The 207,978-nt window shown below is 48.7% G+C and overlaps 2 protein-coding genes and 4 non-coding genes across 10 annotated transcripts; 3 read left to right on the top strand and 3 right to left on the bottom strand.

The window, feature by feature from the left end:
• Positions 1-28,508: 28,508 nt before the first annotated feature.
• Positions 28,509-28,672, top strand: LOC114810574. The gene has a single exon (XR_003758270.1). It is a non-coding gene; the product is annotated as a U1 spliceosomal RNA (small nuclear RNA).
• A 21,715-nt stretch (positions 28,673-50,387) lies between these two features.
• Positions 50,388-50,524, top strand: LOC114810768. Its single transcript, XR_003758461.1, has one exon. It is a non-coding gene; the product is annotated as a small nucleolar RNA SNORA7 (small nucleolar RNA).
• A 28,851-nt stretch (positions 50,525-79,375) lies between these two features.
• PRDM11 (PR/SET domain 11) lies at positions 79,376-153,326 on the top strand. Of its 5 annotated transcripts, none has more exons than XM_029059961.1 (8): positions 79,376-79,431; positions 118,602-118,723; positions 119,374-119,477; positions 120,106-120,368; positions 121,762-121,829; positions 137,140-137,327; positions 141,372-142,013; positions 143,328-153,326. In XM_029059961.1, exons 2-8 carry the CDS (start codon positions 118,608-118,610, stop codon positions 145,490-145,492), a joined length of 3,546 nt encoding a protein of 1,181 aa, XP_028915794.1. In that variant the 5' UTR covers positions 79,376-79,431; positions 118,602-118,607; the 3' UTR covers positions 145,493-153,326. The 5 variants fall into 5 exon arrangements, with proteins under 5 accessions (XP_028915794.1, XP_028915793.1, XP_028915790.1 ...); XM_029059960.2 differs by lacking the exon at positions 79,376-79,431 and adding an exon at positions 79,926-80,444 and having other exon boundaries at positions 118,607-118,723; XM_029059957.2 differs by lacking the exon at positions 79,376-79,431 and adding an exon at positions 79,926-80,444.
• Positions 89,138-89,275, bottom strand: LOC114810559. The gene has a single exon (XR_003758255.1). It is a non-coding gene; the product is annotated as a small nucleolar RNA SNORA7 (small nucleolar RNA).
• An 11,028-nt stretch (positions 153,327-164,354) lies between the features above and the next one.
• SYT13 (synaptotagmin 13) lies at positions 164,355-196,893 on the bottom strand. Its single transcript, XM_029060918.1, has 6 exons — positions 196,682-196,893; positions 182,089-182,311; positions 179,577-179,711; positions 173,994-174,295; positions 167,979-168,108; positions 164,355-165,012 (listed from the first exon to the last, which is right to left on the bottom strand). Exons 1-6 carry the CDS (start codon positions 196,859-196,861, stop codon positions 164,708-164,710), a joined length of 1,275 nt encoding a protein of 424 aa, XP_028916751.1. The 5' UTR covers positions 196,862-196,893; the 3' UTR covers positions 164,355-164,707.
• Positions 185,825-185,962, bottom strand: LOC114810411. The gene has a single exon (XR_003758111.1). It is a non-coding gene; the product is annotated as a small nucleolar RNA SNORA7 (small nucleolar RNA).
• Positions 196,894-207,978: the final 11,085 nt, after the last annotated feature.

Raw genomic sequence — 207,978 nt, 5'->3', positions numbered from 1 at the left:
CCCTCTCCCTTCCCCTCCCCTCAGCACTGTTCTCGTCCGCTCAACTGTATATATTTTCATTACCCTATTTATTTTGTCAATGAGATGTACATCCCCTTAATTCTATTTATTTGCTATTGTTTTAATGAGCTGTTCATCCCCTTGATTCTATTTATTGCTATTGTTCTTGTCTGTCGGTCTCCCCCGATTAGACTGTAAGCCCGTCAAAGGGCAGGGACTGTCTCTATTTGTTACCCATTTGTACATTCCAAGCGCTTAGTACAGTGCTCTGCACATAGTAAGCACTCAAAAATACTATTGAATGAATGAATGAATGAATTAGAGTTTCACCTGCCTTCTGGTTCATGGAGGTGCCAAGGAGCAAGGTGATGGTCAGAAGACTGGCAAGTGGAAGGAAGTAAGAGAAGCAAGGGTAAACCTGACTCAGTCCCAGCCTAGAGAAACAGATTAAAGAACAGCAGAGAGTTGACCGCATGTGGAATATCATGCTTATTTGTGATGTGGGTCTGGGCAGCATCTGATCTAGAATAAATGAATGTAAGCTAATTGTGGGCAGGGAAAGTGTCTGTTATATTGTTATATTGTAATAATAATTATTATGGTACTCATTAAACATTTACTATGTGCCAAGCACTGTTCTAAGCACTGGGATAGTTCCTCTCCCACATGGGGCTCACATTCCTAATCCCCATTTTACAGATGAGGGAATTGAGGCCCAGAGAAGTTAAGTGATTTGCTCAAGGTCATACAGCAGACATGTGTGAGAACTGGGATTAGAACCTAGATCCTTCTGACTTCCACACCCATGCTCTAGCTACTAAGCTATGCTGCTTTCCTGTACTTTTCCAAGTGCTTAGTACAGTGGTCTGCATACAGTAAGTACTCAATAAATAAAATTGACTGAGATATATGAGGCAGCTGGGGGTGGGATACCCTGATGTGGTCATTTGCCCACCAGTAGATAAATGCACTATGGCCTCCTTGTCTCCTAGAATAACCGAAAAAGATTGAGTTGTTTATTGTGGCTCCATGCTGGACTAAAGCCCAGCCACCTAGGGCAGAGGCACTGATGCTTCTTACTGAGCACCCACATTGGGCGAGACTCTGTGCGGAGTACTCAGCCCAGCCTCTGCCATCCCAGCAGAGAGATTGGGGCTACTCTGGGGAACCTTATCGATCATTCCTTTCTACATCCTGTACTGAGCCCATGATTGTATAGCACAGAAAAAGTGGTTGCTTCTCCTGGTTTAGTTTTCTACTTTCCTGGTTTAATCAGTCAATCAATCAGTCAATGGTATTTATTGAGCCCTGGCTGTGTTCAGAGCACTTTGCTTGAGAAAGTACAAATATAACAGAGTTGGTAGACACCTTCCCTGCTCACAAGGAGCTATTTAGAACATGGGCCTGGGTTTCAGAAGGACCTGGGTTCTAATCCCAGCTCCACCACTTGTCTGCAGTGTGACCTTGGGCATATTACTCACTTCTCTGTGCCTCATTTACCTCATCTATAAAATGGGAATTAAGACTGAGAGCCTCATGTGGGGCAGGGACTGTGTCCAATCTGATTAGCTTATTATCTACCCTACCACCTAGAACAGTGCTTGACACGTCGTAAGAGGTTAACAAATATCATCATGTGAGCATCATCAAGGAGCTCACAATCTAATTCCTGGGGGTTTCTGGAATTGGGAACAAAATCAATAGGCCTTTAGAACCCCCTACTTCCCAGGTGAATTCCACCTCAACCATTCCCAGCAGATGCCTGATGAACCTATAAATAAGCAGTGTGGTCTGGGAGCCAGAGAACCTGAGTTCTAATCCCAGCTCAGCCACCGTCCTTTTGAGTGAGCATAGGTAAGTGACTTAACTTCTCTGTGCCTCAGTTTTCTCATCTGAAAAATAGGATTAATTATCAGTTCTCCTTTCTCCTTAGTCTCTGAGTTCCATGAGGGACTTGGAATGTTTCTGATCCAATGATCTTGTATCTACCTCAGAGCTTAGTACAGTGCTTGGCACACAGTAAGTGCTTAACAAATATTATTATTATTTCCCCAAAACAAGACTCCTATGCCTACCCTTCTAAATCCCTTCCTTATATCTTCCCTAAGTCCCTCTTGCTGCAATTAAGGTCCATTTTCTCTTGATCTTAGACCAGAGGACTAAGGCTAGATGGGCACCCAGGCCTCCTGATGACCCAAATGGGGGCCAACCCCCTTCTTCCTACCCCCTAGCCAACTCCCTGCACCTGGTGTTGTTTACCCGGCACCGTGGCAGTGTGTTTGGAAGCATTTCTTTAATTTTTTCCCAAATCATCTAGTTAGGCGTAATAACTTAATAGAGCTGCTGCCTCAACCCTCTGTTGTAGCAGATTCTTACTGTGTGGGAAATGAATTCTCCACAGGCCCACTCAGTCTCTTCCAATTAGATGCCCTCTCCCCTGCCTAAGGAGAGAATTGCAACAATACAAGGTCCCAGCAGGGCTCAGGCAGTTGATAATGAGGAGCAGTCAAGTGCAAGCAGGACCTGGGCAGCCCTTCATCTTGAAGGGGTACTGGGGTAGTTAGGGCAGGCAGAACGAGCTCTCCAACTTCTGGACAGCCATTAAAATATGCTACCTCCCCCAGCTGCAGGGAAACCAGATGCCAGAGTCTTCAGAACTGGACTCCACCCCTGCCTCTCAGCATCCCAACCAGGAAAGGCAGACTTCCTTCCTCAAGCCCAGTGGAAGAATCTTCCTCTGGTGTGGCACTCTACTGCATGCTTGCCAATGTGAGTCTAAGAGTGCCTGGGAAAGAGAAGCAACAGAGAGTCCGGTCCTGGAAAGATCTAGGTTTTCCAGGGCCCAGTTAGGGAGAGGAAATCCTTCCTGGGAATGGGGGAGGGGAGGGAGAGAGAAAGAGAATGAAGAGACAAGGAAGGGAGAGAAAGAAGAGAGAGGAAAGAAGAAAGAGAAAAGAGAAAGGAAAGAGAAAGTGGATCACAAACAGAGCTAAGAATCCTTCATTCTAATTCCAGATGATCCTCAGAAAATGCTGGGTAGGCTTAGAGGATGCTCCCTGCCTTCTTGGGGCCTCAGTTTCCCCTTTGGTAAATTTTCACTCATCTAGATTACTGGGGAGGTAGGTCCTTGTTCCACTCACAAGCTGAGTCACTGAAATAGCCAGTCTGATGCTACAACATCATTAGGAATGAAGCCTTAGAAATTACAGTTGGGCTCTCCAGGGCCAGGGATCAAAGTGGAATGAGGGACTCAGTTGACCTGAGTTCTAATCCTGGCTCTGCTATTTGTCTGCTCTGTGTTCTTGGGCAAATCACTTCACTTCTTTTTGCTTTAGTTCTGTCATCTGAAAAATGGAGATTAAATTGTCCTCTCTATAGTTTATATTGTGAGTCCCATGTGGAACAGGGACTGTGTTCAACCTGATTTTCTTGTACCTACTCCAGGGCCCATTATAGTGCCTGGCACACAGTAAGCATTTAATGAGTACCATAAAAAAAAAGGAGGTCAAAGTGCCAGTTTCCCCAATGGTGCTGGCCCAAAAGACCAGAGACTGGAAGAAATAAGGATAAAGGGAGCCAAGTACAGCATAATATTTATCCAAGCCTCCTGATGTGAAGGAAGAAAATAAGTGAGATGGTTGTTCTTGTGGAAAGGAAAATTCCTGAGGGGATGAGATGCTGAATTGGGAGCCTAGGTTCCTAGGCTGTCTTCCCAGTTCCTTCTCCTGGTTTCCTAAGGAACCAAGTCCCACCCTCCAGTCATCCCCAGGTTTCAGCACAACACAACTCACCTGCCTAGGGTGTACTTGTGCGGTGTAAATTCAATATTTCTAAAGCAGGGAGCGGGTAGGAGCTCTACCAGAACTAAGTTGGATGTTCGTTATTGCCCCATCTGGCCCATGTAACATAATAATTATAGTGGTATTTGTTAAGTGGTTCCTCTGTTCCAAGCACTGTTCTAAGCTCTAGGGTGGATACAAGATAATCAGGTCAGACACAGTGTCTGTCCCACATGGGGCTTAGATTGTCGGCTGGGAGAGAACAGGTATCGACTGAGCCCATGGCATTTCCACTATTTCATACAGCAACAATTCCTTATCAGAGAGAGAAAGAGGGCAGATATTGCAGCCCCTCATATTACCCACTGGGCCATGCTGCTCCCTGCCCACCCCCTGGGTTACTGAGTGGAAGAATCAATCAGGGAAGAAGTTACACTTTCCATGTGACTGAACGGATGACAGGGAGGAATTGATTAAGGTAAACAGATCAGCTTGGGCTCCGGAACTCTGAACTGCTTGGGAGCCGAATAAGAAGTAGTTTTCTAGGCAGATGGCTGTTGGCAAAGGCATTAGCCTGTAAATGAGCAAAGGTTTGAAGGAATTAGTGCTGAAATATGAATAGAGTGAAGTATTAAATCTACTGGTATATTAATCCCTTAGAGTATCCCAAGAGAGAAGTAGTAAACAGGAATAATCAAAACACAGAAGGATAAAGAACAGAAAACAAAAACAAAACACTCCTCATAGAAAAACCTATTCAGAGATTAAGGGTAATAAAGAATCATCTTTATTGTGTGTTTTAGGAAGGGGAGGGAGACCAACAATAATGAGCAGTGTCTCTTAAACTTATCTGTGCCTCAGTTTCCTCATCTTTAAAGTGGGGATTCAATACCTCCCTCCTACTTAGACTGTGAGCCCCATGGGGGACTGTCTAACCTAATTAACTTATATCTATCCCAGCATGTAGAACAGTGCTTGCTGCATAGTAAGTGCTTAGCAGAGATAATAATAATCTGTAAAAGTATTTTAAGTGTTCAAGCAAATACCCTGCCTTGCAATTGGATTGAAGTTCTCTTCCTTTAAATTAAAAATTCTAGGAGGTCAGAATGCCCTCTGGACACCTGCCTGGTGGATATTCCCCACATTCCTTTGGCTTCCCACTGGACAGTTAAACAATGCTCATGGTGAAAGAGAACAAGGGAGGAAAATCATATTTAATATTTTGAAGTAAGGCTCAATAGAAGGGGTTTTTTTTGGGTTTTTTTTTTCAAGTGAATTAGTGGGAGAAAAGAATCCAGAGGCAAAAATAAACTCTGGCAGCATGGAAATTAATACAGAAACTAAAATGGCCAAGATCACAAAACTCATCCTTCAAATCTGTCTTTTGGAAGAAAAACCAAAAATCAGAACCTCTGGCCTTAAACAGAAATAACCTAGCAGAAGCTATTGCCAAAAAATAGATGGAGAAATATTCAAAAATAAATTTAGAGAAACAATTGAATTATGTTTCTATACACATACACACAGACACACACACACCAGCAACAGCAGCAGCTCACAAACCCTGAGACGCAGAGTAAATTGAATAACCCAGTTAGCTGCAATTGTTCCTGAAAACTCAGCGCATGAGGAAAAACTAAAGAGTGGAAGAGAAAAATTTCATCAAGAAAATAAAAAGAATCCTGAAATGACTCGCCAGACGGAAATCACTATTAAAGCTGTTGGCTCCCTTGAGCATGATGTCACCGTGAGCCATTTGGTGCGTAAGGGAAGGGATTATAAAGAACAATCCCTCCGCAGGCTGATTTTATGATCGTGTTTCAACAAAATTAGAAAATTAGAGATGGGAAGACCGGAGCGGATCTGAAACGGATTGTGCGTACAACCACTACGTCAGTGTCCTGATATTTGGCTCTCACAATGGGTGATGATTGTTTGTGTCTTGCAACAAGTTGACTGCCAGGATTCATGTTCCTGCCCAAACCAGGTGCTGATGGAGGTGGGGCTGGGGGAATGGCAGTGGTGGCTTCCGGTCATCAGTATGAGTGTGGATGGCTTTCCCAATTAACTTCAAAAACCCAGGGGTGACGGAGGCGGCACCCCCATAATAATAACAATAATAATAATTATGGTACTTGCTTACTATGTGTCAAGCACTGTTCTAAGTTCTGGGGTAGATACAAGTTAACCAAGCTGGACACTGTCCCTGTCCCACAAGGGGCTCACAGTATCAATCCCCAATTTACAGATTAGGTAACTGAGGCCCAGAGAAATGAAGTGATTTTCCCAAGTCACTTCACAGCAGCTATGTGGCAGAGTCAAGATTGGAACCCAGCGCCTTCTGACTCCCAGGCCTGTGCTCTGTCTACTAATTCACGTTGCTTTTCGGTCAGTGGGTTAAAATCGGTCCATGGGATGGAGCTAAGTGGTTAGAAAAGTATACAGAAAAAAATTGAGAATCTCTTCTCTGTTCAGAAGCAGGCCCGTTAACACAAGAGTATCTGGATTTACCTTCCCCCAGGCTGGGAGACTAGATACCATCCAGAGAAGACTAGGGTAGCGCCATGCATCTTGGGTCTGAGTTTCATTAACTGAGTGGGAGTAGCAGATCCCTCTTGAGGGGGAAACAGGGCAATCGCTTTATTACTTCAGAGGTTCAGTTTGCATGTTATGATTCTTTATATCAGTCCATCAGTGGTATTTGTTGAGCGCTTATTTTGTGCAGACTACAGCCCTCCTGACGTGGCTATTTCTTCTGCCACGCATTCTGCCACCAGCGGGACTTGGACATGTGCTTTGTCAGGTGACTTGGCCTGGCCAAGTCTCAATCCCATCTACAGCCCTAGAGCCCAGATGGTCCACCCTGCCCACTGTCTTTTGATCAAGCTCCCTGTGAGGCTGTTTTACACTGGAAAACATTGGCACTGGAAGCATTTCCATGGCTCCAAACTCCTATTCCCTCCCCTGTCAACACCACCACCACTATCATACTACAACTACAAAGATACTGGCTGCTTTCTCAGACACTGGTACCCGAAAAGATTCATCAACGCTCCAGGTACAAGGGGGAAACGATAGAGGACCTCAGCAGAGGGGAAGATGCATGTGGTAAAGGTGAAAGAGGATGAGGTGGAAAATGTAAGCTCATGGCAGGGAATGTGTCTACTAACTCTGTTATATTGCACTGTCCCAAGCACTTAGTACAGTGCTCTGCACACAGTAAGGACTCAATAAATGCGATTGATTAATTGATGTGAGCTCCAAAGAGATTGGGTTAGCTTCCTCTTCGCATTATGCCTGAGAAACAGGACGCTTCCCGATACCAGCTCCACCCTGCTTCACCAAGAACATGCCAGTCCACTGAATTGTGGGACTGGGAAAATGAGAAGGAAGGATGAGAAGAGTTGAAGCCATGTGGTTAAATAGCCATTAAAAGGTGACATTACAAGAGCTAATAAATATTTGAAAAGTGTCAACACCAAGGAGAAAGGGAAATTAATAATTTAGCTTAGTCCAAGGGGAGTAATCAGATGAAATTAAGGAACACACAATCAAAGCTGTAGGCTTGGATTAAGAAAACTACTTGAAAGATTGGCTAGTTAAGGAAGCAGCTGACAGCAGGACCTGGCCACTGTGTAAGAGGGACATTTAAAGTTCAACTAGTCAGAGAGAGAAGGTAGGGATTCCCAGCTGAGGAGGAGCTTGGAAGCCTTTTCTCTGGGTTCTGGAAAATCAGAGTTAATGTATGTGTCTGGCCCCCACCCCTTCACCCCCTAGCTTCTTGTGGGCAAGGATCATGTCTACAACTCTATCACAATCTCCCAAGAATTTAGTACAGTACTCTGCATACAGTAAACCCTCAATAAGTACCATTAATGGATTGATGTAGTGCAAATTGCAAAATTAAGTGCTGCCTTTCTTTAAGCAGGTTCCAAGGTGGAAGAGTCTCGTAAGACATGCCACTCTTCAGGAAGAGGACATGGACTTCCAATCAATTGTGGAAACTTTGGTTTTCTTCAGACATATTGCCAGTCCATAACAGGGCTCTGCAATCAGTATTTTTTGGGGGGAGGGGCGGTGTTTATGATATTTGTTAAATGCTTACTATGTGTCAAGAACAGTTCTAAGGGCTGGGGTAGATACAAGATAATGAGGTTGGACACAGTCCCTGACCCACATAGGGCTCACAGTCTAAGTTGGAGAGAGGAGGGTTTAATCCCCATTTTACAGATGTGGTAACTGAGGCACAGAGAAGCAACTTGCCCAAGGCCACACACAGCAGACAGATGGCAGAGCTGGGATTAGAACCCAGGTCTTCTGACTCCGAGTCCCATGTTCTTTCCACTAAGCCACACTGCTTTCCAGCTGTATTTCTTCTTGGATGTGAACCTCGAAAACAGTCAGGTAAACAGAGCAGTTACTGAACTAACGTCCCACAGACTTTGATGGTGTTCGTAACCTACTGAGGTAGGAGAGTTGCCCTTTGGTTTGATTTCTTACTCCAACTTCCAGATCTCTTATTGAGTCCTCAGACATGAAGGCATTGAATAGGAGTATGGTAGTATATTCTGAGAGCCCACTTGGGTGCTGAGCTGGACTAAATGCCTGGGAAGTTCTAAACAAAGAAGTGAAAGTAACCATTCCTTGTCTCTACCAAAATTATACTCTCACGGGGAGGAAGACTTTAAAATCTTTAGAAAAAGAGAAGTCAAGATAAATAATTTAATGTACAACTGAATGTAGGTACTAAGGGTGGATAGAAAAGTTCATAAGTGCTAGAGATTGCTGATGGGTTAATACAACTTAGGGTGCTGGGAAATAATTGGGGAAGAATAATAGGAGGAGGTGAGATGTGAGGAAAGCTGTGAATTAGGGAGCACTATGATCTGTCAGATTTCAGACAGCTGACGAAGTAGTTCCATGCCAGGAAAAGAGGATGAGCAAGGGAAAGGAGGAAGAAGAGTTGAGGGTGAGGTGTCATTAGAAGATTGGCTTGAAAGAAATAAAGAAATGGCACTGGGAAATAGTGGGTGAAGAGACCAGAAAAGTAAGAGGGAGTGAAGTAGTGGAGAGCCCTGAAGCCAATTCTGAGGAGTTTTTGTTTGAAGTGAAGGAACACAGGAACCCAGAGGAGGATTTTGAGGAAAGAAGAGATGCAACAGCACCTAGTAGAGTTTGGACTTCAAAGAGTAAGCTTGTTTTGGGCAGGGAATGTGTCTACTAACTCTGTTGTACTGTTCCAAGCCACAAATACAGTGCTCTGCACATAGTAAGTGCTTAAGCTCATTGTGGACAGGAAATGTGTCTACTTCGATATTATACTCTTCCAAGAGCTTAGTACAGTGCTCTGCACACCGTAAATGCTCAATAAATATTACTGACTGACTAGCCTACTAAATACCATTGATTAATTGGAGGTGGGAGGGGCTGAAGGCAGTAGACCAGTGAGTGGGCTAATTTTATACCAAAAGGCTAGCTTGTTTGGGTGGAGAGGAAGGGAGACCCACATGGGCAGGGAATGTCTCTATCGATCTTGTTTTATCGTATTCTCTAAAGTGCTTAGTACAGTGCTCTGAACAAAGTAAGTGCTCAGTAAATATCAGTAATTGATTATAGATTGAGATATTGGTAAGAAAAAGTAGCAGGATTTGGCAGTAGATTAAATGTGAGAACAGGAACTACTATATAGCCGTTTCACTCCAATATTCATATGGGAAGGAGGGAAGGCCAAACACGACACCTTCAACCTGGATTTGTCTACAAATTTTCCCGTGATCAAAGTCCTTTTAAAATCCCACTTCCTCCAATAAATCTTCCCCAATTCATTCCTACACCCCTTGTCATATCGACCCACTAGTTTCCTCTAAAATTGTTGTATTACAAAACATCCATCCATAAAATGAAACATCTATTCATGTGTTATGTTCAATTATTTTTTTCTATTTGTAACCATTTTCATATCTATTTCCTTTATTTAGAGTCTAAGCTCCAGGTGGGCTGGAAATGTATCTCTTCTTATTTCACAAACATTTTATTATTATCATTATCAAATGTCATCGAGTCATTTCAGATTCATAGCAACTCTATGGATATATTTTCTCCAGAACGTCCTATCTTCTGCCATAATCTGTAACCTTGCTAACGGTTCTTCCAGTATCATTGTTAGGGTTTCCATCCATCTAGCTGCTAGTCTGTCTCTTCCATGTTTTCCTTGGACTTTTCCTAGTATTAGTGTCTTCCCCAGAGAATTAATCCTCCTGATGGTGTGTCCAAAATACGCCTATCTAGGTCAAGTCACTTGGTCATTTAGCCCTGTACTATTTTTTAATGGTATTTGCAAAGCACTTGCCATGTGCCAGGCACTGTACTACGCATGGGTTAGGTACAAGCTAATCAGGTTAGACACACAGTCCATGCCCCAGGTGGGGCTCACAGTCTTAATCCTCATTTTACAGATGAGGTAACTGAGGCACAGAAAATTTAAATGACTTGCCCAAAGCCACACAGCAGACAAGTGGCAGAACTGTGATTAAGAACCAAGGTCCTCCTGACCCCCAGGCCCATGCTCTATCCACTAGGCCATGCTGGTTCTCATGCTGCTAGTATTATGGCCTAATATTTTCAAGGAATAGCCTGAGGGTCTTGGGGAATTTCTCAGGGCACTCATATTTGCTTAGTAATTGCCAAAGCCCTATTCTGTTAACGGAGCCCATTGCTTGATTTTAAGGTCTATTAATCCAGTGGAGGGATAGTGATGTCCTTTCTGGCCTTTTCCCATCTTGCAGCAAAGAGCACGTCTGAGATACTGCATTCCGGTCTTTAGCCATATTGCAATTCTCTTCAGATTTCTAAATTGCCTTTCTTCCTCACCGGCCCAGCGAGTTAGGGAGGGGATGGTGGCATCTTAGGTCTTTCCTGTCACCCAGAGAGGCTCAGGACATCCTTTTGGCTGCCCCAGAAATCAGGTGTGGAATGAGCTGAGCGGAGGAGGGGTGTGAGGAACGGGGGGATCCCGAGTCAACTGACTCCCTGCTCTGGAGCTTTGATATGCAGACTTTCCTGGCCTCCCAAGGACAGGACAGCAGAGCCCCAATCTGCAAGGCCGGTCAGGCAGGTTGCTGCTCAGGGGACGCCAAGCAACAAAAACAACAGACAGTGGTCTAGCTCTGAGTGGCAGAAGCCATCCAGACCCACTCTGGACTGCTCTTCTCCAAGCAATTCATTTACATGTTTCTCATTTCCATTCCCTCCTCTTGTCTCCCTGCTCCTCTATTATCCATGCCCAACTATTTAAAACCATCAATTGAGTGCCTAATGAAGAGACAGCTAATCAAGTCTGTCCTCTGTAAGACAACTAGACAAAGATGTCTAAATTTCTATTATTTAATCAGAAATACCAAATGGGGGTTGGGAAGGGGTCAACCAGTGTTCATTCCCCACACCAGAGTCCTTCTCAGACCCCTGCATCAAATATCTCAGGCCAAGAGGAGAGCAGAAAATCTTTCCCATTAGACCAAAAATAAAGAACCGCTTCTAGTTAGCTCTCCAGCCTCCCCTGCCCCCATCTTGATCTCTAAGATCCAAAATGCAAAGTGAGGCCAGCTGCCACTGACTTGGCTCCTTCATTAGAGGAATGGCAAGCTGCATCCATCAGAGCCTTAATGAGCTGCCCAGTGCAGTCAGGAAGCCTGGACTGATAAAGGCTACAAACTCTCTCTGATCCCCTCTGCTTTTTGCGCCTGTAGCCTGAATGAGGTGGACAAAGCTACCTCCCCTCTGGCTAGCTGCCAAGAAAGCCCATTCTGCTTGTCCTCTTTGGGCACCAAAACTAACTGCCTTTGCTCCCCCAAACCTTCATTATGAGGGGTTTTGTCCCCCCAAATCACTGTTTCAGCCATTTATTGTAGTGACCTGCCTTAATGAGGCTTCCAGAGCCAGAGCAGCTGTTTTTCAGGTTCAGGGTTATTTTCCCCAGACAATGGGTAGAGAACAACAGAGAGGAATTACCCTCTGCTTATTGAGTTACCATAATTACATGGCTATAACATGTCCTCCTCCATATAAGATGCGCTTTCTAAAAATGTGTTTCACCAACTTCCTATGCCCACATAGACACATTCATTCAATCATATTTATTGAGCACTTACTCTATGCAAAGCACTTTACTAAGCACTTACAAGAATATAACAGTGTGCCCACAATGAGCTCACAGTCTAGCATCCTACAGAATGCTTATGCTCAAAGGCTCCCTTCACCCCACTCCCTCAGAGGAAACACAGTAATAGACTTCATTTTAGATTGATTTAAAATGGCCCATTATTTTATCACTTATTTATGGTATTTATTAAGTGCTTACTATACACCAAACATTATTCTAAGCACTGGAGTAAATATAAGTGAATCAGGCTCGACCCAGTCCCTGGACCATATAGGGCTCACAGTCTAAATAAGAAGGAGAACAGGCATTGAATCCCCTTTTTTTACAGTTGAGGAAACTGAGGCCCAGAGAAATGAAGTGACTTGCCCATGGTCACACAGAGCTGGGATTAGAACCCAGGTCCTCTGACTCCCAGATCTATGTTCTTTCCACTAGGCCCTGCTGATTATTATTATTAATAATAATACAATTATATGATTATTATCATTGCCATCATTATAATAATGATAATGAAGGTATTTGTTAAGCACTTACTATGTGCCAAGCACTGTTCTAAGCACTGGAGTAGACACATGGTAATCAGGTTGTTCCATGTGGTGCTCACAGTCTTAATCCCCATTTTATAGATGAAGTAACTGAGGCACATAGGAGTTAAGTGACTTGTCCAACGTCACACAGATGATAAATGGTGGAGCTGGGATTAGAACCCATGACCCCGGGCTCTTTCCACTAAGTCACTCTGCTTCTCTGTTATTATTATTGTTATTATTATTATCATTATCCTATTATTATCATCATGGTATTTGTTAAGCATTTACTATGTGCCAGGCACTGTACTAAGTTCTGGGGGAGAATCAAACGAGCTACAAGTGTCTAATGGAGCAAGACCATGAGCAAGACCTTCTGATGGCTTTCAGTTTGGAAGCCAAAAAGAGTTAGGGCAGGCCCCACTCTATACCCTCTCTCATGCCATAGCTCTGAGAAGGGCAGGATAATCCAAACAATATTCCTTGAAAACATCAGCATTCCCCAAGACACCTCCCCTTAGAGGTGTCATAGTCTTTAACAGGGAATGGGAGGAATCTGGGAGGAATCTGGGGACCAGCCCAACAAAGCCAACCATTTTAACAGAAAAGCAAGGGGAGAGGTTACCAGGAATTTCAGTTTCACTTACTGTTTTCAAACATGTCTGATCCTTTACAGTGTGAGAGAATCTGAGGGTTTGAAAAAGGTTTTCTAGCCATCCATGAGGAGCAGCATGGACTAGTGAGCAGACATGGGAGTCTGAGGCCCTGGGTTCTAATCCCAGCTCTGCCAGTTGTTTGCTGTGTGACCTTAACATGTCACTTTACATCTCTGGGCCTCAGTTTCCTCATTTGTAAAGTGGGGGTGCAATACTTGTCCTCCCTCCCACTAAGACTATGAGCCCCATGTGGGACCGGGGCTGTGTCAAGCCTAATTTACTTGTATCTACCTCAGAGCTTAGAACAGTGCTTGTCACATAATAAATGCTCAACAAATACAATAATTATAATAATAATCCCCTCATCCTCAAGCAATGCTATGCCAAGTCTTTCCAGAAATGTAAGAGTCTTTCATCCTCTTCAACAATTCAGAGAAGATTTTGTGAGGTCATGCAATAACCTGTTCCACACCCCTGTATCCTTGATAACCCGCCTGACTCCATTCTTTATTTCTGCTGAGGAGAGAATGAAAGAGCAGCTGCTCACTCCCATCCATTTAGGATCTCTACAAGTCCTTGGATGTGTCTTTGCAAGCCAAGTTTTTTTTCTTTGAAAGTGATCACAGGGTAGAGAAATTTGTTTTGTTTTGTTTTGCTTTTGTTTTTTGGTAGTTGTTAAGTGCTTTCTCTGTGCCAGGCACTATACTAAGCAGTGGAGTAGAAACAAGATAATCTAGTTGGACACAGTCCCTGGCCCACACAGAGCTCACAATCTTAATCCCCATTTTATAGACGAGGTAACTGAGGCACAGAAAAGTTAAGTGATTTGCCCAAAGTCACACAGCAGACAAGTGGCAGAATGGGAATTAGAGGCCAGATCCTCTGACTCATAGGTCCAGGCTTCTTCCTCTCCGGCACGCTGCCTTTTGGTTTGTTATGGGACAAACATACATAAAACACCTACCTAGCACACCATTAATACAGTGCGAGCCAGGCAGACAAGAGAATTTTTTTCTGATGTCCCACACCATTAGTGCCATTTTGAATCCTGCCTCTTGAGTAGCTTGCTTTGTCTGCCAACATTCCAGCCTCTTCCACCATGAGGTCCCAACTCTTGACCCTAGGGAGGACCCAGAGATCCGGGAGCATAAGACACAGGCTGTCTGGGTAGATAGATCATCAGAGTGTCGGAAGGGGCCCATCAGGATGGATATTCGAGGTCCGAACCAAACATTAGAACTGTTCTGTCTGCATGAACTCAATCTAACAATTTTGCAGCTCAACCAGACTGTTGTGCCCCCTCCCCTCCCCCCAAAATACCCTACTCACACCAATCCCCCCTTCATATCAAGCAGCCAAGTCAAATACCATCGACATCTCCAAGGACTACTTTCATCCCATCTGGTTAGTCAAGCGTGGGCTGAGCACACAGACTATACTAGGACTTCGAAGGATAGGTTGAAGTATTGACTGGGTTCCCACCTTCAAGGAGCTCACAGCCCACTAGGGAAAATCGGTCAGTCAATAAATGGTATTTATTGATCACTTACTATTATGACCCAATGTACTAAGCTCTTGGGAGAGCATAATAAAACAGAATTAACAGACACCTTCCCTGCCCTTAATGAGCTTACAGTTTAGATGAATCAAATATATATTCAACACAAATGCACACAGTTGCAGCTCTTACAAGACTGAGTTAGGGAAGTGGGCCATGGCAGCAAAATCCTTCGGATGAAAAAGCATGCCATCCTCGTGTCCCTTTGGCCCTGCCGTGCTGCTTCTTGGGTGAAGATCATCACGGTTTGGATCCGCCCATGAAATATTCATCAGCCGGATAAGGACACCTCGCCTGGAATGAAAGATGACTATTACTTGGACGAAACACAAAGTCTTCTCATTGTATGCATCGTTAAGAGTCATTAACCTCATTCTTCTGTTTCTGCTGTCAGAATTCAGGAAGTGGCCCCAGAGCAGGGACCAGAATGGGATCCTTTTCTGCTTAATGATGCGGAGGATGGTGACAATAATTACTTTTTGCACACAGACGGCACCTTTAATACAACGCCTGCTAATTTCCTGCATTTACCCCACACTTTATATTTGCAAAACGTGTGGCAAGCCTCTATTAGTCTAATTGATTAGGGTTGTTTCATTTGAAATTCAGTTTGAGGGATTGGAAAGCTGGTTTGATTAGGCTATAATCAAACCACACATTAGTTAGCACTTTAGTCTCAGGCGCTTGGGAAAAATTTGCAGACATTTATCTAATACATCTCATCTCAACCCAGGCTCAGACAGAGCAAAAGAAACCTGATACAGAGGGAAAGGTCAAATTACTTGGCTTTGGTCACAGCCAGGGAAGCAGAGAGAAGAAGCAGTCCCAATTTCCAGCGATGTGCTCTAATTAGACCACACTTCCTCTCAAGCCATCGCAGGCACACACTTATACACATACACACACATACACACGCACACGCACGTGCATGACATGATCAGAGAACGCTTGAATTCCCTAGTGAAATCTTGAGCAGCAGTTCCGGTTAATAATTCACTGCAGTATTCACTAAGCACCGACTAAATGCTGAGCATTATGCTAAGATCTGGGGTAAGTATAGTGTAATCAGATTAGATCTAGTCCCTGACCCACACGAAGCTCACAGTTTAAGGGAGAGGGAAAACAGGTATTGAATCTCCATTTTACAGATAGAGAAACTGAGACACAGAGAAGTGATGTGACTTGCCCAAGGTCACACAGCAGGCTAGTGGTAGAGGCAGGATTAGAACCCAGATCCACAGACTGTCGGTTCAGGCCACACTGCCTCCCCTGCTTCCTGCTCAACCAAAAGCCTGTAATATTTTGTCCACTTTATCAAGACCCACCAGCAGATCAAGCTAGTCTCTCTAGCTTTGCCTCACTTGTCCCTCCACTGTTAGTCAAACAATTTATTGAGCACTTACTACGTGTAGAGCGCTGTACTAAGTGCTTGGGATAGTACAACAATAAACAGACACATTCCCTGCCCAAAACAAGCTTACAGTTCAAAGGGGAGAGAAGCATTAATATAAATAAATAAATTACAGATTTGTACATAAGTGCTGTGGGGCTAGGAGGGGGAAATGAATAAAAGGAGCAAGTCAGAAGAGAGTCCGAGAAGAGGAAAGGAGGGCTTAGTCAGGGAAGGCCTCTTGATTTTGCTGTCTCCTACCTCACCTCTCTACTCTTCTACTACAAGCCAACCCACACATTTGGCCCCTCTAATGCTAAATCTTCTCACGGTACCTCAGTGTCGTCTATCTCACCCTTCCCTTTCTCTCCAGTCCCAGTTCAAAATCCACCTCCAGGTTTCTCTCTCCCCACCTCCAGGAAGCCTGCTTGATAAAATAAGCAGGACAATACACTTTGCCAGTCAATCCCATGCCCCATCTTCACCCCTCTCCCACCAAAAACTAAAGAAATGATTCTGATCAGTAGAAAACTCCCCAGGAGTCAAAATGGTCCATGTGGGACTCTGTACATAGATGATTTCAGCTCTCAAAAAGAGAGCCCATTGCCCTGCTGAAAGCAAGTTGGGCAGAGGCTAATCAAATTACTTCCTTGGAGTTTACCTTCCAGGATAATTGGCATTGATGAATCCCCAGAAAGAGGAGAATTTATGAGAACATCACTAAATAGTAGCAAAGATTTTAAGACAATCAATCAATGGTATTTATTGAATGCTTACTGTGTGCAGAGCACTGTACTAAGCACTTGGGAGAGTACAATACAACAATAAACAGACACCTTCCAGGCCCAAAATGAGCTCACAATATAGAGGAGGAGCTTACCTTGTATAAACTGTGACAATGAGTGTTTAGGAAAGCATTGAGGGTTAGCGTCGTGTGCTTGTGAAACCTAGTGGAAAGAGCATGGGCCTGAGAGTCAAAGGACCGGGCTTTTAATCTTGAATCTGCCACTTTCCTGCTCTGTGACTTTGGACAAGTCATTTGACTTTTCTGTGCTTCAGTTTTCTCATCTGTAAAATGGACATTTGATACCCATTCTCCCTCCTTCTAAGACTGTGAGCTCCATGACAGACAGGGATTGCATAGTACTTAGTACTAGGTGCTTATTACTAGGTTTGGCAAATAGCAAGCACTGACAAATGCTACTGTTATTAATGGAGGCTGATAGCCAAACTTTAATTTGCTAAAAAGGACCCTTTTAGGGTTGAGGTGTGAGGAGTGTTCAGAGGCCCTCTCGAAGCCCCCCAACATCTAAGTGAAATGAGTGAGGGGAAGACTATAAGTGCAGAAATGGATGTCCAGTGGTGTGAAATATCACGAGGAATCAACCTAAAGGGAACATAGGTGGCTCTTGACAATAGGGGCAGCCCCTGACAATCTTCTGTGAGCTGGAAAAGAGGAGAAGTGGGCATAAACCAGGAGTTGACCCACATCAACCATTCCAGAGGCAGGGATGGAAATACCTAAAAATAATAAGTATTGAGTCCCCATTTTGCATATGAGGGAACTGAGGCACAGAGAAGTTAGTGACTGCCCAAGGCCACACAGCAGGCAAATGGAAGAGTCGGGATTAGAGTCCAGGTTCTCTGACTCCCAAGCCCATGCTCTTTCCACTAGGCCCTACTGTTTCTCTGTTTCTTCAGAGTTTTCTGCACACTGCTCCCTCCAAGCCCCTGAGCAGGTCAGCCCCCCAGGCAGAAAACCCCTTGGGGGACAGTACTGGCTGCTGGGTTCTTCATAGATGTGCTTCAGGTTGAGTGTTGCCAGGATGGTGGGGGTGGGGAGGCGAGGGTGGTGAATTCATTTGGAGTAAGTGAGCATGGAGCACATGGCTAATCACTCACAGCTACTTACCGTGGGCCTCTTCCCTTTGTGGGCATTTACAAGCCAGTTATGAGACAAAGACCATTCACAGCCATTCAGGGAAGAGCACCTGACTCAGCCCATCGAGGGCTGCCCTGAAAGCCTGCTAAGTGGCTCTTCCCCTGATCCGGGCACCAGCATCCTCTCTGGTCCCAGCCAGAGACACAGGATCAAACACAGAAGACACTTGACCCTGCAGAAGCAGCTGACATCCAGCTGGTGTGGATTCCTGCTGCTTCCCACCAATTTTTCACCCTTCTGTGTAATCTACTTGTCTCTATCAGGGCCCACATGAGCCAGGAGGTGGCAGGTCAAGTGTGGAAAATGGAGTAGCAATGCAACAGACCGTTCGGAAGAGCTCTCTTACCATGTGAGTGAGCACATCCCACACCTCTGACCCCACTACAGCTCAGTTGATTCACACAACGGCCCTGCTCCTTGTCAAGGATTAGGATTTATTCCCATCAATATCCCTGTAAAGTTCTTTAGAGTGAAAGGTTACTTCAGGTATTTATTAATCCCTTTCTTGTGTGCCAAGCAATGTACTCAACTCTGGGGTGATGATAAATGTAGCAGAGCAGACAAAATCCCTCAAGGGGCTCACAGCCAAGGTGGGGATAGATTGATAGGAACAATAGTTGCAATGGATTACAACTACCAACAATGCACTCCCAAACAACGAGGCTAGGGGAAGACATATATCAGCAAGACTCTCCACTCCTTTTTTTAATGGTATTTGTTAAGCGTTTACTACGTGCCAGGCATTGTATTAAGTTCTGGAGTAGAAACAAGATAATCAGGTTGGTCACAGTCCCTGTCCCATTAAGGGCTCACAGTCTAAACTGGAGGGAGAAGGATTTAATCCCCATTTTACAGATGGGTTAACTAAGGCACAGAGAAGTAGGGTGACTTGCCCAAGGTCACATAGGAGACATGTAGCAGAGCCAGAATTAGAACCCAGGTCCTCTGACTCCCTAGCCTGTGCTCTTTCCACTAAGCCCAGCTGCTTAGTCCTCGGAGTAAATAACCTGAAACATCTCCAACTGCCCGCCTTGTTTTCCTCAGCTCCCACAGTTGCTGTATAACCTTCCTTCCCTCCCGATACCCCTTCTTTTTCCCCACTGCATTCTTCCAGATTTTGCAAGACAACTCTTGGATAGGAATAACAGACAGATTGATATTCTATTCAGCTCTGAATTTTGTGTTCTATTCCTGACTTAGCTCTAATACAAGACTGATGAAAATTCCCTAGCACAGCTGGTTGTCCAAGAATAATAATAATAATAACAATAATAGCAATAGTGGTGTTTAAGGGCTTACTATGTGTCGGGCACAGTGCTGGGGTAGAGACAAGATAATCAGGTTGAACATCTCATATGGGGGGGGTGGTTCACAGTCTTTATACCTATTTTACAGAAATGGTAACTGAGGCACATAGAAGTGAAGTGACTTGGCAAAAGTCATACAGCAAACAGCTGGCAGAGTCAGGATTAGAACCCAGGTCCTTCAGATTCCCTGGCCTGTGCTGCATTCAGTAGGCCATGCTGTTTACCTTCCCTTGGATCCCTGAATTCTTTTTGCTGCAAGAGATATTGCACGTAATCAATCGATGGTATCTATTGAGCATTCACTGTCTGTAGCGTAATCAATCAATCGGTGGCACTTCAATTCATTTGTATTTATTGAGTGCTTACTGTATGCAGAGCACTGTACTAAGCACTTGGGAGAGTATTGAGCACTTAAAATGCATAGAGTATTGTACTAAAGGCTTGGGAAAATACAATACAATTGAGATAATAGATGTGATCCCTGTCCACAAGGACTAAAAGTTTATGTGGGGAAGACAGGCAATAAAAAAAAATTACAGATAGAGGAAATGGTAGAGAATAAGGATATATACATAAGTGCTGTGGGGCTGGGGAACATATCAAGTTGCTTAAGGCATATACAGCCAAGGGCATAGTCGGCGTATAGAGGGGGGTGGTTAGGAGAAATGAGGGCTGGGTCATGCAATATAGGCAAGGCAACAAAGTTTTGGACTACAAGTTGCCTGGCCCACCGGACCAATGGCTAAGAGATGGGACTCTGAAGGGGAACTAAATCTCAGGAAAACAAAGTGTCAGCACACCAAATATAGGGAGAAAAAAAGATCTCTTTTGAAACCTGGGACAGGAACTCTCAGATCCATAAACTGTTCTTGAGGAAGATATTTAATCTCATAAGAGTTGAAACAAGTTTCTTGGTATCTGATTTCCCCCGGCAGGGGGGGAGGAGCTCAGGAATTTATTGGCCTCCGTCAGTGTCCACCCACTTCACCAGCCAGGTGGATATTATCAGAGGTCAGCCAGGACCGTGCCGTCCCCAGGTTACTAACTGGGAAAGTACAGCACAGAGCTGGGGCAAACCAATCAAACGCTGGATGAGAACTCATAGCCCCCAGGGTGTGTGATTCTGACTTAGCCCAGAGCTGCCAATAGCTGATAATAATAATAATAATAGTACCTGTTAAGTGCTTATTATGTGCCAAGCACTGTTCTAAGCACTGGGGTAGGTACAAATTAATCAGGTTGGACAGAGTCCCTGTCCCACATGGGGCTCACAGTCTTAATCCTCATTTTACAGATGAGGTAACTGAGGCCCAGAGAAGTGAAGTAACCTGCCCAAGGTCATAGAGCCTTAGAACAGGGCTCTGCACATAGTAAGCACTTAACAAATACCATTATTATCCTTATATGGCAGAGCCAGGATTAGAACCCAGGTTCCTCTGACTCCCAAGCCCATGCCCTATCTACTAAATCATGTTGGTGGCTCTGCTGGTGACCATGGCACCAGAACAGAAGGTGACTTTAGGATGCCTTTAAATGGGGGCTGGGGGTGCAGGGAGTGGTCGAGGAGGACTCTGACCATGGGATCAGACAGACTCCTCCACCCCCACTCCTGATGGATAGAGAGACAAGAGCAGAAACACCTGCCCAGGCTCCTATCTACCCAAAAAGGTTAAATTTACCCAATCCTTTAGCCAGACTAACTACCCATCCAGGAAACAGACTCATTCCAAGCCACACTCCGAGGACAGGGAAGGGAACCCCCCTAAACTCCTCCAGGGTTTCACCACGACCCAGCTTTGGATTTTTTACCATGCGGTTGGTTTCCCATCCACTGCACAGCGCTAATCAATTATATTTATTGAGCACTAAGTGTATTAAGCACTTGGGAGAGCCAATATGACAGAGTTGGTAGACATATTCTGTGCCTACAAGGAGCATATGGTCTAGAGTCAACAAATGTCAACTTAATCAAGAGTATTGATTCAGCTCTGACTGTGTGCAGAGCAGCACTGTATGAAGATCTTGGGAGAGTTCAGTAGAGTTAATAGATGTGATTCCTACTCTCAAGGGGCTTACAGTCTTTATGGGCTCTCTGACAGCAATTGCACTGTTGCCAGCTTGTTTGAAACTTTGGAGAATGGGCCTCAGCTGAAGCCTCACGCTCCTCTATCCCCAGATGTTTGGAGGCCTGAGCTTCCTCAAGGAAAGGGATGTTGAAGTGCTTCAGAAGAAAGCGGTCCAACCCCCAACTTCATAAAGTGGGCAGGAAATATGTCTAATAACTTTGTCGTATTGTACCCTCCCAAGTCCTTAATACTGTGCTCTGCACCCAGAAAGCGCTCAACAGATATTACTGATTGATAATGGAACAAGCTCTTCCCTAGATGCAGGGAAAAACTCTATTTGTCTCTCCTTCCTGTTGATGAGGGTTGACTTCCTGCCAAGCCCTTTCGGCAATCTCACAACAGCTGTGCTTGTTTTCCCACCATGTGCCTGGCCCAGGGAAGAGTCCATTGGTTTTCCAGCTGCGGGCAGTTCTTAGGAGATGAGCTGCCTCTCACTTCTACTAAGGCTTGGATCAAGAGCCTCCACCTGGACTAAAATCACACTCCTCAGGCACCGCCTCAAGTCCCCTCCCACAGGGAGTTGTGGCCTTCATTCACACAGACCAGATGGTGACCCTCGTCCAAGAGGTCAAAACTCCAGTATATATCATTTCTATCCCTCCCATGACCTCTGATCATTTTCTTTCTGGAAAAAGCTGTTCTTTCTCCTCTCCCCCTACACTCAGCAAGTCCTCAATAATATCACTGATTGATTGGTTAATTGATTGACACTTCCCCATTTGTGGGTGTAGGCCCCTGTTCATTTTCCCTGAGGCAACCAATCTTAACTGGAGAAACTGTTTCCTTTCTTAATCTAGAAGTAGCGGGATAGGGAGCAAATTTACTTCCCGTGACCCAGAAGCCCCGGGTGTTTCAGCCTCAAGTGGCCCTGTTCATGATGACCATCAGAAACCCTTCTCTGGCTGGTCCAGGGTGAACTTAGAAACGAGTGTTCAGATGCACAGGCAGCAACATAGGTTGGGGCAGGGTAAGCTTAGAGCCAAACTAGGAGTTGGACTCTGATGTTCTCTAGACTGAGAGCTTGTTGTGGATAGGGAATGTGTCTGTTATTGCACTGCATTTTGTCAACCACTTAGTGTAGTTATTTGCACACAATAAGTGCTCAGTAAGTATGATTGAATGAATGAATGGTATCCTAAAGACTTAAGGCAGGAAAAGGGTTCAGATACCCCCATCTCCCCCCATCTTAGGCTGAGTCTCAAGAGGGATAGGGTCTATGTCCGGCCTGATTATTTACCTCAGGACTTGACACAGTGCTTAATACTTAGTAATTGCTTAAAATAAACCATAATCACCTTCATAATCACTGCAAATTAGTACAAGAGAGGTCCACTAGCCACCTTTTTTCTGTTGCTGTTGCTCATGTCTAACTGCCTCCTTGCTGGATGCTCATTCTTCCAATTTACTTCGCTGTTTTGCTGGGTGGATCATGAGCTCAGAGTAGCTGGGAATGAAGAGCCTATAATGATTACTCTTCAGCTCCATGACCTGATTAACTTGCCCATCATGGCCCCACTTGTTCCTCATCAGCCCCTGCTCCATCATCCTGACTCTCCCTCCTCCAGACGACCATTTTCTGGTTAATGGTTCTCCTTCCTACTTAGACTGAGAACCCTATGTGGGACTGTGTCCAGCCTAACTCGTACCTACCCTAGTGCTTAGAGCAGTCCTTGGAACAGACGTTACTAGTTAAGTGCTTACTATGTGCCAGATGCTGGGATAGATACGCACTAATCAGGTTGGATACAGTCTGTGTCCCACATTGGGCTCGTAATCTTAATCTCCATTTTACAGATGAGGTAATTGAGGCACCAGGAAGTTTTATGACTTGCCCATGGTCACACAGCAGACAAGAGGCAGAGTCGGTATTAGAAGTTGTGTCCTTCAGACTTCCAAGCCTGTACTTTATCTATGAGACCATGCTGCTTCCCAACATTATTATTGTTGTTGTTATTGTTATTATTAATTATTATGTTTCTTTTTTTCCTTCTTGCTTTCATTTTCAATGACCACATCCCACAGATTCTAGTGTGTTCAACACTTAAGTACCCTCACAGACCTGAGCACACTACTACTTGGAGTTGAAAGGTCAGGCTGCCATCCACTGCTGCTGCCCGACTTTCAGCAGAACAGAGAAAAAGGACTGGGAAAGGGAGCAAGGGAAAAAAGCTACATGGAGAAGGCATACACATCTACTTTCTAGCAGAGGCCCCCCATCCCCACCCCCAGAAGAGAACGGGGCAAGTATCACTGGGATAGGGTGTGGAGAGTAAGCCTTTAAGATGAAAATTGAGACCAGGAAATTGAGCCTAAGCATTTTGGCCATCCCCCATCAGCTTTGTCTCTCATAGAAATGAACCGATCCAGTCCCCAAAAGGCAGGGTTGTTCTAAAGATAGGGGAACTGAGTCTGGAAAGCCAGAGATAAGTAAGCAATGAACCCACGAAAAGCAGTGTGGCCTAATGTAATTATGGCCTGGGATTAAGAAGGACCTGCTACTTGTCTGCTGTGTTACCTTCGGCAAGTGACTTCACTTCTCTGTGCCTCAGTTACCTCATCTGTAAAATGGGGATTGAGATTGTGAGCCCCATGTGGGACAGGGCCTGTGTCCAACCCCATTAGCTTGTATCTACCCCAGAGCTTAGAACACTGCCTAACACATAGTAAGTGCTCAACAAATACCATTTAAAAAAATCCACTATTCAATCACTGGTATTTATTGAGAGCTTACTCTGGGTTGAGCACTGCACTAAAAGCCTGGGAGAGTACAAGAGAGTTAGGAGGCAGTATCCCCGCCCTCAAGGATCTTACAATCTAGAGAGTTGGACACTAAATCAATTGTAGGTAGGGGAAAACAAATGAGTTTACAGACATGGGGGAGAATGGGGGGAGTACCTAAGTGCCTGTGGAGGGTGGGAACTCCAGTGCATAGGTGACTCAGTAGTGGAGGCAATAGGGAGGAGTAGTCAGGGAAGGCTTCCTGGAGGTGATGTGATTTTTGTGAAAGGTGGTAGGAGGAGTTTCAAGACGAGTTGCAGTGAGGGTATTTATTTAGCACTTACTCTGTGCATAGTCCTGGGAAAGAATTCACAAGTGAGAATTAGACACTGTCCCCGTCCCTTTGGGGCTCACAGTCTGAAAGGGAATCCAGGCAGGAGGGAAGGTTACAGCAAGAAGCCAGTGGTGAGAGAGAGGAGATTGAAGCACAGGGACTGAATTGGCATTAGAGGAGCAAAGTGTGCAGCATGTGGGAGGAAAAGTTAGCTCAGCCGCAGACTAGCAGGCCCCAGTGGTGGCTAGTATTCCCAGGAACAATATACTGGACCTCCACGTCTACTGGCTCACAAATTTCAGTGGGTGGAATGAAGCATTTCTGGGGTGACATCCACTTAAGGAATTCTTAAAGCATTCAAAAATTTTACAAAATCCATTTTGCTCTCTCCATGGAAGGGCACTATTGATTCTTTTGAATCAGAGTCTATCGATTTCCACACACATCTCCTGGTTCCTTAGTCAAGGCTCCCAAAGAGGGGGGTCCCTGAGATGTGGGGACCTGTGTTGGCTTGTCTGTGACCAAATATCATGGAGATAGAAGGAAAAACTAGGGTAACTCTTCAAGGTAATGGCTCTCTCCTTTTCTATGTGGGAGATGTATGGTTTCTCTATCCCTGTTTCTCAGGTATTTTGTCTGTGTCCAGTGCTAAGACCTTCGCCCACAGGAGGAGAGAAACAGTACAGGATAATCTCAGGGAGTGGACAGTACTGCAAGTGGCAAAGGTTCCTGTAACAGCCCGGCTCCAGGCTGGCCACCTTGACGTCTTTTCAGATTTCCTCCAACCCCCTCTCGCCCTTTACTCGATTCTTCCCTCCTCTCCAGTTCCCTTTCGGGACACCACTAAAACAGCTAAATGAATAGGCTGCCAATCTTCACTCAATGTGTGTTTGTCTCTTATGCATTTGCTCTCTTCTCCTCTTAAATGATAAACTACTCAGTTTGTACCTTCTCCTTCTCAATAATCCCCATTGTGTTCAGTATCAATCAATCAGTGATATTTATTGAGCGCTTACTATGTGCAGAGCACTGTTCTAAGAGCTTCAGGAGAGTACAAGAGAATTAGCAGACACGGTCCCTGCCCATAATGAACTTACAGTCTAGAAAATGATGATGGCATTGTTGGAGCTTTTACTATGCGCAGAGAACTGTAATTGGTGCTCGGAAGCGCACAACAAATAATAATGGTAATTATTATAATAGTACTAACTATGTGCCAGACACTGTACTAAGCAAAAATACAAAACCCAGTCCCTGGTCTCCATTTTAAATCTAATAGGGGTAGAGAGATAGATAGAAGTTGACAAATAATGGACTAAGAAAAAGAGCAGAAGCATAAATCCTTATACCAAAAAAAGAAGCCATTCAATAGGAAATAGATCAATGGGTCTTAGGTGATTCTGTTTACATGTGAGGGCCCAGGTGGCCAGTGGGGTGGCAGGACCAGGAACAAGCAATCAATCAGTGGTATTTATTGAACCTTACTTTATGCAGAGCTCTGGACTCAATCAGTCAGTCATTCGTATTTAATGAGTGCTTACTGTGTACAGACTACTGTACTAAGCTCTTGGGAGAATACAATATGACAGACACATTCACTGCCCACATTGAGTTTACAGGGCTAGAGGATGAGCTTACAGTCTTGGAAATGTGCAAAAGATATGATCTCTGCCCTTAGGACTTGGGTTCTAATCCCAGATCTGCTCCCTGTCTGCTGCACAACCTTGGGTAAATCACTTAACTTCTTGTACCTCAGTTACCTCATTTGTAAAATGGGGATTGAGCTCATTCTGGGCAGGAATGCATCTGTTATATTGTAGTTTCCCAAGTGCTTAGTACAGTGCTCTGCACATAGTAAGCTCTCATTAAATATAATTGACTGAATGAATGATTGACAGTGAGCCTTATGTGGGACAGGGACTGAGTCTGAACTAATTATCTTGTCTCTACCACAATGTTTAGTCCAGCACCAGGCACATAGTAAGAACTTAAAGAAAAATCATAAAAAAAGGCATGGGACTGGAGAGAGAATATGTTGCCGACCAGAGCTTGGGGCGACCACCACAAGCCTGGTCCCTCCGACGGACTGGCCTGGCAGGCCGCTCTGTATGTCTGAGCTTGGGTGGGAGGTGAGGCTGGATCGTGGATGATGAGGATGATGATGATGATGGTTATTTCTTAAGTGTTTACTATGTATCAAGTGCTGTTCTAAACATTGGGGTAAATATAAACTAATCAGGTTGGACACAGTCCCTGGCCCACGTGTGATTCACAGTCTTAACCCCCATTTTACAGATGAGGGAACTGAGCCACAGAGAAGTGAAGTGACTTGCCCAAGGTCACACAGTAGACACGTGGCAGAGCCGGGAATAGAAGTGGAGGGTGTAGAACCTGTGGAACGATGGAACATTTTCTGCCATTAGCCCCGGTCTCCAGTTACTAGTACTGCAGTCCTTTCCAGACCGCTGTCTCACTAAGCCGATTTTCTCTTCCCTTTTGCCTCGCTATCTCCCTTTATGCAATTAGTATTTTCTGTGCTCATCAGGGATTCCTCTATGGCCTATTACCTCAAGCAATTAACAGGTCCCCTCAGTAGCAGGGTCATTGGCAGATAGTCACTTCAAGGAAGCAGGCAACCTCATTATTGCCTTCTCTCCTTTGTTCCTCCCCCAAGTTCAACCCCCCACTCCTTCCCTGAATCTCCCAGAGTCTGTAGCTCCTGCACCTTCAATTCTTCCTCATCCAGACTATCCCTGCAGAGGAGAGTCAGCCTGAGACAGATATCTACGGAAAAGCCCAGAATCCTTTGTAAAGAGCCCAGGATGCTGGGGATTAGACCACCCCCAAGATTTTCACAGCCTTAACCTATTTTTCCTTTCTGCACAGTAGTTGGTTCATTCATTCATTCACTCATATTTATCGAGCGCTTATTGTGTGCAGAAAACTGTACTAAGCTCTTGGAAAGTACAGTCAGACAGTAGATAGAGACAATCCCTACCCAACAATGGGCTTACAGTCTAGAAGGAGAGAGACAGACAACAAAACAAGTAGTAGTTGTCAATCAATCAACTAATGGCATTTATTGGTCACTTACTAGGTGAGAGCATAGTTCTTAGCTCTTGGAAAAGTACAGTTCAACAGACTTGGTGGATGTGATCCCTGCCTATAGGAGCTTGTAGTTTACAAAGAGTTAGAGGAGGTAGTCTACAGATAGGGGAAATAGTAGAATATAAGGATATTTACATAGGTGCTGTGAGGAAGTGGTGAAAATCAAAGTGCTTAAGGGGGACACAGCCAAGTGCATAGTCAGTGCAGAGTAGAGGGTGGATAGGGAAATAAGGGCTCAGTCAGGGAAGGAGTCTTGGAGGAAATTTGGTTTTTAGGAGGGTTTTGAAGGTGGGGAGAGTGGTGAACTGTTGGTTATGAAGAGGGAGTTCCAGTTCCAAGGGAGGACGTGGGCAAGGCAAATGAGATTATGCTTAGAGCAGTGCTTGGCACATAGTAAGCCCTTAAATGCCATCACTATTATTATTATTATTGAGGTTCAGTGAGAAGGTAGGTGAGAGGAGTGAAAGGAGCAGGTAGGGTTGTACTAGGACATCAATGAGGTAAGGTAGGAGGGAGCAATCTGACAGTGTGCTTTAAAGCCAGTGGTAAGGAGTTTTCCATTGTTTTTTTTTCCTTATGATATTTGTAAAAGACTCATTATGTGCCAGACACTGTACTAAGTGCAGGAGTAGATACAAGCTAGTCAGGTTGGGCATAGTCCCCTGTCCCTCATGGGGCTCACAGTTTTAGTCCCCATTTTACAGATTAGAGAACTGGGGCTAAGAGAAGTTAAATGATTTGCCCAAGGGCCTACAGCAGACAAGTGGTGGACCAAGGTCCTTTTAAGACCCAGGTCCGTGCTCTCTCTCTACTAGGCCACGCTGCTTGCCCACTGCAAAGTGAATGAGCAACCTTTGGAGGTTTTTAAGGAGTGGCAAGATATGGACTGAATGTTTTTTCCGAAAATGCTTACCTGGCAGGGGTAATACCGTGATCATTTAGGTGGTTTTCTCAGGGTGAAGCTCATTCATTGCACTTTGGGTGTGCTAAGCCCTATGGTCTCCCCAAATGGAGGAAACTCGACTGCAGAATTTGTGGTCATTGGGAATTGCATCCATGCTCTCTCCTGATATTGTGTTTAGAAGACAATAATTCATTTTTTGAATTTTCAGTGTCAGACATTTAGGAGAGGGCAGTTAGTCAGTGGGTGTCCTTTCTCTTTGCGGTGGGCTTTCTATGGTTCCCTACACTGAGTGGAGGCTGTTTTGAGAAACTGGAGTTCACGGACTTTGTCGTTCGGGGATAAGCTTGCCAGTTTAGCGGTTTGTAGTTGTAGAAGCAATGTGGCTTAGTGGAAAGAGCGAAGGCCTGAAAGTCAGAAGATCTGAGTTCTAATCCCAGCTCCACCGGTTGCCTGCCTTGTGACTTTGGGCAAGTCACTTGACTTCCTTGAGCCTCTATTTCCTCATATGTAAAATGTAGATTCAATATTTGTGCTCCCTCCTTCTTAGGCTGTGAGCCTCATGTGGAACAGGGACTCTGTCAGAACGGATTAACTTGTATCTACCTCAGCATATAGAAAAGTGCTTAATAATAACAAATAATAACAAAAATGATTGGGACAGCAAAGTGAAGTATGGACTGGAGAGGGGAAAGGTAGGAAGAAGCAGGGAAGTCATCGAGGAGGCTCATGCAGTAATAAAGGGGAGAAATGAGAAGCACCATGGCCTAGAGGATAGAGCAAGGGCCTGGGAGACAGAAGATCACCTCTTTTCTGCTGTGTGACCTTGGACAAGTCACTTCACTTTTCTGGGCCTCAGTTACCTAATCTGTAAAATGGGGATTAAGACTGCAAACCCCAGGAGGGACAGGGACTGGGTTCAATCTGATTTGCTTGTAACCACCTCAGTGCTTAGTACAGTGCCTGGCACAGAGTAAGCGCTTAACAAATACCGTAATTGTTATTATTATTAAATGCAATAGTCAAAGCAGGAAACTGGATTATCATAATACACAGTGGAAGGTACAGTGTTGGAGAAAAACTCTTCTGCTACCACAGCTATAGGTGTGTCTGGAATTTGGGTCTCAAGTGGAGAGACAAGAAGATTCATGCCTTTTGGGCTTGGCTCTGCCAGGCTTGCATCAATATTTTTATGAGGCATTTCTATTTCTTCTTTGCTCTTTAGATTACACTATGTATTTCCTAATCTTTTTCATCAGGCACAATCATCTCTTTTTTGAAATCTGTTAGACTTCTTGTCTGTTAGAAGACCATCTTCTATTTTGTTGACTTTCTCCTTTGTGTTTTTCTGTGAGCATCCGAAGTTATTCACTTTCGTAATGGTGACCACAAGGAGCCCTTGGCAGATGGTGACACTGACAGCCGCATTTCCTTATTTGCATACGATTTTTGTAAAGAGCTTGCTATATGTCAAGCACTGTTCTAGGCGGTGGGGTAGATACGAGTTAATCAGACCTGATATAATCTCTGTCCCACCTAGGACACTCTAAATGGGAGGAACACTCCCTCACATTCCAAATGGGAGGGAGAACAGGTATTGAATCCCCATTTTGCAGCCGAGGAAACTGAGGCAAAGAGAAGTGAAGTGACTTGCCCAAGGTCACACAGCTGGCAAGTGGTGGAGTTAGGATTAAAACCCAGGTCCTCTTGCTCCCAGGCCCATGCTTTACCCATTAGGCCATGCTGATTCCCTATTTTCTCGAGAATGTTCTCCAGACTATGTAAATTCAAGGACCCATCTCTTACCACACAACAATCCTGTATATGATACACTATTCCCATATACTCTAGTATTTCTTCTATCTATAATCTGTTTTAATGTCTATCTCCCCCACTAAGCTATTTGTGGACAGGGATTATTTCTGCTAACTCTGATGTATTGCACTTTGCCAAGTGCTTAGTATAGTGCTCAGTAAACACCACTGATGCAGTGATTGATTTTGGTGTAAAAGATGCCTTATGGGCATCATAGACTGTCTCATCTTCTGAAACTATTAGGCTGTTTGAAATGCAGCTCCCCAAGGTTTTTCCATTTGCTTACTCACAGGACGTACACTTGACTCATTTTTCCAATGGTGCCCACTGTTTGTTCTGTCATCCACACTGCCTCACATAGGACGCACCCTGAGCCCCATGTGGTACAAGAACTGTGTCCAACCTGATTATCTTGTATCTAACCCAGCATTTTATACAGTGTTTGGCACATAGTGAGCTCTTAATAAATGTTATAATACTAATTATTATTACCATTATAGGAATTTGAAGCTATGTAAATCTGACAATAGTAGATAAATGAAGGAGTTGGATTAATATTGTTCCATCTTCTCCACGGTAAAGAGTATAGAGGTGTTTTTTGGTTATTTGGATTCATCAATCAATGGTATGTATTGAGTGCTTATTGTGTGGAGAGTATTGTACTTCTCACCTCTAATCTCAAGCCTACTGGTTGTTACAACTCCTTCAGTAAATGCTGTTTCTCTTTGGGCCAGTTATTTTTAAGTCTACCAAAGAATCAGCTCCACTAGGTATGTGTATATTGGAGTTGCTTCTGTTGATTTTGCAATGAATTGGGATGAATTCTCTGGCTGTGTTTTTTCCACAGAGGGGTGTTCTAATGCCATTAGGGAGGTACAAGTCTGTTTAAGAAATCGCTTGAAGCAACTTGTACGAAGAAGTCTGTGTTTGTGTCCATTCATGGAAGTTGGCAGCTTTCTCCTGGTAGAATTCTTTAGGGAACTGCAAATGCCTAGTGAGACCCACCAGGAGACCAACCCAATTTTAATACTCCTGTTTTCTCTTTTCCTCTCAGGAGAGCCAGAATCGGTTCCTATTAAGCAACCTTACCTCTAATGAATCCCTTTTCCTTCAGGCTCCATTACTAGGTTAATGGGCCCCACCCATTATTACCACTAATGAATCTGCCTGAGTGTTTACTAAGGCTGAGGTACCTTAGGGATGTGGGAGTGCTGGAGGGATGGAATGGAGAAAAGGAGAATGAGGTGAAATACTTTTGTTTGTTTTGAACTTTGAAGCTTCAATGGATGAAGTTTTTTGTCATTGTTGTTGCAGTTATCGTTGTTGCGGTCATGGGTTTTGGTGAACAAGAAGTTCTTGCTTTCCCTCACGTTAAACATCATGATTGTGAATGCTTCAATCATGGTTCCTTTCAGAGTTCTACTTCCAGACTGAAGAGTCCTAATCTCTTCAGTCTGTTCTCATATGGAGCTTCTTCTTCTCCCGATAACCTCGTTTGCCCCTCTCTGGTGCTATTATGTCTTTCCTCATGAGGCAATCAGAACCGCACACAGTGTTCTAGGTATGAGAGACTGTGATTTAATAGAGTCGCAAAACTAAGTCTTTCGTTTTGTTTTCTCTCCTCTTCCTGATGAAACCCAGTATTTGGTTCACCTTTTGTGTGGGCTGATGTTATTGCAGCCATTATCCCCCTTGCATGCCTTCTTCTTGGTGGGCAGTCATTATTGCAGCCATTACACCCCTTGCATGCCCTTTTCTGAGGGACATCCATTATTTCAGCCATTATCCCCCTTGCATGCCCTCTTCGTAGTGGGCAGCCATGATTGCGGCCATTACACGGCTTGCATGCCCTCGCCCCAGTGGGCAGTCATTATTGGAGGGATTATATCCCTAATTTGCCTTCCCCTCATCCTTTTGAGAAATTTCTTCCCAAGCTGGGGCTTCCCCACCCCCAGAAACACTTCCTAACTACACTGACTGAGCGGGAAGGAGAAGTGACAGTGGCCTCTTTCAACATCTTGCGGGAACAGGGATAGGAAAGGACTCTAGATGAGAGAACCACAGAGCTGCTGAGAAATCAAGACACCACTCCCCTAACACGATTTGACTGTAAGCCAATTGAGGTCAAGGAAAAAGTGACTGCCTTCTGCTGTACTTTCCCAAGCATTTCGTACAGTGCTCATGGTTCAGTCAGTTGCACTGATGATGATGAAACCAGACCCGCAGGATAACTGAAGGGAAGGATGATCCAGAGCGAAAAGCTGAGGTGTAGGTCTTCAATCGATCAACAGTATTTCTTGAGCGCTTACTATATGCAGAGCACTGTACTGAGCATGGTATACCAGAGAGACCTGCATGGGTTGGTCCAGATTTCCACAATGGCTGAACTAAATTTTTAGTTCAGTGCCCCATCTCAAGGAAACAATAAATATTGCTGATAATAATTGTAGTATTTGTTCAGCATTTATTATGTGCCAAACACTGTACGAAGCACTGGGGTAGATATCAGATCATCAGGTAGGACACAGTCCCTGTCTCACATGGAGCTCACAGTCTAAATTGGAGGGATAACAGGAATTGAGTCCCCATTTTACAGATGAGGAAACTGAGGCACAGAGAAGTTGAGTGACTTGCCCAAGGTCACACAGCAGGTAAGTGGCAGAGCGGAGATTAGAACCCAGGTCTTCTCACTCCCAGACCCGTGCTCTTTCCTCTGGATCACATGGTTTCTCAATCGACTGATTGGTTGATTGATAAATATGAGCCAAACTTCCCCAAGTTGGGTCTAGGTTCCCTGGAGATTCTTCCTTTGAAGCAAAACTGGCTGCACTTCCAAACCTCCCAGAAATATGGAGATTAAAGGGATTTCTCTTCATTCCTCCTCCTTTTCTTCCTCCTCCTCTTGCCCCAGTCCTACCTCTCCCTTCACGATTACCTACTCCTCCCAAGGCCTTGTACACTCCCTAATTTTCCGGGGACCCAATCTCATCACACACTGACTCATTCATCCTCACTTCACCTCCCAGAACTGGGCAGGTTTCCTGCTTTAACGAGGAGGAACGTGGAGCCGAGAGCCAGGAAGTGTCTTGCCCAAAGTTCCACAGTAAAGTCTAGAGCAAAGTTCACAAGAGGAACAAGAGGAACCAAACCAAGGCTGAATCCCTTCCCACCCAGCTGCTTCCTTATTTTACATAAAGTATTGGGATCCTCTGGAATGAAATGAATTTGGTATCATCAAACAGTCCTTAAACTCTCCCACAAGGTAGACGGCACATTACTGAACTTTGCATTATTAAGAATTAATGTCCCAGGAAAGAATTTGCTGAATCTAGGAGATTGTCATTTCCCAACAGCTGTCCTTTCCCTCATCCCTCTTTATCTCTCCCTCTCTCTCTTTCTGACTTTATCTTTGTTTGTCTTTCTGTCTGCCTCTCTCTCTCTCTCTCTCTTGCTCTCTCTATATTAGGTTCCATCTCCTTTTCTTTCTCCACCACAAAGTCCAGGGAGGTTGGAGGGAGGGGAAACAGAAGGGGCAGGTAAAGGGAAAAATTCTTCCTAAAATGGCAGGAAATAGGTCAGCTAAAGATACAACTTGTCAGAACTAGAGAGCAAGAAGCTCCTAAAGCAAAAAGGCCAAAATATCTCTGGGACTGCTGACCTAGAAACCAAAAGCAAATGGGAAAATTGGGGCTCAGAACAAGATGCAAGGAAACACAGGACCCCAAAACCGCAGAGGAGGCCACTATCATGCTCTTCGTTTCATAGGGAAGCAGCTGGACTCAGGGGACAAACCAAGGAGACACGTGGTTGGATGGGTTCCACTTTAAACTGACCATTACCCCGAACAGGATACTTTCCTGCTCTGTGCCTCAGTCTACTAATCTGTTCAGCAGGGATGAACTGGCTTCCAGAGAGAGGGATGAATCGGAAATTTGATCCTTTGAAGCCTCAGCAGGGAGGAAGAGCTCCCCCAGGGCTTCTAGTATCACCGGACCAAACAATACTCAAGAAATGGAAGAAGAGAGCAGGAAAGTAGGGTTCTGTCACCCTTCCTTCTCCCCACCCACCCAAGCACCCCAGAACACCCACCACCCTCCAAACCCTAAGTGGCACTGTTCGGAGGGCCCAGAGTCCAGGTTCTAATCCCTCCCTTACCACTAATTTCCTGGGTTTATTTATTTTTTAATGGTATTTGTTAAGTGCTTTCTGTGTTCCAGGCAGTGTACTAAGCACTGGAGTAGGTACAAGATAATCAGGTTGAAATCAGGTTGGACACAGTCCATGTCCCACATGGAGCTCACAGTCTTAATCCCTACTTTACAAATGAGGTAACTGAGTCACAAAGACGTTTAGTGAATTGCCCAAGATCACACAGCAGACAAGTTCTCTGACTCTAAGGCCTGTGGTCTTTCCACTAAGCCACACTACTTCTCTGGGTTGGTTGTTTCCTCCTTTCCCCAAGTCAACAATGCGGAGACAAATTCCTGAAACTATTTGACTCTCCCTCCCATAGTTGAGACTGGTGGAATACTGGAAACTCTCCAGGTGCGACCCTATGAGGTATGACCATTTCTAGCTCATCTCAAAAGATGGTGGACAATGGATCCCAGAGCCACTTCCTCTCCTCATCTCCTCACCATTGCTGAATAGGCACCCCCCCACCCAGGCCCTGATTCCCCCTTTCTCCCCCCACCCCCTCAGCCTGCCACCAGCAGCCCCGATAATGAGATTTCTCAGGAACAGCATGATTCCTAAAATTCCCACCTGCCCACCACCTTAAATTCCTGGTTGTTCCTCTCAGTGTTGCTTCACACCTTACACTTTCCAGTTTTTATGCAGCAGCTGTCAGCTTCTGCAGCCACACTTGGCAATGCTTTCTGGGAGTCAGGTCCCTCCATCACCCAGAGGCAGTTGGCATTTGCTTAAGCTGTAAACTCAGAAGTCTCTTTCCTTCCTGGGATGAAATGAACCCTGGCTGCCCAACTGCCCGCCCACCTGCCCACCCACCCTCACTGGTGTCTGTGACTGGATTGAGCTACACACTAGTGAAGCTGCAGCTTTCCTGGGGGGGGCACCAGTGTGTTTGCATAAGGGTCACTCTCTAGCTTCCAAGACTTTGTTTCTGCCATGTGTAATCATGGGCTCCCGGCTCACTCTCTTGTTTGTCACTGATGTTTGATTCTGCCGAAACAAGCCCCTTGTAAGTGTGTTTTCTTTCTTACAGTCCCTTCTTTTTAACTTGCATTATGTTTGCCCTCCTTAAAAAATGATGCAATATTGACCCGGTATACCCTTCCTCATTCAAAAGCGAACTATTTGTAGACAAGAGGAAGTCTTGTGAGGTAATCTTTGAGCTCCATAAAGGTGATGTTCCACTACAGTTTTAACAGATTGGTTTTTCTATGATGTTGGTGCACATAACAGATTTTTGTCATCCATGTGATCGTGTGTGTGTGCGCGCGTGCGAACTTGCATATGCATTATCTGTGTGGATTCCCAGCTGATAGAAGCACTCTACTGGATCCACTGCAGCCTACTGTCCCAGAATCCGTTGGGGTCTTAGTCTGGCCTGCTGTTAGAGTCACGATCGACTACGATAGTTAGTCTCATGTGGGACGTGGACTCTGCCCAACCTGATTATCTCGTATCTACCCCAGCGCTTAGATACAGTGCTTGGATATAATAAGCCCTTAACAAATACCATCACTGCCTCCTCCCCTGAGTCTGCAAGATGTCTGTTCCCTTCTTCCTGTTGGAGGCTAGGATCTGCGGCAGGGTGGAGCCTCCTTTAATAGCCAAACCTAATCAGTAAACAAACTCGGGTTCTTCCCTCTGTCTAGGAAGGCGAGCCTCAGAAAAAGTATGGCACTGTGCCTTTATTTTGGATGAGAGAGAAAGCACAGCAAGTGGAGAGCTGACAACCTGATGGATGTTGTTCTCCAGGGAAGGTCTTTCTCTGAGAGAACAGAGTGCCAGCCGTGCCTGGAGGCAATCCAAGCCAGGAAAGAATTGTTAGAAAGGGTCAGGCTGGTGTAGGATCGGCCACTGGCCACCTTCCTGCAGATCAGATCTGGTTCTGACCTCCTCTTCTCTTGCTCTTGAACTCTCAACTGTGGACTGGATCCAAGTCTGACCAGTTGGGGACTGCTGGGGGTGGCGGGGGTGGTGGGAAGATAAAACTGACAACTCCTCAGCCAATCAGACCTTCTTTGGAGAGGAGCCCTGCTGTTGATGAATGAGACTCTTCCACCTATTGCCAAGACTATCTGCCCCCATGAGCATCACCAGGGAAATTCTGGGATATCTGCCTCCATGGGCACAGCCAGAAAAATATCAGAGATATCTGCTTCCAAAGGCACCATTGGATTAGAACCCAGGTCCCTCTGACTCCCGGGCCTGTGCTCTCTACACTAGGGCATGCTGTTTTTCAGATGAAATGTAAGGGTCAGAGTCTAGGTCCCAGAGGGTTGGGTTTATCCTGCTAAGTGGAAAGAGCTGGGACACTGGGAATTGGGACACCACTGGCATCTCCCACCACCCTGTGGCCCCGGAGCTGAGGCTCAGACAGTAAGCTCAGAACCAGGCGGAACCACCCACCCACAGGTGTGGGACATTTCAGGTTATCAAATCTCCCTCCCCATCCTTCACTAATGTGGCCGGCCCAGCCAACTCAATAGACTTGGTTCGGTGACCTGTTAGACAACCACCCCTTGCTGGGTCGGGTGCATGGTGGTCCTGGAGGCTGCCATCTCCCACCTGCCCAGTTCTCAGGAGCTGCAGGGTGACCAGAGCAGGATGCAGGCAGATTATCAGGATTCCTCATGAAGAACAGTGATCCCCAGGCTGGGCCCGTAGGATCGGACCCAGGAGCCGAAGATAACCATGCCAGCTCCACTCGGTGCTCTGAGAGCCCTAGGGAGGGTTTCGGCATGTGCTGGTGTGATCGCTGTGATCATACTGGCAGTGCTCAGAGAGGAAGGGCCATGCTCGGTCCTCTCCTGAAACCCTGGAGGGGTTGGGGGTCCATGTTATTATCCCCTTTTGCAAAGGGGAAGTCTGAGGCCAGAAAGGATAAAAAGAGAAGCAGTGTGGCCTAGTGGAAAAAGTATAGGCCTAGGTTCTAATCCTGGCTCCACCACTTGCCTGCCATATGACCCTGGGCAAATCACTTAACTTCTTTGAGACTCAGTTTCCTCATCCATATAGTTAGAATTAAATATTGTCCTCCTTCCTACTTGGGCTGTGAGCTCCATGTGGGGCAGAGACCGTATTTGATCCTCATACTATATCTATCCCCTATCCATAGTAAGTGCTTAAAAAATACCACAATTACTATTGCCATTATGACTTACCCCCAAGCTCACAGCCAAAACCTTAAGTTTAAAGCTGGGTTTAAGAACTCAGGATCAATCAGGCAATCCATGGTACATAATGAGTGCTTATGGTATGCAGAGCACTTCATTAAGCACTTGGAAGAATACAATTCCACTAACTTGGTAGAAACGTACCAAGGGACTTTGCAATAAAACTTCTCATATTTTAATGTAAAGGTTTTACATGGTTTAAGGTGGGGGAGGGGGACAGTGTGCATGTGTGTGTGTGTGTGTGTGTGTGTGTGAGCGAGAGAGAGAGCTCCGTATAGACTATAAGCTCTCTGTGGGCAGAGAACGTATCTACCAGTACTACTGTACTGTATTCTTCCAAGCACTGAGTACAGTGCTCTGCACACAGTAAATACTCAATAAATACCATGATTGATTAATGAATTTAGCTGGGTCCTGGGATGACCAAGCTCACACGGCCTAACCCTGGAATATCCTGAACCTGACCGTCCTGCCTAGGGCCTCTCCTCAGGTGCATCTCCACTGCCCTGGCCACTGCTGAGTTTAGAGAAGCCTCCAGGCCCCACTCAGCCTGGCCCTTTTCCCTTGGCCTTCTCAGCCTTTTGGGCTCGTGACCCTCGGAGGCCGGAAGTAGTCAGCCAGGACCAGGGCCTCTCGTGGGAGGAGGGAGAAGCGCTTTCCCCAGCAGGGATTTGGGGTTGGTGGTGGACATTTTGTGATTGCTGTGACTGCATGGGTGTGGAGGAGAGACAGAGGGGCCGAGGGGTGAGGGTAAATCACCAGCCTCTCTCCAGGGCTCCGTTTACTTGGATTGGCCTTGTCTCCAACTGCTTTTCTCTTTTATTATTAGTATTAGATTTGTTAAGCACTGATTATATTTCAATCACTGCTGTAAGTTGCTGGGGTAGATACAAGTTAATCAGGTTGGAATCCAGTCATAGGTCTCAGATTCTAGGAGGGAGAAGGAGGAGGAGAAGTTTACCCTTGAGGAAACTAAGGCACTGAGAAGTAAGTGATTTGCCAAGGTCACACATAATAATGTTGGCATTTGTTAAGCGCTTACTACGTGCAGAGCACTGTTCTAAGCGCTGGGGTAGATACAGGGTAATCAGGTGGTCCCACATGAGGCTCACAGTCTTCAGCCCCATTTTACAGATGAGGTAACTGAGGCCCAGAGAAGTTAAGTGACTTGCCCACAGTCACACAGCTGACAAGTGGCTCAGACAAGAGTGGAGATGAGATTGGAACCCAGCTCCCCTGACTTCCAAGCCTGTGTTCTATCCAGTAGTCTCACTGCTTTGTGCTGCTTCTCACAACTCTGACCTCCCCTCTTCCTTCTCCTCACCTGGTCCTGCTCCAAACCATGAAACACCTGAGTCTTACCCATCTCCCAACCAAACTCCTCAGCCCCAATTCCTTCCCTTTGCCTTGTCCCCCACCTTGTGACCCTGAGGGCCATTGAGGGAGAGCTGCTGTAGCCGCCTGCCTCCGGCTGGGCTGTGGAATGCTCACAAACACTGGTTTACAGAGGGGAAGGGATTGGCCGAGGTGATGTGCTGAGCAGCGTAACTACCATCCTAGATGGGTTAGGTTCACGAATCTTCTGAGGCAGGGAGAAGGAAAGGAGAACTCAGCCACCCCTCTCAAGGTACTGAGGCCCACCCCCCCTCCACCCCCGGGTTGCAGGCTTGGTGACCAGAGACAGCAGAAGGTTGGGAGAAAGGCAGTGCACAGTTTTCTCTCCTTCCCCCACCTCCCAGAGGGAGAGGGCATGAAGCTTCCCATAGGCCCTGCTCATTAATTACTTTAGTTAATTGCCCAATCTTCAAACAAAACCCACAGCTGCACAGAAAAAGATGATAAAGATATACAGCCATATTAGTTGAGGGGCTGAGGAAGAGAGAGAGAGAGAGAAAGAGGAGAAAAGAGAGAAAGAGATGGGAAAGAGATGTTGAAAGGGATAGAGAAAAGAAAGGCCACTGGGTCGTGTTCATTTCAAAGACGATATTTCAGTCCTTTCGGGAAAGACCTAACCTGGAACAAAAGAATAATAGTTGTGCCTTGAATTTGTAGAGTATTTTAAAATCATTTTTCAAAAAAAACTCTCACGGTGATTTCATTTTGTCCTCACCACATCCCTGTGAGATAAGGAGAGGCAGGCATTATCATTCCCATTTTATAGAGGAGGACGCTGAGGCCCAGAGAGGCTAAGTGACTTGCCAGAGGTCACACAGCAGCCCAGTGACACAGACAGGACTAGAACCAAAGATTTCTGATTCTGAGTTCTGTTTGAGCCTAAAGAAACAAGAGGGCCAAGGACAGGCCCCGAGGCTCCAATGTGGCCTGGTGCAGGGGGATGGGGTGAGGACTGGCATGGGGCCGGGCCAGCTGGTTTCATTTCCCCTTTTGTGGAACTAAGGCCTCGGGCCTGCTATTATGATCTAAACAATGAGGGAGCTGTCAAGAGGTGAGGAGATCAATGGATCGTGTCACCAGCTGCCTCCCAGTCTTGGCCAACTGCAGGAGCATATTCCCCTCTATGGGCAATACCTCACTCCCAGCCAGAGCACTCCCAGACTCCAGCTGTCATCGGCAGCCCCACTGCTCTGAGATCTGGTAGCCCACCCGGTGGGCCGCTGGAGGGGACAGAGAGAGGGAGGAAGTGGCAGAATTTGTAAGGCACTACTTGGTTTGGGGACGGTGGGGCGGAGTGAAGCAAGGTGTAGTGGATAGTGCACGGGCCTGGGAATCAGCAGGTCATGGGTTCTAATCCAGGCTCTGCCACTTGTGTGCTGTGTGATCTTGGGCAGGTCATTTCACTTCTCTGTGCCTCAGTTACCTCATCTGTAAAATGGGATTGAGAGTGTGAGCCCCATGTGGGACAGGGACTGTGTCTAACCAGATTTTCTTGTATCCACCCCAGTGCTTAGTACAGTGCCTAACACCCAATAAGCACTTAATAAATGCCACAGTTACTATTAGAGGACAACTCTTCCACAGGGCTGGATTAATGCAGGGGCTTTGGGGGACAGGGCCCTTGACCTTGGACTAAATTTAGGTGAGGGTGGCCTGCCACATTTCCCACAGTGCTTAGAACCACCACTGCCCAAGGCACTGCCCCTGTTCAAGAAGCATCGTGGCTTAGTGGAAAGAGCACGGACTTGGGAGTCAGAGGCCATGTGTTCTAATCCTGGCTCGGCCACTTATCAGCTGTGTGACTTTGGGCAAGTCACTTCATTTCTCTGTGGCTCAGTTATCTCATCTGTAAAATGGGGATAAAGACTGTGAGCCCCATGTGGGACAACCTGATTACCTTGTATCTCCCCCAGCGCTTAGAGTAGTGCTTGGCACATAGTTAGCACTTAACAAATACCATCACTAATATTATTATTATTATTATTTAAGGTGCAGCCAATGCTAGGGAACAGTTGGGCTCTACCTGGCCAATCCCTGCCAGGGTTGGGGAAATGGGGCAATGGGAGTCAACTACAGGCAGCCCCCTGAGGCAGGAGATGGAGGTCTTAGGCTGGGGCAGTTCCTATCCAGCATGGGGCAAGTAGAGGAGAGCTCTAAACTGAAGGATTGCCCAAGGGTCATGACCCTGAATTAACCCTCCTGGTGCCTGGAGCTGTCTCTTTAAATCCCTAGCTAGGAGCCCCAGCCTCAACCCACACAAAGGTGGTAGTAATTAACAAAAATAGGTCCCAATTAGTGTTTTCCCCTAACTCCTCAACTCATTGCCTCCGGGAGGAATCTTGTTGAGTGGAGTGGAGGGAGTTATAAACTTAGAGGGACAAGAGAGGAAGTGGATGGAGTGGTCAGAAGTCTTTAGGAGCAGAGGTGAGCCAAGCATAGTGTGTGTTTGTTTGTTTATTTATTTATTCCTGAGGTGTTGCCTTACTGTGAGGATGTCACTGTGACTGGTATGTGGGGAAGAAAGTGTGTCGCCCTTTTTCAGTCCTGTCCAAGGAAGTTCTTTTTATTCTGACCTTGTGAGGGAAAAATTCTTGGAGAAGACAGGCTGGATAAAATAATGCATATGAGTCCATATATAAGCTTTCTGTATATATTTTATAGAAGAAACTGGTGGCCTTTTTCGGGGGTGATGATAAGGCTCAAACAGGTTGTGTTTTTGAAAGTACTTCAGTGAACCTGACCATGGAGAAATAACTGATCACTCAATGAGAGTTATTGAATGCTTGCTGTGTGCAGAGAGAGAAAAAATGTATTAAGCAGTTAGGAGAGTACAGTAGCATTAGTACATTTCAAAGATCTTACAGTTTAGCAGAACACTTCGCAATCTACAATCTCAATTGGCAGGGCTGAGATTTTTTGGGATTTGCTCTGGAGTCTGAACACCTGCAGGACAGAGATGGGGAAGAGAAGGAAGAAAGACAATGAGCAGAGAAGGTGGAGGGATTGAGGGGACAGGAGGCGAGACAGAGCAAATGACATACAGTGAGAGGAAGACAGAGCAAGATGGTGAAGGGACTTGCCTAAGGTCACACAGCAGACAAGTGGTTGAGCTGGGATTAGAACTCAGGTCCTTCTGACTCCCAGGGCCCTGTTCTATCCACTAGGTCGCACTCCTTCTCAAGAAGTATGTTTATTGCTGTGATGCTGTCCCACTGGGGGATGGAGAAAGAGGAGACCCTCCACTACTCCTCTTCCTCTACCACTTCACCCTGTAGCCTTCACTTCGAGAAGGGCAGGCCTCTGAGGGAAGCACGAAGAGAGAACGGGGAGGAAAGGCGTGTCTGGAAACAACTCCTGATTCCCGCTCCTTCCTTCCCCCCTCCTCTCTTCTTCCTTCTCTTCTCCTAGGAATAAAGGTCTCCAAGCCAAGGTTCCCCTAAACCTCTGCTGCCAACTCTGGCTGCTGGTTTGTAATTATGCCATCAAGGGTAACGTGAGAGGGGTCTCACTACAAGATGCAGGAAAGGGCCCCAACTTCAGTTAATGTGGCTCCCCAATCTGAGCCGTGGGAGATGGGGAAAGACTGAGGCAGGATAGAGCAGCAGTTGATGATGGAAGGTATTGGGGCCATCCCGCCCTAGGCTTCTCCTTCCCCTTCTTAGCCAGAGCTTGGAGAGAGCCAGCCTCACTGAAAGCAATAGCTGCTACTTCAAAGTCTCCGTGGTTTTGGGGTGCAGCTTGTTGTAATGATATCACATGTCATATTTTGGGGGAGGCCCTTAAACGTGAGTAGCCTGGACACCCCAGAAAGAAGCAGTGTTTTCTAGTGGAAAGAGCACAGACCCGAGACTTAAAAGACTTGGGTTCTAATCTCGTCTCTGTCACTTGTCTGCTGTGACTTTAGGCAAGTCATTGAACTTCTCGGTGCCTCAGTTCCCTCATCTCTAAAATGGGGATTAAGACTGTGAGCCCTATGTGGGATTTAGAATGCATCCAACCTTATTAGCTCATATCTACCCTAGTGTTTAGTATAGTGTCTGGCACATAGGAAGTGCTTAACAAATACCATAAAAAAAAGACTAACCCAGCCCAGTCTGGCTGGCTCAGGTCCTGTTTGAGATGCAGGTAGAAGTTTCCAGATGGCCAACCATCAGGAGAGTTATTTTTGACTCTGCCCATTTTGGCAGATCACCCGTCCTCTTTTTTCCATCCTTTGAACATGGCCTCTCTCTCTCTCCTTTGGCTCCAGACCTTAGCAAAGCCCACTGATCTTTTTCCCATACCCAGAACACTCCAATCCCCTCATAATGACCCATAGAAATCCGGGGAAGAGAGATGGCACGTGTCTTCTAAAAATAATCCCAAGCTTCAATTCACACACCCATTTCAGCCTCCTCCCCAAATGACATTTGCCCACAGCTGCTTGCGAGTAGCCAGATTTGGCACAGTATGAACAGTCAGCCCCTGAATAGCTCAGAGGATAGCGTGGATTACTGGATTTCCACCCGCCACAGTGAAGGGAAGGGCTGAAGCGAGAGTGCTCATTGGTTGGATTCCCCGGGCTTCCCATATGCCCCAGAGCTTGCAGGTTGGCACAGGGATACCTCCCACTGGGGTGGGTGGAGGCTTCATTTAGAAGGCTGCAACTCTATTGTCGATGGAAACTGTCCCAGACCTCACAATCTCCATCCTGAGGGGTGACAGGAATCCCTGGGGCCTCATGGTCTGCCTCCAGTTGGAGGGATGGGCCCTCCAAACAGTTTTCCAAATGGGATGTCTGTGGCTTCAATCAATGGTCTTTACTGAGCACTTACTATGTGCAGAGCACTGTACTAAGCACATGGGACTGTAAGCTTGCTGTGGACAAGGATTGAGTCTGTTATACTGTTATATTGTACTGGCTCAAGTACTCAGTACAATGCGCTGCACTCAGCAAGCTCTCAAATACGATTGATCGATTACAATGCAACAGAGTTAGCAGACGTGTTTCTGTCTACTGACTCTCCAGGTGGCCACTCTGGGGACCGGGACCAAGGTGTGAGGCTCAAGCTCATGTTCTCTCACTGCTATGTCAACGTCGGTTCCACACAGGAGGCCTCTCCGCAGAGATGCGGCCACTCCCTGTGAGACAGCGATTAAGACTGTGAGCCCCATGTGGAACAGTAAGCAGGAGATCATTGGAAAAACCACCAGGGGTTGGGTTGACCCTCTTTCTTGTCCAAACTATTTAGATGGCAAATCTTTCCAGAATATTCATTCACACAGGCGCACAAATATATGTACACCCATAAATTTTGTTTTTCCTAGAACCTGCCCCAGGGTGAGGCAGTTTGGGGAAGGGAAAGTCTTCTTGGGACCCACTGCCCTCGTCCAATTCAGCACCAGAGACAGAACACCAACAGACCCTTCTCCCTGGCCTATGGTTCCCTCCCCCAGGATTCCAAGATAAGTGAGGATTCATTCAATTGTATTTACTGAACACTTACTGTGGGCAAAGCACCGTACTAAGCACTAAATGGGGGATAAGGCAGACTCTAAAATCCAAGTCATCCTGGCATTATTAGAGAGGTTCAGTTGCCTTTCAGGGGTCTTGTGGCTAAAGATGCTAAGAGGGTAATAATTATAATGGCACTGTTCTAAACACTGGGGGTGGAATACAAGGTAATCAGTTTGTCCCACATGGGGCTCAGTCTTGATCCCTATTTTACAGATGAGGTAACTGAGGCACAGAGAAGTTGCAACTTGCCCAAAGTCACACAGCTGACAAATGGCAGAGCCGGGATTAGAACCCATGACCTCTGACTTCCGAGCCCGTGCTTTTTCCACTGAGCCACTGCAGTCCTACCAAATTCACATCTCTTCCAGGAAGCCTTCCCTGACTAATCTCCCTCTCATTTAAGTGGTTACGATGTGCCGGGCACTGTACCAAATGCTAGGGTAGGCAAGCAAATCAGATTGGACACAATCCATGTCTCACATGGGTTCACAATCTTAATCCCCATTTTACAGATGAGGTAATTGAGGCACAGAAAAGTTGTGACTTGTCTAAGGTCACACAGCAGACAACTAATGGAGCTGGGACTAGAATCCAGGTCCTTCTGACTCCCAGGCCTGTACTCTATCCACTAGTCCATACTGCTTCTCTAATTCACTCTCACCGTTTCCCTACCCTACTGAATTCTTTGTGCACTTGAGTCAGTATCCCAAAGTACTCATTCCACTCCCCATCTCCATAGTTCTTATGTATATGCTTTTGTACTCAGTTGCTTCCCCTGTCTCACTGCCTAGATTAAAAACTCTTAGAGAATAGGGATTTTGCCTACTTTATTGTATTCTCCTAAGTGCTTAGTACAGTGCTCTGCACATAGGAAATACTCGATTAATTATCACTTTTTGATTCACTGGGATTGATGTCTTGAGGGTGTGGAGAGGAGCTATAATCTGAAGGTAAAGTGATACCCTCTTCCCATTCCCCCATCACCTTCTCCCAATCCCATCTATGCCCTTCCTCATGATAATCGTCATCCTACCCTCATCCAGCATCTGGTTGGTCAACCAGCCCCAATGGGAAAAAGTGGCCCAGAGGGGTTTGGAGAATTGGCCTAAGTAGCCAATGGCCCCTCACTTCTCAAACTACTTGCCCCTGCTCTCTCCAAGCACTTAATACAGTACTCTGCATGTAGTAAGTGCTCAATAAATACCATTGATTGATTTGCTCCCTGATCCACCCCACCTGTCTGCCTCCCTGAACCTACTGTTTTTCTGAAACTGATTCTCTTGAATTGTGAAAACAAACCCTGAGCAAACCATATTAAAAGCACATCTCCTCCAAGAGACCTTCCCTGATTAATTTCCTCTCTTCCCAATCCCATCTGTGTTGCCCTGGCGCTCGGATTTACACACTTTATTCACCCCTTCCTCGGTCCCACAGCACTTAGGTCCACAGTCATAATTTATATTAATCTATGTCTTCCCCTCTAGACAGTAAGCTTGTTGGGGCCAGGGAATGTGGTTTTAAGTAACTTAAGTGCTTACTATGTGCCAGCAACTGTACTAAGAGCTGGGGAAGATATAAGATAATTGCATTGGACACTCTCCATATCCCCCATAGGGCTCACAGTCTTAATTCCCATATTACAGATGAGGGAACTGAGGCACAGAGAGATTAAATGACCTTCCCAAGATCACACAGTAGAGCTGGGATTAGAACCCAGGGCCTGCTAGCTCCCAGGCCTGTACTCTGCCACTTAGACCATGCTGCTTCCACTCTGTTATACTGTATTCTCCCAAGTGCTTAGTATGATGCTTTGTACACAGTAAGCATTCAATAAATACCATTGATTGATGAACAACCCAGAGCTTTCCCCGCAGGCTCCAGCTGCAGCAAACTTCCCTGGATGGTTGGAGACTTACAAAAAGTTCCACCCTCCAGATGCAAACACAAAAATGTTCTTGAATGTCATCGTGATTGGCATCATGATCTCAGCATTTAGTCTTTAGCATTTGTATGGCACTTAAGATTTGCAATTTGCTCTGCAATCATTTTCATGCCTCATTCCTCTCCATAACCCTGGATCATTATTCCTTGTTTTGTTTTGCTTTTTAGATCTGGGAAAGCTGAGATGTAGCATTTAATTCGTTTCTGAGCCAAGATTCAAACAATGGCCCAAAGGCTGGCCTGACTTTGGGCAGGGCTGGTCTTCCCAGATACATATAGCAGTTGGTGCAGAGCAGGAGGGGCGAATTGATGGGAAACCAGCCTTTAGTAATAACAATAATAATGTTATCTGTTAAGCACTTATATTGTGCTAAGGGCAGGGGTAGATACAAGATAATCAGGTTGAGAAATAGTGTGGGCTAGTGGAAAGAGCATGAGCCTAAGAGTCAGAGGACCTGGGTTCTAATCCCGTTTCACCACTGGTCTGCCGTGTGACTTTGGGCAAGTCATTTAACTTCTCCCTGCCTTGGTTTACTTCATCTGTAAAATGGGGATTAAGACTGTGAGCCTCACAAGGACAGTGCCCAATTTGTTTGGCTTGTATCTACCTCAGTGCTTTAATACATTAACCAGCACATAGTGTTTAATATACCATAAAAAATCAATAATTAAACATTCCTTTAAATTTGGGGGCCCTAGATGACCAGCTGCATTGTCCAACCCTAAAGCCCACCCCAGTCTAGGTCACCCATAACCAGTTCCCCAGCTAATCAAACCCACCACTTTCCCATTTCCAGGAAGGAAGAGTGCTGAGGTGGAATTGAGCCATGCTCTGAGACGCTCCCTCTTCCCCGCCCTCCCCCAGTAGGGCAAGGGGTCAGGATTCCTAGCTGACTGGTCCAGCTGGGCCCCTGGCGGTGCTTGGACTCAGCCATCGCTGAGAGATGCAGCTGGAAGCAGAAGAGTGTGACCTCCATTTGAGACTTGGAACGTGTCCAACATGGACTGGTTAGCTTGTATCTACACCAGTGTTTAGTACAGTGCCTGACACATAATAAGCACTTAGAAACTACCATAAAAAGGCCATCCTATCAGATGTTGTGTCAGGCTAGTGCCTGAGCTCCTGGGCCCACCCTACTTGCTCCCTACTGGGGAGCTTGCAGACTCCGAGGGTTGCGTGGGAGAGATTTGGTCAGAAACAATGCACTGAGTCATGCCATACAAAAGATAGACACCCCCCCCCGCCCCTCCATACTCATTTATCTACAGCTGTACCCTTCTCACACTCCACCACCAACCTGCCCCTACCCCTTCTTCTACCCCTCTGGCTCCCGCCTCGGCCACTGTGTCGGGTCATCCGTCTTCCCTCTGTTCCAACCCGGTAATCAGTCTCCAAATCCCACATTGGCCTCAGACTCTCCAGATTGACAACAGAAACATTCCCTTTCAGAGAGGGAGAGAGGGGGCGGAATGGAGGAGGGCAGTTTTGCAGGTCACCTCCATCTATCTCCCTGTCTGCTAGAGCGTAGGAGAGCTCTGTTCCCACACATCCCAGCCCAGATGGCTCTCGGCCCCCACAGCTGGTCACTGGGAGGCTCCCAGATGAATGATGGGAGTCTCCGGATGGGGATCTGGGATCAGGGCCTCGGAGTGGCTATCCCTAACACTTTTCCAAGTCAGAAGGAAGGGCTCAGCACACTCCAGCTGGACCCCTAACAACCTCACCTCCGCATCCCCCTCCCCTCTGAGGTTCAGAGGGAAGGGAGACCTGGGGCAGATTCAAACACAGAAACTAAGATAAGCGCTTTACACTTGGGATACTCTCACACTCAGATCACCCTGTTTCTCTTTAAAGTCCCTCTGCAGCCCACAGGCCAGCTACATAATACTGAATTTTTCAGGGGATACTGACAGCATTTACCTGCTGAAACAGCACACTAGGAGTCCCATGTCAAACAGGTACTCTGTCTAACCTGATTAAGTGCTTAGAGAGGTGCTTGGCACATACTAAGTGCTTAACAAATACAGCCATAATCTAATGATAATTAGCTACTGTTCTAGCAGGTGGCTCCTTTGCATTCAACCAGTTGATGGTATTTATTGAGCACTTGTGTGCAGAGCCCTGAACTTGGCCCTCAGGAAAGTACAACAAAGTTAGACACACTCCTGCCTCAAGGAGCTTACAGTCTACAGTCATTAAAAGGCTCAGCCTCTCCACAGTTTTCTCATCCGCCAAGTCAGAGACTCGGGGTTGATTTCCATCCAAGGTAGCTCACCTCTAGCCATTGATTAACTGGGCCCCAGCCCCACCCCCAATCCCAGCTCTTCCCTTTACCAGATTCTAACTTTGCAAGATAGATGCAGTAAATTGATTGATAAATTTACACAAAGCCTTCTGGACAATTCCCTCATGCTCCATGGGACCCTAGGTTTGATTGCCTACTTATCACTTCCCTGTCCTTCTCCCGGGATTGCTGTTCAAGGGAAGAAACTGGAGGGAGGATCTTAGCCAGAATCTGCCCGGATCCTCCCCCTGCTCCCCATTCATGAGGTCTGTGATTTGGGGACCTGACCTAGAGCTAGTCTGCTTAATAGTTCACCTCTCCAGATATCCAACAGTAAAGATGGTCATTGTGTGAACAGAGTTGAGTTTATTGCTTGGGCACCCAGAGGATTCCTATAGGGGCCCTTCCGCAAGGGCCCCTCTCTAAATCTCTTTCCAGAATCTTTTCTCTCTGTCGTCTCCTCTCTCTGTCGTCTCCTCTCTCTGTCGTCTCCTCTCTCTGTCGTCTCCTCTCTCTGTCGTCTCTCTGTCGTCTCCTCTCTCTGTCGTCTCCTCTCTCTGTCGTCTCCTCTCTCTGTCGTCTCCTCTCTCTGTCGTCTCCTCTCTCTGTCGTCTCCTCTCTCTGTCGTCTCCTCTCTCTGTCGTCTCCTCTCTCTGTCGTCTCCTCTCTCTGTCGTCTCCTCTCTCTGTCGTCTCCTCTCTCTGTCGTCTCCTCTCTCATTCTCTTTCCCCTCACCCCAGGCTGGTCCCCTTCTACACCGTCTTTTCCAGAACTCTGCAGGCAGGCTCACAATCTTACTGTCTACAATCACATGAGCACTGGCCAAAGGACAGAGCAGTGTTGGTCACTTCCTTTCTGGCTCACATACTCTATTGCTCAAGCTTAGCGTACGTTCGCATGTTACATACTACGCTTGTGTGTTACATACACTTGGCATAACCATTCAAATGAGCGTCTTGGGACATAAAGAGTGTCATCTTTGCCACTGCTCATGACTGATGTCATAGTGAGTTCACAGGTCAGGTTTAGGGGATCAGTTTCACCACTTCACATCCACTTCACTGTTATTACCTTGGAGAGATGGTAACCCTGAAAATACAACACCCTCCACACCAGAGGTACCTCAATGTTAACCGTTTGTTCCCTAACAGATTTGGGCATGGGGATGGGCCCTGGACAGAGGGGTAATTATCAATCAGTGCATCAATCAATTATTTCATCTGGAGCTAGAAATCAAACCCAAATTAGCACTCAAATAAGGGATAATGCATGTTTGGGATTATAGTTGGCCCCCACATTTCTCCCAGGAGGATAGAAACAGGTCTCTGCTGTAAGACAGTCCCTGAATATTCCTTACAAACAACTGATGCATTGTCCTAGATCCCCCGCTTTTGTCCAAGCTCTCTGGACTGCACTTTACCTCAGAAATGGGACCTCAGCCTTCTCTCTGACCCCAGAAGCACTAAGCTAAGAGCGGGGCAAGTAAGAGAGGGATGCCGGTATCACCTTGCAGGTACTGGGGAAGGCAAGGAATACTCTAGACCAGTTTTCCAAATTTCCATTTATATAGAATCTTTGGCACCAAACCCCTCTCAGGGTTGTACCTGGGGAGTTTTCAGTCCTCTACCAGGCTCAGCTAAGGGAGGGAGAGTCAAGCAGAGGCCTACCCATTCCATTCTAGCTTGGCCAGTGGCTAGCAAGTGGAAGGCAATCTGCTACAAGTCAAAACTCACCGGTGCTTGGCAGCAGCGGCATGTGAGAGAGTTGAGGGCGGAGACTCAGGTTTATTGCTTGGAAGGAGGCAATGGTAAACTTCTTCTGTATTTTTACCAAGAACACTCAATGGTATGGATATGATTGCAGATGGAGAGCTGGGCATTCAGGGACAGATGTGTCCGTGGTGTCGCTATGGGTCGGAAACAACTCGACAGCATAGGACAAGATGGCACCAAAACTACAAGAACTAAGATTCACCAGCCAAGTTCTAAGAGCTCCTCTTGGACATCAATTTTGACCTCTGTTATGCTGTCACTATGTTGGAGTCACTTGACACTTTTGCCAACTGATGATCAGCTCTCCGAGTCTTCCCTGTTTCTCGAATTCCTTTCACCTTCACCTTGGGAGACCACTTTCCCTCTGAGCTCAGAGTAGAGTTTGGCATGAACCTTCTGACTGACTCACACACCCTCACCTTCACTATGGAAGGTGGGGAGTGACAGGGGCACCCAGGGCTCACAAGTTGCATGATGGCGGTAATGTATACACAATCTCCAAACTCTGGAACCCAGCCTCTTTTCATGTGCCTGTGGGATCTCCCCCACCCTGGGATCCCTTCTTCTGAATGAGGAAGGGCCGCAACCCCCAAAGGCTTTGTGTGAGCCGACCCCAGGACCCAGGGGCTTCGGGTGTGTCTAGAAGCATTCATTCATTCAACGCTTGTATTTATTGAGCACTTACTATGTGCAGAGCACTGTACTAAGCACTTGGAATGTACAGTTTGGCAACAGATAGAGACAATCCCTGACCAACAACGGGCTCACAGTATAAATGAAGCAGCGTGGGCTAGTGGATAAAACATGGGTCTGGGAGTCAGAAGAACCTAGGTTCTAATCCCTTCTCTGCTACTTCTCTGCTGCGTGACCTTGGGCAAATCTCTTCTCTGTGCCTCAGTTACCTCTTCTGTAAATTGGGGATTAAGACTATGAGATGTGGGACTCTGTCCAAACGTATTAGCTTGTTATCTACCCTAGTGCTTAGAACAGTGTTACACGTATATTAAGTGCTGAACCAATACCATCATTATTATTAGTATAGCCCCATAGTTTACATTCCCAGGATGAGCTTTCTCCCTGGTTAGAGTCCCTCCTTGGCCTAGGGAAGGCAGAACAGCCTCATTAAAGCAGTGTGACAGTGGAGAGAGCCCGGGTTTAGAAATCAGAGGTCATGGGTTCTAATCCTGACTCCGCCACTTGTCAGCAGGGTGACTTTGGGCAAGTCACTTCACTTTTCTGTGCCTCAATTCCCTCATCTGTAAAATGGGGATTAAGACTGTGAGCCCCACGTGGGACAACCTGATCACCTTGTATCCCCCAGCACTTAGAACAGTGTTTTGCACATAGCGCTTAACAAATACCATCAGTATTTCTGCCCCCAAAAATGATTTCTGGGTGGAAAATACAGGTGGGCTGCCTTTGGGGGAAAGGTGTCTGTCACAAGAACCAGCTGGAAAATCCTCTACCTCAGGACTGAATCCCACTGCCCATTTTGGCAAAGTGAGTCCCCTGGCAGTTTCGGGCCACTGACCCAGCTTCTGAGCTGATTTTTTTTTATCTTTTGTGGTATTTGTTAAGCGTTTACTATGTGCCAAGTACTGTTCTAAGCACTGGGATAGATACAAGGTAATCAGGTTGGACACCGTCCATGTCTCTCAGGGGGCTCACAGTCTTGATCCCCATTTTACAGATGAGGTAACTGTGGCACGGAGAAGTTGAGTGACTTGCCCAAGGTCACGCAGTAGACATGTGGCAGAGCCAGGATTAGAACCCACGACCTCTGACTCTCAAGCTCATGCTCTTTCCATTAGGCCATGCTGCTTCTTAGACAAGTCACTGAACTTCTCTGTGCTTCGGTACCTCTTCTGTAACCTGTTCTCTCTCCTACTTAGATTGTGAGCCCCTTGTGAGACGGGCTGTATCTGATCTGATTATCTTGTATCTCTGCCCCTCCTCCTCTCCCCATTCCCCCTACTCCCTCCCTCTGCTCTTCCCCCTTCCCCTCACCACAGCCCTTGTGCATATTTGTATCTATTATTTATTACTCTATTTTATTAATGACGCGTATATGTCTATGATTCAATTTATCTTGATGGTATTAATGCCTGACTACTTGTTTTGTTGTCTGTTTCCCCCTTTTAGACTGTGAGCCCGTTGCTGGGCAGGGATTGTCTCTGTTGCCGAATTGTACATTCCAAGCGCTTAGTGCCGTGCTCTGCACACAGTAAGTGCTCAAAAAATACGACTGAATGAATGAATACCCCAGTGCTTAGCACATGGTAAACATTTAACATATCAAAATTATTATTATCGTGCTTTGAGTTGTGTGTTCTATTTTACAGGGGAGAATGATGGTGTTTCCATCTCAGTGGAATTTAGGAGGATGGGATGGGAAATTCAGATGCTTTACAGGAATGTTTACATCTGCCAGTGGCCAAGCAGGGAGAGCTGAATTACTAGGCATTAATTTCTGACAGAACCTATCCTGCAGCCCCAAGCGCCGAAAGCTCTCAGAACGTCTCTTTCCCTCATGCGCAGCAAAAGGAAACAGCGTCGATGAGACTGATAACTGCAGGGCAAGAACCGGGAACCCAGTGGCTTCAGGCAGAATGGTTCAGAGTCAGAAAACAATTACAGTAGAATCTCCAGTCAGGATTCCTGCTGGAATGATCCCCCTAACAGGATGCTTTAGATCACTATTCAGTCAGAAACTTTCCCCAGATGATATGGCTGCAGCAGGTAGTGCCCGGATCAAAACCCAGGTCTCCGGGTTCCCAGAGAAGTGCTCTTTCCACTGGACCGATAGCAGGGCTCAGAATGAGGGAGAGCAGAGGAGAAAGGAGAGGGATGGAGGTACAGGAAAAGAAGAGAGTAGGGAAGAAAGTGAGGATTGCTCTTCCCAGTTTCTTCTTCCACCGTCCCATCTGTCTTGAGGAAATGCTGTCTGAGATGGCCGATTTGTCCAGGGTCAGCGTGCTGCCTTTGCCCAAGTTGTGGGGCCCTGTGCTTGTCCCAGCTGGCCTGGTCCAAGTCTCCATCAGGTTTGCCAAACTAGGGCTCTGGAGACTGTGGCCACCTGACAGACTCCCTGCCTGGGACCAGTCCGGCCTCAGCCCGGGCCTGGTCACCGCAGGCGTGGAACTCACGGGGTTCTAATCCCGGCTCTGCCACTTGTCTGCTGTGTGATCTTAGGCGAGTCGCTTCACCTCTCTGTGCCTCACCTCATCTGTAAAATGGGGAATGAGACAGTAAGCCCCATGTAGGACAGACAATGTGTCCAACTCGATTTGCTTGTATCTACCCCAGAGTTTAGTACGGTGCCTGGCACCTTGTAAGCGCTTAACAAATACCACGGTTATTATTATTACAGGGCAGCAGCCGACATAAGCACCTGCCTCCCTCACCCTATGACTTTTCCCAGCAGGGATCCTCCCTATTTCCATTAGGTTGGTCAATTCATTAGCCTCCCTCATCCTATGACTTCTCCCATCAAGGGTCCCTCCTTTTTCCATTAGGTTTGTCCGGTCATTAACATTTCCCTTGGATCCTAAAGGGGAGATCCCCAAATTGTAGGCCTGTCCCTCCCAAATCAGGATGTCTGATGACCTCATTTCAGAATGCCTCTGACTGCGGGCTTCAGTCGCCACCTCTCCCTGTCCTCTGGGCCGGCAACCAAGGAAGGCTCAAGAGCAGTTCTGGGGCTGCTAAGGCGGCCTCTGGTCCCGTCCCTCCGCCCCACCCCGGGGAGGACGGATGATGCAGTAACCGGACTCCGGGATTCCTGTTTTCCGGGTTCAAAGGTCGAGACAGGGAAGAGTGAGTCTCTGCAGGTGCGTGAATGGATAGCAATTAATGGGCTTGCTCTGAGGGCTTGACAGACATTCACTCGATATAGTTTTTCACTCACATGAAAACAGAGGGTGTGAAAGGGGGCACAAGGGTGGGGTCGGAAAACAGAGGTGAGAGAAGTCACAGATTAGACCAAGTCTTCTCTGACTCCGCTCTCCAGCCCCCCCGGAGGACTTTCACGCCTATCCAAACCGTTGAGGCTGCGTGCAGGCACCCGGCATCGGAAAAGACTGGCTGTAAGGTCAGGAGGGCCAATCGTATGCTGTGTGACCTTGGGCAAGTCATTTCACTTCCTCTGTGCATCAATTACCTCATCTGTAAAATAGGGATTAAGACTATGAACCCGATGTGGGACGGGGACTATGTCCAACCCAATTTGCTCGTACACACCCTGCCCAGGGTCTAGTAGAGGCTTGGCACATAGTAATCACTCAACAAATGCCATAATAATAATAGCAATAACCGGAGGTTTGGGGGCTGCCCAAGCTGGATGGGGTAATGGTGAGAAGCAGCATGGCCTAGTGGAAAGAGCACGGGCCTGGGAGTCAGAGGATCTGGGTCTAAATCCTGGCTTTGCCACTCATTGGCTGTGTGACCTTGGGCAAATCACTTTACTTCTCTGTGCCCTCCTTCCTCAAATCTGCCAGACAATCACTCTTCCCCACTTTAAAGCCCTACTGAAGACTCACCTCCTCCAAGAGGCCTTCCCAGACTAAGCCCCTCTTTTCCTCAGCTCCCGCTCCCTTCGGCATCACAACAACTCACTCTCTCTGCTCTTCCCTCACCCCCCGCCCCACGGCACTTATGTTTATATGCATATATCTATAATTGTTTATATTGATGCCTGTTTACTTGTATTGATGTCTGTTTCCCCCGCCCTCTAGACTGTGAGCCCATTGTGGGCAGGCTTTGACTCTCTTTACTGCTGCACTGCACTTTCCAAGTGCTTAGTTCAGTGCTTTGCACACAGTAAGAGCTCAGTAAATACTATTGAATGAATGAGTAAAATGGGGATTGAGACTGTGGAGTTCTACATGAGACCTGGACTGTATCCAACGTAATTATCTTATTTACCCCATTGCTTAGTACAGTTCTGGGTGCATATCAGTCATATTTATTGAGTGCTTTCTGTCTGCACAGCATTCATTCATTCGATCGTATTTACTGAGTGCTTACTGTGTGCAGACCACTGTACTAAGCTCTTGGGAAGTACAATTCGGCAACAGATAGAGACAATCCCTACCCAACAACGGGCTCACAGTCTAGAAGGGGAAGACAGACAACAAAACAAGTAAATAAACATCAGTACCATCAAAACAGATAAGTGCACATCATTAATAAAATAAATAGAGCAGTAAATATGTGCAAATATTTGCAAGTGCTGTGGGGAGGGGAAGGGAGTAGAGCAGAGGGAGGGAGTAGGGATAATGGGGAGGGGAGGAGGAGCAGAGGGAAAGGGAGAGCTCAGTCTGGGAAGGCCTTCTGGAGGAGGTGAGCTCTCAGGAGGGCTTTGAAGAGGGGAAGAGAGTTAGTTTGGTGGATGTGAGGGGGAAGGACATTCCAGGTCAGAGAGAGAACGTGGACCAGGGGTCGATGGCGGGACGGGTGGGACCGAGGCACAGTGAGGAGGTTAGTGGCAGAGGAGCAGAGTGTGAGAGCTGGACTGTAGGAGGAGAGAAGGGAGGTGATGTAGGAGGGGGCCAGGTATTGGAGAGCTTTGAAGCCAATAGTGAGGAGTTTTTGCTTGATGCGAAGGTTGATAGGCAACCGCTGGAGATTTTTGAGGAGGGAAGTGACATGCCCAGAGCGTTTCTGCAGAAAGACAATCTGGGCAGTGGAGTGAAGTATAGACTGAAGCAGGGAGAGACAGGAGGAGATCAGATCAGAAAGGAGGCTGATGCAGTAGTCCAGTTGGGATATTGTGAGAGATTGTACCAGCAAGGTAACAGTTTGGATGGAGAGGAAAGGGCGGAGCACGGGCCTGGGAGTCGGAAGGTTCTACTCCTGGCTCTGCCACTTGTCTACTGTGTGACCTCGGGCAAGTCACTTTACTTCTCTGGGCCTCAGTTACTCTCTGGATACCCTACCGGAACGGTCGCAGACGGAGAGCGGGGCGTTCCGGGAGAGATGTGCCCGTGCTGTCGCTATGGGTCGGAAATGACTCGACGGCATAAAGACAAAAAATGGGGAGGAAGCCTGGGAGCCCCACGTGAGCTACAGACTGCGTCCAACCTTCTATTCACCCCCGTGCTTAGTCCAACGCCTGGCGCGTAGTGAGCGCTTAACAAATGCTATAATTATTGTAATCATTAGTCCAGGCGGGGAGTTCCTGTTGATCCAGCAACCCCTGGGACCGGAAGTGTCCAGATCCCTGGAGCCCAAGAGATAATGAAGCTGACAAGGTAACGTCTTTAGAGGAAAGGGGAACTACTGTGTTGCACCTCCTGTTCGCCCTGGATCTTTGGGCTCAAATTTGCTTTGAGCTTCTGCCCGGGCCTGGCGCTGGGTCGCCATCTAGTGGTCACGTTGAGCGTTGCAGCTCCTTGCCCCTATACGACTGGTGGTATCTGTTAAGCGCTTACTATGTGCAAAGCACTGTTCTAAGCGCCGGGGGGGGGGGGATACAGAGTGATAAGATTGGCCCTCGTAGGGCTCACTATGTTAATCCCCATTTTACAGATTCATTAATGTTGGTATTTGTTAAGCGCTTACTATGCGCAGAGCGCCGTTCCACGCGCTGGGGTAGATACGGGGTCATCAGGTTGTCCCACGTGAGGCTCACAGTTAATCCCCATTTTACAGATGAGGTCTCTGAGGCACAGAGATGCTAAGTGACTCGCCCAAAGCCACACAGCTGGCAGGAATTAGAACCCATGACCTCTGACTCCCGAGCCCGGGCTCTTTCCACTGAGCCACGCTGCTTCTCTTCAGAAAGGAGCGGGGAATGAATGAGAAGAACCGTCTAATACGATGCCAGGTGTGTGCCCACGTCGCAGGCTTGGGCAGGGGCCTAGGTTCTAGCTGCCGGGAAACTGGGAAGGCGCTGAGAAGCCTCTGAGAAGCGGCATGGCCTAGTGGATGGAGCACCGGCCTGGTTTCTTTGTTGATGTTGTTTATTTTATGGCTCGTTAAGCCCTTACTATGGGCCAGGCCCTGTTCTAAGCGCTGGGGTAAATTCAAAGTAATCAGGTTGGACCCAGGTTCATTTTTATTTGTATTTGTTAAGGGCTTACTATGTACCAAGCACTGTTCTAAGCGCTAGGGGGGATCCAGGGTCATCAGGTGGTCCCACGGGGGGCTCACAGTCTTCATCCCCATTTTCCAGAGGAGGGAACTGAGATCCAGAGAAGTGAAGTGACTTGCCCAAGGTCACACAGCTGACAAGCGACAGAGCTGGGATTAGAACCCATGACTTCTGACTCCCAAGCCTGGACTCTTGCCACTAAGCCACACGGCTTCTCATGTCCCTCATGGGACTCACAGTCTTAATTTTATTTTATCTTAATCTTAATCTCACTCTTTTGAGAAGCATCGTGGCTCAATGGAAAGAGCGTGGACTTGGGAGTCAGAGGTCATGGGTTCTAATCCCGTCTCCGCCACTTGTCAACTGTGTGACACTGGGCAAGTTACTTCTCTGTGCCTCAGTTCCCTCATCTGTAAAATGGGGATTACGACTGTGAGCCCCACATGGGACACCCTGATTACCTTGTATCTTCCCCCTCCCCTGGCGCTTAGAACAGTGCTTGGCACATAGTAAGCACCTATCAAGTACCATTATTATTATTATTATTTTTAATCCTCATTTTGCAGATGAAGGAACGGAAGCACAGAGAAGTTAATTGTCTAAAGTCGCACAGTAGATAAGTGGCAGAGCTGAGATTAAAACCCAGGTCCTTCTGACTCCTAGGCCAGTTCTAATCCCAACTCTGGCACTTGTCAGCTGTGTTATCTTGGGCAAGTCACTTCCCTTCTCTGGACTTCAGTTACCTCATCTGTCAAATGGGTTAAGACTGTGAGCCCCATGTATGTCAGGGACCGTGTCCAACCTGAGTAGTTTGTATCCACTCCAGTGCTTCGTAAAGTGCCTAGCACCTAGTGAGAAGCAACGTGGCTCAGTGGAAAGAGCACGGGCTTTGGAGTCAGAGGTCATGGGTTCGAATCCCAGCTCGGCCACTTGTCAGCTGTGTGACTTTGGGCAAGTCACTTCACTTCTCGGTGCCTCAGTTACCTCATCTGTAAAATGGGGATTAAGACTGTGAGCCCCACGTGGGACAACCTGATTCCTCTGTGTCAACTCCAATGCTTAGAACAGTGCTTGGCACATAGTAAGCACTTAACAAATACCAAATACCAAGATTATTATAGTAACTACTTAACAAATACCATTTTTAAAAAAGTGTTTCATCTCTGCCCCAGCCAGAGGAAGGAACCCCTACTCACTTCTGGTCCTGCTGCATTGAGGTGTGCAGCTTTGCCTTGCTGAAACAGGTTGGGGAATAATAATGGTGGTATTTGTTAAGCGCTTACTATGTGCAAAGCACTGTTCTAAGCGCTGGGGGGATACAAGGTGATCAGGTTGTCCCACGTGGGGCTCGGAGTTTTTATCTCCATTTGACAGATGAGGTAACTGAGGCACAGAGAAGTCAAGTGCCTTGCCCAAAGTCACACAGCTGGCAAGCGGCGGGGCTGGGATTCGAACCCATGACCTCTGACTCCCAAGCCCAGGCTCTTTCCACTCAGTCATGCTGCTTCTCTAAGAAGGGACAGCAGCAGCCACACATTTCCAAATTCCAAATAAGAGAAGCACCGTAGTCTATTGGATAGAGCGTGGACCTGGGAGTCGGAAGGACCTAGCTTCTAATTCTTGCTTCACCACTTGTCTGCTGTGTGAACTTGGGCAAGTCACTTAACTTCTCTGGGCCTCAGTTACCTCATCTGTAAAATGGGGATTAAAGACTGGGGGCCCCACGTGGGACATGAGCTGTCTCCAACATCATTAGTTTGTACTTACGCCAGTGCTAAGTACATTGCCTTGCACATAGGTTTGTGGCAAGAGCATGGGTTTGGGAGTCGGAGGATGTGGGTTCTAATCCTGATCCGCCACTTATCTGCTGTGTGACCTTGGGCAACTCACCTCACTTCTCTGTGCCTCAGTTCCCTCATCTGTAAAATGGGGGATAAGACTGTGAACCCCAAGTGGGACAACCTGATTACCTTGCATCTACCCGAGCATTTTTGGCACATAGTAAGTGCTTAACAAATACCATGATAATAATAATAATAATAACATAGGAAGCACTTAACAAATACCATAAAAAGATTATCGGGACAGCCAAGCGAGTTGGTTTTGCTGGATGCAGCGCTGGCCTGCCCCAGCAGTGAGGAGCCTGACAAAGTCTCCTTTTTTTTTTCTGCTATTTGTTAAATGCTTACTATGTAGCAGGCACTGTCCTAAGCACTGAGGTAGATACAAGGTAATTAGGTTGGACAGAGTCCGTGTTCCACATGGGGCTCACTGTCTTAATCCCCATTTAACAGATGAGGTAACTGAGGCCCAGTGAAGTGACTTGCCCAAGGTCACACAGCAGACACGAGGTGGAGCCAGGATTAGAATCCAGGTCCTTCTGACTCCCAGGTCCATGCTATATCCATAGTGTTTTGACTATTATCTTTGTTTTCTTATGTCAGTGTCCTGGGAGTCAGAGGCTGGTTCTGAATTCTCATTCCTGTACCTCTCCCCAGCTCCCAGGACAGTGCTCTAACACAGTATGTGCTCGATTTCATTCATTCGGTCATATTTATTGAGCGTGTGCTATATGCAGAGCACTGTACTGAGCCCTTGTACAATTCGGCAACAGATAGAGACAATCCCTACCCAGTAACAGGCTCACTGTCTAAATGGGGGAGACAGACAGCAAAACCTAACAAGTAGTCTGGCGTAGATGTCATCGAGATAAATAGAATCTTAGCTATATACACATCATTAACAAAATAAATAGAGTAATAAATAATATATACAAATATGCACAGTGTTGTGGAGAGGGGAAGGGGGAAGAGCAGAGGGTGGGAGAAGGGGGAATGGGGAGGGGAGGAGGAGCAGAGGGAAAGGGAGGGCTCAGTCTGGGAAGGCCTCCTGGAGGAGGTGAGCTCTCAGTAGGGATTTGAAGAGGGGAAGAGAATTAGTTTGGTGGAAGTGAGGAGGGAAGGCATTCCAGGACAGCGGTAGGACGTGGGCCAGGGGTCGACGGCGGGACAGGCGTGAACGAGGGACCGTGAGGAGGTGAGCGGCAGAGGAGCGGAGTGTACGGGGTGGGCAGTAGAAGGAGAGAAGGGAGGTGAGGTAGGAGGAGGCAAGGTGATGGAGAGCTCTGAAGCCAAGAGTGAGGAGCTTTTGTTTCATAAATACCAATGACTGACTGAATGCCTTTCCCCAACTCCCAGGACAGTGCTCTCACACCGTAGGCACTCAATAAATACCACTGAATGAATGAATACATTTCCTCAACTCCCAGAGCTGTGCTCTCACAGTAGATGCTCAGTAAATACCACTGACTGAAGTAATATATTTCCCCAACTTCCAGGACCGTGGTCTTACACAGTAGGTCCTCGCTAAGTATCACTGACTGAATAAATACCTTTCCCCGGCTTCCGGGACAGTGCTCGCACGCAGTAGACACTCAATAAATTCCGCTGACTGAATGAATACCTTTCTCCAGCTCCCAAGCTAGTGCTTTCACACAGTAGGTGCTCAAGAAATATAACCGACTGACAGAATGAATGAGTGGATGAAGTCAGTCCTGCATTTTTAATCTTCCAGACAGCCCTCACCCACGGGGAAGGCAGCCTGGATGCTGACACCTCAGTTCTGGATTCTTTCCAGTTTACTTCAGCAGGCACAAATCCACTCATAGTCTGAGAGTCTAGCAGAGGCTCCAGTGGGCCTGGAGGAGAGGGAGCTGGAAAACCTTCCCCCCTATCCTGCCCAAGACCTCCCAGAACTCATGGACTCCACCTAATGCTGCTGGGCCTGATGGCTGTAGGAGGAGCCCCCGAGGAGACGATAGGCCCGGGGCAGTTGGCCCTTCGGCCCATTAAATAAAGTAGCTCTAACCCACATGAGAAGCAGCTTGGTCTATTAGAAACGGCGTGGGCCCCCCGGTTTCTAATCCTACCTCCACCGAATTACCTGCCGTGTGACTTGGGAAAGCCTTCTCTGTGCCTCAGTTCCCTCATCTGCAAAATGGGGAATCAAAACCTGTTCTCCTTCCTACTTAGATTGTGAGCCTCACGTGGAACCCGATGATCTTGTATCAATCCCGGTGCTTAGTACAGTGCTTGACACAATCAATCAATCAAGCATAAACCATAGTTATTATTACTATTAGTATTACCATCATTAGATCTGCTGCTTGTCTGTTGTTTGACCTTGGACAAGTCACTTCGCTTCTCTGTGCCTCAGTTTCTTCATCTGTCCTACCCGGAATGTGAGCTCTATGGGAGACAGGGTCAGTGATTCGCCTGATTATCTCGAATCTTCCCCGGTGCTTAGCACAGTACTTGTCACCTAGTATGGGTTTAACAAATACTTCATTTATTAATAAGCATATACTCGGAGAGCTGGGGTACAGTGCTCTGCCCACAGTAGAGGCCTAGTATATATATGCTGTTAATGATGATGATGATATCACTTTCTGTCCCTCAGCTTCTTAAAGGATTTAGGCCAAAGCCCAGGACGACTGGGCCATTAACCTCTGAGGTTTAATGTCCTTTCTGCTTGTAACCATTGGCTTCACAAGGGCTGCTCTTCCTGAAGGAGCTGGATCCCCCGATCGAGTCTCTAAAGCATGCTCGTGGGACAAGAAGTTCATAGATATTGTATTATAGTGGACTTTTAGCTTTGGAAGTCGGGAAAAAAAGCCAATGAGAATCACCTTAAGTCTTGAAAAATTCAGCAGTTCCAGGAGGCAGAATGAGAAATAAATCAGATAAACAGTGTCTGCATAATCAGAGTCTATGTGCCAGCTGGTATTGCTACATCAAAGCTCTCCGCTGCTTAGATTGCATTTATTCTCACCCCTTTTTCCAGCGAGCTAGGCTGGGGATTACTTGTCCTCATTTTAGTGTTGGGAAAACTGAGGCCCAGGGAGAGGAAATTGTTCTATCAGAGTCACGGATGATAAGCAGCACAGCCAGCAAGCAACAGCACAATTTTCCTGACTCCTCAGGCAGGCCTCAAGGCCACTTGAATCCCTAAACTTCCCATTCTCAGAGAAAAACCAACCCACTCTCATCTCTCAAGCTCAAAGTGACCAGCCCAAGGTGGAGATACAGCCTGGCCTAGTGATAATAATAATGTTGGTATTTGTTAAGCGCTTACTATGCACAGAGCACTGTTCTAAGTGCTGGGGAATCAGGTTGTCCCACGTGAGGCTCACCGTTTTAATCCCCATTTGACAGATGAAGTAACTGAGGCACAGAGAAGTTGTGACTTGCCCACAGTCACACAGCTGACAAGTGGTCGAGCTGGGATTCGAACCCTTGACCTCTGGTAGTTAGAGCATGGGCCTGAGAGTCAAAAGGTCCGCCTCTTGTCTGTTTGTGACCTTGGGTAAGTCACTTAACTTTTCTTTGCCTTAGTTACCTCATCTGTAAAATGGAGATGAAGACTGTGAATCTCACGTGGGACACGGACCGTGTTCGACCTGATTGCCTTGTCTCTATCCCAGGGCTCGGAACAGTCCCTGGCACATAGTAAGCACTTAACAAATGCAATTCTTTTAAAAAAACAAAACAGTGGGCTCCTGGATGGCCCAAGAGAGCACGTTAACTAAACTGATCCTGGCTGATGATATCTTCAAAGATCCCTGCTCTTGCCTATTTAATTATTTAGCTGATTGTTAATTGGATTGGAAAGGCCCCTGCCTGGTCCCTATTTTCCACCCCCAAAACCAAGTAGTCTACCAAATCCCCAAGAGTAAAGACTCTGGTGGGATAAGCCACTCTTGGTCAGAATATTTGGCCCCGGGGGCCGGCAGAGCATTGAACTAGGGGGACGGATGGTCTCCTGGTTAGGAGTCTGGGAACCAGCATCGTCCACCAATCTCTGCTGCTGCTGCTGCTGCTGTTGCTGGCCATTTTTTTCCTCATCCTTTCCCTTTTCCAAGTGCTTTTTTAAGCGCTTATTATGTGTTCCCTCCCCACTCAGCTTTGGGGTAGATACAAGTTAATCAGGACCCGGTCCATGTCCCACATGGGGCTCACGCTCTTAATTCCCATTTTCCAGATGAAGTAATGGAGGAATCAAGAAGTTAAGTGACTTGCCCTAGGTCTCACAGCACCTAAGAGATGGAGCCGGGATTGGAACACATTACAACCCAGGTCCTTCTGACTTCCAGGCCGGTGCTGTTTCTCATCCTCGGCCTTCATTGCCCTTTCCCTCTGCCTTCTCGGCCCGTTTTGGTCTTCAGTTTAGTGAAATTCATTAATTAAGTTGTGAGAGGATGGAGGAAACCACCGGCCTCAATCTCCCACATCCCGCGCAGGGACCAGATGATGAAACTCCTTGCACCCTCCTACCTCTCCTCCCTTCTCTCTTTCTTCCGTCCACCCCGCACGCTCCGCTCCTCTGCCGCCCACCTCCTCAACGTCCCTCGGTCTCGCCTATCCCGCCGTCGACCCCCGGGCCACGTCCTCCCGCGGTCCTGGATTGCCCTCTCTCCTCACCTCCTCCAAACTGATTCTCTTCCCCTCTTCAAAACCCTACTTAGAGCTCACCTCCTCCAAGAGGCCTTCCCAGACTGAGCTTCCCCTTTTCCCTCTGCTCCCTCTGCTCCCCCTCTAACCCACCCTTCACCTCCCCTCAGCTAAGCCCCCTTTTCCCCCCTTTCCCTCTGCTCCTCCCCCCCTCCCTTCCCCTCCCCTCAGCACTGTGCTCGTTCGCTCAATTGTATATATTTTCATTACCCTATTTATTTTGTTAATGAGATGTACATCACCTTGATTCAATTTTTGCTATTTTAATGAGATGTTCATCCCCTTGATTCTATTTATTGCTATTGTTTTTGTCTGTCTCCCCCGATTAGACTGTAAGCCCGTCAGTGGGCAGGGACTGATTCCATCTGTTGCCGATTTGTACATTCCAAGCGTTTAGTACAGTGCTCTGAACATAGTAAGCGCTCAATAAATACTATTGAATGAATGAACTCCTCCTCGAGGCAATGCCCAAGATGGCCACACGAGGGAGCATTCCCACAGCTCATTGATCGACCTGGTTTCCCTCTGCCAGTTGAGTCCAGTTCCCCCAAAGTTAAAGTTTATAATAATGATGGCATTTGTTTTAAGCGCTTACTATGTGCCAAGCACTGTTCTAAGCGCTGTCAATCAGTCGATCAGTTAATGACATTTTTTGAGTGCTTACTGCGTGCCGAGCACTGTACCAATAGGCCCGTTTGGGAAACAGTACGGCCTAGTGAAGCAGCATGGCTCAGTGGAAAGAGCCCGGGCTTGGGAGTCAGAGGTCATGGGTTCGAATCCCGACTCCACCGCTTGTCAGCTGTGTGACTTTGGGCATGTCACTTCTCTGGGCCGCAATTCCCTCGTCTGTAAAATGGGGATGAAGACTGTGAGCTCCACGTGGACAACCTGATCACTTTTGTACCCCCCAGTGCTTGGCACATAGTAAGCGCTTAACAAATAACACCATTATTATTATTATTATTAGTGGAAACAGGACATGTCGTTGTCAGAGGTCCTGGGTTCTAAATCTAGCTCCGCCACTTGCTCACCTGGTGACCTTGGGCAACAAGTCATTTAAGTTCTCTGAGCTCAGCTCATCCCTCATCCCTCTAGACTTTAAATTCTCTGTGGGCAGGGAATGTGTTTGTTAGATTGTTACACTGTGTTCTCCAAAGCGCTTAGTAAAATGCTCTGCAAACAGTTAGCACTCATTAAATACACTTGACTGACAGGCAGACTTCATTTCCCTCATCAGGAAAATGAGGATTCAGAACCTTCTTACTTAGAATGTGATCCCCATGAGGAGCCCGATTATCTTGTATCTACCCCAGCAGTAAATACAATACTTGGCACATAGTAAGACCTTAGCTTATTCTTATAACAATAATAATAATTTTGGTATTTGTTAAGCACTTACTATATGCCAAGCACTGATCTAAGCACTGGGCAGATACAAGGTAATTAGGTTGTCCCACGTGAGGCTCACAGTCTTAATCCCCATTTTACAGATGAGGTAACTGAGGCACAGAGAAGTTAAGTGACTTGCCCAAAGTCACACAGCCGATAAGTGGCAGAGCTGGGATTAGAACCCATGACCTCTGACTCCCAAACCCGGGCTCTTTCCACTGAGCCACGCTATTAATTATCATTATTATTATTATTTTTACATTTTCCCCAGACTCATATCTCCAAAATCCCTTAGGCTCAGCTGAATTTGGAGCTGATTTGAGATTGTCCTTCCTGATGTCCAAGAAGCAGCACAAGGCCTGCTGACCGCCTGCCCAGGACAGACCCAAGAGGGTGGGGTTTTGAGGCAAGTGGTGGCTCTTGGAAAGGGCCAGGTGAGCCTGTATCTCACTTGCCAAGGTCCCTAGGGGACATTTATTAGGTGGAAAGGCCCCTGGAGGGGTGAGTCTGAAAAGAGCACCTAAATCTGTATTTTCGGTCAGAGCAGATTACTATCTGAACACAGAGATACTTCCGAAACAGTTTGCTGCCTCAGGGCTAAGTTATCCAGGGACATCCTAGGGTCAGAACCACTGAAGCAAAGAGAGCCAGGGCCATGGGCTGCTGTGGAAGCCTTTACACCTTCTCTCTCAAGCAGATTCTGACTAGGAAGATGTCTTCTAGACTGTAAGTTCATCTTCTAAACTGTAAGCATGATAATAATTATAGTAACTATGGTATATGTTAAGCACTTGCTATGTGCCAGGCACTGTACTAAGCACTGGGGTGAATACAAGCAAATTAGATTGGTTATAGCCCTTGTCTCACGTAGGGCTCATAGTCTCAGTCCCCATTTTATAGATGAGGCACCGAGAAGTAAAGTGACTTGCCCAAGTCACACAGCAGACAAGTGGTGGAGCCAGGATCAGAACCCATGACCTTTTGACTCCCAGGCCCGGGCTCCATCCACTATGCCAGGCTGCTTCTCTTAAACATGTTCATTCATTCATCCATTCGATCGTATTTATTGAGCACTTACTGTGTGCAAAACACTGTCCTAAGCACTTGGCAGAGTACAATATAACAACAGACAGGCACATTCCTGCCCACAATGAGCTCACAGTCTAGGGGGGAGACAGATATATTAATATAAATAAATTACAGATATATACATCTATGCTGTGGGGATGGGAGGGAGGCAGGATGAAGGAGAAAGTAAGAGCAGAGCAGAAGAGAGTGGGAGAAGAGGAGAGGAGGGCTTAATAATAACAATAATAATAATAATAATAATGTTGGTATTTAAGCATTTACTATGTGCAGAGCACTGTTCTAAGCGCTGGGGTAGACACAGGGGAATCAGGTTGTCCCACGTGGGGCTCGCAGTCTCAATCCCCATTTTACAGTCACTGAGGCACCGAGAAGTGAAGTGACTTGCCCACAGTCACACAGGTGACAAGTGGCCGAGCCGGGATTCGAACCCATGCCCTCTGACTCCAAAGCCCGTGCTCTTTCCACTGAGCCACGCTGCTTCTCCTTAGGTAGGTAGGGGTCATGTCTCTCAACTCTGTCATATTGTACTCTCCCAAGTGCTTAGCACAGTGCTCTGCACACAGAAAAACTCAATAAATCTGATTGATTGATGTGCTAAGAAAGTGAGACATCTTCCCAGAGAGGAAACAGTTCATCCAAACTGTAAGGACTTGTCCAGAAGAAAACCGCAGGTATTATTGTGGTAGCAATAATAATGATAACAATAATAATAGCTGTGGTATTTATTGAGCACTTAGAGCCAAGGACTGTACTAAGCATTGGGATAAATAGGCTGGACACAGTTCAGGCAGCCTGAACCTGCTACAGCAGCAGCAATACCAGGAAGGATGAGCAATACATAACAGATACCATAGAAATCCCCCATCACAGAACAAGGACTCTGTAGTCTATGCCCACAGATCCAACTTTTAGCAACTTGGAAAGACATCGCTCTTGAGGGCACGAGTAAAACTCGAATCAGGCAGGCTCCCATGCTTGCCTTCAAAGCCCTACTAAAACCACATCTCCTCTAGGAAGACTTCCCTGACTGATCTCTAATCTGGCCACCCTACTTCCTTCCTTACCGTATTACTTATGCGTACGAGTCCTTACTCCCTGAACATTTATGATGCTGACCCCGACCCTATCCCCACAGCATTACGTGCTTATCTTTACTTGTGGCTGCTTCTCCTTTCATATCATTTACTTCAAGGCAAGGATTCTATCTACTTATTCTGTCGGGCACTTACTTCAGTGCCTTGCATAGACTAAGGGCTAAGCATTCACTAAAGTCATCGATTGATTGAATTTTTTTATGGTATTTCTTGAGCCGCTTACTATATACCAGGCACTGTACTAAGTGCTGGGGTGCATACAAGATAATCATGATGGACACAGTTCCTGGCCCACGTGGGGCTCACTTGCTGGCAACCAAAACACTAGAAATGGAATCTGTAGTCTCTCTCTGTGTCTCTCTCATAAACCCACTTATGTACAAAGGAAACACCCAAGGGAAAGAGATATTAAGGGAATTATCTCTGCCAGCGGTGACTTAACCGGGGACATCTCAGCAGCCTCCTGAGGGCTTTAAGGTATAGATATCCAGGAAGGAAAAGATCCATGAAGCCTGGTGCGTGGGACGTAATTAGAAGTAATGGGATGCGATTAAGACAAAGAAAATGCTGGCTAAAGGTCAGGAAAAACTTCCTAATGATGAGAAAACTGGCTGCTGGATCCTCAGCTCCCGAACAAAGACTGGTCGCAGAGTGGACTACAGGGCATTTGCCACTCAACTAACCGCAATGAGTATACAAGGGTAATGAGTGTTTCTAGGTCACCTCATGACTTTTCTTTTGCCCTCTCATCTACACCTCCCTAAGGAACCTAATAGCAACCAAATCAGGTTAAGCCATTCAGATTACAGTGGTGGGTTCTAACACACTTCACTCTAAGCTGGGGGAGTTATTCCCAGGGAAGTGGTTTGAGTAAAACTAACCTTGGGAGGAGGAGGGAGAGGAGAAGGAGCAGGAAGAGGAAGGAATGGAGAAGAGAGAGGAGGAGGGACAGCAGAAGAGGAGAGAGAGCTCACTGGGTCAGCTACGTAAGGAAGCAGGAGAACATAATGTTTCATGGGCACTGTTTCAAACATATGAGAAGCAATGTGTCCTAGCAGATAGAATACAGGCCCAGGAATCAGAAGGATCTGGGTTCTAATCCCAACTCCACCACTTGTCTGCTGTGTGACCTTGGACATGTCACTTAGTTTCTCTGTGCCTTAGTTACCTCAACTGTAAAATATGCATTAATACTCCGAGCCTCATTTGGGACACAGAATGTGTCCAGCCTGATTAGCTTGTATCTACCCAGCACTTAGTCGAATACCTGGCACATGATAAGCGCGTAACAAATACAATAAAATAGGACCCTGGTGGAGTTCAGGTAGCACACTGGGAAGGTCAAATCAATCATGTCTAGTTTCCAAAGTCCTTTCATGAATGATGGGTAAGGAAGATATTTCATAAATTTGGAAGTGTACCATTCTGAAAAGACATTTGGAAGTCGCCCTAAATTTTCATAGCAAATATTTCTTGAGGGTCCACCAGGGCAGAACTTGGTATTAAGGTGCTTGGTATTGTTTCATCAAGTGAATACATACCAAATTCTTCCTGCCCACTCTGCCCAACAGATAGGATTCCTAAGGTGAAGAAGAGCAAATGATCTAGGCAAAACATTAATAACCTGCTTCCACCGAGGGTCCTGGAAATTCCCTTTACTGAAGGCAAATCTCCCCTCACATACTTGCTCTAGGTGAGTAGCAATTTACCCAGGGGAAATGAAAAAAAAAATGTCCATTTCACTAGTGAATTTCTTATGTATTTGCAAAGCCAGTTTCAAAGACCTTAATATGGAGCAGAAGCAGGTCAGGTATTAATAAAGTCCCTGAGAGAAGTAGATCAGGGATGAAATGTTTTGGGGTTTTTTTATTTTGTTTTGTTTTCTTGACCCTGGGATCTCCCACTCCCCCATGCTACACCATTTATGGCCAGCCAGCCCTTGTTTCCTATATATACTTGAAGAAATCACACTGATGTCAAGATTCACCTACATGTGTGCTTGTGTGATTGAAAATGCCCAGGCAGGCCCCACAGTTCCAGCTGCCATGTGTGATTAGAAAGGTCATCCCTGCTTGATAATAATAATAATGATAATTATGGTACCTACTATGTGCCAAGCACTGTTCCAATGGGGTAGATACAAGGTAATCGGGTTGGACACAGTCCCTGTTCCACATAGGGCTCTCAGTCTTAATCCCCATTTTACAGATGAGGGAACTGAGGCTCAGAGAAGTTGTGACTTGCCTAAAGTCACATAGACGAGTGGCAGAGCCAAGATTAGAACCCATGAACTTCTGACTTTCAGGCCCATGATCTATTCACTAGGCCAAGCTGCTTCTCATTCAGCCCCTGGTGATATTTTCTCTTTTGCCTCCTTGCCTCTCATATTTACTTTCTGCTGAAAAATAGCCACTCCTTTCCTGACTGCACTGAACCACACAGGTCTGCCCTCTGCAGTTTTCAGGTGCTGTAAACTCCTTGTGGGCAGGGGTCAAATCTTCCAACTTCATTGTATTGTACTTTTCCAAATGCTTAGTGCAGTACTCTGCAAAGGATAAGCACTCAATAAATGTCACCGATTGAGTGATCAATTGGGATGTAGCATTTCCATGGCTTTTCTGTGTCCTCAAAATATTTCTTCTGCCCTCCTTGCTTTCATTCGCCCAATTTCAGCTCACCATACGGTTGTTGGGTATTCCGTTTTCGTTCATTCTCCTCATGTGTCCAACCCGGGTTAGCTGTGTTGAGGTAAGCAGACCCTCAATGCTAAGACAGACTACATTCCGGAACATGCTAAGAGACAGACTACATCCCAGAAGTTCATTGTTTGTGATCTTGGTTTCCCATCTGATATTGAGTATAGTCTGTAAATGACAGTGATGGAACTTCTCAAGGTGTCCAGTGGGGCATTTGTATGGAGTTCAGGTCTCACAGAGGAAGAAAACCATTTCCTACCTTCACCGAATAAGGTGACTAATCTGAATTCCTAGGCAGCCCTCTGGTTCTACGTCCCCAAGTGTGTATGCACGAGATCAGAAAGCAGACCACCCCCCCCCCCCCGCCCCATCCACTCCAATTAAAGGAGAGCATTTTAGTCATCCAAGGACAATAAACAGGCCTGTTCCAACTGCAGTGGCAACGGCTGAATAGAAGTGATCCAAAAATTATCTTTCAAGGCAAAGGTTTCTGCTGAAGAGACTGGTGGACCGGAGTATTCATTATTTCATAGAGAGAAAGTGTCCTTTTCATAATATGGGGAAACCTGGTGACTACCTTTTCTACCAGGCCCTCTGTAAGGAGATAAGAATAATATCAATAATAATACTAATAAAATAATTAAAAAATCAATACTGCATTAAGGACTGGGGTAGGTACAAGATAAGCAGATCAGACAAAGATCCCGTCCCACAAGGGGCTCACCGACAAAAGGGTGCATCATACTACTTCCTGCTGGTCTAACACGCTGCCCAAATTGCCCAGGGAAAAGAACTATTTCCATAATGTTACAGATATTCTGTTATACTGTACTCTCCCAAACACTTAGTACAGTGCTCTGGTCACAGTATTCGCTCAGTAAATAAGAGAAGCAGCGTAGCAGCATGGCCTAGGGGATTGAGCACGGACCTGGGAGTCAGGAGGACCTGGGTTCTAATCCTGGGTTCACTTGTCCGCTGTGTGACCTGAAAACGCGTCCTCTAGACTGTAAACTCGTTGTGGGCAGGGAATGTGTCTGTCATATTGTAATCTCCCAAGTGCTTAGTACAGAGCTCTGCACATAGTAAGCACTCAATAAATATGATTGACTGACTGACCTCGGGCAAGTCACTTCACTTCTCTGTACCTCACTTACCTCATCTGTAATATGGGGATTAAGACTGTGAGTCCCATGTGGGATAGGGACTGTGATCAACCTGATTAAGCTTGCCTCTACCCCAATGCTTAATACAGTACCTGGCACATAGTAAGTGCTTAGCAAATACCATTTAAAAATAAATAGAAATGATTGATTGATTGATTTGGATCCCAAACCCCAAAGAGGGTACAGGGGTTTGCTTGGAGTTGAACAGCAAGTCAATAGCACCAAGAGGCAACTGAATACATAACTCTCAACATTCAAGTTGAAAATATGCTCCATTCTATCCATATATATTTATATATTCATTTATACATATATTTATATATCTTTAGGTTTGCATACATTCCCCTAACTCCTAGACTCATTATTTTCTCTCTGACTCATCCTAAATATACTAAATGTTGGATTAACTTTGAAAAGGTTGCCCACCAGTACACCTCTTTGCAGATCTGAGAAAAACAGACACTTTCTGGAGTGTAACATTATGAGTGTATGAACGGTCCAGAGCAACACAGAACAGTATTTACACAAATGCAAGCAAATAGCACTCTTGAAATGATCCTTCTGGGGGAATTTAGAAGGGCAGGCTATAATTACCCAAATTGGGGTAATTGGAGAGCTCTCATGAACCATTTAAGCGATATTTTTTTTTCTTCGCTTACCACCATCCACTTCACTTCCTCAGCTCCACCATCCAAATCAATCCATCAATCATCAATCAGTGGTGTTTATTAATTGTGTGCTATAAATTATAGCATTTATCGTGTGCTCAGCACTGTTCTAAGCACTTTCAATTGTATTTATTGAGTACTTACTGTGTGCAAAGCACTGTACTAAGTGTTTGGGAGAGTCGAACGCAACAACAGACACATTCCTGCCCACCATGAGCTCACAGTCTAGAGGGGGAGCCAGACATTAATGTAAATGAATAAATTACAGTTTTATACAGATGTATACATATACACTTGGGAAAGTACAATTCAATAGAGTTGATAGACACATTCCGTGCCCACACTGATCTTACGGGTTAGATCCAAACATCTATCCTGCCCTAGAATTCCCAGAAGGCTGTACTTATTTTCATGTTTTATCTTCTCTTGGACCCCAAGATCTGTATTGAATTGATGACACGATTTACTGTGGACCTGCGGGGATGCCAAACTGTCTTTTAACAAACTCCCATCACTCCAAGGCCAGTTGAAGGTCACTTCTTTGTCCTTGGATGAGAGGTGGCCAAATGGTGAGTGCCCCAGACCCAGTTCCTGGCTTCCCATCTCTATCCTGCTCTGGGCAGCTGAGAAAAAGGAGAGTGAGGCCAAAAGCTGAGAGCCGGTAATCACCGCAGCCAATCCCTCCATCTCCTGGTCACCCTGGACCTGAAGAAGGAGTCAACCCAATCACTTTCTGCTTCTGTGGAGAAATCTGCCAGTCATCTTCTGTCTTAGTAGGTAATTAATTGACTGGAGACAGGTGATTTGGGGGTCATGTGAACCCCCTGGGGTGGTTGTAGTTGTGATTCTATTTATTTGCTATTGTTTTAATGAGATGTTCTTCCCCTCGATTCTATTTATTGCCATTGTTCTTGTCTGTCTGTCTCCCCCGATTAGACCGTAAGCCCGTCAAAGGGCAGGGACTGTCTCTATCTGTTGCCGATTTGTACATTCCAAGCGATTAGTACAGTGCTCTGCACACAGTAAGCGCTCAATAAGTACTATTGAATGAATGAATGATTTGAAACCTTGAGCAGGGTGGGGCAGGTGTGTGTGTGCTGGGGGTCGGGGGTCGTGTCTGGAAGAGTCATTCCTGGACAAGAATAAGGTGATTTGGGATGCTGAATGTTAGTTTTTGTATGAGGGGAATGAGGTTTTGTCAGGAGACCAGATAGAAGAAAAAGGGCAAAGGAAAAATAGTCTTTTCTCCAATTGGGAAAAATCTTTCTTTTGGTACAGTTTCCACTGCTGAATTGCCCTCATTTTCCCAAGTTCCCAAATTTACACATTTCAAACCTCTATCTGCCCCCTCCATCCCTTATTCTTTCCAAGGAGAAGAGAATAAAGAACCCAGAGAAATGTCAGACCAAGACCTCTGGGGTTCAGCTTTGAAGATGCTTGTGTCTTTGGGACAAACATTTCTAAGTGCATGCTAAGTCTCTCTGCATTCATTCATTCGGTCGTATTTATTGAGCACTTACTGTGTGGCAGAGCACTGTACTAAGCACTTGGAAGAGTACAATAGAGCAATGAATAGACACATTCCCTGCCCACAATGTCATGTCTCCATCATGCATTATGTCCTCCTCTAATAAGAGGCACCAGGGACAATAATTAATAAAGTGAGAACTCCATCCAACCTCCAAACATATTGGGAGGTGGGAGGAGAGGATCTCATGCTTTCTGAAAATTCTTGAAATGACCTGAGTTAGCTTCTCCAGAGTTAAATTGGTTTTCTACTATGCTTCCTTAGGGGAGGGTCACCCACCAATTGGAATATTGTTTACGTAGCTTGACTCTAGTTTAATGATACTATGAAATGAACAAATGAATGAAGACTAGAGCCCCAGTCTCCCAGAGCCTAGATTACTGTTACCCTGGGAGTGAGTTGGTACTCTGGGAGGCGGACCCCAGGAGACTATTTAGTGCATTGCAGTAGTGTGTGCTCAGCTCAGTATTTTCAGTTAATGATCTCCCACTTTCACTTTGGATTCTGAGAGAGTTGGGCTCCGTTATCATTATTATTATTATTGTTCATATTATATTCATCATATTCACAATAATAACCATCCCATATTTATCACTTTTCCTCCAAGGAACTCAGAAGCTTCACAAACACACGCACACATATATACATAATATACGATATATATGTTTTTTTCATATTCATTTCCTCACTATCCCTTAGAGGGCAGAAAAGGCCAATCGTGACTATTCTCACTTAACAGGTGAGGAAACTGAGGCTCAGATAGGCCAAAGGGACTTGCCCCAGTTCTCAGAGGATCTGACAGCCAAGTTCACATTATGCTTCCTAACTTTGCTATGAGAAGACAGAGTCAATCCACGGTACTTACTGAGCACTCACTGTGTACAGAGCACGGTACTGAGCGCTTGGGACACTACAACACAACAGAATTAGCAGACATAGTCCCTGCCCATGATGAGACAGAAAATTGCATCACTGATGTAGAGCTGACTGGGAATTGATATTTGGAAGTGGAAAAATGACTTTCCAGGTCAGAGGGAGATGGTGGTCAAATCAAGAATAGAACCCAGACCATCTGGCTCTTGAGTGGCACGAGGGTTGAGGCACTTGCAGGGGGAATTGTAATCAAGGAAGGAAAAGAGTGGTTTGGGGCCCAACTGACCCAAACTGGCCATCCACACTAGGTGGTTACTCAGTTCCCATCTCGCCACTTCACAGGACCCGGTTAGAGATCTGGAGTTCACAGAGCATCCACTAGAGTGCCTATACTCCTGATACTTTCTGCCCCAGCCCCGATTTTTCTCACTTTTCCTAGTTCCTTCACAAGCCAGGTGTTCACTAGTGGAGTCGAAGAGAACACATTGCCTCACTAGGCAGCCTGGACCAATAGAAAGAGCAGAAGGTTCGGAGTGAGGTTGGCCCAGGTCCTAATCCCGGCTTTGCCAGCAGCCTATGTGACCCTGCATAAGTCATTTATCCTCATGGGGTTCCCTCATCTGTAAAATGGGGCTGTGACCTTTCATTCATTCATTCATATTTATTGAGCACTGTGTGCAGAGCACTGTACTAAACCCTTAGGAGAGTACATTACAACAATAAACAGTCACATTCCCTGGCTACCACGAGCTTACAGTCTAGGGGGGAAGACAGACATCAATACAAATAAAATAAAATTACAGATATGTATGTAAGTGCTGTGGGGCTGGGGTTGTCGGGGGAGAGCAAAGGGCTCGAGTTAGGGTGACGCAGAAGTTTGTGGGAGATGAGGAAGAGTGGGGCTTAGTTTGGGAAGGCCTCTTGGAGGAGATGTGCCTTCAATAAGCCTTAGAAGTGGGGGAGAGTAATTTTCTGTCAGATTTGAGGAGGGAGGGTGTTCCTGGTCAGAGGCAGCACGTGGGCTAGAGGGTCAGTGGCGAGATAGGCGAGGCGTAGTGAGGTTAGTTCTAGAAGAGCAAAATGTGCAGTGTGGGTTGTGGAAGGAGAGAAGTGAGGTGAGGTAGGAGGGGCCAAGGTGGTGGAGTGCTTTAAAGCCAATGATGAGGAGCTTTTGTTTGATGCGGAGGTGGATGGGCAACCACTGGAGTTTTTTGAAGAGCGGGGTGATGTCCTGAACATTTTTATAGAAAAATGATCTGGGCAGCAGAGTGAAATATGGACTGGAGTGTGGAGAGACAGGAGGTCGGGAGGTCAGCAAGGTTAGGACGAGTGATCGTATCAACACAGTAGCAGTTTGGATGGAGAGGGAAGGGCAGATTTTAGTGATGTTGGGAAGGTGGGACTGATGGGACTCGGCGATGGCTGCTCTCTCTACCTCACACTGTGATCCGGGGGAGGTGAGAGACTGTGTCTGACCTCATTATCTTGTATCTACTCCAGTGCTTAGCACAGGACTTTGGAATCTAGTAAGTGCTTAATATCACCGTTAATCATAGTGATATCATTATTATCATTAATCTAGAGGTAATCATCTGGGAAATTTAAAAAGAAAAAAAATTCCACAAGATTCACTTTCATTGTTATCTGGCTACTTCCTGGACGGCCTTGTTGTACCTTGACAGGGAAAAACTTTTCACACACCAGGAGTTTCTAGAATGAAGAGGCTTTCTCTGTCGTTGATTAGGGGAATAAGGAAAGTTCCCTCTTGCCTTGACACGTTTTCCTAACAGTAACATTACTGACCTTTAACTCGAACCATTTTAACAACCTTTTTTTTTTCCCTCTCACACTGTCCCTATAAGGCTAGATGGGGCAAATCTCCATTTTACAACCAAGGAAATCGAGGCCCAGAGTGTGAGTCAGTGACAGTGCCGAATCTCTGCACCCTTAAGCCAGTGACTGCCTACTAATTCCCTTGTACTCTTAGTGCTTAGTACAGTGCTCGGCACCCAGTAAATGAGAAGCCTCTTGGCCTAGAAAATAGAGCACAAGCCTGGAAGTCAAAAGGACCGGGATTCTAATCCCGGCTCCAATATTTGTCTGCTGTGTGACCTTGGGAAAATCACTTCACTTTTCTGTGCCACGGTTACTTCATCTGTAAAATGAGGATTAAGACTGTGAGCCTCATGTAGGATGTGAACTGATTAGCTTCTAACTTCCCCAGGACTTAGAACAGTGCCCCATATATAGTAAGTGCTCAATAAATACCATTAATTGATGTGATATAGTCATCTATCTCCTATTTTAACGTCTCTCCCCCCACCGTGTAGAGTGGGGGTTCCCTGTGGTCAGGGATCAGGTCTACTATCTCCACTGTACTCTCCTTAGCGCTTAGTACACTGCTCTCCACACAGTAAACGCTTATTAAATACCATCAATTGATGTGAAATATGTATGTCTACTCTTTTAATGTCTCTCTCCCCAGTAGACTGTAAGCTTCCTGTGGACAGGTTTTGTGCCTAACAACTCTTTTGCATTGTACTTTCCCGAGCACTTAGTTCAGAGCACTTCACAGCAAGCATTCAATAAATGCCATTGAAACCGATTACTTGAATTTATCTACCTACTTCATGCTACCTTGGAACGTGTTGCCGAACTGTCCATTTCAAGCGCTTAGTACAATGCTCTGCACATAGTAAGCGCTCAATAAATACTATTGAATGAAAGACGTGGGCTTTTGGGTTGTGTGTGTTGTGTTTAGATTCTGGTACACTGGGGACAGTCAATAAATATTAAAAGATACTTGGTGTTTCACTCGGCAGTGCAACAGATTTTGACGTAAAACTGAAGGCTCGGAGACAACACCGACAGAAAGTGCATTTATTTCTGTAACACTGTTTGTATTTATTAAACTGAGCCAATTTGCCCTTCTCATCCATCTTCAGATAATTTGCAAAGAGCTTGAAGCCACACAAAACTACTCGATTACAGTCTCTAGCCTACAAGCTCGTTAGAAGCAGGGGACATGTCTGCTAATTCTACTGTATTGTACTCTCCCAAGCACTTAGTACAGTACTCTGCACGTAGTAAGCGCTCAGTAAATATGATTTGCTTTGCTCTGGGGATCACTTCACAGTTTTAAGGCATAGAACCGTTGTGAATGCATCTGCTTCCGACGGCTCCTCCCCCCCCCCACCATACCCCTGGCCGCCGAACGTGACTCTCCCGTTACGGATGGGGAAACTGAGGCATAGATCACCCAAAGGATCCAGGCGGCGGGGCAGTAATAAAACTGTCACCAAATAAAAATCAGTGGAGTAGATGCTGTTTGTCTCTCTCAGCTCTTCATTTTATTCAATCCTAAACGGCTCAGCCCCTCTAGACCGTAAGCCCGTTGGGGGCAAGGACAGCGACTACCAACTCTTAATATCGTATTCTCGCATGTGCTTGTATTCTCGGTGTTCCGCAACTCGATGAACACGATCGATTAATGAGATCTATGATTCGTCCCAGGTGGGGAAACTGAGACATACGTTACCCGAGGGAACCGATCATCGGGCCAGAAATAAAACTGCCACGGGATATAAATTCATCCACGGTGTCCGATCCTTTATCGGGTGCAGGAGACGGTACCGAGCGTTTAAGAGAGTGCAGCGATTAGCTGAACGGATGCGGTGTCCGTCTGTCGTCTTCATAATATCGGATCCTTCCCAGATGGGATTTATGGCCCCATTCAGGATGGGGGAAACTGAGGCACCGGTTGACCCAAAGGAGCCAGCGGACGGGACAGGGATGAAACCGTTACCGGATTAAAACGAGCGGAGTCGCCGGACGCCTCGTTTCGCCTTCCTCCTCCCCTCCCCATTTCCTTTAATCCCTCTAAATAGGATTCGAACTACAAAGCGGCTTTAAAGAGTTAACATTTTGATCCGACCAGGGAGAGCGGTCCGAGTCTCAGGCTTCGTCCCCGAAAGGCGTCCGATGGGTTAAGAGAGGCGGGGGAGACAGGTGTCTGCAGCTGAGCTCAGGAAGGGTTAAAAATAAACCCGCTCTTCCCACTTCCAAAATCCCGAGGGTCACCGCTAAAAACGGGCAGCCCTCCGGCGACGTCCACGACGGGACCGGCAGGAGCCACGGACACACACACCAAAAAAAAAACAAAAAAACGGAAAAAGACACACACACGAGGGGGAAAAAAAAAAAACCCAACTTTCCCGTTCCTGGAAAACGCGCCCCGCTTCCAAAGCGGCCTTGGGAATTGCCCAAGCGGCTTGGTGGGGAGCCTCCCCGGGGCCGGGCTAGGATGCCAAGCGCGTCGGGCGGCGGGAGGCGGGTTTGGGGGTCCGCGGGGGGCGGGGGCCGGGCCACTCCGCCCGGGGCCCGACTTGGGAAGCGCCTGGTGTGTCCCAGCTCCGGCCCCTGATTTGGGGGGTCCGCGCCGGCCCCAAACGCCGCTTTCTTCCGTTTTCCATGTCATTTCCTGTACTAATAAGATGGTGGTCAAAGCTGGGAGGGAGAGAAGCAGCGAGTCGCCGCCGCCGCCGCCGCTCCCGGGCTGCGGGCGGTGAAACTTTACCTCGCCCGGGACTAGCGAGGGCGCGGGCGGGCGGGCGGGCGGCCGCTCCCCGCCGCCGCCTCCTCCTCCTCCTCCTCCTCCCGCCCCGGGCCCGGCCCGCCCGCCCGCCCGCCCCGAGCCCGGCCACCCCCGCCGCTCCCACCCCAGCCCGGCCGGGCTGCCGCAGCGTTCCCGGGGAAGGTGAGTCAGCCCCGTCGGTGGCCACTGTGGCCAATGAAAATGGCTTCGGGACGCGGCCGGTCCTTGGCCGGACAGCTCGGGGGCGGCTGCTGCTGCTGCTGCTGCTGCTGCCGCCGCTGCTGCAGAGGCCGCGGGAAGGGGACCGGGGACACCGTTGCGGGGCTGTGCGGGACGCAACGCGGGGGAGGCCAAGGGGGTGCGTTAACCCCGGCAGGTAGCTGCTGCTGCTGCTGCTGCTGCGGTTCGAGGCGCTCGTCGCCTCCTCCTCTTTCCTCTCTCCTTGTTCCAATGTAGCCTTTTTTTTTTTTTCCCCCCCCGATTTACGTGCTTTCCTTTGACGGACGTGTCCGCCGGCCAATGGGCGAGGCGGAGGCGCGTCGGGAATGCTACCGCGGTGACGGGCCGGGCGGGGCTTGGAATGTCGGTGGCATCGCCGCCGCCCCCTCCCCCCCTCCCGGGGACCCCCTCCATGCCACCCCCTGCCACCCCTCCCCGCCACCCTCGCCTCGGCCGGGGCGTCCGGCCTCCGGCGCTTTGACTCGGGAGCCCCTCCACTTTCCGTTACGTGCCACGAAGCCGGATCGCCGGGCGTCGCTTTCGCTGCGAGTTGGCACCCCCCTGCCCCGTGGATCCCACCCCCCACCCCCTCGGAGGGACCCTCCGTATGCGGGCACCGCCGAAGGAGGTCAGCCTTGGCGTCGGCCGCGGGCCGGCCTTTCTCCGGGCGACGGCCCAACGCTCCGCGCAGGTCGATGCCGGGAGAATGCAGGTAGCCCCGCCGGCCCGGTGCCGGCCGCCCAAAAGTTGTGGGCTGGACCCCCTTCGACCCGAGCCCGGGTGGAGGGACCCGGGCGTGAAGGACACGGAAGCCTAGCGGGTGTGGACCTGAACTCGGAGCGGAAAAATGTGAAGCACGTGTTCGGGCCGAGACTTATTGTTTAAGACCCCGTAATATAGCATTTAAAGGAGAAGTGATGAAACACACCCAGTTGCCGGCCCCCGGGGATAGTAAGGTAACGGTGAGACGTCTCTCGCGCCGCCTGGAAACCCTCCGACCTCTCGGGGCCGTCGGGGCCGGACCGCGGACCGGACAGGCCCCGCGGCCGCACGGGGCCTGATCTCTATTTTTCCCGCCGCCTCGAGTTTCCTCCGTCTCGTTGCGCCCGAAGGAACGGCGGGTGGGCCCGGTCGGCGCGATGAAAGACGCCGACCCGCGCCGTCCTTGGGTCGTAGCCGGAACTCGGTCTTCGCCCGGGCACGTGCGCGACGGTCGGTCGGACGGTATCGACCGATCGACCGATCGCCGTTCTCTTTTACTCGAAGATCGGGAATCGGTCGGCTAATCGCCGACGCTCGTCGGGCGCTTTCGGCGTCTAGATCGCCCTGCCGAGCGCTTGGGAGAATGCAGTAGAGTTGGTAGACGCCATCCCCGCCCTCGGTTATCTTACGGTCTAAGATACAGCGGAATGAAATGCTCTAACTCATTTCTTGTTCCTTTAGTAGTTTTTTTTAAGGGTATTTATTTGCTTGGCTTTTACGACAGTCAAGTCGGCTTCCTCCTCGCCGGCAGCTGAATACGTATTTTTCTAGAAAGCTTTAAGGAAAATAACGAAGGTAAGTCCGCGATGGCTTTTAGAGGGAAAGCGGAGGGATGTTAGGTCTTTCCCGCGTCATGAAGCCGTACGACCCTTTATTGACCATCAGACTTCCTCCAGTCATCCTGTGGTGCCAGAGTTGCAGCCAAAATCCAAAGGCTGAATGGACCAGCGATGGGACCCAATACGCTGTTTCTTCTATTCCGCCAGTGGACAGAAATCCCTTCACTTCCATTCCGTGGGGTAATCCCTTTCTGCCCCATAAATTCAGTAATCAGCCCTAATGGAGCCTGCATTTTTGAAGGCTTCAGAGTTTAACATTTATATGATTCATTTTATATCTGCCGAGTGCTTTTACAGTCCTGTTTATTAGAGATTCATAATTTCCTCCCTGGCGTTGGTTTTATAAGTTGGCACGTGAATGGGGGAGAGATACATCGATTCAAGGGAAAGTTACTCCCGCATTTTAGGGTGCAGGTGGAAGGGCCTGAGACGGGGCTTGTGTCTTTGATACTTTTGGAAACTTTGGGTACCCGGGTCTTGGCGGAATGGAGAAAGAAAGGCAGTTTGTGAGCATTCACCTTAATAGCTAACAGCAAATCTCTGTCCACCGAGGTCACCAGGTTCCCTAAGGAAGATTGAAACTTTAGGTACCCAAATATTCATCTTCCAGTGATCATCATGCCAGTGGGTGAATTACATGCGTCCAGCAAGGTCCAGATTTGGTATTTCGTGTGTGTGTGTGGCTGAGAAAAGTCATTCCTTTTGGAAAAAGTGTGGTGTTTGCTAAGAAGGAGCATTACTCAAGAAATTGGGAATTGGAATTTGGGGTTAGTTACGGTATTTGATAAGTTCTGGAGTAGATGCAGATATAACAGATCAGACCCAGGCTCTGTTCCATTAAGGATAGACAGATAAAAGTCAGATAACAAGGTACCGCAAACAACAACAAGCAGGAGTCACCAAGGAAGGAAACAAAGACAAGTAATTGAACAGAGCTCTGAGGTTCTCTAACTCCTTTTTGAAGCCCCTATGATCTCTTCCTCCCTCCTTTCCTCCTCCTGACTACTTTGTGAGTTCCTTTTGTGACAGAATTTGAATCTATACACTTGAGATCCCCCCCACACACACTTCCCAGCTCTCCCCTTCTCCTTCATTCACTCTCTCATCTTTCCCAACCGTCTCTATTAATAATTGTGGTATCTGTTAAGTGCTTACTGTGTTTCAAGCACTGTTACAAGTGCTGGGGTGAATACAATTGAATCAGAGCGGATACAGTCCCTGACCCACAAGGGGCTCACAGTCTAAGTAGGAGAGAGAACAGATACTGAATCTTCCCTGTACAGATGAGGAAACTGAGGCTCGGGGAAGTTAAGTGACTTACCCGAGGTCGCGCAGCCAGATGAGTGTCAAAGCTGGGATTAGAACCCAAGGACCTCTGACTCCTGAGCCCCGGACTCTTTCCGATACGCCTTGCTGCTTCCCTGGAAAATGGAAGAAGAGATTGGGCATTGTGTAACCCCCAAATCGTTTTCAGCAGCAGGACGAGACTTAGATGTAGGTGACCCGGGCTACTCCCAACCATGCTAGACCTGGTGAGCTCCCGGCTTGGAGGTGCCATTCATGAGCCTCCCCTTGGCAAGATGAAACAAATACTGTTGCAACATCAGATCCTTAGGAAAGCTGTCTCCAAGTCGAAGGATGCTCTGCTTCCAGTCTCACCAGTAAGGACATCCCATTCCAGAGGTGTTGCCTGGGGCTCTCTCCCATTTTTTTCTCAGAAATCTGGGTTCAGAGGAGGGGGAAAAACCACACCCACCAGTCAGCTGGGGGAGCGTTCCCAAGGATACTAGTGAACAATTGCACTGGGCCCTACATGCTCACCCCTTCCCCCATTTTTGGAGCTGGCAAAGTTAAGTGAGTCCTTCGGTGGGCAGAAAGTGCCATTTAGCTTGGGGTGGCCCTGATGAGCAGCACTGAGAACCTATGCCCCTGGAACTAGGCTTTCTGGGGCTCCTGCTCCTGGGCATCAATTGATCAGGAAAAGTGGTCGCCTTTGGGGGGTCATCTCCCACTCCCTTCTGCATTGCCCTGATTTGCTCCCTTTTCTCTTTCTCTGCCCCCAACACCCCTGGGCCCCAAAACACTTATGTACATAGCTGTAGTTTCATTTATCACTTTGCTTTCCCCCCCCCCCCCCCCGCAAGCCCCAAAGCACTTATGACCTTAATATTATTTTATTATTTATTTGTATTGATGTCTTTCTCCCCCACTGTAGACTATGAGCTCGGTGTGGGCAGGAAATGAATGAATGAACGATCACAGAATAAAAGACATTTCCTTGCCCTGGGGCTACCAAGAATACCAAGTGTGAGCAGTATCTTTGGGGCTACAGGACAGTCTTCAGGGAGGCCACGGAGTTCATTATATGAGGTTTCCCTCTGAAGCAGGAAGCAGAGGCAGTCTTTGAATGAATTGTTGCATGACAGCGGTCTCTCCAAGGGGATAGGGTAAAATGACAGACCTGACCTAAAATCCTACAATCTTGGGGCTGGCAGGAACCTAAAGAAGTGATCTTGTCCTCCCCCTGATTTTGGATGAAAATGCATGTTTCCTCTGCTCTTACCTAAATGCCTCCTGCTACAACTACCCAATTTTCAGCTTCCAGAAGTTCTGGGGAAGGGCAAACTTCTTCCAAGTCTTAAGCCCAGATCCTTTGCTCCCCGACAGCTCAGAACTCTCTCTGTCGAGTCACCAGGAAACCCAAAGGTTTTCTTTCTTCGGGAAGGTTTGCCACCTCATTCCTCCCTCCCCTTTTACTCCTGTCATCCCCTAGGACAGCTTGCTTCTCCCCAACTCTCTCCCCACTCCATGGCATTATCCCTCTACTATGCTGTTTCCCATTTATTCAGTGGTGTAGTGTACTTGGTGTTTGGGAAGTACAGAATAATGAAGTGACGTTACCTGCCTACGTGGAGCTTCCAGTCTAATAGGGGAAACAGACATAAACATATTTACAATTAGATCAAAAATAAATAAAGCAGACATATATATAGCTAGAGTAGGTGTGTATAAGTTCATAAGTGCCTCCAGCCTCTCTCGTTTCCAGTCCAGTCTTTTTTTTTTTTAGTGGTATTCATTAAGCCCTATGTGCTGTAAACACCAGAATGGATATAAGATAAATCAGGCACAATCCTTGTCCCACACGGGGCTCACATTTTATGAATCCACTCTTTTGGAGAAGCAGCGTGGTCTAGTGGGAAAAGCACGGGCCTAAGAGTCAAAGGACCCGCGTTCTCAGCTCCAGCACGTACCTGCTGCATGACCTTGGGCAAGTCACTTAACATCTTTGTGCCTCATTTTCCTCAACTTTAAAATGGGGATTCAATATCTGTTCTCCCTTTTACTTAGACTATGAGTCCCATGAGAGACCTGAATGTCTTGTATCTGCCCCAGCTCTTAGCACAGTGCTTGGCATATAGTAAGCGTTTAACAAATACAGTTGTTGATCTGTTCTGATGCTAATATCATATCTTTAAAATGTTTCTCTGTACAGTGTCTTTGCATTTCTCAAAAGTTACCTATTCAATCTTCATATCAAAGGGAAGCTCCTACCCACTGGCTTTAAAGCATTTTGTCACCTCTCTCTTACCTATAAATCAATCAGTCATTTGGTCGTATTTATTGAGTACTTACTGTGTGCAGAGTCAGTCAGTAGTGTTTACTGACCACTTACTGTATGTGGAGCAGTATACTAAGCGCTTGGGAGGGTACGCTATAACAATATAACAGACCCATTTCCTGCCCACAACAAGCTTCCAGAGCACTGTAGTAAGCACCTGGAAAAGTACAATACCCATGCCCACAAGGTACTCACAGTCTAGAAGGGGAAACATACATTAACTATAAATAAATAAATTCTGGATATGTAATAATGTTGGTATTTGTTAAGCGCCTACTATGTGCAGAGCACTGTTCTAAGCGCTGGGGGAGATACAGGGTAATCAGGTTGTCCCACGTAAGGCTCACAGCTAATCCCCATTTTACAGATGAGGTAACTGAGGCACAGAGAAGTTAAGTGACTTGCCCACAGTCACACAGCTGACAAGTGGCAGAGCCGGGAGTCGAACCCATGACCTCTGACTCCGAAGGCCAGGCTCTTTCCACTGAGCCACGCTGCTTCCCTGACAAAGTGTTGTGGGGCTGAGGGGGTTGGTGAATAAAGGGTGCAAATCCAAGTTCAGGAGTGACACAGAGGGAGAGGGAGTAGAAGAAATTAGGGCGTAGTTGTGAAGTCCTCTTGGAGGAGATAGGATTTTAATACGGCTTTGAAGGTGGGAAGAGTGATGGTGTGTTGGATATGAAGGGGGAGGAAGTTCTAGGCTAGAGTCAGGAGGTGGGCCATGGGTCAGTGGCGAGGTAGAAGAGATCAAGGTGCACTGAGTAGGTTGGCATTAGAGGAGTGAAGGGTATGGGCTGGGTCGTAATGTGAAATCAGTGAGATGGATAACAAGCGGCAAGGTGATTGAGTGGTTTAAAGCCATAGGTAAAGAGTTTCTGTTTGAAGCAGAGGTGGATGGGCAACTGCCAAAGGTTCTTGAGTGGGGAAGCATGGACTGAATGATTTTGTAGAAAAATGATCTGGGCAGCAGAGTAAAGTATGGATTGAAGTGGGGAGAAACAGGAGGAAAGGAGGTCAGCAGGGAGGTCAATCAAGGCAGGATAGGATAGTTACTTGAGAAGCACCGTGGCCAACTAGAAAGAGCAGGGGCCTGGGAAGAGGACCTGGTTTCTAATCCCAGATCTACCACTTGCATGCTGTCTGACCTTGAGCAAGTCACTTATCTTCTCTGTGCCTCAGTTACCTCATCTGTAAAATGGGGAATTCAGACTGTGAGCCCTTTATGTCCCACCCAGTTATCTTGTATCTAGCCCAGCACTTAGGACAGCACCTGAAACATAGAAAGCACTTAACAAATATTACAATTATTAGTAACGTGATAGTAGTTTGGAGAGGAAAGGATGGATTCTAGTGAAATTGTAAAGGTAGAACCAACAGGATTTGTGGACAGATTGAATCTGTGGGTTGAACGGGAGAGGTGAGTTGAGGATAATGCCAAGCTTTATGGGCTTTGGAGACAGGGAGGATGGTGGTGCTGTGCCCAGTGTGGGCAAAGTCAGGGAGAGGACAAGCTTGGGTGGGAAGATGAGCTTTTATCCACATTCTTCTACTACACCCCTTGCACTCTCGCTTCCTCCCAAACTCATCTGCTCACTGTGCCTCAATCACAGTTCTCCCTATTTTCCAAAACTTTCTGGAATTCCTCCACCTCCAGGAGCCCTCTTGAAATCACTGCAGGTCACATCTGCTCAGTGGTCATCTCAGCACTTTTCCGTTCATCATTTCTCTTTGTACCTTTATGCATATCATTGAGTATGGTATAGTATTTGAGTACTTCCTTCGATTTGTATGTGATTTTCTATCTCTCTTTCCGGCTGGAGTGTAATCTTCTTGTAGGCAGGAAGTCCATCTTCTTGTTTTGAACTTACCCAGTTGCTGAGTACAGTGCTTCGCACACAGCAGATGCTTGACAGTTGCTCAAATAATAGTAATTATGTTATTATTTAAGCGCTGTGTGGTTTAGTGGCAAGAGCCCGGGCTCGGGAGTCAGAGGTCATGGGTTTGAATCCCGGCTCTGCCACCTGTCAGCTGTGTGACTTTCGGCAAGTCACTTAACTTCTCTGTGCCTCAGTTACCTCATCTGTAAAATGGGGATGAAAACTGTGAGCCCTATGTGGGACAACCTGATTCTCTTGTATCTACCCCAGTGCTTAGAATAGTGCTTGGCACATAGTAAGCGCTTAACAGATACCAACATTATTAAGCATTGCTCTAAGTGCTGAGATAGATACAAGTTAATCAGGTTGGACTGTGTCCTTAATCCCCATTTTACAGATGAGGTAACTGGGGCCCAGAGAAGTGAAATGATTCACCCAAGGTCACACAGCAGACATATGCCAGAGCTGGGATTAGAACCCAGGTCCTTTAGAGTCCTAGGCCTGTGCTTTATCCACTAAGCCATGCTGATTGGAGGGGGTGGAACCTCCCATTCCCCATTGCTACAAGCCCCAGTCCCTGTAAAGGCAGCCTGCCTAGGGTTAAGGTTGGAATGCGCTCAATAAATACCACTAATTGATTGAATGGAAGGTGGGAATGGGGCTTGATGGGCTTTTTAGCATGGGGAAAGTACTGGTCAGAACAGGGGGTCGTGGCGACACATGCATGACCCAGTCTTTGCCCTCCTTCCCCCACCCACCACTGGTGTCGATGCAGGGAATGGGGCTTTGAGGTTCTGGTAGAGGCTGTTCAGGAAACAAAATGCCCACCCACTACAGGGGGCGGTGAGATGTTTGAGGATTTCCCCTCCGTGTAACTAAATGATATCGGGTTTGTGGCCATGTCCTAAGTTCCTCAGATAAGATCTGTGCCAAAGAATGAATCCTGGTCACTAGCAGCTTTTTGTCTTTTTCGGTTTAGTTTAAGACTGTGAGGTCATTTTGTGGCAGGGAATGTGTCTGCTAATTCTGTTGTACTCTCCCAAGCCTTTAGTACAGTGCACTGCACATAATAAGCACTCAAAACGATTGATTGCTATTGTCTACCGTGATGGGAAAGACAGGGGGAAGACAGGATTTGGATGGGAAGATAAGGAGTTCTGTTTGGGATTCAAACTTGTGTTCCCTCTATTCAGTAGCTGCCCGAATCTATCGGAAAAGCTTAGAGTGATTGATCAATCCCAGAAGACATATTTGAACACAAGGTTGTCATCTCCTGGATCTATGAAAAAAAAAAAATAAGTGGTGGTATTTGTTAAGCACTTACTATGTGCAAAGCACTGTTTTAAGCGCTGGGGGATACAAGATGATCAGGTTGTCCCACGTGGGGCTCACAGTTTTAATCCCCATTTTAATAATAATAATGATAATGTTGGTATGTGTTGCTTACTAGGTGCAGAGCACTGTTCTAAGTGCTGGGGTAGATACAGGGTAATCAGGTTGTCCCACGTGGGGCTCACAGTCTTCATCCCCATTTTACAGATGAGGTAACTGAGGCACAGAGAAGTGAAGTGACTTGTCCACAGTCACACAGCTGACAAGTGGCGGAGCCGGGATTAGAACCCACGACCTCTGACTCTCAAGCCCGGGCTCTTTCCACTGAGTGACTCTTAGGTACAACTGAAAGTTATAGACAGCTCACTCAAACCCTCTCTATTACCCAGCTGTGGGATCGTTTTGGCCAGGGAACATGTCTGCTAATTCTGTTGTACTGTACTTTCCCAAGTGCTTAGTACAGTACACTCCGCACACAGTAAGCACTCAATAAATATGATTAATTCATTAATTGGTTGATATATATAAGTGCTGTGGGGCTGGGGGTGGGGCGGGGGCAGATATCAAAGAATAAAAGAGTATTTTAAAGTCCAGCCACCTCAGGAGAGAAACACTCTCTCCCCGTCCCCCTGCCCTCTCCCGCAACCACTCTCCTCTTGACTAGGGGACTTGGTTGCTCCTTCACCCTGGGTGGGTATCCTCTATGACCACTCTCAGCTGTCCCTCTTTTACCAAAGAAAAGGAATTGGGACCTTTATTGTACTCTCCCAAACACTTAGTACAGTGCTCTGCACAGAATAAGCATTTGATAAATACCATTGTTTGATTGATTTAAAGGAATTCTAGTCCCCACCTTCTCCTGACCCTTTTATTTAAGATTAATTGTAGTTTCTTTTAGCATTTATCGCATGCCAGACGTAGTAAGCTCTAAGGTAAAACAATCTATCACTTGTATTTAAGTGCTTACTGGGTACAGAGCACTGTACTAAGCACTTGAGAGAGTCTTGTCTTACTCCGTCAAGTCACTTCCGACCCATAGCGAGTCCTTGGACACATCTCTCCTAGAAAGCCCCATCTGCAGTCGTTCTGGTAGTGTATCCTTAGATCGTTCTTGGTAAAAATACGGAAGTGGTTTACCATTGCCTTCTTCCACGCAGAAAACTTGAGTCTCCTCCCTTGACTCTCTCCCATGCTGCTACTGCCCAGCACAGGTGAGTTGGACTTGCAGCAGATTGCCTTCCACTCGCTAGCCACTGCCCAAGCTGGGAATGGAATGGGTAGGCCTCTGCTTGACTCTCCCTCCAGTAGCCGAGACTGATAGAGTACTGGAAACTCTCCAGGTGCGATCCTGAGAGGGGACTTGGGAGAGTACAACACAACAGTATAAAAGACACGTTCCCTGTCCACAGTGAGCTTACAGAATAGAGGGAAATACAATAAATAGATAAATACAATATGATCAGGTCAGACTCAGTTCCTGTTCCACATAGGACTCAAAGTCTAGATAGTAGGGGAAACGAGCATTTAACCTTTGACTCCCGGTCCTGTATTCTTCCCATTAGGCCACGCTGCTTCTCGCCCTTGGCTTTCAATAGCTGCTTCCTGGAATTGTGATTGAATTCGTAAGGTAATTAATTAGCCCTTGGGAGGCAATTCAACCTTGGAGAAATCTGGACTGGGTTGTCCTAGCTTTGCTGCTGGCTCACATTGGCTTCAGTTTGTCCATCTGTAAAATGGACATACAGGAAGCTATTCAGGGAAGTAGCAGTAGTTTTGAGAAGGATTTGACTGAGTTCTAAAGTAGTAACTTAATGAATGATTGTTAGAAGGTTGGATGTCAGAGACATCTATTCTCCTCTTAAAGATAGTACTTTCCAAGTGCTTAGTATAGTGCTCTGCACAAAATTGAATGAATTATTGAGTGCTCACTGTGTGCCAAGCACTGTTCTAGGTACTGGAGTAAAGAATAATCAGGTTGGTCACAGTCCCTCTCCCACCCAGTGTTCATTCTCTAAGGGGGATGGAGAAGACGTATTTTATTTCCCTTTTCCAGATGAGGAAACTGAGGCACAAAGTTGTTCATTCAGTCGTATTTATTGAGCGCTTACTCTGTGCAGAGCACTGTACTAAGTGCTTGGAACGTACAGTTCGGCAACAGATAGAGACAATCCCTGCCCAACAGTGGGCTCACCGTCTTTAAGTGACTCACCCAGGCAAGTGCACAGCTGGAATACTCTTCCTCTAAAACTTTTTGGAGCTACTGTTAGAGATCATCCTGGGGTGGATGGACCATTATCTGACCCTGTATGGCATTTTTCTTGTCCTTACTTAATGTCTACCTTCCCTGGCTCAGAGAAATGTGGGGAGATGGTCTGTGACCCTATGGGTGAGAGCACTTTAAGGCCTATCAAAAAAAGCTTCTGTAGAACTTCAAGGTCATCTTTAGTCTCTAATCTCAGAACCCCCTACTTTGGCTCCTCCCACCCCTGGCCCATCCTCGAAGCTCCATCTCTGACCCACAGGTTCTTGGAGGTCCATGATGGGGGTGAGATTTGCATAAGAGGCATCTAGTTGGTTTAACAGTTTGTCTGGGCATCCCATCAGTCTTGCAATCCTGAGGAGAAGGGGTTGAACTACCATCCAACGTGGCACTGCCTTACCCCACCAGTCATATGATGCAATCTAATGCCATGCAGCCATGATTTAGCTAGCCTGGGAAGCACTCCCCAGCCTGGGCAGTATTTCTTGGGGTCCTCCTTTCCCCACTTCAGCCACTGTCACAGTGGAAGCTGCTTAGGGAAGCAGCGTAGCTCAGTGGAAAAGAGCCTGGGCTTCGGAGTCAGGGGTCATGAGTTCGACTCCCGGCTCTGCCGCTTGTCAGCTGTGTGACTGTGGGCAAGTCACTTAACTTCTCTGGGCCTCAGTTACCTCATCTGTAAAATGAGGATTAACTGTGAGCTTCACGGGGGACAACCTGATTACCCTGTATCTACCCCAGCTCTTAGAACAGTGCTCTGCACATAGTAAGCGCTTAAATACCAACATTATTATTATTATGTGTGCTCATTCATTCATTCATTCAATCATATTTATTGAGTGCTTACTATGTGCAGAGCACTGTACTAAGTGCTTGGAATGTACAGTTCGGCAACAGATAGAGACAATCCCTGCCCAGTAATGGACTCTGCTTCCTCTCTGTCCTTTGGTCCAGTGGTGGAAACCACACATACTCATGTCCCCTTTCACCCACATAGACACTCTGCCTCCTCTCTGTCCCCTGCTTTAGTGGTGGAAACCTTGCGTGCTCACATCCCCTTTACCCACGCAGCCACTTCACCTTCTCTCTGTCCCCTGCTCCAGCAGTGGAAACCCTGTGTGCTCGTGTCCCCCTTCACCCACACAGCCACTCTGCCTCCTCTCTGTCCCCTGCTCCAACGATGGAAACCACGTGTGCTCGCATCCCCCTTCGTCCACACACACTGTGGCTTTGGAGGAAATGTGTGTGTAACCCTGGAGAACCGCCCACTCCCCTGCAGAAGTCCCATCGCCCTACGGTGCTTCACTGAAGGTCCTGCCTCTCTCTCCCCTGGCGTTGCCCCCACTTGGAAGATCGGGCCACATAGTAACTTAAACCATGAGACTTTCAGTCAGTAGCCACTATAAACTGCTCATTTATCATATCATCTTGAAGAATTTCACCTGTAAGCTCTGCCTCAAGACTGCAGGCTCATTGTGGGCAGGGAACATGTCTACCAACTTTGTTATGCTGTACTCTCCCAGGCGCTCAGTACAGTGCTCTGCTACATTGTGTTCAATAAATACCCATTATTGATTAATATTTCACCACACAAAATACACCCAGCCGTCATGGAACTATCCTTAGCCCAGCAGAGCCCATAGGGCTTGAGCTAGAGGTCTCTTCTGCCTCCTGGAGCGGTAACTAAAGACCCCTGGTCCCCACGGTGTTATACGAAGGAGAAGGATCCTGGAGATGGGTGGGGATTCCAGATGAGCTGTGGAGTTCCAGCATCGAGGAAGATCGGCTTTGGACTTGTAGAAAGGAGCCGGCTTGGGGTGGACGGCACTGGGTCGTTAGATATGGAATCACCTACTTGATGTCAGTTTTCACACTGAACCTCTTCTGACTGTTTCTTCCCTTCTAACAAAGTGGGGACAAACACGGCTGCTCTTGAGCTGATGGATGGTGGGCCTTGGAGGGCCCGGGGCAGATCAGGGACGGTAGCCACGGCTCTTCGGGTGGAGAGGAAGCTTCCACCCTTCCCCGCACCAGCTTGGGGTGGCCTGGGGGTTTGAATTGTGCTTGGACAGGCTTAGTTCCTTCATCCTCCTAAAGTGGCTGAGCTAAATGCCCTAGTCTGTGGAGGAGAACTTGAGATGAGACGTGAAAAACCCCAAGCCATGTCTGCCTTGTGGCATTGAAAGATGCCATTTCCGAAAGGCCAGAATGCACAGTTCTTCCCCAGAGGGAGTAGCACCTCAGTGAGAAAATAGTTGGTAGGGCATTGCCAAAGGGACCCAGGAATATTTTTGGTGGCGTTCCAGAAATGGGCTGGTTGGTGTCTGTGGTAGTGCTTCAAGCTTCTCCCCTCTTAATAATAATAATAATAATAATTGTAATATAAGTTAAGCACTTACTAGTGCCAAGCAATGGGGCTCAGCAAAGCAGCATGGCTCAGTGGAAAGAGCCTGAGCTTAGGAGTCAGAGGTCATAGGTTCTAATCCTGTCTCCGCCGCTTGACAGCTGTGTGACCTTGGGCAAGTCACTTAACTTCTCTGTGCCTCAGTTCCCTCATTTGTAAAATGGGGATGAAGACTGTGAGCTCTACTTGGGGCAACCTGATTACCTTGTATCTACCCCAGCGCTTAGAACAGTGCTTGGCACATAGTAAGTTCTTAGCAAATACCAACATTATTATTATTATTATTAATGGAGAAGATACAAGATGGGTCAGAAACAGTCCCTGCCCTTCATGGGCTCACGATCTAAAGTAGGAGAGAAAACGGGTATTGAATTCTCATTTTATAGATGGGGCCCAAAGAAGTTAGTGACTTGCCCAAGGTCACCCAGAAGGTAGGTGGTGGAGTCGGTATTAAAGCCTCATTCCTCTGACTCCCGGGACCCTGTTCTTTGCGCTAGGCTACACTGCTACTCTCTGCCCTCTGCCCCTCCTGCCTCCAAAACAGGAGCCGGCAGAGAAATGATTGCTTTCTCTGGGGTGATCCCTCCAGAGCAGAGAGACGTTCTTCCTAGACTCCCTCCCAGCCCCTAAACCCACTCCTAACACTCTGCCCCCCGTCTTCTCTTAACCCATCTCACCAGTGCCGGTGGCCTCGTCAGAGGCAGGCTTCCCTGGGCAAAGTGGTTGTTATAGAGAAACAGTGTGGACTACTGGAAAGAGCACAGGATGGGGAGTCAGGAGACCTGGATAATTCCAGCTCTGTCCCGCCTGCTGTGTGACCTTAGGCAAATCACTTAACCTCTCTGGGTCTCATTTTCTTCATCTGAAAAAAGGGGATGAAGGGGCATGGTTTCTACCGCTGGACCAAGGGACAAAGAGGAGGCAGAATGGCTGCATGGGTGAAAGGAACATAAATATCCATGGTTTCCACTGCCGGTCCCTCTCCCTTAGAATGTCAGCCCCACGTGGGACGGGGACTGCTTCCGATCTGATTATATTTTATCTACCCCAGCTCTTAGCACAGTTCTTGGCACTAACCTTGTTATGGGCAGGGAAGGTGTCTGCGAATTCTCTTGTATTGTACTCTCCCAAGTGCTTAGTACAGTGCTCTGCACAGAGTAAACACTCAATAAATGTGATTGGTTGATAGCAAGTACTTAAAAATACCACAGTTATTGTTCGTAGAGTCGTTTCATTTGAAAACGGAATGGACGTTTAAAGGTTGTGTTTCGAATGATGCCATTTTCATGAGTGAACCGTGTTAATGACCATATTGAGTTGCTTTGGCCATGCCGGCTTTCATTTAACTCTGGGAAGAACCGGGTTCTTTTGGTGACTCGGGTTTGCCTCCTGCTCTGGATATCACTTTGCCAGCTAACAATCCTGGGCAGTTGGGTTTCCCAGAATGTCAGCATTCCACCCTGGTCTTTAGATTGGCATATCTCTGCAAGCTGGGGAGCAGCTGTGCCACTCTTTCTGCCTCAATCATTCATTCATTCAATCGTATTTATTTAGCACGTATAAGCGCATGGGAAAGTACGATACAGCAACGAAGAGTGACAATCCCTGCCCACAACAAGCTCGCAGTCTGGTGGGGGGAGACAGACGTCAATACAAATTAAAAAAACAATATAAATAAATAAAATTACAGTAATATACATAAGTGCCATGGGTCGGGGTTGGGGGTGGGGGGAAAGAGCAAAGGGAGCAAGTCAGGGTGATGCAAAAGGGAGCGGGAGTTGAGGAAAAGTGGGGCTTACTCCGGGAAGGCCTCTTGGAGGAGATGTGCCTTCACTAAGGCTTTGAATGGGGGGAGAGTAATCGTCTGGCGGATTTGAGGAGCGAGGACATGCCAGGCCAGAGGTCGGACGTGGGCCGGGGATCGGCGCCGAGACAGGCGAGATCGATGCATGGTGAGAAGGTTAGCACCAGAGGAAGGAGGTGTGCGGGCTGGGTTGCAGATGGAGAGAAGCGAGGTGAGGTAGGAGCCAATGGTGAGGAGCTTTTGTTTGATACAGAGGTGGATAGGAAACCACTGGAGATTTTTGAGGAAGGAGGGGTGACGTCCCTGTAGAAAGCTGATCTGGGCAGCAGAGTGAAGTGTGGGCTAGAGTGAGGAGAGGTAGGAGGTTGGGAGGCAGGAAGGTAGGCTGTTGCAGTAGTCTAGGTGGAATAGGATGAATGACTTTATTAACGTGGTAGCTGTTTGGATAGAGAGGAAAGGGCAGATTTTAGCGCCCTGCTGCCCATGACATCGCCAGGCCCCATGGGTCAGTGAGGTCAGTGAGAATGAAGGGCTGGGAGGGGCAAAGGTTGTTTTCACATTTGGCTTGGACAGTCTAAGGGCTGCAAAGATTGAGGAGGGGAAGCAGCGGGGGCACGGTAGCGATGGCGTCGGGGAGGGCAAAGCTGGAATAAGTATGAGTGGGAAAGCTGTTTGGGGAGGACTTTGGGGTCGGGGAACAGGGCAATGCACCCACCACCCTTTAGGAGCGACAAGTCCATTTTTTAGGCTGCTCAGGCCACAGGGAGCCTAAGGGTTGGTATTCTTTGCTCTCTGAGTTTTCCCTCAGTGGGTATTTGTCAGGAAGTCAAGGATTGATCACCTTGCTTGGCAGATAGGGGGCCAGCGTGGACTAGTGGAAAGGCCACAGATCTGGGAGTCGGGGGTTCTGGGTTCTAAACCTGATTCCTCCACTTGCCTGCTGTGTGGTCTTGGGCAAGTCACAGAATGGCTCTGTGTCTTGGTTTCCTCACCTATAAAATTCATTGATTCAGTCGTATTTGAGCGCTTACTGTGTGCAGAGCACTCTACTAAGTGCTTGGGAAAGTACAACAGTAAACAGAACAGACACATTCCCTGCCCACAATGAGCTTACTGTTTTGAGGAGGGAATCAGGGATGTACTATCTCTTTTCCCTCCTACTTAGACTGTGAATCTCACGTGTGTCCGACCTGATTAACTTGTATGTACCCCAGTGATTAGTACAGTGCTTGGACTATAGTAACGGCTTAACAAACGCCACAGTTATTATTATTGTTGATAAATGTGTGTGTGTGTGTGAGTGTGAGTGTGTTTGTGTGTATGTGAATTCTGGCTGGAGGAATTGGTGCTGTTTCCTAAGTCCTGGCTTCAGGTGAGGACAGAGGAGCCCAGGGCCAGAGGGATGGCTCTCTTGGCCTGGAGTAGGAGGAGACTTTGAATTCCACCGCATTGTGTCTGGGGGCTTGGAGAGGGGAGAGACTGGTGCTTGTGAGTACAAGCCCGTGAAGAGTATTCCTGAGAGTTGGAGGGCGGGAAAGAAAGAAGCATTTCTCCCTGAGGGCTGCCCAACCCTTCTTCTTCCTCTCACCAGCGTATGGACAAGCGAGATGAGCTTATGGTATGTTTATTACTGTATGGCTGTCTGCGTCTTTTTTCTTTCTCTCCCTCTTTTCGTCTCCCACTTCCAGCCCACTGCTTTGCATACAAGATTAGATTCTAACTGGGCCTTGTTCCACTCCCCCAGAACTCCAAATAGTTCAGTCCACTGGGGCCCCGAACGGTTGAAGCATTTCCTGCCGGGTGGTGTGGTTTCCGGGGGTCGGGCTGGTTTTGATCGTGCCATCGATCCTGCCTCTTGCTTTAGGGATAGACCAGCGTTAACTCCAGGAATCTTTGTTCTAACTCTCCAGTGGCGTCTGGGGTTTCGCTCTGGGGAGTCTGGACTTGCTCAATCTGGGTTCAGCAACAGCAGTAGCATCTTTCGATTGTCGGGGATGCAGGCAGGCCCACAGTCAGCTGATTCCATCTCCCAAGATGGGTTCTGACTCAGAACAATCCAAGGAAAACCAGAACTAATGACCCCCCCCCCCCACACTTAGTGCTTGGGATCCTCCCCAGCTATTCCTACCTGGAAGAAAGTCTGGTCAGAAGCACTGGAGATCTCACTTGGGGCTCTAAGGCTCCAAGACCAGCCCTCTAGGAGAAGACCAAGCTGGCCATGCTCTGTGAACTCTTTGCAGGGAACATGTCTTCCAAATCAACTAATCATATTTATCGAGCATTTAATATGTGCAAAGCACTGTACAAAACACTTGGAAGAGTACGATGCAAGAATCGGTAGACACAGTCCCTGACCACAAGGAACTTACGGTCTAGAGGGCAGGGTGAGGTTACAGTCTAGATCTGTTATCCGATATGTAGTCTATGTCCGTTATACAAAACTATTATGATGCACTCTCCCAAGTACTTAGTACAGTGCTGTATTCACGGAGAGCACTCAGTTAATTCCATTGAGTGGTTGGATTAGCACCAGCCGGTCCCTGGAAAGTTTGCTCCCACTGCTCACCTTCCCAGTGACAGCTCTTCCCCTTACAGGGGCTCGGGGACTAGGAAAGGGGGCATTAGCCTCCCGTTGGGGCCACCAGGTTTCTGTCTGTAAGGACTTCCCATCCACTCTCTCCAGGCAGAGCTGCTTTTGCCTAGGAGAGATGTAAGGTTGCCGCTGATCGGGGATTCACACCTGGATGACCAACGGTGCTATGACCGAGGTTGGAGGAGGTGTGGGGAGGGAAGGAAGAGGGAGTCTGGCGAATCCTTTAACATCTAGCTGCGTGGGGAGGCTGGAGGGAGCAACCCGAGGAGCAGGAAGAGCAGCTTCCTGAGAACGGGGAGGGGAGAGCCCAGGGCCTGCTGCTCTAATGGCCGTGGGAGGCTGGCCGGGGGATGCCTGAATCAACGAGTCCGCGTGGCAGCGGCAGCTGGCCGGACGGGCGGGTGGAAACTCCTCCAGGTGCACTTCGTCCAGAGGCCAGATGATATCATCTCAGAGGCTGGGTGAGGCCCCCCAGACTACCAGTTAACCATCCCATGTCTACATCTTGGGCTACCAAAGAAGGGGAGCAAGCTAGCCCCTGATAATCGCCTCCTGCCTTGTGGCGTGGGTGGCTGACCCGCATGGACAGGAGGAAGGAAACTCTTCCTTTTTTGAAAATGGAGTGGATTGTCCACTCTGGAATTTGGGGGGGTTGGGGCGCTCTGTGTGTGTGTGTATGTAATTCCCCTAAACCAAAGCTGAATAAACTGGCTTCTTTCCCCCATCGTTGTTTTGACTCATCCTCTCCTGAGGCGAGGTGGTTTGCCCCCTGACCCACTTTCCTTGGCCGGTAAGCCCAGGAGTCTAGTAAGTTTGTAAGCAAAAATGTTGGGGGTTTTCCCCCACACAGACTTGCTACAAGTAGGTTTACTGAATAGGATTCTGGCTCGCCCACGAGGAGCCTGGGGTGACGAGCTTGCTGGAAGAGGAGGATTGGATTGGGTGAGAGCCATTCAGCGGGGATTTCTTCCCCACTGGCCATGAGGGAATTGGCACCCCCATCTCCTGCAGACTTTCCCAGGGGCCTTATTCCACTTCAGCCTCCCTGCTTTCCTCACCCCGAGAGAGAGAGGGGCCCACGGAGATGGGGAGAAGGCAGGCTCGGAGCCGGGGCCCCCGGGCCCCTCGGGTCTGCCACATCCCCTGGAAGGGAATGTTCCGATGCAGTGATGGCGCTGGGGAATGCGGCCCACGGGTATCTGATTTCCTGGTAGATTTGACCCCTGGAGATTTTGGCTCAGTGCCCGCAGCGAGGGAAGGAGGTCAAGCTGACCCCCTCACTTGGCTTGAGAGGTGTAACCCGAACCCCGGGCGGCAGGGAGATTTACCAGGTCTCAATAAAGCAGCCTGTTATACCGGGCGATCTCTATCTCTGTCCCCTCAGCAAACGAGAAGGGTGCGCGGGAGAAGAGAGCGACCCAGCTGTGGGTGCCTCCTGGCCAGCGGCGCCCGGGGAGACGCTCGGGCCTCATTCCCATTTGGATTTGCCATTTGGAGGAAGTGGCAGGCCCGAGCTCGGCAGCCCGGGTAATTGGCCGGGATTAATCAGGCGTTAGGGTCTCTCCTTGGTTCTTACCAGGTTTCTCCTCTGGTTGTTTTGAGGCAGAAGCTGGAACGTCTTTGGTAGAGGAAGAAGTTTTCTCACTTTTCTATCGTAAAGAAAGAATGATTCCTTGGAGAAGCAGCAGGGTCTAGTGAATAGTCCAGACCCTCTGCGACTTTGGGCAAATCACTTCACTTCTCTGTGCCTCAGTTACCTCATCTGTAAAATGGGGTTTACAACGGTGAACCCTATGGGGGACAGGGATTGTGTCCAATCAGATTAGCTTGTATCTACCCCAGCGCTTAGAACAGGGCCTGGCACATAGTAAGCGCTTAACAAATCACCATAAAAGTAAAATGAGGGTCTGAAGTGGGTGAGGAGGGAGGGAGCGGCAGGAGGAAGGGGAGGTCACAGGTTCTGATCTATACGTACTGTGTGGTCCCATTGCCTCTTCGGTATGAGGGGAACAAGCCTCCTCAACCAGGGGTATTTATTGAGTGCTTACTATTTACAGAGCACAGTATGAAGCACTTGAGAGCGTTCTATCTAACAGTTTGTAGATGCAATAATAATGTTGGAATTGGTTAAGCGCTTACTATATGCAGAGCACTGTTCTAAGCGCTGGGGTAGATACAGGGTAATGAGATTGTCCCACGTGAGGCTTACAGTCTTAATCCCCATTTTACAGATGAGGTTACTGAGGCACAGAGAAGTTATGTGACTTGCCCACGGTCACACAGCTGACAAGTGGCAGAGGCAGGATTCAAACCCATGACCTCTGACTCCCAAGCACGGGCTCTTTTCCCTGAGCCACACCGTGGGGCCTGTTCTGCATGATTTAGCTGTTTCCTAAAGTTGTCGATGTGCCTGAGAGCAATCCTGATAAGAGACTTTCATTCATTCATTCAATAGTATTTATTGAGCGCTTACTATGTGCAGAGCACTGAACTAAGCGCTTGGGATGAACAAGTCGGCAACAGATAGAGACGGTCCCTGCCGTTTGACGGGCTTACAGTCTAATCGGGGGAGACGGACAGACGAGAACGATGGCGATAAACAGCGTCAAGGGGTAGAACATCTCGTAAAAACCTATGGCAACTAAATAGAATCGAGGCGATGTACAATTCATTAACAAAATAAATAGGGTAACGAAAATATAGTCGAGCGGACGAGTACAGTGCTGTGGGGATGGGAAGGGAGAGGTGGAGGAGCAGAGGGAAAAGGGGAAAAAGAGGGTTAAGCTGCGGAGAGGTAAAGGGGGGATGGCAGAGGGAGTAGAGGGAGAAGAGGAGCTCAGTCTGGGAATGCCTCTTGGAGGAGGTGAGTTTTAAGTAGGGTTTTGAAGAGGGAAAGAGAATCGGTTTGGCGGAGGTGAGGAGGGAGGGCGTTCCGGGACCGCGGGAGGACGTGACCCGGGGGTCGACGGCGGGATGGGCGAGACCGAGGGACGGCGAGGAGGCGGGCGGCGGAAGAGCGGAGCGTGCGGGGTGGGCGGTAGAAAGAGAGAAGGGAGGAGAGGTAGGAAGGGGCAAGGTGATGGAGAGCCTCGAAGCCTAGAGTGAGGAGTTTTTGTTTGGAGCGGAGGTCGATAGGCAACCGCTGGAGTTGTTTAAGAAGGGGAGTGACATGCCCAGATCGTTTCTGCGGGAAGATGAGCCGGGCGGCGGAGTGAAGAATAGACCGGAGCGGGGCGAGAGAGGAGGAAGGGAGGTCAGAGAGAAGGCCGACACAGTAGTCTAGCCGGGATATAACGAGAGCCCGTAACAGTAAGGTAGCCGTTTGGGTGGAGAGGAAAGGGCGGATCTTGGCGATATCGTAGAGGTGAAACCGGCAGGTCTCGGTAACGGATAGGACGTGTGGGGTGAACGAGAGGGACGAGTCAAGGATGACACCGAGATCGCGGGCCCGAGAGACGGGAAGGACCGTCGTGCCATCCACGGTGATAGAGAAGTCTGGGAGAGGACCGGGTTTGGGAGGGAAGATGAGGAGCTCAGTCTTGCTCATGTTGAGTTTTAGGTGGCGGGCCGACATCCAGGTGGAGACGTCCCAGAGGCAGGAGGAGATGCGAGCCCGAAGGGAGGGGGAGAGGACAGGGGCGGAGATGTAGATCTGCGTGTCATCTGCGTAGAGATGGTAGTCAAAGCCGTGAGAGCGGATGAGTTCACCGAGGGAGTGAGTGTAAATGGAGAACAGAAGAGGGCCGAGAACTGACCCTTGAGGAACTCCAACAGTTAAAGGATGGGAGGGGGAGGAGGCTCCAGCGAAGGAGACCGAGAAAGACCAGCCAGAGAGGTAAGAGGAGAACCGGGAGAGGACGGAGTCCGTGAAGCCAAGGTGAGATAAGGTATGGAGGAGGAGGGGACGGTCGACAGTGTCAAAGGCAGCAGAGAGGTCAAGGAGGATCAGAATGGAGTAGGAGCCATCGGATTTGGCAAGAAGGAGGTCACGGGTGACCTTAGAGAGAGCAGTCTCGGTAGAGTGGAGGGGACGGAAGCCAGATTGGAGGGGGTCTAGGAGAGAATGGGAGTTAAGGAATTCTAGGCATCGATTGTAGACGACTCGTTCTAGGATTTTGGAAAGGAAGGGTAGTAGGGAGATAGGACGATAACTGGAGGGGGAAGTGGGGTCAAGAGCGGGTTTTTTTAGGATGGGGGAGACGTGGGCATGTTTGAAGGCAGAGGGGAAAGAGCCCTTGGAGATTGAGTGGTTAAAAATAGAAGCTAATGAAGGTAGGAGGGCAGGGGCGATGGTTTTAAGAAGGTGAGAGGGAATGGGGTCCGAGGTGCAGGTGGAGGGGATGGCACTTGCGAGGAGGGAGGAGATCTCCTCTAAGGATACTGCAGGAAAGGATGGGAAAGTAGGGGAGGGGGTCGGTGGGGGGGAGGGGAGAAGCGGCAGGGTGACTTTGGGGAGCTCAGACCTGATCGTGTTGATTTTCGTGAGGAAATAGGTGGCCAAATCATTGGGGGTGAGAGATGGGGGAGGGGGAGGAGCAGGGAGCCTAAGGAGAGAGTTAAAGGTCCGGAACAATCGGCAGGGGTGACGGGCATGGGTGTCGATGAGGGAGGAGAAGAAGCTTGTGTGGCATGGAGCCGTGGCACCGCATCGGGTGGTGGGCAGCCTGTCAGAGAATGGCCATTCCCTGGGAGTGTTCCAGGATTCTCCAGTCTTTATCTGTAAGTATGCCGAGGCCCAGAATGGTGTGGGGAATTGCTCAAACCCACAGAGAAAACTTAAGCAAGAAGCAAGTGTGACCTAGTGGAAAGAGCACAGGTCTGGAAGTCAGAGGGTCTGGGTTCTAATCCTGGCTCTGCCACTTGTCTGCTGTATGACCTTGGGTAAGTCACTTAACTTCTCTGGGCCTAAGTTCCTGACCTGCAAAATGGGAATTATATGCAACTCCCTCCTACTTAGACTGTGGGCCCCATGTGGAACGGGGACTGGGGCCAAACTGGGAGTCAGAGGACATGGGTTCTAATCCTGGCTCCGCCACTTGTCTGCTGTGTGACCTTGGGCAAGCCGCTTAACTTCTCTGTGCCTCAGTTATCTCATCTGTAAAATGGAGATTAACACTGTGAGCCCCACGAGGGACAACCTGATTACCTTGTATCTACCCCAGCGCTTAGAACAGTGCTCGACACATAGTAAGCGCTTAACAAATGCCATAATTATGATTATTATTATCTAACCCAGCACTTAAAACAATGCTTGGCACACAGTAAGCGCTTAACAGATACCATAATCATTATTAAATGCAGAGCCAGGATTTGAACCAACAGCCCTCAGCTGCGAAGCTGTTGCTCAAGTCCCAGAGTCCCATTGTCCGGAGTTGGGGCTGGACGGTGGGGGAGAGTAGCCCACTTTCAGGAAGACCGTATTAATGACTTTCTGGTCCCCGTGGGCTTATCCACAAGGACCTGATCAAGGCCGTCAGCAAGTGAACCGCTGGGTCTGGTGAGCTTTTACCCGCAGTGCAGGGCTACTACGTGATTAACTCTGACTGGTGGCCTCCCCTTGGAGAACCAGGGCGAGAGAGGAGCCCAGGTCGTGTGGCACCTGCTTGTGCCAGTCCTTCCATCGCGGACGGACACGGGTAGTCTTTCGTTGCAATAGTAATAATAACGACTGTGGAATAAGTTTGTTATTGGCAGGGAACGTGTCTGCTAATTCTGTTGTACTCTCCCAAGCAGTGCTCTGCACATAGTAAGCACTCAGTACATATGATTGATTAATTAAGTGTTTACTATATGCCAAGCACTGTATTAAGTGCTGGGGTAGATCCAGTATAATACGGTCCCTGTCCCACATGAGGATTACAGTCTAAGAGGGAAGGAGAACAGGTTCTTTTCCCCATTTTTACAGATGGAGAAGGTGAGGCAGAGAAGTTGGGGCTTGCTCAAGGTGACCTAGCAAGCAAGTGGTGGAGCCAGGATTAGAATCTAGGTGCACACTCTTCCCACTAGCCCACGCTGCTTCTCCCTTCGCTTCTTCTTCATGCTGGCCATGACTGATAGGGGGGGACTCTGCTCTCCCGCAGAGTAGCAGAGCAGTACATGTGCTTCATAGTGCACTTTGCTCTGCCACAAAGCCCCGGAAAATGCTAAATAATTCAGAACCGGTGCCTCGGGCACTGAGGAGTGGCTTCACCCAGAGTCTGAGAAAGGCGAAGGGGGTCAGGTCAGTTCCAGGTATTCCTAAACCTGGTCTCTGCTCCGACCCTGGAGAGGAGGACCGGGCAGGGAGAGCCTCGAGCCCATACTTCCAGGTTCTCTGCTCTCTCCGGAGGGGTTGAGCTGGGAAGCAGAGGGAGACGGAAGCTTGATTGCTGTCCGGGCAGCTTCTTTGCGGGCAGTGGAGATGCCAGGTGGAGCTGGCAGCGTCGGCCAGCCAGCCTGCGACTGTTGGGACGCATAAATTATTTTGCTGCCTTCTGGCTAATTTTATCCTCTCCGTTTTCATGAATCATTTCCCATCCGGGGGCGTGTGTGTAAGAAATGAAAATGGCTCTGCCAGCTGGAAGGGCTGTGTTTGCCAGCCTGAGTGAAATGCCAGCTTCTGGCCCCCCGCCCCACCCGAGGCTTCCCTGACTGCCGGAGCAGCAGCCCGGTTCCTCCCCGCTCAGGTATCTCTCAGTCTACCTGTGGCGGCCCTCTTCCCAGGCTCCACCGGGAGGTTCCCAGGAACGCGACCTGTGCCACGGCCGTTGGGGCAGCGTGACCTGGCTGGTGGCCCAGGCCTTGGCAAGGGAGAGAGGAGCGTGGCGAGCGGTTGCAGTTATCCCCAGCCGTTTCGGTTCCCTGCAAAGGCATCGGCCAGTCTTCCAAGCTGGGGGTGGGTGGCTGACATGTAGGGTGAAGTTGCTTGGCTAATCCGGTTTCGAGGTGGCTTGAGTTAGAGGGAAAATATGTTTTCCGTGGGTTCAGGCTTATTGGTGGTGATACCAGAATTCATTTTGCACTGGGGTAGGAGCAGTAGTAATAATGATATGTATTTCTTTTTACCGGTATATGTTAAACGCTTACATGGCCTAAGTGGATAGAGCATGGACCTGGGAGTCGGAAAGATCTGGGTTTCATTCTCGGCTAAGCCACTTGTCTGCTGCGTGACCTTGAGCAAGTCACTTAGCTTCTCTGTGCCTAGTTCCCTCATCTGTAAAATGGGGATTAAGACTTTAGCCCCAAGTGGGACCTGGACTGATTAGCTTGCATCTACCCCAGTGCTTAGAACAGTGCCTGGCACATTTTTTATGGTATTTGTTAAGCGTTTAATAATAATAATAATAATAACGTTGGTATTTGTTAAGCGCTTACTATGTGCAGAGCACTGTTCTAAGCACAGGGGTAGATACAGGGTAATCAGGTTGTCCCACATGAGGCTTACAGTCTTCATCCCCATTTTACAGATGAGGGAAGTGAAGCACCGAGAAGTGAAGTGACTTGCCCACAGTCACACAGCTGACAATTAGCAGAGTCGGGATTCGAACCCATGACCTCTGACTCCAAAGCCCGGCCTCTTTCCACTAAGCCACGCTGCTTCTCAAGTGAGTTCGGTCTCTGTGCCAGCACTGTACTAAGTGCTGGGATATGTACAAGATGAGGAGGTTGGGCACAGTCCGTGTCCCACGTGGGCCTCACGGTCTTAATCCCCCTTGTACAGTTGAGGGAATGAGGGAATTGTGGCACAGAGAAGTTAAGCCAATTGTCCACGGTCACACAGCAGACAAGTGGCAGAGCTGGGATTAGAATCCAGGTCCTTCTGACCTCCAGACCTGTGCTCTATTCACTAGGCCATGCTGCTTCCTAAGGGCTTATAGTGTGCAGAGCTCTGTGCTAAGCACTGGTGGGTTGGCTATATGTGATTTAAGCCACATCTGGGGGATTCAGGTGGACTTAGCCTCCTTAGGCCTTCTGAGCCCTGGGCTGGACAGTCCACGCTCGTGGGGGTCACTCCTGCACTGCCTGAGGAGACCCCAGGCTGCCTAAGCCCCTCCACAACTGGTAGTTGACAGGCCTCCCCAGAGTTCAGGCAAGTCCTCTCAGCGCTGAGGGGGACTACTTGACCGACCTTGGTTTAGCCAACCGCCTCAGCATAGGTAGGAGGTTGGGGCCATCTGGGGTCACTGTCCTGGTCGAACAGGTGGCCACTTTTCCACAGAGTTCTGTACTCTGTCCTGAGAGAACTGGACCGCACCCTAGGTTTTGACCGAAGATTTATTTCACAGTCTGCCCTTTCTATTTCTTCTCCCTCCTCTGCAGTGATGATGATAATAATACTGATAATAATTGGGGTATTTATATGGTATTTGTTAATAATAATAATGGTATTTGTTAAGCACTTACTATGTGCCAAGCACTGTTCTAAGCGCTGGGGTAGGTACCAGGTAATCAGGTTGTCCCACTTGGGGCTCACAATCTTAATCCCCATTTTACAGATGAGGGAACTGAGGCCCAGAGAATTTAAGTGACTTGCCCAAAGTCATGCAGCTGACAGGTGGCAGGGGCAGGATTAGAACTCATGACCTCTGACTCCCAAACCCCTGTTCTTTCCACTAAGCCGTGCTAAGCAGTGAGGTAGAGAGAAGATAATCAGGTTGGACACAGCCCCTGTCTCTCAGAGGGCTCGCAGTCTAAGTCAGAAGGAGGAGGATTTTGCAGATGAGGCAGCGGAGGCATAGAGAAGTTAAGTGATTGCTCAAGGTCACCCAGCAGGCAAGTGGCAGAGCCGGAATTAGAACCCAGGTCCTCTGACCCCCAGGCCCAGGCTCTTTCTGTTAGGCAAATCCTTCAGGGACTGAACTCTGAAAGGGTCTCAAAAAGAGGGAGCTTTCAACCTGAAAATCTCCGTTTTCTCTAAAGTTCCTCCTTTGCTCCGTGTTTGTAAGGGAAAACCGAACACGGTCTAGTGGAACAGGCCCAGGACTGGGAGTCAGGAGGTTCCGATACTAAGCCCAGCCCTGTCACTGTAGTGTGACCTTGGGCGAGTCACTTAACTTCTCTGTGTCTCCGATTCCTCATGAGGATGAAATACTTATTCTCCTCCCCCTGCCACCTTCTCCTTGAGCTTGTGAGCCCCATGTGGGACAGGGACTACGTCTGATCTGATTATCTTGTATCCACTCCAGTGCTTAGCACAGTGCTGGGTCCCTAGTAAGGGTTTAATATGATCATTAGTAGGAGTAGGAGTGTTATTAATGGCTTGGGGAGAGTCCCGAGACCAGTTCTGGGTCCAGCACAGCGGCTCTTCTAATCTCTAGGCCTCAATTTCCTCATCTGTAAATGGAAGAACGTTCAGTACCAACCAACTTGGTGGGGTTGAATACGGTGATGTTTGATGTTCTCTACTTCCTGAAGAAGTACAGAAATTTTGCGAGATCAGTTAGGAGGTAGGGAATGGTCCGGGGTAGTTGACTTCGACCCATAACCTAGTGGATAGAGCACGGGCCTAGAAGTCAGAAGGACATGGGTTCTAATTCCGGCTCCACCACTCGTCTGCTTTGTGACCGCGGACAAGTCACTTCACTTCTCTGTGCCTCGTTTCCCTCATCTGCAAAATGGGGATTAAGACTGTGAGCCCCTGGTGGGACAAGACTGTTTCAAATCTGATTGGCTTGTATTTATCCTAGTGCTTAGCACAGTGCTTGGCACATAATAAGCGCTTAACAAATACCACAATCATTATTATTATTATTACAATTTGGGGAGTACAAGGATTGGGGTGCCAGAGACTATTGGCGTTGATTCTGCTTCTGACAGAACTTCCGGAGCCCGGCCGGGCCTTTGCTGACCCAGAATTAACACAGATGTAGCATGATATTGTCCTAGAGAAGCTTTCACCGAACCACCCAGAGGCTAGAGCACATCCCAGGGAGAACACTGGCCTCTCCCTTTTCCCCAGGGCCATGGCATTCCCCTCTCAGTTCTCTGGGAACCCCCAGGCCATTTCTGGCCTGTGGTGGAGGGAGGCTGAGAGTTCAAAATGAAAAGACTGGACCTAACGGCATGCGGAGGCCCACTTGTACTGAGCAAGGGAAAAATCAACTGCAAACCAGATTTCTGGTAGAAAACCAGGCGGATGGCCCCCTCATCAGTGACATACAGGTTTCTTCTCCGTGTCAGTGGCCGGAGATGGGGAAGGGGGTGTTGAAGTTGTTCACCCCAAACTGGCCAGCCCCATGATAATGCCTGCTCCTGTCTCTTCATCTTATCTGAATCCAAGCACTGGTACTGTGATCAGAGGTTGAAGCTCCTCAGGGTTAACTCACCCTGGAGGAGCAGGGACATTGGAAGGTTTGAGCTGGGAGGTGGCCAGAAGATGCTGGTCACTTTGTCTTGATTCCACAATGAATAAGTTGGGTAGTATTCTACTTAGATTGGAAGCTCCATGTGGAACAGGAACTGTATTCAACCTGATTATTTTATATCTGCCCCATTTCTGAGTACAGTGCCTGACACAGACTTAACAATGCCATTATTATTATTATTATTATTATTACCATCTTCCCTCCCCCACTCCAGTACTTAGGTTTTGGTCAAAAAAGAAGGGGCATTTTTCTTTCCCACAGGCTTAGGACTTAGGTTAGGCCCTACCCACAAACGAGAAGTATGATCGGGACCAAGAGAAGCAGTGTGGTATAGTGGTAAGCGCCCAGACCTGGGAATCTGAGGACCTAGTTTCTAATTCCAGCTCCACCACTAGTCTGCTGTATGAGCTTGGGCAAGTCACTCAACTTCTCTGCGCCTCTTTTACCTCCTCTGTAAAATGGGGATGAAGACTGTGAACCCCACATGAGATTCAGACTTTGTCCAACCTGATTAGCTTGAATCTACCCCAGTGCTTAGTACAAAGCCCAATACATAGTAAGCACTTAACGAGTACCATTTAAAAGAAAAAGGAAAGTAAAAAATCCGAGAAAGTATTTGAGAGTTTGGTTTGAGAGGTCTTTTTGCCAGGGGGTAAAGCTTGATTGAATTGAAGGGCAGATACTGAGGCAGTGGTAGCTAAGTGGGATAAACCAGTTTGGTTGTTGACAGCCAGCCTCTCTCTTGACCTCTCACCGGTTGCCTTCTTTGCCCACCTTGCCATGACAACCTCAATTTACCAGTTCAGAACGTCCTTTCTGTCTCTTCTTCTCTGCCCCCTCTATCTTTCCCATCTCCCCCACAACTGTTTCTTCTTCCCTGTCCGCCTGCCCCTCTTTCCGTGGTCCCCTGCCCCCCAGCCTGGGTGCCCCCTTATCTCAGTTGGGTTTGGCTGTGGCTAGGTAAGTTGCTGCTCACTGTGACTTCTGGAGCCCTTGGGTCCCTGGGGGTGGTCAAGAGACAAACCGGTTGGGTCTTCTCCAGGTCTACAAATTGGACCTAAGAGCTGGGTGTGGACTGAGAACACAGATGGTCTTCCCCCCTCTTTCCTTTCCCCTCCTGCATGCAGATGACCTCTCTCGACCTTCTTCCCCATTGGCCTGGAGCTCAAGGGCTAATGCAGTCCAGGAGCCGGCCCTGGCAAGACTCTAGGTCCACCGGGTTCTCGTCTTTGAACATGACCTTTCGCCTCTCTGGGCTCTGTAAAATGGAGTAAGTGGGGGCCACTGGGAGGAGGAATGGCCCATAAAATGCTCACCCTCCTGCCAAGAACTCCCTCCCTCTTCACCTCTAGTAGCCCAAAGCTCTCCCCAACTCCAAAGCCCTACTGAAATCACATCTCCTGCAGGAAACCTTTCCTGACTCATCTCTCATCTCCCTTCCCAATTTTCCCTCCCTGTTGCATCTCCTGTACACTTGAGTCCTCAATCAGTCATATTTATTGAGTGCTTACCGAGTGCAGAGCACTGTACTAAGTGCTTGGGAGAGTACAGTATGACAGAGTTGGTAGACCCGTTCCCTGCTCATGAGGGGCTCCCTCCCTAAGCACCGAGTTACTCACTCCTTCCCCGCCCCCAGCCTTTATAAACAAATCTTCGTACTTGGTTGCTTCCTTTACCTGTAATTTTTCAATGTCTTTTTCCCCTGTTAGATTATAAGCTCCTGGAAAGCAGGGATCATGTCTACTTGCTATTGTACTCTCCCTAGGGCTTAGTGCAGTGCTCTGTACCCAGTAAGTATTCAATAAATACCATGGATTGATTGAAAATGACTCATCACAAGGCTTTGTGTAAATAGAAAATGTTGTAGTTAGGCACGCAAAAGCAAAACCCAGCAGTACTAACAGAAACTTCGTCAAGCTGTTTCTCCATCCGCTCGCCCCATTCCCTGGGGGTCCTGTCTCCACTTCCCCCCTCCGTTCCTTGGGGGTCTCACTTCCCCTTACCCCATTGACTGGGGTCCCTGCTTCCCCCTACCCCATTCCCTGGGGGTCCTGCCTCCCCCAGCCCGTCCCATAGGGATTCTCCCTCCTAGCTCCATTGGGGTGAGGTGTGTCCAGGCTTCCCCAGAGCTCCTGAAAGTGGAATTCTGGAGTCCTGGGCTACATCTGCTCTCCCACTCCACGGAACCAGGCTCCGGCATTCCCCCTCGTCGCCGTGTTTCCTTGCCTAATCTCTGTGTCTCCAGACACCGAGGAGCCGGCTGGCATGGGATACCCAGGCAGAGCTTCCTTGTGTCTGAGCCAATCCTTTGGGCTCACCAGCAGGGCTGCAGTTCTGTTACCAAATGCTGCATGTTCTTTTGCATATAATTTGCATGTTGCTCTTATAATGCCAGACGCTGGCCCCGGAAACCCACTCCCCGCTGCCGCCTCCTCCCTCTCCCCTCAGTTCCTTCCCCCTAGGGCCTCCCAGTCCCTTGAATGTCAGTTTGGGTTAGCCCAGCCTGGAAAAAACTCCTGGCAGGATTCGCCCAAGACGAGGCGAACTGATGTGCCTCCAGCCCACATTGCCTTAACCCTCTCGGCTCCTGAATGGCCTTCAAGAGGAAGATCTGCCTGTACCTTGATTCCTCAGCACCGCTTCCTGCTCTGAAGGGCAGGGAAACAAAGAGCAAAGACAAGTTCCTCATTTTAACAAAGGAGAAAGTGAGGGGTGGTGGAGGAAAAGGAACCTCTGGGGCTCTTGGCTCCCACCTCCGGGCTCAATCTTCATGCCTCCCCCAAGCAAAAGTCTCTATTTGGGTTCCCGGAGCCCCCAGCAAAAGAGGTTCCCGGAGTGCGTCACCATCAGAAGGTAAATGAAAAGCCTGGCATAGCATTAGGGTGGCCTCTGACAGATACCGGACAAGGAGATGCCAATGCCGCATGCTAGGAACGTGATGATATCATATGCCCCATTTTGCCGTGGTGTATCAAATTTGTCCAGTGATTTTCTCGGGGGGACCCCTGGCCCTTTTACACTTTCCTTAGTATTCATGGATATAAGTTTCTGCAGTATATTTATTCTGAGAGTATTGGAAATGTTTGTATGTTAGTCTCCCCCAGTGGAACATAAGCTCCTCACTTCGTTATTGGGCACTCCCCAAGTGCTTAACACAGGGCACCACACCAAGTGGGATCTAAATAAATGTATCTACTTTTGCTCCCCTCCTCCCAACTTGCTCCAGAGCCTCTGCACGCCCCTCCCAGGTCCACATGAACACAGGGGGCGGCTTCCAATCGATCGACGATTTGTACTGAGCATGTACTGAGCGCAGAGCACTGTTCCAAGCACTTGGAAGGATACAGTTCAACAGAGTTGGTAGACACATTCCCTGCTTTAATGCGTTTAAAGCCCCAGAACGTGGCGCTAGGAGCTATGGCCGAGGGACACTGGCATAAGGACTGAACAGGGGACCGATCGGCTGTAGATGGAATTGGCCACCCTCATTGCTCTGTTGTTTTTTTATGGTATTTGTTAAGCCCTTACTCTGTGCCAGGCAGTGGTCAAAGTGCTGTTGTAGATACAAGGTAATCAGGTTGGACTGCGGCTCAGTCTTAATCCCCATTTTACAGATGAGGTAACTGAGGCACAGAGAAGTGAAGTGACTTGCCTAAGGTCACACAGCAGACAAGCGGTGGAACCGGCAGTAGTACCCAGGTCCTTCTGACTCCCAGGCCTGTGCTGTATCCACTAGGCCATGCGGCTTCTCGGTTGCGTGAACCTCAGTCTAATATCTCTCTTGAGGCCTGATGCCATTTAAACTAGGATCTAGACTTTCAGGCAACATCAGACCTCAAGGAACTGTTTGGGTTTCTCTCTCTTTTCCTTACTGTGTGTGTGAGAGAGAGAGGAGAGAGAGAGAGAGAGAGAGAGAGAATCCGATTCCAGCTTGGAATCATACACACTTTTTTCTAATGGAAAAAGTTCAAGGTTTGGTTTCAGGAGAGCTGGATTCTTTCCCAGTTCTAACACTGACTTGCTGTGTTCATTTGGGCAAGACTCTTAACCTCTCTGCGCCTGCCTCAGTTTTCTCATCAGTCCCTCCCTACCTCATGGGGATGTGGTGAGGACAAAATAAGATGATCCATGTGAAAACATTTTGGAAAATAATGCTGGATAAATTCAGCGAAGTACCAAAAACTAAGTAGCTCACTAGCAGCATGGAAAACAATGTGGCCTAGGGATAAATCATGAGACTGGGATCCAGAGGAGCTGAGTTCTGATCCTGACTCCGCCACTTGTCTTCTGTGTGACCTTGGGCAAGACACTTAGCTTCTCCGTTCTCACTCCTACTTGACTGTGAGCGTCATGCGGGACAGAGTCTGTATCCAGCCTGATGAATTTGTATCTACCCCAGTGCTTAGATCAGTGATGGATCAGTTACAGCGTTTAACAAATACCATTTTTTAAAAGAAGCCATCTCTTCCTTTAGGAAGTAACCAGTAGAAAAATCAATTACCGAATAAAGTGTAATTTTAAAAATACTTTTTCCAATGCCTAGTCAACATATGGAATTTATTACCATGGGAACTTGTGGAACTAGAAACTATCAGTAGGTTCTGAAAGGGCTAGGATAAATTCATGGAGGAGGGACAGGTTACTAGAGGGGTAAGTAGGCTCGAGAATGTCACATAATGAGCCATGGAAAATATATCCTTGATGAAGTTAGATGGAAAAATTAGGAAAGGTCTATGCAAGTCCGTGCTCTCCACGTAATAATTGCTCAATAAATGCCGTTGATTGATTCTTAAAACAGGTGGTTCGAAGAACAAGCATCACTTTGCTATATTATTATTATTATTATTGTTATAATATATGTTAAGCACTTCCTGTGTTTCAAGGACTATTCTGAATGCTGGAATAGATACAAGTTAATCGGGTTGGACACATGGGGCTCACAGTCTAAGTAGGAGATATGAGTTCCAGATGAGTTAACTGAGGCACAGAGAAGTGAAGTGACTTGCCCAACATCACCCAACAGGCACTGGCAGAAAAAGATTATTGACATTTCATACATTCTTTGGTTCTGTAAATGTGATTTTCTTTCCCCCTCTTCTCACTTGTGTTATGCCTCACCCTGGGCAAGTGACTAGTATTTGTAAACACACATGTGCAAAGTAACGGTTGTTTACTTGTGCACATATGTGAGTTCTTTAGCGTGAACATGGTAGCCCAAAACACCGAAGTAAAAAAATCCCGGGAATGTTTTGTATTTCTGTGAAACCTATCTCTAAGAAACTCAGCTACGTTGTGGGGATGATGATGATGGCGTCTTCCACTGTAAAAGATGGACGACCCACATTCCAAGCATGAAGGTTTCAGGACCGAGAACCTGTGCAAGGGAAGTGGTTATAATGCTAGTTATTGGTGCAGAGCCATTTTTGCTCTCTGGGCCCTGCCAGGCCCGCACCCAATGGGGCAGTAGGTACAAGGAGCAAGGTTCAAGCGAACGGCACGGGAGATGTGCTCCAAAACCCATTTACACCACTGTTCCTAGAAGGGAGAAAGCAGGAGCGGTTATCCCGGTTTCATAGTGTGGGACAAAGTGAGGCACAAGAAGAGGTGAGGCTTCACCCCAGGGACATGGGAAGCAGCGTGGCTCAGTGGAAAGAGCCTGGACTTCGGAGTCAGAGGTCATGGGTTCGACTCCCGGCTCTGCCACTTGTCAGCTCTGTGACTGTGGGCAAGTCACTCAACTTCTCTGTGCCTCAGTTACCTCATCTGTAAAATGGGGATTAACCGTGAGCCTCACGTGGGACAACCTGATGACCCTGTATCTATCCCAGCGCTTAGAACAGTGCTCTGCACATAGTAAGCGCTTAACAAATACCAACATTATTATTATTAAGTTGGGACCCAGTAACTTGCCCTTTTTTTTTTTAATGGTATTTGTTAGGTACTTACAATGTGCCAGGCACTGTACTAAGAGACAAGCTAATTGGATTGGACATTAGTCCCTATCCCAAATAGGGCTCACGTTCTTAATCTCTATTTTACAGGTGAGGTGACTGAGGCCCAGAGAAGTTAAGTAACTTGCCCCAGGTCACAGGATTAGAACCTAGGTCCTTCTGACTCCAAGGCCCATGTCCTATGCTCTGCTAGGCCATGCTACTTCTTGCCATGGAATGCCTTACCATTCCATGCCCCATGGTCGATGTCTCAGTTATATGATTTCAGGACCTCCTTCAGACCTTAAACCACCTCTCCTTGGCAGCCAGAACCAGCAGGATGGGGCAGGAGGAAAACTACCCTGTGGAAAATATTCCGGGAACTACTGAGGAGTAAGCCCTAGTATTTAATGAGTCACCTCCTCAGAAAATGCGTCTTATCGGTCCAGGGTGCCCTTGGATTTGCCCCCTTTGTTCACCCCACCCTCAGCCCCACGGCACTTATGCACGTATCCATAGTCTATGTATTTATTGATATTTTTGTCTGTCTCTCCCTCCCCAACCGCATGCTCCTTGAGGGCAGGGAACATGTCCACCAACTCTGTTATATTGTATTCTCCCAAGCGCTTAGTTGGTATTTACTGAGCGCTTACTTTTTGTAGAGCACTGTCCTGAGCCCTGGGAGAAAAGACACACTCCCTGCCTTCGAGGAACCTGCGATTTAACCAGGCAACCAGACAGTAAAATAAATTACAGGTAGGAGAGGCAACTGAATATAGTGTTATGTATGTAAGTGCTGTGACGGGCAGGAGGTGGGTTGAGCTTTAGGGGGTGCGGACTCAAGTGCATAGGTGACGCAGTAGGGAGGGATATGGGGTGGGGAGATGAGTCAGAGAAGACCTTGTGAGGAGATGTAATTTTAGTAGGGCTTTGAAGATGGGGAGGGTGGTGGTCTGTCGAATGTGAATGTTTCTTTCACTTGGAGATGAAAGAAGGATTCTCCGGAGAGGGCCAAGCTTCCCAGATAGAGTACCTTGAACACCGAGACCCTGACACCGGTGGAGTGGAGCAGAAACCTGAAGAGTTTGCAAATAGAAACTTCTTCAGACCTCCCCATCTGCTCATGGGTAATGCCGGACTTTGGGGACACGTGACGACAGTCCCCTTGCTTCCAGGCCAACCTGTCCCCAAGACCCCCCCCCCCGCGCTTGGGCGGACATAGTGCTGACATAATAATTGTCGTATTTATTAAGCACTTAATATGCCAGCAAAGTAGAAGCTCAAAGAGCCGTTTGAGGCTCAGCCCCCACTGACCATCCCGACGCCTCAACAACTAGTTGACAGAATTTCCGTTCTTTGGATGCGGGAGGTTGGGGGGTAGACATTGAAGTGGCAGAGACTCCCATCAAGTGAGGGATAATAATAATAATTATGGCATTTGTAAAGCACTTACTATGTGCCAAGGACTGTAGGAGCTCAAAAAGCCATTCAAGGCTCAGTCCCCATCGTCCATCCCGGCACCCCGATGTCTAGTTTATGGAATTTCCATTCTTTGGATGCAGGGGGTAGATCTTGAAATAGGGATGCTCTGAGGTGGGGCAGAGACTCCCATCAAGTGAGGGATAATAATAATGATAATGGTATTTAAGCACTTACTATGTGCCAAGCACTGTTCTAAGCACTGGGGTAGGTACAAGGTAATCAGGTTGTCCCAGGTGGGGCTCACAGTCTTGTATGTGTCGTAGGTTCTAATCCCTGCTCCGTCATTTGTCAGCTGTGCGAGTTTGGGCAAGTCACTTAACTTCTCTGTGCTTCAGTGACCTCATCTGTAAAAATGGGGGTTAAGACTGTGAGCCTCACATGGGGCAACCTGATTACTCCGCATCTACTCCAGCGCTTAGAACAGTGCTTCGCACACAGTAAGCACTTAACAAATGCCATTATTATTATTATTACTTTATATCTCTCCCAGCGCATAGAAAGTAGTAAGATTTAACAAATGCCATCATTATGAGAAGCAGCATGGCATAGTGCATAGAGCATGGGCCTGAGAGAAGATCATAGCGTGGCTCAGTGGAAAGAGCACGGTCTTGGGAGTCAGAGGTCGTGGGTTCTAATCCTGCTCCACCACTTATCAGCTGTGAGAGTTTGGGCAAGTCACTTAACTTCTCTGTGCCTCAGTTCCCTCATCTGAAAAATGGGGATTAAGACTGTGAGCCCCACCTGGGACAACCTGATTACCTTCTATCCCCCCAGCGCTTAGAACAGTGCTTGGCACAGAGTAAGCACTTAACAAATGCCATTATTATTATTATTATTATTATTATTATGGATTCTAATCCAGGCACTGCCACCTGTCTGCTGTGCGATCTTGGGCAAGTCACCTCACATCCAGTCGTATTTATTGAGAGCTTAGTATGTGCAGAGCACCGTGCTTCAGTTCCCTCATTTGTCAAATGGGGATTGAGACCGTGAGCCCCTTGTGGAACAGGGACTGTGTCCAACCCGCTTTGTTTGCATCTATCCCAGCGCTTAGTACGGTAAGCTTTTAACAGATACAACTGTTATTATTATTATTATTCATTCATTCATTCATATTGATTGAGTGCTTACTCTGTGCAGAGCACTGTACTAAGCGCTTGGAATGTTCAATTCGGCAACCGACAGAGACAATCCCTGCCCAATAACGAGCTCACAACATTTTCCCAATGAGGTAACTGAGGCCCAGAGAAGTGAAGCGACTTGTCCAAGTTCACCCGGCAGCCCGGTGACGGAGGTGGGATTAGAACCCCCGTCCCCCGACTCCCCAGCCCGTGCTGTCGCCACCAGCCCACGCTATTAGACTGTGAGCCCGTCATTGGGCAGGGATTGTCTGTCTGTTGCCAAATTGTACATTCCAAGCACTTAGTACAGTGTTCTGCACATAGTAAGCGCTCAATAAATAGAAATGAATGTCCAGGGCCAGGGGGGAAATCTGCAGGCCGGTGGCGAGCCGCCAGCCGGCCGGCCTCCTCTGCTTAGGAGCAGCTTCTCCAAGCGGGGCTCCGGGATCCACACCCAGACCCGCACCGGCGGGAGAGAACACCTCGCCCACCCTCCTGGGGGCTGGAGGCGACCGCAAGCCACGGTGCCACCCTGGACCCCGGGGGAGGCGGCCGGCCGGGCACGGAGCCTGCCGGGCATGGAGCCCCCTGGCCCTCGAGGTTAGTGAAGGGCAGAGAGAGGCAGGGTCCCCGTGCCCACGCTCGCCCTTCCCTTCCTCCCTCCCTTGCTTCCTCTGGCCCCGGTGCCCCTTGGGCTGTGCCTGACTCGGGCTGTGCCCGCCTTGGACTGTGCCCGCCTCAGACTGTGCCCCTCTGGCCCGGGGCTGCATGTTTTTCGGGACGCCGGGGACCTGGTGAGGGGGATCCGGGGTGGGGAGTGGGGGATGCCCTCCTCGTGTCTGCCCACATCCCGCCGTACCCGGGCAGTGGGAGGAGGCACCGCCATCGGGGCCGTCGGGGGGCTCGGAGGTGACGCGGGCACCCCCGGTCGACTGTGCCCCGCTGTTGCACCGCCTCCCCCTGTTGCTGCTGCTCGACTGTGGCCCAATAATAATAATGATGATGGTATTGAGAAGCAGCGTGGCTCAGTGAGAATCAGCGTGGCTCAGTGGAAAGAGCAGGGGCTTTGGAGTCAGAGGTCATGAGTTCGAATCCCAGCTCTGCCATTTGTCAGCTGTGTGACTATGGGCAAGTCACTTCACTTCTCTGGGCCTCAGTTACCTCATCTGTAAAATGGGGATGAAGCCTGTGAGCCCCACGTGGGACAACCTGATTCCCCTATGTCTACCCCAGTGCTTAGAACAGTGCTCTGCACATAGTAAGCACTTCACAAATACCAACATTATTATTATTTGTTAAGCCCTTACTATGTGCAAAGCACTGTTCTAAGCATCTGAGGGGATACAAGGTGATTAGGTTGTCCAATGGAGGTCTCGCAGTCTTAATCCCCATTTTACAGATGAGGTAACTGAGGCACAGAGAAATGAAGTGACTTCCCCAAAGTCACACAGCTGACAAGTGCCAGAAGCGGGATTCGAACCCATGACCTCTGACTACCAAGCCCGGGCTCTTTCTACTGAGCCACGCTGCTTCTCTAACCGCCTGGGTCCCTGTCCCTCCCTCCCTCCTCCCCTCCTCTCCTCCCATTCATTCATTCAATAGTATTTATTGAGCGCTTACTATGTGCAGAGCACTGTACTAAGCGCTGGGAATAAACAAGTCGGTAACAGATAGAGACGGTCCCTGCCGTTTGACGGGCTTACAGTGGGCTTACACTCCCCACCCCCAGTTCCCTGCCACTCCGGGCGGCTGCAAGCTCTGTGCCCCTCTTTTGCTTTCCCAGGAGCTCAAGGTGCTAAGAGATCCCCCCCCCCCCCACACACACACACCCAGGCTGGCGATGCTGCAACTCCCTCTTAGGTAGCCAACTTGGAGTCAGGAGAGGAGCTGGGAATGGGTCCTGACCCCCAGCCCTGGGTGATTTTTTTTTTTTAATGGCATTTCTTAAGTGCTTGTTATGGCCAAGCACTGTTCTAAACGCTAGGGTAGATACAAGGTCATCAGGTTGTCCCACGTGGGGCTCACGGTCTTAATCCTCATTTTCCAGATGAGGTAACTGAGGCACAGAGAAGTTAAGTGACTTGCCCAAAGTCACACAGCTGAGAAGTGGCAGAGGCGGGGTTAGAACCCACGACATCTGACTCCCAAGCCCGGGCTCATTCCATTAAGCCACACCGTTGCCCCCCCGCTACCCTCTGTGCCGGCCGGGCAGCCGGCACGGCAGGGACACTCCGTGACTTTGGACCCGGGGACTAGGGTTGGATTCCGGTTTCCGCCGTCCCGGCCCCCAGGGGACCAACTTTCTGTCCCGGCGGATGGGGCCGCCTCTGTCTCCAGGCTTCATCATAAAGGGCAGGGACTGTCTCTATCTGTTACTGATTTGTACATTCCGAGCGCTTAGTACAGTGCTCTGCACATAATAAGCGCTCAATAGATACTATTGAATGAATGAATGAATTAACAGGACGACGGGCCAGGACTGAGCCGTGTCGACGCCTGGCACCTCAACCTCCTTGCGGGGCCACCCAGCACCCCTCTGGCGCCCAAAGGGCTCGTGATGCCATTCGACGCCCCCGACGGAAATGGCGTCTTCTCTCGGTCTGAGAACAGGTGTTGCCGTTCCCCGTGAGGATCCCCGGGGCAGTTTAGTCAGAAGGGTAATGACACCAGACCTCCCACCTCCGGGTTCTCCCCCATGCTCACCCTTCTCTCCTGTTTCTTTATTCCCCTTCTTCCCCACCCCCGCCCAGAACAGGATGACTGAGAACCTGAAGGACTGCTTGGCCCAGACCCAGGCTTCCATGGGGGAGATGGTGACGGTGAAGACGGAGGTCTGTTCCCCACACCGGGACCAAGAGTATGGCCAGCCGTGGTAAGACATCCCCTCCGCCCCTTGACCTCTCCGACCTCTGTCGGGGTCTGAGAGTTCAGGATGTTCTGTTGCCGACCGGTACATTCCAAGCGCTTAGTACGGTGCTCTGCACATAGTAAGTGCTCAATAAATACTGTTGAATGAATGAATGTCTCGGTGAGACAGCCACCTGTCCCTGGGCTCTGCAAATCTCTCCATTTCCCTGGGGCCTTAAGGGAGATTACCTGTCTACCTTCCCTTCTAGATCCTAAGCTTGTTGCGGGCGGGGAACGGGTCTAGCAACTCTGTTGTTTTGTCCTCTCCCAAGTGCTGAGTGCGGTGCTCTGCACATAGTAGGTGCTCAGTAAATATCATCGATTGATTGATTGACCTTCCCTCACTCCTGCCAGTGACCTTCCCAGAGTTTAGCTTGGCCATCGCTACGATGAGGCCTGCCCCGTGTCGATCACGGAGCCAACCTGGGCTGAATCCGCAGGTTGCATCCGGTGAGGAAGATGGGAGGATTGATCCGTTCAGTGCTGGTGGGGCTGAAGGCAGGATCAGCTCCACTTCCTGGCCTCTGGCTTCACTCTCTATACTGTTTTTCCCTCTCAAGTGACTTCTTCTTGGCCTCTTTTGTTTTCCCCCACCCGACACATACACCCGACCAGCTCTGGGAGACCTGACCCCTCATCTATGGAAGTCGAACCCAAGAAGCTGAAAGGAAAGAGGGACTTGATCATGTCCAAGAGCTTCCAGCAAGTGGATTTCTGGTGTAAGTAAGATTTCGTTGCGAGACTCGCCTTCCCTGGCGGGAACCGAACCTGAGGAGGGGGAATCGGGGGGTTGAGGGCAAGGTTATGTGAGCAGTAGGATGGTGCCTCAGTGACTGTAGGATGGTGCCTCAGTGGTTGCATCTGTATATGTTGGCGGTGCGCACCCCACCCCCCAACCTGTACCCCACAAGGCGAGAGAGGTGCCCCCAGGGAAGAGAAGGGGGGTGGGCAAACAACCTCATTCTCTCTCTGTGAGGGTTCTTCCAGGTCATTAGGGAGCTTTTTTGTTGAGGGAAGAGGGGATGCGTAAGCCCTCACAGCCTGGGTTCTGATCTGTGTCGACCCTGGGCTGATTGGGGAAAGATGTTAGTGCCCGCAGGACACCACTGCCCCCTTCTGACTGGTTTTATACCTCCCCCCAACTTGTTGCACTCCTGTGACCACAAGTCCAGACTAGACGTTTTCTGTAGTTTAGGGGGCATCTTTGTGGACTTGTGGTGGAGTGGCCCAGCCAGGTATAGAGCGGTCCTCGAAGACTTGACCGTGAGTGCTCAGTTTGCTTAGTAGTCTCGACCTTCTCCTTCCTAGTGGCTAATCCTTCCTAACCCCTGCCCTCTCCGCCTCCAGTCTGCGAATCCTGCCAGGAATACTTTGTGGATGAGTGCCCGAACCACGGCCCCCCCGTCTTTGTCTCCGACACCCCGGTGCCCGTTGGCATCCCGGACCGGGCGGCCCTCACCATCCCACCTGGCATAGAGGTGGTCAAAGAGGCCAGCGGGGAGAACGACGTGCGGTGCATGAATGAGGTCATCCCCAAAGGACACATTTTCGGACCGTACGAGGGCCAGATCTCCACCCAGGACAAGTCGGCTGGCTTCTTCTCCTGGCTGGTGAGTCCTCTTGCCCACCCCCACAAAAGGCAGGTCTCCGAGGGCCTGGGTTCTAGGGGGTGGGGCTGGAAGGTCCACAGAGGGTAGGTGACGTGCTGAGAAGTGCACCCGAGGTTAGGGCTCAGGAGAACCTCCACCCGGGGGTTAGAGTCCCATGTCATTCCTCATATTAATCCACAGCTCTTATTCACTGTTAATGCCGTGTAAAACATTGTACTAAGCCCTTGGGAGAGTTCATGGGCGGTTAGGACTGATTCCTACCCCCAAGGAGCTTACAATCTGGCATTCATATAAATCTTCAAATTCCCAAGAAACCTCTCTCTATAGTAGTCCTCTGAAAACAGGCATTGTTCAAAGCAGTGTGCCTTTAAACCGAGCAAACGTGAAATTGGATAATAATAATAATAATGATAGCATTTGTTAAGCGCTTACTATGTGGAAAGCACTGTTCTAAGCGCCGAATGTTTTTACCTGTCTAAAAAGCTGCTAGCCTAAAAAAAAAAACACAACTCCATCCCTTCCTATATTCCTCTGTACTTGAAAGTGATATCACTGATGATGAAGTTCACCTATGGATGCGTGATGCCGGTGAAGAATCCTCTGCCCCAACCATACAATGCTCTCTCTCTCTCTCTCTCTCTCTCTCTCTCTCTCTCTCTCTCTCTCTCTTTCTCACTCACACACACACACACACACACACACACACCCCTCCCCCCGCAATACTGCTTTGTTCTGCTGCTATGGTTATTTGTGGCCCCTGGTGTTGTTTTCGTGTCCTGAAGGCAACCCCACTAACTCAGTTGTCCAGTTGCACTCAATATTACTGTGTGGTCCATGTAAATTAAAAGTCCAAATAGCCTCCCGTGCAGTAAAGCACTTAACAAATACCACAGTTATTGTGATTATCATCATCATCATCATCATCATTATAGTTGTCTAATTGGTGGCAAATGAGGCGTATTCAATTAGACAAAGCTAGGCAAAACAGGGACAGAGTGAGTTGATTTTTTCCAATTCCTGGAGAGAATCAGAAGCAGAGCCAGAACTACGATCTACATCTTCTCTTTCCCAGCTCAGGGCTCTGTCTACACAAGGCAAGACTACTTTGCCGGTGGAATCAGGTCCCCAGGTTGGGAATCCCCTGGGCTCCTCCAGTGGAGTCTGAAAGGAATGGGGGTGACCCAGCCCAGAATAGGATCGGGATGTTTGATTCAGGGACCTGGGGAAATCCTGGGAAAGACCAATGTCTTGCATAGCATAGTGGGGGCTGAGCCAGGTCTCTTGGGGCAGTAGGTTCCCCATCTTGGGACTCCCCACCCCCAAAGCTTCTCCCATTCTGGCCCAACGCCAGTAGGCCCACAAGTTCTCATGGTGTTTGCTCTTTGCCCTCCAGATCGTGGACAAGAACAACCGCTACAAGTCCATCGATGGGACAGACGAAACCAAAGCCAACTGGATGAGGTGAGTCCCGCTCTCTGCTTATTTACCTTGTGGAACCTTTCAGTCTCCATATGGGACATGCCATGGGAGAGGCCTCTCCCACCCCTCACCAACCTGTTTGTCCATGCCTCTTAAATTTCCTGCTCTGTATTTCCTGTCCGTAACCTGCGCTACTAATTGGCTAGAGCAGGCAAAGCTTGTCTCGGAGGACAGGGTCGGGAGGGGGTTGAAATTGGCTCTTGGATTGGCGGAGTTAACAAAGAGAGGAGGCCTGCACCCCTCGTGGGTTGACCTGGCCTGGGCTTCATTTGTCTGTTGCTTGGTGGTCCAGTTCTTTCCGTGCCGCTGTATTTGGTTTGTTCCATTCAGGAGATTTTGAGAAAGGTGAGAACTGTCTCCTTTCCTTAAGATGCCCGAAGCCACCGTTACTCTCTCATGTGGGTACTGCTGGCATCGACAGAGTTGGTGTCAGCACTCTCCCAGATATAGATGGCTGGCTAAAATATCTGGGCCCCCACCTCGGTTGGTTGCACTGCTCTAGTTCAGTAGAGTGTCAAATATGATGCAGATCCTATGTAATTGGCAGTTCAAATGATAGTGGGAGGGAGGTTCAAAAAACTGTCGGTGATATTTACCTCCCCAGATACTCAAAAATATTTTCAAAGCTGGTTCAGATCAGAACTAGAACTTTTTCACCTGGACATCTCTTTTCAGAGGAAGGCCATAGCTGGAGCTCATTTTAAAGGAAGGGGAAAAGGAATCCAAGCCGTGGCTTCCGGACCTTCCCTCTTGGCTGTCTCGCTCATGGGCAATGGCTCCTCCTATTTACTGGGGATCTTGGCAAGGCCAGGATGGGTCACCCCACTGGGGTGTTCTGCCTGTTGGGGTGGATGGTGGATGCTTTTGAAAGGGTCCAATCTCTGCAGTTTGCTGACAACCTTAGCGGCAGCATGATGGAGTCATTGAGAGAATCATGGGAATGATTGATGGATGGATGGGGAGAGGGAGGGATGCATGTATGGAGGGAGGGATGACTGAAAGGAAGAATGGATGGGTAGTAATACATACAGGTTTGGGGAGGGAGGTCACAACTTCATATGGTAATTTCCCTCTGCATTTTAACTTTTTTTCTTTGCTGCTCCTCGAACAAATGAAGAGGAAATTGTCTTTCTAGAAAATGATTCTGTGTTGACTGTAAGAGTTCTAGTCCTCTCTCTTTCCCACAGCTTTACCCCCCCACCCTCCACACACACACACACACACACACACACACACACACACACTTCCTCTTTCTGATGTTCAGATCCTCACATCAGACAAGCAAATATATCTTGCAAATTGTTAAGCTGCTCTCTCCATAGGTAAATCATTCCTGAGGTCTAGGGAACGCCATTAACAGACTGGACGGCCCTCTGGTATTCCCTTTGAGGAACTCACTCCCCACTCACCACTCTTTCCACATAAACCCACCGGCTCTGGAGCTAAAGAGGTTCCTGTATTTGGCAGAGAGAGGGTGGCTTTCATAGCTTTTTCAGTTCCCTGAGTGTGCTTTGTCCCAGTGTTCAGTGCTGATGCTTTCAGAGCCAGGAGGAGCCCATTCCCAGCCGTCACGGTCCTGGCTTTCTGGTTGTTCCTCAACAGCTGTCGAAGTGGTAATAGCACTATTTGTTAACCATCCACTTGGTATAGTGCACTGTATTAGGTGGCCGGGAAGGACGAGACAAAGAGGTAGCATGTTCCCTGTCCTCTAGGAGCTTGTACTCTAATAGGAAAGGTAGACATAAGAATATTTTAGCAAGAGGGGGCAAAATAAATAATTGAATGTACAGCAGAATCAGTGAACCGAAGTGTCCCCTGGTGAGGTGAGGGAGCCTTAGAGGTAATACAGAAGCCAAATGGCTCTGTACAGTTTCTGGCTGGTGAATCTCAAACTCCCTTGGCAGAGTCCATGAAGCTTTACGCCCTGCCTCTCAGCTTGTCTGTCGACTGAGAGGAGCTGATCCAAGATGGCTGTCAAGAAGCTGTAGTGGTCTCGCGCTGCGTCTGCACTCAGGGGTGGGTGATCTCACTAAGATTCCCTCCGACTACAGCTTACTTCAGAGATCCCAGAAGGTTGTCTGTAGCCATTTTCACTTCCTGGGGCTTGGGTATGATAGTAAAGATCCCCTGAGCCTTTACCCAAGGGATGTCAATGTGAGTGGGCCTCTGTGGAGCTGAGGGGAATTCATTAGCCTTCTCAGACACATTTCCCCTGAGAGCCCTGGACTCTTCAGTAAGGCAGGTGCTTCCTCTTGAGATTACTTCTACTCTACTGCAGCTCTAAACTGGGAAGAGCCCTCTGGATTGTAAACTCATTGTGGGTGGGGAACATATCTACCAACTCTGTTTATATTGTACTCTCCCAAGCTCTAATAGTACAGTGCTTTGAACACAGTGAGTACCCAATAAATATGGTTGATTGAGGGCTGATACGTTCCTCCCTGAGAGGTGTCCAGCTGCACAGAGGAGTCACTGGAATACTGGCGATAAAGCTGAGGCCCTGGACCCCTTTGGGGACACCCAAGCCACAGAGTGGTAGATTTTCACTGGAAGAAGTAGTAATACTGGTGCTTCTTGTGCGCCACTGGGTACAGTATCAGTTGCTTGGGAAAACACAACACAAAGAATTGACCTATTCGCCACCCCCAAGGAGCTTCCACTCCATCAGGAGAAACAGGTATAAAACTGTTTAAAACGTATGTCTTCCTGAGAATACAGGGGAAGAATCCAAATTCCATACGTGGCGGAAAGTCTACAGGAAAGCCTGGGGACCCTGTTTTGGAGAAGGTGTGTGTGGTCTGGAGATATGATATCTGAGATATGTCTGATTAGTGTCTGGCCCCCAGCTCTGCCTTGTACCCCATGGTTAGCTTGGCTTAGGGGGCAGGGTGACTTTGGCTTTTTGGCCACAGGAGGATCCCCTGGATGCCAAAAGTCCAGTGGGCTCAGCATCAGGGAGACAGAGTCCTGAGTAGGAACTCATTTGGCCCCCGGGGCAGAGCCTTTGTAGTTTGACTGGACTTGGGTTGGCTTAGGCTGGTCAAGTTGGGCTTCAGTCTGGAAGTCCATTTCCCTTCCCCCATCCTTGATCTCTCTCTCTCACACACACACACACACACACAATATCTCTCGCCCCCCGCCAGGTGAGAACCACTGTTGCTCGGGGAGGTCCTCCTATGGTCTCGTATCCTGTAAGTTTGGAGGGAACTTTGTGCCCGGACTCCAGTCCTTTCAGGATGTGGACTCCAGAGGATTGATGTCTGTGTATCAGACAGTGCTTCAGTGGAAAAAGTGCTTCTGGGCATGTGTGAAACAAGCCCCCCTGCCCCCTTCGCCCCCAAGTTTCCCTGTCTCCCAGAGGTCACTTTGGGGCTGAACCTGATCAGAAGAAGAATAATGGTAGTATTTATTAAACACTTCCTAGGTGCCTGAGTCTTGAGGTAAATGCAAGATAATCTGATCAAACACAGTCCCTGTCCCACACAGGGCTTCAATCTAAGAGGTATCTTTGCCCCATTTTTCAGATGAGGAAACTAAGGCCCAGAGACTTGTCCAGAGTCACACAGCGGGCCAGTGCATGGGTTTGGGCAGGTGTGCATGGCCCTTGCTCGTTGGGGTGGTTTCTGCTTCAGGACCCTCTGGTTGGAATAGCCCCAAGCTGAGGAGTGGACGGTTTTGAAAAAAGCCTCTTGCCGTTTCTGGGGCCCGACCTCTCACGAGTGCTGCAGTTGCTTCTCCCTCTCACAGGATGGGGGGGTGTGGGGGCTCCCAGTGGGCCCAATTTCCTCAGCAGGTCTGGGGACAGCCTTGACTATCCCGGGCCCCGAGGGCTGCTGCCGACCCCTAGAACCTGGGGCTCAGTGGCTGGAGCCCGCCTGGACCGTTCCATGTCAGACTGTTTTCTGACATCCTTAAGGATTAAGAGGTCGTGGCTTTGGGGAAGAGGTGGAGAGCCTTCTTGATTTAGCAGGGTGTGCAAGGGGACTTCACCATCAAATCTAGGAATTAGAGGTGGGTTGGAAAAGCCAGCTCTCACTCCAGCCCATTTCACACCTCCCGATTTCACACCAGGAACAAGAAGGAGTAGCTGCCATTTAAATATTTGTTGTGTTTCTTTAGCACTTGTCTTCCCAGGAGCTCCCAGCACTCTTGAGGGAATTTTTACTCATCTTTCCTCAGCGGTAGTGAGGTCTGAGGCAGAACGAGGATGTGACTTGCCTAGGGTCGGCTCACAAGGGCAACACTAAATTCATATTTTCTGACTCCTGGTCTAGTTTTGGTTTTTTATTATCACTATCATCATCCTTATAGTAAGCACTGTGGGCCAAGAACTGAACGCATCAGCCCCAAGCCATACTGCCTCTCGACTAACCCTCTGGTGGATGTTAAGTTCTGCTAAGTTTTGCGAGGAGACGGCGCTCTTGGGAGCATTGAGCACCACATTCATTCCTCAACTTGTTCAAGGTATTTTTATGCTAGGGAGCAATCTTTGGCTTCTTCAGCACAGACTCACTCCACCTGCGTTTCCGCCTGCCCTTCACTGTGCATTTGGACAAAGCTAAAGGCTTTTTTCTTCCCCATGGTCATGTCTTTCTCGAACCGGACCCTGGAACTTCAGGCCCCCAAGTGGGCCCCAAAACATAAACAGTCTAGGCAGGGAGATGTCCTAGGGCTGACGCTGTGGCCCAGAATCCTGTGTAAGAGACCGGGCCGGGGGCGGGTGAGGGGTTGAGTTTGTGCCTGGCACTTGTCAATGGGCAGTGTGGCCCGCAGGACCTGGCAGTGGACCCGGACTCAGACATTTAGACCTATTTCACCCACTTGTGTGCAAATGTACTTGTGTACGCCACCCTGGGCCGCTTGCTGCTCCGTAAAGAAACCGACCCCCGACCTTGACTTCCCAAACTCTCAGATCTTTGGGTGTCACCCCCCGCTCCCCAGAACCCCCCTCGGTATAAACCGGGCAGCCGCTTCCCTCCTCATCTTCTTTTCCGGTCTCCAAGGAGGCGTCACTGCGCCGCGTCTATGTGCCGTTCCCGGGGCCACGGGCTGTGCCTCCTTGGCCGGCCCCGGCCCACCGCAGGGTGGACGGAGAGCGCCTCGGTCAGCGGACAGAGCGGAAGCCTCTGCGGTCTTCTCCATATATAAATATCTTCTTTTTTGTTTTCCCTCCTCCATGTCATTCTGCCACGTGCGAGTCCCCGTAAAAACCGGTGACACTCTCCGGCCTGCCCGTCGCGCGGTGGGAAGTGGGGGGAATACCACGGGTGAGGAAGCGGGAGAAGCAGGCACCTGCCGGTTCCCTGGCCAAGGGCGGGCGGCGGAGAGGTAGCGGCAGGGAGCCCCAGCGTTGATTTCTATTTACCCAATTGTGCTTTGTGGGATATTCAACCCAAGGAACATGGCGTCCATGACCGAACGTAAGAGGAAGCCCAAGTTCTCCAAGGAGGAGCTGGACATTCTGGTCACTGAGGTGACCCACCACGAAGCCGTTCTGTTTGGGAGGGAGACAATGAGGCTATCCCATGCCGACAGGGACAAGATCTGGGAAGGCATAGCCCGGAAAATCACCTCAGTCAGCCAGGTTCCCCGCTCTGTGAAAGACATTAAGCACAGGTGGGATGACATGAAGCGGCGAACCAAAGACAAGCTGGCCTTCATGCAGCAGTCGCTGTCGGGCCCGGGCGGCGGTGGTCGCCCTCCGGCCATTGTGCTCACCGCCCACGAGAGGGCCATCGAGTCCACCCTGCACGCGGCCCACCCCATGCGCGGCTTCCGAAGAGCAGATCTGGATGGCGTGGATAGCCCTTCTACCAGCTGTGAGTATCTATCGCTGCCTCAACTTCATTTTCTCTCCGCCTCTCCCTCGTTCTTTCTCTCTCCTGTCTTTCTCTTGCCCTCACTCCCCTGCGGACCACAGTTTGACCTCTAGACCGTGGAGAGATAGTTCTGTGGGCAGGGCCGGAATAGTGCAAGGCTCAGAGGGGTTAATCCCAGGGCCCTGGGTTTACAGGGGCCTCAGCAGACTTCCAGAATCACACCCGCTTTCGACCCTACCGACCTAGCCAATATAGTCATAAACTGGGATGTTCTGAAGATGGTGTTCTTCAAATAGCCTCTCAAGGCAGCCTTGCTAGCTGGTCTGGCTTCTAAAGGGGGCTCAGACCTTAACCTCAGCCTCAATTAGGAGTAGTGATAAACACAAATAGGTGCTAATCACCCGTGCTTATCACCGCCCACCCCTTACCTCTTCATCTTGTTGATTCTGAGGTTGGGCGAGATCATTAAGCCGATAGTTGACTAGAAAGGGGAAAAGTGTGTTTGATGTTTAAGCAGTAGAGAAGTGACACCTGTCTGGGGGCACATGTATGTTTACTCACTGGATTCCACCCCCACTACACCCCAACCTGCTTTCACTTTCCGAAGAGCAAGTCTCAGGGCCGATCATCCTCCCAAATCCTGCTCCCTCCTCCTCCCCAGCCCGGATTAAAGACCTTCGGCCCCAGCAGCCAATAGCTCCAAGTCGCCCATAGCTCCTCTGCATCTCCGTTGCCATTCTGGCTGGTGGTCCTGTGTGGAAGTCATCGAAGGTCACGTGATGCGTGGGGGGACCCCCACTAGGTGGTCCAGCCCAGGGCTCTGACTTCTTACAATGCGGCCCTGTCTGTGGGCACTGGGCGTTGTTTGGGGCCGATGAGACGGAGGGAAAGAGTCGTCACGGTCAGTCAGTGGTATTTATCGAACGTGTACTGTGTGCAGAACACTGTACCAAGTAATAATATTAATAATGGTATTTGTTAAGCGCTTACTATGTGCCAGGCACTGTACTAAACGCTGGGATGGATACAATAATAATAATAATAATTATAGTATTTCTTAAGCGCTTACTATGTGCCAAGCAGTGTTCTAAGCGCTCGTGTAGATACAAGGTAATCAGGTTGTCCCACGTGGGGCTCACACTTTTAATCGCCTTTTCACAGATAAGGTAACTGAGACACAGAGAAGTTAAGTGACTTGCCCAAGGTCACACAGCAGACAAGTGGCGGAGCCGGGATCAGAACCCACGTTCTCAGACTCCCAAGCCCGGGCTCTTTCCACTAAGCCACGCCGCTTCACTAAGCAAATAGCGTTGGACGCAGTCCCTTGTCCCATATGGGGTTCACAGTCGCAATCACCATTTTACAGATGAGATAACTGAGGCCCAGAGAAGTGAAGTGACTTGGCCAAGGTCACAAAGACAGGTGGCGGAGCTGGGATTAGAACCCATGACCTTCCGACTCCCAAGGTCGTGCTATATCCGCTATGCCAAGCTCATCTTGTAGACTGTGAGCCCGTTGTTGGGTAAGGGTTGTCTCTGTAGCCGAATTTGACTTTCCAAGTGCTCCGGACACAGTAAGCGCTCAATAAATACGATTGAATGAATGAAAGTGCTTGGGAGAGTCCAGTAGTGACAGCTACCCCCACTTTGTGTATGACTCTCTGTCCCCACCTCCCTTCCACCCTCTCTGAAGATGCTTCTTTAAGGAGTGGAGGTGGCAGGTCATCCAGGCCAGGTAGGGGAAGCAGTTTGGGGAGCAGGCTCTTTCTCTGTTAATGGCGCAGAGGAAAACACTTGGCAGATGCTAAATGAATGTCTTCAAGCTCAGCAGGACAGTTTAAAAGCCTGGTCTAGGGAGAGATAAGTGGAGGGAGGAGCCAACTTCATTGACAGAAATCACTCCCCTTGTTCTCCTGCTCCTCCCACCCCCCAGTCCCAAAGCAAGACTCGCACCAGTAGGGAAGATGACCTTTAGAGCAGCCAGTGGAAAGCTGGCTTTCAGAGCCTCAAGTCTTTGCCCGAAGTCATCCAGCAGGGTTGGTGCAGAGACCCTACTCCCCCACCACCTTCCCCTCTCCAATCTGGTGGTGAGTCACTAAGTATTAAGAGGTGGCCAATCAACTGTAATAATAATAACAACAGGAATCAGTGTGACCTAGTGGAAAGAGCCCAGGCCTGGGAGTCAGAGGAAACTAGATTCCAACTCAGGCCTAGCTTTGAGGCGTAACCAAACTGAAAGTGACCAGAAACCCATTCCACGTTTCCCCGTGGGCTCTTTGGACCGGCAGCGATGCCCCCGGGGAGCGAGTTTCCGGCCACGTCCGATGCCTACTGCCGGTTGTTCGGTGCCCCAGAGCCCACCAGCTGAACCTGGGGCTCACGTCCCAGAGACCCCACAGGTTTCCCAAGCCCCTGCATAGCACAGCCCCTGTGCTAAGCTTTCTGGCCACCGCAGCCAGGCCCACCTGAGCCTTGCCCCTGGAGCACTGAGCGGCTCCGGTGCTCTCTGCTAGACTGGGAGCTTCTCCGCAAGTCGCAGGGCGAGGACTCAGGAAGGAGGGTCTGGAGGTACAGGGACTAGAGTCCTGGCAGGGATCCCAGTGAAGTTAAGGGAAAGCGGGGCATTTGGCCATTTTGAAAGGACCGTACCAGGTGGGCAGAACAGTTTGATTCTGTGTCTCCGACCGCTTAGGTGGTGGGGGGCCCGGGGCTCACTTGGGTGGGAGTCTGGTCCTTCATAGGTTTGTCGTGCTCAAGATGGCGTGTGCATGGGAATCTCACAAGCAGGAATCTGGTTGTGTGTGTGTGAGAGAGGGAGAGAGACCCAGAGAGAGATGGAGGGAGAGGGGTGCATGCATGTTTGTGCCTTGACAACGCTGGTTCAGGGCACCGGCTGCGTAGACTGTAGATGTTGGCGTTGTGTTAGGCCTGATGAAGATTCTGTTTTCCTCCTGCCCCACGCATGCGATCCCCTGCCCCCACTCCACTCCCCGCTTTGGGGACCCGGTGCGTCAAAGTTGCCTTATCCCATATTACCACAGGATGGCACCAAGTAACTCAGGGATGGCTATCGAAGGGGAGTTGGAGCAACACCCAGTGAGACTGGAAAAAGTCCCCTGGGAATGGAGGGGCAGCCGGAATACTGGGAGACTCCTTCACCGCCCTTGTTCCCCTTCCCCCGGGGTGCCCACGGCCTCTCAGCCCGCACACTCCCAGGACCCCGGGGTCTCCGCTGGGCACTGCTTCCCAGCCACTCGGCTCCGGGACTCGGGAGTGGGTGGGTTTTGGAGATGCGGGGTAGAGAACTTGGGGAGCTGCCAGTTATTCTCCAGGAGCAGTTCGGGAACAGCCGTGGGAATCGCGGCCAGAAGTTCTCTAGCGGCCAGGCGGTTTAGAGCGGCGGAAAGGTTGGGGCCGGCCTCTTCCCACCTTATTAATCCCGTGCCCTTCTTGTTCTGTTTCCAAGACGACGAAGACGAAGAGATGCCGGGGCCCTCCCGCGAGCACCCCCTGTCGTCCCTGCAGCGAGATCCCGAGGAAGCCGCCCACCTCCCCAGACCGGTCCTCCTCCGCTCCTCCTCCTCCTCGGACCAGTCGGAGACCGTCGGTCAGAGGCCAGAAGTGCCGCTCCGCCCTTCCCCCCGGGCCCAGGCCTCTTGCAGGGCCCCCCGGCCCCGGAGCCCACCCCTCTCCAGCTGGGACCGGCAGCTCCTCCACTCCCACGCCCAGCAGACTGATCTGTTCAGGCAGTTCTGCCAGGAGCTGGTGACCGTCCACCGGGACATGGCCGACAGCATGCACGTCATCGGCCAGGCCATGGCCGACCTGACCGGACAGGTCAGCCAGATGTGCCAGACCCTGACCGAGATCAGAGATGGGGTGCAGGCGTTTCACTGGGCGGCGGGCCAGGCGGCGGCCACTGCCGCCCAAGGTCCCCCACTCCAGCAGGAGCCCCGCCGAGAGGAGCCCGGCCCGGCTCCCCCGGAACCAGCCCCTCGCCCTCGGACTACCAGATCCCGGAAAAGAAAGCACCATTGCTAACTTGCCGGGGCGCCCCGGGAGAGAAGAGGGCAGCTCGCCTTGGGGATGGGGCAGAGATGCAGAGAGGGGAGGGATCTGTATCCTCCTTTCCCACCTTGCCCACCTCACAGTCCAGGGCCATGACCAGAGGCAGCTGTCACTCCTCTCGGAGTGTTGGACCATAGCCCTGTACTGTCAGAGCTGGGAACTGCCGCTCTCCCCCTCACCGCCCGCTGCTTCAAGTGCAATAAGTTCCGCTTGTCTGACGCTTGCTTGCCCTCGAGTAGCGCTCCGCCCAGCTTCCAGGTACAGTAGAGGGTGGGCCTGGCTCCTGCAGCGCGGGACTGTATAAAATCCGAGGCCGGACAGGCCCGACCGTGGCTCCCCCGGGGGCTGCTGACGACCCCTCCCAGACCGACTAGCTCTACGTCATAGTGTGGGAGCCTTAAACCTTCCCCAAAAGGCCTCTCCTCTCCCTTCTTCCCTACCCTTGGAGTGGGGGCCGGGGGGATGCTCCCCCAAGATGCCATTCCCTCCTTCCAGGGAGCTTTTGTGGCCAGGATGGAGCTTTCAGCAGCTCCCTGTTGCACGTTGGCAGTGCTCATTGCTTGCGATTCCTGGGTGGGCTTGCTGGACAAGAGCAGGGGGAGCTTGTTGGAAGGGTGGGAAATTCCTTGCAGAAGAAGCAGAGGGCAGTTTGGGAGGCTGCTTTCCTTCATTTCTGGCCCATCCGGGTGGGGGCAGGGGTAGACTCACCTCTCCGTAGTCGTCTCCTGGTCCCACGAACGTGACAATTTTAGAGTGATAGTGAGAGGCTTTGGGGAGCTGTGGGGGGAATTGGAAGGCCTGGATCCCGGGCCCTGTCCTACTGCTAGCTCACCATGGTGCACGGGGCAAGTCTTTTAACCGCTCTTTGCCTCGGTTTCCCCATCTGCAAAATGAGGAGGGTAATCCCTCCGTGTCACCAGTGGTGAGTGACTTGGGCTCCCTGTTTCCCCCACGCCCACCTCTTCCATATTGGCCCCTCTTCCAGAAGATGGGTGGGAGCAGGGAGAGGACCTGAAACTCAGGTCCTCCTTCTAGACTCCTTCGGAGAGACGTCTTGAAGGGGAGGAGTTTGAAGCTATTGACTAAACCCGTTCTTGCGGCCAGTTCCGCCTGTCCTTCCGACAGCTCGTCGAGCTGCCCACGGGAAGATGGCGATGGAGTCACCTATCTATACCCTCCGGGCCCAGCAGAGGCACCTCCTGCTTTCCTCGCCCTCTGACCTCGCCATGATCTTACAGAAGGCAATAGGCCACAGGCCCATTGTGGGCTGATGCCACACCTCTACAGGACTATTGCACTTTGGGGTTGGACCAGCCCAGGCTTTCCAACCTCCCTCCCCTCCTCTTTCTTCTTCCTTTCCCCTCCCTTCCCTTATTCCCTCCCTTCCCTTACCTCCCCTCCACCTCTTTCTTGCCTGGGAAGACTTAACTCAGGGAATGGACATAAGATATCGGTGGGGAGGCTGACCAGGGAGAGTGAATCCAGATGTGTCAGGCAGCAGCTAGCTGGAATGTCAGCCAGTGGGTGGCCCTGAGTCACCTGGGAGATGTTTTAAAGTGATTCCAGGGGTGTAAGCGGATGTGGTGTTTCTCTCAATCGTCAGCAGCCTGCTGACCAAGGCCCCGGATCAGCCCTTGGCCAGAAGGGGTAATAGAGAGCCCTAACACAGGCCAGGGAGAGCTCTTCTGAACCAGAGTTGGCTCCACTACACTACACCAGAGTTGGTTCAGATTGAAATGCAAGGTGCAGTTCGGAACCGAAAGTGCCCACCCGCCCAGAGCAGACTCCTAGCCTGTGACGCCTGCCAGCTCTCTCACTCACCGTGGAGGGGCCTTGCCACTGTGCAGAAATTGGCTGATCTCGGCTCTTAGGCATTTTAATTAATCCAGGGTTGGCTTCACGTTCTCCCCACTGTCCTCCACGGGGCATCATGGATGGGGAGTCTGAGAAGGGCAGGGTTGGGCCAGTAAACTTGGAGGAAACCCAGGACGGTCACCCTTAGCTCTTCCTCTCTGCCATGGCTTCCTGCTGACACTGTCCAGGTCGGAGGGGTTATTTCTAACTGTCCTCCAGTCCGTTTGCTTGAGGTAAACATCTCTATATTGAAGACAAAGATATATATATATTTGCCCACAGAGATATATGAACTCCAAACGAGCCATCCATCCAACCATCCATTTCTGTCTCAGGTGAGATGAAACCAGTTTCTCTGGGTCACAGGAGGGATCGTGTCTGCTTACTCTGTTGTACTGTCTCAAGTGCTCAGAACAGTGCTCTGCGCACAGTAAGCACTCAATAAATACCATTGATTGATTGGGAGTGGCCGGGGGAGGAGTTGGTTGTCAGGGGCTTGTTTAATGCACTAAAGACTTCCAGATGACCCTGAGTGGTAGTTCAGCGTTCTTCCCCAGTCAGTCCTGGGTGGCCGATCAACCTTCCTTCTCTCCCCACCTTCATTTCCTACTCTACTTGGGCCCTCCGCCATTAGGTCTCAGTATGATCCCGCTGCTGAGCGCCCTGTTGGGGCAGCCCTGCCCCCACACTCCCCATATTTCCTTTGAGGTACAAAGAACTGACTCGCCTCTCGGACCTTCCCCTGCACTTTGCTCCCCACCACACCCACAGTGACTCCTTTTCCTCCTCCTCCTGGACCCCCACAATGCTGATGCTTCCTTCCCACTCCTCAAACCTCCCAGCGCAGTGACCAGCTCCCCCAAACACCCCACAGGCTGAAGTGCCCACGTTGAGTAGCATATTGCTATGCTGATTCCCTGAACTTTTCTCCTTGTATATGCTGGAAAATTTCTTTCAGAAGTATTTTTGTTAAGATGGCAATAAAATATATATATCTCTATATAACACTTTGAACACAGCCAGTCTCGGGGAATCTTTCTTTGGTCCGTGATTTCTTTCTTCCTCTCGTGGCAGAGCGGCCCGGCCCCGAGGCAGGGGAGTGCGGTGGAAGTATGGCTGGCAGGCCCGAGGGCAGTCAGGGGGAGCGAGAGCCTGGGGCAGCTGACTCGGGGAAGGGCAGGAAACCTGTAGGAGGTGAGGGGTGAGTTCTGCAGCGGGGGACTGGGAGACTGCTGTCAGCCAGCCGCTGGCGAGTATCCAGGGACCGAAAAGCCACTGGGGCCATCAGTGCGAGGCCTTGGCTAGCCTAGCTTGGCCAGGTAGTCGGACATTCGCCGGGCCTCAGGGAGAGGTCGCGCATCTGCGACATCTGGCCCCGAAATAAGAGATTTTCTGTTTGCTTTGGGGGGCTTCAGCCGGAGTGGGAAAATGGCGGAATCTCACAGGATCTCCGAGCCAACCTCCACTTTCCGGCGAGAACAGGAAGAATGGGTTGGGCTGCATCTCTTTACTTCAACTATAGGGGTTGGCTGACTGGAACCAGCGTCAGTACTGTCCTCTCCTCTCGTTAAAGCCCCGTGTGTTTCCATCTCTCTCCGTGGTGAGTCATGACTGGGTCCTCATTCCCCCTCTTCACTCTTGAATTGGACCTGTTGGGCACCGTAGGGCCCAGGTTGGGTCACAGGTTTTATTTAGGGAGCGGGCGACATCCAGTACGTCGAACCAAAATATATCCTCACGAGTTGTGTGACAGCAAATGTAGATGAGCTTCAGAAAGTACTCCTGCTTTGGGACTGCTTGTCCCAAAAGCACCGTTTGGAGGGTGGGGGGAGATTTTCTACCGTCGTCCCTGCAGCCTCTGAGGAAACGAATTGGACTCCAAGCACGGTTTCTGCACTGGGCTGGATCATCCAAGTTTCCCCCTGTCGTGCAACCTTAGAAACCTTTCAGGAATGGGGTTTCTCTGTGACCGCTCCATCAGCCTTGACCCCGCCACATGATTGGGGCACATCATAAAGAATGTTGATTCCGTTGATTTTTGCAATACGGGGCGGATTGGGCGGGTTAAAGAAAACCGGGAGCCGGTAAATTGGTTCTTGTTACAAGATGGCACAAAAAATGAGGTTGAGAGAGAGGTTCTACATAATACGCGTCGTCTTCTCCGGGGGCCCGGGAAGCCCTCCTCCTGGTTGCCGGTCTGCCCACTCTCCGTGGTCTTTTGGGCTTGTGAGTTTGTGTGTTCTATCGCCCAAGTTGCGAAGGGACCGGCGGTGCTGTGGCTGCCACCCATTGGGTTAGCTGTAAGTGCATTCTTTCCCCCCCAGTACTTGGTGGCTTATGTGATTCTTGCCAGATAAAATGCCACCGCACACAACAAAGACCCAGGAGGGAGGCTCTAGATGATGCTTTGAATCAATCCTAGTTGGTCCCAAAGCTTGGAACAACTTGGATTCCAATTCTCAGTGTCTGGCGCAATATGGAGACGAGGCGGCATTTTACACTTACGAATGGGAACTCAGATTTGCCAGGCAAGATGCAAAGGACCCACTAAAATGAAGTTCTGATATAGTTGGGAGCCAATTTAGAGTTGCCTTTCTGACTGTGGGTGTTACTGTTTTTTTTCTTTTCACTTATCTGGGTTCTTTATTGTATTGTGACCGGTTCTTGTGCAGGTGACGGTGGGACTTCTTTCTGGGAACGTTTTGGGAGAATGCAAGGAATTGGGGGTCACATGAACATGGGAGAATGGTGAGAGGAGGATTGGGGGCAGATGACCTAATCATTAGGAGGATGTGATCGTGTCTTGCTAACCTTCCTTCTCATCTCCCTCCATCCCTCTTGAAGTCAGTGTGGTACCCTAACATTGGGAAGACTCAGGTGAGGAAGGTCCAAGGAGATTTCCACCTTTGCCTATTGCCCTCAGCTCAGAGGCCCCTCCGAAACATCCTGGAAGTGCTCAAATATGATTGATTGATTGATCGATTGATCGATCCTGTTAATTTCCACTTAACCTATGGCTTGCAAAGCACTTCTGGTGATACCATCCTGTTAATTTCCACTTAAACTATGGCTTGCAAAGCACTTCTGGTGATACCCAACTGCAAACCCTAAAACATCCTCCCAGTCTGACATCCTGAGTCACTGTGGGCAGTGAAAAGATGGAGAAATGCAGAAAACCAGTAACCCCCAAAACCCTCACCTGGAGGCTTCCAAGAATGACCTTCAAGCTGTCTTCAGTATGTAGTTAAGACTTCATTTCTTCAATCCCACAGAGGGAGAGCAGCTCAGCTGTCACACGCATATCACCAAGCAGCAGCCTGGTTTCCCTGTCCTCTGCCAGGGTGATGGACTGACCCTTTCCCGAGCATCCATATGGTAGCCAATTGAAAAACACTCCCAAAGCAGCTCCCCCGTCGGCTACCTTCTGGTCTCCCTCAGAGGTTGGCTGCTGTTAGAGTCCTGTCAGTGGATGGATGGTGGTGGAGGTCTTTGTAAGTATGGAACCTTGGCAAGAAACCCTTGATGTTCTTACTGGTGCTCCTTGCCCTGCAGGTACATAGTCATCTCCCGAGAGGAGAGGGAACAGAACCTGCTGGCGTTCCAGCACAGCGAGAGGATCTACTTCCGGGTGTGCAGGGATATCCGACCCGGGGAGCGGCTGAGAGTCTGGTACAGTGAGGATTACATGAAGCGGCTGCACAGCATGTCCCAGGAGACCATTCATCGCAACCTGACCAGAGGTGAGCTTCCTCTTTGGCGTGCTCCACCCTCCCCTCCAGCCCGACCCTGCCCCATGCCCCATGCCCAACCTCGGCCCAACCTCTACTTCTGGATGCCTGCAACCCCGGAAGCTGTTGAGCCCGGGCCGCCGAACACTCTGCGAGCCCTATGGACAGGTCTCAGCCGTCTCACACTGTTCACTGGTCCAGTCTCCCCCGAAGGAGGAAGCGAGAGGTTCCCATGTCTCATGGAAACCTGAAACCAACCATGGGGTGGTCAGGTGATGGGGCCTGGCTGGCGGGAATGGAAACAGGGAAATAGATCCTTGTTGATTATGAGTAAAAGATTCTAAAGCCCGAGGATGCTTTCTCACCCACTCTCTGAGTCCTTCTCAACCAGGTCCTGAGTGCCAGAATGCCAGAGATGTGGTCACTTCAGTCCATCAGAGTAAGGGGGCAAGAGAGGGATATAAATTGAGGCTCAAAACCTAAAACCTATGTGTGTTTGAGAAAAGCAACTTTGCATACCAGACCTTGATTCCCCATCACATACCGGGACTGCAGACTAGAAGCAGTCTCTAGGCTGTAAGCTCGTCTCTAGACTGTAAGCTCGTTGTGGGCCGGGAACGTATCTGCCAACTCTATTGTATTGTGTTCTCCCAAATGCTTAGTGCCGTGCTGTGCACATGGTAAGCGCTCGGCAGATACCAGTGATGATGGTGATGATGACGACAGAAGCTGTTAAGCTGATGACTTTCTCTCCATCGCTGCCCTCCTCCTTCTCTTCTCTTGCCCTTCCTTCCTTCCTCCACTGCCCTCCCTCCAACCTCCCTATACCAACCCGCCATTGTCACAGTTCCAAGGAGCAGCAAGTGAGAGGGAGAACCTCGGGGAGGCGAGGTCAGGGGGCGTATTTCTCGGAGGATGGATGTTGGGCATTCCTAGCTTCCCGGCTTGGTGTAGCTCCTCTCCTTTTGAGGGCCTTCTCTTGAAATACTTTACCCTGTGGGCCTCTGTGACTATTACTGACATACTCAAGTTGCAGCAATGGTAAATGGTGGTGTCGTGGTCCCTCCTCGGAGTGGTTTCTTCCCTGCATTAAAGGTGTGTCCTTTTCAAAATGCATCCCGTTCAGACGGACCCAGAGTCTGCCTGAGGCAAGGGCAGTCCCTTCATGTCATGTGCCGGCATATGACAGGAATGGGGATGAATAGTTCCACCGTGAAGAAGAGGGGTGGAGTGGCCCATTGAAATACAACTTTCTTATCAAAAACACATCCCTACTGTTATCTGACTTGGTAAAAGGTGTCTTGCAACCCAGTGGAACCTGGGAGAGAACGTCATGCAGGTTTTGCCTCCTGCCCTATCTCACCATTAGACTTTTGGGACATGAGCACTTGTCTGGTGAAGCGCATTTAACTAATACGATTGCAGAGGTTTAACCTGACTCCCAGAGATAACTGGATATTATCATTTAACCTTTTACGGAGCAACCGGAAGTCATTAGGGACTAGGGACAAGGTAGCCAGGATGGATCTGAAACCAACACAAGAGCAAGAAAGCAACAGGAACAGATTGCCAGATTGTGTCTGGAGCAGAAGGGGTTGCTTCCTGTTGGCTTCAATTTCCTGGCTGCTTCTAGATTTACAGGGTCTTTTCCATCTCCATCCAGTTATGACATCTCAAAGGAAGCCTGAAGTGAGATTGGAAGTGAGATTGGAAGGAGAAGAGGCAGGCAAGCCGGGCTGGGAGCTAGAAAATGAATATACCGAGTAGAAGGCCTAAAGATAGAGAGGGATTGGGTCGAAAGAAGTCAGCAGAAGCAGTGGAAAGGATGAGGGAGGAATCAAACAATCGGTAGTATTTATTGAGTGCGTATTATGTGCAGAGCACTGTACTAAGCACTTGGAAGAGTACATAGTAATTTATAATATATAATTTAAGGATATGTACATAAGTGCTGTGGGGTTGGGGGGTGGGGAGACTATCGAGTGTCCCAAGGTCTCAGGTTAAGTTGCATAGATGACACAGAAGGGAGAGCAAGCTGGGGAAAAGGGGACTTAATCACGGAAAGCCTCTTGGAGGAGATGTGACCTTAGTAATGCTTTGAAGGTGGTTAAAGTGGTGGTCTGGCATATACGGAGGCGGACAGAGTTCCAGGCCAAGGGGATGACGTGGGAAAAGGGTTGGAGGCGAGATAGATGAGTTCAGGCACAGTGAGTAAGCTGGTGCTAGAGGAGCAGAATGTGTGGGCTGAGCTGTAGTAGGAGATTAGTGAGGTACGATGAGGTGAGCCGATAGAGTGCTTTAAAACCAGTGGTAAGGAGTTTCTGTTTGATATGGAGGTGACTGGGCAGCCATTGGAGGTTCTTGAGCAGCGGGGAGACATGGACCGAACTGTTTTGTTGATAGGTGATTCGTGGGGGAAGCCAAGAGAAGCAAGAGGAAAGCAGGGGAGGAAGACTAGCAATATATGCCAAACTTTCAGGCCAGAAAGAATATAGGATTCTATGACATTTTGGTCTTTGGGAGCCCACCGCACCCCCACTTTCAGGAAACTCCTCAGAAGTCCAGCAAACATGACTCAGAAACAGGGAGAAGTGTACTTAGACGATAGTTCCCAGAAGCCCAGCGTTGGAAAGTTAGGAAGAGTTAGTCAAAAGATCTGGGCTCTATTCCCAGATAGCTATGTAGTAAAATTGTTGTGTGACCTTGGGGGACAGTGGGGTCAGGGTCACTCAGCCTTTCTGGGCTGGTTTCCCCATCTATAAAACTTGACTGGTGACGACCACCTCCGGATCTTAGCTGAAAAGGGCTGCGGCCGCAAGTTGCGATAGAATCACCTAGACCTGTGATGACTTTCTTGGATGTGGCTGTTGAGAATCGGGTCTGCTGAAGATGATTGAGTCATTTTGTCAAAACTCTGATCAGGGGACCGTGATTAATTAACCTAGGAGCCCAGCAAGAAATTTGAGCTCCATTCACTCCCATCCAGATCACCTCAAGTGGCTTAGGATGTTGGCTCGAACTCTTCCATATCTTCTCTGCCTCCTTAGTCTCACTTCTCCTGGGGAACACTAGTGCCTCCTACACCATAACTGGTACAAAATCACGAGCACCCAAAAAAACAAAACAAAACAAAACAAAAACTAATTCAGCGTGTTGTTTGGGAGATCACCAAGTATCAGGAGACTTGAAGTTATTTACAAGATAGAAGAGAGATGGAAATTGAAACAACTTTTGAATTTTCAGGTAAGGAAACCCGGCTTTATTTGAGCATTAATGGTTTGGGTCTGTGTTGCCGTATATAGGTCATTTTTTAGCTTGCCAGCGGCTACCCTCTAAGGAGTCCCGAGTCCTGTGGATTTTCCCCTTTTGCCGTTCCACACTTATGTCTAGTTCCGGCTCGATTGGCAGGAAGTACCAAGGGAATGTTGGATTATTCAGTCCCGATCCCTCTACTCTCTGGTTCCGGGAAGAGCCTCCAAACCAGGTTTGGTAACTAGGGCACGAAATGAAGTGGCATAGCTCTAGGGTCTCTTGGAGAACGTTCTCTCTGATGGTCCACGTGCCATAAACCTGACGCCTTTTACCAAGTCAAAGCAAACCATTCCGTATTGTTCCGATTGAGAATAAGGCATGGCGACCACAGTGAGCAAGGGACGGCTTGGTTTGCCAGGGGTATTCATTGTCACCGAGATTGGATAGGAGGGCTTTGCTGAAAGTTTATCATCCTAGAGTGTCACAAAGAGGCGTTCCCCTTAAGGTTGCTCTCCATAAGCTCACGAGTCCCACGTAAGCCCATGAGGCCAGGCACAAATTTTCTCTTTTCAGGAAGCCATTCCCATTTCTGGGCTACACTTCCCCTTGGTCCAGGCTTCCACTCTCCCTGGTTGGCCCGGTTTCCCCAGTTCCCCATGCCCACCCAGTAAAACCAGACCTAGGTGGCCCATGGGAGTTGACAGGTGACGCCCTCATGAGAGGCCCGCTTTGCTCTCTTAGACTTCCGTGACCGGGGGTTTCCAGTGATCCTCCTCGCCCCCTCACTGTGGTTTTCCTTTCCAGGAGAGAAGAAACTACTGAGGGAGAAAACTGACAAGGCTCCAGAGAGCCAAGAGGACCTCCGCGGTCCCCTGCAACTCACAGTGCTGAAGCAAGGCAAGAGCCCCTACAAGCGGAGCTGTGACGAAGGGGATGCCCATCCCCAAACCAAAAAGAAGAAGATCGACCTCATTTTCAAGGATGTGTTGGAAGCCTCGCTGGAGTCTGCCAAGATAGACGAGCATCAGCTGGCCACCAGCACCCCTCTGGCCTTCAAGAAAATGCCCAAGTTTCAGGCGGAGGACGTGTTTGAACGGTGCGGGGCGATCCTGCCCCATGGCACCCAGAGCTTTGGGCGGACCCACAGCGAAGGGGATTGGAAGCTAGGCCACGGGACACCGTACGGCCCTTCCAAGGAGAAAGGCCTGCTAGAGGAGGACCAGGGGGAGCCTTCGCCCATCAAGGTGGACAGCCCAACGGAGGCCTCCCTCACGGGTGACAGCCAGGAACTTCCCACCACCTCCTTCTGCCCCAACTGCATCCGACTGAAGAAGAAGATCCGGGAGCTCCAGGCGGAGCTGGACATGCTGAAGTCTGGCCAGCTGCCCGAGCCTCCCTTAGTGCCACCTCAGGTACCCGAGCTGCCAGAGTTCTCAGACCCTGCAGGTAAGTCGAGCCAGATAAGAACACCGGGCACACCTGCCCAGCGAGAGAAGTGTGTGGTAGGCGGTGCGGCCCGGGGGGGTCCGACACGCTCCCTTCCGAGCGTGCTGGGGCTGCGGCCTCAGCCGTGGTGTCGCTAAACACGGGCTCGGGGGGTGGGGAGACCCTCCGCATGTCTTCCGTTGTACCCAACCCCTTGTCAATAAATCAAGTTCCACCCCAGCTGGATTGTGTGCTATGTTCTTGCTACTTTGCCTTCCAACGGAGGAGGCAGAGCAGACAGCAGGGGGAGCCCGGCCTCTTAGTCGGGGTGGTTTTATTGACCGGCACGTGGCAGCGTGACCGTGCCAACGGGGTCTGAAACCTAGAGACAGGGGTCCCTTTTGGGCAGTTCTCGATCTTCCTCCTCCTCCTCCTCCTCCTCCTCCCTCAGCCTTCCCCTAGGAATCCGGGCCATCTCTCGCACGGCATACTTCCTCCGCCTCGGCTGCCTTGCCCTGTCAGTCTGAGTGGCTGAACGTGGTGAGCCGGAGCCAGCTGCTGGAATTGCAGCAGTCCGTTCTGTTTATTTCCCGGTAGCCTGGCTTTGTCCTCCGCTACCCGGACTGTGGCGAACTGAAAATAGGCGAACATACCCTGCCCCAAGTCTCCCGACCAACTGATCAGATGACCGTATTGACCTGCAGAAAGGGCTGCTCCAGTTATTAGTAGTAGTAGTATAGTATTGTACTTGTTAAGCGCTTCCTATGTGCCAAGCACTGTATTAAGCTCCGGGGTAGATATAAGGTAATCAGGTTGGACACAGTCCCCGTCCCACATGGGGCTCACTGTCTCAGTAGGAGGGAGTAGGATTTAATCCCCATTTTACAGATGTGGAAACCGAGGTACAGAGAAGTTAAGTGACCTCCCCGGGGTCACACGGCAGACAAGTGGCGAACCCGGGATCAGAACTCAGGTCCTCTAAATCCCAGGCCCTCGCTCTTTCCAGTAGGCCATGCTGCTGCTTATGCCTGTTTCAGAAGCTAAGAACAGGATGTGGCCAGCACAAGGCACTCCTCTCCATACAGGTTACCACTGCCCGATGGCAAATTCCCGCCGCAGCCAGTATCCCCGGTCCGAGTGAGGCCGTGTAGCCTCCCTCTCGGACTGGGGATCCAAAGGCCGAGACTCCCTCCCCCTCGGGAGGAATCGCCTCGCGCCCAGCCCAACTCCGTCCCCCCGGCACCTCCCGCGTTGACGATTTCCGTTAGCTGTGACCAGGTCCCACTCCGGAGGTGTAACGTTTCCCGCCCTCTCTGCCCCCTACTTGTCTTCCAGCCTCAGAGAGCCTGGTCTCCATCCCAACCATCCTGGAGGACGACGACCCAGAGGTGGATTCGGCCGACGAGTCGGTCTCCAACGACATGATCGCCGCGACAGACGAGCCCTCCAAGATGTCCTCGGCCACGGGCCGCCGGATCCGCCGCTTCAAGCAGGAGTGGCTGAAGAAGTTCTGGTTCCTGCGCTACTCGCCCACCCTCAACGAGATGTGGTGCCACGTCTGCAGGCAGTACACCGTGCAGTCGTCCCGCACGTCGGCCTTCATCATCGGCTCCAAGCAGTTCAAGATCCACACCATCAAGCTCCACAGCCAGAGCAACCTCCACAAGAAGTGCCTGCAGCTCTACAAGCTCCGGATGCACCCGGAGAAGACGGAGGAGATGTGCCGCAACATGACCCTGCTGTTCAACACCGCCTACCACCTAGCCCTGGAAGGCCGGCCCTACTTGGACTTCCGGCCCCTGGCCGAGCTCCTGAGAAAATGCGAACTCAAGGTGGTGGACCAGTACATGAACGAAGGGGACTGCCAGATCCTCATCCATCACATCGCCCGGGCCCTGCGGGAGGACCTGGTGGAGCGCATCCGGCAGTCGCCCTTCCTCAGCATCATCCTGGACGGGCAGAGCGACGACCTGCTGGCCGACACCGTGGCCGTCTACGTCCAGTACACGAGCAGCGACGGCCCCCCGGCCACCGAGTTCCTGTCCCTGCAGGAGCTGGGCTTCTCCACCACCGACAGCTACCTGCAGGCCCTGGACCGGGCATTCGCCGCGCTGGGCGTCCGGCTGCAGGACGAGAAGCCGACGGTCGGCCTGGGCGTGGACGGGGCGAACGTCACGGCCAGCCTGCGGGCCGGCATGTTCATGACCGTCCGGAAGACCCTGCCCTGGCTGCTCTGCCTGCCCTTCATGGTGCACCGGCCCCACCTGGAGATCCTGGACGCCATCAGCGGGAAGGAGCTGCCCTGCCTGGAGGAGCTGGAGAACAACCTGAAGCAGCTGCTGAGCTTCTACCGCTACTCGCCCCGCCTCATGTGCGAGCTGCGGCTCACCGCCGCCACCCTCTGCGAGGAGACGGAGTTCCTGGGGGACATCCGGGCCGTGAGGTGGATCATCGGGGAGCAGAACGTCCTCAACGCCCTGATCAAGGACTACCTGGAAGTGGTGGCCCACCTCAAGGACGTCAGCGGCCAGACCCAGAGGGCCGACGCGTCGGCCATCGCCCTGGCCCTCCTGCAGTTCCTCATGGACTACCAGTCCATCAAGCTGATCTACTTCCTGCTGGACGTGATCGCCGTGCTGTCGCGCCTGGCCTACGTCTTCCAGGGCGAGTACCTGCTCGTCTCCCAGGTGGACGACAAGATCGAGGAGGCCATCCAGGAGATCAGCCGGCTGGCCGACTCCCCCGGCGAGTACCTGCAGGAGTTCGAGGAGAACTTCCGGGAGAGCTTCAACGGTGTGGCCGTGAAGAACCTGCGGGTGGCGGAGGCCAAGTTCCAGTCCATCCGGGAGAAGATCTGCCAGAAGGCCCAAGTGATCCTCGCCCAGCGGTTCGACTCCCGGAGCCGGACCTTTGTGAAGGCCTGCCAGGTCTTCGACCTGGCCGCCTGGCCCAGGAGCTCCGAGGAACTCGTGAGCTACGGCAGAGAGGACATGGTGCAGATCCTGGAGCACCTGGAGGCCATCCCCTCGTTCTCCCGCGAGGTCTGCCGGGAGGGGGCGGATCCCCGGGGGGCCCTGCTGACGGAGTGGCGGGAACTCAAGGCCGACTACTACACCAAAAATGGCTTCAAGGACCTGATCGGCCACGTGGGCAAGTACAAGCAGAGGTTCCCCCTCCTCAATAAGGTCATCCAGATCCTCAAGGTCCTCCCCACTTCGACCGCCTGCTGCGAGAAGGGCCGCAGCGCCCTCCAGCGGGTGCGCAAGAACCACCGCTCCCGCCTGACCCTGGAGCAGCTCAGTGACCTTTTGACCATCGCTGTCAACGGGCCTCCCATCGCCCACTTCGATGCCAAGCGGGCGCTGGATAGCTGGTTTGAGGAGAAGTCCGGCAACAGTTACGCGTTGTCGGCCGAGGTCCTCAGCCGGATGTCCTCCCTGGATCAGAAGCCGATGCTCCAGAGCGTGGACCACGGGTCGGAGTTTTACCCCGACATGTAGGAAGCGATCGCCTCGGATTACGCCAAGCTGTTGAATAATTTTTTTTTAATCTATACTCTTAAGCTTTGATATATTATATAAAAATATATATATATATTATATATATAAAAAAACCCACACTGAAAATTTTAAAAATTAAGGTGACGTGCATCCGACAGAAGCTACTTCGAGTTTTCAGAATGGGATGATGTTGGAAACAGACTGATGTCCACAAAACATGGCAGCTGCAATATACGTGGCAACTCATTTTCACTCACTGAAGCATGTGCTGGGGCCATATGTGTTCAAACCTAACAATCAACCGACCGTATAAGCTAAAATGACGGGTCTCTGTCAACCACCTCTTTGGTAGCTCACTTTGTGTTGTTTTCGGTTGTTTTTTTTGTTGTTTGTTTTTACGGTCTTTTTTTTTTTTTTCCTCCGTTCATGTGTTTGGTCCAGTGCAAACCCGAGTCCTGATTTCCACTCGAGTGACTGAGGAGTCTGGACTGGGGGTGTTGTTCTTCTCTCCTCCCGCCATCCCCCTTCCGGTCCCCATCCCCTTCTCGACTTCAGTTTGGGACTTTTCTTGTCTATTTCCTTAGTTTTCTCCCTTCTTTTTGCTGCCTTAGAATCAAGAGTGTCAGCAAAACTGTGACGGTCCCTTCCCTCGCCTCCTTCGCCTCCGTGTTCCCCCCTCCTCCTGTCAGGATGGTGAGTAAGACCCAGGGGTTCAATCCCCCAGGCTCTCAAGTTACCCCGTGGCGAGAGGCATCCCGCAGATTGAGCTAAGATTGTGGGGGAAGCGCAAGGGGCTTCTCTCCGCATTTACATTTTGCTGTTGTAAGGATAAAGGAGATGGAACCAGGGCTACTGGGCCAGCTGGTTAAACAGCCAGCAGTTCGAACCCCAGTAAGGGGTAGAGATTTGGGACTGGAAGCAAAAAGCCAACACAAATTATAGTATAATGTACCTGAATAATTTATGCTCTGTCTTCATAATCAAAATGGGTTTTTTTGTTGTTGTTTGTTTTGTTTGTTTTCAATGAGCAAGGAAACACCTGCTACTGTTCTGAAGCAGGGGAGAAGCAATGCGAGATGTGTACTGGGTTAGTCTAATAAGAGTCTCCTTAGAGGTTCATTTATTCTCTGGTGACCAAGGAATCTGTTCCACAGCCTGGCCGGTTGACAGTGGTAAAGTGGACACCCTACCTATTCCTGGGAAATTTTCTTTCTTCCTTGAAGGGTGGAAATGTCCAAAAGAGAATGAAAAAGCGCAACAGGAATCCCGGAGCCCCTGCGTGACCATTTATGCTTAACAGTGAATATGTAATCGGCCTTGGAAATAGCTACCTGACTACTTATCCAGGGCCAATGCCAATCTATGCCAGGTGAGTAGAAAAGACCGCGGATTCGTTTGACTGCCAGTAGTGTCACCCCCATGGGGAGGTTTTTTAAAAAAAAAAAAAATAGGGGCTGATCCGTTTTTTGGTGCTGATTTGCAAGGCTGATATGTGCAGATTTAAATCAGGAGTCCAGGCTGTCTGTCCTACGGGATACACGTCAAATTGGGGACCCGGCTAAAAGTATCCAGGATCAAATCTCTGCTGATGCCCGGGCCTTCCCGGAAGTGTTAGGGGCCCAGGGTTGGCCTGGCCTGCCCGCCAGCGGGAGCCTGGAGCTTCCTTCCCTGCTAGGAAGGAAGCCAGGCCTGCGGGGTTTCCTGTTCGCTTTCCCACTTCTCAGCGGACCTGGCCCTGGTGCCAAAGCTGTGTTTAGAACCATGGTGGAGATGTCATCAACACTGAACCTTTCATTCTCCTCCCTCTTCTCCTCTCCTTTTCCCCTCCCTCCCACCTTCCCCCTACCCCTACCCCTTGGTCTTGGTGCTAAGATAACTAGAACCGTTGCTGCTAGGCAATAGCTTTTCATGATATAAATATATATATATATATTATTTTTGAAACTTTTTTGTCATTTTCAACAGTGATGTAGCATGTTTTTCCAAAACCGGTCTCTCTTTCTCTCTCTCTCTCTCTCTCAATAGTCCCACTGCCAGGTCTTGTATGCTGCCTTCTATGATAAATCAATGCACCTCTGCCTGGCTTCCACCCAGTCTCACCCCGCCCCTCACCCCTCACCTGTCCTGACCCTCTCTAGAATCGAATGGGTCGGGCAGGAACCAGCACCTTGGAGCGTGGGCTCTCTTTGTGGTGACCTTTAGCTCCAAAACCTAAGTCAGATCCTCACCCAGGCCACCTGCCAGGCTTAAAGCCAATCTTCTGCTTCTCCACGTTAAACGTGTGCTCTGAAGCGTTGTGGCAAAGTGGTGAACAATTGAAAGCACTATATCCAATTGCCCTTCTACCCTGCTTCTTCAAGAAGAAAACACACGCGCACACACACACATCCACACACCCCACCCCACCCCAACCTGGGCATTCCACCCAGTCCCCGAGGGAAGGATAAAGCAAGTAGGAAGGGTAATGGAGAGAGAGCAACGTGTTACCTTCTTCCTCACCTTCCTCTCCACTCACTTCCCCCGCCCTTCCGCATCGCGACCCATTTGCCAGTTTTGAGCGGGATTATCGCCTAACCTGATTGCAAACCACTTGTTTTCCCATAAGGAAGAGAGGACTCTAAGTTCCGTCATGGGAACCAACCCAACGTTAGGTCAGTCCCGATGGTGCTGACCGTCTCGGATGTCCTACCCACAAGGCTGCAGATACCAATAAGCTACAATCCCCACCTTAGCTTCCCTGGAACTGACGTCTCTAGTCCACTCCAGGTTGGAGCAAATTCTCCAGGCCCGCTGCGGTCTAGACCCGAACCTCTGGGGCTGGGCCAGAACCAGGGGTGGAGGGCCAAAGTAGGGATTACCCAGGTGCAACCTGCTCCATGTCAGATGCTGCTCTCCCTCTCTTCCCCCTTCCTCCCTCCCCCCTCTCCGGGATCCTCCTCACCGTTAGGCAAGTTTCACTCATGCTCCAGTAGGGATTTCAGACCACGGGCTGGCCTGGAAAGCCTCTCCAACTCCATCACTCACCTCTTTGACTTCTCTGAGCTTCAGCTTGGCCGAAGGCCCAAAGACTGTACGGAGGTTATGGTGCCGGAGGAGTGGGTGGCAGCTGGCTGGCCCCAGCTGACTCCTAGGGACCCTCTGCCGTTTTGGCTGTAGGAATAACTAACTGGCAGAGGGACCAGAGGCCCCAGAAGGTTGACTGATGTTGGGATCGAATTTCTTGCCTTTGTCCTGGAAGTTCTGCTTGAGATTCACTTCTTTCTGGCTCTAGCCCAGTGAATTCTCTTCGTCCGCTATACCCTGTGGGTATTTCTCACTCCTCAGCCTCTTTGTGAAGGGCTATTTGGCTGATGCGCACCTTGGTGTGAGTTGCCCGTGGCACAGGAGACAAGGGGATTCTCCCTCCTGGTCATCAAACCTCAGTTCAACTGGCATCAAAAGTATTTACAGCCCCTGCCTCAGGGATGTCACCATCACCCCCGATAATCCTCATTGATTTCCACAAATCTGCCTGGCCAGCGACTTAGGTGGCAGATGCACTGGTGGAGGAGGTGGGGGACAATCATGGCTTTCAAGTTTCTTTCAGGGGATTTCCATAGGGAAAATCCCTGAGAAGAAGCTTTGCATTTAGAACAAAAGTGAAAACTTGGGCCCCCTCCTCCCCACTCTCATTTTATCCCCAAGAGAGACTTGGATTTGGACTCCAATGTTATGATCTTTGTGGAATGGGAAGTGCTTCTTCCTGTTGACGGGGTTTTGGCTTAGACTCGCCAAAGGGAGTTTAGCGAATGGATTTCTCTCAGGGTGACTTGAGGAATTCTTTCTATTTCAAAATGAGGCAGAATGGTGCCAGAGATCCAAAGAAAATCACCTTCACTTAAGCTGTCTATTCCTGAAAACTGGAAGAAAATAGATCCATTGTGCATCTGTGAAAGACAAGGACAGATAAGTCTGAATGTCCAACCAAACTTAAGATGGGATGTTTCAGAACCTCTCTTTGGGAGATATTCTCCAGGGTGCCCCAGGATGGAAGGGTATATACAGAGTCCTGAAATATCAGCCGGTTGACTGCAAATGTCAGGAAGCAAACTGACCCTCTGGCCCTCATCCTTGCTTTGGGAAGTGGATTCTCACCATGGCTGTCGTGGGAGCTAGTCAGTCCCCTAAGCTTAGAAGTTGGGAATCAAGGAACCTGATTATTGTCTTGTGAAACAAAGCCTTGGGCTTGATCGAGGCCTCCCCCTTCCCTTCCCCCCTCCCCCGACACACACACACACACACACACCGTGTTTCAGGCCCGGTCTCTGGTTTCAGAACGTAGGTTTATTTAATTTTTTAGAATAAGTTAAGCTGAGGGACTAAGAAGCAATGTCAGAAAGGGAATGGGAGCAAGAAGTTAGAGTGGCCAGTGAGGGACAGCAGAGGGTGTCAGTTTTCAACCTGGAAGCAGAGCAAGACCCCTGTTTCCACTAATGGACTTGATTGAAACTGATGAGGCCTTGAGCTTGAGTAGGGGTCCTTGTTGTGGTCTGAGAGACTCCTCTCCCTATCTGCGGGACACAACCTCAGACTCGGGAGAATGGTCTTTCTTTGGCTTGGAGGACATATAGTGAAATCAGGGAGCATTTCCAAACACTCTCAGCTCTGCTTTTTCTTTCCCACCTTATAATTCCTTCTGCCTTCCAGCCAGGCCCCCTCTTCTCCATTTTTCTCCTTCCCCTGGAGCAGGAATGATTTGGAGCCCATTGTGTTCCCCTGGGAGAGCCTGTCCCCCCCACCCCCCTCATATCCGTCCCCGGTAGCTTGGGAGGGAACCTTTAAGCAACTCCCTAGACACAGCCTGGGAAGCCATTTGAAGGACCAGGTAGATCCAGAAGCCCCAACGCAGCTGAATCAGAGCCTTTGGGCTCCCCAGGCACGGGAGGGTGTAAAGGCACTTGGGTCTGCTGACCCAGACCACCCGGGGTGGGGAGGGTCCTGTTCTCTGCTGGGCTCTAGAGCTACTTCCTAGAATCCTCAGGCTGGAAAACATTTAGTCCATTCTTCTGCCCCTGGGGAATATTCCCTTTGTTCTACTTGTCTGGGCCTCGTTCTTCGATCCTCGGGGGCATAAGGGTCTCAGCAGCCTCATCTTTGGGGTGGGCGGTGGGGGGGGGGGGGGGGCGTTAGAAAAAAAGATATCCTTTTTGGAAAGAAAACGGTACGTATCTCCCTTACCCGCCCCGTTCCCTACCAAATGGTATATCACCCTGGTAATGCCTATGCAATTCAAGTCTCCCTAGGAGACGCATAGAGTGTGTGCATGTATGCAGGGGTATGTGCAGTGTATAATACAGATGCATTTGGTATATATATTGTATATTCGGTCATATACAGTACGTATACACACAGAATAAGAGATTAAATCACATCTATATATATCTATAAATAATATCCTCTATATTTATACATTTCTATGTTTTGAATAGATATAAAAATAGAGTCTATTGAGAGGCCGGGACACCTCCGGGAGAGCCCATCTTTGTGTTAGAGTGAGTTGGGTGGCTTTTGTCTGGGAGGAGCACAAACTCCCCAGGAACATGTGAGCTTTGGAGAGAGAGAGTGAGAATGAGAGAGAAAGAAGGAGAGAGAAAGAGAGAGACAACAGAGAGAGAGAGAGAGATGGGAGTTTTGAGCCTGGGGCTCTTGCCTCAAGAGATTAGAACAACTGCAGGACCAGAGGCTGCATTGTTGAGGTGCATTCCAGCCGAGAGTCCTGGGCTCCCAAGGTGTCCCTGCCTCCAGCTCTTTATTACCCCCTTTTCTCCCATTCCTTGGACTAGTCTGAGGACTGACAGACACTAAGGTGACATATCCTGCTTCTCTTCCCTCTCTCCCGTCTCCATACTTCCCCTCCCTCTCCCCACCCCCTGACAAGCTTAGTGTCATCGGCCCAGGTACCCCGTGCCTCGTGGCTGCCGCGGACAACATTACCCAAAGCTCTCTGAGGAAGAGAGGAGGGGCGCGGGGTGGTTGTTCCAGGGCCCAGCCACCCTCCCCGCAACCCAGTCAAGAACGGCAAACAGCAGGGGAGCGGGCAGGCTGAGCCTTAGACCCGAGAGTGCCCTCCTTCCCAAGAGACCACATCCCCCACCTCCTTGCTGCTTTTCAAGCAGCCTTGGCCTCACTTACCCACTTACTGTAGAGTCTTCTCAGGTGACCGGAAAGGTCAGGGGAGGCAGCTGAGCAATCACTGGCTGACCGTCCTGGCGGCACAGAGGTGTGCCGGGCCGGAGACGGAGACGCCTGCTGCTTGGGTGGGGTAGAGATGCCCACGAGATGCCCTCATTGGGAATTGAGGCTCGCACCCAGGGCTTCCTCCCCATGACCTTTGCACAGCAGGTGCTGCTGGCCACAGGGTGGCACCTCCCCCCCGACCCCCTTACCTCCTTCCTTGAGGGGGACCCCCTCCTCCGGGCAGGTTTAGTTCATTTACACTGTTCAGATTCTGTGACAAAACTTCCGCTCTGCAAGGCCCACAGCCGAGCCCGTGCAGCGCATAGGTTCCCGTGGCAAAGGGTCCCTTCCTCTTCTCTAACCTCATTCCCTCCTCCCGGCGAGGGGGAGTCGGCTGGAGCGGGGGGCGGCTATCAGGGAAATAGCGCAGACGAAGGGCTCGTCCGGCCCCGACGGGAATCAAGGGCCCGTTAAACTTCCCACTTCTCTTTCCGTATTTATCTTCTAGGGGCAGGGGTGGAGGGGATGGGGTTGGATGAACTTGGGAAGTCACTCAGGGGAGGGGCTGGTGTCAGGGACGGTCAGGTGGGCGTGGAGGAAGACTAGGCCATCCTCCATCCTCCACAACCCTAAGTCCTTGCCGCAGCTCAGCCCGGTGCACCACCCCCGACCAGGTGGCCTCCTCCAACCCTGGCCCTCCCCTGGCCCTCCCCTCACCACCCCCCACACCCCTCACAGTTCTACCAATGTACCTCAGCCTCCAATGGATCCCCACCACAACTGCAATCCAGGGTCCTGGAATCTTCCCTCCAATCCACTCACCTCACCGGCTCCGCTAATGTCCGCCTCATCCTCTCTCTGTCCGACCCACTCCCCCGGGCAGCCTTGGTTTCTGCCGGATCCGGGCTTCAGAAGCAAGCCAGCGCTCGGCCTGGGAGACCGAGCCTAGCTTGAAGCTTCTCGGTGGGACCTGTCACATCTCTCCCCGAGAAATAACAACCGATCAATCCACCAGGCTTCCAAAGCCAGCCAGGCTGGTAGGAAAAAGTAGCTCCCTGGGGAGAGCAGGTCTTTATGCCCCACACCTCAGAGTCAGGAGGCCCCTCTGGGCTAGCCAGAGACCCCAGTCCCCCTGGAGCTAGAAAGGAAGATTTGGGGTGGGGGCTTTGTAAAACTGACTTAAAAAAAGAACTTTTGGCACCGAGTGCCTCGAAGCTCCCGAATAGTCTTTACTTTTGTCTCCTGGGGAGAGCCGAGAGTTAGATTTTGTACTTTCAACTCCGTTCTCTCTCTTCCCCCTCCACCCCCCCGCCCCGTCCCAACAACTACGCTGCTGAACCGTTAGTTTCAATCACAAAGGAAAAAACAGGGGGGGAGTATTTAGAAGTCTATTATTACATATGTATTAATATGTTAATATCACCTTTCGATAAAAAAGAAACAACTTTCAATGTTATTACTTTGCAGACTATGCTTTATAGTACCTGTGTGAAGGGCCCTAGAACACTGGATACAAATAGAGCTATGTTGGTATATCATAGTATGTACACGGATACTTTCCTTTTGTCATATTATCCTTGTAATGTAAGACGATTGTTAATAAAATCATTTCGATTTAGTCCTTTGTCCCGGCCTGTGTTCTCGGGTTTATCCGGGGTGGTTCCAGGGCAGGCTGTCCGGTTCCAGATCTTGTCGTCCGGGGCTCAGGAGAGCGCCCCTAGGATCCTCTCTGTCCCGGGGAGGAGCCTGGGGCTTTGAGCTCCCTCCTCCCATTCCTCTGTCCCCAACCTCAAGCTGATCTCACCGTAGGACACTTGGACCCAGGAGAAGCACACTGCCCTGTGAATGGGCTCTTGACAGTTTGTCTTCTGAAGCCCCTTTTCAGCAAGATGGCTGCCGGTAGCTAGCCATTCCAGAGCACTTTAAACCGGGGGCAGTTTGGTCTCCACATCCATGTGCTTTGGACGTTGTAATAAGCACTTACTGTGTGCAGAGCAGTGTGCTGAATGCTCAGGTAAGTACAGTATAGAGTTGTTCAGCTGGAGGTTCCCCTCAGGATCGTACCTGGAGAGTTTCCAATACCCTACCAGTCTCGACTACGGGAGGGTGAGTCAAGCAGAGGCATACCCATTCCATTCCGAGCGTGGGCGGTGGCTCGTGAGAGGAAGGCCATCTGTCACAAGTCAAAACTCACCTAGAATGGGCAGCAGCGGTATGGGAGAGAGTCGAGGGCGAAGACTAAAGTTTGCTGCGCGTAAGAAGGCGATGGAAAACCGCTTCCATATTTTCACCAAGAAAACTCTATGGGTACACAACCAAAGCGATTGCAGATGGAGCTGGGGCGTTCTGGGAGAGATGTGTCCATGGAGTCGCGATGGGTTGGAGACGACTCGACAGCATAATAATAATAATGATGCCATTTGTTAAGCGCCTACTACGTGCAAAGCACTGTTCTAAGTGCTGGGGTAGATGCAAGGTGATCAGGGTGTCCCACGTAGGGCTCACAGACCTCATCCCCATTTTACAGATGAGGGAACTGAGGCCCAGAGAAGTTAAGTGACTTGCCCAAAGTCACACAGCTGATAAGTGGCAGAAGCAGAATTAAAACCCACGACCTCTGACTCCCAAGCCCGGGCTCTTTCCACTAAGCCACGCTGCTTCTCCATAAGACAAGATGGGGAAGAGAGATATTGAAAAAGGTAAGGATATTTATGCTACGAGGCTGGGGTGAGTATCAAAGTGATTAAGGGATTCACCTGAGTCACCTCCTGTTCCCTCTATAGGACCTAGGAGCTTTTCGGACACCCTTTCCTGCTGCTCGTGTCCCATAATAGACCATTTAAAGACTGTATATGGAAATGTGGGGGGAGGGAGAGAGGAATGGGGAGTCTGTGCTTTCTGTCACTCTTGGATTTCTTCCCTTGCAACCCAGACTCCTCCTTCCCCAACCCCTAGTTTAATTTCCTCTTCCGGTGACTTGGACTCTACCAACTGCCTGTCCTTGGTAAGTTACTCCCTTGGAGCGAACGCAAGGCACTGCAGGTTCTGACAGTGAACCTGGACCACGTCTCCCAGCTCTTCATAAATGCAGCCAAGGTGGACCTGAAGCGTGAGATTCCCTGCTAATGAAGCAGACTGACTTGAACCCAGTTTCCATGGCAACCTCTGCCTTTCTACTTCACTTTCTCCTCCTCCTCCTCGCAGGTAAGCGGCCCAACCTCTCAATTAGGTAAATCGCTGAAACAAAGGCCTGAGACAAAGGGCCATCTGTGTTGGCTCACCTTGCCCTAGCTGGGGGGAGACGAAAGGAGGGCATCCATCCAGAAAGCCCAACAAGAAAGTGGCCGAAACCCTCAAGCTGTCCCCCACCTTTTTCTGTGGCTTTCCCCTTGCCAGGGCACTACCCTGGGAGGGAAATGAGAACAGATGCCAGGGTTAATAGATCAGGGCCGTTCCAATTGGCTCTAAAAAACAGAAAACATTCAGTGGAAAAATACCACAGGATACATCAGCACTTCAGTCAACAGGGCCTAGCCTACTTGAACCTTGAGAGATCTTGCAAGTTAAGACTCCAGAATATGGTCGGAGAGCAGAGAGACCCTATCTGACACTCAAGGTGGCCCAGGCCTGAGGATATGGGGCCATTTGGGATGAGCTCTGCTGTCCCATATTCATCCATCTATTCATTCGTTCATCCATTCATTTGTATTTATTGAGCACTTACTGTGTGCAAAGCACTGTACTGTGTACCTGGGGGAGTACAGTATAACAACAGACAGACACTTTCCCGCCCACCACGAGCTCACCGTCTAGAGAGGGAGCCAGACGTTGATAAAATGTGTTGGTTCATTCATTCAATCGAATTAATTGAGCGCTTACGAAACTCAAGTGAGGAACAATACAAAATGAGTGACAAGTTGTCAACTAACTGGGTATTTGGTCCCGACAGGCCAGTCATAAAATTCAGCTTCCAACCCCTAATTTTCTGATGGGGTGACTTGCAAAGGGCAAATTAACCAGATAATTTGGTTAATAATTTGGATAATAAGAACTCTAAACTTTCTGTGGTGCAGAACCAGCCACTGGGGCTGCTTCTTTGAAGATCTGGTCTTTGAACCCTGTGCAGTAGTGCCAAAGACAGCCCTGTCAAGTAGTTCCCTGGTGCATTCCAAGGGTCTTAGGCCTCTAAAGGGCCTAAAAGCTTTTTGGACACCCTTTTCTGCTGCTCATGTCCCATAATAGACCATTTAAAGACTATATATAGAAATGTGGGGGGAGGGAGAGAGGAGTGGGGAGTCTGTGCTTTTTCTCACTCTTGGATTTCTTCAATTGTAACCCAGACTCCTCCTTCCCCAACCCCTAGTTTAATTTCCTCTTCCGGTGACTCGGACCCTACCAACTGCCTCACGTTGGTAAAGCTACTCCCTTGGAGTGAGTGCTTTAGTTTGCTGAGTCTCCTTCGGTTGGCCATACAGGGAAATGCGTATAGTGCCAGAAGTGGTAAAACTTAATGGCTTTCTCACTTTAATTTCTTTGTCAGAGAATGCACTTCTTTTGCCTTCCTGGTTTGTTTCCTCTCGCAGTGTCTAGAACTTAGATGCTGTCAGAAAGATTGACTTCATGAAAAATGAATAGAGGTTTGAAGATTTTTTAAAACCTGACTAAATTCTGCACAAACTGCACTCAGAAAGTCTGAGGCTCTTGGTCAAAGCCCAGTTGGACCTCAGATCCCTTCCTTTTCCTCACCATCCAGCTATTCTGTGGATGTTATTTACATCCAGTTCTTCCATAATATGAAGATTGCTTTTTTTAAAAAAAAAACCCTATCTGAAGGAAAATTCACACTACTATTCACCCTTTCCAGTGCTGTGAGCAAAGACACATCCCATTTCTTCTCACCCTGCCACATGCTATTTTCAAACGGACTCATGTCAGATTAATGTTCTCTAATTCTCTTACCAGTGTTCTCGACAAAACACACAGTGAACACATGTATTAAGGCACAACTGAGTGTACTCATGTGTTAGAAGAACAGCATTCCAGTTGGATACAATGCCGAACAGGAGTGTTTTACTTGATTTAAAGTCCTGTTTCCACCAAGTCCCAAATACACAACCCACATCTCCCCAGATATTATAATTATTATTAAAACCTAACAACAAAAATACCCATAACAGGCCCTTACCATCCAATTCTTCCACTTTCCCTAGCCCTTCCAGTCACTTAGGCTGTAAACCCTGTGTTGGACAGGGACTATGTCTGACCTGATTATCTGGTATCTACCCCAACACTTAGTACAGTGCTTGGAACATATTAAGCACTTAAATATCACACACACACACACACAAGTGCACATCCCTCTCTTCCCTCCTGTATGGGAAGAGAGAACAGTGAAGAAAAAGAGTTTGAGAAAACTGCTTTTCATCAATGTCTATACCTTCATACTGAAGCCTTTGATTTCCCAATGGTTGCTCTCTGCCAGGCATCAAAAAGTGAGAGGCAAAGCTCATCTCTTCTGTCCATTTCTGTTGGCCCTAGGCAGAAATTCAACAAAATGGTATCTCTGAGTAACATAGAGTTCGTGAGGGGATGGGGGCAACCTTTGGGAAGACTTCTCCCCCACCATCTCGATTAAATGGAATCTAGCCCCACCAAATGGAATCCCCCACCATCTCGATTAAAAAGAGGTCCTATAGCTGGAACCAAACCCAATGGCAAAATTCAGTCAGCCTCAATCATATTTATTGAGCACTTACTGTGTGCAGAGTACTGTACTAAGCACTAGGGAGAGCACAATGCATTAGAGTTGGAAGACACTTTCGGCCTTCTAATACCGGGTCCTATGTCAGCTTCTTGGTATGTGTGCAGTCTTCCTTGTCAGACTATAAAAAAACATCAAGGAGCTTCGACTGTCTCACTGAAAGTGGACTCTGTACTGTAGAAGCTTCTGTCATCTCTTGGCTCTTTAGATTCTATATCACTGATTGCAGTGTCAAAGAAAATGAAGCATTAGGGATTCCAGGAAAAAAAAAACCCAAAAATAACACATTGGTACCTGTTGGAAAGTGTTTATTTACCATCAAAGATTGTTTCTTCATTTATCACATCTGACATAGGACTACTAAGTCTCATGCTGTCTTCTTGTGCTTTGGGCTATGATCCAATACAACCAACAATACTCAGCACTGTACAACAGAAAACATCAAGGACAGATAGGAACAGGTTACAAGGGACATAACTTTCACTGGGGATCCCATTCTCACTTGAGTTTATATTAACAACTTAGCAAACACTCTTACAGCCAACTAAAATTGCCTGTATGGAAGAACATTGCATTCGGCATTCTTAGTGTGAGCGATAACCGTTCAGTTTATAGGCCTGTCATCTCCAAGAGCCATTGGCAGAAATACAGTCAAATCTCAGGTTGGATATCAGACTGTCCAACTCAGTGCCTCTTAGGAAGGCGAGCCAGGAGGCCGTGAGGTCTCAGATTTGAGTCACTTCGCAGTTACACTGGCTACAGTCCATCTGATCTGGACTCCCTTTTGGTGCCCCCTCTTCAAATCATACTCCTCTCAGAAAGCGCTTGCATGATGAAGCGGGGAGTTTGTAGAAGGACACGTTCCCTCTCACAATTAATTGGCCTAATTCAGTTGTAATTACAGACACCTATTAAATAACACCACGAAGATCTTTAGAGCCTTAGGCTTGAGGTCTTACAGTCACGGGAACCAGAGCAGGATGTAAAATTCACCTCAATGGAGCATAGTGAAAGATCATAGCAATTATTATCCTGGAACTTGCTTGATACAAGAACTGTATGTTGAAGTCAAAGAGTGCCTCAAGAGGGGGACTGAACGACTCAGTGATGGGTCTCTGAGGAAATGCAGGGACCATGACTGTCATTACTCCCTTGAAAGGCTCTCAGTGGAATTGAGACTTCCACATTCCTTTGCATCACCTCGCATTCAGCCCAGCGTGAGTTTTTATCGTTGCTATTATATTGTACTCTCCCAAGCGCTTAGTACAGTGCTTTGCACGCAGTAAGCGCTCAATAACTATGATTGAATGAATAAATGGTCGGGCAGATGGCTTTTATGAAGGGTTCATGAAGCACGAAGGGTTCGGAGGTGAGGGGGCAGGGCTTGAAAGGCAATAATGACCCCACTCTTTGGGGTGCTGGCTGGAGGACTCATTTCCAAACCTCGATGCCCCTGCCTCAGCATCTGGATCTCTGACCTCTTAATGGACTCAGAACAGGGACTGTAACACCACATACCTGATATAAAAGGTCGTGAGAAATGGGTGTCAGTTTATCAGCCAACACAAAGGAGTATAGACCCAATTCACTGACCAACTATTTCCACCTTTCCAAACCGGCTTCCCTTTTTCACCTTAGACAAATGATAATATAAAACAAAGTACCAAAGCTCCAGTCCAAGTTTCTGCCCCAAGGTGAGGGCAGCCAGTTGCCCATCTAAATTAGCCCATTTGATTGGACTGCCTCATCTACTCAGTACCTCCTACGACAAGCAGCAGCCTAAGGGCCCTATGTGGCCTAGCTTTATGATTTTACAGATTCCAAGGCAGCACAGTCCAGGGGCCAGAGCTGAAAGAGAAGGTCAAGAGAAGCTAAGCCCAGTTTGCTAAATCAACTGTATTTTCAGAACAATCAACCAGTCCCTTATCCATTCACTCCACCCATAAAAGCGTGTTTACATGGGGTCGTGTCATGGACTAGTGGATAGAGCCCGGGGCTGAGAGTCAGAAGGTCATGGGGTCTAATCCAAGCTCCGCCACTTGTCCGCTGTGTGACCTGGGCAAGTCACTTAACTTCTCTGTGCCTCAGGTACCTCATCTGTAAAATGGGGATTAAGACTGTGAGCCCCACCTGGGACAACCTGATTACCTTGTATCTATCACAGTGCTTAGAACAGTGCTTGGCACATAGTAAGCGCTTAACAAATACCATAATAATAATAATAATAATTAGCCAGGTAATGTGTAAGAAAACAAAGCGCCTATTTTATAAATGTCTGCAACTGCAATTTTGCTTATTGTTTTTAAAGTACATTGGAATTAATGCACATTTGAGAGAAATTAAATGAGCATTGAAGAAATGCAGTCCATAAGGATCTTGAATCTGCAGAGCAATTTTATTTTCCCCAAGTGCTTACTTATGTTATTTTGCCCTTCTGACATCCCTATGAGGTAAAGATAGGTGGGGATTACTATCCTAATTTTAATGATGGGCACAGAGAGGTTACCCAAAATCACACAGCAGCCTAGCGGCACAGCTGGCATTAAAATCCAGACCCTTTCAACTCCCAATAAATCCCATGATCCTTTCTCCAGTCCAAACTGTTGTATTTGGATGTCAGACCTTCCTAAAGGCAATATATTGTAACTAAGACCATCTAGAGGGAAATTACCATAGCTAAACAGGTATTAAGTTCTACAAAATGCTCTATAAAACTAGCACACCAGTCACTCAAAGTTTGCATGTCCACCTATTCTAGAGGACATCTCCCTTGGAATCTAGCTCTACCATCTAAGATCACTTGTGTCTACACAGACAACTGGTACTTTGCTAATTTCTATTTTCTGTTCGAAATTGCTTTTCATCCATAATTCCCTACGCAGCGTAACATGCCGTGCTCATGCTTCCAGTTTTGAAGTGGAGATGATAGTGTGCCTCAGAACCTGCCCCAGCATACTTGACAGCATATTTGACAGCACCTTATTAGCATACTTAATGGGGAGCATCTTGGGCTCTTTATTCCCCCCCCATTTATACCTAGGGCAGGCCCCGAGGCCAGTCAAATCAGAATGGGGGTTGAAAGTGGAAAGCAAGACCACCGACATCACTGGTTATCAGCTGTCAATATTGCTGTCTCCTGATCCAATCAGAAAGTTCCTACAGGGCTGTGTCATCAAAATCATCGAAACCCAACACATGCAAGTGAATCGACAAGGTAGCTATATTTGTCCCTAGGTCTTACCGTACTGTTAGTACCAAACTTAGCCCTAACAAGGATTTTTTGACAAACTGAGGCAGTCAACAGTTTAATTTTGATTTTTGAAAACATCAGTGAGTGGAGTTTGTTGGCAACTGGCCTTCATGCATTTTGTTTGAAGAGATTCGTCACTCCACTGGAAACACACCTTTTCTCTGAGGGCCCTGACTGCTTCAATCTTGCTGGCTAATGTGCCAGGGACACATCTCCTTTCTGAGGAGTGAAAACAAGGCTGGGACCTTAATGATCATCAAACAGCAGACATTACTCAGATTCCATTTATTTTTTCCACCTGAAGTACTGTACTCCTCCTGCAAACCCAAAATTACTCCTTTTACGCCTTCTTCCTAGGGAGACAGGAAGGATGAAACAAGAGGCCCCCACTAATGGCCCAACTCAAAAAAATAACAATTACTTAGCATCTCCCCAGCATCCTAGCCCTCTTGCATCCTCTCTTAAGGCCTTTCAAAGAACTGGGAGTTGGGGGTTGGGGGGAGTCTTTACATTTCACAACCAGCATGCAATTGTCCCAGTTGGTCTGTGTGGGAAAGTCGGTGCCATTAACATGTACCTCTATGTCCTTGGTCTTGTGAATCCTCCAAAACTCAAGAACAGGCCTGGTAATATCCCAAACCCTATTAAGAGATGCAGGGCACTGGATAAATGTTAAAAGTAATGACGGTTACTAATTATCACAATCTTATTATTGACCTGAGTCAGGAGAAGCAGATATTTCTTAAATGGCTGCCATGTTGCCATACAAACCCTATTTAAACATCAGGGGTTTTTTTTTTTTAGCATTGGTTCATCTCCCACCCAATGAGTCTTTTGGGTTTTTGCCAATTTACAGGAGTGTGTGAATTACCCTTTCTTAGAGCATCCTTCCCCCTTTCCTCTGCCCTCTCTCCATCTAGACCTTAGCAGGACTCTCCCCACTGTAGACAGCGCTGCTGTTTATCCCCCCTTTCTGAGTCACAAGGCAGGAAGTATATAATTGAGTTGGAGAGAGAAATAAAATCTGCTTCTTGACAGAAAACTCAGGACTGATTCTGCAGCCTCCATCATTTGCCTAGTGTCTGAATTCCTTGGGGAGAATAGCCCCAGACAGGCTAAAATTGTTAACATTCTTCTCAGGCATCTATGGGAGAAGGCGACATTCAGTTGGTTGCAGGGGTTGAAAAACAAAAAGCTGCTGTCTGCAGCAGAGTGCCACAGCACAGATGCCTCCAGCAACTAGAGCTGGATTGGACCAAACCTGTGTCATCATCACTAGCCATTAACAGGGATAGGGCCAATGTTCCGGTTAATATTTGCATTGGCTCCCTGTCCTCATTCCTCATTCAACTGGAGGCGTAGACTGGCTTTACAATTTTATTCAAGAGCCTGCTTTAAAATGAGCGATTTTGCCATTTGCAGAACTCATCATCGCTTCTGAAGCACCAGGTGGCACCAGGTGGCATCACCGGAGTACTGGATTTTATGATAATTGGGTTTGGTTTTGTTTCTTTTATCCCTTGGCCTGCCTTAGTCTCCTCTCTTGATCTAATCATAGTTTTGCTGCATATTTTCCTATTTAGAGGGCAGCACTCTAGAATCAGGGATGAATGGTACTAATAACCACTGTTTACACACTACGAAAAAGGGTTTCCACTTGGCTCATTTTGAAGCCAAGGGTTAAGTCGGTCCACCGTCTAGGGTGGACCTGGCCCGGCTTTGGCCCGTGTCCAGACACTAAACAGGGTCAAGGAGATGGTACGAAGTCCAGGAATGAGTTGTTTGATCAAGTTTTCCTTGCTTTCCCCTTGCCAATTAACATTATGGTGCCTAAAGTAAAATTCAATCAATCAATAGTATTTCTTGAGTGCTTACACGTTAGGGAGAATGCAAATCCGTAGAATTAGTAGGCACGGTCCGTGCCCCAGAGGAGCTTATGTAAGCCATCCCATCAACAATTTCCGAATAGAATAGAGAGGAGAAATTGCTTTTGCTTCAAGTATAAGTCCAGTTGCCATGTCTCATAGCCTCCTAGTGCTGAAAAAAACCTCCATCACTTCCCACAGGCTACCAATCTCCAGCTCTTGGTTTCCAGGCTTCTCTGTATAGCAAGCTTTTTTCTTCCACTGTGCCCGCAAGCAAAGAGAAAACCTTCCCAAGTGTCGGCATAGAGAGAGGAGCCAACGTGCCGGGGTTAATTGCTTCAACTGGTGTGATTAGAATGAGAGACACAGAAGGTGATTGGAGGGGGAGCAACATATGTTCCCACCCACCTGATCCACAAAACACTTAAAGACCTCCAAAAGGAAACCACCAATGAGAGTTTTAGATTGACCCGGAGGAGCACTGAACTGTAAGGTCTTTGAGGAGCAGGAATCATGTCTACTGCACACTCTCAAGTGTCCTGCTTAGGGTAAGTGCTCAATAAATACTATCGATTGCTTGAATGGAAAATCCAAATGCTTTTCTAGACAGTAAACTCCTTGTGGGAATACTACTACTACTATTTGTTAAGCACTTACTATATGCCAAGCACTATATTAAACATTGGGGTAGATACAAGATAACTATATTCCACATGGGGGCTCACAGTCTAAGTAGGGAAAGAAAGAGGTACTGAATTCCCATTTTGCAGATGAGGGAACTGAGACACTGCAAAGTCAAGTGACTTGCCCAAGGTCACAGCAGGCAAATGATGGAGCCAGGATTAAAGTTCCTGTCCTCTGACTTTCAGGCCCATGCCCTTTCCACTAAGCCACACTGTCTCCCGTGGAACATGTCTACCAACTCTGTTATATTGTACTTTCCTAAGCACTTAGTACAGTGCTCTGCACAGTCAGCACTCAATAAATATTGATTAAAATATGTAAGCTTGACCACTTAGCTGCATCTCCCCCCAGGACCACCAAATGTTTGCTGGAAACCTCCTAAAACTAGACTTCTCTGCAATGCTCCTGACATTTTTCTTGTAGGCTCAGGAGATGGGAGAAGTGTAATCTATTCAATTAACAGAATATCTTTCTTCAGGGACTCCAAGGACAATGTAAACGGCCTTACTTATCTTGGACCTAAACTGGGGGCCTGTATTGACCATTCCCTTGTAGACATGGCAAGACTGAAGCACAGAGCGATGAAGTTATTTCCCCAGCATCATTCAGTGAATTAGGAGCCAATGACAATGACTTCTGGAGAAAATTTTATCTTCTAGATCATATCGCCTCTCTGCATAAATGCAGTTCTAAATACAAGCAAATCCTTGAATGTTCTTGGGAACTTAAGTCCAGGGGTATGTTTTGAAATGAGAAAAAGGGGCCTCTTTCAAATGGACAAATTGCCTTTTTCAAGCAGGCCACCCTTCCAGAGCAAGGTGAACACCCTCTGGAGGATAATGTATCAGAAGCTTTTTGAGAACATGGCTAAAGTTGTTGGACAAATTTCCATTCCAAATTTGCTAGTTCCCTAATGAATTAGAACAATAAGTTAGCACAGGGAGTGCTGGTGAAGGAGTCTCCCATCAAGTACAACAGATTAGCCCTGAGACTTCAGGATCAAGAACCTGTGTGCAGAAATTGATTCTAGAGCTAGTGGTTCGCACTGCACCATCACGCTCTCTCACCCTAGTCGGTCCTAGCGGGCCATGGAGGGCAACAAGGCAGAAGGAGGAGGTGATGTCTCCGGCTAAATCTCTACACGGTGACTTATCCACAACACCTTCCTGAATAACCTCTCCGTGTGGCAGTGACAGTGGAAAGCAGTGAATGGGGTGAGAGTGGAGGCTTTGTATTGCTGAATGTAAGTACCCCAGAATCTACCACGGTCTTTCAAATCTCAGATCAAGGAATGAGCTGGAGGATGGTTGGGGGAGGGACGGGGAGGTTGTCGGGGGAAGGACAAGGGGAGGGAGGGACGGGGAAGGCAGTCGGGGGAGGGGAAAGGTTTCTTTCTAATACCCAATGGCGACGGTGGCAGCAGCTCCTCAGCCCCTGGTCTAGGGGTGGAGCGGGTGCCACATGGCGATCTGCCTGCGGGGGTTCTTCAGCATCTCCTCCCAGTGGCTGAGCATGGAGCCCGAAGCGTGGAGACCCAGGCTGCAGCGGCCCAGCACGAGGGTCTGCCCGGCCTCGTCCTGACCGAGCATCTCCAGCTCCACGCTGGAGGCCCGCAGCAGGTCCTGGGGCACCTCGAACATGATCATCTCGTTCCACACCGGATTGATCTTATGCTTGGCCCGTTTTGTCTGCTTCTTCTTCAGCTTCAAGGCCTGGTGCTTCAGGGTCACCTTGACTGACACATCTGCCCAAGTGGCAGAGGGAGGGGGGGAAGGGAAAGGAGAGGTAGGGAGATGGGTCGGGAAACAAGGAGAAGAGAATGATAATAATAATTGTGGTATCTGTTAAGTGCTTACTATGTGCCGGGCACTATACCAAGCGCTGGGGCGGATACAAGCAAATCGGGTTGGGCACAGTCCCCGTCCCTCGTGGGCTCACAGTCTCAATCCCCATTTTGCAGATGAGCTAACTGAGGTATAGAGAAGTGAAGTGACTTGCCTAAAGCCGCCTACTGGGATTAGAACCCATGACCCTCTGACTCCCTGGCTCGTGCTCTATCCACTATGCTAAAGGTGAGTTTCTGGCCCTCTGCCTCTTTGGGAATAGCAGCTCTGGTGTACAGAATGCAGCGGAGAAGAACCCGGTCCAGCTTCCGTGCAGTACCTTGGGATCTGGCTTGACTGTAAGAACAGGAGCCCAGGGAGGAAGGAAGGATGACCAGAGGATGGAGTGGGAACTCTGTCTTCCAAGCATTTCACATGAGTTCCTCTGAGGCCTACAAATTCCCAAGTGTACAAAACACAGGTAATTTCAGTTTGGTAATTTTCCATAGTGTCTGCTTAAAGCATACTTTTGATGACTTCATTTCACTAAAATCCAGTCTGGCCTAAAGCCATTATCTGTGGATTGAGACTTGGTCCCAAGCATTTTTTGTACTTGATCTATTCATTACATATTGTAAATTATTTATATATTTTAATATCTGTCTCCCCAACTGGACTGTAAAGTTCATTGTAGGCAGGGAACATGTCTACCAAGTGGTTAACACAGTGCTCTGCACATAGTAAGCACTCAATAAATACCACTGATGATGATTTTAGTCAGGAGCATCAAACTCAGTAGTCATTCTCAACTACTACAAGAGAACTAAAGAACCAGCATGACCTTCCTCCCCAACACAAACTGTGTTTTCAACCCACTTTCAGCCAAGTCTCTGGGATAACTATCTTACTTTCTCCCATCTGCCTCCCTGCTGTTAACAAGGTTTACTGAAATTTGAGATCAAATTTTATTAGGTGTGTGAAAATGGCTCCCATGTTCTAAAAAAAGGTGTAATAAGGTTTGCTAGGTACCACATTAGGGGCTGGTCAATTATCTGTTTTAATTAGGATTATTGAGGCTAATTACTTCTCTAGGTTTATTGTTCTAATTACCACCCCTGGGGGGTGAGTTTGTTATTTCACAACAGAAATTTGAGATGCAAAGTAGTAGGGTCTGATTGCCCCAAAAGGAAGCTGAAAAGGAGGCTGAAGAGGTAAGAGAAGCAGTGTAGCCAAGTGGATAGAGCACGGGCCTGGGAGTCAGAAGGACCTGGGTTCTTCTCTCTGCCACTTGTCTGCTGTGTGACCTTGGGCAAGTCACTTCACTTCCTCTGTGCTTCCGTTACCCTATAAAATGGGGATTAAGGCCGTGGGATGTGGACTGTGTCCAACCTTGTATCCACTACCTCAGTGCTTAGTACAGTGCCTGGCACATAGTGCTTAAAAGCTGAGCACGAGGCCACCGGGAGGATGGAGAGTTTTTGTTAACTCTGACCCACTGAGCAAAAACGGGCTCACAGAATAACCTTGATCATTTGCTTCTGTCTAAGGACTTAAAATGTAGAGATCATACTTTCCAGGGAAACCAGGCAGCCCGCTTGTCTGTCTTCCCCTCTAGACTGTAAGCTCTTTGTGAGCCAGGAAAATGTCTATAGTGCTCGGTACCCAGTAAGGACTCAATCAATACCACCGATTGATCGATTGCTACCCTGAGACCAGGAACCAAGAAATCTTGCCATCCAACCAATCAAGCCACTAGACCATGTTGCCACTCTAGTTTTCCTGAAGAACCAACTTCTCTCCCAAAGTTCCCCTCTAGCACTAAGGAAGGCCCCGGGTCCTGGGCACTGGGAAAGCGTGATTCTGCAGACAGTCTGGGTGCATCTAATCCAAGATGGAGCAGATTTCTGTTGCCTCGAGCCCCACACCGCACACCCACCTCCCTTCTGCCATCACCCACTCTCAGCTGGTGCGGATGTAGTGATCTGCCAAAGCTGGTGAGTGAGAGGAGGGCTGGAACTGGATAGGGAAAGAGAGAGGGAGAAAACCCCGAGTTGTGTTTTAGTTGGACCTAATGTGGCCTTTCTCTCCTCAGCCTCTACTAGGTGGGCCGAGGATTCAGTGCAAGCATTTAGTCCCGTCTTCATTTCTCCTTCCTTCCTGAACCTTCTCACATCATGAGTCTGTCTGGATGCAGCGGGACAGAGTGCCGGAAGAAGCGGTTTGTGTGCCTTTGAGCAACATCAGACAAGGTACTTGCTAAAATGTGAGTGTTCCTTAATGCAGAGTTTTGAAAGAATGCAGCCACCACAATAGGGCCCAGCCTGCTTGTGCGATCTTTGCAATCCCCCCTTCCAACCTAAAGATATACATTGTGTGTGTGTGTGTGTGTGTGTGTGTATGCACGTATGGTCAGGGAATGTGTCTGCTAATTAATAAAAATAATTATGGTATTTGTTAAGCGCTTACGAGACACAAGGCATGTACCGTGCGTAGGGTTTGGACTAATCAGATTGGACACAGTCCCCGTCCCATGTAGCGATCACAGTCTCAATTCCCATTTTACGGCTGATGTAACTGGGGCACAGAGAAGCAAAGTGACTTGCCCAAGGTCACACAGCAGACAAGTGGCAGAGCTGGGATTAGAACCCATGACCGTCCGACTCCCAGGCCCGTGCTCTATCCACTACACTCTGCTTTATTGTAGTCTCTCAAGCGCTTAGTACAGTGCTCTGCACATAGTAAGCGCTTAATAAATATAACTGGTTGATCGATTCAGGCACACATTTGAAGGCATGAATAGAAGCGTCGGAGCACCAGCTTCCCACCATATATCACAGACATCCTCGCCACCTCTTGGCGCACAGTCAAGCCGGTAGACCTCACTCACCTTTCCCCAGGAGATCTTTTGACTGGTTGGAGTGCAGATTCTTGGCTTTTATCAACACCACAAGGAGGCGGTTGGCTGCCGGGAGGTAGCTGATAGACAGCAGAACTTCACCAGTTCCAGCTGCCAGCTCCTGAAAGACAAGGACAGAGGCTGATTCGGTGCCGGATCCTTCCGGAGGGGATGGGGCCTGTCGGCCGACCGGCTTCCTGAACCTGCCCCGGAGGCTGGGAATGAAGCGGGAGGCTCTTCATTCTTCTCAGACAGCTGCCAAATGATGATGAGAGCTAGGGGCAGCATCCCAATCTACATCCCATTACCCACGTTTGTGCAGTGTCTGCACTTCCTCCACCAATTCCATTTGCTTTGAATTTCAATCTCAAGATTAAAAGGGCAAGGAGCAAAAGAGTCCCCAAGTCAAGGTCCAGCCACAGACCCACATAAAAACAGCAAAGTGGAAGGATCCCCACAGATTCATTCAAGGGCAAGAAGGGCCTCTGGAATTAGAAAATAACAGCAGCTATGCCTGCTGTTCTTAGCTAAGAGAGCAGCATGGGAACCTAGTTAGGAGAATGGGGATGTCTTTCTGTCCTTTGGGGCTTTTTAAAATCAATTCTGGAGATTTCTTTTTATTATTATTATTGGTATTTGTTAAGCGCTTACTATGTGCTAGCCACTATATGAAGTGCTCTAATAGATACGAGTTAATCAGGTTGGACACAGTCCCTGTCCCACCTAGGGCTCACAGTCTTCATCCCCATTTTACAGATGAGGTAACTGAGGCACAGAGAAGTGACTTGCCCTAGGTCGCAAAGCGGACAAGCGGCTGAGCCGGGATTAGAAGCCAGGTCCTTCTAACTCCCAGGCCCATGCTCTAACTGCCAGGCCATGCTGCTTCTCAGTGAGGGACTTCACTGGAAACATCTCTTCCGATTTCTCTGTAACCTGGAGAGGAAGGAGAGAGGATGGAGACCGCGGCTTGCTATCTGAGGACACATTTCTTTAAGAATTAGAATTTGGTGAGTCACAAAGAGATCAGTATGAGGGGCCAGCCAAACGATTCCTACTGTAAGATACTTTCTAATTCCACCTGTTTGCCTAGAATGCTGTAGGGGTTTCCAGTTTCACATTCTGAGAGGGCCACAGCACCTGTGAAAGGTGAGGATATCCAGAATCAGACTTCTTACTCCTCCTGGATCCATCCTTCTTTCCTTGCCTCCCTTTCTTTTTTCCCCCACCTCATTCTCTGCCCTCTTTCCTTTCATCCTCCTTCCTTCCATCCCTTCCTCCCTGGCCACTCTTCCATTTCTATTTAATCATTTTGACTTTATGTTTAAGCTGCCTGTGCAATGGGATGCTCTCCAGGATCCCTGGTGACGCAAATAGTATAGCTTTTCGCTAAGGGTTATCCAGCTAGAACTGGGACACAGCTTGCTCGTCACCAGTGTGACTGTTAACACATTCCTGACCAGCTATTGTAGCATCTCTTTATATTTACAAGCCAGGCACTGCCCATCTTTTGAGTGTATGTGTCAATAATAATAAGCAGCGAGAAGCAGCATGGCCTGGTGAAAAAAGGCCAGGATTGGGAGTCAGAGGATGAGGATGACCTTGGGCAAGCCACTTAACTTCTCTGTGCTTCAATTACCTCATCTGTAAAATGGGGATTAAGACTCTGAGCCCCATATGGGACAAACTGATTACCTCGTATCTACCCCAGTACTTAGAACAGTGCTTGAAACATAGTAAGCGCTTAACTAATACCATCTTATTATAACAATAATAACAACAATAGTAATAATATTAAGCACTTACTATGTGCCAAGCACTATTCTAAGTGCTAGGGTAGATACACAATAATCAGGTCAGACACAGTCCCTGTCCCACATGGAGCTCACAGTCTAATGTAGGAGGGAGAACGGGGTTTGAATCCTCATTTCACAGATGAAGGAACTGAGGCCAGAGAAATTAAGTGACTTGCCCAAGGTGACTCAGCAGGCAAGTGGCAGAGCCAGGATTAGAACTCAGGTCTTCCGCTACCCAGGCCCATGCTCCTTCCACTAAGCCATGCTGCTTCTTTATATGCAAGCATTCACACATACACAATCTCTCTCTCTCTCTTTTTCTATGAAACAACCTACATCAAATATAGTTTCCAGATTTCAGAGTACAAAGTGAAGTCCTGGACCCAGAAACAGAAATAACTAGCTCTGCAGTTTCCATGACTCTTGCTTTTAATAAGTTGTTTTTCAACACAGTCAGAGTAATTGTTCTTGTCAACTGTCATCCTCTCCATAGATCCCCAGCCTTCAACAGGAGTCCCATATAGATATAATTGCGGTATTTGTTAAATGCTTACTGTGTACCAAGACCTGGGGTAGATACAAGATAATCAGGGCCCACATGGGGCTCACAGTCTAAGTAAGAGGAAGAACAGCATTGAACCCCCATTTTACAGATGAAGGTAGCAAGGCACAGAGAAGTTAAGTGCCTTGCCCAAGATCACACAGCAGACAAGTGGTGGAGCTGGGATTAGAACCCAGCTCTAACTCGAGGCCCATGCTCTTTCTACTAGGCCATGTTGCTTTCCTATAGATATGTGCCATTTACCCAGGCAGGGCTGCCTGTGATCTGTCTTTTCCTGCCTAAAGCAATATGATTGGTGGGAGAGATTTTTGTTTTGTTTTGTTTTTTATTGGTGTTTGTTAAGCCCTTTCTATGCGCCCGGCACTGGGTACTAAGCACTGGGGTAGATACAAGCTAACTAGGTTTAACACAGTCCATGTCCTACATGGGGCTCACAGTCTTAACCCCCATTTTACAGATGAGTTAACCGAGGCACAGAGAAGTGAAGTGACTTGCCCAAGGTCACCCAGCAGAAAAGAGGTAGAGCCGGGATTAGAACCCAGCTCCTCTGACTCCCAAGCCCGTGCTCTATCTACTAGGCCTCTCTCAGCCCTTTAGGATTTCTTCTATTCTAGAGAATGGCTTTTCCTGTTGCTAAAGCCTGGGCTTCTTCTATAACTATCCTGTGTCAGGGAGGTGAAAAGAGAGGAGAGGTTGGGACCAAGATATCAGAAACACCTGACGGAGGACTCTAGTCGTATGGAGCGGGGGTCAAAGCACTGAAGGAAAAACTGTTGCTGAATCAACCCCCAAGTACTTCTCAGTCCCTTCCGTTCTTTGCTTCGACTATCCTTTGCCAGCAGCTTCGGCTCTATACATTTCCCCTCTACATTCTACATTCTCCTCCGTAAACTCATTTTGGGCAGGGAACGTGTCTGCCAATTCTGTTGATTTTACCCTCCTAGGCATGTGCAGAGAACATAGTAAGCACTCAATAAATACCACTGATTGATAGTCAGTCTCACAGACCTCTCTGCCCTCATCTTTAATAGTAATAATATTAATTATCGAAGCATTTGTTAAGCGCTTACTGTGTGCCAGACACTGTAACAAGCACTGGGGTGGATACAAGCAAATCAGGTTGGACACAGTCGCTGTCCCATGTGGGTTTCCCCTTCTCAATCTGTATTTTACAGATGAGGTAATAGAACCCACAAACCTCTGACTCCCAAGCCCATGCTGCTTCTCTAGAGGAACAGTCTCACTAAGCCTAGCCCATTTTACTCCAAGGTCCTAAAAGCCTCTCACTAATACTGCCAGGTTCACAGCACATAAAATCTGGGAGCAGGTAATCATGTGAAGAACGATATTCTTTCACAGGGATGAGCAAGGTTCTCCTACATCTCCCTGCCAATCTCCTCACCAATCCTCACCAATCTCCTTCACAAGCTTCCAGTGCCAGCCCAGCTCAGGGCTGATCTGGATTTCTTCACAGGTCAGCGAATACATCAGCCACGGCTGCTGCCCTAGTAGGTGCTCAACATCCACTGCTGTAGTGAAACCCAGAGCGGGGAAATGTTCCAGCTTCCAGGGCCGATTCTGCGACTGTTTCGCAAGTCTCTAGTCATCGGACTAACTGTACCATGTTTCAGGCTTTTACTGTATCTTCTTACTGTTTTTAATAATAATAATTATGGCATTTAAGTGTTAAAAGCACCGGGGCAGATGCAAGGTAATCAGGTTGGACACAGTCCCTCTCCCGCATGAGGTACACAGTCTAAATTGGATGGAGAGGAATTGAATCCCCAATTTACAGATGAAGTAACTGAGGCACAGAGAAGTTAAGAGACTTGCCCAAGGTCATGTGGCCTTAGGTTCTAATCCCGAATCTGCCAGTTGCCTGTGTGACCTTGGGCAAGCCTATTCACTTCTCTGTGCCACAGTTACCTCATCTGTAAAATAGGGATTAAGACCGTGAGCCCCAAGTGGGACATGGATTGTGCCCAATCTGATTATTTTATATCTACCCCAGCTCTTAGTACAGTACACGACACACAGTGAGTCACAGTGAGTGCTTTAAAAATGCCATAAAAACAGTGGCCGAGCAGGATTAGAACCCAGATCCTCTGACTCTAAACCCCGTGCTCTTTCCACTAGGCCATGCCCCTCCTGCTTTCCTCACACAAAGGTTGCATGGTACTTATATCAGTTTTTCAAGTTCAAAATATGGGGTGGGAGGGAGAGGGAAATGATACAAATAGTGTTTTGACTAGATCACGTTTCTCTCCTAAAGTCAAATCGATTAATCAGTGGTACTGCTAGGATGAGTTCAGTAGAGTTAGTAGACAAATCCCTGTGCTCTAGACAGTTTACAATCTAGTGGGGAGCTAGGTTATCAAGCCAGTTAGGCTGTGGCAGCTATCATAAAGTCTTCCAGAAAGCCAAGTTTCCAGAGGATCACAGACATTCTGCACCAAGCAGCTTCCAGATTTAAGCGTAGGTGATGGAGGTCTGAATCCAGAAACAGAAATAAACTAGCTCTGCAGTACCATGCTTCTTCCTCCTCCTACCCCAACCCCAGCCAATATTATACTTTCCCACAGTGAATTACTCTGTAAGAATTGTTACTTTTCACAAGTTCCTTCCCCGAAATCCTAAAAACCTGAATAGTCGCCAGCTCACTCACTGTGTACAAAAAGATGAAATGATAATTATGTGTGCCAGGCACTGTACTAAGTGCTGAGGTAGATACAATCTAATCAGGTCAAATCATAGCCCCTGTCCCACCTAGGGCGCATAGTCTTAATCCCCATTTTATCGGTGAGGTAACTGAGGCCCGGAGAAGTGAAGTGACTTGCCCGAGGTCACTCAGTAGACAAGTGGCGGAGCTGGGTTTAGAACCCAGGTCCTCTGATTCTTAAACTGGTGCTCTTTCCACTAGGCTGTGAAGAGAAGTAGTGTGGTCTATGGGAAAGAGTACATGACTGGAAGCCAGGACACTTGGATTCTAATCCTAATCCCACTCTTTATGTGATTTAGGACATATCAAGCAGATTCTCTGTGCCTCAGTTTCCTCCTCTCCAAATTAGGAATGAAATATTTTTCTCCCTCTCCCTTAGCCTGTCAACCCCATATGGGACATGAACTGTATCTGATCTACTTATAGTTCCTCCATCCTAGAGCTTAGCTCAGTGCTTGGCACAGAGGAGACATGCAACAAATACCCCCATTATTATTATTATTATTGTTATTTTTATTATTGCTGTCCCAGGACATGGGTCACTAGCTGAAAACAGATCCATGGTACTTTAGCTCTTAGTCAGTTGTATTTATTGAGCACTTACTGTGTGCAGAGCACTGTGCTGAGCTCTGGAAGAATACAATACGATATTAAACAGACACAATCCCTGCCCATAACGAGCTTACAGTCCAGAGGGAGAGAGACAGACAGTAATATGTCTCAGTCCTTTGAGTTCAGGAACTCTTTTTCTATAAAACACATGGAGAAAGCAGTGGGCGATCCCAATTAGCTCCAGAATCCAGAAGCCCTAACACCCAGCCCCGCCGCGCCCTTTCCGCACGACACCCGGGGTCCGCGGCCCACGCCGGTCCTCCCTTCCCGAAGGAACCAAGTCGGCTCTCGGGCTAACACCGAGGCAGGGGGAACAATACCTTCTCAGAGGTCTTCAGCTCTCCGCACTGGGCAACTCCCCAGGACACCCCCGGGCCGGCCAGGCTGAGCTTCATTTCCCCTGCCACGCTGTGCCGGGAGAACCTGTCGCAGTTCCTCAGGGTCAAGGTCAGGGAGGCGGCAGCGAGTTCCTCCTCGGCCAGGGGGAACGCAAGCGCTTCCTCCCAGGCCGTGCGCGGCAACCTCTTCTTCAACACCGTCTGGGCCTCGGTGGTGCCCGTCTTGCTCGTCACGCACCCCTGGATGTAGCAGTCGCACCCCGCGTCCTGGTCCCCGGTCACGGCTGCAAAGCGGAGATGGGGCAGAGCTGGAGCAGTGCAAATCCAGAAGCCTCTAGGGAGCCGTGCTCCCAAGAGCCCTGCTGGAGATTCCAGGTGGCTGGGAAGGGGCTTGAATTAGAGCCGGAAGGATTTATGAGCACCGGACTGGATCTGAAGCCTGTTGGACATTGGGACTGGCCAGTGATCATAATAACCTTTCCACTCGATCATCAGAATAATAATGATGGTATTTGTTAATAATAATGTTGGTATTTGTTAAGCGCTTACTATGTGCAGAGCACTGTTCTAAGCGCTGGGGTAGACACGAGGGAATCAGTTTGCCCCACGTGGGGCTCACAGTCTTAATCCCCATTTTACAGATGAGGGAACTGAGGCCCAGAGAAGTGAAGTGACTTGCCCGCAGTCACACAGCTGACAAGCGGCAGAGCCGGGATTCGAACCCAGGACCTCTGAGTCCAAAGCCCGGGCTCTTTCCACTGAGCCATCCTTAAGCGCTTACTATGTGCCAAGCACTGTTCTAAGCGCTGGGGTAGACACGAGGTAATCAGGTTGTCCCAGATGGGGCTTCACAGTCTTAATCCTCATTTTACGGATGAGGGAACTGAGGCACAGAGAAGTTAAGCGGCTTGCCCAAGGTCACAGCAGACACGTGGCGGAGTCAGGATCAGAGCCCACCTCCTCTGACTCCCAAGCTCGCGCTCTTTCCGCTAAGCCATGCTGCTTCTCTGATCTGCACCCGATGCGGGCGGGGAACGTGGGGCCCTGTCATATTGTAGCCTCCCAAGCACTTAGTACAGTGCTCTGCATCTAGTAAGCACTCAATAAATACCACTGATTGATTGAGAAAACCACCTGTTGGGGAGGGGGGAAGGTACCCTGCTTGGAGGCCACTTCCGGCTTCAGGGTTCTTTCCCTTGACTCATCCTTCCCTTCCCTGCTTGGGCTGCTGCTCTATCATCCACTTTATCATTAATGAATTGATCTACTTTTATCATATTTGATAGCTTACTTTTGCTTTTATCATTTTGTCTTACATAAATATAAGTATATATATTATGTGAAAGTATTTACCTATATACTGGGCCATTAATGTTCTTCCGTCTCCCACATTAGATTAGAAGGTTCAAGAGGGCAGGGAACATGTTTTCTACTGGTTTGTCTCCCAGGTACCTAGCAAAGTGCTCTGCTTATAGAAGGCATTCAAAAAGTGCTGTTGATTATGAACACTGATCTTTCAGGAGCAAATGGCTCAAGGGAACAAACTAGGCTTTGTTTTTTTATTACTGTTGTTATTGTTTTAATAGTGTGACTTTGGGCAAGTCACTTAACTTCTCTGTGCCTCAGTTCCCTCATCTGTAAAATGGGGATTAAGACTGTGAGTCCCACTTGGGACAATCGGATCACCTGTGTCCCCCCCAGCGCTTAGAACAGTGCTTTGCACATAGTAAGCACTTAACAAATACCATCATTATTATTTTAAAGGGCTCATTTTTTGTTTAAAGTATTTGGCCTAAGCCTTTGGCAATATCAACTGTTTTACCTTTACATCTTTATCATTTATCCATGCTAAGAGTTTTGATAAGCAAGATAATAATATTAATGATAATAATAATTACGGTACTTGTTTAGCACTTTCTGTGCCAGGCACTGTACTAAGTGCTGGGATGGATAAAAGCAAATCTGATTGGACACAGTCCCCCACGTGGGGCTGACAGTCTCAATCCCCATTTTACAGATGAGGGAACTGAGGCACAGAGAAGTGAAGAGACTTGCCCAAGGTCACCTAGCAAACGGCAGAGCTGGGATTAGAACCCAGGACCTTCACACTCATGCCCATGCCCATGCGCTATCCACTATGCCATGCAGTTTCTTAAGATGAGCTGGCTTTGGGCACCATCTGGACAACTTATCCCCTTGATTCTATTTATTGCCATTGTTCTTGTCTGTCCGTCTCCCCCGATTAGACTGCGAGCCCGTCAAAGGGCAGGGACTGTCTCTATCTGTTACCGATTTGTACCTTCCAAGCGCTTAGTCCAGTGCTCTGCACATAGTAAGCGCTCAATAAATACTATTGAATAAATGAACTCGGGGAGTTGGCCCCAGGAGTTGCTGGACCATGGGGTAGAATCTGGCTAGGGGTTCCTAGAGAGCTGGGATTATGTTTATCAGCTCAAGTGCTCAGTACACTGTTCTGCACACATTAAGTGCTCAGTAAATGTACTGATTGACTGGCCATTCTTCTCTGCCTCTTTTCATCTCCTCTGAGTTGAGCCAAACAGGGCTAAAGGCTCTGACAACAGCTCCAGGCTCAATAGGAGATAGAAGACTGAAATATTCATTTACCTGTCTGCAGCTCAGGAGCTACCGTCTCTTTTGGGTATTTGTAGCCAAAGCTGAACCATTTAAGAGGACTGCCTACCCTTCAACCAATTGGCTACGAGGAACTAAATCTTAAAAAAAAAAACTTTAAAAAAAATCAGAGGGGGTTTAAATAGGCTGGGCTCGAAATTTTTCAAAAACAGCTGGATCCCTGAAAATGTGGCCAGGGAGAAGTCTTATATGAGGAGACATCTCTATGACAATCAATCAATTAATCGATGGTATTTATTAAGCACTTATTATGTGCAGAACATGTTCTAAGTAGTTGGGAGAGTACGATACAACATAATTTGCAGAAACATTCCCTGCCCACAATGAGCTTGCAGTCGAGTCGGGGAGACAGACATTAGTGTGAATAAATAATTTATAATGAATAAATAATTTAAAGATATGTACATAAGGGCTGTGGGATTGGAGGTGGGGTGAATATCAAATGTCTACAGGTCACAGATTCAACTGCCTAGATGATGCAAAAAGGCCAGTGAGCCAGGGAATAGAGGGCTTAATCAGGGAAGGCCTCATGGAGAAGATGTGACCTTAATTTTGCTTTGAAGGTGGAGAGAGTGGTGATCTGGCATATATACAGGGGGAGGGAGTTCCAGGCTAGGAGAAGGATTTGGGAAAGGGTCGAGATAGATGACAGTGTGCAGACAGAGCTGCTGCTGCTGCTGTCTGGAAACAGGTTGGAACACTGTAACTGGTGAGAGTTTAATTCTGGCATGGATAATCTAGACACGGATTCGAGGAGTGTCAACTACCTTAGGGTCCGTCCTTGGAGCTGGAGAGCCCAGGCAGGAGAAGGGTTTATCTTAACTTATCCAGGAAGAAGTATTCACCTAAATGGATGCCATTTATTTTTTTATCTGTGTGTATGTGTGTATGCATGTATGTGCGTGTATTCGTTCAACGAAGCAGCGTGGCTCAGTGGAAAGAGCACGGGCTTTGGAGTCAGAGGTCACGGGTTCAAATCCCAGCTCGGCCACTTGTCAGCTGTGTGACTTTGGGCAAGTCACTTCACTTCTCGGTGCCTCAGTTCCCTCATCTGTAAAATGGGGATTAAGACTGTGAGCCCCACGTGGGACAACCAGATTCCCCTGTGTCTACCCCAGTGCTTAGAACAGTGCTCGGCACATAGTAAGCGCTTAACAAATACCAACATTATTATTATATATCACGCACGGTTCTAAGCACTGAGGTAGGTACATGGTAATTAGGTCAGACACAATCCCTGTTCCGCATGGTGCTGACGGTCTAAGAGGAGGGAGAAAAAGCAATTAATCCCCATTTTACAGATGAGGAAACGGAGGCCCAGAGATGTTAAGTGACTGGTCCAAGGTCCCACAGCAGGCCAATGGCAGAGCTGATTAGAACCCAGGTCCTCCTACTCTTAGGCCTGCTCCTCAGGTTTGGCCAAGCGGATGTGTGCGCTTTTTCTCCTTAAATCTGTGAGTCTCACTTCGATTGTTTTCGATCAACGGGAAGAGAAACAGTTTGGCCAGGTGTTCTAACCCAGCAAGCAAGGTGCCCTCACAATTTCTCCCTTCATCCAGACAGCAGATGGCTTTCATGTGCATGGAGAGAATTGGATTGAACAGCACTGGAACCATACAGTTCCATAAAAAAGAGAGCTTTCACTAGTGAATAATAATGATAATAATGGTATTTGTTAAGCACTTACTATGTGCCAAGCACTGTACTTAGCACGGGGGGGGGGGTCCGGGGGGGGGGGTTGGGGGGATATAAGGTAATCAAGTTGTCCCACATGGGACTCACAGTCTTAATCCCCATTTTACAGATGAGGTAACTGAAGCCCAGAGAAGTTAAGTGACTTGCCCAAAGTCACACAGCTGACAAGTGGCGGAGCCGGTATTGGAACTCATGACCTCTGACTCCCAAGCCTGTACTCTTCCCACTGAGCCACACTGTTTCTCTATGAATGCAAGGACTACAGATGTCCTGGAGTTCCAATATGTGGATAATGGGATGACTAAATTAAACACTTAGGTCAGACCTAAATGAACAGATTATATTATTCACACCAAAGAAATGCCCTTTGATCCAAACTATATAATTATCCAGGTAGGCATAATTTTGTTTTGGGGCTGGAATGAAGTATCTGGACCAGTAAGGGCCACCTGTATTATGTGGCCTGAATTTCCTGGATAATTTTCTAGTGTAATCCTGCCTCAGGTGAAAGCTTTTTCGTTCATCTTAATGAGAAACATATATAGTCACAGTGATTTACATAGCCTTAAAAAACATTCATACAACTTGACATGGGATTCGATCTAGGTGTTTGGGAACCTTCAGAGAATTTAAGGTCATTCAAGTGGAAGCAGAGTGCAAGGGCCACTCTACTGATTGGCCTGAATCAGCCATTTGCTTCTAGACTGTGAGCTTGTTGTGGGCAGGGCATGTGTCTGTTTATTATTATATCGTACTCTCCCAAGAGCTTAGTACAGTGCTTTGCAAACACTAAGTGCTCAATAAATACGATTGAATGAATTTGCCATTCCGGGATGTAGGATCCAAGTCGGCTGAGCCTTTGGGGTTGAAGACTCTTAATACTTGGCATCAGCTTTATTTGCCTAAGGAAAGTATGACTGAAGCTCAGTGGCAGAACAGGTGTCGGTGAGGACATTATGACTCCCTAGGAGATCACTCTGGGACTGCGTGCCTTTGGACACAATGGGAGCAGAGGCTAATGTGATCACTTACAATACCGTAATTAAGGAACAGGAACTCTCGTTCCAACTTACTGCCCTTTCTGCCTCAGGCTCACGTCCTCTGATTCTATTCCTTGAAGCAAGTACTTGAAGATGCCTTGTGGTGAGCTGGAAGGAGGCGGACAGTCTCACCAATAAAAAGTGATGGGGAAGAGGACCAAACAGATTGATCTGTTACCTTCCAGGAGAGACACAGAAAGCTTGGCCTTCTGTCCGTCGTAGTTCAGGGTGTATTGGAGCTTAGGTGCCTGGTTCCAGCTGGCCGCTTTCTCGGGGTTCCACGTCTCAATGACGCACACGTCCTCCACCACACCTGCATTAAGGTACACACAGCAGTCACCTCTGTTCCCCCAGGAAACTTCCTTCCCACCCTCCCTCCAACCACTTCCCCTCTTTCTCAGGGAGGCAGAATCCTCCGTAGAGTCCCAGAACCTCCAGGCATTCCATGGAGACTGGACCTTCTCCTTTTGTGTATGCTCTCGAGTTCCCAGGACAGTACCCTGTACACATTTGGTGCTCAATAAAGTCTAACAAGGATGACCGTGTCTCCCTCTCGAGAGAGAGGATGGAAATTTTCCTCCCCATTTTTGGAGATGGCTGAAATTGAGGCTCATTATTATCACCAAAAGTCCACCTTTAAAACCCTCCTAAAATTACATTTCCTCCAAGAGGCCTTCCTTAATTAAGCCCTCATTTCCCTTACCCACCCTATCCTCTGCATGGACCAGGCACTTGGATGTGTACCCCTTAAGCACTTTGATTCGCACCCCAGATCCACAGCAGTTATGTAAATATCCTTTTACTCTACGAGTTCACCTGTTTGTAATTTGTTTTCAAGTTTTTCTTCTTCTGAGAAGCAGCGTGGTTTGGTGGATTAGAGCCCTGGCCTGGGAGTCAAAAGGGCCTTAGGCAAGTCATTTAACTTCTCTGTGCCTCAGTTCCCTCATCTGGAAAATGGGGATTAAGATCGTGAGCCTTATGTGGGACAGGGACTATGTACAACCCAGTTACCTTGTATCAACCCCAGCGCTAAACACAGTGCCTGGCACATGGTAAGCGTTTAACAAATGTCACAATTATTATTATCATTATTGTTCTGTAGTCTTTGGCTCCTTATGGACTGGGATCATGTCTACCAACTCCGTTATATCACACTTTTCCAAGTGCTTAGTACAGTGTTCGGTATACAGCAAGCAGTCAATAAATACCATCTTTTTAAGGTATTTGTTAAGCACTTACTATATACCAGGTACTGTTAGAAGCTCTGGGGTAGATATAAAATAATCAGGTTGGACATAGTCCAAGTCCCACATGGGGCTCACTGTCTTAATCCCCATTTTACTGATGAGGTAACTGAGGCGCAGAGAAGTGAAGCGACTTGCCGAAGATCACCCAGGAGACAAGTGGCAGAGCCAGAATTAGAACTCAGGTCCTTCTGCCTCCCAACCCCGTGCTCTATCCACTAGACCACACTACTTCTGGTTGACTGACAGTCCCTCTGAATAGATGCTAGAAGCCACCATTTCTCTTTAGTCCTGTGGTAGCCTGAAAGAGTTAATGTATCTTACATTGAGACCTCACTTATGAATCGGGAGCTACTAAGACTGTGGGAGAATCTGACTCATTACACCATACTACGTGATGTGTAACAAAATTGAGCAACTGCGGGATGTGGTGGATCATCATCAATTGTACTGTGCTCTTACTGTGTACCGGACAATAAATCATTCACTGGCATTTATGTTGCACTTACTATGTGCAGAGCACTGTACTAAGCGGTTGGGAGAGTACAATGCAACAGAAATAGCAGACAAGTTCCTCACCCATAATGAGCATACAGTCTAGGTGAAGAGCCGAAGGAGTTTGTTGGTTTCAATAATGTCAGGTTGAGCATGACTTTGGTGAGATAGCGACCCTCAGAAACCCAGGGACAATTTTACACTAGAGACTCTACTAGGTTTGATAATAGCACTAGGACTGACAGGACACCCAGGAGATCCTTGAAGACCTGGCAAGGGCTATTTGGTAAGGGATGACATTGCCAGGGTCTACAGGGAAAATGGAAAATTGTTTTGTTGTCTGCCTCCCCGTTTCTAGGCTGTGAACCTGTTGTTGGGTAGGGATTGTCTGTACAGTTGCCAAATTATACTTTCCAAGAGCTTAGTACAGTGCCTCTGCACACAGTAAACACTCAGTAAATACGATTGAATGAATGAATGAAATCAAAACACTCTTCTCTGCCAAAGTCCCGGGAAGCAGGCTACGGGCCTAGTTGAAAGACCACGGGTTTGGGAGTGAGGACTTCGATGCTAATCCCAACTCCCCTTGTCTACGATGTGACTTTGGGCAAGTCACTTCACTTGTCAGTTCCCTCAGTTCCCTAATCTGTAAAATGGGGATTAAGATTGTAAGCCCCATGTGGGACAGGGACTCTATCCAACCTGATTGTCTTGTATCTACCCCAGCACTTAGTACAGAGTCTGGCACATGGTAAGTGTTTAAAAAATAACCATTAAAAACCCCCCAAACCTGACGACCTTTTATCTACCCCAGTGCTTAGAACAATAAGTGCTTAACATATACCATAATTATTATTATTATCGTTATTATTATTATTATTATTATTATAAAGACTCAAGTTTCTTAGAACCCCCAACGTGTCCCCTAGGGCTGGAGGGAGGTGCCTTTACCATTCTGAGGAAGGATGAACAGCTCCTCTGTGACCTGCCTCTTGAGCCGGCTATCGTTCAGGGCTGGGGCGCTGACAGGCGTGGCCTCCTCGGCAGCTCTCAGGCTGTAATCTGTGTAGTTGATGACCTCTGGAGCGGTTACCGCTGGTTTTGGCCCATAGATATCAGGGAACTTCAGGAGGGCCCGAGGCTGCACAGGTTCTGTCGATTTTTTAACATTGAACTGGAATACAAATAGTTCAGATTAATAATATCCCGGCCCTTTTCTCTGCCCAAGGATCCTCTATTTAGCACCAAGGGGACATTCATTCATTCAGTTGTATTTATTGAGTGTTTACTGTGTGCAGAACACTGTACTGAGCGCTTGGGAGAGTGCAATATAATAACAGACATTCCTTGACTACAACGAGTTTACCACAGCACTTCCATACATATCTTTAAATCATATGTTATAAAATACTTCTGTCTGTCTGTCCCTCTACATTATAGAGCTCATTATGGACAGAGAACGTGTCTGCTGATTCTCTAGTATTGTACTCTCCCAAGAGCCTGGTACAGTGCTCTGCACACAGGAAGCGCGCAACAAATATCATTGATTGACTGATTGATTGATCACCATTACCCTCTGGAGGACAAAGACAGGACTCACCTGATGACACAGGCAGTAAGTACACAGAGTAGACCACAGTAAAGTAGGAATGGGGGACTTTGCACCCTCTCTTATAGCATTCCAACCATAGGCAAGAAAATGAGCCCACTCCAAACTGGCCAGGTCTTCACCCTCTGACACCAGTGGTCTCCTCAAGGCATGACAACTTTCTGAGTGGCACAGTTCCCCGGATGCCACTGCATCTGTAGATACCGCCGGAGCCTCTTTGCTTTACTTCACTTTTCTAAATATTTTTGAGCAAATTCATTCCCTTCAGGGGAGAACAATCTCGTATTACTCCAGGCTGAGGGATGTTGACACATCACTGAGGTGACACAGCATCCATTTTCACTCTGTTAATCTCCCCCAACTGGTTCCAACTGGTTCTCTTTTCTCATGTTGGATTTTAGCTATGTTTGCTTGAAATTTGGGGGCATCATTTCCTTCTACCTCTCATTAATCTTTTCCACCAGGTGCTGAGGATCACAGAAGGTAAGAAGGAGATGGGAGTGAAGGGGGTTGGGCATGAGGGCCTGGGAGTCTAGGAATTTGTTTCCAACTCTGTCAGTGATGCTCTAGGCGAGAGTATTTTTTAAAGAATGGCCCACTAGATGCCTTGTTTTGTTTTCTATCCCCTCCTTGATAAGTGTCCAGCACTGGCCAGACCTTTCTGGCAGCTGCCGCTCATAGATGTAGTGATTTAAGAGAACGGCCTACGGTGACTCAGACTTTTCCCCCGTCCCCAGCCATGATCGTAGTTGTCATCCAAGCCGATCATCGGGAAGTGTTCATTTCAGCCCTCGCCGGTGGGGGATTTCTTGCATTACATCTGCTTCATCAGTTAGATCCAAAACATTCAGTGTTCGGCACATAGTAAGATTAACAAATCCCATAAAACCAGCAAACAATTTGATCCAGGTCTTCTAACCTGGCTGTGAGGCCCCTGTCAATTTGGATGTGAGACCCCGAGTTTTTTTTCAATACCTAAGAAGGGAGGGAGAAAGAGGAGTGGAAAGAACTCGAGAGAAGGCTGTGTTGCTAATTGCAGTGGTTACCAGATCCGGAGCAGCAAGGGAGGGAGTGAGCACAGCTGGCAGTATTTAGCCTCCTACTCTTTCTCGCTTTCCTTGGACCTAGCAGGAGAACTTTTCCAGATCTGGCAGAGACCTATTAAGGAGGCGGGCATCCTGGGCAAAGGGAGCCCAGAGCCCAGTTCTACTGGATCCTGTCAGTTCTCTTCTGTGTTTTCCTTGCACTATGTCTCCTCACCCTTGCAGTCTATTGTCCCCTCTCTGGTCCCACAGCACTTCTGTATATCCATAATTTATTTATATTAATGTATGTATCCCCTCTAGACTGTAGGCTCACTGTGGGCAGGGAATGGGTCTCTTATACTGTACTCTGCTCTGAACTCAGTAAGTACATACTATTGATTGGTTGATTCTCCAGGATATTTAAGCTTGGTAGGTAGTAAGGCAGGGGTTTATTTCCCAGCCAAATGACCTCCTGAAGATTCCCACTTTATCTGCATATTCTGTTACTGTATATTCCCAGGCCAAGAGGAAATCACCATAAAAGGCAATGGGAAGAAGAATGATCTTCTCATTGCACCTTCCACCTCTGAGGATGGCACATGATGAAGAATATTTAACTGGCCAACAACCGAAGACCTAGATTTCCCTCCAACACACCACTAATGTAAGCTCTCTGAGGAGAGAGATCCTATCTACAAATTCTATGGTATTATACATACTCTCCCTGGTGCTTAGTACAGTACACAGAGTCAGCACTTAATAAATACCATTGATTGCGAACACAATACCACAGTTAGAGAGAACGCGGTCTTTGTTGCAAGGCAGATAGAGTGGGAATAGCGAGCAACATCCAAGCCTGTATAAGATACTTCTAGACCTTACAAGAACACTTGCCGTGCCCAGCAGACCTTGGTTGTGGCACATACTAAAAAAGTTTGGCCGCCCTGAAAATCCAGCACAATGTTAAGACCACTCCATGAAAATACGGAATCGGAGGGCTCTTGTCTCTTCCTCTTCCTGTCACCCATGGAGTAGAGTGGAATTGCGTACGAGTCCACTCTCGGTCAGTTTTCTCTGCACAGCCAAGCTAGAGGCCATGTCAATGGAATCTGGAACGGGAGACAGAATACCATTCCAATGCCCTTAGAAACTCTTTCAATTTAGGACACGAGCATCACTAAAAGACGCGGCATCGCACGTTCAGGAGGTCGTATAAGCTGATAACTGGACTCACACAGATTCTTAAAAACTGCTTAGGGGTGAAAAAACAGCTGGGGAGAATCCCGCTTTTAGAGGAGAAACATAGGTGCATAGGGCTGGCTTCTAGTTCCATTCATGCTGGTTCCTCAGTTCCTCAGTCTAATTGAATCAGAGTACTTTAAATTGTCAAACTGTTTTCTCAGAGCTACTTTAGATGGCAAACCCAAGGTATTTCTTGAGAAGGGCATCATTCATTCAATCAATCAATGGTATTTATTGAGCGCTTACTGTGCGCAGAGCAGCGTACTACGAGCTTGAAAGCAAACAAGACAGTAGAGCTGGGAGACCCAATCCCTGCCCACGAGGACTTCAATCAATGGGAAGCAGTGTGGCCCAGTGGAAAAAGCCCAGGCCCGGGAGTGAAAGGGCCTGGGTTCTAAAACAGGCTTTTCCCCTTTCCTGCTGTGTGAACTTAAGTAATTTAACTTCTCTGAGTCTCAGTTTCCTCAACGGTAAAATGGAGATTACCAGTTTGCCCTCCTCCTTAGACTGGAGCCCTCTGCGGGACAGGGATTAACCCTGGTTAACTGGTATCTAACCCAGCCCTTTGAACAGTGCTTGACACCTAGTAAGCACTTTGTCTTGTCTTGTTTCCAACCCATAGCGACACCACGGAAACATCTCTCCCAGAACGCCCCGCTCTCCATCTGCAATCATTCTGGAAGTGTATCCATAGAGTTTTCTTGGTTAAAATATGGACATGGTTTACCACTGCCTCCTTCCACGCAGTAAACTCGAGTCTCCACCCTTGACTCTCTCCCATGCCGCTGCTGCCCAGCATAGGTGAGTTTTGACTTGTAGCAGATTGCCTTCCTCTCACTAACCATTTCCCAAGTTAGGAACGGAATGGACAGGCCTCTGCTTGAATCTCCCTCCCATAGTCGAGACTGGTAGAGGACTGGAAGCTCTCCAGGTGCAACCCTGAGAGGCCGGTAAGCATTTTAAAGATACAATAATAATAATAATAGGAGTATTCAGTCTAGAGAGAAGAGCCTACCCATAATACTCGGCCTCATTGCATAAAACCTGCTTATGATTCATTTGCCTGCAGATAACTGAGCCCTTCTTTTATTAATACCATTAATCACTCATTCAGAAGCCTTTTTTCCCTTTGCCCTCTCGATTTTTAATGAAACCGCTTCTGAGAATTGTCATTTTCAGATGAAGATGGTTGAGGTTGGTAGTGTTCATGTTCCTCTACATACTTATTTACATTCCCAACTTTCTCTTGCCAGACGTGTATTTACTATTTATTTTACGCTAACTAAACAAAGAGACCCTGCTTTTGTGGAGATTAACTGAGCAAGGACACTGTGTTCTAAGTTTAAAAATTGAAATGGAGAGTTTCAATTAAAAGGCAGATCATGCATCACAAAAGACAGACTAGAATGACACGAAAGATAATTTCACTCGGTTAATTAGGGGGCTGAAAGAAGATCTATAGAAGAATGTTCTCTGGGTCTATATTTTTTCATAGGATTGTGATCTGCTGTTTTTGTTAGCTTTAAGACTGGCCTCAGAAATTATGGATTCCTTCACAAAGATGAAATTTAATTGTATTATTAGTTCAAGATGGCCTATGCTTGTTGATTAAAGTGTTTTGGATAGAAAACAGGAAATTAAGGAACAATTTTCCAACAATACATATTGTGGAAATAATGGTTGTACAAAGTCACTGGTCTGGGCACTCAGACTCTAATGGGCCTTTTTTTTTTTTTTAACCGTGAGGTTCATCAAGAACCCAAGCCCTGCATTATAGGAGAATCGAAAATTTCATTTTGATCAATCCAGTTATCTTAACAAAACCGAGGCTAAACTAACAAAATTATTCTCACCATTCAGACCTCTCAAAAGACTTTTACTTCAGTGATCTGTATAATTCAGGCAACGACAATTTAGATTTGAAACAGGGGGACTGTTGAGGCCAAAGTGCAAGGATTTTTGAGGTTTTTCATGTACTGTGGAAGCTGATTTTCCCATAACGTGAAGTGTGCGTTACACGGGGAAAAAGATTTTGAGGCCACAGAAATAATCTATATGTCGTAGCTGGCAGTTGCAGGGGTAGGCACTGGAAATATAGCCAGCTGCAGCAAGTACCCAGCGGTCCCTTTAGACTGTAAACTCCTTGTGAACAGGGATTATTTCTACATGTCTATTATCACATTTTCTCCCAAGCACTTAGTATAGTGCTCTGCACACAGTAAGCTCTCAATAAATACCATTGATTTATTGATTGATAGTTTCTATGACAGATACCCGACCCTCTGAACCATCTCAACAGCGGGAGACTTTGGTTTGTTTTTTCTTGAAAATGCAGTTTGCCACTTTCGATCTAGTTCAGGAAGGTGGGATTTCTATGTAGTGAGGAGAAATTCTGAGGATTCATGGTACTTATAAGACTTAAATTCATCTCTCTAAAGCCTTTTTTCTGCCAAGCAAAAGCATGACTACTGAAACCCATCCATTTTCAGGTTTACTTGCAAAGGCTTAAGAGAGAAATTACCAGTCCATCAATCAATCAATAGTATTGCGTGGCTCAGTGGAAAGAGAGCATGGGCTTGGGAGTCAGAGGTCATAGGTTCGAATCCCGGCTCTGCCACCTGTCAGCTGTGTGACTGTGGGCAAGTTCTTGTCTGTCCGTCTCCCCCGATTAGAATGTAAGCCCGTCAAACGGCAGGGACTGTCTCTATCTGTTGCTGACTTGTTCATCCCAAGCACTTAGTACAGTGCTCTGCACATAGTAAGCGCTCAATAAATACTATTGAATGAATGAATGAAAGTCACTTAACTTCTCTGTGCCTCAGTTCCCTCATCTGTAAAATGGGGATTAAGACTGTGAGCCTCATGTGGGACAACCTGATTACCCTGTATCTCCCCCAGCGCTTAGAACAGTGCTCTGCACATAGTAAGCGCTTAACAAATACCAACATTATTATTATTATTATTCTTATTACAGGCAGAACATTGTATGAAACACTTGGGAGAATACAATATAACAGGGCTGGTAGACACATTCCCTGCCCACAACGAGTTTACAGTCTAGAAGGGACACAGACATTAGTATAAATTATAAACATGTACGTAGAGAAGCAGCATGGTTCAGTGGAAAGAGGACGGGCTTAGGAGTCAGAGGTCATGAGTTCTAATCCCAGCTCCGCCACCTGTCAGCTGTGTGACTTTGGGCAAGTCACTTAACTTCTCGTGCCTCAGTTACCTCATCTGTAAAATGGGGATTAAGACTGTGAGCCTCACGTGGGACAAACTGATTACCCTGTATCTACCCCAGTGCTTAGAACGGTGCACAGCACATATTAAGCGCTTAACAAATACCAACATTATTATTATTATTATTATTAAGTGATGTAGGGCTGAGGAGGGGGGTGAATAAAGGGAGCAAATCCAAGTGTGAGATCTATGCAGAAGGGAGTGGGAAAAGAGGAAATAAGGGTTTAGTCAGAGAAGGCCTCTTGGAGGAGATGTGTCTTCAATAAGACTTTGAAGGTGGGGAGAGTGATTGTCCGTGTATATGAAGAGGGAGGGTGTTCTGGGCCAGAGGCAGGACATGGGTGAGAGTTTGAAGGTGAGATAGATGAGATCGCGTTACAATGAGTAGGTTGGGATTAGAAGAGCCAAGTGTGCGGACAGGGTTGTATTAGCGAGATGAGGTAGGAGAGGGCAAGGTGATTGAGTGTCTTAAAGCCTATGGTAAGGAGTTTCTGTTTGATGAGGAGGTGGACGGGCAACCACTGAAGGTTCTTGAGGAGTAGGGAAACATGGAATACTCGTTTTTATAGAAAAATGATCTGGGCAGCAGAGTGAGTGGGAGGTGGGGCGAGACAGGAGGCAGGGAGGTCAGCAAGGAGTCTGATACAGTAATCAAGGCGGGATAGGATAAATGCTTGGATTAATATGGTAACAGTTTTGATGGAAAGAGCAGATTTTAGAGATGTTGTGAAGGTTGAACTGACAGGATTTAGTGATAGATTGGATATGTGGGTTGAATGAGAGAGACGAGTGAAAGATAATGCCGAAGTTACGGGCTTGTGAGACAGGATAGATGATGGTGCTGTCTATAGTGATGGGAAAATCGGGGGAGGATAGGGTTTGGGTGAGAAGATAAGGAGTTCTGTTTTGGACATGTTAACTTTGAGGTGTCAGTGGGATATCCAAGTGGAGATGCTTGAAAGCAAGAGGAAATGTGAGACTGAAGAGAGTGAGAGAGATCAAGGCTGGAGATGTAGATTTGGGAAGCATCGGCATAGAAGTGGTATTTGAAGCCTTGGGAGTGAATGGGCTCTCGATGTGAGTGGGTGTAGATGGAGAATAGAAGGAGACCCAGAAGTGTAGATGGAGAATAGAAGGAGACCCAGAACTGAACCCCGAGGGACTCCCACAGTTAGGGGATGGGAGGTAGAGTATTGAATGCCTGAAATAAAGATGGCACTGTACTCCGGTCATTTGGAGCACAGGCTCCCCAGAATTTGTAGGAGGGATGCTAGGCTGCTGCATTAGCTCAGAGAATCTTCTGCACAGCAGATATCATTTTCTCCCAATCCTAAAAAAGCACAGATAGTACCAAACTGAACAAAGTACCAACCGAACAAAGCCTATATCTGTCTCTCTGCTTTTCTCTGTCTCCTATTACAGTCTCTCTCACTTGCTGTCTGTCAGATTCATAGACTTGGTCAAAACATTTCTAATCATTGAAAGTTCAAAAAAAGTCCAAGGCCACTGGAAAGAGAAAATGAAAAGCATTTTTGAACCACTGCATCAAAGGATGAAAAAAAAAAAGCCCAGCTATGGCTGTAGGCACTTGCAGGCTACGGTTGAAGTTGCCCCTTCAAAGGCGAAATACACAGCTGGAGCCTGCAGGTTTGCTCCTTGCCCTGAATCGGAAAGCCGTGACCGTGGGTACCAATTAAATATCATTTCCCGGGTTCCTAAGGATGTGTGGTATCTCCGACTGTGGAAGGTGCTGGTCTTCACTCAGAAATAATCTAGGCTAATTTATTGCTAAAAAATTCTTACAGTCCTTCTGTGTTGCTAAGCAACCAGCCAAAACATGTTTACCATGAAAACGGTCCAGCCAAGGGAGTTGAGACTGAACCCACATTTCTGAAGGCTTTCAAGGAGGTGTGCCAATCACTGTGAAGCCTTCCGCCGCAGGGAGGCTGTTTTGCTGCTGGACCGAAAGAGGGACAGTTCTTTAGAGAACATTCTGCTCGGTGTAATCAAAGACAGGGTGGCCCACTTAATTGAACGAGACCTGCTTTAAATGGGACCTGTAGGTGTCTCTGGTTAGGCTTTTGTAAGTTTGAATGGAGCAAGGAAATTATGCTGGGCCCCAGGGGTCTTGTGAAAACGGTAGCTTAAAGAAGCCACCAAAGAAAAAAAAAAAACCCACAAAAAAACCTTCCAATTTTCAAAAAGCTTTAGAGAGAGCATCTAAAAGAAGCATTTACAAAAACTGGGTAGCCAGCCATAAGGTGAACTTTCAGGGAGTAAGGGGGAGAAATGTTGACGGAGATGATGTGAAATCAAATCTAGAAGTCCAATTCTTTGATACAGTTAGAAGCAAAATAGGCAGAACAGAGGTATTCACTAATCATAAAGTTAAACACTAGACCAGATGAGTCAAAGACTGGAGTCCTAAGTCCTTTCAGAAAGAAACAAAGGAACTGAAGAGTGGGGCTGGGAACATGTCTACAGGATTGAGGAAATGCACAGTGGAAAAAAGAATAAAATGGTTCATTCTCTCCCTAATGGGAAAGAAATTTCTCTCCCTGTGACCTATTGCGTACATCCTTGGGGGTCTAGGATGAGTCAGGAACAGCGTCCCCAAAGTCCTATTCTGTTTTGGGTTGAGCTCAAGAAAAGGAGCGCAAAATGAGCAGCTTTGGGGTCAAAGAGTGGATTTTCCTCCAAAGGAAGATTGAAGGATGGATCCCTCCATCTGGGGATGAAGCGGCACCACGGTCTGAGAGATACTCGATAGCGCAGAGGGAGGAGACAGTTGTTTGAGGAGCTCAATATCAACTGACTTTCACTTTTTTAAGTAATATTTGTAAAGTGCTTACTATGGGTCAAACACTGGGATAAATACAAGTTAATCAGGTTGGACAAGTTCCTGTCCCACGTGGAGCTCACAGTGGGGACACTCATATGTACGTATGTGTCATTCTTAGTACTTGAAGATATCTGATGACAAAAATCACCTATGAGTGCATGTGTGATTGAAAAGTCCAGTGAGGGACCCGTTGATGTGGCTTAACTGGGATGTCTAGGAAACAGAATTCTGTGACAGTTTACCTCTGTATTGCCAATACAAACTTTTTGTTGCGTGGCTGGCTTCCCTGGTTTGGGCTGCTTGCTGTTGTTGCTGTAAGCCATCTGTTAAGCATTTACTATGTGTCAAACACTGTTCTAAGCCCTGGGTTAGATGCAAGCCAGTTTAGGTTGGACACAGTCCCTGATCCCCAAAGGGCTCACGATCAAAGTAGGTAGGTAAACAGGAGAACTGAAACACAGAGAAGGTGTGACTTGCCCAAGGTCACACAGCAAGCAATTGATTAAGCCGGAAATAGAACCCAGATCCTCTGATTCCCAGGCCTGTGCTCTTTCCACCGGGCCACACTGCTGATTCGGCACCTCTCTTAATTTAAACTTACTGTCATCCGGTAACGCTTGGCCGATCCGGGGAACAGTATACAATAATTTGCATGCCTTGTGGGTGTGCCTCTAGAGTGCAGTCATTTGCATAGAGCAAATCTTGAACGGTGACGATCTCTAGCACTCGGATGATGCTCCGACTCTGTTGAAAGAGTCTCCCGGAGGTGCCGAACTGTATTTGATCACCTACATCCAGGACTCCCGTTGCGTCTTCCAGGATGGCTGTATACCCCTGCCAGGACTCCACTGGCGATGATGGGGTCAGCTCTAAGCAGCCAGCCGGCCCGGCACGAAGACGTTTCAGAACCTTGATGTTCTTTTCGGAGCAGGCAGATCTGCTCATTTCCAGAGCCCGGATCTAATGATGCTACCGTATACTTTCGTTAGGTCTAAGAAAGATCGGGTGGAGGTTCCAGTGCTGTTTGTTACACTTTTCCGGGATCTGACATGCCGCAAACATCACGTCTGCTGTACCACACTGTGATCTGAAGTCACATTATGATTCTAGGATGTTCCCTGAAGACCCCTGAGCACTTACCAAAGCAATTTCGGGCTTACTACTACTACTACTAATAATGTTGGTATTTGTTAAGTGCCTTCTATGTGCAGAGCACTGTTCTAAGCGCTGGGGTAGATACAGGGTAATCAGGTTGTCCCACGTGAGGCTCACAGTCTTCATCTCTATTTTACAGATGAGGTAAGTGAGGCACAGAGAAGTGAAGTGACTTGCCCACAGTCACACAGCTGACAAGTGGCAGAGCCAGGATTCGTACCCATGATCTCTGACTCCCAAGCCCGGGGTCTTTCCACTGAGTCACGTTGCTTCCCATAGCCACGCTGCTTCCCATACTACTAATCCTAATGATCGCGGTATTTGTTCGTACATTCAATCAGAATTATTGAGTGCGCTCACTGTGTGCAAAGCACTATACTAAGTGCTTGGGAGGGTACAATACAACAATAAAGAGACGCATTCTCCCTGACCACATGAGCTTACAGTCTACAGAGGAGCTTACAGTCTTGCTAAGTGCTTACTATGTTCATTCCATAGTATTTATTGAGCGCTTACTATGTGCAGAGCACTGTACTAAGCGCTTGGAATGTACAAGTCGGTAACAGTTAGAGACAGTCCCTGCCCTTTGACGGGCTTACGGTCTAATCGGTGTCAAAGCATCGGACTAAGTCCTGGGTTAAATGTAAGATAGTCAAGTCAGACACAGTCTCTGTCCCAAATGGGGCTCCCAGTCTCAAGGGGAGGGAGAACAAACCCCCATTATATAGATGAGGAAACTGAGGCACAGAGAACTCAAGTGCCTTGGCCACAGTTACACAGCAGGCGAGTGGCTGAGCTGGAACTAGAACCCGGGGACTCTGATCCTCTGGGTCCACGCTCTTTCCACTGGACTACGATGCTTCAGACACATCCAGACAGCCAGTGCCCAAGCCAGATTTCTAAACACCACCTCCCCAACCCAAAACAGTGGCCAGTTCTCCTTTCGGCCACTCAAGATAAGGCCGCAAAATGTCTGGAGCCCACATTAGTCAAAGCTCTTGATGACTCCCAGCCAACCAGCCTGGACACTCATCCAAAGGCTAAAAGGTCTAAGTGGGATGGAGAACGGTCAATCAGTGGTATTTATGGAGCACTTATTTATCGAGCACTCACTATGTGCAGAGCGCCGTACTAAGTGCTCGGATGAGTACAATGAACAGAATTAGCAGACACGTTCTCCCCGGTGAGCAAGCCCACGAGTTTAGAGTCTAGAGGAGGAAGAGATCAGACACCGTGTGACTAAATCATTTTCAGCAGCAGGACCGGACCTGGGGGCAGGTGACCCAGGCTACTCCCGGAGATGCCAGGCCTGGTGAGCACCCAGATTGGAGGTGCCGGTCATGAGCCTCCCATTGGCGAGATGAAATGAATACGGTCATTCCATCGGAACCCTAGTAAAACTGGCTGACCCGCTTTGTTGATGGTCACGACGGTTGTTTAAATCCAAGAATGTTTTATCTGCTTGTACTCTACTCTCCCAAGTGCTTAGTACAGTGCCCCGCACACAGTACGAGCACGATAAATACCACTGATCGATTCCAGTCTCACCAGTCAGGACATCCCACCCCGGACATCCAATCCGTCACCAAGACCTGCCGGTCTCACCTCTATAATATCGCCAAGATCCGCCCTTTCCTCTCCACCCAAACGGCTACCTTACTGCTACGGGCTCTCGTAATATCCCGGCTGGATTATTGCGTCAGTCTTCTCTCTGATCTCCCTTCCTCCCGTCTCTCCCCGCTTCAGTCTATTCTTCATTCCGCCACCCGGCTCATCTTCCTGCAGAAACGCTCTGGGCACGTCGCTCCCCTTCTAAAAAACCTCCAGTGGTTGCCCATCAACCTCCGCACAAAATAAAAACTTCTCATTCTACTCTTCAAGGCTCTCCATCACCTTGCCCCCTCCTACCTCTCCTCCCTTCTCTCTTTCTACCGCCCACCCCGGACGCTCCGCTCCTCCGCCGCCCGCCTCCTCACCGTCCCCCGTTCTCGCCTATCCCGCCGTCGACCCCCGGCCCACGTCCTCCCGCTGTCCCGGAACGCCCTCCCTCCTCACCTCCGCCAAACTCACTCTCTTCCCTTCTTCAAAGCCCTACTGAGAGCTCACCTCCTCCAAGAGGCCTTCCCAGTCTGAGCTTCCCCTTTTCCCTCTGCTCCCTCTGCTGCCTCTCTGCCCCCGCCTTCACCTCCCCTCAACTAAGCCCCCTTTCCCCCCACTTCCCTCTGCTCCTCCCCCTCTCCCTTCCCCTCCCCTCAGCACTGTACTCGTCCACTCATTTGTCTATATTTGTATTACCCTATTTATTTTGTTAATGAGATGTACATCCCCTCGATTCTATTTATCGCTATTGTTTTTGTCCGTCTGTCTCCCCCGATTAGGCCGTAAACCCGTCAGTGGGTGGGGATTGTCTCTATCTGTTGCCGAATTGGCCATTCCAAGCGCTTAGTACAGTGCTGTGCACATAGTAAGCGCTCGGTAAATACTATTGAATGAATGAATCCCATTCTAGAGGTGTTGTTCAGGTCTCTCTCCCCCATCCTTTCAGGGGAAGGGGAAAGATCACCCACCAGTGAGCTGGGGGACCCTTCCCAAGGGCTCTGCACAAATCCGCCTCCCCCCGGGGTCCCCTTGAGTGCGGGCATAATAGGTGAGTCCTTCGGAAGTCAGGTGGTGCCATTTAGCTTTGGGGTGGACCTGATCAGCAGCACCGGGAGCTCATTCCCCTGCAACTAGGCTTCCTGCTCCCGGGTATCGACTGATGACTCCCCAAAGGCGATGGCAGGACAGAAGCCATTTCTTTGTCCTGGGGAAACCCAGAATGGCAAATGTCAGCAGCATTTTGGGACCACAGGGCCGTCTCCGGGGAGACCACGGGGTTCATCACATGAGGTTTTCCTCTGAAGTTGCAAAAGCAGAAGGGGCTGAAATGGCAGACCTGTCCTAAAACCCGAGACTCCCAGAGCCGGCAGAATCCTTGAGGTGATTTAATCCCCCCCCCCCCCGCCCCAGCCCACCCCCGACCTCCTCGATCTGGGTGAAAAGGCAAATCACCTGAAAGCTTTCCTTAAAAATATCTAGGGGAAGCCTTAGCCTCGCTCCCTCTCCCGAGCCACAGGGCACTCCAGCCTCTTACAGGTGAAATGGTCCCCCCCTCTGCCCTAGCCTAAATCCCTCCTGCTGCAACTTCACGATTTTCATCTTCCAGAAGTTCTGAGGAATGGCAAACGCATTTCACCAGGTAAACGAGCAGGCGACCTTTCTGGAGGGGGGCTTAAAGCCTCCTGAAATCCTAGTTATCCGGCTACCCTCCCTCTCTCCATCCAAGTCTTTAGCCCGTATCCTTTGGTCCCCGACTGTCTGGGGGCTAACGGGGAACCGAACTCTCCCTACCCATTCACCAGAAAACCCAGAGGGGTTTTCTTTCTTGGGAAAGGCGCGCCGCCCCTTTCTTTTCTTCCCTTTTCCTTCCCTCACCTGCACCTCTCCCTTAGGACAGCCTCGCTTCCTCCCATCCTCTCCTACTCCCTGGTCACGTCTCTTTACAGCTCCGTCTCCCCCCACCAGAAAGGACGCTGCGAATCATTCCTTCGATCGTTCACTCGTATTGATTGAGCGCTGACTGCGTGCGGAGCACTGTACTAAGCGCTCGGAGTGGACAGTTCGGCCACAGATAGAGACCCTCCCGGCCCAGCATGCATTCATTCACTCGTATTGATTGAGCGCTGACTGTGTGCGGAGCGCTGTACCAAGCGCTCGGAATGGACAATTCGGCAACAGATAGAGACCCTCCCTGCCCACTATGCATTCATTCATTCCATGGTATCGATTGAGCGCTTACTGCATGCAGGGAACTGTATTAAGCGCTCGGAATGGACAATTCGGCAACAGATAGAGACCATCCCTGCCCAGCGTTCATTCATTCGATCGTATTAACTGCACGCTTCCTATGTGCAGGGCACTGTACTAAGCGCTCGGGGTGGACAATTCGGCACAGAGACCATCCCTGCCCGGCACGCGTTCATTCATTCCATGGTATCGACTGAGCGCTTCCTGCGTGCGGAGCACTGTACTGAGCGCTCGGAACGGACAATTCGGCAACGGATGCGGACCGTCCCAGCCCAGCACGCGTTCATCCATTCCACGGTATCGACTGAGCGCTTCCTGCGTGCGGGGCACTGTACTGAGCGCTCGGAATGGACAATTCGGCAACAGAGAGAGACCGTCCCTGCCCAATAACCGGCCCAGCCGCGGGCTGAGGGTGTAAGAGGGGGAGCCGGCAGCCCCGGTACCCCTTGCCCCCTGCCCCGGGCATCCCGCGCCCACCGTTTAGACGGCGAGCCCTCCCCCGGGCAGGGAGGGTGCCCACTCCCGACCGCTCAGCACAGCGCCCCGCCCCTAGTCAGCGCCCGGAGGGAGGCGAGGCGGTACCTGCCGGACGGGCCGGAGCACGCTGGACCTGGCCTTCTCCGCGTCGTCTTGCTCCTTTGCCAAGACCCCCTTCTTGGGGTGCATGTGCCTGCACAGGCAGGTGAAGCCGCAGAGGGCGAGGATGCTGGTGGCGGTGCCCAGGGTGGCGCCCAGGGCGATGACGGGGACGGACAGGACCATGGTGCCGGGCCGGTGTCCGGGCGGGCGGGCGGTGGGTCCCCGGCCCCGCAGCCCCAACCCGCTCCGCCCTCGCGGCGCCCCCTAGCGGCGTCCGGCGGCCCAAGCGGGGCGGGAGGCGGGGGGGGGGGGGCGGGGCCTGCCCGGCCAGCGCGCCCCGGCCCCCTTTTCTTCCATTTCGCGATATTGCTTCTAAATAAATATAGAGAGGTGGAGATGTAGCTATATCGATATTTCTACGATAGATCTATAGATAGATATTGGTTGTAAATACATAGCGATATCTATATCTATACTATATCTCTAATATATGTAGATATAGATATACCTGTAGGTCTATATGTGTATATCTATATCTGTATATCTGTATATATTATCTATACATCTATAGATAATATATCTATATCTATGTATATATCTAGAAATATGTACAGATAGATATCTATATATATATATATGTATAGATATCTGTATATATCTCTCTATATATGTATATCTATCTCTATCTCTATCTATGTATTATATGTAGATGTAGCGATAGATATAGCTATAGCTATAGATATAGATATATTTACATCTACATATAATATATCTATATCTATGTATATAGATATGTATATCTATGTATATCTATAGATATATCTATATCTACATCTTCATATATCTATATCTATATACAATATATCTATATCTTTGTATATAGATATCGAAATATCGGTTTATCTATAGAAATATAGGTTTATCTATATCTATAGATATGATATGTATGTGTATAGAGGTTATGAATATATATGTTATGGATCTATATGGGTTATAAATATATATAGATATATGGGTGTATATATATAGGTTATGCATATATATAGATTATCAATATATATAGGTTATAAATATAATAATGACAATGTTGGTATTTATCATGAGTTCGACTCCCGGCTCTGCCACTTGTCAGCCTTGTGACTTTGGGTAAGTCACTTGACTTCTCTGGGCCTCGGTTACCTCATCTGTCAAATGGGGATTACCTGTGAGCCTCACGTGGGTCAGCCTGATGACCCTGTATCTCCCCCAGCGCTTAGAACGGTGCTCGGCACTTGGTAAGCGCTTTACAAATACCGACGTTATTATTAAGCGCTTACTCTGTGCAGAGCACCGTTCTGAGCGCTGGGGGAGATGCGGGGGCATCAGGTGGTCCCACTTGCAGCTCACAGTCTTCATCCCCATTTTCCAGATGAGGTAAATAGGTTATAAATATATATAACGATAATGTTGGTGTTTGTTAAGCGCTTACTACGTGCAGAGCACTGTTCTAAGCACTGGGATCTCAGGGTCATCCCTGGCTCAGTGAAAGAGCCCGAGCTTGGGAGTCGGAGGTCATGGGTTCGAATTCAAGCTCTGCCACTCGGCAGCTGTGTGACTGTGGGCAAGTCACTTCACTTCTCCGGGCCTCAGTTCCCTCAGCTGGAAAATGGGGATTAAGATTGTGAGCCTCACACGGGACAACCCGATGACCCTGTATCTCACCCAGCGCTGAGAACAGTGCTCTGCACATAGTAAGCGCTTAACAGATACCAACGTTATTATCAGGTTGTCCTACATGAGGCTCAGAGTCAATCCCCATTTTCCAGATGAGGTCACTGAGGCACCAAGAGGTTAAATGACTTGCCCACAGGAACACAGCTGCCAAGTGGCAGAGCTGGGATAATGATGGTAGTTGTTAAGCGCTCACTATGTGCCAAGCGCTGGGATAGATATGAGGTCATCAGGTGGTCCCACTTGGGGCTCCCAGGATGCCACGCAAATTCGTGAAGCGTTCCATGTTTTTATATCTTTATGACCCTATTTATTTTTTTAATGAGGTGTACATCCCCTTGATTCCATTTATTGCTATTGTTTTTTGTCCGTCTGTCTCCCCCGATTAGACTGTAAGCCCGGCAACGGGCAGGGATTGTCTCTATCTGGGGCCGAATTGTCCATTCCAAGCGCTTAGTACAGTGCTCTGCACATAGTAAGCGCTCAATAAATACGATTGAATGAATACTCATTTTACAGATAGGGAACTGAGGCCCAGGGAAGTGACTGGCCCAAAGTCACCCAGCTGAAAAGTGGCGGGGCCGGGTTTAGAATCCAAGACCTCCGACTCCTAAGCCCACGCTCTTTGCACTAAGCCACGCTGCTTCTCTCTCTCTCTATATTGTTATTTCTTAAGCACTTACTATGTGCCAAGCACCGTTCTAAGCACTGGGGTAGATACAAGGTCATCAGGTGGTCCCACACGGGTTTACAGTCTTCATCCCCATTTTCATAATACTAAAAATGATAATGACTGTGTCCGACCTGGTTAGCTTGTGTCTGCTCCGACGCTTAATGTCCCAGTTTCACCATTTGTCTGCTGTGTGACCTTGGGCAAGTCACTTCCTTTCTCGGTGCCTCGGTTACCTCATCTGTGAAATGGTCATTAAGACTGTGAGCTCCATGGGGGACGGGGACCGTGTCCAACACTGTTCGCTTGAATCCAGCCCAGGGCTTAGTTCAGTGCCTGGCACATAGTAAGCACTTAACAAATAATAGTAATGTTGGTATTTATTAAGTATTATTATTATCACATGGGCACCTAGTAAGCACTTAAAACTACCATTAAAAAAAGGAGGAAAATCTCACCTACCCGGGTTTTCGGTCACAGCGTGGAAAGGAGCGATCGATACCTATGAGTGATTGATTGATCGATTGAGTGATTGAGAAGCAGCGTGGCTTAGTAGAAAGAGCCCGGGCTTGGGAGTCAGAGGTCATGGGTTCTAATTCCGGCTCCGCCGCTCATCAGCTGTGTGACCTTGGGCAAGTCACTTAACTTCTCTGCGCCTCGGTTACCTCATCTGTAAAACGGGAATTAGGACTGTGAGCCCCACGTGGGACAACCTGATTACCTCGTATTTACCCCGGCGCTTAGAACGGCGCGTGGCACGTAGTAAGCGCTTAGCAAATACCATCATCATCGTGACCAACTGCCCTCAAAGGGTTTCCCTCCCCGGGGTCATCCCAGCATCCCTGCTCCTCCATACGAAAACCATCTGGCTGCGTGGGAGAGGGGAGAGGGCGTTGAGAAGCCAGCGTGCTGGGAAAGATGGGGTGGAGGGTGACTTTGGGGAGGAAAAACCCGAGGGACTTCCCCTGACCCAAGATCCCCCTAGTCAAAATCTCGCCTGTAAAAATCCACTCATGAAAGCGGATTGGAGCTCTGCGTGAGGAACAAACAGAAGAATTTTTATAGGAGGGTCCCGAATCTTTGCGGTGGTTTGTAATGCAGGAGCGAGAGAAGCAGCCCGATCTAGTGACTAGAACACGGGCCTGCGAGGCAGAAGGTTCTAATCCCGGCTCCGCCACGCGTCCGCCGCGTGACCTCGGGCGAGCCACTTGACTTAATCATGTTAACGATGACGTTGGTATTCGTTAAGCGCTTACTAGGTGCCGAGCGCTGTTCGAAGCGCCGGGGTAGACACGGGGGAATCGGGTCGTCCCACGTGGGGCTCCCAGTCTTACTCCCCATTGTACAGATGAGGTAGCTGAGGCACCGAGAATAATAATAATAATGTGGGTATCTGTTAAGCGCTTACTAGGTGCCGAGCACTGTTCGAAGCGCCGGGGTAGACACGGGGGAATCGGGTCGTCCCACGTGGGGCTCCCAGTCTTACTCCCCATTGTACAGATGAGGTAACTGAGGCACCGAGAAGTGACTTGCCCAAAGTCACACAGCTGACAAACGGCCCAGCCGGGATTTGAACCCATGACCTCTGACTCCAAAGCCCATGCTCTTTCCCCGGAGCCACGCGGCGATCTCATCTGTAAAATGGGGGTGAACCCCACGTGGGACATGGACCGGGTCCAGATGATTAGCTTGCGTCGACCCCCAAGCTTAGCGCGTCACAAATATCATTAAAAATATTTTAATGGGCTGAGCGACAGCGTGGCTCAGTGGAAAGAGCCCGGGCTTGAGCGCCAGAGGTCGCGGGTTCGAATCCCGCTTCCGCCACTTGTCAGCTGTGGGGCTTTGGGCAAGCCACTTCACTCCTCGGTGTCTCAGCGACCTCATCTGTAAAACGGGCATTAAGACTGTGAGCCCTACGTGGAACGACCTCATTACCTTGTAACTGCCCCAGCGGTTAGTACGGGGCTCGGCACATAGTAAGCGCTTAAAAAATACCGTTCTCTTTGAAGCAGCGTAGCTCAGTGGAAAGAGCCCAAGCCTGGGAGTCAGAGGTCATGGGTTCTAATCCCGGCTCCGCCACTTGTCACCTGTGTGACCTGGACAAGTCACGACTTCTCTGTGCCTCAGTGACCTCATCTCTAAAATGGGGATGAAGACTGTGAACCCCACGTGGGACAACCTGATCACCTTGTATCCCCCCAGTGCTTAGAAGGGTGCTTTGCACATAGTGAGCGCTTAACAAATACCCCCATTATCGTTATCATTATAAAATCAAGCGACTCCCCGGGCAAGCTCAGCCTGATCCGCTGTTGAAATCAATTTACACTGCCGGCTGGAGGCGACACACCCATCTGACCAGAACAGGGAGCCCTCGCTGTCCCGTGAAGCGGTGACAGACGGGGACAATCCGAAGACGGGGGGAACCTCGAAACTAGCTAAAGAAATAATAATAATAATGTTGGCATTTGTCAAGTGCTTACTATGTGCCGAGCACCGGTCTAAGCGCTGGGGGGGATACAAGGTGATCAGGTTGTCCCCCATGGGGCTCACAGTCTTCATCCCCGTTTTGCAGATGAGGGAACTGAGGCCCAGAGAAATGAAGTGACTTGCCCAAAGTCACACAGCTGACAAGCGGCAGAGCCGGGATTCGAACCCATGACCTCGGACTCCCAAGCCCGGGCTCTTTCCACCGAGCCACGCCGCTTCTCTAATTTAAGTACATAGCCTCAAATCGTACATTATGAATCAGTTCTTTGTATTAACGTCTGTCTCCCCCTCCAGACCGTAAGCTTGCTGGGGGACAGGGAACGTGTCTGCCAACTCTGTGGCATCGTAGTCCCCCTAGCACTTAGTGCCCCGCACAGAGTGAGCACTCAATAGCTACCACTGATTGATGACTCGCCTGTGGTGACCCGCAACACCGGATTCACGTTGAATGAACCCTTCGAAGTGCTGGCGGGGCCCGGGTCACGGCCGCAGCCCTGCCATTCCACAGAGTTGACATTACGCGGAGGCCTTTGTCTTTTTTTGGGGGGGGTCTCACAGCTGGATCCTATTTTCGGTTTTCTATTTTCCATTGTGCCGAAATTCTAATTCCAGCTCTGCCACTTGTCTGCTGCGGGACCTTGGGCAATTCACTCCACTTCTCTGTGCCTCCGTTTCCTCATATGTAAGATAGGGATTCAGTAGCTGTTCTCCATCCCTCTAAGACCGTGAGCCCCGTGGCGGTCACGGACTGAGTCTGACCCGATCAGCTTGTTTCTGCCCCACGGAATCAGTCGATGGCAGTTGCCGAGGACTTACTGTGGGTAGAGCCCGGTTCAGAGCACTTGAGAGGGTATGGTAAGTGGCCACAGTCTCTTCTCTCCAGGAGCTTATGCTCTAGCACTTAGTACAGTCATTCATTCATTCATTCAATAGTATTTATTGAGCGCTTACTATGCGCAGAGCACTGGACTAAGCGCTTGGAATGGACAAATCGGTAACAGATAGAGACAGTCCCTGCCCTCTGACGGGCTTACGGTCTAATCGGGGGAGACGGACGGACGAGAACAATAGCAATAAATAGAATCAAAAGTGCTTAACAGATCAATCACTGGTATTTATTTAGCGCTTACCGCACGCTTGGGAGGGCTGGTAGATACATCCCCTGCTCGCAATAAGCTTATGCCACAATTATTACTGTCATTATTATTGATGATAACTGATAATAATAATAACTTACCACCTTGGCTGCCTCCGAGCATAAGGCTGGAGGGCAGAGAGTCCTTCAGCAAGACAGTGCACTTTCCTAGGTTGCCGCTCTCTCTTCCGTGAGAGGTAACGGGCCGAATGACTTGGCCAGCAGACTCCCCAGCCATCCCCTCTTTTTTAATGGTTTTTATTAAGTGCTTAATACGTGCCAGGCACCGAACTAAACGCTGGGGTAGATACGAGATAATCTATCAGGCATATTTACTGTTTGCGGAGAGGGTTCGGGAGAGTACAATAAAACAGTCGCTAGACACGTTCCCGGCCCAAAAGGAACACAGAGGAAGTGTCCTAACTGCGGGAGTGAAGTGATATTTAGTCTCCGCTGCCTCCTAGCCTCCGATCAAGAACAGAGAGAGAAATGATTTCCCCTTTGCCCCACCGTGATCGAAAGAAACATTTAGCCCAGAAGGAGAAACCTTCTACCACTAGAGTCAAGAATCGTTGTTCCCTCATCAGTTTCAGCCTCAGCTTTCCCACCCGAACCGTAAGAAGGTTCCCGCATTGCAGGGGAATCCAAAATCTCTGTCAATATTTCTAAAGAGTTACATTTTCTTAACGTTGGCAGAGGCCACTAGGAAAGTGCAAAATTTTAGGCACGGTAGGAGAGATCCGGTGGGACCCACTCCCTGTCCCACACAGGGTTCACAGTTTTAATCCCCATTTTACGGAGGAGGTGACCGCGGCCGTGACTCGCCCAAGATCACACAGCAGACAAGTGGCAGAGTCGGGATTGGGGCCCAAATCCTTCGACTTCCCGGCCCACGCTCTTTCCACTAGGCTACACTGCTTTCCCTTCCCGGGAAGGCACCGGGCGGTGGGATCCTCGTGTAGCGGTTAACGCCAGCGGCCCCCGTAATCGCGTGACTGGCCAGCCCCCAGGGAAGAATGGGAGAGGGCCGCCGTGCCAGCCCCCGGTCCGGCCTGCCCTGCACGTCCCACGGGACCTGGGCCCCTGGGGTCGGGCCCAGCTGGACTGAGAGGAGGGAGAGGGAGCTAAATATACATTGAAATTTCTCGTTCGGCTTCATCTCGTATTTCCCCTCGGCTGCGGTTGCCACATCCTGCAGCGGGACCACCGACCGCGTTCACTGCCAGGGCCCCGAAGGGACGGTTGAAGGAGCTGCAAGACCTTTGCAAGGTGGCCCGGTGCCAGGAAAATCTCTTTTCCGTTCAAGGGCCCGGTGGGCCGGGCCCCAGGGACAAGGTATCCGAAGAGCCTGGGAAGGGCTGGCTCTAGGAAAGAGCCCTGAAAAATCGGCCCCAGGCAAAGTGCTTCCATGAGGCAAGGACGAATCCCCAGTTTTTTCCGAAAGGAGGGGACCTTTCCCAGGTTCCTCGGGGGAGAGGAATTGGATTCCTGTGAAGATGAGGTTTTGTAAAGGTTCTTGATTTTTCTCATGGCTTTCCTTAGCCATTTCCCTGTGACCAGAAAAATTCCTCTCAGTGGCATTTTTGCAAGGCTAGGGGTGGCGGGTGGGGGGCAAAGCTGCCCGTGGAACCAGTCGATTGTATTTATTGAAAACTCACCGTGTGCAGAGCATTGTTCTAAGCACTTGCCAGAGTAATAATAATAATAATAATGTTGGTATTTGTTAAGCGCTTACTACGTGCAGAGCACTGTTCTAAGCGCTGGGGGAGATACAGGGGAATGAGGTGGTCCCACGTGAGGCTCACAGCCTTCATCCCCATTTTCCAGATGAGGCAACTGAGGCGCAGAGAAGTGAAGTGACTTGCCCACAGTCACACAGCTGACAAGGGGCAGAGTCGGGTACAGTATAACAGAGGTTTTATGATGGCATTTGTTAATACTAATAATAATGATAACAATGGTGATGGTATTTGTTAAGCGCTTACTATGTGCAAAGCACCGTTCTAAGCGCCGGGGGATACGAGGTGATCAGATTGTCCCACGTGGGGCTCAGTCGATTCCCATTTTACAGATGAGGGAACTGAGGCACCGAGAAGTGAAGTGACTTGCCCAAAGTCACACGGCTGACGGGCGGCGGAGCCGGTATTAGGAGCCACGACCTCCGACTCCCGAGCCCGGACTCTTTCCACTGAGCCACGCCGCTCCTCTGTTGAGCGCTTACTATGTGCCGGACACTCTACTAAGAGCTGGGGCTGATTGGACCCAGATGGGGCTGCCAGTCTTAATCCCCATTTTACAGATGAGGCAACTGAGACACAGAGAAGTGAAGTGACCGCCCGAGGTCACACGGCGGCCGAGCGGCGGAGCCGGGATTAGAACCCATTCCTTAGGACTCCCGGGCCCTCGCTCCGACCACTAGGCCGTGCTCCCTGTCCACGGTGAGCTCACGGTGCAGAGGAAGCGTTCCAGTCTGCAAATTCCTACCTATGCTCACCTGGCCAAGCATTGCAGGCCACGAAACCTGCCACCCAGAAAGCGGCTCCCAACCCCTCTCGCTAACCAGAACATCTTGCTTTGCTCCCGAAAAGCAGGTTTAGTGCAGAAGGATATGCCCAGTATCCAGAGAGAAGCATATTTATAGACCTCGAGCTAAGCATAGAACTCCTGTGTTCCTCCGAGGCGTTTGCTAATAATAATAACAATGAGGTTGGTATTTGTTAAGCGCTTACTATGTGCCGAGCACTGTTCTAAGCGCTGGGGGAGATACAGGGTCATCAGGTTGTCCCACGTGGGGCTCACAGTTAATCCCCATTTTCCAGATGAGGTCACTGAGGCCCAGAGAAGTGAAGTGACTCGCCCACAGTCACACAGCTGACGAGTGGCAGAGCCGGGATTCAAACTCACGACCTCTGACTCTCAAGCCCGGGCTCTTCCCGCTGAGCCACGCTGCTTCTCTGTCGAAGCAATCTTTATTATGTTAACATAATCTGGTGACGTTTATCTATGCTAAATATGATCCATCAATCGTATTTACTGAGGAGCTACTGCGTGTCGAGCACTGTACTAAGCGCTTGAGGGAGAATAACGCAACAGAGTCCGGGGGAGACGGACACTGATATTAAGAAATAGATTACGGATATAATAACGTTGGTATTCGTTAAGCGCTTACTATGTGCAGGGCACTGTCCTAAGCGCTGGGGTAGGCACAGGGGAATCAGGTCGTCCCACGTGAGGCTCCCAGTTAATCCCCATTTTACAGATGAGGGAACTGAGGCACAGAGAAGTGAAGTGACTCGCCCACAGTCTCACAGCTGACAAGTGGCAGAGGCGGGATTCGAACTCATGACCTCTGACTCCCAAGCCCATGCTCTTTCCACTGAGCCACGCTGTGAACATGATCTGGCGATGTTTACGCTAAATACGATCCATCAATCAATCGTATTTACTGAGCAGCTACTGCGTGTCGAGCACTGTACTAAGCGCTTGAGGGAGAATAACGCAACAGAGTCCGGGGGAGACGGACACTGATATTAAGAAATAAATTACGGATATAATAACGTTGGTATTCGTTAAGCGCTTACTATGTGCAGGGCACTGTCCTAAGCGCTGGGATAGATACAGGGGAATCAGGTCGTCCCACGTGAGGCTCCCAGTTAATCCCCATTTTCCAGATGAGGTCAGTGAGGCCCAGAGAAGCGAAGTGACTCGCCCACAGTCACACAGCTGACGAGTGGCGGAGCCGGGATTCGAACCCATGACCTCTGACTCCCAAGCCGGGCTCTTTCCACCGAGCCACGGTAGATCAGTGCCGTGGAGCTGAGGATGGGGTTGGATCTCAAGGGCTTAAAGGGTGCGGATCTAAGCGCGCAGACAAGGGGAGGCAGACGTTAATATCAAGAAAGAAATTACGGATCCGGAGATTAGTGCCGCGGAGCTGAGGGTGGGGTCGGATATCCAGGGCTTCAAGGGTACGGATCTAAGCGCGGAGACGACGCAGAAGGGAGAGTGAGTGGGGGGGGAAAGAGGGCTCCGTCGGGGAAGGTCTCTTGGAGGACATGTGATTTTAATAAGTCTTTAAAGACGGGAAGAGTGGTGGTCTGTGGTGTATGGAAGAGAAGGGAGTTCCAGGCCAGAAGGAGGATGTGGGAAAGCCAACCCAGGAACCGTTGGTCTCTCGGCTTGTCCACGGGCACACAGGACGTCTCTTTGTCTGGGCAGGGAGGCAATGAGTGGAAGAGAGAAGACATTTGCTTTTCCCCTTTTTCTCTGTGAAATCATCTCCCTGGAAGCTACTCGGGGAAGATACCCCGAAGCCGCCCGTAAGTATTTTAATAATGTTGGTATTTGTTAAGCCCTTACTAGGTGCAGGGCACTGTCCTAAGCGCTGGGGTAGATACAGGGTGATCAGGTTGTCCCACGTGAGGCTCACGGTTAATCCCCATTTTACAGATGAGGTCACTGAGGCCCAGAGAAGTGAAGTGACTCGCCCACAGTCACACAGCTGACAAGTGGCAGAGCCGGGAGTCGAACCCATGACCTCTGACTCCCAAGCCCGGGCTCTTTCCACTGAGCCACGCCGCTTTTCCTTTTCTTACTCTCTTATAACCGAATGGACAATAAGCTATAGCCGCTTCTGATGGGTTATTTACCGACGACCTAAAGCCTGAAACCAAGCCAACCCGTCCGTTATGAAGCCGGATGGAGGAATGCGTCTCTGGAGGAGCGCGCCATCTTGCGCGGACATTTTCCACGGGACCGGGAGCTGGAGGGGGATGCATTCATCCGCTAGACAAGAAGCTCCTCGAGAGCAGCGATCATACCTACCAATTGCGTCGTACTCTTCCAAGCGCTTAGTACAGTATTCCACCTGCGGTAAGCACTCAATAAATGTCATCGATTGACGGATCGATGGATAGTTAATATTTGTGAAGAACTTTGCGCCCGCCGAGTGCCACCGAACTGCCAGGCGTGCTTTTTATTATTGTACAGAGGGTTGTAAAATCGTATTATTTTTCTCATCCTTATCTTGAATTATGGCATCCAGAAGTCTATAAAATTATATTACCCTCCAACTGCTTCATTTGGGATGCTTGCTGGGCTTTCTAAGACGAGTATATTTCAAAGGGCTCCTCTGAGGAAACGACTCCGACGTCGGTGCCTTCGACTTCAGCCATCAGACTGGCTTTTCCAGCTCTCGATGAGAAATAACCACTGCCCCCCCCCCCCCGTCCCGGGGGTGACCTTGCACGTGTCGGGTTAGTGTTTAAGAGTGGTTCGCTTTCCCTCTGTTCGACTGGA

This window comes from Ornithorhynchus anatinus, chromosome 3 (assembly GCF_004115215.2).
Source record: "Ornithorhynchus anatinus isolate Pmale09 chromosome 3, mOrnAna1.pri.v4, whole genome shotgun sequence".
NCBI classification, from domain to species: Eukaryota; Metazoa; Chordata; class Mammalia; order Monotremata; family Ornithorhynchidae; genus Ornithorhynchus; species Ornithorhynchus anatinus.
This window is presented reverse-complemented; position numbering and strand designations above follow the sequence as displayed.

What these genes read in the sequence shown, in the direction of transcription:
- PRDM11 (XM_029059957.2), top strand. Translation starts at nt 80,406, where the DNA reads ATGAAACACACCCAGTTGCCGGCCCCCGGGGATAGTAAG. An exon ending in CGGCCCCCGGGGATAGTAAG is followed by an intron (nt 80,445 to 118,601) that starts GTAACGGTGAGA and finishes ACCCCCGCCCAG; the next exon opens with AACAGGATGACTGAGAACCT. An exon ending in CAAGAGTATGGCCAGCCGTG is followed by an intron (nt 118,724 to 119,373) that starts GTAAGACATCCC and finishes ACACCCGACCAG; the next exon opens with CTCTGGGAGACCTGACCCCT.
- SYT13 (XM_029060918.1), bottom strand. Translation starts at nt 196,861, where the DNA reads ATGGTCCTGTCCGTCCCCGTCATCGCCCTGGGCGCCACCCTGGGCACC. An exon ending in GTTCATCCTTCCTCAGAATG is followed by an intron (nt 179,712 to 182,088) that starts GTAAAGGCACCT and finishes ACCTTAATGCAG; the next exon opens with GTGTGGTGGAGGACGTGTGC. An exon ending in AGCTGAAGACCTCTGAGAAG is followed by an intron (nt 168,109 to 173,993) that starts GTATTGTTCCCC and finishes CTTGTCTTTCAG; the next exon opens with GAGCTGGCAGCTGGAACTGG.